Genomic DNA, 288,358 nt, shown 5'->3' with positions numbered 1-288,358 from the left:
TGGCGTCCTGGGCGAACCACCCCACCAGGCGCTGTGATAATATTCAGATGCCGTGCAGCGGGTGAGGGCGGAGGGCGGGTGAAGGTAGGAGGGTAGTGGGGGCTGGGGTGATAGGAGCAACATGAGCAACATGAGCAACCTGGGCAGTTGCTCATGTTGTCCATATCAGAAACCGCCACTGCACTGCATATTATATATGGAGTCATCCTTTTTTTCTCATTTTGAAATTCATGCAGTTTATTTCCACACTAACCAGCTCTCTCACTCTTAGAACTCCACTAGAAATTACAGCTCAGGTGCCAACTTCTACTGGATTGCTAAAGCCTTAACAATGTTTCTCAGGTGTGTGGGAGCCAGGCTGGGTAGATAAGTTGAGTCATGTATTGTTGTGTGATTTATACTGTTTGCCTGCAGTCAACAAACTGGGCAAACAACAACTTGGAAGGTAAACAGTGGCGATGCACAGGGGCATATTTGTCTTGATTAATGAAAGAAAGTCAGATCTCATGCAGATTAGCGCATCGCAGGACGGCTTCCTCTGTGAATATTAATTTCCCTTGAAGAGGTATTCCTGCCCCCTCTCCTCAAACACTGCTCAATATATTGCAGGAGGTCACTAGAGAAGGTCACATACAAAGTTCTCTGGCAGCTAAATTAAAGTGCTTCATTAATGGACTAAAAAGGTTTCTCATCCAATCAGTGTTTAGCTGTTATTTCTTTTTCTTCTTTAGCCTTTTCAGTGTCTTAATGGATGCCCTTATGTTTCAACAAACCTTATTTTTCAATCAAATTGAGTATTTAATGAAAGTGAATTGCCTTCTTTCTTTTAACAATTTGATTGCGGTCAATTTATTATATCTTTTTTTCCAATTTAGATATTTTTGTCTGTTGTATTCTTTTTTGCATCAGTGGTTTCATAATTTTATTCAGCACCATTTTTCTCCCAAATAGGCACAAAAAAGCCAAACATTTCTTATTTTGAATAATTTGATCTCCTTCAAAGTTTTGCTAACTGAGTATTTCAACACTATTTGCATAAAAAAAATACAGCATTTGCAAAACATTGGAAGGACTTTGATGAGGTTCTGTACTGTTAAGGCACCAATGCTTTAAAGTGCTGACACTCAACAATGCTTAAACTGACCTTGACAGACTTTGTGAGAGTAACACACCCTCATAGAGACAGATCTAAAGAGATAGCCACATATAGGACCAATCCACTCCTTTCACCTGTCAGTGTTCGTGAGGGAAAGGAGGAAAAGAGGGAACTTCTGCTTCAGGGTATCTGTGACAGAGTGAGTCTGTCTGGGAAGATCGGTGGGGGAGATTAAGAGCTCAGTCCGTCTCTGTCACTGAGTACCGCTGAACCCTGACACAGCTTAGAGGTATTACTGGGTCACTGAAGTAAATGACATTGCAGAACTAATGGAAGAGGACCCAGAATGCTTGCAGAAGGATGGAAGTATTGATTGTTGGGGAAAATTATGCAATAACACATCAAGATGTTCTCTAGGCTACATAATGTCTTTACCATATATGGTAATTAATTGATCAGTCATTTGATTTTTAGAGGTGTTTAGTAGGTTGTATTATTGTTTTTATGTTTTCTGTGATGTATGTAACATCTCTCTCTTGTAAATTAAACATTAACTCTCAATAGATAAAAAAGAATAATATATACATTTATATGGGTGGATTAAAGCAGCGTAGACAAAAGAGAAAAATAAATATGCACCAAATAAAGTTTCTGTATGTTGTAGTAATACACGCACAGAAAGAGATATCTAATTATTTTTACTCAATGTCTGACAATATATTAAACTATTACAATTACAAATTTCTTATTTTAGGTTGGTTAGGAATACGACGACTATTTCTATTTGCTCACTGTTAAACTGCTTCCTTAAATTCAGAAGTTTGCGCACAGTAATTACTATGTCTTTAAACAACGTGTAAAAGTCCTGATGATGATGTCTTATCTCTTTAAGCTTCAGGTTAATTCACAACATTTTAGCTAAATGGAAGCACACAAGTAGATGTTCTTTAAGGCAACGCCTCCTGTACACTGCTTTTCTGTGTGATAGAATTAGAAAATCAAATTGAATCAACCAAGATATGAGAAAAAGAAATGTGGACTTCCATAAGTCTCGCACATTTATATGCATTTCCAGCCATAACACCATTCAGGAAGGGACGGAGGGAGATTGGTTCTGTGTCCTGGAAATAAGCTCTTTGTCGCAGCAACAGGTAGGGAAGAGAAAAAGCTGTATTACTTTAAGTAAAATTATACATCATAGCCATAATTTCTTTGGTATTTTAAAAGTACTTCAAACCATTTAATTGGCCATAGTGGAACAATTAGTAATTTCTGAAAAAGAAATTTTTCAAAACTTTAGAACACTTTCATGGTAGTAAACTCTTTCAAAACAACTCTAGACAATTACACAATATGTAACTGCAAACTAACACTAAATTTTATCATGTTTGTAATTACAACAAATCCCTACCAATTTTATATCTACTCTAAAAAGAAAGGAAGAGGAGGGAAATAAAACTTTTGAGTTTGTGGAAAAATGTAGCATCTATGATCTTCTGGTGGATGTTGCCTGTTCTAGGCTTCACAATCTAACCTTTTTCTATCTTCCACCTGTGGGAAATATGTTTAGATCCTTAAAGGGAAATGTCCAGATTAAGTGAGACAAGGTTAAAGAAACCTTTTGGAAATCAATATTTAATTCAGGGAATTAAATATTGCAACAACATGCGCACGCACCTGCGTTTTTGCAAATCTGTGTGTTCCTCCTCCATGTGCTGAGCTAGAAGTGTTTCCACACAAAGATGACCCAGCTCTTTCAGTACTAATAACCACTTTGATGGTCAGCTGGTGAAAAGTCAGGTTTGAACATTTACTTTCTGAGCAAAGTTTTTAAATAAACTGTATAGAAACTCAGTGTCCAATAAATCATGCTGAATGTAAAGAATCAGACTTCTGACAGAACCTGCATATGAAAAACATATCATTGATAAATCTTAGTTTATTTTCCGAGCACAGTTTGGGATTCCAATTTTCAGAATACGATTATTATTCCTTAGGTGATAACTGTAATTTGATTAAATAACCCGCTTTAAAGCAAAGTAATATAAGGCACTGCTTGCCAACAGCTAAGAGAAAAGTAGGAGATAAGACAAGCCTGCAGTGTCTTGAGTTACAGGAGATTTATTAATTTTTATATTATAAAACCTTACAAAACCGCAACTCTTAAATGAGGGTTTTGTGAGAAACTGGTGGTCCTGTTGGCTTGGGCAGTGAGTGGGTGTGTGTTTCAGTGAGACTGTGTGCGAGGGAGAACAATGAGTGTGTGCTCGCTCGCTCCTCTTGGGCTCACAGCAGGTGATGATAAGGAACCATGACAAATACACACACTCACAACCATTTACAATCTAAATAGCAGTCATATGCTGTAGATTTCAGCCACCAGCCGAAAGCTTACACTGGCAACCGTCACTGACATAACAGGTGGCCTGGAGCTGACCAGGACAGACTTGTGAATATCAAATTCAAATGTGTCACAAATGAGAGTTAGATTATACACTTCCCTTGGTCCAAGTCCAATGTTGGACTGCAATGTTTTGGGCTTTTTTTTTAGTGCTGTGAGGCTGAAACGACAATTCAGTTTGATTGCAATGTGAAAGGACTCCTGGAATGACTATTTTGCAATTCGAGGATGTCGGCAAAATACTGCATGTAGCTGAGGAGAATCTCTTTATGTAGAAGTTGTATATTTCACAACCAGACTGTGTCTGCAGTGAGCCGGAAGATAACCAAGGTTTTACCCCGAGGGGAAAGCATATTTCTTCTAAAAGAGTTGCCATAAATATTGACTTGATTTACCCTAAAATGTACACCTGTGGCATTCGAAAGGGAATTTAATGAGAGAGACTAACAGCCTAGTGATGTGTCCATGAATCTTCTTTTTTTCCTCACATGAATAAGGGGAAATGGAAATTTATGGTAAACTTTATTCAAGCACAGCCATCGTGGAGTGATATATCCAAACCTGCCATTTGACATTAGCCTTTCCCCATATGTTTTGTGCTATTTCTCATCTAGTTTCCTGCTGTGCATTGCACTCTTAGCTTTCTAGTCAGGAAAAGGAGAGGGTAAAAAGCAATTTTTATAAGGAGAGTAAGTCACCTGTACAATAGATTTGACTGCAGCTGGGCTCTTTCTTTGTTTGCTAAGACTTGTGTGAATGCCACTGTGATCATAAAAATCCTCAAGGTCTTAGGTATAATCAATCTTTTGTGGATATGGGAAACTTTGCCATATAATGTTTTCCTTTAAAAAAATTGTAACAAGACACACTTTTTGGTAGGACAAAGCATATTTCAAAAGTATATATTTAAAAAGTCTGCCTTTAGAACAACATAATAATGCTTTGGGTAACAATCAAGGGTACATTGCCTTTCAGAAGTATTTGTACCTATTGACCCGTTTCCAGAGGGAGGGGACCCTGGCGGTCCGATCCTCGGTTGCAGAAACTGGCTCTTGGGACGTGGAATGTCACCTCTCTGGTGGGGAAGGAGCCGGAGCTAGTGCGTGAGGTCGAGAGGTTCCGGCTAGAAATAGTCGGTCTCACCTCGACGCACGGCTCTGGTTCTGGAACCAGTCTCCTTGAGAGGGGCTGGACATACTTCCACTCTGGAGTTGCCCAAGGTGAGAGGCGTCGGGCAGGAGTGGGCATACTTGTTGCTCCCCATCTCGGCGCCTGTACGTTGGGGTTTACCCCGGTGAACGAGAGGGTAGCATCCCTCCGCCTACGGGTGGGGGGACGGGTTCTGACTGTCGTTTGTGCTTACGGGCCGAACGACAGTTCAGATTACCCACCCTTTTTGGAGTCCTTAGAGGGGGTACTGGAGAGTGCTCCTCCTGGGGACTCCCTTGTTCTGCTGGGGGACTTCAACGCTCACGTGGGCAATGACAGTGAGACCTGGAGGGGCGTGGTTGGGAGGAACGGCCCGCCCGACCTGAACTCGAGCGGTGTTCTGTTGCTGGACTTCTGTGCTCACCATGGATTGTCCATAACGAACACCATGTTCAAGCATAAGGGTGTCCATATGTGCACTTGGCACCAGGACACCCTAGGCCGCAGTTCGATGATCGACTTTGTCATCGTTTCATCGGATCTGCGGCCGTATGTCTTGGACACTCGGGTGAAGAGAGGTGCGGAGCTGTCCACTGACCACTACCTGGTGGTGAGTTGGCTCCGGTGGTGGGGGCGAAAGCCGGTCAGACCTGGCAGGCCCAAACGTGTTGTGAGGGTCTGCTGGGAACGTCTGGCGGAATCCCCTGTGAGACGGAGCTTTAACTCCCATCTCCGGCAAAACTTCGAACACGTCCCGGGGGAGGTGCGGGACATGGAGTCTGAGTGGACCGTGTTCCGTGCCTCCATTGTCGAGGCGGCCGATCGGAGCTGTGGCCGCAAGGTTGTCGGTGCCTGTCGCGGCGGCAACCCTCGAACCCGCTGGTGGACACCTTCGGTGAGGGACGCCGTCAGGCTGAAGAAAGAGTCCTACCGGGCCCTTTTGGCCTGTGGGACTCCGGAAGCAGCTGATGGGTACCGGCGGGCGAAGCGGCATGCGGCTCGGGCGGTTGCTGAGGCAAAAACTCGGGCGTGGGAGGAGTTTGGAGAGGCCATGGAGAAAGACTTCCGTACGGCTTCGAGGCGATTCTGGTCCACCATCCGGCGCCTCAGGGGGGGGAAGCGGTGCAGCACCAACACTGTTTATAGTGGGGATGGTGTGCTGCTGACCTCTACTCGGGACGTTGTGGGCCGGTGGGCAGAGTACTTCGAAGACCTCCTCAATCCCACCAACATGCCTTCCACTGAGGAAGCGGAGCCTGGGGACTCTGGGTTGGGCTCTCCAATCTCTGGGGGCGAGGTCGCCGAGGTGGTTAAAAAGCTCCTCGGTGGCAAGGCCCCGGGGGTGGATGAGATCCGCCCGGAGTTCCTTAAGGCTCTGGATGTTGTAGGGTTGTGTTGGTTGACGCGACTCTGCAATGTCGCATGGACATCGGGGGCAGTTCCCCTGGATTGGCAGACTGGGGTGGTGGTCCCCCTGTTCAAAAAGGGAGACCGGAGGGTGTGCTCCAATTATAGAGGGGTCACACTCTTAAGCCTCCCTGGCAAGGTCTATTCAGGGGTCCTGGAGAGGAGGGTCCGTCGGATAGTCGAACCTCGGATTCAGGAAGAGCAGTGTGGTTTTCGTCCTGGTCGTGGAACACTGGACCAGCTCTACACCCTCGGCAGGGTCCTGGAGGGTGCATGGGAGTTCGCCCAACCAGTCTACATGTGTTTTGTGGACTTGGAGAAGGCGTTCGACCGTGTCCCTCGGGGAGCCCTGTGGGGGGTTCTCCGGGAGTATGGGGTACCGGGCCCTTTGATACGGGCTGTCAGGTCCCTGTATGACCGGTGTCAGAGTCTGGTCCGCATTGCCGGCAGTAAGTCGGGCTCGTTTCCGGTGAGAGTTGGACTCCGCCAGGGCTGCCCTTTGTCACCGATTCTGTTCATCACTTTCATGGACAGAATTTCTAGGCGCAGCCAAGGTGTTGAGGGGATCCGATTTGGTGGCCTTAGGATCTCATCTCTGCTTTTCGCAGATGATGTGGTCCTTTTGGCTTCATCAGATCGTGATCTGCAGCTCTCGCTGGAACGGTTCGCAGCCGAGTGTGAAGCGGCCGGGATGGGGATCAGTGCCTCCAAATCCGAGGCCATGGTCTTGAGCCGGAAAAGGGTAGAGTGCCTTCTCCGGGTCAGGGGGGGTGTCCTGCCCCAAGTGGAGGAGTTTAAGTATCTCGGGATCTTGTTCACGAATGGGGGAAGAAGGGAGCGGGAGATCGACAGGCGGATTGGCGCAGCGTCTGCTGTCAAGCGGGCGCTGTACCGGTCCGTCGTGGTGAAGAGAGAGCTGAGCCAAAAAGCGAAGCTCTCGATTTACCGGTCGATCTACGTTCCCACCCTCATCTATGGTCATGAGCTTTGGGTCATGACCGAAAGAACGAGATCGCGGATACAAGCGGCCGAAATGGGTTTTCTCCGTAGGGTGGCTGGGCTCTCCCTTAGAGATAGGGTGAGAAGCTCAGTCATCCGGGAGGGACTCAGAGTAGAGCCGCTGCTCCTTCACATCGAGAGGAGCCAGTTGAGGTGGCTCGGGCATCTGGCCAGGATGCCTCCTGGACGCCTCCCTGGTGAGGTGTTCCGGGCACATCCCACCGGGAGGAGGCCCCGGGGAAGACCCAGGACACGCTGGAGGGACTATGTCTCTCGGCTGGCCTGGGAACGCCTCGGGATTCCCCCGGAGGAGCTAGAAGAAGTGGCTGGGGAGAGGGAAGTCTGGGCCTCCCTTCTGAAGCTGCTACCCCCGCGACCCGACCTCGGATAAGCGGAAGAAGATGGATGGATGGATGGATGGATGGACCCGTTTCCACATTTTGTCACATTACAACCACAGTTTTATGCATTTGTGTTCTGTCAACCTGAGATAATTTTTGGCAAAGTCAGCTCAGGTTTGTCTGTGGTTTACGTCTAGTTAAATCCACCATCCAAAACTGCATCACTGACCTCCAATCACTTTGCCTATGGGCTTGATCTAGTTTTCTGAACTTTACCTTCACTTTAGCAACGACTAGCACAGAACCATGTGTCATTGTTCTTCCAGGGCAGAAAGATGCATCGGGAATGCTATGTTTACATACCTTCAAAGTGGAGGAGGAGCATGATGTGCTGAAGGAAGTGTGTTTAAGAGAATAGGAACTTCTTAAGGATAGAGAGGTAAATTTCAAGGTTTCAAGTAGCAAAGTCAAATTTCTTTGAAGTTATGCTCGATATATACAACATTTTCTTGTCTGAAGGTAGCATAGTTACTTAATAGTGCTCTAAAATGTGGCCAGTGGCTGGAAAATAATATGCACTTAATGTATGACTTAAGCAAAACAGTAATTAGCAAATACTGTAAAAACTTGGTTTAATATTAAAGAATTCAGCCATTCAAAATAGAAGCAAATTCCTGCTTTTGAATAAATACATATCATTAAACATTAAGTCTTTTGCTGTTGTACAAATATTCATTAAGAGCCTATCTCGAAAAACAAACCAAATTTTCCCCAAAATCTGTCTCTTCTGTGTGTGCTTCAGTAGTGCAAAAAGCAGCTGTCTAAAAAGCAACCAAAAAAGGTGTCAAACACGAAGTTTGTAAAATGCAGTGCTGCGCAACTGTGCACATCCCCCTGTGCTTTTGCCAACTGAATGTTTTTGCTCTCTTCTCTGGAGATTCAGCAGACATTTGGTAGTCATATTTGCCATTAAAACAAAATGGGACCACATGGGACACTGGCTAAACATAAGTACCAGGAAACTGCAGCAGGGATTCAAAGCATATGAGTTCTGATGTTTGGTTAGATAAGTTCTTACATCTTGAGTTAAATAATTTCACATCTTGTCTGAGGTACCATATGGTAGATATATGCACTGGGAGAAAACAAAATAATTTCTTTATTAAAGTCAGTACACTCTGGAGCAGATTTAACATTGAAACCATGTTGGTATAAGATTTAATATGCCCCTATGTGGTGAATGCAGTTATTATTTCTTATTCAAGTTAAAAGCAACAGCTGCAAAGCAGCATGCATTGAATAGCTGAGTTTGATAAAAATTGAAATAAATATACAGAAATTTGTCAGTCATAATCTACTCTCCTGGTGCACTTGGCTCAAATTCATAACTGCACCATGTGTGTTATATACCATACATTACTTGCTTTCTTTATTGCACTTGCAAATGACGTCACCACAAAATCTCACTATAACTGATATATACTCCATTTTTAGTGGTTTGCCCAGACACAATTGTAAGCTTTCATTTCATTATCATTGACTTAAAAGGAAACAGTGGAATAATACTGTCTTTTCATAGCAGATAAGTCTTCTGGTTTTATGTGTTAATTAGAGAGATTATAAGGTGGTTAATCCTGTGGTGCTATTATGTGGATGTGATGAATTTATGGAATAAATCCTTGGCTTCAAGCGTTCTCCAGTACAACCTGATGTTTTTATTAAAACAACAGCATTTTCAGTTTAAACATGCATTTTGAAAACTCTTTTTCCCCCCCAGTTTGGACATGAAAAAGCAACGTCTTTTGAATGAACTAGGCTTCACAATGCCCTCTCATACAGAAACAGCACACTACTATGCATTATTGGTAATACCTTCCTTTAGAATTTTCTTTGAAGCAGTGAAATTTTCTTGTAGCCTTTGAAGTAAATTTTAGGTATGGTGTCGCTTGTAGGTGCACAGCAGATGTAGTCTGACTCACATGTAAAATGGGTCTAGAGACCTATGCTTCAATCTCTATTACATCATGTGTTTATTATTTTTAATCATCACACAAACTTTCCAGAATTGGACTTAGTTTAATGTCACATTGTCAATAAATCTCAAACAATTAAGGTTTCCACATTGGAATTATGGTAAGAATTGTAAACACAATAGGGTTGTACCTCTTAATCATTAAAAAAAAATCTAATACACAGAAATCATCCTGCCCCTTTAGGCATTAGCACTAATAATAATAAACCTATTAAAACCTAATAGGGTTGGGCCCTTTAGGGTTCTTGCTCTAATTACACTCTGGACCAACCAATCTGGTGTAACAAGCCGCCTATTATAGCCTACAGTGTTACATACACAGCGATCAGAGTTTATCTGGACTGTATTTCACCATTTGTATCAGCACAAGCTTAGAGACAGCTAAGCTAAACATTTTCTTCAAATCAAGTCATGTCATATCCGTTACTATGAGAGTGCATAGTGGAGAGGTGCCATTTTAGGATGTAACTGGGGAAATTTTTTTTAAAGGTCAAACTTTTTTGCCTGTTTGTGTTCATCTTGTTGACTCATCACTAATATTAAACCAACTGAGAAGCTCATGAAAGAAATGAAATTTATACTCCACCTTTTGTATGTCTTTCCTTCATTAGCAGCAAAGATCAATATGTGTCTCAGTATTGATTTGTGTGCACCAACTCATTGTTTTCTTATTAGAGTATAAACATTTCCATTTGAATGTGGGGTTTTTTCTGTATTACAAACACAAAAACAATCTACTTCTCTGAACACTCTCTACACAAAGTGGCATGCATTGTAGTGCTGCTTGTGACTGAAAACTAGAAACATGTTTGTGACCTCATGCATGGTCATTTAGATGTCTGTTTTTTACAAGCTATAACAGAGGAAAGCTTTTGAATGTGCTATATAATTGCCATTGTATACAGTGAAAAGTTCTGCAGATGTCACCATGGTAATGTGATTTACAGAAATGCCTGCCAAGGCTCGGATAGTCTGTCAGGCTCTATGGCAATTGCCAAGTGTGTAGCAGAGACATGTGTGGCTGAGGCTAGGATTCACCATGCCAGGTGTCTGAGAAACACTTCTAGGAAGACATTATGATTGTCTCAGCGTGTATATCTGCCCTATCCTGCTGCCATTTCACACTAAATGGCTATTTATCATGGCATGGATAGATTTGACAGCCTCTACCTACATCTTGAATTCGGCAGCATTCACAGGCTCTGCACAGGGTAAATTATGCCCTCAATTCAGGTGGAATCAGCTTTATGAGGGAACAAGTGTTGGGTGGCAGATTGGCCTATAGGCAGCAAGGCTGTGTGACACCTAAAAAGCTGTTGGCCCAATCTATGGCACTAAGAAGTGACTTTATTCTAGAGGTGGGATGACAAGTGGTGGGTGGACCCTGTTCTACATATGCTATCTATACTATATTATCTCACAGAGTCTGTAAAAGTGCTGAGCTGCTTTTAAGCCAGAGAGAAAAATGACTACTTCAGGAGAGTTGGATTAGAGTACCAGCTCCTCTGCAGACATGATGTATAGTTAACTATAAACATTATTAATAAATGACTTCTCTATAACTATATTTAGTTGTTATAAAGATGAATTAAATTTGCATATAGCTATGGGATAGGATCATTTTTTAACTTTTTTTTTCTCCCAAATATCATGCTTGTCTTTTAACAATAATAAAAAAAAAATTAAATACACTTTTATTGTCATGGTTTGTGATGGTGAATGACTGCAGAACTCTTCTTATATGCAGATGCCTACTGTATAAGAAACGTTCATATTTAATAACAGAAAAAATAATAGTTATCTTCAAGGAAACACAGAAAAAAGGAGAGCACATGGAGAGCAACAGACAACTACAAGTGAACAGAAAATACAAATTTAAATATAACTGAAATTAACTGAAAACAGGGGAATGCCATCAACTAAAATACAAAATTAAAATTACACTATGCATTTAGGGTAGTGTAACTTAGATTTAAGACATTAATGTAAATGAATGCATATATTATCATGTTTAATATTTAAATATGACACTATAAATGTTGAAGCATGTAAAACACATAACAATAAAGAAATTTATTAGAGTTTTATGTAAGATATGAAATTCCCTCATTTCAGAATCCCATTGACTTTTTGAAACATGTTGAGATGTTTTCAAACATGTAAGAAAAAATGCTTAAAATTACTTCTGTAAAAAATGGGAAGCACTAATAAGGACTTGTTCCAGATGTCATTTTAAAAGTAGACTTTTCTCAGCTAGGGTACAGATGATCATACATTAACAAGATGAGGCATCTTGACATAATTTATTACTTAAAAGTTTTTCAGCTTCTTATATTTTGCTCTGCACACGTAAGCAGAAAATAAATAGCAATACAGTCACAGCACATCAGCAACAGGCATTGGAGTGAAGATGATAGAAAACTCAATAGTATCAGACTGGCTGACTGATTTAAAAAAATCTTTGTACAAATCAACACTCGCATTTTGTCAAAGTTGAATCTTATTAATAACAGTTTTTACTAATTATGATAAGGACTATGTTGGATAGATCCTTTGGCCAAGTATCTTCATCATAGCACAGTTTTTATTAGACTGAGCTGAATGTTAATATTTTCAATACTTTCACATTTTCTCTCAAAATGCAACTCAACACTATTTCCCTTTGCTCGATTTTGTTTTTGCTACTGGTATCATAATAAGTATTACCTGTCTGAAAGTAAATTAGTTTATGCTTGATACAGAGGGAAGTTTTAGGATGTGAGTGTTAAAAGCATATATCAGAGGAAGGAAACAAATAAAGCTCTTAACTTAATATATTCACATCAGTTCTACAGAGACATAGAAGAACAATCCAGATCTTTTACAGTAAATCTACCTTCTGGAATATTTTATCTCCAGAGAACTAAATGCATGCAGATTACTTCTTTTTTATCTATATGAATCAATTCTAAACTAAAATGTTTCCAGAGTCAGAGTTTTTCAGACCAGCCAATCATGTGGTGTTCAGCTCCTCTACTTTAATTCTTGCTCTTCTCATGTTGACCTCATTACTCTGCATAGACCCACCTGCTTTCCCCTTTTCTTAATATTAACAGAAGCATTTGAGAATGAGAAGTGCATGTGTGCATACATGTTCATGCCAGAGGATGGTATTGGTCATCAAAATGTGTTCGAGTCCCAGAAGCTGTGAGTCAGATGGAAATGAGAAAAGAGGGAGGAAGAGGAATTATACCAGCCACTGGGGAAACGTGGGCAGACCTCAGGAGTCAGAAGTATGCAGGTGTTTGGCTGCTCTCTGTCGAGCAGGTGTGTATATTTGTGTGAGTACTCTAGCATACGAATAACGCTAGCCAGCAAAATACTGAAAAAAAATAGCTCCTTCTCAGATGGGGTAGAATAATTTTGATGAAAGTAAATGATTACATCATTAATGTGGTTTCTCTGAAAAACAACATCTGCAAACCTCCAGCTTCACAACAAAATGTATCTACCACAAAATTGACAGAAGTGGTTGCAGACTTTGTGTGTATTCATTTTTTTTTTTAAGTTTCCACTATCCATCCATTAAGCCATCCATTGAACAGATCACCAGTCCATCAAAGGTCAACACAAAGACGCAAATGGCAAACAACTATGCACGCACACATTTATGTCTAACAAGACTTTAGAGAGACCACTTAACCAAATTGGTCATGTTTTTGAACAGTCAGAGGAAGCCGAATGACCCATGCATGCACAGGGAGAACATGTAAATCCCATGAAAAAGGACAGAAGGCTGGGATTTAAACTGAGGAATTTCTTGCAACAAAGCAACAGTGACGCAGTGCAACCAGCTACGTCACTGTGCAACCCAAGTTCGATGACACATGATGCACAGCCTTTTTTTAACAATGTCCATATTGCATATATGTATATAAGAAAGAAGACTTCACTGATACTTCATGTTTTTCTCTCCTCTAGTCTTATCTCCATCTTTCCTTTTAGCATTTTTGCCACCTTTCTCCCTTTCTTTATTTCCCCCTTCTTTTCTTTTCTCTCTCTGTGTACAAATACGTTTGAAATAAAACCCAAGTAATATAATTGTTTGATTCAGGTAGATACTAAATCACCCAAAATTGTAGCAGCAATTTTTTTTTTGTGAAAGGTAAAAAAAAATATGACCCTGAAAATGTGCCTTTTAAAATAGTTTGAAGCCCTACAGTAATGTGGTTTAATATTCCTCAATGAAAACAGAAGCTGCTCAGTTTCATCTGCATGTTTGGAAGAACAGCAAAGAGCTTCCCAAGAGCAGACACCTTTTGAAAAAATTAATACAAACCTTCAGAGTGCAATGCAACTTCAAAGAGGATGAAAAGTCAATAATACTTGAGGTCAAAATTGAAATCAAAAGCTGTAACAAAGTAAAAGCATTTCAAAATCAGATAAAAAATGTATACATTTAAAATCAGAATCCTTTGATTTTAAAATGAACTCACAATGCTATTCTTATTTGTCATAAAAAAAAAAGTAGTTATCCTATCGGCAGCAGCTGAGCCCATTCATGTATCCTCGGTGTGAGACTGCCCCAGGAGAGAGTGGTGTCACCGGATCACAACATGAGAAAGAGTCAGCGGTTACCATGTAGCCTTCTCCGCGGTAAGCAGCTGTAAACATCTGTGCCATTACGCGTGTGAGCTCCAGAGGATGAAGCCTGGAAAGGATCCGAACAGGCAATTAGACAACCTCAGGCCAGCTGCTCTACATCCCTGCAGCAGAGGGGCCTTCTTCTCTTCGAGCTAATTACATAACAAAGACAGTCTTTAATCAGGTCTTGCTTGTCCCCTTCTCTATCTCTCACGACCCCCACCACCCTCACCAGCGTTCCTCATTCTCTTGCAGGTTGCATTTTTATGTAGTCTGTGAGATGGCTAGGAGATGAAAAAAAAAAAAAAAGTCTGAGAACCATGTTCCGGCATGACTGTCCATATTTGTATCTAGCCTGCTGTCATTTTGTGTTCATTAAGACTTTGACCAGTAGAAAAAAAGAGACAGTGAACACAAAAACAAAACTGAAAATATAAAAAATAATGTAGCTATTTTTTCATCAAAAATATATGATTTTTCTATTAATTATTCAGCACTTCATTCAATTGTTGATGTAAAAAAAACTGACATGTTTTTAGTAGGAGTTTTTGTGGTTTATTCAACCCTGATCTTCAACGAGTATTTTTTTCCTTGCAACATTTTTAAAAAGTATTTCTTTTTTTTCTTTTAGAGGTGGACAAGATTGAAAAAAATCATTGAATAATCTTGACAATAGACATTTTTTGTCCAATCATGTTTGACACAAAATGTAAACTTTTCCAATTAAAATAACTGTTGGTTGAGAACAAAACTGATAAAGAAATAAATAACTACGGATGAAAGCAAATATACATAATTTTGATAACTATAACTGACCTAAAACAAGACAAGTTTGATCTGATTTATCTTCATACAGCAAGAAAATAAAGTATATGTCTTTTTTAATTAGGTATATGTAAACTTCTGGTTTTATTTGTACATAAACTTGCCTGTACCAGTGCTGTTGTAGTTAACCTTAGATATAGTGGCTGTGCTCACAACAGGTTTGGCTTTGAAAAAATACCATTGAGCACTGTGGCGATAACTCTGATGCAGAAGTTGGACATAGCCGCGCAGAAAATTATGTAAGGAATAAAAACAATAATGTTTCTGACCATAAAGCCAAGTAATCCAGTCTTGCAATGTTTACTTTAACATTGTCATTCACTGAATCTGGATAATCTTGTTCACTGCACTGGCAGGACTGTGTGCATCAGGGTGTGCCAGAAATTAAGAAAAGTGTGATTAAGTTACATGTTTTTTCATGTAATTAATTATTCAAATTAATGAGTTAAGTTACCAATGTTAAATCTAATTTAAAAAATTATTTCACAAAGCATTGTTTCAGCTTGACGTTTTTAATGTTTTTGTATTAATTGTCGTTAACAATTCTTAATTTATATTTTGTGTTTAAAAGTCGGACTCTCTGTTTGGGCTCTGGTCCAAAGCTTCTGCATGTTTAAATTTAATAGCATCACTTGAAAAGAAAAAAGTATGAAGGAAGTGCAAGATTTATCATTCATGACTGAAGTGAAGTGAGATTGTCACAGCTTTAAGAGGTGAAAAATTAACATCAGTGTAAACAAAACCTAAAGGTCTAAAACATAATGTCTGGTGTCCAAAGAAGTGATGTCCAGCCAATTTCCTGCTCATAAGAGAGGGGAAATGGTGCAAAATAAGGCTTTAAATTACTAGAGAATTTCAGATTTAAAAAAAAATCATCCTTTATCCTTTATTTATTTTTAAATTAGCTTTTAGTTATAGATTTGAGTATAGTATCATCTTAAAAGAGGTTTTATGCATCTATGATTCTGTAAATAATAGATATACTTTAAAATCTAATTTAAAATCCTATATGCACAAGGGTCCCTATAGATTTTGAGCAGAGCCAGTTAATCAAAAACACTTATTATTGGATTCTGGTTCTTTGAGTATTTCTTGCAACATATTTTGAAAATAGGTCCTGATAGGTTGTCCTCTGAAAATATTAGATTTTACACACTGACTTGTACTGTAGTATTCACTTCAACCATGTATTTAGGTTCAGACGAGACTCAGACAAGTCTTGAAATTGCTAACATTTGTTCCTATACCAAACCTAGCACACATTAGGATGTGGATGAGACAAATTCTCGAGGATCTATTTGAAATCAGCAAAGGTTTAAAGCCTCTCAATGATTTCTGGCCCTTGTTACAGACATTGTTTAGAATCCCAATGTCTACTAAATGGGATCACTAGGCCGTCTGAGCCTTAGATTATTAAACTGATTCCATCTCGAGCCCCTTTTTATTTTGTCACAAGTTGTGTGCCACTGAAGCGCAGCTATTCTGAGTCAGGGATGAAACATCCATCATGGTTAATGTTCTTGGGGAAACTCTGGGTTATCCTAATTATCGCAAACACAGACTAGCACAATTTACTTGTTTAATCAAATTGTGTGCTTTGTTTAATTAGCTGGATATGTGCTCAGAGAGGGAGGTAGAGGAGTGACTTTTGTGTCTGAACGAGAGACAACCACTATCAGAGAGAGATGAGTGAGAGAGGTGGCAGTGCACGTACAAACAACCTTTGCCTGAGGACACAGGGAATTAGAAAGAAAATTACCAGAGCCATTGTACGATTTGCACTCAAAGCACAAAAAATGGAGACATTTCAGGGCAACTCTTGCAAAGATTGGGGCACTCAGTTTGTTCACAAAGTAAACGAAAAAAAAAAAAACATCTGAAGAGAAAATTAGTCGACAGTATGACATGATTAATGCACACACATATGAGGCTTTCTTAGATAAAATAATTTAACATATGAAGCAAACACATGATTAAGTTTAAAAGTATCTTTGCTGCTTTATCACTTCATATCATTAGAAAAAGCCTGGATATTTACCAATTTATGTTTATAAATGCTAAAAAACTCTATCAAATGTTGGTGCCAGAGGTTAATTGCATCTCAGCTTTTGTTTTATAATCCACCATGACTATGCTGTGTTTTGACTTTGTCTTTGTTAGATAAATTAAGCAGAAGAAAAGTAAAGATCCTTCACATTTTTAATGTCCAACCCAATTGTCTCAAAAAGGTTCAAATTTGCATTATTCAACCATCAGTTACTGTATACACAATGATTACGTTGTCCTTTCGGAATACCAATACTTATCTCATTGACCTTTGAAAATGCAGACTTAGGATGTTCAGTTAAAAAGATTAAAAGCAAGGACGCAATGACTTTTGTACAAACTTAATCTATTGCAGCAGCAATTAAATCACAAAAATTGCCAAATGCTTTTTAAACCACCCAGTTTTCCCATTTTCAAGATAAATAAAATATATATATATTTATATCCCTAGTGGAAATATTTTAGTTAAAAAAGAAGTTTGTTTTTAATAGGAAATGAGACAAGCATCTCCAAAAATTAATGAAAATATGTAAAAGAAATATCAATTCTGGGAAAATAAAATCTGCCTTTATTTTTTTTTATATAAAAAAACTTTAAATTATATGTTTTACGGTTTTTTTCCTGGAAACTTTTCACCATTTCCCTTTACTCTGACATAATTAGAAACAAAAAAAACTAAAACATTGATGTGTGTAAGAGCTTCCACTCTGCGCTTTACTTCAGGGGAAGATTATGTTCTTCTCCCAGAGAAAAGAGTGCACACATGATCCACTCTGCATCCTGTGCTGCAGTTTCTCAGTCCACCTCTTTGAGTTCAACTTGCTATAGTGTCAAATGAGACCAATTACATCTCCCCCAGTCAATCGTTCCCAGCAACTGAACCAACATCAAACTCATTGATTTGGAGCAAGGCTTGACGTAAGGTGATCAACCCCTTACAACTGCTCTCAGCAGCATTGATTTTCTTTTGGCAATGCATTTTTAGCAGATAAATAGATATTGTTCAATAAAGGAAAAAACACCTACGCTAACTGAACTTTTTGACCCAACTTTTAAAGATGTTCTGTTGCTGAGAATGGAAACTGAGTCTAGCTGTGATAAGGTGAAATAAGATAGAGGTATTTCAGGGTAGGAGTTTATTTCAAAGTGGTACCGTTAATTCAGTGCATTAATTCAAATGCCAGAAATTTGGCAGCCATTTGGCTGACAGTGTAATTAACCTTAAGCAATGACAATGTGCTGTATAAACTGATACTGTCTACTTACTTGGTTATATTTAAACTATGAATGTATAAATTCGACAGGATACAAATGAGAGTAAAGAATCAGCAGGGGGTATGGGGTTGTTAAAAGTCCAAAATAAGCACAAAAAAGACTATATTTTTGGATTTAGAAAAACTAGTTCAAAAAAAATTATTCTATGAAATACTCTGCATTTGTTATAGTTTTCACCTAGGGTTTGGATTACAACAAAAAAAATCATTAAAAAAATTGGAAACCCCATTCAGTTGTTTTTATTATGAAAGGTTAACATATAATTTTCTAATTTCTCTTTCATTTTTAGGTTATTTTATTTAATTGCACCTAAACAATAAAAATAACATTTTACTCATTAAACAACATGAGTAAAATCTAGTCCTAAAATCTAGGACTGAGACATCCTAGATTTTAGTCTCAGTCTGAGAAACGTTTGCGTTGCTCCTCACTTTTAGATGTGAGATATTTATGGGTGTTTACATGTACAAACACAATATCTCAATGAGATCGAAATCTGGGCATGAACTCTGCCCAGGAAATTACTTTTTTTTTTTTTTTTTTACAGCTGTCCTACTTTAGATATACGTTTATTTTGGCTCATTTTCATGTTGCAGGATCCAGTTCTGCTTCAGCTTAACTTTATTTAATGTGTTTTCTCAAACAGGCTTTTAAACACACCACAATTTATGGTTGATTTTATGATGGCCAGATCTTGAAGCAACAAAACATTCCGAAACCATAAAAAGTTTAGATGCTTCAGTTGGTACGGAGTTGTTTTTGTGGGGTTGCTGTCTTTGGCTTAAGCCAAACATCTTCTTGTGTCAAAATAACTCAGTTTAATTATTTTACTATTTATCTGAAAATGTAAGATGTTTCTTTTTTTCATGACTAAATGTACCAAATTAAATAGTTGAAATCTATTTCCAAAAATTTTAATTTATAAAGAAGTTAATTTCAAAAACTTAACATCGTTTAGGAGGAACAGTGTACAAGGCTTTCTTGAATTGCAGCAAAAAAGCCTAGATTCAGATCCTCGCTGCAGTCTTTCCGTTTAAATATTCACCTGCATGTGTGGCTTTTTTCTGGGTGCTGCAAAATTTTCCCTTCATCCATAAACAGAGTGTCAATTGGTCACTCTAAATTGGCCTTAGCTAAAGGTAAATGACAGCCTTGTCTTCTGACTGGCAACATGTTCCAAAGATAAGTAGAGAGAATGGATAAATGGAAGGCATAAGAATTAAATCAATTTCTAATACTAAATGTTATTAACTGCTCTGCAAGTGTCAGATATTATAACATTATCACTGCTGTGTAAACAATGAGTCATCTCTGACTGTTGTTCTAATGTGTATCTTTATTGTTACAGTTGTATGTACCTGTACATAAACAATAATATACATATTTATCAGGTAATCAATTACCCAAAAGGCAATCTGTGCATATTTTTAGTTAATTTCAATTCACTATTTTTTTTTTCAATTGCTATTAAATTGTTGGTATGCAAGTTGTTTATTTCAGTCTCAATGCAGCTGCTTAGGCTGTGCGTGCATCTGAATCCATGTTGTGCAGACTGCCAGATTGTCTCAAGCTAAAAAAAGAAATCAAAAATCTGCTTTAGCTAAAAAGCCTTACTTCCACAATAGAGAAATAAGACCAAAAACAATCTCTTTAGAGAGAGATTATCCTATTCTATGAGATTAATGAAATGCTTAAGGGGTTACAGAAGAGTTTTTTATTATTATTTTAGTTTGACTTCATGTTTGGACATTTTTCTCTTTAATTCTAACCCTTGTTTTGGTTAGGTTTGAACATCATATCCTCGGTACAGCTTCTTCCCTGCACACAGATTTCACCATAGCAGCATGAGATTAACTTTAGTGATTGGTCAGTGCAGCAAACGTAGAAGCAATTTAACAGATTTAACCTAAGTTTATCACACATCTTTACACTGCAACAAACTTCAGTTATAGTGTTAAGGATCACTAGACAAAGACTAAACCTTTTCTAAACCATTTTGTTTGCTAAAACCATCATTAGTTATGTTCACATACACATGTGGTTTAGAGCAGAGACAATTCCAAAGCCCCAAGTAAAAACTAATGAGCATCAGTCCATTAGATTTGATTTGTTTCGTGTCATTTTAAATTTGGCACCACTGTTTATACTTTACGAGCTTATCTGTGTGGTAGACAGTTACTCCAAGATGGAACAGTCCAGCACAGTTGGAATCAAAGTGTGTCAATTTTCCCCTCTTGTGAATCTTTTATTTGGTACTTCATCTTTTTCAAATGCCGAGCTGTCTCTGATCACCATGGTCAATCTGCAGTTGGTGAAATATTAAATAAACCAGAAAATGTTCAAGTCTTTAAGTTATGTGATACACTGGTGGTCTGGGGAAAGAAATACGGAGGTGCTAAAGAAAGGTGTGAACGTAGCAGCCGGGAACCTAGATTTTAAACAGTATGATGGAGACAATTACAAGAGTAGCTCTGAAATAAAGATTTTATCACACAGTTTGCTCACCCAAGAATTTTACTAACTCTGCTGACATTAATAAAATGATACTGGCCATTCTAGTGCATCTTTACAATTGCGGAATGGATGAGCAGAGCTAATTGCAGAACAAAAAGTGATTTGGCTGTTAAGGCTTACATAAAGCATTTTAGAAAAAACATAAAAGCCAGAGGTGAACAATTAAAAAGACTGATAGAGCTGTAATGTGGTTGAGTAAAAAAAAAAAAAAAGCTACTAGAGTCAAGTGGATTTTGGAAATATTACCGAATAAAATGAATAACATGTTAAATGCATTTTATAATGTAAAATACTGTCATTGTTTTGTTCTTTAAAACAAATTACACTTTGTATTATTGTTTTATACTCCCAAACTAACTTATTAGATATGCAGATATGCATGCAATTCCTCCTAAAGAGACTCATACCTTTTGAACTTTACCAATGATCAATACTTCTGAGAACCATCTTTATTACCTGCAGTTACAGGTGTAAGCATTTTGGGTATATCTCTCTACAAGCTTTGTTCATCTGCAAATACCCAAAGTTCAGTTAGACTGGATGGAAAGAATCTGTGAAAACCAATTTTAATATCTTTGCACAGACTCCCAATTGGGTTTAAGTCTAAACATGCACTGGACTGTTCCAACATGTAAATATGCTTTGATCTAAACTATCCCATTGTAGCTTTGATTGTGTTCAGGTTTATTGCCCTTGCAAAAGGCAAATCTCTACTCCAGTCTTCAGTATTTTGTAGTCTCTAACAGGTGTGTTGTTTTTTTAAATGCTCCTATCAGCATTCATCTCTTTTCCTTACCCTGCTGATAAAGACCTCCCCACAGCATGAAACTGTGTGGTCAAGGTGATGTGCAGAGTTAGTTGTCTGTCACACATTGCATTTTGCACATAAGTCAAAACTTTAAATTGTGACTTCATCTGACCAGATCAACACCTTAGCTGTGGATCTCTGCAGCTTGATTTCTTGACTCTTCCATCTTTCAACTTCACAAACATCTGCTACTTTTTGTTGGTGTGTCAACATAACATCTCATTACAATAAAATTAAATTTGTGGTTTAAGCCCACAATGTGAAAAAGTTTGATGGGGTATGAATGTTATTTTCAAAGAACTATACTAAACATGATATTAATTTATTTAAAAACTCTTCAGTTGTGTTGCAATGTGAGGGAACCTTAATGAGCAGACTACAAAAGAGAAAGTTTTACATATTAAACATGTTCATTAAAATGCCATGTAACATTTCATTGCATCATATGTATGATGACAGTATGCATCATCTCCTCTGCTGGCAGATGATTATACTAAATATGTTTGTTGTTGTAATTCCATACTTTCAACCCTCACTGTTAACAAATGCCACACACTATTGTGCATTAGCTTCTCTCAAAGGTAATATTTAATAATGTACACTGAGAATTGTCAACCTTGTCACTCAAAACAGTCGCTGAGACACTCTGGTACCAGGATGTGTTTTCTTTTCTCTCCTTTGTGTCTGTATGGACTAAGGAAACAAATATCTCACCCTTGTTAGTGCTCAAGGACACTCGATGCAGTGTGACCAGTATTATCAAATTGTTACAAAGACAAACCTTGAGAGCCGCAGGCTACAACTGCCTGGGAAAGTGTTTTGAATTTTTTATGAAGCATACCTGATAAAGAGCAAGTGCCACAGACAGTGTTTTGCAGTTGTTGAGCAAAGATAACTTTACTTGAGGTTCCAGACTGAAAGGAGCATATATAATAGTTTTACTTTAGAATTCATGAATATGTAGATTTTTCTTCCCTAGAAAATAGCTATTTAAATACAGAATGTGAGGGCATTTAATACAAAAGTTGAAAGCCCAATATATAATCCAACTTTACCTTTGGTATTTTTCATTGTGCCGTGATATACGGACATCTCAACTTAAACTATTCCTTGGTATTTTCTTTCATAAGAAAATAAACAACAAAAAGATCTTTAAAAAACATATTTGTATGCCCCAGGCAAAATAAAAAATATGCCTTCCATTGATAAAACCTACATGTATGGTCTAGTTCATATAGAAGTAGATTGAAAAAGTTTGAACTGCAACTGAAACCAGTGTTTCCAGAATCACCACACAAAAAATCCAGGACATGGGTTACAATGGTTCAATTCCTTGTGTTAAGTAACTCATAAACCAGGACTTCTCAACAACAGAGTCACAGACTTATCTAGGCTAAGGAGAAAAGGGACTGCACTATTCCTCAGTGGTCCAAAGTCTATTTTATTTAATTATTTTTTTTCCAGATTAAATTGATTTAACCCTTTTTGGGGGATAAAGGAGTTCCCAAAAGGCATTAGAGCTAACTGGACAAAATTTTCTCATATGTAATCTTTCTCAAATCATAAAGGCTAAACCTAATTACTGTATAATAAATTTAGTTTCATAAATATATGTAGAAACACTGACAATTGTTCTCCTGACATCTTTTGAGTTAGTTTTATTATATTTTTTTTACCCCAATTACTTTTTAGGCAGAGGTTCATTTATGAATTTGGAGACATGAAAGAAAGCCCAATGTGTTTATATAGTGGTGTTTATTTTAGATATGCTTATTGGATATATGGCAAATCATGTATTCATTTTACATATAAGGTCTATGCTGGTCAGGGTTGCGCTAGAGACCCTAAACAGGAAAAAGTAGAAATAAATAAATAATAAACACCAGTTTGTTAGATCTTCAGTTTTATTCTGCTTTATACTCTGTGAGTTCTCACAGAGGAGTTTGTTCATATAACATTTATGGGGTTTTTTCCTGAGCATTTCTGAACACCCCTAAAACGTGGAAAACGCATTTTATTTTTTTAATTTATGGAGAGATAAGACAAGATACTCCAAGTCCCATCGGTAAAAAAAAAAAAAAAAATATATATATATATATATATATATATATACACATATATATATGTATATATAAGTATATATATATATATATTTTTTTTTTACAAAATACAGCAAGGATATGGAACCTCATTTTATCAGATGTTTACATTTCTATTTCCAATAGTAATTAAAACTCTGTAAACACAAAATTCCCGAAAGCTTTAGCTGTATTATAAATAATCTAACAACCGGCAGAACTTTCAGAGTGATATGATATGAAAAAAACTGTTTAATCATTCCAGTTAGAGAAAAAAGGGTTACAAACTGATCCCCCAAAATAAGAGACATTTACATTACCCATAATGCAACTCCACCAAGCACACTTGAGAGATTTGAGGTTTGTTATGCTTGTAGCTATATTCCAGTGTGTAGCCTGGAGCTGCAAGCCTCGAGCAGAGATGAGGAGAGCACTGCAGCGGTCTGCAGTCGTTTTCTCTCCATGTTCCCTCTGGAGCTGCACAGAGTCCCAACTTTTTCAGAAGTTTCATGCAGTCATGCCCCTTTAGACCTGTAACAGACTCTGATGTGTAAAACTGACAAACTATCCCCATAAAACTTGAAGCGCAGTCATGAGCTGAGCTTTCTGTGTTTAGTACCAATTTGAAGAAGAGCAAAGTCCTTAGTTAAATACTTTCTGCAAACAATTTCACACCATAAAACGTTAATTTGTAGGGCATGAGAAGCTAAAGGGCTGGTAAGCAGCATTAGATGATTAGTGGATGAGCATGTATGCATAAGGAACAAATAGTTGGCTTAGTCTGCATGGTTAAACATAAAGAAATTGTACTCTTGTCTCTAAAAACACAGTTCCTTTTTTTAAATTTAAAGACATACACAGTTTTGACCTTAGAAAAAGGCAAAATCAAAATAGCTTATAAACTGTTCACTTAAATGCACACAGTTGATGTAATAATGGTTTAGTCAGAGGGACATTTTGAGAACGGAGTTGGTTTGAGGCAATAAAAGTTCACTTTGGTCCACTTTATTGTTATTAATTATAGGTAAAACATTAACTGCTTGTAACCCATTAAGATGGACTCATTTAAAATTCAGAACTTTCCTTTCAATCCCTTGACTGTTGTTCTACAATTCCTCACAAAAGTTAAAGGGTTAAAAATGTTGGTTTATAAAGAACAACCTTTTGATCTGTCACAATTCTCTGTATGACATAAAACTGATTCTTTAAGCAAAGGTAAACAGTTTGCACTCTTAGCTTCCCCACAAATAATGAATGGTTGTAAAGACACAAGTGGCCAGTTAAATAGGCATCATTATGGTGTAAATGCACAGTGGCTTGTCTGAATGGTATAATGCCCCTTTTAGTAGATAAAGAATTAAATAAATCAGTGACTGAAGAGATAAATGATTTTGGTGGATGGGAACAATTTATCTTCACTGCTTCACTGCACTTATTTACCAAATCTTTGCTTTTACAAAAGGGCTGTAACATGGTCTTAACCAAGAAGGACATGTCAATGTGGCTTCTGCTGCAGCTGTGGTCATCAGTCATCTCAGCTGGATTTAAATACTCATGGGACATCTGAAATGTAAAAGGGCAGAAAGCTTATGGGGCCCAGTACCACATACTTTTTTTTTTACATATAGCAACGGGAATGAACTTGTGTGTAGTGCAATAAAATAATATAAAATAGTCATTACAATAGTAATTTATGCAACAATTAATCAAACTGCGTTTTTTAAAAACTGGCAAAGATTACACTTTATTTAATGTGCCTAAAAAAAGTAGCTAGAAACATTATGTTGTTTCTGTTAAAAAGCCAGTGCTCATATTCCAAGAACCAGAGGTGGGGACTCGAGTCACATGACTTGGACTCGAGTCAGACTCGAGTCGTTAAAATCACGACTTGAGACTTGACTTTGACTTTCATGCCATTGACTTGGGACTTGACTCGACTTGAAGCTGTTTACTTGAAAAGACTTGATATTTTTTACTCAAAAGTCTTAAAATTTAAAACACATTATTTATAAAGTGGCGTCATTAATTAATGTCACTCATTCCGTATCAATATGCGCAGACCGTCACTATGGTTTTCCTCTCTCCTTATGTATGTATGTGTACATAGCTGCAGCACAACCAATCAAATTAACAGGATTTGGACGTTTAAAAAAACGCGGCAAAGCTACAGAGCTCAGGGAACGAAATACGAAGTAACCGCTTGAATATGCTTCCGCGAGTAATTTCTTTTGGCTACGTAGGTTATGAACTTTCGACTAAAAAACGAACTGCAACTTGTAAAACATGCAAGAGGAGAATATCGGATGGAAATGCCACGACGTCCAACTTTGTCCGGCATTTGAAGCTTCACAAAGATCGGTAGGTGGCGCTTTTCTTTTGCTGTAAGCTAGTTGACTTTAGCTAACTTCGTGTTAGCATGTGTACTCCGGGTTAAATTGGTGATGATTTACCATAAATCCGGTCCTTCAAATGCCTCCACAAATAATGTGCACCATGTTAGCTCAGGAAGCCGGTGGATAGTGAGCGGGGCTCCGGAACAGAAAGCAGATTCTGGACCTGGACACAGGGAACAGAGTCTCTCTGTCCCATTATGATGATGAGCCGGGTCTAGTATCATCTAAGGACGGTTGGTGTATTTGAAGACATCTACGTTGGGAAATTATATTGACAATATATTGTTTTGACAGGTCAGAGAAAAGAGGAAAAAACTGCTGTTATGGTTCTTTGTATTGTGCTGTGGAAATGTCAGCATTTTCGTCTTTTTTTATTGAATATCAAGTTTAACAGAACTGGGCAATAAAGTGGTCCAATTTAAAAATGTTTTTTATACTTTGTGTTTAGCTACACATGTTCTATCATTTGAGATAAATACATATTTTAAAACGAACAAATGGTCTATTATTTGAATTTTTTGTATAATTGCAAATTATAAAAATAAAATAAAAACGACTCGAAATGACTTGAAATTAAAGGTTCCTGACTTGAGACTTGACTCGACTTTTGCCTGTCTTTACTTGAGACTTGACTCGGACTTGAGGACAAAGACTTGAGACTTACTTGAGACTTGCAACACAGTGACTTGGTCACACCTCTGCCAAGAACCCATGACCAACAGAGAAGCATGCACACACAGGGGCTGAGCAATTTTATCAAGAAACAACCACAATGACAGATGTAATAATAAATCATATTTACCATTCTAAAAATATGACAGGAAAAATGGAGTAGACACCAGAAATGATTATTGTTTGTACTATTTTAAGGATCCTGTTATGGTTAAGATTATGTTCCTCACTACAAAATAATGCCAGATCAACATCTCAGAATAAATGGCTGCAATTAGTAACCTTCATCACTGAAGTTTTTCCAGCTGACAACAATTAATTGATCAATTAATTGATAGTTACTGTGTCCAAACATTTTTTCCCAGCAAAAATCAGCTGTTTCTAGCAGTTTACCCCCTCCTGCTGGCATTACAACTTTAGCATCAATTCCATATAAATAGATGAGAGCCTGTCTATTGTTTTATTTCAGCTGACCAGGCTTCTTTTTTACAATCATAAATTCTGACCCCCCAGAGACCTGCTCAGAAAAGCAGCTGGCTGGAAACAAAGTCCTAGACATTTTAGCAGACAAATTCCCCTGCACTGTAATAGCACAATTTTAATGCAGACACCAAGTAGGCCTGGAAGAATGATCCACAGCACTTCGCTTCATATTATGCAATTAACAGAAATTGACACACTTTTATATGCGAGTTTCAAAATATTATGAAAACATTTTATGTCAGAAACAAATTACATTTTTTCTTTTCAAAGCCAAAGGGATTTTAGTTTGGTCAAGTTTGACCTTTTCCATGTAATGATTATTATCTTTTACATAATTCTCACACCAAAAGTGGCATTTTTAAACAGGGTTTTAATGAAAGATTGCACCCTTTGGAGCAAGATGTTCATCAATACTGGCATTTTCCCTAAACGCCCTGAAAAATGGGAAACTCTGAAATAGAATAATGATCAAACTTGCAAGAAAAACTAAAAACTGTGGTATTAAATTTTATTTTGAGGTTCATGTTTGAATACGGATTCTGAAGTACACAATGTTCAGAGATACTTGAGTCTGTGATATTTATCTAAACACACCAGACTTGGAGCAAGAACAGAAAAATATTTTATTGTTTTGTTGTGGATCTCATAGCCTACATACACTTACCAGGCATTATATTATGATCAGAGCCAGGTATTGCCTATTGGTTATGATGCCTGTTAGTGGGTGGATTACATTAGGCAGCAAGTGAACCATTGTCCACAGAATTGATATATTAAGAGCAAGAAAATGGGCAAGTTTATGGATTCCAGCAGGAGCAGCACTGTGATGGCTATGTGACTGGGTAAAAACAAAGGAAAGGCAGAGAACTACAGACAGAGTCACAGGCAGTCAAGGCTCACTGATGCATATGGGGAACAGAATAATCTGATCTGTCTCCGAGCAAAAATTGTTCAGGAATGGTTCCAAGAGCATGAGAATGAGTTTGAGGTGTTGACTTGGCCTCTGGAGAGTTCCTCACCTCTTACACCAGTTGAGCATGGAATGCGCTGGACACATAACTACTATGCATTGATGTCCAAAATTACAATTATTTCACTTGAATAATCAAGTGAAATAATGGAGGACATCACTTCTTGGGTCAGGACTATTAGCACAATTGCAGGAGCAAAATCGTGCTGTTTTGGGGCAGTTTGACATAATATCATGCCAAATTGATGCCCTATGCTGTTGTGAGTCTTACATATACTGTATATGTACAGAGCAAGACACAAATATGAGTGAAGATGATAAAAAGCACCAAAAATTAATTTATAAAGAATTTTCGCAACCATAGCAACAAAGCTCTCCAAAAACAATGTGCTTTCAGATCTTAAAATTCCCGTATTTCCCACAGCAAGGCAGTTTGAGTGTCAGGTTAGATTCTGATCATTTTCCAAGGAACACAGTAACAGTTTTCAATCAGATCCATCCTTAGCCTGCAGCCACTGACCCCAACAAACCTAAGTTGCCTTCAGCCCTATCACCAGAATAAAATTACCCTAAAATCACAGACTAATAATATAATGTATTTGGTGTCCATCATTAGAATTTCTTCCATACATTTCAAAACATTTGTGTAGCATTGGGCCATTAACAGATGTAGTACTTATTGTTTTTCTCCGCAGTTTGACTCAGACTGTCAATTTACAACTCCAGCTTGTGGAGGACGTTTTTCTGTGCTAACACAAGCAGCTTATGCCTTGGATTGGTAAAGAAACTGCAAGTATTTGTTTATTACAAAAAAATATTCTTTGTTCCTGTTTTCTCTTCATGGTTGTATGTTGCTCAGCTATCCAAGAAACAAATCAGTTTATCAACCTAATCGCTTCTGTAAGACTGACAAAGAAAATGCCTTTGCTGTTTTTGTCGTCAACAATAACTTGTGACACTTTTTCCCTAATGCTCTCTGGAAACCCTTCCAAAAGATGCTTCTAGAGCTCCAAACCATTTTCCTTTCCTCTTGGAGTCTTCAAATGACACAGTCGCAAAACTTACTTATCATATTTCTAACATACTAATTTAAAATAAAATATGTGTTCAACTAGACGACAGTAAGGTTGCATTTGTACTAAAAAATCCTCCTATGAGTTCACTCTGATACAGACAAAGCAGATTAAAACAAATCCCAGCATTAATCTTAATGAAGGTCTGCAAAAGGATTTGATCCAACACTCTCAGGTCAAAGTAGCACATTAACTGTTGGTTTCTGTGAGAGTGCTCAGATTTTTGTCATCAGATTTTATTAAAGGTGGAAGTTTGTTACAGCTCAGTATTCTTTACGTGCTGTCTAGCCATCCCTTTGACCAGTAAAGAAAATAGAGCAGTTTATTTATTTAATTATTTTGCAATGAACTGCTAAGCAACCAAGTGTCTTGGATATACTTAAAATTTGATTTAAATTATCATGATGGTCTTCTGAGTTTTTGGATGAAAAGACATTTAAACAAGTAAAAATCACAAGTTATAGCACAGTGTTATTCTTTAAACCAAGAATCTATAAGACAATAAAGACATTAAATTATTGTTAATTATTAATAACAGCACAATTAATGTGGAACTATGAGACAAAAATATAAAACTCATCAGCATTCACTGATGAATATGTAGAAGATGGAGAAGGTAACTCTGCTGCTCCTTCAGGAACTTCTAGCAGAAGTTAAGAAACTTGAAGTCATCTTATTTACAGTGTGGTTTTCTCAAAGGAGGTCAGCTTTGCCACTGATTGCACTTTAAAACTGTTTATCGTCGTTGAAAAGTTTTAAACAGAATCCGAGTAATTGAATTTCCCTCTGATTGTTTAAGTTCCAATTTGTGATTAAAAACTGGAGAACCGGAACCCAAAAGCACATTTCCGTGCTGTGTGTTTGGATATTCCTACTGCTCTTTTTTACTGCATAACTAGAAAAGGTTTTGTAAATGCAGCCAAAACCAGCCATAAACTCATAAAGTTTATTACAGGCTGGATTTTAGTATGTGAGCAATTTGCATTATCGTTGGGATGGCCCTTGCTGTGTGGCATTGTGGCTTGTTAACTGTTTTTCAATGAAGGTCTGAGAAATGGGAGGCACTTATGGTCACATGTCCACCTGGACCATACATAAGGAGCACTGGTTCCATTCATGGCAGATGAGAGCCAGAGGCCAGATCAAAAACCAGGTCCAGAGGCGGAGCTGGAGCCAGACGGCATGGGGCGTGGTGTGGGGACCAGTTTGTGGTTTGAGTAGACCAAATGTGGAGGCATCGCTTGACCAGACCTGGGAGCCAATGCTGAGACCTGTGGGGCCAGCCGGTTCATGTCCAAAGAAGATCTAAGCTTGACGAACGACCTAAAAGAGGGGCGCACACACCGGTGCAGTGGTTCCTTAACCATACCCCAAGACATCATTTTAATAATAAATGCCTCTAATGCCTCTGTAAAATAATTCTTTGTGTTATGTCCTCCCAGTTTCTTGTTACGGTCATCTGAGCCGGGCCGTAACAATCGTAATAACAGAAACATATTATTACAACATGTAATAACATGTTGAGGGTCGCAGTATGGAGTCACTGCAACCTTCAGTGGTTGAATTTATATTAGTAATGTTGATATTTAATCACCTGATCTCCCACTGTACTTTCCACTGCATCATTTGACACCATATTTTTTGAAAAAAATGTAAAACTCCTCCAATCAACCTCTTGACAAAAATGTTTTAAAGCATTTGGATTTAAATATTTCTAATGCAATAGATTTGAAACATATAATATAAAATGTATTTAAAGCATTAAAAAAAGGGACAAATGGATTATAAAATTATTTTTCCTCTATCTTTGAACCATTTTTCAGGAGACACCTCTGTTGCAACCTTAACAAGATATTCTTTAATGCATGACTGCATCTTTTCTCTAAATGGAATATAAAGTGGTTCCATTTCCTGAACACCCCATTTACTGATAGTCTAAACAGTCCCGCCTACCAGTACCTGGACTTTATGGGTCAACTGCTGATTAACTACTATCATTATTAATGATTCCTCCATCTGAAATATCATTTCAAGACTCTGACAAAGTGCAAACCAGTTTTCAACATGCTATTAAGGAAACTGTCGAAACAGAAACAGACGACATTCTTGGCTTTTCCGAAGCAAATAGCTTGACAAGTCATGTTTTGAGGTTAAAATAACTGGGTGAAAGAAAAAGAGACTGCAGGAGTCATTACTTTTCAACTGCTGAATTGGAGCAAAGATATTAAGAATTGGTGTCAAACAGGAGATTAGGACAAAAGCTATCAACTACTTGTCATTTCAAACCATTTTTTTAAAATAAAATTCTGTTTTACTTGGTGACTGATGATTAACTTTCACTGTCAGACTATGTATTCACATTGTGTCTTAGCTTGACAAACACCTCCCTGCAACAGATGCTGCTGGCAACAGTTTAAGTCCAGGATCATTTGTTGCGGCAGATTACTGGATCTAACAAACGTGAATTCCTACATGAAGCCATGTGCCACAAGCTTGACAATCATTAACTGCTGCCCACAGCGTTTAGTGCATTCAGAAAAGTCTTGCCACATTTAAACGGTCTGCATTTAGCCACATACGTCTGTCCATATGATGGGAGCCATTTGCTGCAATCGCCTAAGGGCTCTCAGTGGAATGAAGCTCTGGCCAGAACCAACGCATGCAGTCAGAAAAAGCAGAGTCAGATCTGTTAATGATTGGCCTACTTTCCAGGATGGGATTTTGAACTGGCCTTGCTACCCCCATGTTTTATTTTTCAATACAGTGTTCATATGGTAAAACCTCTTAGGCCTTCTACCAAAAGTGTGGATTAAATGTCTCTGTAAAGCACAGTAGGTAATTGTCCCTATCTCACACACCTCAACTACAAATAGTTGTTCTTTAAATGTGTCTAAGTTTCTAAAAACATTGTTATAAATGCAATTAGAAATTTCAATATATGTAGCAAGTCAAAGCAACGCTTCACATATTATTCGAATGCTTACTGGAGTAACAAAGGAACACACACATGAAGAAAGGAAAGCATAAGCAAATCTTCTTTTACAACAGCTCAGACAGAAAACGCAGTTTGAAAGAACTAGATATGCTACCACATAATAACAAAGAACATCCATTTACTGCATGAATTCCTTGTGAATCCTTTGAATTGCATTTGCAAGATGACCTGCAGAAAAAGCTGAACTGAAGCAAGCGCACATGTACAAATTAGTAGAACTATCGAGAAACCACATTTTTTAAAATAAATGTTTTGAAGATCAACTTAGGAATTTTTGTAAATCCTCGACTGATTTAAACATTATTTTCCGTAGATAACTAGATGTGCCTTCTTAGTTTTGGGCTTACGGTTAAGCCCAACACTATTCATACCTCATGGGAGATTTTGAATTTACCTTTGAATTGATCAGCATATTTATTTTAACTGCAAAGGATATATATACTGTATATATATATATATATATATATATATATATATATATATATATATATATATATATATATATATATATATATATATGTATACTGTATATAAATTACACGTCTTCATTTTTGCACTTTAGCTGCTAAATATCTGTGATCTCAATTTTCTGAGATGAGAGTCAAAGATCCATTATTCTGCTAATGTATGATGGACAATGTTTACTATGGCCATGATAAACTATTTCCTCATAAACGATTTTGTCACGGCCTTCTGGTGGCTGTCATGTGGGATTCCGCCTCCAGACTAAAACAACCATAATTCACTGGGTGTATTTACCTCCTTTGAGAAGTGAAGCTTGACAGATGATAAATGGCCATTGCTGACAATCATCAACACACACCACCTTATGTTTGCCTTGAGTATAAGTGGTGCCAGGACATTGAAATAAGACTTTGACATATCACACATGTGAAGAAAGACGTATAGAGAAAGGGAAGGAAAAGGAGAACAAAGAAAAGAAGAAGGAATACATTCTGGGAGTCGCAGCGCTATAAGCAACTGGTTTGTGTCTTTGATATGTATATTGAGTATGTTTGTTTTTGTGTCTGTATGCAAGCTAACTGTGGAGCATTTTCACACTGTGAATAGATTGATGCTGTACATGGAGGCGCAGCAGGGGAGACATACAACTGAAGATGTATTTTTTCTCCTCATTGCTTTTGTGCAACATGGTCTCAAAACATATGATTGCATGACTTAAATGATACCGTAGCAAGGATGATGAATGTTTTTGTCCTTGCAGCATGTGAACCAATTTTTACAAAAGCTAATGATATGTAAAAAAAATTTAAAAAAAATACCTGTGTTGCACAGCCAGTCTGATTTTTATGTTTCTTGTCCATCTAGGCTCTTGTTAATAGTGTAGATCTAACATCTGTTCCAAGCGAGACCACCATGTACATATCACCATGTGTGAAGGGTGATTTGGGTTTGTTATGTAATGAGGAGCTTTTTTAAGCATAACTAAGAGAAGTTCAGAAGTGTCAACATCATAATGGTTTCTCCTCAGTAGCCACTTGCAACTCATCGTCACTTCAACAAGTGCTAATGGTCACAAAACCTATACCACACACACTACTGACGTTAAAAAAAGATTTAATGAATATTGCCAGAGTGAAATGAAGAGTTGTTGATGTAACTTACCCTAATTTGATGTAATTTCCATAAAATATGGAATAAATATGTCACAAGAGTACAAGCTCCAAGTATTTTTTCATAAAACTGATAATTATAAATTCAGAAAAACACTTTTTTATCCATTCATTACCCAACATGCGTATTTATTTTGCAGTTTAACCGGAACCTGCAATTATTTTGTGTGACAATGTTGTTATTCACAGGTAAAATATGTATGCTCACTTGTTTTATAAGGATATATTACATATATTTTTGAACCACATTTATGATTTCATTTATGCAGGGGAAAAAGGTAATCCAATGCAACTTGACTTGTGGGATAAAGTAAATTATCTTGTTGTTAAATCATAGATTAACTGTCATTAAAGTGTAAACGTCCATTTTTTATATCCAGGCCTGATTATTGGCTGAAATGGCTGAATTGGTTTTGTTAGTGATGAATGAAGTAAAGATGAACCAAAATGAGAAGGGCAGCGTGGCATTGCATGGATTTATTTCGGTACTGAGGCTCGACTTGACAGGTTGACTAAGTTACAGACCTACAACATACAAGAATCCCGCACCAGACAAAGACAAGACTCAAACTTAAATACTATGGAAAACAGGTGAGGAGAATAAACGATCAAGAGAGCAAGAGAGCAAGAGACAGGTGAAAAACATTAAATACATTAACTGAAAGGAAACTGAGCTGGAGAACCAATTACCAAGACACATGTAAACAAGAAATAAAACCTCTGGAAGATAATTGAACCTATAGAACATAAAACTCCACGACAACACCCCAAAACACTGACATCGTGACAGGCTTGTTCTATGAAAACTTGATTTTTAAAAATGTCACATTTGCACAGCTCTTTTGAACGGCTCTTTAAAGTGAATGGATCCTTAAGATTCAGTTCCGTTCAAAAAGTCATAAGTCTTAGCACGATTCCTCCCCCTTTGACCCTCACTAACCACCAGAATGCACTCCCTAGATGAAAGAGTACCTGCAATGTGGTGGCAAAATCCACCCCATCAGCTTAAGAGGCCCCAAGGAACACCAATGCATAGCAGGCCCCTCGACACAGGGCCTGCACATGCACCGGCTGGCAGGAGTTAAGTCCCAGGAGTTATCATACCTACAATTTTGTCATACGTGCAATTTTCAAGACCTCATGTCTGTTTTTTATGGATCTGGATAATACCAAATTATGTTGACTTTTAAACTAGATAAGCATACCTCTGAGCACAAATTAATAAGAAGTCTTTGATTCTTACCTCAATGAAATGATCGATATGGAAAATTTTGAATAAAATGTAGAGCAACTCTCTAGAAGGATTTAGATATTTTCTGTTTCCCAGATTTTGCTATCTCACAACAGCTGCTGTTCAATTCAGCGTTGTATGCCTAGAAATCCATGTGTAGACAAAGAAAATCAAGGCAACCTTGCTCAGACATGATTTTCTGCTTCCTCACTAGGTCTGTGTGGAAAATCAAAAAAAATAAATATAAACTGTTATAGAGAAGTTCCCCTCTGCTCTGCAACCTCACAGTGTGTCATGCACATGCTGCTTTGTCATGGTTCGCCGTCTTCAGACTATAATGGGTTCTGTACACATCGGCATCTAGTTTCAAGGTGTTGTACAAATGTTGTGACATGGTATATCTTAAGTCAAGTTATGATCTTTGTGTAATCTTAACAGAAATATAGGTGTCCACACTTGACTAAAGGGCATGTAAAAAAGAAAATTGGAAAAACAATGTTGTTACACAGGGATCTGAATCACCAGAGAATATGTATAAAAACACATTCTCCACAGAGATGCTGGCATGGTTACCCAGAGCAAATATCTCAAAAAATGATTTGTCCAACAATCTTTACACCATCTTGCTCATGACGCTGAGCTTGAGTCCCAAGTTTCTAGCTTTGTCAAAACTGGCAGGATTTAACATTCTAGGTATGGGAATGGGTTGACATTAAAACTAATGAAATACCTTTGTGCTTGCCTTCTTCCACTGTGTGCTGCATATTATCTATTTGTCAAAGAATTAGGAGATTAGTCATGTTAGGCCTCGATTACTTTGTGGGGTTATTTGAGAATTAGAGTCTGTGAAGGGCGTTTTTGCCAGCCAGCAGAGAAAGGATCTTTCATGTTTACATGTACCGTATATCTCACAGATACACTTTGCTTTCTTATAGGGAACACATTTGGGATTCCACTGATGCTCCTGGTCTAAAATCTAGCACTTTTTAGAAAAATTATAATGGAATGACAGGAGACATTACATTTATTTAAGTAGATATTTCAATATTTCTGGGGTTTTTAAGACTAATAGATAAAGATCCATTAAGCTAAAGGTAAACATCACATCTAAGTAGACATTAATGTAAAAATAAGGATATAACTAATTCTAGGAGCTAGTATTTCACATTAAAAGTGAATAAGTGAAAAGTTAGAACCAAAAGAGATTTTGAAATGGCACTCAGACCCAAGGACAGAGAGAACTGTTATAGGCAAAGACTGAATCGTCAAGCAGACATAAAGTAAAACTAAACTAAAACCTAAATGTAACTAAAACCTAGACACTGTATTCCTAGCTAATATGACCTTTTAACACTTTTAATACCAGCTTTATGAATGGGTGCATGGAAGACCAGCAGAACTTGGAAAATATAAATGATATGATAACTATATCAGACTTTGGGGATTCAATAAGAAAATTAGCAAATAGAATGTGAGAAATATCAGAATATAGCAATAAAAAATATATAAGTTTTAAGCATTCCAGATTTGAAAATTACATTTTCGCTCAACCTCTTTCTTCTCAATGATGCTAACATATATATTACAGTAGTGGACTGATTTTACATCCTCTATATAAAATGCATTTGTTCTTAACATGTTACCATGTAATGTACAGTGCTTCACTATAATCATAAATTAAAAGGGATATTTCCTGGATTTAGCTTTCAAACTTTAGCACTGTTAGATTTACCAACAACAAAGTTTCCTACCATAAACATTTTTCAGTTTCTCTCACATGGTCATCCTCCAGTGTTAAGTCACTGAACACATGCTGCTTTCACCAGTTTACCATGCCTGATTTCCCACACTCTGCCATCAGTAATAAACTCATGATGGAAAATTGGACATGCTTCATAGCTTGCATAGAATTCTATGCATTCACTTGTACTTGGAAAGCTAATATTTAGACTGCAAGCAACCGTCCAGATGACAAAGAAGCATAAACAAATTTAACAAGTAAACAATAATTAACACACATCTTTACTTTTTGATGGAAGATGATGGATGTAAAGCAATTGTGATATTAAGAGTAACTATTTTAAATACATCTTGTTTCCATTAACTGTGATGAATTACTGTAAACAATTATTTTTATTTAGCAATTTAATTACCGTATTTTCCGCACTATAAGGCGCACCGCATTATAAGGCGCACCTTCAATGAATGGCCTATTTTAAAACTTTTTTCATATATAAGGCACACCGCATTATAAGGCGCATAGAATAGACACTACAGTAGAGGCTGGGGTTACGTTATGCATCCATTAGATGGAACTGCGATAAAGGGAATGTCGACAAAATAGTCAGATAGGTCAGTCAAACTTTATTAATAGATTACAAACCAGCGTTCTGAAAACTCCGTTCATTCCCAAAATGAACAGCTGTTGCTTCCTCCACTTCCGCACCATTGATTGTTCATGTTAAATTCTCTTGCTGCTGCTCTGTGGGCTCTTTGCACCTCAGCTTAATGATGTACATCGATCCGAAGCCCTGACAAGTAAACTGGAGAAAGGTTTTAAGATGTTCGCCTCGTTATACACAGATACGAAGGTGAGTTTTACTTTCTTTAAACTTTGTGGCTAACATTAGCTTTAGCTAGACATTTTTCTTGTAAAAATGTGCTATCTAAGTATCTAAACATTTTTCATCCATTCTAACGGACAATGTTTTTACCTTGTTTTCAAGTATATTACGTGCGTTTATTGTCGTTAGTGTCAGAGACCAGGTAACGGGGATTTTACGGTTCAGGCTTTTTGCTTCTGAAGCACAACAAGCCCATAGCTTAACATTAGCTCTGGTGTTGGAGTTCTAGTTCAGCTGACGGTTCAGGTTCAAAGTTGTTGCTTTTAGAAAAATATGGCCGTGTACCTTAAGGTCTCCGTGTTACTTCGCTTTATTAGTTTTGCATGTTTCTTGTGAAGCAGGACGGTGTTTACAGCAGTGTGTACAGGCGGATCAGTTGCTCGGCTGTCTGGCTCTGGTCTGCTCTCTGGTTCCCATAAGCTCTCTTTCAGGCTGAATACAGAAGTGATTCCATGGAAATAACACAGGAGGCTCCTTTACCTTCTTCTTTAGGCTGAAGAAGTTGATCCGGAGTGAAGTGAAGGCTGTAAACTTTGCTGTGCTGCGTTAGCTTTAACTGGTAGCAACGAATATTTACAAGCCATCGTCTTCTTAATTCAGGACTGTTTGGAAATCCATGAAAACTTAAAAGCCCATTATATTAGGAAGACAATAATGTTCATAGTATTGTTTTATTTGCGTCTGAAATAAGACTTTGTCTTTTCTAGTTGTCACGGTAACTCAAAGCGAAAAAAGAGAGCCGCATTTGCGCATGCAGTTGACGTCAGCGCGGCAGGTGCAAAGAGCCCATTCCCCTGTTCTACTGTGTGACTGATCGCCTTGAGCTTAAAATCTGAGTCGTAAGCGCGTCTCTTAATAGGAGCCATTTTGGGGTCTTTACACAAAACCCAGCCACCGCTGGCTGCATCGGCGTCTGCTTTCTTCCTCTACAGGAAAATAAAGTCGGCGTCTGCTTTCCCGTTTCTTCTTCTACGGGGAAAATGAAGTCGGCATCTGCTTTCCCGTTTCTTCTTCCACGGGGGAAAATGAAGTCGGCGGCTGCTTACCGTAGTTGCGAGACCTGTTGTGGCTCAATATTGGTCCATATATAAGGCGCACCGGATTATAAGGCGCGCTCTCGGCTTTTGAGAAAATTGAAGGTTTTTAGGTGCGCCTTATAGTGCGGAAAATACGGTATGTAAGCCTCATTACATGTAACATGTTACTCCCCAACCATGGTGGTAATGCTGTAACATTGAAAGCTTACAGCCATTAAATACAATGAATAAAATAATTAAAACATTCAGACATCAAAAGAAAGGGCACCGACCCAAATGGTGGTCTTATTCAAAAAATGAAACTCAGTCTTCCACTTCAGACAATTTGTTTAGATTGAAGCAAACATCTGGTGACACTTTGCAGAAACTTGGCGGCACATCTTAAAGCCAAATAGTTTGAAAAGGCTCTGTGGATTTAGATCACTGTACAGATACAGAATATTTGATTTGTTCAATTTCACCCCTATGAAAATCCAAAGAAAAGACCATTTTCAGAATGTCAGTGTTGTGTATCACAGCTATCGCAAAGCTCACATATCCTGCTTCGGGACTCTAAGCATCCTGTGCACAAGGCGAAACGGATGATTCCCAGAGATATCTGAGGATATTGAAAACACTCAGCAGATGAAACTACTTGTGACCAAGGTGTCACTTTTTTTTTTTCAACAAGTGTGGTCATGACGGCCACAGGAGGCAGGTTCTGACATCTCTCTGCCAAAGTAGCAATGTGTCCTGCTGATCAGCAAAAGCTTTGTCTCTAGATACGGAGAAATTACTCTGTGGCAATTTAGTAACATCCTGCCCTGCTGACAGGGTCAATGTAGGAGCAGGTAAACATATGAATTAAATGCAATCTTGGCACAGCTCCATATCATCGGATTTGTACCTAAATTCCACCACATTATTTCAGATAGTATGCTAATTAAGATTAGAATAGATGAGATACAATGTTAAAAGGAGTAGCTAATGGATTGAAAACATACACTCCACTAAATCAGTTTTGTGTTGTTTACCAAAATGGCATGTGGTCAGACAAGATATGGAAAATGTTCAAGACTTTATTAAGCTATTAGGGAAAAATAATAAAAAAATACAGACAGAAATAGCCACCTGCAGGTATGTCATCCAAACGATAACATTTCCAGATCGATCAGTTCTGGCAGCAGCTCGGCACTGAGAGTGCGTATCTACTGTTCACAAGGCATTTCTTCTCAGACTGATGGATATAGAAGCAGACAGGCAGATGCAGTCATTCTTGGCTCCTCTGTGTCGTTCTCTGTTCCTTAAAAAAGAAAAAGGAAAACTAGGCTTATTGCTCTATAAATGGTAATGGTAATTTTTGAGTTGTTTTTTTTTTTTTTTTTAATCAAAGGTTCGTTATTTTTTATTGGATTTTGTTTTCGGTAATATGCTAAAAAATTATGTTGACTCAGTTGTCAAGGTACGAAATCTTGCCAAAGCCAATTTTTAACAAATTACTTACTCACCCCTAACCGAGGCAGATCATGATTGTTTCCAATGACTTTTTGAGTATGCGACTATTCACCACAGTCACATAAACATGTTTTATTTAAATGACAAGCAAGGAGAGCACGGAAGGAAGCCATATTCCCCTTACTGCCAGCAGGCAGGCGCGCCACTGACAGATCGTGTCTTGCTGACTAAATTGTGCTTTTTTTCCAAAAAAATTGGCAAGCTCTGGTTCACTAGAGGCACACTATGCTGTTGTCAATAACAACGACTGCCTGTGGCTTATTTATTTTCTTATCTGCTTTAATCAGTCTGTGTTGACAGTGACATCTGCGCTCAGCAATATCCAAACGCTACCAGTTACGATCTATGTACATATTTGTATTGTTTCAGGTCATATGGCTGCAGTGTATAATTGAAGGGTTATGTTTGAAAACACAATAAACCATCTATTTTTTTATATTATGACAAATGTTTTTCACAAGGGGAGCCTGTATGCTTTGATCCAGCTTGACCCACAGAGCACAAAATGCAGGACAAGAACCAGATATTGACAAGCTCATTAAACCTTTAAGAAAATGGCGGGAAGGGCAATTACTTTTAAAGGTTAGGGACCACAGCCGCCTGTGAATAGTTGAAATACTTTAGACCCCATCTGAAAAGCTTATAACTGCCTATTTTAATAGTTTAAATACCAAATATACCTCATGTATTAATACAAACAGTGGAAGCCGTCTTAGCGCTACCGCATAGGCTAACATCCACAGCCTTCCTTATGTCTGCTCTTGGGGTTACAGTCAATCAGTGCCAAGGAAAATGAGCGAGGCTCTGGGATTGGTTGCTTTGCAAATGCCAGCCAGCAGCATGTCAGGTGGCATTGTGCCTGGGTATTTCAGTACCAAAGCTGCTTTTTTTTTTGTTTTGTTTTTTTCAAATATCTTGTAAATGCTCTTCAACAAAATCTGTGAGTAGAAAAATTGTCCCCGAACAATCTGGAGTTACCTTTCACAGAAAAATCTGTCAACACTGAATTGCGAAAAGGTGGGGTTCCATTGTATTAAACAAAATCATGTTTACAATGAAAGAACATAACAAACTAAAAAAAGAAAGGTTGGTATGTTTAAACAAATTTTACTTATTTTTCAGAGTTGTTTTTCCCCTTATCATAAATGAGTAATGCATAATTTAAAAAAAAGCTAAACTAAAGAACAGAATATCAAGTCTTGAAGAGAAAAGTATTTGATTTCATGAAACTGTCCAGGGATATTATTTTCAGTAAAACACTGACAGATAAAAAGCTGTTCACTCTAGATGTATAGTTGACGAATGACTGAAAGTTCAACTAAAAAGACTGTGGCCTTTTGCCCTCTAGTCTCTAACTGAACAGATAGCTGGTGGTTCTGGACAGCTCTATGATTGACTGCATCTCCACTGGGGAGCACATTTTTCCACTTTTCTGCCCGGTTCAACTGCCGGGTATGCCGAGAGGCGATCGCCTGTCTGGAGAGCGACGCTGGACTCGTGGGCAAATCTGTGTGTGTGCCAGCGAACACGTGCGAGTTGTTTTGTGTAGTGTACGTATTTCGTCTGTGTCTACCTCGCTCGCTTGCTGAAACATATCCGTCCAAATTTGACAGCATGGGGGCAGACAGCCATGCTGCAGCATTCTGATCATTTAAATGCTCAGAGGCCTGCTTGAATAGGATAGGTGTAAAAAAAAAAAAAAAAAAACAGGGGGAAAAGACACAAAGAGACAAAGATAGAAAGCAGCCTTTCACATGCCCACATATCACATGAGGGACTGCCTGCCACTTTCCTCTGAAAAATAATGCTCACTTGTCAGTCTTCCAAAAGCCAGTCAGATAGCCGCCAGTGCCATGGAGACCTATTGAGGTGTATGCTTTGTTTCATCTGGGGCACGCCTCAGAGGAGACTCAGAACAGTTGTATCTATGAATTGCCTCCAAAATATAGGGTATGAAAGAAGAGGAGCATTTGATATAACCTTTATGCTATTGTGGCTCAATTTACAAAACCAAATATTTTAATTTTTTTTCTTTCACTCTCGAAACTCTTGAAAAAAGCTACAAGGCTGAATGCAAAAGGCATTTATGCCCTGCAGATATGACTGTACTTTGTTCGAAGCACTATTTGAACCAGCATTCAACAGCACAATTATCCCTGAACCGCTTTTTTAAAAAATTAAGATTTATCACTGCCCTAATTACTTAAATTACTGTCTGATGATAAATCGACCGGCACACAGTTATGTACACAAAGGCACTGCACTCCTTCTGAAAAAGCAATTCTCTGTAGTCCATAGAACAAACTATAAAGGTGTCAAATGATTTATCTATGCAGAAATGCAAATAAAGAAAAAAACATACCCAGCAGCTCAGGGCTGAGGTCTGCATATCTGTCCACACAAATATTTTCACGCCGCCTTGTAATACACCTTCTTATTACAATTTCAAAAGCACAACGCTGGCCAGAGGAACATCCTTACTTGTATAATTGTGAGAACTATAACTTTGCCATCTGAAAGACTTGTCTTAACTTAAGCTACCAACTAATGACAAGGCTCTCACAAGTCCAGAACAGCTAACCGTGCCCGCAGCCTACAGGCAACTGTGTTGAAAGCGATTCTGTCCAAAGCATCCCAGGGGCCAGCTTAAATGAGGAGGTTTATATCAGGGTATCTCGCAGAGAGACTGAATGTTCTGCAAATTATTCACAGGGATTATAAATCACAGTGGTGTCAGGGTTTCCACTGATGGGAAAGGATGCTTCCTCTTTCCTTAATACAAATGACATGAAAAACAACAGCTGCAGCAATAAAACATGACATTGTAGGAAAAAAAGGATAAATAAATGCAGAAAAACAAAAAAACTGAGGCTCATCATTAAACATGCCTGCACTACCTCAATGTCATCTCAGTGGCTGTTGTCTATTTTTTATTCAGCGTAACTGCTTTAACTATTGTAGACTTTTGTGTTAATTTTAACAGATATCCTTTGAAAACATTTTCCTGTCTGACAAAAAAGATAAATAGTTTTGAAATCATTGGAAAGTTTAACCCAAAGACCTGAAACTGAACCACTGCTCAAAAACAACTTCCTTGAACCCTGACAAGACTCAGAACAATTTTTGGTTTTAAGCGTTGGCATTTCTGTGAGTTGCTGTCTGAGCATTGACAGGCATGTTTGCAGTTATTGTAAAATGGATTTTGCAAGGTTGGAATGATCTAGTTTGATCTTTTATATGGAATTAGAATGTACCATTCCTTGAATTTCTGAAAAATGAAAAAGTCAAACCTCAAACGAATGCTTACAAGCCCTAGTCTCAGTACAGTGGTTACAAAATGATCTCATTGTAAAATAAATACTATGGCACAGTGAAGACATGCACTTATAATTGGAGAAAATATAGAACATATTTTCCAAAAGCTGGACATGTCTTCAAAACTAATGAATGGGGAACCCAAGAGATTGGGAGCAATACTGAAGAAGCTGTGAGACTTTCCAACAAACCTCATTTTTGTTGCAGATGAAATATAGCAACGGTTGCAACGGCTGTCAGCAAGTTCAGTGAAACACATGAATTAAGTTGTTTGTCATATGGGACCACTGTGAACAGCAGGCTGAGCACAAAACCCTGTGGGGTATCTGTACTTTGGTGGACTACCTGTACATGATGCCACAACTGATTAGCACTGTTTGTTTAGATTTCCAGGTACAGTCAAAGTCAACCAGAGAGAATTTACAGCTGCTGTGGAATTACTTTGTTTATTACAGGCAATCTAACATGTTGAAATCAGAATTTATTGTGAAAAGATAAGCATTTATAAAGACAAACCACAGCAAAAGTACTAACAGTTTAAAGCATAGAAGCTAATTGTTGACTAATTTGGGATTCTGATGCTCCTCTTTGTTTGAAAGACAGGTGTCCCCATTCCACCTTTACAATTTACTATTGTACTACAGTTTTTCATTATGGCAGCAGGTGTGGTAGTTAACTGTGTTAAGACTGGGTAAAGAAAATGCAGAGACTCAGGCTAATGAAGGTAAATCAAAATGACACTCATTTCCAAACCCCATGCCCCATTCAATTTCCTCTGTGAATTGGCCGTGATCTGATCCTCTTTGCATCTGTGACCGGTCTAATCATGCTCATATAACATTCACTCATAGTTATACACGCCTACACAGGAGTGTTACCTATAAACACTGCTTGAACATAACAAAATAACAAAATTCTTGACACATTTGAAATTACACAAAACACCTCAAGCATAAATTCATTTCTAACTAGTTTTTTTTTAAAAATGCAAATTGACTGTCCCATTCGACAGCTTGTCAAAGAGAAAAATTATATTTTAGTAGCAAATAAACTCAAAACCACAAAGCGTTAACAGACAAATACGCAGAATTCATTAACTGCATTAAAGGGAATTTTTATTTTCAGGTAGTTATTTCTTCTACTCACCAATTGTGAGATTAGCCTTGGTGTTAATGTAAGAGGTTGCTGCTCACAGGCTCATCATTTTAACCTTCAACATCTTTAGTAAATGCAAATAAAATGAAATAAAGTGTGACTCCATCATACTTTCTCTAGGTCAGTGTTGTTTGTATTATAAGGAACATTTAAACAATGTTTTTAAGTAAAATAGGCTTTAATCAATTTTACCAATAGGCATGCAGTTGTGTTTGATCACATGGACTAAAAGAGAGTAGGAAATAGTAATATATCCTAACGCCACTAGTGAATGACCCATAAAATATAACTGGAGCTGCTTTAAAAAATATCCAAAGCTTTTATTTAGATGCAATCTTTTTTTTGTTATGCTTTCTCAGCACCAGAAGACTATTGATAAGAATAGCAGAAGTTAAATTTTTTATACATAAACTTTTTTCAGCTCTTTTTAATTTTTGATTACATATATTCTGTAATGACAAAAAAACTCCATATCCTAACCATCTCACTGTGCTGTTTTCTCACAATGCTTTGCTGTCACAGTACATGATGATCTCTTGTGATTCAGTTTCAAAGTAGAAAATGAGAGCCAGAGCATTCAGCTGTCAAGCTCCTGTGCTGTGAAAACAAGATCTCAGTTTGGGTTCAAGAAGCAAACACCCTCTCTAGTTGTAAGATTGGGATTAAAATTTCTTTGCAACATTCTTCTGTCTTTCTTTTTTTTTTATGCGTCAGAGCAACTATTGTTTGCAATCAACTTTGTACTTCTTCGCAGCAATTCGGGCTTTTTTAAAATCTGTTTACCACTATAAATATAGACTATACAGAAAAACGGGATTTTTGAATTGTAGCTGTATCCATCAATCTGCAGTCTGCTGTGTAGAACCAAATAATTGAATGTAAAATAGGAATTAAATACCTACGCAACAACAACTCATTTGCAAGAAACATATGAGGATGTGAAACTAAAGTATCCATACTGCATCTACTTTCAGACATTTTTGGTTGAAATTGCCTTCTGGAAACCAACTATGTGAAAAAGAGCTTGATTTATTTATCCTTTCATTAATCATACAAAACTGCAGAAAAAAAACTACGTGCCAAACGCATCTGAATGCTGCAGTAAGTTGAAAGTGTAACTTTCCTTTTAATCCACTATGAGCAGTTTAAATTTTTCCAGCATGAAGTTGTCTGAGCTCCTAGGCACCTGCTTGCACTGTTACAAGATTAATTTTCTAATCCCTCCTAATACTTTCACTTGCAAACATTTTTAAGACGGGCAAATGGCTTGGCCACCGCATGACTGTTCTAATATTAATTGACTGCCGTCAACTTTCTCTAATTGATGTAATGAATTCTCCGGCTTGACTGTGAGCAGACTCATGATACTATGTGCATGATAATGTGAAGAATAGGGAATTAAGCTTGGAATATATAACCCCAATTAGTGCTTATCTTTGAGCGCTGCAATCCTGCGACGCGGATTTAAAACGATCATCATCAGTCAGTATAAGAGAAATGTGGGAGTGACTTTGTCTCTTTCCTATCAGTCGGTCAGCCGCATATTTAAGAGATAAGGCTCAGTTTCTATCTTAAATAAGTAGTGGTTTTATGCAGGGAAACGTGGTGTTACCTGGAAATGATAAGTCAGCATATTTCTTTTCCCTGAGATGCGGTTTAATAACACTGACTTGCAACTGAAGGTGTTGATTAGATGCAAAGGTGAAAACTCAAGATGCTGGAAAGCTAACAAACCAATATATATTCATGAGGTTAATTACAGGATGTGCTAAAATGATACCTTTTCATTATAAAGTCTACGGTCAACTAACAGCGAGCGCTGTGAGGTGTCGGAATACAAATGTTTTGCCGATTATACAGATATTATAAGTCAATTCTTTCCTCTTAGTTTGGCAGGTTTGTGATCTTGTTGAACTGCTGCGATTTACAATTAAAGCTAATTGAGTTAATTGAGTGTTTTGTCAGAGTTTTTTTCTTATATTGTTTGTTAACTTTACTGCAAATTAGCCTTTATTGGGTGTTAAAAGATTTAAAGGAAGTGTTTGGGACGTCTGGGGACCTAATTGTATGAGACTTTATCTTGTCATACTGCTTGAGCTTGATTATCTTTCTAACTTCAGCAACATTGTATGATAGAAAATACCAGATTGCACCAATATTGCTGAAGCAGAATTGTTTCATAAATGTCCAAGAGGGAGATCTTTCCAGCAATGACTGGGAAGCAAGTTACAGGTGTTAATGGACTTAATAAAATTGAAGTCTGAAAAGAGGGAGCGCAAAATCAGGAAAATCTCACAGCACAATGGAAAATGGCTGTGTTCAAAACTTAGAAATAAAAGACAATAATGCAAATGTGTGCTCTTACAAAGAGTTATGTGTCCATTAATGTTGCAGTGTGATGGACCGTGACCTGTGCATTGTGTAGAACATTTTTTTTGCAAACGTAAAATCCTCTGAGTGCATGTTGATAACAGTGTGACATTAGTTGACACTTATGACAACATCTGTTGCATTTATAACAATTTTGTAAGTGCTGTTGATTTATAGAAAACAAAGGACTCTATGCACATAGTGTAGTGTGAGTGTTTTTTAAGTTTACAGGACAACTATATGTGGCAAACTGATGTTTTCAACTGTGGATGCATTTTTTCAGAAAACCATAGGAAATATTCATAGAGGCACTATGTTGGAGCACATCAAAGACTCATTTCTAAATAGTCCAATCTTGCAACTTTATATTTCTCCAGTGAAACGGAACTCTGTGCAGAGGAAATAGAATAGCATAACATAGCAATGTTTCACTAACATCTGATTTCTTGCAGATGTTAAATTAAGATATTAATCAAATGTGGTCGGGGAAAGGCTGGGATTTTCAGTAAATAAAACCCACTGATTGCTCACTGATTTACCATTGTGTTTCACAGTTGGTGTTGTTATATCACTTTTGGAAAACAAGTGGCTTGCAAACCAGCTCATGGCCAGAATCATGAACAAGAACAGTCTTTCAGAGCTGTATAATCACCTTGCTTATTATTCAGAGTAGTGTACCCACTGTTGATTAATGCTTCGAGGCAAATATGTACAGAGGGCCTGATTAATCTGCAGTGTTATTTTAATCAAGTGGACCTCTGCTTAGTCTGACCATGGTGGTTTGTCTACCGTCACAGGGCTGTCGCACGGCCTTCATATAGTGAACACAGCAGAATCATAAATCCACCAGTGAAGACATTTGCTTCACTGTTTTCTACATCCACCCACTCTCCTCTGCACCATCACCTTTTACCACCCTCTTCACTCATCTGTCTGTGCTCTCCTGCTTCTGGGAGCATTCAGCAAGTAGTTGTGAATCCTCTGAGCATTCTATCGTACTGAGGTGGCGACACCGGGTACCTCTGCATCCCGCCCTGACCCTCTGCTACCGTCGACCAAGTGACCCAGTGTACTGCTGAGGGAAAACAACATTTCCTGTCACCACAGCAATGTCCCCAAGCAGTGAGGCGGCAGCAGGCAGTGTGAATGACACCGGGTGACAAACACTTTGAACTTAGACAACAGGAAATTAATGCAGAGTGCACAGCTCAAGGCAGAACATACTGCATACAGCGCACCTAAATTGACACATCTATCAGATGACACATGTTGATATTGTGATTGTGCCCTCCACTTCCCTTGTTTGTTTTTATGACTCTTTGCCTGTCGTTTTCCACAAACGCTCCTGGCACATAGAGCCACACTTTTGCCTCAGACCAAAAGTCTCACCCTGCAGATTATGAAGCTGCTTCCTGAATAGCGAGGAGCTGAGATTTTTACGCCAAAATAAAATCTAAAGCATGATATCAGCAAAACTGCAAAATAAAATGTGCATGATCCATAAAGCTAAGCTGGGATGGACTAGTGCTTTCTTCTAGCATGAGTCTGGAATTTAAGTGCCTATAATTGTCTATCTACTGAACCAAAAAGCTGTTTAAGTGAATCTCTTTTTCTTGCCAACAATCTCACCATTCAACAATTTTCTGGCTCCTAATTCAATCACTTTATGTCCATCATCAGTCCAACAGTGCCAAACATTTTAAACACCAAAATTATGCCAAATCTATCACATACAAATATATTGATCTGGATATTACAGGAATTTTTAGGTTTTGATTTTTGTGGTATACATTTTTTCATTTTGTCAGTATTTTAAATGGAGAAATATAAGATTTTTAGGCATTGTACTATCCATTTTATTACACTGTGTACTAGTTCAGATCAAATTTTCAGAAAAGGTTACAACCATTAAAGATCAAGACACCCAAAGATCCATACAAACATTACCCCCCCCCCCCCCCCCCCCCCCGCCCCCCCCAAACACACACACACACGTAAATATATGCATATGCAAGTATATATATATATATATATATATATATATATATATATATATACATACACAGTGGCGGGCCGTGCATTTCACACCTAGGCCTTCAGTAGTGCTCCGTCTGAATCAATCCAACCCTCAATAACTATTTTATGGCTATAAAACTTCTACAGCTGCGACTCACATAAAAAAGCATCAAAAATAACCTGATAAAATTGCAATATTATTTAGGAATATAGCAACATTTTACTCACCAAAAATCCTGATTATTTGTACACAAAATCCATCCTCCTTTCTTTCCTCAAGAAGATTTCAATTACTCTGTTGTGCAGATTATCCCTGCGTTTCAGTTCCATGAAGAAGTCCTTTTCTATCGCCATCGAAGCTAATGCTGAAAGTCGAGCCTGAACTGTCGTATTTCTGGCATAAGTTTTAGTTAGTAGACTGAAAGTGGCGGACAAATCCTTTTCCCGGTTGTGACAGGCTTGCTAGCTTCGGAGTTGCTCGACCTTGCTTAACAATGTCCAGCTTTTCTTGAAAAGTCCGTCTTGAAAATGGCTTTGACAGTAAATCTCCAACCAAATCCATTTCTTCTCCTCCTTCACCCATTGTGGGTTGACAAAACAGCTATTAAATCAACACAACAACATCTTTGCTTGTGCAGCTCGCTACAGATGCAGTTTGCTAGCTCTGGCTAGTACACGCTTTGACTATCCAATCAGAGCGTGTGAATACGCTGACGTTACGCCTGCTAGAGGGCCTTGGTGTCGCCAACTCAAAATCTGATTGGTTGAAGCAACAGTTTGATCGATATTTATTTTATGCTACAGGGCCTCCAGGCAGATTTCTTTGACCCTGGCAACAAATAGCGGCTGAAATGTGATTGGTTAAATGCTTAAATATGAAAATACACGTCTGGAAGCAGCGCAACCAGGGGACTAGCAATGAAAGGAAGCGGATAGACCATTTGGATTTATTTAATACGTATTCATGGACGAAATATAATTAACATCAGTCTGTGATTCAGATATTTTTAGGCCAGCAGAGAAGGCCTTGCAGGCCCTGACGGCCCGCCACTGTATATATATATATATATATATATATATATATATATATATATATATATATATATATATATATATATATATATATATATATATATATATATATATATATATATATATATAATGCCTCTCAGGAAGTTGTGCTTTTTTATATTTATCTTTTCATCCTAAGCCCACTTTTTAAAGACCAACAAAGGCTCAGATAGACATTACATTGCTCAATGCTATTACACTAAATCAACATGAAAATGCAAAAAAAGTATTGCTGTGTCATTAATTCTGTTTTCATTTAAAATGTAATCATGAAAACATAGAAAATTCTGTTTTCACTTTTTAGCCACTCTCCAGTGCTGTGTTGGAAGAAAAACAATTTTTTTATTTTTATTTACAGTCACTCAAACACCACTGTGGCATTTTAAAACTAATTGAAACTATTTTACTGTGGCTGTAGAGATAAAACCTACAAACAAAAATATTGTTTTGAAATGTATTTGACACAGAGAAATTTAATTCTTTGTTCCTCTGGATATGGGTTCTTTCATTTGTCTCTCAGATGAACCCATTTGTAATGACTGCAGTACATGCTTAGATGGATACCAAATGTTGCGTTGCTTAAGCTGCACCTAACCAATAAAATTAAATACACACACATACATACACACACAAAATGTCCACCCTTTAGTTCTTCCAATCAAATAGATCTAATTCCACTCATCTGCTTCTCCCAGCTGTAAGCTATAACATCAAAGCAAGCTATAATATGGTTTCAACTTGATATCACCTTCAAGCTAAAGCACCCTGATGTACTCCAGCCAAAACAACCATTCAACATCTGTTGGAATCCCCCTGGCTCTGCTTTAACATATCTGCACAGTGCACATGCAACAGGGAGGTACTTTAAGTCCCCAGAAGACAGACAGCAAGATGAGCATTCAGCATAATGATCACAGCGTATTGTAAGCTTATGCACTGAATAACAAAGTCAGCCATCAGCTTGTCATTAAAGCGATATTTCAGCCAGGACATCTGCAGAGTTGGCCAAGCTTGTGCTGCACATAAAAGGTGAAATTAATCAATCAGGCAAGAACTGCCACCGTATTTCATTACAGTGGCAGAGTTATTGAAATACATTTATATTAAAAGCCTATTTCCAGGGCTTTTGCCAGAATATTTAATAGGCACCATTCAGTGAGCTGAGTATCAATACTGTGATTATCACAAATAAGCTTAAAGCAATTTACCATTTTGTATTAACAGGAAAATGACTCGGAAAGCAAATGGATGCCCGACATTGGACTTTCTGATCATTTAAATCTATTTTTGATTGTTGGATACATGAAACCCCAGCTCAGATATCATTAATTGCTTGTCCTCCCTTTTTCAGTCAACATAGTGCTTTTCTCCCTTCCCATATGCAATGTGATCCTTTGAATCTGAAATGTAATTTGCATGATTGACAAGATGTCTTATTGTCATTTGTAAGACATGAGATGTAAGAAGTTTAAAGAGGAAGCTTTAAAGGTCATGTGAGTAATTTGGTCAGCAAAGAAATGAGCTGTGAATAGATTTCAGGATTTTCCTCCGAGAATAAAAACGACTTCTCACCACTGTATTAATCTTCTGTAGGATATTTCAGAAAGGGGAAAAGGGTTACAATTCTACATGTAAACATAATTTTGTTTAGTATAAACTGTGTCAAGAAAAATAGTTTTACTTCAGCTTTATTAAAAAAAAAATCATATTTTTTCAATATTTTATATATGATGAAATTCCATGTATTTCATTTATTTGGATAATATTATTTTTATTTTATGATGTACATGGTTTGGAAACTATTCAATAAATAAAATCCAGAAAAGTGTTGATCGTGTATGTAGTCAGCTCTTCACTGACTCTTCAAATTCTTGAAAAACTTCTATTAAAGGGAGCAAAAGATTTGAGAATGTAATAGCAATTCCTCTTTCAGCAGAAAAACAACCCAGATCAATGGCTGTATGGTTCAAATATTTCAAATAAAACATGTGTACATGTAAGAACGGTCTAGTGAAAGTCTAGTCCCAAATATAATGAAGAATTTGATGCCCGACATTGGACTTTAACATTTATATTCATGACCACTTGTAATGCGATCTGATTTACTTCAGTCATTTTGCAAGGGATTTTCCATACTTTGTTGGTACTTCATACAAAATGTTATATTGTTGGTTCTCAAGGTTGAAGAGGTGTTAATACTTTTGAAAATGAGTTTTTAATTGGTCTGCTGTAATAAGTGCCATGTTTTCATTTCCTGCGAGCAAAACAATCATCAAAATGAACAGAAATAAAGGTTTGAAAACATTATGTGCATAATTAATTAACATCTTGTGTTTCACTTAATGAGTTTCTGAAAATAATAAATTTTTCTACATTATTCAAAATATTTGAACATGACTGTAATATGTGTTTACATACAGCCAGCCAACAGAGCCTCGTCATTGACCATGGGTGAAATAAACTGTTGATAAAAATCTGAAAGAGTGCCACTGACTCCCAGAAATGTATTCTCATTTTATTAAAAAGAAATCAGATTAGATCTCACACACTTCACTCATGATATATTGAAACTGACCTAGAGTTCAGTAAACATTAATTATTTGCACAATATATATATATATATATATATATATATATATATATATACATATATATATATATATTGTGCAATATATATATATATTGCAAATTTTACATGTTCAAAAGCAAAACCACCTAAAACAGCAGAAAAATCTAACAATAAGAGCCCATTTCATATATATATATATTTAAGAGCCCATTTCATATATATATATATATATATATATATATTTTTTTTTTTTTTCTTTTTCTACTGGGTTAGGTGGTTTTGCTTTTGAACATGTAAAATTTATACTTTGTGATTATTGAATAAAGCAGTCAAGAAGCCCGATGCAGAGAAATGTGTTCATATTCTTGGCACTTTTGAACTAAGTCAGTAGGATTTCACAAAAAAGATCATGCAAATGAAAGGAAATTCTGCATTTTTTTTCTGCATCACCAGGCACTGGAAGTAGAGCAAACGGCACGTTTTAGTGTCCTAACCAGTCATTTGACTAAGACAAACTACCACACAAAGAGGACAATGACAGCACAAAGGCATTGGAAGCGATATGACAAAGATCACACACACAAAAAAATTGTTCTTCAAGATCCACCAGGCTTAGACACAGTTGCCGGGACCCTGTGGGAGCACTTGCCCAGGATTAGCATGACAAGGTTCATCTGAAAAGGCCTGTCTGAATTTTAATGAGAAACTACAATCCAACTGAGACATTTATAATATATTTTATATCTTGTCTTTATAGTCTACTCGCACATTTGCCACCAGCAAGGAAACTCAAAATCAATATTCAGCTCCAATACACACTGATATTCAAGGTTACATCTGTATTCCCTCTATTTATCAATTATGAAGACAGTAGCGAGACCAGAAAATGTATTTCATATTGTGAATATAGATTCCAAAGACAATACCACTTCACAAATATGTACAGTATGTTCATATGAATTTATTCATCATTCGTGGATTATTATTATGTGCAATTAGTAATGGCTTCTCCTTGAGAAAGTAATTTTCATTTGATTTATTTGTGTAGCATGATCATCAAGTTTAACATATTATAGATTATTATTGAGCTTGTTTTAAATTAGAATGTAACTTTGTATATGTTGAGCATACAGAGCATTGCCAAAGTATTCATACAACTTGGACATTATTACAAAGTATCACTTGTTTTGTAAAGTGAACAAAAATAAGACATGGTCTACAAATAAAAATCTGAGAAATGCTGTATGCATTTGTAATCATTTCCCTTTAATCTTTTAGCCTGGCATGAAATGGAATGACATAAACTAACTAGTATAAACAAAACAAGCAAAAAAAGTGCCCGCTATGATAATCTCACTACAAACATAGATTATCTGTGAAAGCCTCAGAGGTTTGTTAGAAAACATTGGTGAACAAACAAGCATATTAAAATCAAGAAAAACAACAGACAGGCCAGAGAAAAAGTTCAGGAAAAGTCTTAAGCATGGATAGGTTATTAAGCAATCTGTCGAGCTTTTAGTCCATCATTCAAAAAATGGCAAGAGTAAGGCATAACTGGAAATCTAACAAACTGACAGATCAGGCCAGAGCAGCATTAATCACTCAAGCAGAAAAGAGGTTCATTGTAACTCTGGGCTGAGAGAATCTGTTGACACACAGATACTCAACAAATCTGGCCTTCACATAAGAGCGGCAAGAAAAACCTAAAGCTCAGAAAAGAAAGCCATAGAAAGTAATCTTTGTAGCTTTCCATATGCGACAGTTTCTCTCATCAGATGGGACTAAATTAAAATAAACTAACGTTGCAAATGCCCCTAAAGACATCATTTACGATTGTGAAACACAATGACGGTAGCATCATGATGTAAGAATGCTTTTCTTAATCAGGAACAGATTAGCTGGTCAGAGTTGATGGGGCGATGGATAAAATCTTAGCAAAGAGTGCAAAGCTTGAGACTGGGTTTACTTTTCAGCAGGACTACAATACTAAGAATACAGTCAGAGCTACAATGAAATAGTCTAAGAAAGTCCACAGTGTGGCCTGTCGGTCATTTGTGGCCATCTAAAGAATCTTGTATGGTTCAAGACAACCATTCAAGAAGGGAACAAATATGCTTTATTTGCACATGTAATGTATCCAGATGGCGACTTTAAATAAATTGTTTAGGGATATATTTTGACTTATTCAAGGTTTTTCAAAAAATATATAGACACCCTTAAATCAGACTACTTTGTTTCATTTATATACCATGCTTAGTTTATTTTTGAGCAGGTAAAAAAAAGTATTTATATATATTTTTGTGCGTTTAATAAAAACTTTCAGCTTTTCAATTTTGAACATCACTGGTTTGGATCAATGTCAGGAGGGTCCAGAAGGCTCAGGCCAACGTCCAAATGAGGATCGGTTGCCAGACTTTAAAACTGATGTCCACAGTCACTCTGCATCAAATCTCACTGAGCCTGAGCAGTTTTGTAAATAAAAATGGGAAAAAAATATGTCAGATGTGTAACACAGATGGAGTCATACTTCCAGAGACGTGCAGCTGTTATCGTAGCAAAAGGTGGTTCTACACAGGATTGACTTGATTGATTTAGAAACATATGCATTCCACTTCTCAGGTTCTGATGGGTATGAATAATTTTGCAAGGCATTCTTGCTGGGTTTGACAGCTTTTAGCTGCTGTGGTCAGTTGTCATCTTTATTATTATTCTTTGAGGAAAATCTTTGAGCATTTCCTTCCATTCTGAGCACCGTCAGGGCTCTGGTTCTTCTGATCGAAGAGAAGAGGCAGAAGAGGAACAGACGGAAACACACTGATCAATGACCCATTGGTTTTTATGTTGTGCTAAACCTCCTCTTCCATTTCATCTCCCTTGCAGCTGGTGCATCAACAAGTGGAAAAGTAGTGTATTACTAAATCGACTTTCTATGCTTCCCGAGTAGAACCTCTCGGTTATTGTTTGAATTACATACACCAGACTGTCCTTCTCACAGTAAGCTCAATAAGCCACTTTCACAACCTCTGGTATCTACTAATAATTCAATTCAATTCAGCTTATTTCTTTAGCACCAATTCATGACAAATGTCGTCTTGAGGCACTTTACGAAAAAACAAACAAACAAAAAACAGTTCAATCATACATATATTGCAAATGATCCAATTTATCAAATAGCTCAGATAAGCTCAGCTAATGATTCAATGTAGTTTAAAAAGTTAATATCTAAGGAAACCCAGCAGATTGCATTGTGTCATTCTATAATGTAAATAGCTGTGTACTGATGTTGTTGGATGTATGGTTCCTGTTCATTTGCACAATATGGCTTTATTGTCTGAAATATTAAAATAAACAACAATAAAATAAAATAAATAAAATAAAACAACAAACACACAATGTTTAACTCTGCTTGCTAGCTATAACTAAAGTTGACAATGACCCCCTGGGTCTCCTTTATTGTGGAACTTTAAAAAAATCTATCCAATTTAATGTTTGGATCAAATACACAAATAGTTACAATAAGCAATGTTTTCTCCTTCACACCTACATTCTTTGCAACACTGGCAAGCTTTTGAATCTAAAAATGGAAATAGTTCACCCACCTGCACCATTTGCTTCTTAGTATCCTTGAGAACCAATTAGTGTAGGTGAGTGGCCATTAAGTTGTTACTTGTTCCTTTCCTTCTTGGCTGATGATGAATAGAGATGTTGATGCAGAGCGAATGCGGCAGGATAATGCCTTGGTTTGCATGAGCCTCTGCATCCAATAGGTACTGCCTTGCGAGTGGGAGACATCTCTATTGGCCTGCAGAAGCGTGTACACAGCGGGAGCTCTTGTAGTTATTGCTCGATGCTTCCCCTCGGTGAGTGCCAATGAGTTTATCAGAAGGCTATTAGATTTACTGATGAGGTGGGATTTTCTAACTGCTGTGAGGGGCCTCAGTGATACATGAAAAGAGAGGATTGTTTCTGAAACATAAGGTTAAATCATGGTATCACATAAAGAGTGGTACAAAGTGATTTATGTAATAACATAGCTATACGTTTCTGACATATAACAATAGGGGATATTCTTGATGAAAGTGTCAAAGACAATTGCCGTTTGTGACCATGACTAAGACAGACATTATTTCTTTTTATATTCCAAATAGTTTTAAATGTTTTACTCTGTATTGACATTCAAAGTGTGTTTTGGCCTTGTATTTTCATAAAAGCACGAACTCTAAAGCTACTCGTTTGCTGCCCTGCTCAGGCAGCTGTGGATGTTTCCATGTGCTCCGTTTTATTTCTGCTGAACAGTCGGTCTTCTTGAAGCATAACATTCTATTACAATGGGACAATAGCTCATATTATTTCTTGGTTGCTTTTGAGACAACAAAGTTTCATGTTTTATGTCTTAAGTCAAGCATAAATTATAATGGAGGTAGATTGTGAATAAAAAAAGGTCTTCTAAGCAACAAAAAGTTAAAAGACCTTTTAGATTTTGTAGTGTAATAATACTGTGTGTGTAATAGCACTACAAAGGGAGAAGAGTAAAAACTCAAATAAACTAGAATTGCTAAAAAAAAAAATCTGTCCAAACAAGAATATATGGCAGAAAATGTCAATTATGACAATGATCCAGCACAGAGCAATCAAAAACCTGTGACGGTAAGCAAAATTAACAGAAAACCCTGGAGCAAGTTTTAGGAAATGAAATAAAAGCAGAAATGAAGAACCTTGAATATGCATTGAGAATGTCAAATGTCAAAAACCATGGAATCTATCGACAGCAACAATTTTTCATGTGGGATAGAAAATCTTCTGCTAAAATGCCAGTAAATATATTTAAATATCTTTGAAGAACTTACAAAATTTATGACATAATAAAAAAATCTGTTATTGCTTTGTGCTCCATAACTCCAGTTACAGGTTTTGATATTGGTAAAATGACTCCATACCAGAGACCTCTAACTGTTTGTGTCAGGAGGAAACTTTTGTGAGAATGATTGGAAAATGAACAAAGCAGGAAGACTGGTTGAGTGCCTTTTTGAGTAAAGCTGTAAGGAACAAAACAAACAACACATTTCTGGGTTTTAAAAGATTCTGGAAGTTATACAATTTAAAAAAAATGTTGCAGAAATTTGCTAATGTTTTATGCATAGAATGTTGGTCAGCAATCAGCTTAATCATTTTAATCAAAAACCATATATTGACAAATAATGAAGAATTTTTAATTCAAAAACTCTTTTTGTTTCTAAATTATGGAATAGCCATTTGAGCTCAACAACAAAGATATGGTTTTTAATATGCCATACCTATTCAGTTTCCAAGTGTTTCAGGAACTTCTGGTCATTGATGCAACTTCTTTGGGACAAAACTTCCTTAGAAATTTGTACTGTGGACACTGACATTGGTGTTGGGGATGTCTGTGCTTGCTGGAACATGTTTTGCATTGAGATGGTATTTTATGCTTCAATAGCTTTGGTGATAGGCCAGCTCTGTTTTGCACAACTTGAACACAATAGTCTTTTCCAGCATCCCATTAGATTGATTTTTGAAGCAGAAATTACCCCCCAGTGGGCCAAGAAAAGCAGCTTTCTCCTGAATCGCCGTTGTTTGTGGATGCCACTTGTGCACTCGCTTTACGGGCGTACCAGAAACACAATACAAAGGTGTTAAAATATATGTAAATATTAAATCTAAATTAACATGTTAAAGTCCTCATCTCGATTAGTGAAACATTTATTCACAAGAAAAATATATATACTTTCAACATGTTAAAAAATATGATGTAAAGATAATCGCCTATCCATTATTTTTCAAGATTACAATCAGTCCACTTTATGCGCCTCATCAGGAATGGAGTTATCAGCAAATTGTACCTTTTGAAAGATATTCCTTTCAATTTTTGCCTTAACACCAAACTGTTCCTTCTGAACGTAAATGGAAACTGTTCACTGTCAAAAAAGGGTTTATTTCACCTCTTTTTGCATGAGCCACCAGCTCTCATCCTTTTTTCATTTGAAATCCTGCATCTAGTAATTTCATAATTATGGGAGGGGATTATAATGAAGGCAGCCGGAGCTGCAGGTTAATTGGATTTTTCACCTCGACGGGACCGGATCTAAGTCGCCCATGGGCCGCAAATCTGCACATTTGAAGTCAGGGACAGGACAAAAAAGGCTGGAGGAAGAAAAGAGTAAGCATTTAAAGGGCCTCCCTTCAACTTCAAGAGTTTGGGAAGTTACTTTTGCGCTGCCAGTAAACTGTTTGTGGCTTCTGAGGTTTTTTATTTTCCTTGTACACAATTGCTTTCATCCACTTTGATGGCATCTATAATTGGCACTGTTTTCTATTTACAGGAGTAACTGCTGCAGAGGCTATTGATAACCCAGAGAAATCCAAGGCCTGGAATAGGAGTTTCCTAAAGTGCACTTTTAACATTACATTATATATCTATCTATCTATCTATATATATATATATATATATATATATATATATATATATATATATATATATATATATATGGGTGTGTGCGTGTGTGTGTGTGTACAATAGTTGAGGCTGGCCAGGGTTAATTTTTGATATTTATCAAATGAACAAAAGTATCCTGTGTTTTTATTTTTTGTGTATTAGCAGTTATAGAGAATTATTGAAAAAAATTAAATTACAATTGTTTTTATGCAACTGCACTACAGTATACCAAAATGAAACAGAATCCTTGCATTCAAATAGCCTCTTTTCTATTTGCCGCCATTTAGTCAAAAATAGATTCTTCTCCTTTGCATCGGCAATACGGTTCGTCAGCAACAGGAACCAGATTATTGGTCCCTCAGCTGCTTACCCTAATTTTTAAAAGCCCCTCCCAGAGAAAAAACCCTACAGCAAGTCTTGCACAGCAGGAAGGCCACACGCAAAGCCAGAGAGTTGCCGAGACCACACTGTCTGCCGCAGACAAGACAAGACTGAAGACAATCTCAGCTCATGTTTCTCTGCTGTTAATAATGAAAAATAAACCTGCTTACCCTCCAGTTCATTCATTTCTAAGGTCACAGTGTAAGGATAAGCAAATAGAAGAGTAAACACAGGCGGAGAAATGTTATTTTATTTTTAAAAGATAAATAAAAAGTTTTCTCCTTAAATGTATTTATTTATTTTGTTTAGACCTAGTTCTGCCCTGAAGAGCTCCTTTCTGCTTGAAGTGAAATTATCAAGCCGGTCTAATGAGGGTCTGAGATTATTTTATGCAAATAATCATTCAGGTCAGAATAGCTGACAAAAAGGCATTTTAAGGTTTTCATAATTTCTTTTCTAAAGTTATACCACACAGTTGTAGCTTTCTTGTGAACATTAATTTATTAAAAGTTTTAATTTGCAGTTTCTATTTATGTATTGATTTCTAATTTACTACTTGATCACAGTAAATTTCATTTCCATTCTTACTTATTCCTAAGAAAATGGTTTTCAATCTATATATATGTATATATATATATATATATATATATATATATATATATAATTCAGTAGTATGATTTTGACAGATAGTACATGAATAAAAAAAAATATTTTTTATAGGTGCTGAATAAAGAAAGCTTATTATGACCACTGCCAATACTACTGCTTCTTTGGAAATGTAGAAAATATTTATTTTTTCTATTACATTTATTTGTAAGATTACCTATCTTAAACCATTGTTAGATTGAAATCTATTTTGTCTTTAAAACTGTAAAAAATACTCAAGTTAATATTAAAAGCACTTTTTACATTTTGTTCTGAAACATAAATAAATTAAATATTATTGATTAATTTGTCTAAGTTTAAAAGAATACTTAATTTAACAAATGTAATAATTCAAGTGCTGTTAAAAAGATAAAACAGAGATAGGTAGAATAGAAGGTAGAACAGATACTGATATGATTTTTCTCCCTCATTATTATGCATGCGATTATGCTTTTCAACAGTCAACAATTACCCTAACACTTGATTCCAATCTGACATTCAAGGGGTTTGTACAAGAGATCACGGGAAAAAAAAAAATAAAATAAAATAAAAACGCAATCCCTCTATGACAATTTGAAGCCTCAGATAATTGCACAAAATGTCACATAATTGTTGAAACAAGTCAAAACAACACGCAGCCCACACAGCATTATGCGCACTGACATCAAGTCCATTTCTGCAAAGTTCTGAGTCATTTCCTTCAGTGCCAAATGGTAAACAGTGCAATTTCCAGCCCCTCCTGCTGTGAGCTGTCACTCCGCCTCAACTGGTGTTATATCGAAATTCTTTGTAAATTAGCATCACCTGGGGCATAAAACACATAGGAGCTGACTGTGGGCTTCAGCTGGAGCAGACATTAATTAGAGCAAATATGTGTCATATGCAGAAATATTATGTTTTATATAGTTTTAAGACTCAAGCCATGTGGAAAGCTGACCCCTTGTTAGGCCTGTGGACTCCTCTCCACTCTCCCACGCAGCAGTTAAACGAACTTGAGTATTTCTGCAGTGACAGACTCTTTAATTGTGCTTCTCTCATACAATGATATACTAAGCGAACAATGCTTTAAACCAGTGTCATTTTTGAACCTTTATTAGTGTTACAACCACACAGAGAAACATTTACAATGCAATTTTTCCTACCTGAGTTTCTCATGTTTGAATCACATGGACAGATTTGGCTTCTCTAACACATATGGCGAGATCACTCTACTCTGCAGCAATTGAAGATAGCAGGAAAAACAAAAGAGAAAAGAAAATCCTCCAGAAAACAAAATTGTATCAGTTTGCCTTTCAAGGTGCTCGGGACTTACTAAGAACCTGAGTCAAAAGTGTTTTATGTCAATAGCAATATGATCAAATCTGCTTTCTAGAGATATAACAAAAACACAAGCCATTAGAAAAAGCAACTTGTCTGTTGACAAAAAATCTCACATTTATTGTATTTGTTAAACAAGTGTTGAACTTTACATCAGTCTTAAGTGATAAGCCCCTTATGTTTACATAAAAAACATGAGCTACAGTACAGCATGTATACCAGTGCGGGAAACTATTCACAAATTTCCCAATTTATTTATTTATTCATTTTTTGAAAGATTTTAATAAATAAAATACTTAAACTTGAGCGGAAGAACTACATTTAAGATAAAAACTTTATTTTCAAAAGTCGGTTTCATCTCAGAAGCGCTTTCCCATCCCTCTGCTGTGACTGTTAAAGAGATCCATTTCAATCAAAAATATTAACAAAAAAATGTGCAATGAATAAATCACCTTGACTGGGTTGTTGCAGTCCCCTTCTACTAAAGCAAAGCTACTTTGGCAAAATCGGATAAAGATATTCTAAGGGACAATATTAATTCAAATGAAAATAAAGGAACTAAACAAAATATTGGTCATAAATTGAAAAAAAAAGATAATGCATTGTTTGACTGTTTTCTTTTAATAGGCCTTTATGCTCAAACATACAACCTTGAACAAAGTGTTGGTACCATAAACAGATGGTATAACATATGTGCAACTTTTACACAATAGTCTCTCAAATGTTAAAATTTTGCAAATAAAAGTTTTCTTTATAATTATGCTTTTTTTTCCTCCCAACCCTATGAATTCTTATTTTACACTAGCAATACAACAAAATATATATTTGAGCAGTTTTTCCTTGACAACAGTTCAAGGAACAGTTGAGAAAATATAAGGCCAGGGGCTTGATTGCTAGTGGTCATACAATCCAAACTTGATGGTGATGGGAAGCAGCCAGGACCTGATATTCCTTTTCTAACAGTCTGATCAGGAAATATTTTATTTTTTACAAACATGTCCATGTCCTGGTCCAGGGGTGTAAAAACAAAAACAAACAAAAATGAGCTTAGATTTGGGGAAGTGTATGTACAACCATTGAGAGGGAAATTGCTGTTTGGATGTCACCTGTAATTTTTTTTTTTTCCTTTTTTGTTCTTTTTGTAATTTTTTTCAATTTATTTTATGTTTTCACACCTTCAGTTTTCTCAATAACTCAACAGCAGCAGCACATTTAAATACATTGTTGGCTTGTCTCTTAGAATTGAAATCTGACTCTTCGTTTTATGTACAGTCTCTTGAAAACATTGCGCTGCCGTTTCTGTGCCACAGGTCTCTGAGTCTGCAGGGAAGGAGATGGAAACACGGATGGCTGAGGGAACGTCTGCAGATGCCAAGCGTGTGTGTGTCGTGGAACTGCTGGGTTCGCTTAAAAAAATAAAATAAACAAAAAAAGAAAAGAATGGTCCTGCCTTCAATGTGTAATGCCCTGAAAGAAGTCAGGGTTTGTGTCAGGGCAGCAGGGCTAAGGGGATGATTTAAATACATTTAAAGGCTTGTCACTAACTGCATTTGTCCTTCTTGTACATCACCTTCAGGGATGCAGTCTTCTTTAGTAACTGGAATAATGTAGCCATCACTGCTCCCTCTGCCTATCTGGTAATAGGCTTGGAGCTGGTGGCCTGCCCCTAAGTTGGGCATGCTTTTGTAGTAAACGTCCTCATTCTCGCTCCCTTTGATGGGGGAGACATCCTCCACGACATCGGGGCTGCTCTCAGGGCATGGAGAGTCTGTAATATTGGGCATACTCGTGTACAAAGAGTCTCTGTTTGGGGACTGCGCACTGTCGTCAGGGTTGGTGGGTGTCAGTGGGCTGACAAAGGTATCGACTCCTCCGTCGGTCCTCACCTTCTTCTGGGGTGCGTACAGAAGCGAGTGAGTCCGCTGGGGGATGAGTGGCGCTTCCAGCTCCTGCTGATGGTGCAGCTCCAGGCCCACCGCGTTGCCCATGTGGACCAAAGATGAAGTGTCAGCCACAATGGCGTCGTCCTCGCTGCTGCTGCCACCTACCACCGTCACCTTGGGGGGAGCCCGCTCCGTGTGATGGTGATGGTGGTACTGCGGCGGCGGAAGCTGCTGGCGGTGGGGCGGGTGACGTAAACTGGAGTGCTGCTGCTGTTGGTGGCTTTTGTTACAGGCACGCAGGTTGTTGTGCACAAGCTCAGAGATGATCATTTTCTCAAAGGCAGCATCATCCAGGCTGAGTCCGCAGTCCACTACCTGCACACTGTCGCCAAAGTCCCCATTACGGAGTGAGTAGCTATTGTTAAAGTTACCATTTAGCGGTAGAGTATCCATTGCACTTGTATCCCTCACCGCACTGTTCAGTGAGTGCCCTGGAAACAAAAGGAAATATCAAGGGGAACTACATTAGTCATCACTAACAATCATAAAAGGAGAAATAAAAATTTAATGCTGTTTAGGATGCAGTTTTTTGTAAAAACAAAGTTAATTTAAGCCATGCTTTAAATCTGTTAGTTGGGTACAATCCTTAACATACAATACATAAACATGCAGTTTATTTGCAATGAGAAATTTTTGTATTTTCTCATGTATACATTTCAACTTTCCCTTTGAAAAATCACTGTAAAAAAGCAGGGCATTGTGCATTAAAGTCTGTCACATATGTGACAAAGCAATGAAAAAAGATCCCAAACAACATTAAGAAACAGATCCAAACACTAACACAAGACACCGGCAACAGGTTGATGTATAGGTATGAAGCGACAAATTGGCAGGCTGACACATACGGGATCTCTAGCAACTAATAGAATTTATGTGGTAAAGTAAATAAGAGGAAGGAAATGTAGGGGAAATATGACAAAGACAGAAAAGGGAAAGTAGTTATGTATATACATGGGACAGCCATCTGTATTCTCACTACAAGGGGAGCCCACAAGCAGCACTCCACCATCACCACACACAGCAGGTGAAAAGACTCACTTTAGACAACTCACATCATGTCTGTCTGCTCAGGCTATCTGGTCTAAGAGCAGCTGATGTACAAAAAAAAGTAAAAAAAAAATGATTTATTGTAACATGGAGAATTGCTCAAAAGAACAACAAAATGTAAGATAAAAGTCTTAACTGCAACAGAGCAAGAGCAAGGGTTCAGCAAATAAAACAGGCTTTAAACTGCTTTTATGTTTGTGGATCAAATGGCAACAAATATGGTGCCTTGAAAAAGCATTCACATCCTTTTATTTTTGTTTTTATAACATTACTGCCACTAATTAATGTATATTTTATCCAGATTAAATGTAATAGACCAACATAATAAAGTGCATAGTTGTGAAGTAGACAGAAAAGAATAATGAAAGTCTGACAATGGGGCATTAACCCATTTTAAATTGGTACAAATTGAAAAAGCATGGCAAAACTCCCAGGACGTTGTAGCTCACAAAAAAACGTTTTTGAGGCCACTATGTATAAAGCATGGTGGTGGCACATGATGCTTTTCTTCTGCTGGGATTTGATGGAAAAACAGATCGAGCTAAATACAGAGAAATCATGAAGAAAATCATGATTTTAGAAACTGCATACGACTTTTGACTGGATTAAAGCTTCACCTTCCAGGAGGACAATAACCCTAAATATACAATCAATGCTACAATGGAATGGTTTAGAGCAACACATGATGGCCCTGTTAAACTTCACACCGTCATGCAACTGTAAATCCACGACAAAACATGTTCATGGATTTTCTCCATTATATGTGATTTCACTTTACATAACTCAGAATGAATAATGGCCACAAATCTCAGTCTTTTAAACTGGTACAGACATACTGCTGAAGGACTTACAGTTACTACTGGCTCAATAGTTGTAACACTAAAGCAATGACTTAAATATACAAGCAACACTTTTCTAATTTTGCATCATTTCCCTTCCACTTCACAATTATGAACAACTTCAGCTTTTTCCTACTGAATTCATGTTAAAAACACTGATGTTGAAAAGGGCTAAGAACACTATTGCAAGGCATAATGCTTTGAAGAAAAGTCCCATATTCTGTGACTTTATTGTGGTACACTTGCTGCCTGTTAGTTGGCAGGTTGTGTACCCAGAGCTGGTAAAAAGGTCAGAGATTGCCCACAGCCCGGCACTTGGCATCCGTCATTGTAACAGTTCCCATTGAGACCCAGGTCATTGGGAGAACAGCTCAGGACAACACAGCCACTGCAGAGGTCAGATGTGGTTGTGTTAGGAATGTCTCAAAGCATAGAGGTCATGGAAAGCAACCCTACGAAATGTAAATATTATTTATGTCATGATTGAGAGAGGAGATAAGGAGAAAAAATGTTCTCTGCAATGGCTGGTTTCCTTCTTGTAGAATAATAAGATTTAGAGAACCAAGGGAACTTATGTTTTGAAATGGTTACTATAAAGAAAAAGAGTAAGGAAGAAGACAGTGTGTGTGGAGCAGTTTTAGATGAGCAGTCTTTGGGGAATCTTTTCAAAGTTAGGAAAAAGATGAATAAGTCCTGAATGAAAAAAACAGGAAATGGAACAGCTGCTGCTGTGACATCTATGTGTTAATGCCTGCTAGGAGGCAATTTAGTGTCCAGACAGGTGTTGTCTGAAAGACTGTGACAGGAATAATACTGGACACTGAGACTGCTGAGTGCCACACCAGGACAACTAAGACAGACAGTAGGGGGTGAGGGGGGAAAAGGAAATATCTTTATAAATGGTTTTCTTCTTTAAAAAATAAAAACAACAATAAACATATTTTTGGTCAATGAAAAACAAATCAAACAAAGAAAAGCAGAGTAGTGGGCAAATTCAGGACAAATCTATCAGGAGTTGAAAGATTCCTTAAAGTGATCAAATTTAGCTATTTTGATTTAGATTGTTTTTGTGAACCACTTGCTCTCCACTTGAGTGTGTGTTAATGGCCTAAAGTAAACCAGTGATTGTGCCGAGGGTTTGGGGTTGTTTTAAATAAGCATGCTGAAAAAAATTTACATTTGATAGGCAAAGTTAAGTTTTACTCCCATACTTGTCTCTCTGAAGGTCACTAAAGGGAAGCACAGGGGAAAAGCACAAAACATAACAAAAGATGCCACTTCAGTTTGAAAAAGGAACAGCACATACAAAAACATCACAGCCTTATCACTGTTATATATGTTCTGATGCCATATACAACAGAAATATAGTGATCATTACTATTTGCACAGGCATACTCTAGCTCCTAATATTGTATTTAGACACTGATAACACAATGCATACAAAAAAGACATAATTTATTGGCAGCCATGGTAAAGATATGATGGTGCATTTAAATGCAGCCGTCTTTAAATCTGGGTTGTATGATCTCAAACTTTAAAAAGGAGAAAAATCTCATTAAAAATATATATCGCTTTACGCAAAATTTGCCATGTTAAATCTACTGGCACCCCTACCAACTATTATGAAATAAAAGTGAAGCATTTTTTAAAATGCATACATCACACTGGTCATCATCATACCGAGTGCTGAGAGGAGCTCTTCATTAGCAATCAATATGAGTCCCGGAGATATTTCATTTTTCAAAATAGGAAAGATAAAATAACACACCAATCAAGAAATATTTTGATCTTAATTAAAATTGTATGAAGTGATGTAAAAACCATCATCTCTTAGTTCTTCAAAATGGGAAAGACAAGAGAGCACACCATGTAGGTAAGCAGATGTGTGTTATCTTAAATTAGTCAAGGAATGGGTACCGAAAAACCGTTGAAAGACCTTGTTTGTTTTGTTTTTTTTACCTATGAACTGGAAAAATAAACCCCCAATCTGTCAAATGTCTGGGAATAGTTAATACAGAAAAAAAAAAAAACTAGATTTGTCACAAGAAAGCCTGGACGAGAACCCAAGTTCGTTTTGTCACATATCAAGTATTTTTTCATTCATATGAAATTGTGGTGCTGCCATAAATAATTCATTTTAAGGGTTTTTACACATCTTTACCAGGGCTGACAATAAATATGGAGAGCACTGTAAATTCTTGGAGTTTACCATGTTTAAGAAGTAGCACAGCATGAAACAAATTGCCTCATATGTTCATGGAAATAAATCTTAATGACCGTGCAGTTTATACTACAGCTTCAGGTCTACACCACTGTTTACATTATCTCGAGGCAGAATGCGCAGTATCTCTTTCCCATCTTAATCATTATGTCCCGTTAAGAGAAATATGAGAACACACCGGCTGGATATAGGTGAACCACAAAGATCTATGTCATGCATGACACAATGTGAGTGTATTACTTCTATTTGGGTTTTTTTTTTTGTTTTTTTGCACACACACACATTTGATGAGCACATTATCAAGTCTTACGGAGACAGTGATTTAAACGGAAAGACGATACTGCTGAACATCCTGTGTTTCATTTCGCCTTCTGAACACTTGACTGAAGACATCAGTGAGGAAGGGGGAGAGAAAAAGAACAAAATATATATATAAAAAAAGGCAGAATGCAGGTGAAAGAATTAAATAAGCACACCTGGTGAGTTAAACACTGGAGCTGTGGGGGTGTTACACACGACTGTCTCAGCCAGTAAGGTGTTATAAGGGTTGTTAGTGCCTTGTGGTCGCAGGAGAGGGTTTGTTAGTAGGTAATTCCCAGTCATTCCTGGAGTGGCAAGACAGAGGAGGAGCAGGTAAGTTTGGCAGTTGTCTGAAAGTGTCATGGAGAACAGAAAAAAAGGCAAAGAATCTGACTTTGTCTTTAAGGGTGAGCCTAAATCTGAAAGTAGGGATTTTAATTAAAAGTTTCCACTCAAGGCAACAAGGAAAGGAAAAATTCCTGCACACATCTTCTGCTGGTGCCTGCCCCCCTCCCCCCATTCATTTGTTAAGTGTGTTACAAATCCTTCCTAACCCATTTATTTACAAACTAATTTTCAACCAACTATGCTCATTATTACATTCTGTCACAAGTGTGTTTCATAACTCACTTTTAGTTATTATGTTGTGCAAGCTTCATTTTTCAGCACCTTAGATTTTCTGTAATTATGCAAAGGTTTTGCTGTTTCACGTCCCTCCAAATATAATTTCTACTTTATGACAGACAGGACGACTGTGCCAGGTTTTTATTTATAAGAAAAAAACAATTAGGGCTAAAAATTTAGCCATTATCTTCCAAAGCCTAATCTCTCTCCTGAGCTTGCAGTGTGTTTTAAGGATCTGAGGTATTTCCACTGCCATTTATCACCTATGTTAAATGCCATCTGTCATGTTGAGATGTCTCCAGGGATGTTTTTAATGACATGGAAGTGCTTCTAGGAGATAAAGCCCTCCTTCAGTGCACTAATTCTCTAGGGTTGCTACTACGCCCCGGAGTGATCAATATCCAACCTTTGCATTAACATCTCCAGGAAATGGTAGCGCGGAGGGGCAGAAAAAGAGAGCTGTACCTCCAGATTGTTACTGATGTATCACCAAGTCAAAATGTCCTAGAGAGTGTTCAATGCGAGATTCTGTCTTTTGGGAAGTGACATCAAAAAAGAAAAAGGGGAAGGCAAAGAGCAGCAATGACAGAAGTCAGCGGAGGGAAAGTTAAGCTACCTTAGTGTAAACCTTCTTTTCCCTTGCATGCTTAGAAAGCCATTTGAGAGGCAGCAGAAAGCCTAACATCACACTAAGCACTCTGGGTCAGCCAGAGTTGAACATCATCTTCTCATCATCATATTTGTGCTCAAGCTAAATAATAAATGACAGTTTTTCCTCCCCCGACCCATAAATCTCTTTATAAAGTAAGAGAGGTCACCTTCTGTGCTGGGCAACAAATAGCCTTTTGCTTCATGTTTAGATATTCTGAAAATAAAACTTTTTACAACCATTTTAGTTTTGCCTATGTGTCCCCTGGGCATGATCTTTAACAGCCCACACTTAAATCAAGAAAACACACAAGTCTCAATTTGAGACCGATGAGACCGAGGTACAAAAGATGCTGCAGAATTTGAGGAAGATTTTGTTTTTTCCCAGCTCTGAGCTGACAGAAAAAGAAAACTTCATTTTTAAGGCCTTGCGTTTTTATGAACCATGCTGCACTGTCATTTCAAGACAACGGCACTTACTGCCTGCACCTTGTGTTGTGTTGTGATTGCTGGTACTTCAAGGTGATAATATTAGCTGGCAGATGGAATTTGTGCATAGGTGTGGAAAGTGATGAGGTGTGAACTGACCTTGGTTAAGGGTGGAGGTGCTGTTGATGTCACCTGAGATAAAGGAGGACTCAGATTGCTTTCTTACGGTGTCATTCCACATTCTCCTGATACGACTCTGTCAGGTCAACAAGGGACAGTCATTAGGACTTTAATCCGGCCCATGCAGGTTTCAGAACAACTTTCCTTCACCTTTTAAAATATATATTAAAGTTTGCAACACTCACCTGCCTTCACAGTAAGGTGAGGGCAGCACTGGTGTCATTTTTGTTATCTTTCTCATGGACTGATCAGAATTTTGTCACTAAATTGTAAAGCTTTGACCTGCTGATACTGATTATAGCTTTTTCCAGTTTCTAGTCATAAATTATAAGATCACATAGCAACAGTATTTTCCTCCGTTTATATGAGGAACTGGGATGTTTTCAAAAACAACTATTGATTCAACAAGACGACAAGATGATTAAAGTGTTTATATTTTGAACTGCCTTTAGAGTCTTTTATTTGAAGCTTTGTGTGGTAGCACTGAAAAGAAGATCCTTAAGTCTAAGGAATTACAAAAAGCAACAAAACATTTCTGACATTGTCCAAAACAGATACAGGTTAAAAGCTGAAGAGGAACAAACAATTAAGCCTTTTTCTCTCACACTTTGTTGTAGGTCTGAATGAATTACAGACATTTCTGAGGATATATAAATTAACTGGTTACAGCTTCTTAATATATCAAAGTAAAAATGAAAGTGGTTTACCAAGGGCAAAGCGTGGAATTATAGACCTACAAAATCATTGAAAATACAATAAAAATGACCAACAACATTTAAGAAAAACATTATTGGTAATATATGTAAATATGATCTTCTCAGTCACAATTAAAAGCTAGTGGAAATAAAATACGTTTTCAGCAGGTTTTACTTTGACTGACAATGAGCAGTTCTAGCGATGGAAGCTAGGCTGCTCCACATGTAGAGGTTCACCATCAAAAAGGCTGTTACACCTCATTTTGAGCCCGAATCTGGGAATGTTCAACAGTAGTGCATAGTGGAAAATGAATCTTGAAGCTATAGCTGGAGTGTTATGATGTAAAAGTAAGTTGTTAAACCAGTGAGAGCCTTGAAAACAAGTAGAGAGGTTCCACATTGCATCAAATCCCATCAGATTATATTTAAACAAAAATAAGTTTGCACATAATTTTTTTTTAAAATGAAGCAGACTAAAATCAATTTTTGAGCACTTTGAATCGATTCAGAATTCTCAGGACTAGGGACCGAGATTCTCTCAAGAATTGATTATTTTCTGCAACTCTAAATACAAGCAACATGTCATAAAAGAACAATTAATATAGATTAATTAATCACAGAATTTTCCCTGACTTAATTTGAAATACCTCACTGATACTGAAAAATATGTAGCTTTAAGTCTTCTTAGATCAGTAAAAGAACCTGTCACTGGTCTTAGTGCATCTCAACTTATATCACTTTTTTTTCATCTAAGTCACCTTTTGAACAACTTTAACTCCAGTTCTTCTTGGTTGGAGTTTTGAAGTGACATCATTGTCTTTCTGCAAACACATCGCCTCTGGGGATGTTATCTACTAAAGGCTATTGGCCTATTACAAGAAAGGCACTGTGCAAACCCGCACGTTTTTGCAGCATCAGGTCGTCCTGCAGTAAAAGTGTACCTACAATGTTTTTTTAAAGAGTGCAACACTGTTTCCCATGCACATGACATCCGTGAAAAATAAAGATAAAAGCAAGTGCTAAAGGGACATAACAAAAGAAAGGTTCCCATGCAGCAAAGCAGACCCTGATTGGTAAATGTGGAATAATGTAACATTTCCTGATGCAACTCTGAAGCTCAAATATGCTTTCTTCTAAGAAAGGCCAAGACAGATAGAAACTTTTCACCTCTAGAGGTATTTCAGATATTAGGTTTCAACCTCATCACAAAATAGATTCAGTTTATTCCTTTTCATCAAAAGGAAAATAAAAACAGAAATAATAATTTTCACCAAGTACTCGGTAGCTTTGCAGACAAATAGAGCCCTAAAGTATTTTTGTGGTAAACAGTTCACATTTACCCTGAAAGAATTTGCGTATTAAATTATTAAATAAATCTGGAAGTAGAGAAACACAATTTTATGAAAGATTTTTTTCTGTATTTTTGGTCATCCATCTCTGTCTGAACTCAATCACTTGAAGGCATCCTCACAGAACAGGAATGCCTTCAACATGTTTATCTATAGTGTTGCTATCAATAAGGTAGGGCTGGTTCTGTCTCACAATTTTGTACTATCAATTTATAGAGGTTTGTTTCAGTCTTACAGTTGTTCAAGGGCCTTTTAGTACAATACCAGGAGGGTGTCTTTTAGTGAGTAATGGCTTCTATGTGGCCACTCGACCATAAAGGCTTGATTGTTGGAGAACACCACTAATGCTTGCACCTTTGTAAAGCTCTATCATCTCCAGGAAGAAACTGAACCTCATTTATCATGACCACTATCTTTCTGCTTACCTGTCTGACTGGTCTGCTTTGTCTTAAAGTTCGTATCCTGGATCGGGCCAACAAGGAGGTTTGTTTAACAGATGGTGTTTGATCTCTGAACTTTAAACATCTTAATTGTTCTGTAACTTAACCCAAACTAACTTTCCCCAAATATTTTAACCCTTAATTACATTTAAGAAGAAAAGTTGATTTTAGTAAGCAATAATTTCTTAGTTTGAGTTTTATTTTTATACTGTGTTTCAGTCATATTTTCAATCCATTCAACTTTCTCTATTTCTAATTACTTTTTTCAAACTATTAGTCATAGTATTTGATGTGGAACTGATAAGCAAGATCAAATTACAAATCCACCATTTTTATTCCTCACAGTGATTTTGTAGTCTGAGTTCAAGTATGCCGAAGATACAAGTGGATAAGCTAAAACAAACAGTTTATATATTTTCTTGGAAATGTACCCACATCAGAGGAGAAACTCCTCTTTGTGTGAAGTGGTTCAGCAACTTCTATAATTACCAAGAATGATTTGCTAAAAAACTGTTTGGTTGAGGGGTCAGTTCCTCTTATCTCTGGAATGACGGAAATAGCAAAGCGCCAAGCTGAAAATAATGCTATTATGACAACAAACTTTATTTTAGACAAGAATCTGCTTTGTGGTGACATGATGTCCAGGCTATTGTTTTTTAGAAGAAGCATCATACGTTGTGTTTATCTTAACACTGTATGTTTGAGGACATGATCGTACTCGGTTTTTTGAATAGTATTATTATATAAAAACTTTGACTTTATTTCTCCATTTTATATTCCACAATTGAATAATTCCAATGTGAAGTGGAAGGATTTAAAAGCATGATGTCCATTTTAATTTACAAAAAGTAATGCTAATGTGTTTAATAAGAACAGTCCATTAGATTATTGTCAAGCAAATATGTTGTGTCTCAATATTTAGTCATTTTTTTATTGTGAGAATCAATTCAGTGTCCAAACCTAATCTCTCTTTTGTTTTCGCTGATGAACACTTAATGAAGACTTGTAGCACTTGATCTCAACTGTTTTGCTTATTTAAAGAGAAATATTTCATGTAGCAGGTAATCAACGACAGCACCACTCAGAGATAATACGATCTGCTTATCATCTGCTTATTGCCTGACAGTTAACACAGTCCAATTCTTCACAATATAATACCATTATATTATTAATCCCTCTAAGTACAGAATGTAAACAGAATTAGGGTAGTCAATTGACTTTTTTTTACTATGTAAAATAAATAGCATCTAAAAACATAATAAATTTGATCAAAATGAAGCTTTAGGTTCTGAAATAAACTGAATCCATTTTGTTTACATCGATCTGGATTATAGAATGTACAAAAACCGAACAATTTTGAGAAAAAAATTGTCAACAACTTTCCTAAGCAAATTCTCATATTAGTGTTAAAATCATGCATCATCAGCAGCTCAGCACAGAAATCACTGTATGGCACGTTTGGAGTCTTACTGTGTAAAGCTGCTGGTCTACCTGTGTACCAGAAGAGTAGCGCGCACTCGTCCGTGTCGTGGATGTCTTTGTGGAACCGTGCGAGCTCTCGGTTGGCAGCCCTCTGCAGCAGTATGTGTGGCGGAAGCACTTGCTGTACTCTTTGCGGACCTGCATAAGCAAGAAGCAGGTGTTTACACAGACTGTTGACTTTAAATATGACTTAGCCTGCGATATCAAGGCGAACAGTGTTTGGTCTTTATATCAGCATGAGGTGCTATTTCAGAAATGCTGGAATGCTAAAATTCAGATGCCTTTCAACTTGAAGGACAAATCTCTGAAATTAGAGTATAGTACAACAAACGGGCTCACTTTTTTCTGAAGAAGGCAGTGGAAAATGAAGATAAACATTCCTTGGAAGGTGTTGAATATTGTGAACAGGTATGCCATGACAATGGAGGCCTCACTGATGAAGAAGAGGCCAAAGGACCACGTGAGACCCAGCAGGCACAGCAGGGCAAAAGCTCCCATGACCCAAGACCTAAAAAAAAAAAAGCAAAACAAGAACAAGAAAATTAACACGAGGAATGTTCAGTAAATGAGTAACGACTGGTAATTTTTATTTTCTCATTTTGATCTTGGAGGAAACTCTTGAAAGATGGCTGTAAACCAAGAGACAGGGAAAACACAGGATGGCAAAAACACATATGCAATCCAATCTCATGCCTGACAATTTTATTTCCACTTTTTTCTTCTTCGCAAAATTTCAGCCTAAGCTCATCAGCAGTTTCTCCCGTCAGACAGAGAAGATGGGAGGAGAACCTTGATCTGTTTTTCTGTAAATATATTACGTTAATGCTTTAGAGCATACCAAGCAGGAAATTCAAAGTAGAGCAAAGAACATTTGAAAATAACTTTAAAAGAAGCAAAAGGCTACTGAGACACACTAAATATTAATCTGGCTTGTGTATTTTTTAGAACTGGAGGAAAGAGGCAGATGTGGAGGAGTCGAGGGATTTTTTTCTTGTTTGTGTGTAAAGGTCCAGTGAAGCCTTCAGACAGCAGAAGTTGTCACAGTTCAGTGGTCAAACACACAACAACAACAACCACAACACCAGATTGATGAAAACAGTGAAAGTGACCAGTCACAAGGACGGATGGATGAGAGGCTTTAAAGCTGCAGTTTGGGAGAAGATGAGCTGGCAAAACAAAGTAAAAGAAGGAAAGATAGAGAGACAGAAAAGGAAAGAGGGAATAAGGAAGAGTGGAGAGAATTAACTGTAAGCTGAAGAGGAGAGTTCTGGGCAACATGTTCTTACTTGATAAAGTGTTTATTATCTTCATAGCTAGAGAGCATGATAGCGGGAAGAGAGAAACACAATTAGATCAGAGCACAGAACAGCGCGGGTTAGTTGGCACTTGAGTGTGATATTTTCAACTTTTTGATCCAAGGGAAATCAGGGGAGGCAATCAAATTAGGGTCTAACAAGAGCCAAGATTTGCATGTTTTGATTAAATTACCAAATATTCCATCTTTTAGCAAAGCAATTGGTCAGAACACATCGTCTGCTGTCTGAATTTGCATCCATGCTACTGATGGGTGGGTGGTGGTGTGTGGATAACATTATTTGAGGTGCGCGGTAAAAGCTTACCCAGGCAAATCTGTATTATAGTAGCCGTCACAAACGCGATAATTACTGGTGTGGGTTGCAGAGCGGAGACAGAGGTAGAAGATGAGAGGAGAAAAGAAAGCACAGGGCCTGCGTTAACTTTGTGTTTGCATGCAACATGCAATAGACACTGTGACTCGTAGAGAAAACTCCGACACAAAGAAAACAAAGAAAATGACCACAAGGAAAACAGCAATTAGTAGAAACAACATAAGCAAGTTTAAATGAAATAATTTCAACATTCAGCGAGAAAATCTGCGCCCATTTTTAAGCAAGCAGGCTTCAGAAAACATGGTCTGCTGTGGTTTGCTTGATAAGGGAGTAGTCTATCACAAATAAACTGAGATGTCTAAATCGGCCTTTAATGACTGTTTTCCCTGATTGCAGTTTTACCACTGTGCTGCTACGCTAAAAAAAAATAAGAAAGGAAAAAAAACAACCACTGACTATAGATAGATGGAGAACCCTTACAAACAGTGGTTGCAACTTGAACACTTCCTGTAATAATATGATTGTGTAAACTGTGTTTTTACAGCAACCGACAAGACCTTATAGCCTCAAATAAAAACCATCCACAATTCTGCAGCACAAATGATTCAATATTTTTTTATTGACAAAGGCATTAACAAAAAGAGCTTTTCTGTATCCTTCCCTTCCAGGAGATGCTGGTACATTGAGCTCAGGACCTTTTTTTTTAGCTAAGGATCTGCAAAAAGGTTATAAGCAGCTAATATCTTACCGGCAGTGGATTGCACTCTTGGTGTCTCCGTTTAGTATAAACTCAGATTAGTTGGCCCCAGAGATTGCAGCTAATGCCTAGCTTGCAACTGGCCAATACAAAAACAAACGTTTACTATGTATTATCACCCTTTGTTTCCATTGTGCAATTATTTGCACATGACTAATGATTGTATACCACACATTTTGTTCCTCAGAGAAAAACAAGGACAAAAAAATTTTACATTTTTGCGCTCAGACCAAGTGTCTGACACATAAAAGACGTAACAACCAGAAATATTTAAGTAGATGCTATTTAACAATTTTTTTGACACAATATTTATTGGCAAAGTAAAGTGAGACTTGCAAATTCTTATCCAACTGGCACCAGAGAATGGTGAAGTAAATGAAAGCTATGATGAGCTGTGGATATAAAGGCATGTTCTGTAAGCTTGATGTTGTATCCATAGCCAGACTCCTGCGGCATCAAGATGTACATATTCTGATGCAGATATAAGCCCTTTCAGATCATTGTTCTGCAGTTACCACGCAACACACAAATCTCACTTCACAGATGATTTTGTGATCCACATAACCTAAGTCGACCCAGTGTGATCCAGGACGATGTGTGCTTTCATGCAGGTGGGATTACTGAACCAGTTGACTGTGGCCTACATCGCAACAAAATTGAACAATACAGATTAAATAGGTGTGGGTTAGTCCCCTCATGTTTGGCTGAGCTCTGTGTTGTGGTCCTCATGGAGGCTATTCAAATGCATTTCATTATCTACACCAGGTTCTGTTGATCAGAGTATTTCTCAGATGAGAAAGACTCTAGAGGATCATCTGGTGTCTTTGCACCTGCAGGCTTAGCTGCTGTTGCTGTGGTTGCTTTGTATCATATATCACTATGTCACACTTGTTCTGCAATCCCATGTTACCCTTATAACTCAGATCGTTATGGGGTTGCCAGACGTCTAAAGGGGAATCAGAAGTGTAAAATTGGTGGGTCAGTGTTTTGTGGAAACAAATTATGTGGCTTCTTAGTTAAAAAAAGAAGCTAAAACCATGTTGTTTTATTAGCAGGAACCACATATCTTGTCAGCTTTATGTTTTGTTACAACACTCAATATTGATGCATACAACCTTGTAGAGGAACCTCATTTCAGAAATCCTAAACTTTCTTTAAAGGTTTAGAAAACTTCGAGCTAGAATAAGAAAAACAAAAACAAGACCACATTCTAGCCAACCATATTAACATCATTCATACAAAAAAAAACAACAACACTGTGTTCTTCAGCATACATGACATTTTCACTTACTTTATGTTCTCCAGTCGACTCGAGTCTGGTTTCAGGGTGGTAGAGTGCTTCACCATTTTGTACATTGTGATTACCAGGAAGATGAGATTGAGCTGTCAAAACAGAATAATGGCAGTGTTAATTCATGAAGATTTATGTCTCAAGATAAGGCAGACAGAGGAGAAAAAAACTGTTAATTTGTCCATAAGTATTAAAAGCAAAGAGCCTTCAACTCTCTGCAATGTCCACAGACTAATCCAATAAAAATCTATCACTCCTGCTAGTCTCAGACGGACCGACTGGCGCCAAATTTAGTGTCATTCTATATCAATGAGAGCATGAAAATACATTAAAATCCATCAATGTGGAAAAAAAAAACAAAAGAAAAACAGCAACAGTCACACGGCAGCAGTCTTGCCATGTCAGAAGGGAATGAGAAGTAGCAGGAGAAATAAGAGAGGCTCTTGTTGTACAAAACAACCACATATCATTTTATGCACATAGTGAAATATTATGAGGTATAACCAGCAACAAAAGGCTTGGGGGAACATGGTATATTTTGTCCAATTCTCTTGTGTGTTCAGATGAAAAGAAAGAAAAAGAAAGAGGTAAGGAGAAAGGGAGCTCCCCTGTTTTAACGCATTAAATCTTGTGGGAGGAGGGAGCACGTATCAGGCTCAGACAAGGATACTATGAGCCGCGTTTCTGAGCACATTTATTTGGTACCTTAAAAAAATCAATAGTGTGATTTAGAGACACAAAGGATGGATAGTCCAGCAAGGGGCTCCTCCAAATAATTTACTTCAAAATCATTTATTCTGGGGCAAACAAGTCCTCGACACAGCATGTACAAGCACTCACAGCAGATGTACCAAACTGTGTTCGCACTGCAAGCCAGTCATGTATAAATAATGTCAAGAAATGTCTAAGGAAGAAGAAGAAAAAAAAACAAGAGGTGTGCCTAAGAGCATGTCAATGGTTCAAACAAATACAGCTATTAAAAAGAAAGCAAAACACACAAAATAAATACATTTGTGGCAACAAAAGCTTTTATCCAGGGGAGCCTCGCAAATGGTGTGCTTCAGCATCAACATGTTATTTTTAGAATGCCAGAGAGAAAAATGTGGATGAATTGCCAATGCGAGGGACCTTTGTGAGCTGGACTCGGACCACAGCCATTCGCTCTTGAGCAGAAATTCCTGAGTGTTCTGGTGCACACTGCTATCAAAAGGCTGCCTGTGATCAATACATCACCCCCTCCACATGCAATCAACTCACAGAGCCGCACACAATAAAAGCCAGACTCTCAAAGAAAAGGATGGCAAGAAAGGGATGAAAAAGAAAAGAGAACGAGAGAAAGAGGTAGGGGGAAAATCAAGATCTGACTTTTATATCATAGACGGAACTGAAGCTATGTTTTTGTTTCGCAGCTCTCAGCCATTATTTCTGCCAGCCGTCTGCATGAGTAAGACAGCGGGGGTGGGGAGGAACAGGTGGGGGAGGACTTTTGAAAAACCCTTTCACACATGGAGTGGTGACATGGATCCAATGAGACAGAGGAGAGGGACACAGTACTTTAAAGTAACCCAGCAGCATGGCACATGTTCCCACCCCCACCGACATGCATTCGCAGCCTTTCCCGGGGGGATCCCTCTTGCTAGAGCGAAGCCGCCTTGCCTCCATCCTTCACTCCCTTTCTGAATCATCACTGCAAGCCATGCAGAAGCACCTCGCCTCACTGGGAGTGGAGGAGAGAGCTTTTTTTTTTCCTGAAGTGGACTGTGTGTGTACACCCTGAACTCCAAATGAACTGCAGGGGATAAAATATTAAAGGTGCAGATGGAGCTGTCCAGATGACAAGAACTGCTCGCGACGTGTCATGATCCAAAAGGCCTTGCGTTGAAGTTATCTCAAGCATGCAAATGGCTCCCCCCAGCACTCATTACTTCCATGTTCCCCCTTTCATGGAGCTAATACCTTCTGTGCCACGAGAGGGGCGACCAGTGCTTAAAAACACTGATCTAACTGCCTGCTTCATGCTTTTGTTTTCAGACATTTCAGAGCTGTTTCAAGGGAAACTAAAAAAACAAAACTAGAGATCCAGGAAGAACAGTCCAGTCCAAGAGCCAAGAGTCTGATCTTTTTCTGATCTGTGAATGAACCGTTCATATGTGCTACCAGATCATACTGAAAAAAAAAATACACTTCAAAGTGAATGCTGTTACTGAGTGAAGCCAAAGGAAGAGCAGAAATGTAAGCAGTTAGTCAACAATACAACCATATTTTCTATGACTCGAATGCTCATATTTACAAGTTTCAAGAAAGGGCAAGTCTTTCAAAAACGATGCTGAATTGGGAACAACAGTTGCTAGTTATTAAACATACTAGACTTATAGTAAAAGTAAAGTTCTGAATTCTTTTGATAATGCACATTATGGGTGCATTCACAACAGTGGTTATCCGCTTTAATCAAACTCTAGTTTGTTTGCCTAGACAGTCTGATTTGTTTCGGAAGGTAAACACTGGGCTGCCTAAAACCTGGATCTCGGTTTGGTTGAAGTGAATTCTGCCGTGGCTCGAATGCATACATAAACTGACAGATTATGTCTTATCCATCAGTTGTCCCCTGAACATTGTTGTCCGATGCCAGCGGACCCGATACCGCTCCACAAGTAGGAAGTGGAGAATAGCGCAGGGCATTCTGGCTAAATATAACCAAAACAAATGCAGGACTCTAGCAACAGTGGGAGAAATGGCTTGTGTTCTTTTGCCAAAGATGAAAGAGAAATCCTACAACTGCTAAAACGTGACGCCACTCTGTTTTTATTATGGGTTAGAAAGGTTTTTGGACAGTTTGACACTGCAGTGTGAAAGCAAACCACACCTGCTGAAAATCTAACAAATGCTGCAATTTTAGGCACCAATCGAACTGAGTCTACTGGTCTATCAGGTGCCAAAACACCCTAAAACTGGACAGATGTTTCAGTAATACTCGCACATCAATATCACTAAGTGCAAAAATAAGAGGCCAAAGACAGCATGAAATGACAAGTTTAATTTTTATCTTTGCTTTAAAATATTAGCAAAACCCTTTTTTTTTTTACATAGAATAATCTCTTACAAACCTCTCATCACATCAATTCTGCTTTGAATTAAAAAAAAAAAAATAAATAAATAAATAATTGCCACTCACAGCAAAAAGGCTTGACAAAAAATATTCTGAACGCTGTTCTTATATCTTCTTGCTTTACAGTTTTTAAAGAGAATTTGGAATCAGATTGCATTGGCAGGTCAAAGCTTTATGAAAAAAAAAAGACAGTAAATCAGCTGAAAATTTCTGGTTCGTGAATCTCAAGGAAAAACATAAATCGTCCTCATTACTTGCTTAAACATGGTGTTGGCTGCATTTTGTCTCCTCACATAAGCAGAAAGTGCACTGTTTTCTCCTTTGCTCTTCCCTCTCTCTCATTGACAAGGACAAAGCCAATTTGTAGAGAAACCAGGGTCACGGATGATGCAGACAAACCTTGCTCCTGCTCGCTCCCCTGAGATGCCCCTTTCCACAGTGCTTTGTCTTTTTCAAACAATTGTTGCATAGAGCAGCACGCTAAGCCCAAGCCAGTGCAACACAACCTCATCCCTGTCACACGAAGACTTTGCAGCAATACATTAGCTCCTCACAGGGTCATGATTCCATCTCTCCGGTCATCACCACTGGGATCCTGATCATCATTTCCACCGCAGACATATTTTTCATGCAAATTATTATGAGAGAAACAGCCAATTTGAAAACAATGAGGGCCCAATTTAAGGAGAGGAAACATATTCCTGTGTGGCTGACGGAGCATTTGCTGAGGCAGGAAGAATTGTGTGTTTGCTTTAATACAATGTTAGCTTTTCTTCAATTATAAGCTCACACGTTCAAAGCGGATGCAGAGAGAAAGAAAAATATAGATGTGAAAAGAAAAAAAAAGGCATTTCAGCATTTGCTGAAAGAGATTTTAATCCAGCGCAGCTCTTCATTGGGTCTTCAGCGCACCACCTCATCTCACATTGAGAACCAATTTTACAGCAACTGTAAACTGCAGTCTAGTTAGTGGAATCGTCTTTTATTCATTCCGACACTGGACACAAAGAGCTGTACTGTAGCTTTGCTTTTAAGGCTCCGAGCAGAGATCCAACAGTGCGCAGACACTCATTGGAATTTGACACAGCTGCCCCCATCTCTCTAGTATATTTTCAGTGTCAGCTCTATGTTCAGCACAGGTCACTGCGTCTGTAGATACTGTACCAACCATCGGGATATATGATGGAGACGGCCCTGAACAAATACCACCCTGCCCGAACACGAGGCGAGCTTGCAGAAATTCCTTCTCCCTCGGTTCGCACAAGGACAAAGCAATGCTTCGAGCAGCGAGGGTGAGAGTGTACAGCATATGTGAGGGATAGCTATTTTCTTTTTTCACTTGTGCAAGAAAGTCAGACTCCCGGAGGTCTCATTCTTCTGAGCCCCTCTGATGGAGCAGGAGATAATAATGTCATGACCAGTAAATAATTGCATGCCTTTTGTGGGACATATGTCAATAGGAAATGCTATATGTCCTTCACCCTTGACGGTCCTTGACCAAACAGAGAGGTGCTTTTGCTTTTCTTTTTTTTTTCCTCCCCTCACTTACAGTACCATCCGGTATTTACAAAAAGCAAACAAACCAATAAAGGACTTTTGGCCCTTCCTGTGCAGAGGAGAAGAAGAAAACCAGAAACAGAAGAAATTTCACATTATATATATATATATATATATATATATCATCTGATTAATCATACTCTGGCTCTCTGATTAATCATGATTATTCGTTATGCCTGAAAATGTAAGTTTAAATTATAAATATGCACGCAGTTGTGCAAGCTCCTCCTGCTGCTCTCCAACCAACTAAAATGCAAGCAATTATCTGATTTTTTTAGTACTCAACAGCAACTAATGGAAACTTACTCCTTTACATGTGCATACAAGTAGTTGCAAACTTGTTCAGGGGGCAACTGACAGATAAGACATTATTTATTTTCTAGTTCTTTGGTGCCCCACCCCTATGAGATGCTGCCCTGGGCAACTGCCCGTATAGCCCATATCAAAAACTATCACTGCATGTTTTCTAAACATGATTTTTTGTCTCAAATCAAACATATCTGAAGATTCTCTGTTGGATTTTATTTCAAGGGTATTATAGGAAAGAGTTCTGCACATATTTGTAAGAAACATTTTTCTGATATTTTTTATTCATGTATTGTGACAAATATATTAAAACAGTCATGGGAATATATATCCTTTCATAAACCACTGTAAAGGATAAATTGAAAGCTCCTAGATGATGCAGCTCTAAAATGTGTGCACATTTTGATTGAAGTACTTCATGAAGTCCTGATTCCTGTCAGGGACTAAGAGCCACAAAGGGTTTTGGATCCTTCAAAAATGCGTCTTTGTTGAAGAATTAACCTGTCATCTCTGAGGAAACAAGGTGAAGAAAAACAAATCCTGCTGACTTTTCATCTCACTTTGACCTGCCCACTTCCTTTATCTCCTCCTTGCATCTCTTTCATCTCACTTGCTCTCACTCGCTTTAGCACTCTGAAAGTGTACGTAAAATAAAACAGCTTACCATGATGATAAAGGTGACTGGTCCTATAAAGCTCCATATGAAATGATTGTCTACACTCAGCCAACACCTGTGAGAAAGAAACAAGCATTTTAACATACAGCACATATGTTGTTTTTTTTTTTTGCATAAAATATAATGCTAAGAATATTTATCATGTAGACTTTTTATTAGGAACTTTAAAGAGCTCTTTGTGCATTGAACATGATTACATTTACACAAAACAGAGAAAAGACCCCAAGTAGTCTTTAGCAGCAACGAGTCTTAGCTGTGATATGGTCATTAATCTACGTAAAATGCTTCTGCACAATGCTCTTCTCTTTAAGAGAGCATTTACAAACAAGAGGTCACAGGAGGGTCTTTGAGCAGAGAGGCATTAATGTAGCTGCACCCTCTGGTGAAACCACAGTGTTGGGTCTGTCAGCCACTTTCAAATGACATGAAAAATTGAACAGCTGCCCATCCCTGGCAAAAAAGAAGCTTGAATGTTTCGGTGTAGTCTCCAGGGGCAACGCATAAGGTGCTGGCAAGAGATGATGAGTTGATTTCTTTTCAAAATCTGCCTCACACAGACACAGGAGGTAGACTCTATGCAGCGTAGCATCCAGTATGTCAGCTTTGCTTTTCACAGAATGTGTGTCAGACAGCTGCACTTACGCTTTGTGGGTCCCGTAGCTGCCGTAGTCGATGGCTGCTGAGACGCCGACCACGATTGCCGGGAAGAGGTACCCCGACACATAGTAGTACTTTTTTCGAGAGTATTCGCTCTCAAAGACCTCAACGAGCATGAGGTATAGCTGTACTCCCTCCAGACACATCCAGGAGAAGGAAGCCAGGAAGAAGAAATGGAGGATTCCAGCAATGATGGCACATCCAATCTGAGAGCATAATTACAGATTCAGAAAATAAATTAATATCAGACACAGACAATACAGCAGTCTTTTCTCTCTTAAGGATTTCTTGTTGTTCTTGTATATCACACTTAGATGTTTTAAACAACGATAACCACAGTTCTTAAATGATAATGTCTTTTATTACAGATTTATTTTTTTGCTTGTGTGAAAAAGTAATAGCCAAACAATATTAGAATTAGTAATAACACTTTGTGCCCCCTAAGGCACAAACAATTGTCGTCAACTGTATTTCCGGCAATGTGTTTTTTACATCTCTCTGGAGGGATTTTGGCCCACTCATGTTGGCAAAATTTGCTGTAATTTCTGTTTAAAGTCGTTTCACAGCGTATTAGTAAGATTTACAATTGAGCTTCGACAATGCGACAGCACACCCTTTATTATTGATTTATTTTTATTTTTTTACAGTTATAAGAATTTGCAAGTGTGCTTCAGATCACTGTCTTGCAGTATAGCCCAGTTTTGCTTTAGGCCACACATTGATGCTAGGTTATTCTCCTTTAATATTTTTAAATAAGTAGGCAGAGAAATTTATAGTTCTATCAATTGCAAGTGTCCCAGGATTTAAATAGACCTTTAAGCAATGCAGTCACAGAACATCTCACTACCACCACCATATTTGTTCTGTAATATGTGCTACTATGTTGTGCTCTGACCTTCTGAAATATTAAACTGTTGCCTCACAGGTCCACAAAATATCTTAGCAAAAGGTTTTTTTTTTTTTTTTTTTTTTACCAAATATGAGAACATTTTGTGTGAGTTTTGGGCTGCAGTTGTTTTCACTTTGGAGCTCTTTTATTGATGTCGTTTTTGCCCATTCTCCTTGATCATGAACCTTAACCGAAAAAAGGGATATCTCAATGCTGTAGTTGTTGCTCTGGTTTCTTTTGTGAATTTTTGAATGAGTTCTCAATGAATTTTTGGAGGAATTTTGGAGGACCCACCAATTCTAACAAGCACTATCATGGCTTCTCCACATGTGGTTCACTGGACTCCAATGGGTTTAGAAATTACTTTTCAAACTGATGGACTGTCAGTGACTTTACTTTTCATCTGTATTTAAATTTCTTTAATTCGAAAATGTGTTGCTTTTTGAGAGCATCTATCTTGCTTCCTAATTTGAGACAAATTCTACTTTCTTTCTTTATTCACAAGCTTGGCAGTATTTAGGCCTTGGAACAGCTAATTTTTATTTAATCTTTAGTTTACCAGCATGAAAAAAACCCATTGAGATTAAAAACCTCTTTTTCAAGGGAGTCCTGGCCAATGAAAATGAAGCACAAAATGTGGCTAATCTCAGATAATTAAGTAATATTTTCCTCCAAGAGACAGGTTGGTTTGAATAGCATTTTACCCTTAAGCTAAATTATCATTTGAAAACTGTTCTTGGTTTACTCAGGCGTTTTTTTTTGTCTTATATTGCTTTTGAAATTCTGAAACAATTAGATATGATGAAACAAACAAATGAAAGAAATCTCTCAGGAGATATATACTTTTCATGCCTGTAAGTAAAACCTTCATAACAGTAGCTTGTAGAACCATCAGAAGCTCTTTATTCAGAACTGTATATCAAAAAGGACTATATTTTAGCACCCAAAGAAAACATGACATTTACCATTTCTGCTACTCTCACTCAGCAAAACGTAAATCAGTGAGACTGATGAAAAACCCTAATGAATATTCATTCACCACATGCACAGCTCCACTTTTCCATCAGCACAGCAGAAATTAAAATGTCATGCATATTGTGAGGTTAGACTTAGAAGATTTTCACGTACTGCTCAGCACTGAAAGCTTTTGATTCCCTGCTGTATGCTGAAAATGTTTTTGTATTTGTGGAGATTGAAGGAAAAGTGTGATGAAAAAAGAAACGTATTATGGTCTAGGCATGGCAGGCGCAGGGGGCTTTAAGTGAAAGAGGGCAAAAAAGACCTGTCATGTCAGAGACAAGTGGATTAGGTTTGATATATAAAACGCTAAAAATCCTGTTGGAATAAATGTCCTTTGTCTTGAGGAATGAGAGGAGATTAAATGAGAAGTAATAAGTCAAAACCAAATCAATAGGGTCATTCCTGCTTACCCTGGGTTCTGTCATATCGATACCAATTAGGAATATTAACTCTGCAATGAAGAGATTAATGCACAGATTCTTGTGGATGGTATTTCGATCGCTCTGCAGGCCCCGGAAAAAGCAGAAGGTGAAGATGCAGATAGTCAGGCAGACAAGGGACACCACTATGCCGACCCGAGTGATGACAGTAAGCAGCAGCTCGTGGTGATCTCGAACGCTGCCCTGGAAATAAAACAAAACATTTTATATTTTCAGATGTTTTTAATAAGTACTGTTTATGTTAGTTGAAAAAGAAAAACTAAGGCCCCTTTTTGTCCAGAACTGGTGAAAGCAGTCTATGCTGTGTTAAGTTACGAAGAATTTTGCAAAAAGTCCTGAACTGCCTTCTAGATTCAATAGTAGATTAGTTACAAAAAAAAAAAAGACAGCTATTTTACCCAGAACATAAGAGTGATTCAACATTAAGTGGATGTAAGTGCCAGTGAGACTATTGGAAAACACATATAAATGCTCCCATCCCTCTACAAAGCAAACTTCCAATAAGGTCCCCAGGATATTACAGAGTGGGCAATGAATTTAGATAAAAATCTTCATAAAAAAAAAAAAAATATATATATATATAGATCTTCTTCTCTTGCTTTAATTTACGCTTCCTTCATTCTATTTTAATTTGTTTTGCCTTTTCAAAGTAAATAATGCATAAACACATTTAAAATTCAATTTTTCCTTTTCCAGGAATCTAATGTAATGTCTTCTCACAGCTTAAAAGCCTCTTTGGACTGAAATTACTATGATCTTATGAGATCTGCAACAAAGACAGTTATCTACAAATATTTCTTAAAAACTTCAGGTAATCAAATGAAAACTAAATAAGTTAGATAGAGCCATGGTTCTCAAATTGTGGTGGAATTACTGTAAGTGGAAATTGGATTCCCATAAGCAGTACTCAGAAAGAAAAGATGAAGCATAACCTGGTAAAACCAGACCCTTGTTCTATTCTTTGCTTCGTACACAGAGTCTGGTCCCTCGACCATTGGGAAACGATTGCTTGCTGGAGGTGTGGACTGTGCTGAAGTATTAAATTTTACCCAATCGCTAACATTTGGCTGTGTCACATGTAATGCACCAGCTCAGAGTTTACTGAAAATTGTGTGCACTGGAAACAACCCTTTGGGAAGTAAGGCCACAACATCTTTACCAGCAATAAAATGTTGTAAAGATTCCTCCGACTTTAATTGCTCAAAATTGGAAGCGTGGCCAACAAAGACTGAATGGCTTCGTTCAACCCTATATAGCCAGACTACAATTCTAAAACGGCTCAGAAAATCCATGTCATCATTCACTCTTCCTCTTTCTGTTGGCCGACTTGTTGGGTTGAAATTTAACTGGAGAAATCAAACGCAAAGGGAGAAATCCCAGACGGAGAACTGAAGGGAGAATCGAGTTGAATTACTACAAAAACATTTTTAGAAATCTTGTAAAATGACCCGCGGTGGTCATGATCCTGACCACCGGGAAGAAGAAATTACTGTATCATTTCTTGTCATCAGAAAGCATGACAAGAATTGTGATTTATTGTGATGAATGAGAAACTCTAATTGATATTTGCAAACTGCAAAAACTGACTGTATTGTTAAGATACTGGCTTTTATTGTTTAGCCTTTTCTTTTTTTCAATGAGAGCCTTAAATGGACAGAAGGTGCGGCAGGGGGGAGGAGTATTATGTAAAATCGATGGAAAGTCCCTGAAAGAGTCTCTGGGACTATACCTTCTTAAAGAGATATAGTTACAATGTAATTACTTGACTATGTGCTACGATATGGCACTATTTGCCTAGAAAATACATAATGTCACTTCTTTAATAAACATAAATAGATTTCTATGACAGAAAGTAATTGTGTTTTGTCTAGAAGTACAATTGCACCCCACAATATAACTGGTGCAGTGAAGTAGCCCATTTGATAATTATTGTTTTTTAAGAACAGTTTTTATGTTTGTGAGATGTATTGTCACAGGAAGACAATACAGCTGTCTGGCTATCACAGATGTACTGCCCAAAACACAGATAATGTTAAAATGCTTTTAATTGTTATTTTTATATTTATTGCAATTAAGACCACAAAATATTAAGGATAAACTGTAAGTCCATCCGGTTTACCATTCCCACAAATGAAACCTAATGGAGAATTATCGGAGAAGCCCTAGTGAAACTACTTTTGGCAACTTAACAATAACTCACTAGATTTAAGGAATTTTCATATCCCTCAAACAATTCTTTTCTAAACACATTTTAGGTGGTTTTTTTTTAACCCAGTTATTATAACTCTCAAAGCACTTTTATTCTCCCCTACAGCGTCCAGTCCAATTACATGCAGAGGGACATTTATGCAAATTATGGCATTAGATCATTTAGTGGATTCAAGCAACTTTTAGGACAGCCAATAGTCACAATTTGTACCGAAACCTAAGCATCAGTGGTGACAGAGAACCAACCAGTGTAGCTCATGGCTATTACAGCTGCACAAAAGAGGTTTCTATTGAACAAAGATCAGGCAAAAGAAATATGACAAAGAATTCTTTTTTAATGTGTCTGTGAAATGGAAATAAGCTGTTAGAAGTCGAGGCTGTCATTGTCTTTGCTTTGTGCGACAATATTAACTTCTGTTTTTATTTAGAGTGTTTCAAGAGTTTCTCTTGAAGTCAAGAATCTGATTGCTTATCATCAATTTACTGGAGCAAAGCCTTGTTTTGCTTTGTCCTCAAAAAACAAGAGGTCACATCAAAAATGCTGATTTAGTTCACGTTTTGCTGTTGAACTAACATTTTCGATGAGCGCATAAACTCCTATCTTTTGGGATGGGAGTTTATGTTGTATGTAATGATCTTCAGGGTACTTTAAACTCAGAAATGTTCTCACCCTGTCAGCTTCTACACAGGAAAAGCCAGCAAGCCTCGTGCAATGAATAAACATCTTTGTCTACAAGGAGCTAAGGAAATAGCACTGTTTTTATGAATAGTTAAAAAGAGCCCTTAATACTGTATTTTCAGTATTAAAAATACAGTATTAAGTACTTGTGGTACATAAATCACCTAGATTTAATAGAGGTGGTACATAACATACAATACTTGGAAACCACTAAGTTAGACAAATAAATAAATCATACTGAAATTTCTCGATGTGCCATAAGAATGGCAAAGTTGGTGAGATGGCTGCAAGCGCAGGTGGTGTGCGTTTTATTGGAGTCCAGAAGTTTGCAGCCTTGGGTGGACCAGTAGCCCATCATACTCCTCTCAGAGTAATTCCAGAAGGAGCAATTGGAGTTGAAGTAGTGCTCCATCTGCAGATAACAAGAGATATGGTTAAGTGTCCAAATAATTGACTTCCTCAAATTGAAGCACATGTAGAACACGGAGGCCATTTACCCCCTGCTCATACAAAGCATTTTTCTCCACTGATATGGATGAGAATTTTTTTTTCTCTTCACAGCTCTTATGAAGCAATTCATATGTTGTGTCTCATTTGGCACATGCTTGCCAAATCTACCCAAGCATGGTTGAGTATATGAGGCCTTAATAACAGCGAGGCATAATTGTTTGACGGCATGTCTTTAGAATTGCACAATTTCTCTGATAAAGAATAGAGTCACGCATGGCCCTCTGGGAACTCTAGTGACAACTTTAAAAGACAAAAGATAATTGGTGCTCCAGTAATTTCATCCTAGATTGTAGGGCTAATCTAGGAGTTAATTTCCCCCTCTATAAAAGAAAATGGGTATCATTTATATCCCAATGTTGATTAAAGAATTAGTTTTCATTAAGAATTCACTTAGGTTCTAAAGACTCCTTTAATTTGATGTTCAGTGACTTAAATAAACTGCCGACTGACCTAGTCAGACATTTACAATTCAAATTGCAGATCTCTGTCTGCTGGCTGTCCCCCTCTGGTGTTTTTTTCATTTGACCCTTCATTCATTTCTACAAAGAGACTCACGTCAATGTGCTGCAAGGTGAAAATGACGGGGTCATTAATAAACACCCGGCTGGACTCTTTGTTGATTGAAGCAGCGATGATGTCAGAATTGACAGCCACCGTCACGTTGCGACCGTAGGCCTCGTTTGCCATCTTGATGGTGGCATTTTCTGTGCCGAGGAACTGGCTCAGGTTTTTGTACAGCACAAAAACTAGCTTGGCAACTCCTGCAGAGTGAAATAACAAAAAAGAGAAAAGAAAATTCAATGAATGATTTATACATAAAAAAAAAGCAGCGATTAAAATATGGAGATGCAACAATTCCAAATAATAAATTTAAACACTTAGGTTAATACTACTGAAAATAAATGTAAAGTTTTAAACAAAACAATCAAATCACTAGAATAAAAACGATACAGCTTCTTACAAATGTATTAACATCACTTTGAACGTTTCCAAATCTTTTAAAGTTACGATAACAAAGTAGGACATATTGATATTTTTCTGTGACAGATCAACTCAAAGTAGTGTAAATGTGTGAAGTAAAAAGAAATCGACATATTGATTTAAATGTTCACCTATTTATCTTTGCAAAAAGGGCAAGCTCAGTTAGATTTGCTGAATAGTATCCAATTTTTAAGTCCTGCTGCAGACTATCAATTGAATTTAAGTCAGGACTTCGCTATGCTCTGGCTATATGCTTTAAGGTAGTTGCTGGTACGCAAGTGAGCATTTACTATAGTCTCTACACCTCTTACACCTTCTAACAACTTTTCCTCCATTTAATAAAGTTCAGCTATCTTTCCAGCAACCGCCCTGAAGAAAAGCCTCCTCTTAACATGATGCTGCCAGTACTATGGTTTTCTGCAAGTAGGCAAAAACTCAAGAGTTTTGGTTATTTCACCAGACAGTATGTTTTCTGTGTCCATTACTGCAAACAGGAAATCTTATAGCTTTCTTTCCACATTTTACTTCAGTTTCTATGGCTGCTTTGGTGGTAGGTTTAGTGTCGTTATTCTGGTGGAAGATGAAACTCTACCAAATAGTCAAGTCTTTTGGAGCTTCTGACAAGTTTCTTTCAGCGATTGTCCTGTTTAGGGTGATTTGGTTTGTTAGCTTTCAGTGACACATGTACTGTATGTAAGGGGAAAAAATCCGGCCCTGTAGGAGATGACCAGAGCATCTTCTTCCACATACTGTAAACTGCATGGATTGTGAGAAATTGTCTGTTGGACTTCTTATAGCTTTCTTTCAATAGACAATGTTGTTTTTGCTACTTGTCCATAGCTATCCAGTTGGAAAATTCCTGAGCTGTGGATCTCCGCTCCTCCAGATTTACAATGGGCCTTTAGCCTACTTCTCTGGTTAACACTCACCTTGTCTGGCTTTTCATTTTATGTGGTCAGCACTGTCTTTGGAGGTTTACTGCTATGCCATCATCTTTCAGATTCGTAGAGTGTTTATTTAAGCTGTTTGATATTGAAATAAAAAATTTTACATACCATTTTCTTATCAGAGTAAAGGGCAGTGAAAACAAATGCATGGCACATGTCTAAATCAGTCTTTATTTTTCTTTAACAACCAGGCAACATTCTTCTTTTCACTTTGAAGAATTTTGACTTGGTTTAGTCTGTTGTTGTACCGTGACAACATGTACAAAAATGTCAACAGGTATGAATAATTTTGCCATTTGTGGTGGAAATCAGAGAACTCTGATTTTTCTTTTTTTTAAATTGCGCAACATTTTTCTTCACGTTCTCATGGAAACATGAAATGCTGCGTATTAACGGAACAGATTCAATTTCCTTCAAATCATTCTCTTTGTAAGGCTTACCATTTCGACTATTGAGCTTGACGGTGTTGGCAGACAGCTGGATCGAGATCCCACTCTTGCTGGACTGTGGAAATTTAAAGTCCTGGACTTGGCCGTCTGTACTGAGCACATACACATCCAAGACTGCCGGACACAGAGATTGGAGAGGGATTGGTTACAAGAGAAGAGAAAAATTAAGAAATAGCAGGAAAAAGGATATCAGTCATTCAATACTCTTTGACTCGGACTCAAAAAAGAGCAAAGAACATTAATACCAGGGCTTTTTTTTTTTTTACAGACATTCTTACACAAACTGCTAAAGTATGCAGAGCAAAGGACATATGAATTTGTCATGTGAACGCTAAATCTTGGCGAGAGTGAGCAATGAAATAAAAATGTCAATCATAAAAGGAATAGTTTTGTCCCCCCAAGCCACAAGCCTCCAGCTCGTATGAATAAAACAGCTCTGAGGAAGAGAAACCTTCCCCTTGATAGTGTAACAATTGAAGAAAATGAGGGAAGGAAGAGGAGCCTGTGTATAAACAATGTAATTTTTCTGACTCCGCAGCAGGCTAATGCTCACATTAATGTATAGAGTTACAAGGTCTAGACATACACATTTATAAAGTAAGTGTGCGCAATCAGAGAATCCAGTCTATTTAATTGTCTGATATTCATCACTTTGTCAGTAAGCGACTCGTTAAACTTAATATGCACTTTTTTTCCTGTTCCCCCAGGGCTTCAAGGCTTATTATGAAAACAAAGTTCTTTTTTTACGAGGCTGCTTTGTTTCCCTATGTCAGGAGTGACTCTTGTAATGAACAGAACACAATCAAATTAACTGAGATTGCACTGATCGCAAATGCATCTCTTTTTTACTTACTTATATTATCTGCAGGAACCTTGACAATTGCAGGCTCCATGAGGTTGTCGGCGAGGACAAAGGCACCCTCTTCCAGAGTGTCCAGTAACATGGTGGCGGCATGAGTTTGCTCTGTGCTGTTCATGTCGTGCCATGACTTTAGGGCCTCTGGTCGCAAAAGGTTGTCCACTGTGTCTACCATGGCCTGCGTCAAACCGGGTAAAACAGATTACAAAGATAAAGGTTTCAAACCAAAAAAATAAAACAACTTACTTTGTGAGGGAAATATCAACATGCAAACACTGAAATGAATGAGAGTGATGAGAAATCATATTTTAAGGAATTAAAATAAAACATATTCAGACCTCCTGAGCCTTTTCGTGTGTTTTTTTTTTGTTGCACAAACTTGGATGTATTTTGTCACAATTTGTGAGCAACAGAGTGTCAGAAAAGTTGTCCAGATCCTTTAGGATCCTAATGACACTCTAAATCCTGAATTCACTTGGAAGTCACTATTCTCTACGCAAAACCGTCATTGACCCAAGGCCAGCTGACCAGCCAAGCCCAAATATGAACTCTTGCTACACTGATGAGCATAGGGTGCATATTTACTCCATACTGCACATAGTCACCGAATCACATTGCACTTTTTATTACCATAAACATTTATTACCATGTGACTTTTATGAATTCTGTTATCTGAGCTATCATTATTGAGTCCATTTTGTACTGCATGTTTCTTGAAATTTCCTCTTATAGATAAACAAAGTTATATGAATTGAATTGCATTCATTGATAGTTTATGTGATATACCAACACAAATAGTGTATAATTCTGAAGTGAAAGGGAATAAGTAATTGTTTTCAACATATTTTATAAACATTTTTTTTTTAGTTTGGCATATATTTGTATTCATACTATCTCACATATCCACAGCTCAGAAGTAAAAAGAGAGATGTATTAATGCTGAAACATTGTGGCGCCAGCTTTATGTTGTGGGGATGCTGTTCCCAGAATTTTAATATTCTTGTGTTAAAATGGCCTAGTCAAACTCCATAACTAAATTCAGTTGAGAGAGTCTGTTGACTAGAATATCTATCTTCCCAATGTTTTCAGTCTAATTTGAAAATGTAAATGTTGAAAATTAATAATAAATAAAAAATCTATTTTTCAACACCCATGTCAGTAGAGATACACCCCAAAAAAGGATGGAGAGTAGAAGTGTGGCTGGACATAGTACTGGTCGAGGAGGGAATGATTGCAAATGCATAACTTTTTTTAATACATTTGTAACTTTTTCACTTCATAACTATCAATAACTCGCAATAAAAGAAACTGACACTTGTGGTTGTAACATGATAAAATGTAAAAGCTTTCATAAATGAATAGTTGAATACAAATATTTCTGCATGGACAAGTTCTAAAAATAGACATTTAGCAAATTAAAAGACAATTTCTTTGAAGTTGCATTTGCCCTTAGGGACAAACTGCTAAAAGAGATGCACAGGCACATGACTGATGGCAGGGATTCAGTTTCTGTTTCAAGGACGTTGCATCAAGTCAGACACTTTGCATCGCAGTATATTGAGCCAATCAGGCCTGTCTGATAACAGGATATTAAGAGATTGTGTGATGAAAGTAAAAGAGGCTGCTCTCAATTAAAATTCTATAATTGCAAAGCTCAGTATACAACCAGTACAACCAGTCATTAAGAAACTCTCCAAAAGGACGTAAAAAGGTCAAGGATATTTTAGTGATATGCAGTTGTGAGTCTGTATCCAGTGCCAAATCACTGAAAAGCTCAGAGGAGACTGAGAACAAATTTAGACTGGGTCATCCAGACAATCCAGGGTAAATTCAGGAAATAATCAAATCAATGCATCTAATCGTGCAATCAATGCCAGTGACATCTGGTGGAAGGAGGGCAGGGTAGTTATTGTGATGTTGTGTCAGGTATGGCAGATGTCAGATACTGCTGCCTCAACATTCCCTGTTCCAGATCTTCTCCTGGTTCATTAGTTCAATAAATGTTGAAATTTGCATCGTTAAGGCTTTTCTAACAGTGTCACCATCAATGAATTCAAATTTAGATGTTGTGACATGAATGTTGATGTTAAATGGGTGAATTGTGGTATTTGCTACGTTCAGTTTTGTGTCCCCCCACCTTCTTCACTCAAGTGTACATTTCTGTTGCCTGCCTAATTAGCTTGATCTATTTTAATGCTCTCCCAAAGGAAAGATTTGGATGGGCGGGTCGTTGAGGACAGGTTGTTCCCAATGCATGGGGGATATGTGAGGACAAAATACTTGAATGTTTAGATGTTGATAAAAAAAAGGTTAATATAATATTTGACTTGTAACCTCTAATAAACAAATGGAGCTGCAGATAAATCTGTGTCCTTGTAAAATAATGGTCACCATTTATACTTTGCATGCAGTGAAAGGGTCAGGTGTTGGCACTTGAAAGAAAACATAACAATAACGAATCACATCAAAACAAGGGAACATTTTACAAGAGCTCTCAGAAAACGCTAACAAAAAAAAAGGCGGTGAAACCTTCATCAAATGAAAAATGAAAGGGATGAAAGTACAAAGTATCTCTTTGAGTTGTGGTGTTATGCATCTGGGCGTGCACCCCTCAGCAAACACAATAAACATACAGGAGGAAGTGAAGAACGAATGACAAAAACCATCATAGCCGTCAATGCAGAGAGGTGAGAGCAACACAGCGATACATTCAAAATATAAATAAAAAAAATTCATAAGAAGCTGCCCCAGCAACTGGAGATGTCTTCCCCTTGTCTCGGAGCACACTTTGAGTACAACTGCGGCTGCGTGTCAAGCAGTGACTCAGAAAAGCAGGAGGAGGACAAGGAGGGGGAAGATGGGGGTACATGAAAGTGCAGTAGGTGCATGCTGCTGGACTTGGGCTGGGACACATACAGCAAGTATGGGGACAGAGGGAACAGCAGCAAGCAGAGTGGGCAGAAGCATTGCTTCAGTACCTTCATGTATGCCCTGCATGTCCTTTCTCGTTTTTGAAGCTTTGTTTTTATTAAAAAAAAAAAAAAAGAAAAGAACAGATGAGAGGTAATTTACACTAAATCATTTGTTTGGATAAAAGATGGGTAGAAAACAAAGACATGTCTGATATATGGATGTATAAACTTTTTTAATAAATGAGTGGTGCAGCCACTCCCCATTGCCTTGTGCCACTGACCTGCTTATGAAGAGGTCTAAGAATAAAAGTGCTGCGGCTAATGTTCATTACATGCTGCATTTCCTTCCCCGCTAAGTTAGCACATCACAACGAATTTATGCCACCACATTTTGGCCATTAAAGTAAAACCAATGTTATGAAACATAGATCTGCTAAAACACTATAACCACTTTCTTTTTTCATCAGTCGGCTGACCTTCTCTCCCATTTTTTTCAAATTCTGGAAGTCTTACAGATTTGCTTATCTTGACTAATTTGAACATTGACTTGCCTTAATCTTGACAGCTAACATGCATTTTGTCTATTCTCTTGAGAATAGATAAGAAGGTTGACTTGAATTCTGATGCATAAGGAATTGACCTTTTGTTGTCATAGTTACCTTATTGAAGCTTCTTCCGGCAGAATCCTTCTCACTGGGCCTGTACTCCTGCAGCTGAGCATCGAGGATGTCCACCAGCTGCTCCATCAGACGCACAGAGGAGCTGACATCACCAGCGAATATCGGGCCTTTGGTGTGCTTGGCTAACTCATTGGCCAAGTTAGCTGCATTTTCACCACTGCGGATCTGCAGTGGAAGAGAGTGAATAATAAGTGCAAAGATAGTAGAAGCCAAGGCTGTTTTCAGCCCGGTTTGTAATATAAATCACCACTTGAATGAGCCCCCTACACCACTTTTACTATACAGTCACTTAAACTGCCTTGCAAATATATTCATATCCACTAAATTCTTTTGGAACAGATCAACACTAAGCAGCTCATAAATATGAAAAGTGGCATTTATTTCTAGCCTTTCCTCTGATCATCCAAAAAAAAAAATCAACTGCAGCAGGCTGCAATCAGAAGTCACATGAATAGTAGATAAAGTTTAACTAGCTCTAGCTCTGTGAAGGCCTATGAGATTTGTCACAGAATATTAGTTAACAAACTTCATCATATACAGCAGGAGAGACAGGTCAAAAATGTATATATGGAGAAAATTTAAAGGTGGGTAGGGCTGTACAATATTTGGCCAAGTTTTAAACACCTTAAAAAATAAAAAGATAACAGCAAACTTAATCTACTCAGACTAAGACCGCAATCTAAATGGTTGGAATATGCTTTCTTTAGAAATGCTTAATGCAATTAGCAAAGTTTAATAAAGTAACTAATAGCAAATTGGGGTTTACTGAAGTCCGACATTGCGTAAAAATTGCTGATATATGTTACTATTTACTATAAAATTTAAAAAAAGAAAAAAGCATGGTCAGGAAAAGGCAAATGTTTTTTGTACCTAAAATTTACTGTTTTAAGATTTAAATTTATCAGAAAGCAAAGCCTTAATCTGCATCAATAGCCTTAGCTGGCAGGCCAAAATAGTATCATTTTCAAATGTAGTCAGGCAAAAAATAAGTCCAGGGGGCATTATGGAAGAGGGGCAGGAAGAAAGTTATTAAAATTATCGCTTAAACTTTACTATAAAGAATTTATAAGAGACAGTAAACGTCTGGACGAAGGTGCTTTGGTCAGCCGAGATCAAAATCAAGCCTTCTAGTCTGCATGCATGGTACCGCTGCACATCACCTCATGAATGCACTATCTTCAATGCTAAACATGGTTCTTACAGTGTTGCGCTACAAGACTTAAGACCATGTTCACTAACAACACAAAACCCTTAACATACAACCACATTTACAATGCAGTTTGTTAAAGTCTATTCAAATTAGAATGACTCAAAGTTCAGACCAAAATCCAATCGCAAATCTGTAAGATAACGTCAAGATTCATGTTCACTGACACTAATTCGCAAAAAAGTTGGTTGTACAAAGCATTTACTTTGTACAAGTAAATTTAGGAGTCTAAATAAAACTGTTTCATACTGATCAGATTTGAGTAGAAAACAAAAAATGTAAATTATACATTTTTCTTCCATTTTAAAATTATTGACATGGTTGTCTATACATTAACATTTGTGGTTGTAATGTGCCAAAATGTGAAAAAGCCAATATGGGTATGAATACTTCTGCAAGTACATCACTTTTTTTTAAAGCTTATTTTACAATTTTACCTAACCTGGGTTAATGTTTCACACCCCTGTCAAATTTTAAAGCTGACACAAAGAGTTTAAGTAATAGTGGCCTTTATTTGTTGTAATCATCATAATGGTGACACAATCAATCCAGATGCACATCTACATTATTGTACTATCCTGTTTTCAGCACATTCCACTTATAAAAAGAACAGTGAGGGACGCTTAAACAAACCTTCTGGGCCAGCTGGTTGACCCAGTGGGAGGTACAGTTGCTAAGATCAGGGCCCTTTGGGTGCCAGTCCCCAGTGGAAAGAAGACATAAATAAGATGCTGTGCCTGGCAGGAAAAACAAGGAAAGATTCGTCAGGTTGATTCAACTCAAATGACAGATTGTTTTCCAAAAATGTATCCACAGGACCACAAAGGAGAAAAGCACAGATCAGAGGATGATCCGATAAGCCAGAAGTCATTCAAATGTTTTGTTTTCTGAAAATATTTGCTGTATCTTCTGCATGTTTTTATGTCAAAGTAGCGACTGTTTCTTGTCTTCTAATCAGTCCTGTATCTGGTAAAGTCTAAGCATGATTTCAGACACAACAAAAGAAGGAATACAGGCCTCCATGTAAGCTCAGAGGAATACATGTGAGCCTGCTTTCTCTCCGGCACAGTCATTACACAATACTTAATCAAATTTAGACCTAGAATTCAAAAGCTAAAAGCCTTACTCTGTACCAAATTGTTGTCACTTAGCTCAGTAGTAGCTGTCTTTGAAAATAAAAATACACTGGTATGCAGGGGTGTCAGCCAGATCTGATAAACTCAGGGATGTTCTCTTGAGATGCTTACGGTTTATCGTACACAGCGCGCCCATATCCCTGTGGTGAGACAAAGCACTGTTTACCGCGTGTTCCCTTGGGACAAGGTCGCTCCACCAGCATGCCCCTCTGGGTCTGAGGCCACATTATGTCTCTTTTCTCAGTGGCCTTGCAGAACCGCTCAGGTAAGGGGAAGGACTCCAGAGGCGGAGGAGAAGTCGTCTGTGGGATTACAGGCGGCGGCTTGGGCGCTCGCCTACTGCCCTCCTTAAGCACCGTTGTGGTAGTGTTGGCCGCACCCCAGTGTGCTGTGGTTGTTGTAGTGACGGTCGTAGTTCTCTGAGGCTGTGTGGCTGTAGTGACTTCCGACAGAGGCGGTGCTGTGCAGACAGACGGGGGAGAGAAGAGAATTATGATTTGGTTGAGCACTGACATTTGTTGTGTGCAGCTCAGCGGAGAAACCATGAGATTTATGAACTGTGCTTTCAAGGGAGACACATTTGTACATTTAGAGAAAATACAAAGGAACAGTGCATGAAAATAACAACCAACAGGTGAAGCTACTTGTTGGTCAGTTCAGCTTGTTTTTTTTGGGATATTTCACATGTATAATGTACACATTTTTAAAAGCATAACTGGAAAGTTTAAAGGTTTGGTTCACTGTTCTTTCTAGGGCTACATAATAGATTGCTAATATTTTATCAGCAGATTATCAGTGTGTGCAATATTCATTTGGCAAAGCACTGCTTGGCGTCCTTTAACTGTTGACTAATATATTCCAAGTCTTATGAACCTGCATTTTAAAAGCTAATGTGATATTTGCCCAGTTGGACAGAGTATTACTGCAGCAGATGTTCACACTAGACACAAACGACATTGCTCAAAATGCTAAAGCCACAGAGTGATGGAGGCATGGATGAGAAAGAAAGAAAACAGGCATATATCTCAGCTCATTTTGCTATCATCATTATTATCGCCATAATATTGTCGCAAAATTGTTTTTCATGTAGTCCTAACTATACCTCTTTGATACCAATACAGCTGGTACAGGAAATTACAAATTCACACCCCTTGAAATTATTTTCATTTTTAACAAGCATAAATGTGTTTTATAGGAAATTTATATTGCAAAACACACATTAATTAATAATAATGATAGCTTTACATATCTAGAGACTGAAATTGCTGCCCAATCATATATCAGAATAGTCTATGCTCGGTCAGATTGGATAAAAAGTATCTGTGAAAAACAAATGTTGTAAGTTGTTCCATTATAGATCTGCTTGTATGTTCAGCAGCTCCCCTGTCCCTGCTGAAGGAAACATTCCCACAGCATAGTGATACCACCACCATAAGTTCCAGTTAAGATGAACTGGCATCTTTATATAGGTATGCAGTTAAACATTTTTATATTTTCTTTAATCCAGTGGTTCCCAAAGATTTTCTTCTGGTCCCCCTATAGATTACAATAAAATCCCCCTCAAAAAGGAAATTAAAAATCAACTGGGCACACACATCATTCAACCAGACATAAACCTATACGCATATTTTGTTTTCAAAATCCACTGAAGTTTATTTTACACTTCAGGTTGCAACAAAACACACTACAAACTATCTTTACACTGAAACATTTTAGTGTAACTGTTTTTATTTGTTGTTGTTTTTTTCATTCATTCATACCGCCTCGCACCCCTCTCCCCCCTGCAATGGCACTTTGGGAACCACTGCGCTAATCTAACCTCAGCATCTTCTTCCTTGTTATTATGTTCCTGACATAATTTGTTGCATTTTTGCAAACAGAAACGGAAAGTAATTTCCTTTTCAGCAAAGGCCTTTTTTGGGTCAAGCTTCATTAAAAGGCTGACAAGAGAAGCACAATATTCATTTATTAAAAGATTATCCAAACTTGGCTGTGCATACCTGCAGATCCTCCAGAAATGACATGAATCTCTTGATTCCTACTCAGACTAATCCTCTCTCAATGTGATCTGTCAATTCCTGTGGATGAATATCTCTTTTGTTTGAAGTTTTGCCGCACTCTTGATTTTGAATGATGGCTAGCGAATTTTCTGTAATACACCTCCAAGGCCTCGATAAAACAGCTGAAGTCAATTTCAGACTTCTGGGTTTGATACCTCAAATAAAATAAATTCCAACTTTTAGAATTCCTAAATAGTATTAAAGTACAAATGCAGGCCAGACTTTTCAGATTTACAGTACCAGACTTCCTATTTCATTTTCACATCACAACTGTGTAGAACTGTGTTGATTTGCCACATTATGTACAATAAAATAGAGTGAAAATTATGGCTGCAGCATGATAAGCTCAAGTGGTAAGAAAACGTTCACATAGTGCTGTAAACTTTTTTTATCTTAAAATGTAATGTTTTATATATCCAGGATCTCCCCTGTATTACCTCCTGCATTTTTTAAAAAAATACTGCTTATTTGAGTTGGTGAGTCTGATGATGAGAACAGTAATTAGAGTAACATCCTTTTGGCAATCATTCCTGCCTGGAAGAGTTTGTGGCACGGCTAATTAAATTTCACTGGAGCAGTACCAACCTGTATGTATAGCCACAGTGCCAGAACATTCATTTTACAGTTTCTCTCAACCACTGATACTGTGTTACAGTGGCTATGTCGTAACTCATGCAACACCCAGGGCAAAACCAATATGTCTTAGTCTAGAGGAAAAAAAAAGGAAATAGTGCATGTCATAACATCAGCCACTAAGGAAAACTAAGAGGAAGTATTTTATGAGATTCACTGGAGCAGAGTGAGTAAGTCTGTATTTACATTTTATAGAACGCAAATATAAGAACGTTTTATAGATGAAATGTTGATACCTTCCTGATAAAAATCTATTCCACGTCAACAAATGCTAAACAAAACCATATTCCCCTGTCAAAGATATTTGTTGGGTGAATTTAAAAAGGATAAGCTCCATCAATCAAAGGAGGTCTGACTGGAATGTGGTGTGCATACTGAATCTAATCGTGTTTGAGCACTTTGATTTCCCCCATTAGGCTGCCTGTAGAGCATGCAGAGAAAGTGAAGAGGTGCTGTTACACTGCTTGAGTTGAACACAGTCGTTCTCAGTAGTACCACGCAGCAGCGATGAAAATACGGATGAGAGAGAGCCACAGTAAGAGAAAGACAGCTGGGATTCACAGGCATATCTAGGACGAGGGGAAATGAAAGGGGTTTATGTGAAGAAAAATAAAATAAAAACATACAGGTACGCAGAGGCAAAGGTTGATGACAGAAAAATTCAGAAAAAATGTAGCCTTTCTCACTAAGGAATGGACAGTTTCTGTCTTCGGGTGGATTGCAGGAGAGGCAACCAGATCCCAGGCGACAACACTTCCATATCTGTTGCCTCCATTGGATAATGGGTCTCGCTGATAGCAACCCCCAATCTTCTACCAATGCACACACCCCCACCCCTACTACTATCACCATGGGCCCCACGGTGTGGATGAAAGGCTTCAGCACAGTTGAGCTGAAGGGAAGTCGCCTTTGAGGCTCTCGGCTACCTGTGGCGAATTAGGCTCTATTGACCAGAGGAGACGACTCTGTGTGCTCCCTCCTGTTGTGGGCTTGAGAACCACACAAACACAAGCAGGAGAATGTGAAGTTGTACACAGATGCCTTGCGGTTTTGACTGCAAGCGGCAGGCAGATTTGCCTGGCTGACTTTACCTCACCCTCCTTGTCTTTTTGTTCCTCCTCCCCTACCTGCATCTTTTTTTCTCAATACAGAAATGCTCAACCATAAAGCCTGTCACAGTGACTGAGAGATAACCTGTCCTTAGTGTCCTTTTGGCACCAGCATTTTGCTGGCTGGGAAAAATACTTGTTTCTGCGACACACTTAAACCCCTTCTGTGCTCTAACTCTTTGTTTTTATAACTCACAGCAGTAAAAGCAACAGCAATCCACAATAAATCTAACTTTTGTAACATTTTCGCCTAAATTTAAGTACTTTTATGATACCTCGAATGTGTCAGCAGAGCATATACAGTAAGTTAATATTCCTTCTTTTAAAACATCTGGATTGGAGTCGTTTGGCAAACCTCCAGATAATCTTCAAGAATCTAGAGGACCTCTAAAGGTTTCCTGTTTCCAAAGTATGAAAGATAAGATCTCAGACTGCATGGGTCATGGTGTGTTGGGATTTACAACGCCGACAGAAATAAAATGAAAATGAATCGCTGTATGTAGGAATGATTTAAGATAAAGAGCTCACAGCTAGAGCCAATAAATCAGAGAGGCAACTACTGTAACCCAAGTGCATTCCTGCTGCATGTCAGCTAACAACTGTATCTTGTCTATTCCCTCATTCAACAAGGCTGCTTGTTGTGACTGAGGGTGGGGGGATGATGGGTTTTACTGGTCTGTTAACAACTTGAAGAAAATAAATATTTTTAAAGTTTTTTTTTATGTTTTTTTTGTTTGTTTGTTTCTATCTGCAATCAGCATTGGAAATGAAGAAATAATGTTAGGGTAAGTTAATAAGAAGCTAAAAACTCTGGCATTAGAAATCCTGAAAATTAACATTAAAATTGCATAAAGCAGCATGAACGCCATCGGATGAGGTTTGTAAAGGCCTTAAAAATTTATTTAACGCATATAATTTGAAATAAAAATCAAACCTGTATAAGATCTTCCCATTTTAGATAAAAATCCAAAACTGTGTACCACGGTTTTAAAGAAATTTATGTCACATTGTTCCCAACCTTTAAAGTTTTCTTACTGAGATGTTCGAGAACGCAATACAGATTAAGAGTTGCCCCCTTTTCCACTTGCTGCTGAGCACTGCAAATCAGCTGGAAGAGAAGAAGGTTCCGACCCTTTTTCTACACTACAATGATTTACAATAAAAACAAAGTCAGCTGTCTGGAGAAATTTCTGGTAGCAAAAAAGCAGGCAAGTCATGTCCGCAACACCTGAAGGAGAGCCAAAAACCACTCTTAACTTAACACTGTTGTAACACTACAGCTTGTAAGCATGCAACAGCTTGTCTGAGTAATTAATCAGCTAATAGTAGCTTACTATGCAACAGTAATAAATATTCTGCATATACCTGAAAATATGATGATTGGTCAGTATTTGCTTTGAATACTGACCTACTACTAATAATATTTTACTATGTATAGGTAGTAAACTTATTTAGATTTCTTAATGACTAATGGTGGGGAAATAAAGAAGCCAGATAGACAAATTGGGTGTGGGTTCAGTCTGCGTTCCAGATCTACACTTTGGTTTTTAGTCTTTGATTGTGACTAAGATTGAAATGCCAGGAACAACTGGCTGAAATGAGTTTCACCCTGAGTTTCCATTGGAGGGTGACCAGACACAGCATTAGAGTGAGGAGTTCAATAGAAAAAGTAGTCAGTTGAAGGGTACTTGCATCTGATCAGATTTCCTCCAGAATGCCTTCTAAATTTTCCCTCCTTGATCTGTTTTCCCACACAACACAATTTTAAGAATTTATAACTTAAAAACTAACAAAATGTAATATTTAAGTCTATGAATTAAAATGACACTACAGATAAGATTCTTATCATATTTGCATTTCTATTGTAAGTTTTACTTTTTTTTTTAGCCTTACAGGAATAATTGTTTCTGTTTTAAATAAAAACTTGTAAAAAAAACTCCTACTGGTGTATCTCTATTAATAAGTTAAAAAGGCTCTGCATTGCAAAAGCTGTTTATATAGGTTCACACCACAGCTGAAAACAGCTGCTCTATAAAGAACCTCATTAATGAGGAATAATACGAGGCGGACATATTAGATGAAAGAGCTACTATAATCCCGTTGGTGAGGTTTTCATGTCATATTTACGATGCAACATAATCCTCTTTCCTGTGTGAAAAAGAGGCTAATGTGAATGTAGGCTATACTTCCAACTGAGATTTGCACATGAACAATACAAGCCTCTCGGACCACTGCTTTTAACCTGTATGTGGTGTTGTTAGCTTGCATTTCTGCCAAAAGCACAATAACCTTATTACCTTTATGCTACAGCTTAAGATTTAAAATAAAAAAAAATAAAAAAAAAGGCCAATCCACTCAGAGCTGTTCAAGTTGATATGTTTATAAGTAGATCCTATGAAGGATAGCTATTGATCTTTAAGCAATGCTGCAGAGGACATTTTTGTCTGATTCATAACATCTTGTCTTCTACTGGGGCATCAGATGTCTGACACCGCCAGATGCATTCCCTGTACAATATTCCTTTGAAGACAACAAAAGAAGAGTTTCACTGTTTGGACTATATGCAGCAAAAAACAGGACAGGATTCTTGATTATTATATCTCTGCTGAGCTCAGCCCAAGGGAAAGCTTCAATTAACTGTCAAAGAGTGTGAGTGCATAAACTGGTATTCTCCAAAGTACAGCCAATAGTCAGGACAGGCTTATTCATAACCTCTTTGTGTGATTCGATGCCCACACACTGTTTCACTTCTTGGTGGCTTTGTTATTACCGCTGGGGTTCACAGGTCTGGGATTGATGACAGAAAATAAGATTGGAATCAAAAAGAAGAGTGTGGCTCATCCAGTGTTGTCAGAGAATATGCATACATGTACAGTGAGAACTTCAACGCACAGAGACCCCCTCACATACCCACAATCCCCATGCTTACATGGAGACTAGATGAGACTTTACCAGGATTGAGTACTCATGTCAGAGTGACAAATGGAAAACGACAGCATGTGTGTCTGTTATATTATGTCTAATAGCTTTACTGACTCTGAATGGTTGTTCATCAGCATAATGTCTCTGGCACATTACCAGGTGCCGTTATCTTGTGACAGAGGAGGAAATCGGAAAGGAACGCACATGAGGAAAAAGTTAAAAGAAACCTTCCATCTTCTTTTTTACTTTCCCTATTTTCTGTGCTCTTGCAAAATACCCTGGTGTTGATATTAGGTGCAGTTTCATACAAAAAAAATCTATCTCTCTGTTCAAAGAGAGTTAGTCTGTAAATCTTCTGCACTAAGGTAACGCCTGTCCTTTTCAACATATGGATGTGTTCGAAAAACAACAGCAGACCTTGCTAGTAGTTTTTAGTAAGCCAGTGGGTCATCTGACAGTTCAGGATTTTGATCCAACTCCCAAATGTGCTTGGGCAAAAAAATAATATAAATTATGCATTAAGAAACAGTTTCAACTCTTATGATCAACCAGTGTTAATTGTTTTTAAAGTTAGGGAGTGCACCTGTGCTTATGTTGACAGAAACAAACTTCAGTGTGGATGGCTTTATTTTATGTACAAGTGAAGTGTTTAAAATAAAGGAAGAGAAAGCAAAGAGACGTAATACACAGTTTAAAAGGAAATCATATTTCCTATGACGGAATGGTAATTCAGAGAGACACAAACACTTACGGCACATAACAGAAAGGCTGAATAAAGATTTAATCTTTGGAATATCCAATATCTGTTATGGAACATTTTGTATATATTACCGTTTTAAGCCATTTAGAATATTACAGTAAAGAAACTGATCTAAAGCTTCTGGAATATACACATGGAAACTGCAATTTCAGTAATGCTAGCTGGGCTAATCATACTAATCACCATTATATGATAAAACAACTAAAAAGCCTCAATGATTGTTTTTTTTTGTTCAGAATATTGGTATAAACAATATTTTTTGGAATACGCTAGCTCAAACATCTGCTCGCAATATGAATAAGAATTGAGCACTTAAAAATAGTGAGGATAGAACAAGTATTTTGAAAACTGCTTCCATGTTGCATTTCCTAAATGTGAAAATTACTATAAGTAGGTCAAATCTTTACTTTAAAAATGGAGATTAGAAGCGGGTCATAAAATGTGGTTCATTTAAAAAAATAAAGTCTTGATCATCCTTAAAGAACTATAAATAACGTAGCATAAGTTAATGAAACATCTCTGTTTCAAATATTTCCTTTCTGGATGGAGCCAAATGCATCCAAGTTCATATGGAAATAGAGCTGTTACTGACTATGAAACAGTGTAATGAGTTATATAAGGTTGTGATGCATTTGATATCTACCAATAATAAGAAAAATACACACAAAGGAAATTGGATTACACATCTTTCACTCTGAATTGCATGTGTAGCTGTGAAAGGGAACAATGCGTATGATTGCTGGTGTATCAGCAGTAAATATGAAGAGAGCTGAGAAAAAAAATTCACATAATTTCCCAGGAGCTGTGTCCTTGTAAAGTGTGTTCAGTACACATCCATGTCTTAGAAAACAAAACCTAATAGCTAGATTATGTTATTTACTGCTGCCGCGAACATTTCACTCTCTGACAGTGCCAGTGCTTGGATTAATATGGACAGAGGCAAGGCAGTGCACTCCACTTATACCCACGCAACTGCAAACATGTACACATTTATATACAGCACTACAGACAAAATAACACCAAAGTCAAGGAAACAGACTCAGCAGCTGTCAGACTACATTTTTTTTATCTCCGTCTAGTTTTCTGTAACTATACGTGCCTCAAATTTCAAGCATTAACTCAAAGTGTGCCAAGCAGACTAAAAATGTAATGCAGTGCATGATGGAGGTTGGTCACTCAGGCACAGATGTGAAAATAATACCTCAGACTCAGGCACACATCTGAGGGGCTGGAAAATGCATATGCATGTTTGCACACACCAGTATAGCTGTGCAGAACAAAAAAACCCACACAAATCCACATATGCACAGATTAGAGAAACACAGACTCCCAGAGACACAATAATCAGACTGTGTGAAATAAATCTCCTCAAAGGCGTGTGTCAGGCAGTGATGGGGGACCATTGTGATGTCTGAGTAATAATTCTTTTAATACGCCTTGTTTCACAGTCTGACTGTAATCAAACAAGAGACTGGATCCCCTTGGCTATAAGGCTCAGTGTAACCATAATCACTACCTCTCTCTCCCTCGCTCTGCTTTTATGTAAAGCAACGCTTTATGACGTTTTAAATCATAATCCCAGGTTTGCTGGTGCTTGAATGCTTGTATGTTGTCAGTGGATATCATTTAACAGCACTCTGTACAGCAGTTTAACTTCAGCCATTGACGCATTTCAAGGGGAGAGATTACAAGCAGCTTGAGCTTTTGATAAAACATCATGTTTCAGGTGTGTTCAGGGAAGCAGTGTGAAATGGCCTTTCTCATCTGGCGCTACCTATTGTCCATAATGTTTTACGCTGGAGATGAACCAAAGATTATATTTCAGGTCATGGGCTGAGGTTAAGTACTGAAAAGCCTTCAGTTGCATGTAAGCAAGGGCTGGTATGAAGGTCTAACTTTGTGCACAGATAACAGATAACGAAAATAATGTACTGCCATATTGACAAAACGATATAAAACTAAATCTAACTGCTTTTCCAACTAGTTTTAAAAGACTCTCATTAGAATGATGGGTGGCAATACTTAAGTGACCAGACTAAACATTTAATGTCAGTGTTTTTAGCTGCCTCCTCTATACAGATGAAGTAAACTTGGCTTAGTTGACCACTTCCTCTTTCCTTTCATTAAAAGGACTTTAAATCAGAAACAGGGAAAAAAAAGTGGTTTTGAAACTGTAACTGTTTAAAAACGAGATATGAATTGACGCCGGTCACCAGCTGATGCCAGACAGCAAACTGAATGGTTACCACTATGTGGTTTATAGTCTGTGGTAATGTCACAAATCAATTGTAACACATAATCTGACTGAATCAAAATAAGTAAATGGAGGATATAAAGCTAAACAGAAGTCATGATAATTGTACTTTAAGATCTGTAACATCTTGAAAACAAACTTCAGTTTACATGCTCACAGAGTTCCTTTACATTTTTAAAAATCTGGAAAAAGCATGAACCAACCAAAGTACAGCACCTTTGGTAGACAAGGCCATAACAAAGTTGAGTCCTGTGAGCTCCTACACCATTATGCCATTATGACAACAGGTGACAAGTTTTAAAAGCATCTTATTCTCTGCTGTCTGTTTTGTTTTCAGTTTGAGAATTTCCACTGTGTTATTTTTTTGTCTGCTTGTTTTAAAGAGCTTGGTTAATAATAATAATAAAAAAAAACATTTGCTGGTAATTTCTGGTAAAGTTTTGTGTAAAGGTGTTAAATACTGACTATAAATCTGGAAAAAATGAGTTAAGTAAAACTTGTCAGCATCTCAGCAAATTGAGCAGAAATTCCAAAACTTATGGACAACTTTGTTCAGTAGGACAACACTCAGCACAAAAATGTGTTTTGGGACCAAATGTGCTGCTACTCCTCCCTGTTAGCTAATTGGCTGCTGAGGCTCAACTAGCTGCTGGTTACCTGGGTTTCCTCAGCCAATCATTATTCAGAATTGGCCTATAATTAAAGTCCGTCAAGTTGGACCAATTGTACCCTTTGGCAATTTATTCACAAACACACCGTGTCTGTGAGGAGGTCTTAAACTTTTCGCTATGTCAGCCTATTTGTTATTTTGTAAAACTTTCGTAAGTTTGTGTTCTGCCTTAATGTTCTTGAATTGTTGTTTATCTGATTTTCCTTGTAGGAAACAACTGTCATTTTTGGGGTTGTGCAGCACATTTTTTACTGTTTATGAGAATGAGAAGGAGTTCAGATTGATTTTTATTTTTTTCCTCTTGCTAGTCAGGATGTTAATTATATAGGTGCCTTTGTTAAATAAGGTATTATTAGATTAGATCCTTCATTTGATGAATTGTGCATCACACTCCTTACTTTCTCTTTCAGTTTTGTTTGAACTTTAGCAAAAAATAAACAGGGAAAATGCAAAGTTTGTCTTCTTGTTTTGCCTATCTAGATTTATGTTAAGCTATTACTGCACAATATTAAGAAAACATGACTATCAGTGTTATTGCTCAATATTAGAATGGCAGTATAAACAGCAATTAACCCACATTCACTTCAGCACTCTTTTTCCATCACCACAGTGCCCTCAGCACTCTTACACAGTTTTAGCGTCACCAGGATTAATACTAGAAGTGAGCATAAAAGACAGTGCCAAGGCAGAGTCAAGCAGATTGTTACAGCACAAAAATTTTTTGAATGTACGACCCCCCTAAAATATTATAGCCCACCAAATATTTCCATGTTGCACAAATTGATATTGCTTTGATGACCGTGATACATTGTGCAGTCATTTGTTAGACTATTTTCCCCAAGACAAGCTTGACGGTGTAACAATTAGCAAACACAGAAAATCTAGAATTAATGATAATACAAAATGACAATAAAATGTTGTCAAACATTATAATATATAGCAAAATGACTGACTAGGTTTGTTGGCTTGTGCAGTCAATTACGATTAATGGCATTCTGACAGTAGATTAGGTCAAGGAGTAAGAATTTGCACTCAATTTGGAAGCTAAAGAGATTCTCCTTATAAGAATTACTGAGTCAATCTAAAATGCTTCCCTTTAAGGAAAGGGGAAAGCAGAAAAATCATTGTCTTTCCAGTTTTGAAAAAAATAAATCCTTGCAAGACATAAAGCTGCTGAAGCACTTGAAACATTATTTCTGAACGTCAAAAGTATGCAGTGTGATCCCTGATCTTCATGTGCGTGATGAGCATCCTTGTCCTGTTTTTGTATTTATAGTTTCCCAGCAGGCAGAGTCCTGGATTTACTTAAATCCAGTCATTTAGAATGAACCGCTCCCACCAGGCTTTATTTGAGTAGTCTAGCCATGGTCTTACCCTGAATTCAGGAGAAATAGAAATTTGTATGTTTTACTCATGGCCATGTCTTATAGCAGATCATAGAGGCACAAAGATCAAAGCGAGACAGAGAAAAAATAACTGTTCCGACAAATAAATAGAAAGTAAACGAAAACTAAAATCTGATCACAGTGGCGAGACGATGGCAGAGGGAAATAATAGATGGAAGCAGACAGAGAGAAACCATAGCATGAAAAATAAGACAGGAGGACAGGCAAACAAAAACAAAAAGGGTGATTTTCCACATCGATAACCTCTCCTTTCACACCGCTGTGTCCACTTGGGCAGCTGACGGGAGCTTAGGGAGAAGGAGGGATTGTTGCTCAGGCAAACAAACAAATTGGCCGTTTTTAACACGTCCTGGACCCTGGCGTCGTACAACTGGTGACTGTGTCATAGAAACAAGTCATTGCCATTTTCCCTGAACACATAAAATGGCTGTAAAAGCTAGATGTTGAATTTGATTTTACAAAACACATGAAAATGGTTTTCACCCAGTGGTGTGTAGACTAAGGCTATGAAGCCATGTGTTTCAGAATTGCCAATTACTTTTCTTGAAAGAAAAAACGATTGGCAACAGATGGATCTATAAACTATGAGTTAAAAAACAACAACAAATGAATTAAGAAATTAAGTGCTTTCCATTTTGGCCATTGTTGTAATAGTTATTTTTGAAAACTGAGCATAATGACACTAACATACAACTAGAACTACAACAACCATATCTTAACAACAGTTTCTATGTAGATGACTCTTTCTTAACATGCCCTATCGGCTTCTTATTAAAGAGTTGGTTGTTCATTTCACTCTCAACTACTGGAATCTGTGGAAAGTGGTTATCATGAAAGACAGTAACACAACAAAACTTACACCGTCTGAACTAACCACTGGAAAACCAATTAAAGTTACTGTAGAAGACATCCTATTTTTGGGATAAGCACACACGTGAGATTATTGTGATAGGCCTAAATGAAGCACTAAAATTACACTCGCTGAAAGACTGCATGGCTGCCATGACAACAGGCATTGGCGTTCATGTCAATGCGCTCCTAAATAACAACTGTGCAAAGGTATATTGTTATCCATGTCTGCAGCTGCTATTTGTGCTCCACTCTTTGATCCGTGATAACACTGCTAGCTTTTGTGTCCCCTTAAAGTGTCACTGACACAATAAAACCACTTGCAGGAGACTATAAATGCAGTGTTGATGTGTCTGTCTGTTGTAACTGGGTCAAACCTCAGCACTAACTTTTGACGTAATCAGGGTAAGTCAAACCGTAAACAAATAAGGTTGAGTACGAAGAAGCGGAGAACATTGTGAACGATTTCACCAAAGAGTTGAGCAGTTTCAAAGAAATGGAAGTGAGAAAGGATGAAATGGCTGAAGTGTATGGAATGGAGATACAGGCTTTGAAGGGGCAAAAAGTTTGGAACCTGCATAGAATCTGAAAAATCTGTGTACACTTATGTTTATGTTTGTCCCAATTTCAAATGGCTGAAAGTGGCTGCTTTACTTTAAAATTTCCATCTATCTGACTGACTTTCCTTATTGCTGCTCTAAATATTTGCATGCGTAAGTTAACCTCGATGGAAGCACCAAAGAAGACAGGAATAAATCATTGTGCAGCTTATTAGAGACCTGTGTATTCATCAGACTGTATGAGGTAAGCTCTCTTGGGTGACTGCTAATGCATACAAGTCACACACAGTTATACCAGCTGAGCATTTTTGCATTGTAAAGCATTTTCCATACATTGAAAATACAGGGCATCTTTTTGCCCACATGCAGAACTGTAAAGTTAATTGCCAAGTCATGCCAGTGACATTCTTAAAATCTCCTATAGCTCAGGGTTCATTTGAAGTTGCAGCAAAGTTCAAAAGTGTACCCATATGTACTGATGTTTTAACAGTTAGCATTTGTGTGGGTCTTAATTGCAGCATAACTGTATATTGGCGATTTTGCTACAAGAAAAAGAAAAAAAAGGTTTTGCAGCCTCTTCTGTGTCCCAGTAAAAAGCTAGTAAAATTTTTGTATGTGTGTTTGGTTAAAAACTGCTTTAATATTCTTTTATATGTGACATCAGAATAGACTTTCTTTTCAATAGTTTTCCTGGGGATACCTGATTTAAAGTCAGTTGTAATATTCAATGTCAGACTATTTTCTTTTATGAGTTCCGATATGCAAAGAAGAAAACTTGCAGTTAAATGAGCAGATTACGGGGCTGCTGCTTCAAGCCGAGAGTGAGACTTGCTGACCCATTTAATGTCTACTTCAAGTGAAGCCGCGTTTTGGATGTGACCCCATCTATTCCTCCATAATCCTACAAGAGATGATCTTGTCTCTAGGCGGGCAAAATTATCAGAGGTGACAAGAACTCAACTGTCGTATCACACAGTGCTTAAGCATCACTTTGAGGTTTGGCTTTAAATGTCAAGCCAAGTCAAAAGGGTTAGATGTTTGTGCACTTGAGAAATATTGGGGCAGTGTAAGTAGAAGCTGCATGGCAAATTCTGCGTCAGCTGTTTTTCTCCAAAGAATGCCCCAATAAGTTACCCTCTGTGCATGCTGCAAAATTATTTTTTGACGATAAATCTAATTCTTGCATATATAACAGCTCTTCTACATCTTGAAAAAAAGCACACTTATTTGACTTGCTAAGGTTTGAGTGAGTCCTGGGATCATCCCAGCAGTTATAATTTTGAAGTAAGGTACATACTGCATAGACAGTCATGTATGCAATCTACTAAGATGAGTTCAAAAATCATAAATTAATATTTAAAATGTTTTGGATTACATTTTAGATCATGTAGATTTCACTTCAATTTGTTTTCAAAGTTATGCACTCTTTTTACCCCAAATTGCTCAAACACATTGTGCTTTTTGATAGCTTGTTTTAGCGCCAAGTGAGGCAGTCAAACGAGCATCAAGATATTAAAGAGAGGGCGTCCAGTGACAGCAAGAAAAAAAGTGCCATCATTTATGTGTCAACATCAGCCATGTGGGAGGACAAGTTTATTGACAACTTGATGATCATCCTGGACCATTCTGGCTCACTCTCATCGACTTCAGCTCAACATACATTAGTCAGCAGCAGGGCCAGACTCAGGTCTCATTTGTCAAGAAGAGAGAGCAAAGTCCTTGTTGACATTAAAATAAAAATGTGTACCCCAAGGAGCACATATGCTGTATCAGCTAAAGTTTGCAAAGCTTCCAAGCATACTTAACAGCAAGAGAAGATGGGGTTATTACAATGGCTGGCCAGTCTAACTCTGTGTTTAAGTGAGTTTCCCCACTTTGCAGACAAATAACTGAACTGCTTAAAACACATGATTCTGGTGACAGGGATCTGCGTCAGTTCAACAACAAATCAATCAATTGAGCATAAAGCCTGCTTGACATAGCTCAATCCTTATCAGCGAGGCTTTAGAATCTTTCTTAACTTCTCCCGGATTATTTCACAGCCAGTAAACAATAAATTTGTTCCAAAACATGCAATGCAATATGAATCTATTTCGAAATTTTCTTCACACTACAACCACAAACTTTAAGCACCACATGATTATGAAGTGGGTGGAAAAAGATAGATGTTTTCAATTTCATTAAAAAAATATATACAGTATATTTGAAAAGTTTGGCAGGTATACTGTATGTACCCTGACCTCCCCAGGTGAAGATCAATGTTTTCCAGAACCGGCTTTTGCTACAGTTATACCAACAAATCTCTTGGCCATCTGTCTACAAGCTTTAAAGATCTACATGTTTGCATATTTTTATTTGCAAGATAGCTCAAGTACAGTTAGATGTGCTGGAGATTGTCTATGAATGGCAATTTCCAGGTCTTACCATAAACCTCTGTCTAAGTTTGAAGACTTTTGTGAACTTCAGTGGGCTTTCCTTTACTATTTAGCTCAAAGGATGTTTCCATTATTCTTGACCAGATTTCATGTCCCCACTGAGGAAAAGAAACATCATAGCTGCCACAATGAAAATAGTGTTTTCAGAGTGATGTGTAGTGTAGTTTTTTTTGCAGAGCGTCAACAATTTTTTTTTCACTCAACAGTTAATGTGTTCATAAGCAATACAATATGATTCAATGAAGTCTATTTCTGTAATGTGACAAAATATATAAGAATGATATGAACACTTTCCCAAAGCACTGTAAACTGATTATTATATGGTAAAAAGGTTAGTGATGTTCAAGGTTTACTTCCAGAAACCTTGAAGCACACCATAAATTTTCTAGCATAAGTATGTAGAACAGTTGCTTATTCATAATCTAAAATAAGGGTATACATTTTTATCACATTATCCTTATAAAATTATTTAATATTACTTGTAAAATGCAAATAGTGAATTCAGTTCCGTCATATTTGCTGTGGAGGAACATCAAACATTCAAAGGAGGAATAATAACAATTCTAGCTGTGGCAGTGGATTCCTGGCATATTACTTATTACTTCTTTGAAAACTGGACTTTATTCTTTGTCACAGTAAAGCCTGCCTCTTACTGGCTATACTGAAGCTGTTCCACTGACTGAACCCAATTTAGCAGCCTTAGCCTACAACCTATCACTACCAAAGTGGATGAGCAAACATATTAATAAATATCGAGCTCCCTGATAATCTGTGGAAAAGTTGCTTGACCTCTGTGGCTCATCACTGAATGTGTTGGGTATTTCTTGGGCTTAAGATTCTGGGTGAGAAGGGGATTAGGATAATTTATGTTATTATATTCTCAGTGCAAGGGCTATCACAGGTCTGGGCTAGCCACTTCTCTGCTCTTGACAACTAAATTAAAAACATGTGCAGCTGATGTGACCCTGGATGATTGATCATTCTCCCTCGTGTCTAACATCTCTTTCCTAGCCGGAACCTTAAATCCTTACACTCCTGTCTCAGAGGGTGAGATGTGTTTTCCTCTTTTTAATGGCCAACGGAGATTTGGAATTTCAGCATTACTCGGGGAAGGATCTCACCTTGCCCTCGGCCAGACTTTACACCTGCCCTGGTATGCATGTTTCCAGAGTTGCAGACATACTGTAGCTCAGCTTCTACCTGTCTCACTCGCTCTTAAAAATGGACATGCTAGCAGTGGTCCCCCGAGCTGTAGCATCTGGTGCTCTGGGAATGCAGGGATGGTAAACCTCCAAATCCCCTGGATGCTGATCCTCCATGATAAGGTAACTTGCTTCAAGGTGTTGTTTATCACTTCAGACAGCCTCAAGATGCTTTCCTACTTAGAGCTTTCCTGAACATATCTTTGACATATAGGGTTCTAAATTAAAAATCAGTCAGTTATGGCACCTAATAATACATATGGAATACCAAAGGTTCATCAAATGCACTTGTTAGAAATTTAAACTTTTCTGCAATCATGTTTACATATACTGTCTGTAGAAGATGTGTATGTGAGGCTAGTTCTTACCATGTGCTGGGTCAGGCGGGCCAAACTCCAGGTTGTACCTCAGGACGTAAAAGTTATCCCACACATAGAGCTGGTTATCTCTGGGATTATAATCCACAGCTGCAATGTACTGGTACTGATTGGGAAAGTGGATATCAACAAATTCCCCATGATTCTGTTTGGTGTTATAAATGTAATCTATCAGACTTTTGCTGACCTCGCTTTCATTGTCTTCATAGGTGGAGCGCACAACGTACAATACTCCACAAACCATGAAGGCATTGGAGGCTGAGCGCTTATCATACGCAGTTTCCCATGTAGCCTCAAACCGAAGTGTGTACGGGTTCAATTGACTGATAACCATCATGCCATTGTTCTGCTCAGTGGCGTAGATCACCCAAAGCCCGTTCTCGTCTACCGCCAGGTCGATGTCTGTTTTGCCTCCCCACTTGTAGGGGGACGTGTCGTGGTAGTTGGCGTTATTGATAATGGCCTCGCCACTTTTGATGCGAGTCCTCAGGTCAAACTTCACAATATTGCGCGTGCGCTCCTTGTTGAAAAACACGGCCCCGTCGTAGACCACAAATCCAGTCCCGTCCACCCGGTGAGGCAGCTTGTAGGTGATGGTCTGCCGGGCGTTTTGGACGTCATCCAGGGAGGAATATTCGATTAATGTGTCTGTCCTATATGGAGTCCAAGGCATGAAGTAGATTTTGTCGCCAGCTTGAAGAGGGTCTTTGCACCAGGCCCCAGCTTGTTGCTCCACCTCAAACCGAAAGGAAGGGTCACCGACAGCTTTCAGAGTCCCAGGACAAAGAAAAACTAGCAATGGGAGAAGAGTAAAATGAGAAACAGGTACAGGTTAAAAGTTGAAACATGAAACTAGGATTTATAATCACAACATGTTCTCTGGCATCAATTTCTTTTACATAATTTCTAATAAAAGTATGAACAAATCTTTATGGGCATTATGCACAATTACTATAACAATTTTAGTCATGTGCACAAAAAGAAAACAAAATTAAAAAGTTATCAAGCAAATTATTAAATTGTAATGTAAAGTTTGAAACATTAAAGGCTGGCCTCAAATATTTACTGCTGACTAGAACATAGAAAGGGAAGGGGGTCGAGTAGAAACATAATCTAATAAAAAACTGGTCCTGTAAACAACAACACAACTAAAGAAAACTAAACAAAAGAAGTCACTTGGCAATAGATGGTAGAGGTTATGACAGAGCAGGAGTCAGCCGAGTCTGCAAAAGTGTGTGTGAGTTGGCGTGTACTTGGACTGTCCTCGAGTACACCACCCCATTACACCAGAAATGTTTGTCTTTACAAAGTGGTGCAGATATCACAATCATTACATTTTAAGATACTTTAACTAAGGGTTTGTTGAGGTGTTTTGGTTGTTGCTTCGAGGTATAAGAGGCATAAGAATCAACAGACAAAAGAGAAGCAAGTGGTCAAGATGAAAGTAATGTTGGAGGAAGAGTGAGAAGGGGGAGCTTGGAGAAAAAGGGGAGAGTAGAATGCAATAGCTTGAAAAGGGGCCCAAAAAACACTGTTACCATAGCATGCTATGGGAAGGGGTTTGGAAGCCAGGCAATATGAGATTCTGCTGAGTAGCAAAAGCACACAGGGAGAATGAGAAGAGGATGTCCCTAAGGACTGCAGCCAATACACCCCCATTTACATCTTTTGGGCTGCATGTGTGCCATTTCTTTTATGGCCAGCTTCACTACTTCCCTTACAGCTCTTCTCTGGCCATTAACATTACAGCTGGAGAAAGGGGGGAAGGGGCGGGGAATTCTGAAAGGAAACATCTGCAATGTGTTTGTAGAGGCCACCATGAGAAAATAGGTAATTTACAACCAGATGCCACAAAACAAGGAGCTAGGGTTTTGATCATGTCTGTTATTTACCTTTTTGCTCCACTTCTATTTTAAGCGTTGGAAGAGAGAATGAAAGGGGTGCAAGGGGAAAAAAGAGATTAATATGAATTAACTGTCATTGCTATGATTACATATGCAGCAACATGTTATGAGACATGGAAATAGATGGGTACACCTATTAGAAGCAGGAAAGTTGTGAGAAAGATGGCACACAGCTGTCAAAGTCCTGTTGTAAAAAAAGAGGTTAGACTCTCACAAACAAAAATGGTCTGATCACAATTGCTGTGTTTGTGAACAGTTGTCAGATTGGTTTATTGTGGTGGATGGATTTTAACAAAACTAGACTCAATGTATTAGTTTTGTGCTGTCCTTGATGTCAACTTCCATTTTGCTTCTACATATAACATAATATATTTCAGTAAAACTACTCAAGAGAAACAGTGCTGAACACAACAAAAGCTGTCTCTTTTTCAGCACGAAAAAGGGCAAAAGCAAACTTCATTGGTTTGCACCAATGAATACAACAGATTTTCAAGGTAAGTTGTTGGAAGGCCAAACTGAAGTAGAACCGTACTTTGGTTCCTTTAATCCACCCACCACCACAAACCACAAAAAGTAGTTCTTTTTTATTAAGTTGTTTTTCTTGTACAAAGACGGGTGACAAATCAAAGTAAAAAATAAATAAATAACAGACCAACTGACTGAAGCAACATACATAGACAGATGGATTAAGTAGTTAACAGTTAATTATGGTTTAAAACATTTATACAAATGGCAAGCCATATCAGCCGTCTCAATTTGGTAAAGAGATGTGGGAAGGAAAATATCTAAAAGAAATTTAAATTTTGTTGCTAAAGTACCTTGCAGTGTTTTCATCTAATGTTTTTGCATGTTTATGTGAGATGCACAGAAACAGAGCTTAATTTTGAACTAAAATGGAAAAGATGTATGTTTTCAAGATTTATCACAAGTTAAAAGCCTGATCTACATTTAAAATCCCCCCCTTTAGTCTGATACCACTAAATAAAATACATCTCTACTAATTGCCTTCTTAAGTCTAGAGTCTCCCTGTGTGTCATTTAATTTTAGTGCTAATATAGCTGATCTATGAAGGCCTTAGAGGTTTGTTAGAGAACAACAATGAACAAACAGCATCATTAAAACCAACGGACACAGCAGACAAGTCAGGGATAAAATTATGAAGAGGTTAAAGTTAGGCTTAAAACAATATCTCAAGCTTCGAACATACAATGAGATGGCCATATACCTAAATTGACAAGTTGGGTAAGGAGAGAATTAGTCAGAGAAGAACCAAAAAGACAACTTTGGAGAAACTCCATAAGTCCACACAGCTCAGGTGGAAGAATCTGTTGATGGGACAACTATTAGTCACTCTCTCCACAAATTTGGTCCTTGTGGAAGAGTGCCAAGAAGCAGGACATGATTGAAAAAAAGCCATCAAAAGTCCAGTTATCAGTTTGCATCAAACCATGAAGGGGACACAGCAAGAAGTGCTGTGGTCAGGTAAAACAAAAAATAAGATCCATCCAACTTGCAAAGCGCTACATGGAGTGAACATTATCCCCCTTAACATCCCTTCCCCAAGGTAAATGGTCGGCTGCATCATGAGCGAGAAAGCTTTTCTTCAGCAGATACAGGGAAGCTGGCAAAAGATATGAAAATGGATGGACTGTGCAAAGTATTGACTTGGGGGACTAAATCCAAACGCCTGTCTCGCTCATTTTCCTTTCGCTTCAGTTATTCACTACCCTGTTGTATTGTTAAAGTTCAAGGGTTTTGAAAAATTTTACAAAGCCCCATAATGCACAGATTCTGACTCACTGTAAAGTTTTGTAGGTCCATCAGTAAAGATAATTCTCAGGCTGATTATTAGCAAATTATATTAACAAATATTGCTAGGCTGCATAGGGGGCTGTCAAGTGTAGAAGTAATGGAAGTATCATCACACTATGTAGTATGGAGACAGCATCATAAAAAAAAATAAAAAAATGGAATGGAAATACTGCCCATTTTCAATGGCAATCATAGTACATTCAATAGATATTCAACACTGATAAACTGAAAGGGACAAACATTTTTGGCACTAAAACTAATCTCTTAAGTTTTTTGGGGAAAAAAACCCCCAAAACATTTGACACTAAAAACTCTGAACCCTTGTTTGTATAGATATTGTGCACTAGAAACAAAATGTCTAAACTGTAAAGGGTCGTCAATGTGCCACACACTAAAATAATACCATTCAAAGACTCTTACTTGACATAATTACCATGCCTAATTAGTTGTTAATGCTAATTTTGTTACTTTTTTTGAAAATTAAGACTGCAAACTCAATAAGATTAAAGCAAAAATTAGATGAAAGAGCTGTACAAAAATGTAAGCACAATTACAATGTTAATTTAACTATTTTTTCCCCAAATGATTTCTTTCTTAATCCAAGATTTTTTACGAAAATATACCAAGATCGAGAGTGTTTACTTTCTTCATAAAAAGATAAGAGAATCTTTAATGAAAAGAAATACACAAACTATCTAAATCAGATTAATGCTTTTTAGCACCACATCATCTAATGAAATATGGTTTATTCAGATTTGTCCAGTCAATGCCTGAGGTACTTGAGCTGTGCATTAGATGCTTTATGACTTAAGACTTTATCAAGGCACTTGGGCTTTCCTTTCATTTGCCACCTGTCTGGAATGACTTGACAAAAATGTCTTTAATAATAAAACCATCTATAACTACATAAAGAACAGATGAGAAATCACATAAATTATTTGAACAAATCACATAAATACTGCATGCAAAACTAGAACTTCCACCTATGAGAAAGTTCACAATATAAGTAATGTCTGACTTTTTTATTTTTGCACTGATTTCAAAAATGATCAGTGAGGGAAATTAGTGGAAATAGAAAAATAAGAAAAAAAACAGAAACCTTAGTTAGCAGATATGCTACGTGTAAGTAATATATGGCAAAAACTTAGTAATATTTGAATAGAAGAAACTCAAAAACCATAAGTGATGAAAAGTAAATGCTTTATAAAATGACTAAAAACAAAAATATTTTTGGCAATGTTGAACATTAAGTCAAACGAAACATTTCCTGTTTTAGGTCAGCCAGGATTACTAATGGATTGCCCTTTACTAAATACCAGAATAATGAGAGATTGCTAAAGAGTTTTTTTTTTTCAGATTCAGAGGTTTAAATGAATAGGATTGATTTTAATAATTAATAACTAGGGTAAAATATTTTGGGTCTCCTTCCATAGGCTCCTCACCATAGCTTATTGGAATTATAATCCATTCCTGTACTGACTTGCAGGCCGCCTTGATTGTGCACAACGTTTTAGCTTTGTACACATGTAACTAAAAACAGGGCTTTATGATGGCGTGTCCAAAGCACTGACTTTGTTCTTCACAGAGAACTTTGAAAATAATTTGACAGTACAATTAGGGTAATTGTCCATTTGGGAGACCAAGCTTCAAATTTCCGGGTTATGTCTTGAGTCTTTGAGTCAATATTTCCACCAAATCTTTCCACCAGTCCCTCCTGTGGTTTGTTTGTTACAACCTGATGCTACCAGTCCTGTTCTTCAGTTGAGTTGGTGTTATGCAGCGTCCAAGTTTCTCATTTTTTCCCCCTCTAAATGCAATGATGGTTATTATTGCCAAGCAGATTTATTTTCATCAGGCCACAAAGCATACCTTTAAAAATTATGGTATTTTTCCCTGTATGCATTTGAAGATTGTAATTAGGCTTTTTATGTTGTTTTGTATGGTTTTCTTCACTTAGTGACCATCTAGCCTCTGTCAGTACAGCACACCTTTATGTGTGAATAATTATACTGTCTTACCCAGCTTCTGACTCTGTCCAACATTTTCACAGAGTCTTTTGCTTTTTGTTCTGGGGTTGATACAAACATTTAAAAAGAAAAAAAATAGATTTGCATCTCTGGGACAAAAACCCATCTCCTCTTTGAAAGATATAATGGCTGAACATTTCCATGCTATTTATACCTGTGTGTTTTTTGTTTTTGTTTATTTTCTATTGAACAGAGAAAAATTGACATAGCAAATCTCATTGCATCTGTACTTCTCAATATAAAGTTCTACAAATTCTGAAAAAAATCTAATTATTTTGACATTTTTGAAATAAATAGTAATTAGTAATTATAACTACATTAAAACAGGAAAAGCTTAGTCAAATATAATCACCTATAAAAAATTTTGCTTTTTATGAAGTATATGTGGCGAGATATTTTCACCTGTATGTCAGTCACCACAATTCAATGACATCGAATTGTCATGAGGATAACAATCAACTTGTGCTAAAACATTTTCATTTACCGTGGGTGGTGTTGTTGTAAAATATAGTTTTAAACTATGCTAATTATAATAAACTGAGCATATTTTCCCAACTCTGAAGGCAGCGTCCTACCCCAGAAAGATAATCCTCTTTCAAACTAAAAAGTGCTTAGGAACAGATAAAAACAACCCAACAGGGAATGCAAAAATGTTGATCCTACTTCTTTAGATTCTGTGTATCTGTGGAATGCTAAAGAACAAGTCTGATCCACTGACACAGCAACATACAACACACAGAAACGTAAGGAAAGACAGAAATGCAATAAAGACTCAACATTTACTCTGTAACATGAGGAAGGTTATTCAAAAGATATGTGTGAAACATTTCCCAGATTAAACTGAAGCCTAGGTTAGACAACGGATAGCTAAAGAAGGTTCAGTCTAAAATAACTTTTAGACTTGGAATGAGACGAAAGAGCTATAATAAGCAATGTCATTGGTGAGAACAAAATGATTTGGAATAAATGAACAAATAATTTCAGTGTTGATATGTTTCTGCTGTGGGTTACCGGATAAGATAAACCCAGATAATTAGTGGCCTATCTACTTATGGCCAAAAAAGTAAAAATTATTTTTTTCAACAAGGTTTTATTGAAAAAGTTGCTTTTGGAAAACATCTGTTCTTCTGGCAGTACAGCTACTCAGCTGTAGTTTGTTAGTGACTTTAACCACCTCTTTACCTTCCGAAACTGCTGCAATGAATAGTAGCAACATCTACTGTATATTGTAGGCATGGGGAACCTCGTGTTCTTCTTAATATGCATATTGCATAGAGTGGAACTGCTATTGTATTTGCAATATATTGCGCCACTCTTATTACTGGACCCTATAAAATCTAAAAGAATTTTACTACACACCTGAACACCAACAAACATAAAAAACAAGAGTACATTATATTTACATCAACTGACCAAAAATAGTGAGAGGTAGCAAAGCAAGTTAATAGTTTCTGCTCTGTTTGAAATTATAAGGCAGCTAAAGCATAAAATCAAAACTCGGCAAAACTCTCCGCTTACAATAACAGTTTTTGTTTTGATATTTTGTTGGTTTGTAGCCAACAATGTAAATTCCAATAATCGAAATCTAAATAATGATTTCAGAGAAGTATCTGTCTGTTTTCTTTAGGGGTTAGGGGATTGTGCTTGTCTATCAACTGTTGGTTTTTGTTTTGTTTTGTTTATTTGCTTAAAAGGACATAAATCAGTTTTTCACCTTGGAATAATATAATTTCTCCTTATATTAGGAACATCTTTTTCTCAAAACTTATCTGTCAGAAATGCTTGTGTCTGACCTAGGCTTCAGTCACAAAAAGAATGGAACCTTGAGATGCATAACGGTCCGTAAATAAATGCACTCCATTCTGCAGAAGAAATTCAAGTGTGTTGTGCCCAACTAAGGGGTCAAATATAGACAGGCGAGCAAGCAACTTAACAGTTGTCTGAAGCATCCACAGTTACAAAAAAGTAGGAGCAAAATTAAAGACACATAGCTGGACAGAGAAACATGGCCGAGGAAAATCTGGAAAGAAAATAACAACACATGAAGGAAGATCTGATGAGGTTAATAAAATGTAAAAATAGAAAGAACAATCAGTGTGATCAGAAATCGGAGAGCGAGGAGAGTAAGTCAGATACCCAAGAAGTTCCTGCAGATTGCACAGGGGGAAGGGAAGACAGTCAGTTTCATACAGCAACAGAACAAACACAAAACACATCTCAAAGCACATTAACCCAAAGACACTACACTGTTCCCAATGGATATTACACACTATTTCTTTAGTATTCCAAATTGAAATGACTTCACTACTTATGATCACTTTTAAACATCTTTTAGTGTTGCATTTTGTTGTGATTTAACTTTAGCTACTCAAGTGATTAAATTAAATCAGAACATAATTTAAATCATACCAAAAAAATGAAAATTAGGGGAACTGGGAGACTAAACAAAAATATTTAACAGAGACAAACAGTCATGCTGTCAATCACTGTCACATTTAGCTACTTACAGCTTTAGAAGCATTAGTAATCAAACATATTGATAATGATAGATGGTTGTGCTTTCTGGCACATGCTCATGGGTGTATATCAGTAAATTTGACAATGTCAAAGTTAAGTTAGTTTTGTAATTCACTTCAAAAAGTGAAACTCCTGTATCATACCCAGATTATTTCAAAGTTTAGCTTGGTTAACTGATGATAATGGCATGTTGCTACAATGCAAAATAACAGTTTTGTAATATTACATAAGACCAACAAAAAGGCCAGCAGGCCATGACTAACACCCTCTCTAAGGTGGGTAAACCACAAAAGGTACCTGCCAAAGAAGCTGGCTGTTTAGAGAGAGCTTTATTCAAGTCTATCATTGGCAAGTTGAGAGGAAGGAAAACTGTTATAAAACAAGGTGCAGAGGTCTTTCAGACAATTGTGCAGCAAGACCCATTCATGAATTTGGGGGAGAATCAAAAGGCGTGGACTGCAGCTGTAGTCAGAGCATCAAGAGGCAATAAATGAGGCACTTTATTGAGAAATCAGGGTCAGAAAGTCTGTAGGATAACCATTGAAGGGACATAATCCAAATTACTTCAGAGTCTGCTACATTTCCAACGTAAAAAGTTATTTGTGGAGACAAATATGCTGTAGTGTTGGTATACAGTTTAATGAAGTCCAAAGTCAGCACAGCTATCTACTGGTAACATTTTAGGGAGCTTTTAGCAAAAAGAGCACATGCTTCCCCTTGCTGACAACTTTATAGAGATGTCTAAATCTTTTTCAGTAGAATATTTTACCTGTCATCACTGCTAAAGGCACCAACGCCTGGTTTAATGGCCACTGCATCAATGGGCTTGACTAACCAGCAAACTGGCTCAACTTAAATGCCATAGAGCAGGGGTGCCCAAAGTCGGTCCTCGAGGCCCTAGTGGTAGTAACAACCTCCTCAGCAAGTCAATGTTCTCCTTCGGCCTTCTATTGAGCCATCATTTGATGCAGGTGTGCTAAACCAGGGAGAGAACTAAAACATGCAGGATGCCGGCCCTCGAGGACTAACTTTGGGCACCCCTGCCATAGAGAAATCACAGAATATTGTCAAGTAGAAGATGAGAGACATCAGATGCAACAATTCAGACAAGCTGGTGGTTGCTCTTAAAGACATTCTGGATCTCCTTAATACCTCAGCAATACCATAAGCTGATTACCACCAATCCTACCCACACTGATGTGGTAATTCATGCAAAGATGCCCAAACCAAATATTGAGAGCATATTGTACAGCACATGGACATACTTTTCAGTTGGATGGCATTTCAACTTTAAAAATCCTTCATTCTTGGTCTTATGTAAAATTCAAACTGTTTGAAAGATAGAATTTTGTTTTTCATCAACACTTAGTCACCCTTGAAAATCGTCCCTCTGTGTGTAACACTATAATAAATATATATTTTGTTAACAATGTTCTTAATTATGACATGTACCTATAGAAGAGGCAAAAACACATTGCAGAGAGAATTAATCATAAAAATCATCACAAATTTTGTGTTGCCTTCTTCAAGCAATTACTGAACCCAATTGAGCAGGTGACACTGTGCCAAGTGAAAGCAAATATTTACATCCTCTGTTGGGAGTATGAAAATAACATTGCTAATGGTCCGTTTGTGGCAAGGACCAAATTCTTACACTAAAAGGACAAAAATAGTGGAAATGTAGTCAACTTGCAAAGTTCATTTGCAAATGAGTAAAAGTACAAATTTACTTGTGTGATTATATAAAGGCTTAAATAATAGGATGTTCAAATAAAATGTGCTATGTTGGTGGGGAAGCAGATTTTGATGTGTAGTAGTTACTGGTCAAAATGAGGACACTGTCTTTGCTCCCCATGTAGATCAGCTTAATGAGGATTTAATACCCTCTCTTGCAAAACATCTTGTGTCCTGGCAAATCCAGGGGAGCCTAAGCCCTTGGACCACTGAAATGTTTTTAATCACAAATCTTGGTATTTGGCATTTGATCTTTTTCATCTGAAAACTAGAAAACTGTAGCGGGGGCTTTGCCAGCCTGTCTGAAAGCTGCTGTAAGAGTTTGCTATGGTGAGGAAAAGTTAATCTTCCCCTGTGATTGCTTCTATCTGCATTAGTCTGACTACAAACTGATGTGTCGAATATTGATTATATTTCACAGAAAGAGACAGAGGATTGGTAAGTGGAAAGCAACAAAACAAGGAAGTCTACCAAACAAATCAAAAGCTATCATGGTTTATAGTGGGGCTTGAATGGGAAAGGCTGGACTGGACTCGGGTTTGTCTGCACTAGACTGGGAGAACACTAAAAACTTACCAGGGCAGTTGTGATAGGATACATTCTGTGCTCTTGATCCTATTCTGGTTGGACATGGACCTTGAGAAGCAAAAAGATATGGCTACAGACGTGCATAATTGGAATTTCTGAGAATGACGTGAATACCTGTATGTGTTTTACTAATCCACCTTATTCCTGCAAGGGGTACAGGTCATGTTGACCATTCATCATTTTCATACATATGAGGTTTAGGCAATTTTGTTTCTTTTAAAGATGTGAAATGGTGTCATCTACTGTTGGACGTTTCCTACTGAGCAATCCTCAATAGTTTCTTACACACTTTAACAACCAAGTATTTCAAAGTAAGAAATGTTGGTGGTCTATTTATGTCTGCTGTAAGGGCATATAGTTAACCTTTTAAGGTCGACGCCCGCCCTGTGGCGGGCATGACGTCATGTTTCTGTGTGTGTTTTTTGCTCCAATGTGATAATAAATTTTGTCAAAATGAAACAAACACTGTAAAATCACAAAGTTTAGGATGTTCTGAAAATAATGATACCAAACAAGGTAAGGTAAATAGTTTTTATGGTGAAAATATAAGGGTAAATTCAAAATTAGACCAAAACGGCCATTTAGACCCAAGACTCCAAAGGATTAAATGATTCCAATAAGTAAAATCTATACAGGATTGAGCGTCTTTTCCATTCTATGGGTCAATTAGCCTAAATAGATCACAGTGAAAACAAGCTTACAGATTATTATTAATGATTAAATTAAACAACATGATATTTAAGCATTTTTATGTTTAAATTGACATAATTCCTGAAAGAAATGTACAAGTAAATGACACAATTTATTGTGGTTTTAAATGAACATAATTGTTAGCTCACAGTTACAAAATGGAGGTGGGAAGGGACAAAAAAGCAGCAAGTAGGTACAAAATTGGGGTAGGAAATGGTGAAGAGGCAAATTGACCTGGAACATCCTGGCAGTGTTATTGTAGGATTGATTCCGGATGCAACTTCTAGAAAAACAGAGGAAGTTACAGTAAAGCGCCCTGGTTGTGGAAGCTGACAGTATGTTGTGAGCTGTGAGGTTGAGGAAACTGGTTGCAGTTTCACTAATTATCTTTGTTTATAGGTTTCCATTTTTACACACTTGCTGTTGTCCCTGTGAAGATACAGTACTTGTTGCTGTTTGCCTTTAACTACACAAAACTTAACTTCTGCACCAATAATATGGTGTTGAACATGCAACAAAAGTGAAATGGAGTTGTTTCTGTAATCGGGTGTCTGGTTTTTACCAGCTCCCAATAAACAAGGAATCAGGAAGAATGGTGCTGAAGAATCTACAGTATATTTATAGCAACCATCCAAATTTCTTGATATCTGCTCATTTAAATAAAAAGTCCACAAAAGGAAATTGTCATAATTGTGGTTGGTTGCAACCTACAACAAGACAAGAAACTTCAGTTCCTTAAAAGGATTAACAGTACAACTGACAAGATTTTTACATATAAGAAACAACATGTAATGCTATTTTATGGTTTCATAATATGGGTTAACTCACCAGTATAACCTGTAGTTCCCATCCCCATTCTCAGCCTAAAATGATCACTGCTAAGTAGTGAAATATGGAATTAATGTGCTCTCAGCAGATTTAAGCACATGGAAACTATCAGATCAATGTAGAATTCAATTATATCTGCAGCTGTTTGGTTACAATATTGGTCAGCTCTTGCGAGAAAGGAACAAACAGCACTGTAAAATTCTGACAATGACACAAAAAACCAAGCCTGGTGGCATGTGGCTTTAAGGTACTGGTTGAGCTCTACTTCTGCTTAGAGAATCACACAGTTTTGCCTAACCCCCTTCAACAAAAATGATCAGCTTTATTATTGTGCAAGCAGTGATGTGTATCAGGGTTTTAAATTGTTAGCTTTTTGTTTATTAGTAATAATGTACACAAAGCAGCTAAGTATGTTAAAACATGTAATCAAACTATTTCTTCTGGCCATCCTCCAAATATTTGATAGATGAAGGGACTAGTATGGATATAGTATACTATTTGATATTTAAAAAGTTGATGTTCCCACATGTTTTTGTTTTTTTATTACACGCTGGTACTAATGCCAAGCAAAGCGTCATGAGTTATAGGAATAAGGTGGATTAAACAGAACATGAAAGAATTAAATGACCTAGAGTGAAAGTTTAATCAACACACTACAGCAATCTTGACTATTTCCTCAGAGTAAGACAAGAGAATAGAAAAAAAACACAATCATAACAGCGGGTGTACATGAGTGCACCTTGAGGCTAATCCTTTTATTAAGGTCGGGGCTAAAACAGCAAGAGATGAGATCAATACTTCACCTAATGATAAAGGCAAGAGAAAAAACCCCAAAAAACAAAACAGAAAAACACAAGCACCTTCATGTTGAATGTTTGTGCTACTAGATCCGTTTCTGTTCAATAGTTTTAACTTAAATGGCCATTATTGTGTATTCCACCTTTAATTACATGTCCTCAGAACCACAGAGAGGTTAACCTTTAAGTTGTAATGAGTTTTAGCATCTACTTATGTTTAAGAGTGCAATCTCATCCAGGATTAGGTGGAACAAGTCAGGAAGAAATAGAGATAATAATCAATGTAGGAAAGATGTAATGAAGAGGAAAGCACAGTCCAAAAAACATGCATTATTTATAATCAATGTTCTTTAATCTGCGTTAAAATTGAAACACAGGTAAAGACATAAAGGTAGAAAATACTATAAGAACTCCAAAAGGCTATCTTCCCATCTCTCTTGACTCTAATTATGTCAGTTCTACCTGATGGCGATTCATCTAAATCTTTGTCATTAATCAGTTTGCAAAGGTTAAAAGGGGGAATTTCTGCACAAATTGCAAATGAACATGGCAGCCTAAAGGACAAAGGGGAATTTTAATACAAAGTGCGAGCTAAAGATTGTTTGGGAGCTGAATGGCAATGAATATTTTAGCATCAGAGCAGCAGACAAAATGCTAACACTATCTCTTTAGATGAATTGTTGCCTTGTTGACTTATGAGAGGATCTTTCTCTGCTGTTACATAATGAAACATCTGTTAACATATTTCAGCACCTGTTGTGTGACTGTATATTAAGCCATCAAGTCAAGTTGAGCTGTGCTTTCGCCTGATAGACTGCTCTACACAACAAGGGAAGCGTCCGCTTGCTATCACAGAGAGGCAGCATGACTTCCTCTGCCCTCCCTCTAGTCTGCTACCTCATAACTGGGCTTGTGGAAACACTGTGAGCACATCAATAATGAGGGGGAGTGCAGAGGAGGACCAAAGGGTTTTACAGGTCATATTTCATGGAAAGTTCACTGCATGACACAGATTGAAGAAGAAACAGAGGAAGAGGGGTGCTGAAAGGTACCGTAGACAAAGAGAGGCAGAGCAGAAATGGGACGTGTATGGAACAACACAAAGAGAAGGCAGAGGGCAGAAAGGAAGAGAAGCCGAGAGGAGGGGGTTTTCAAATCGTGACAGAAGGGTCATACTTACTGTAGGGCACACACTCGTACTGGACCTCCAGATACTTGTAGGTCCCTGGACAGGGGTCAGGGAAGACATCTGAACCTGTGATCACAATGCACTGGGTCCGATTGTTGCATCTGGAAACATAAAAAAATAGTGCATTGAGACAATGTGTGTTGTGAATTAGCACAACATATGAAAAAAAGAAATTAATTGATAGAGATGTCAGGTGACTCTAAGATAATTGTAGCAGTTTATCAGTCTTGTAAGTGGCTTAAGGATGTCTCAAAAATATTTGAAATCCAGAAGTCAAAGACATTCAAAGCAACGTTCAACATGTAAAGGGATCAGAGCAAGTTCCTCCTAAGAGCCGCCTATAAGATGCTAAAAGTGGTCTGCAGAAACCTTAAGATGTCATACTAGGATGTACAGCAGGCTCTTGCTACTGTTGATATTGCAGTGGATGTCGTAATAAGCAGAAACAAGTTTAACTTCTGTGAGACTATGTATATATATATCTATATATATATATAAAGCTTTGTACCTCATCTTAATATAAGTCAAAGTTGTTCCACAGAAATGGTTAATATTAAATACACATAGATAGAATAAAAAATAAAAAAAAAACTTCTGCAAACTGGACAACTGCAAGAAGACTTCAAGCAATCTAAGAACTCATTTTCACATTTGTATTTGTGGAATTCACCTAATTGTTCTCAGATTGATCCTGCTCAACGTAAAAGAGATAAATCTAATCAAGCATATGTATGATGTTATCTACCAAACAAGCCATTCAATATATTTGATAATGCGTTGCTTATCCTCTCTTTGTGAACAAAAACAAGACACAATCTGTCAATAACTGCTACGAGTTACAAAATATTATATTAGGGCTCATATTGCTTCTTCATGAGAGAAAAAGAGCTGATTTAATATAAGCACACTGTTTTTCCATTTCACCGGCAATAATTTCAGTTATTACACAAAACGTTTGGAGAGCAGAAACTAAAAATTGGCTCTGAGGCAAACCAGAGAGTTGCAGGTGAACCACCTCTTTTGTTGCAATGAAAACATGAAGACATCAATACACAGAGAAAGTTATCTTTGTTGTCAAGGGACATAAAATTCAATTGAAAATCTGAGGGGCCAGATCAATAGCTGATTAACGGCAGGACAGGAGAAATATTTCTCTCTTTATTTATTTTATTTTTTTTTATTTGAAAAATATAATCTTGATCTTTTTTTTCTCCTTGGGTTTTGTTATAATTTTAGCCCAGTAACCCATCAATGCCACAAGTTCAAATGTGATAATATTAATAATACTATAAAATATCATTGTGAAGCTAGGTGGAACAAATAGTTACAGTTAATATAACTCACTAATTTCACAGCGTAAATGCCACTTGGGTTGAACACCTTAAAAGCTGTCTGAGCAGTAGTGAAATAAACAACAATACTGCATCCAGAACATAACACATAGTCTTCTTTAATCAAATTACATATGCACAGAATTACAATAACCATAGGTAACTTGATGAATGAACACTGAAGAAATTAATCTCCCAGTGCATGTCAGCTATTTAAATGGTCTTACACATTTCATTTGACTAAATTTTAGAAAAACTTTTTTTCCCCCTTGCATTTCTTCACAACGGACAATGTTTCAAAAAGCCCAGCTCTCTCTATGCTTGTACAGACTCCCATTTATATTCAAATCTGTGTATGCATATGTGTTCACAAAGAATCTCATGGGAATTGTTTTCTTCATTAATGACCTCCTTGTGTAATAACTGATAAAAATATATGCATTTTGTTGTTCTCATGTAAATGAATTCCTGTTTAGGAATTAAAACATGCACCTCATGCTGAGATCATAATAGACTGCATGGTGTGTGTGTGTGTGTGTGTTTTTTTTGTGTGTGGGGGTGGGGGGTTGGGTGTGTGTGTTTGTAACAAATATTTTATGGATCTGAACCACTTTCCTCATATTAAATGGTCACTTTGATGATTCTGTCTGCTTTGCTCATGCATAAGCATATCATGCAGAAGCAATATAAATCATAGTGCTTTTTCCAGCGGATTCCACTGAGACAAGGAAATGAATGCCTAGTTTATGTCAGGCATATAAAACAGAATAATATAGAAAAATAAAATTAGTGACACTAATGAGACACAGACCTACCATCATTACTCCGGCAAATGTACTGAACGAAACACGAAAAAGGCTCAGAAAAGCTCATATTTCTTTAGAAACAATGTTGTCATATGTGTTGATAGATCTGCTTGATATATTGCCCTAATTTTAGAGCAGAGGAATAGGGGCACCCTGATCTATGGGATTGTGTGAGTCTGATTACCGTCTCATCTGTGAAACCTCAGGGATCTCCTGAGACCAATTGAAAAAGCCCTAATGACTTCTTCTATGCATAGTCCTACCACTCATTTTGGAAGAAAGCATGTAATTGAAATTCCACCAATAAAAACTTCCGCATTTGGCTGTGCAGGGCACAGGTCTCACAGTGCACACTAATTAAATACATTTAAAATATGATATCTCTGACTATCTTTTGATAGTCTGAGGCTATACAGTAATTAATCATCTTCCTAATGAATATTAAGTCAAAGGAGTTTTTTTCTTTACTTTTCTCTAGAGTGATGCATTCTTCTTCTATACGCCGTTTTTGAATAGGAAACATATTTCTAAGAAAAGCTATTTGCAGTTCAGCTTTATAATATGTGATATACAGTGATAATCAGACAAAATACTGAGAATGCCCATTCAAAGCAAACAGTTTTTTAATATGACTTGTTCTTCAAAGCAATGAAAAGAATGGCATGATTGAGCTTGTGCCTTCTCCTCTTGCCTCTTTTTCGACCTCCAGGCCGTTAATCACGCAGAAGCATTCCAAATGTAATCCCATCACATCTCTGACCTTTTGGGAGAGGCAGACATCAGTACAATTAGAATGTTGTCAGGAACGCAGCTTGGATTTGATGCAAATCTCTCTTAAAAATGAGCACTCCCAGCTGATAGTGGAAAATGGGTGGACTAGGATGCCAAACACAGTAGAAAGGATGGCACTCCTGACACCAAGTATCCACATACAATTTAACTTTTTCTCTGCCACCATAAACCATATCAGAGGAATAATTGGACATGATGATAATGTGCGAGTTGTATAAAAAATTACATCAAATGACAAACCTGTGATACTGTTGTGTTCCAGTCCTGTTTTAGTCAAACTATTGTATTCCATATTTAAACTGATCCATTAGAAAATCTGTTTTGTTCCAAACCATGACATACACTATATTAAAGCATGTTCAGTGTATTTTACTTAGTTCTGATGAACCTATAAGATAAAAGAGACCATACCAGGACTGTACCATCAAGCAAGACTAATGGGTTAGCCACAAATGTTCAGCTAAAACAGTTTCTGGTTTCACCAAGGGGCCTCTGCACTAAGCCTGGCAATATGAGTAACAATGGTCTCATACACAAAACTGCTTCACGGCTGTTTTCCACTCAAGTTGAAACTGATTTATTTTTCTTTACAGATATTATCAACGTTTACATAAACATTCATATTGCATATCGGTATTGGCCAAATTTTTCAAATCTGTGCATGACTACTTTGAAATATCAACATGATGGAGATATCATCAGTCTTTTGCCTGCCTAGTCCAAATGGATATCTTGACTTAACAAAACTATTTGATTTTTTTTTAGATATATGTAGAAAAATGAGCTCAAGAAAGAAGGAGAAAAATTAGAATTTGTCTGTATTAACGTTTCAACTGTAGCCTCATTTTAAAGCAATGTCACACTATCCTGACTTCTGATTTGGTATATTTGTCTGTGACAGGTTTTAAAAATTCATACCGTGCAAATCCACACAAAGCAAGCAATAGTTCTTTTTCTAGACGGACTACAATGTAACACATACATTTTTCCTAGATCAATCTGAATTAGAGGTATGTTTCGACTAAAGACAATGACAAATCATAATGCAATCAGGGGTAATCAAAACAGTGTTTCCTTCGTCTAGCTGTCTGTGCCTAGCTTTGGATGAAATTTTCAATTTTCTCCCTTTCCAAACTCTGTTAGCCTAAAGTGGCCATTTTTAATTTACAATACAATAAAGAAAAAAGGAGTTGCTGCAGCGAAAACAATCGCTGCGTAACTGGAGAGAAGCAAGATGAGTGAAGGGGGCACATTACCTAAAGAGGAACAATCTACTTCCTGGTGCTCCCAGTTTGAATTTCAATCAAATTAGCGTCTCTTAAACTCAAAGTGACCCGTCTAGCCCCATTTCATCTGAAATGCTGATGAGGTTCATGGCACAATTATCAAGGCAGACATCTCTCTCAAGAGGCATGCCTGTTGATCGTAGACAGGCCATTGAAAAATTAAATCATTTCCAGGGCCACAGAATGGCAGCAAGAGAAACAATGTGATATGAGCAGAACAAAAAGCACACACACATTCAACACACACATGGTATAACTATAATCATCCCCTGTATCAGTATATTTAGACCAGTTCTAGGAGGTGGCCCAATACTCTTTCAGGAAGTGAGCGATTAGAAATTAAGCATTAGCATCCTGCTTTCGACTTGAGATCTAACTCAATATGCTTCCAAGACATCCTTCAAACTTGTAATTGCTGTCATATGCTTGTGTTAATGTTACTTTTCTTGAAGTAGCCCATGTAGCTCAATGGGGGAAATTCCAGGCTCTTGAAGGGTCAGGAACAAAGCTGTCTGACTCATATCCATCTAACTCTCCTATTGATTTTTAAGCAGAAGAGGTATATCGCCATGCTACTGAAGTCAATGGAAATATTATTAGACAGTGTGCTGGTTGAAAAGTGACCTTTTGCTAAACAGAATGTAAAGCTGGACCAACCACGAATAAAGAAATGCCATACAGAAATAGCAATGACTGTGTCCTGCAGGGGACATCAGACCTTACAACTCAAAACAATGGAATGATCAAAGGTTTGCTCATTCTTGGGTTTGGATAGCTTTACAACTTCTAAAGGTGTAGAGTCACAGCTACCATTCTTTTAGGTCATTTTACTCATAGCAAAAGGTCCGAAGCGTGGTATGTAATTTTTATGATTATTTTTTTTATTCAAGGGATGATGTAATATTCAAGAACTAATTAGTGAGTATAATGCTGCATGTTATTTATAATCAGTAGAGAGAAATGAATGAGTTTCAAGTCACACTGAAAGCTGCGGTAATGAACTCTTTATTTCCATTTTATTCAGTTTTCACATCATTACGTTGTGCTCATAGTGCTGTGCAAGGTCCAAGTAATTCTTGGTACATGGTTTGAAAGCAAATAAGAGACATGAATACACCTACCAGCTTGTATTGTTAATATTAGTTAACCTAGTGACAGAACACTAAATTAATTTCCAGTTCCAATTAGAAAGTCAGTGAGGTGTCAAGGTGTAAACATTAAGTCAGAGGAAGAACAGAGATATAAGAAGCTATTTTACATGAAAAGAGTAGTTTAGGAAAGGTTTTGCATATGAGAATTAATTGAGCTGCAGAAGAGCGAGAGAGAGCACAACTACAATAAGTAACAGAACAGCCACTGTCTGTAGTGAAACATACCGTACTTGGAAATGTTAGCAGCAGTTTGGAAAGCTTTAAGGTTGTGGTTCTAATCTACTTTCTTACAGTAATAAGCACAAAAGACTGCTGTTTAGTTAGCTGTCTAGTTAGCTGGCTATGTTGACTTCTTAAAAAAAGATTAAGTCATTTTAAAATTAATACATAAATGTGTAATTTAAAAAAAAAAACTAAAATCATGTTTTTCAGTGACATCTCTATTGTAATGCATGAACCTCTGGTTTTAATGTAAATGATTACTGACCACTCACAGCATAAGAAAAGAAACATATATTAAATATTGGTCAAGGTCAAAGCTTCACTAAAACTGAGCTGAGAACTCACACAGAGGCCATTTTACTACTCTAACTTAGTCAAATATAGTACTGGTGATTTAATATACTCTCTTGTTTAGCACATTGTTACCGATTGAAAGGAGATTGAGAGCCTTTTTATTCATGCTGAACTTTCGCACATCCCTCTGAAACAGCCTAACTGAATCTGGACCTTGATGAAATCTTAATCTTCTGTGCTTTAAATAAACACCAACAGTGTATCTACAGAGAGAGAGTACAAGGCAGAGTGCTGTCAGGCGGCAAGAATGGACCTCCGCAGAGAGCCTTGCAAGCAGTACTGTCATTGATATAAATAGTGTAAGTAGCATTCTTTAGTCTCCAGATCCCACTTCACTTTTATTGATGCAAACTTGGAGGATGCAGCTGATTTAAAACTAAAACATTGTAGCTGTTTTAGCATGTCAAATCGGATGTAGCTGCTCAAAACAGGGTGTGGAAAATTTGTGGCATTATAGCTGTTCCTTTATTTTAAAAACCATAACATTTTAAGATGCACTCTTGTCCATTTCAAGAGTAAAAATGTTTATTGGTAAACACATTTTCCTGAAAATTACTCCTGGTTATTAACTCAGTTTAACTCAAGAGTTATACAGCAATCTCACTTATAAATTCAATCTACTCTTCCAGAGAGCAATCTGCATTGATCATTTCTGTCAATGATATGCCCCTTCTAAAAACCCATGATCCACAGGCACAGCAGGAACCAACCCTGTTATATTACAGCAATCAATGACCTTGTTATCGAATACTTACAATGAAGCTCATTAGTCAAAGTGAAATCAATGTATGTAGGCCACTTTTCATATTGTATATCTTCGTATGTTTCTTACTGTAAGAAAAATTTATGAAGGCGTATCACTGTCATCTTTTTTAAACTTCTGTTGAGTTAAGTACATGTGGTCAATTTTGGATTAATCACGACCGCACGAGATAATTTGGTTATTATCAATGAAATGCATTTTAAAAATATATACATATAAATATAATATTATAATCTAATAGATGTTTCCATTGTGTTTGCACTAATTAGCTTCAGCACAGAAGAGAAAATGAAATTATTACAGAAACTCAATCCTGCAAAAAAAGAATAATCACAGCACTGAATATTATCATCAATGAATTAATTATTTCAAACTTCACTGCCATGCAGTTTCACATCTGGAGGGGCGGCGTCCATATGAAAAATTCCCGTACAGATTATCACCCACTTGAGTCAACTAATTGCTTGCAGCTGAATGTTCTAATTGAGCCACAACAATCCTAAGGCTATTTTCATAAAATCATTGTGCTCATGAATATAATATGCCAGCCAGATATGAAAACAAGTCAGAGTTCCAACAGAATCCATCAAACTGTAGCAAAGCCATAACTCAACTCTTTAAACTTCAGGGCCATGTCAATTTCAGATATTTAAAAGTCAACTTAATTTTCTTCACAAGCACTGATTTTTTTTCTCCCACCCACCTAAATTAGGAAACTGTATAAATTACACAGCTTTTGGATTACCCCACTCTCACACGAGGCATCACATAGCCTCGGCTTCTGATATTAATAATTAATGACTGCTCACAGCAGGACAGACCAAAAATCTATTAAATGCTCTTCATAATAATTCTTAAAGTGAAATCAGGATATGCAAAACCATATTGATAATATTGTCGAAGTAAAACACAAATGGTTTGAATATTTATTATTTGAGAATAAATATATTTAGATAGTAAATTATTAGTTTGGCCTTATTGCCTTACCGCAGTAAATCATTATTTCTTATTAGCCTCAGTCTTGGACATTTTGTCCCAAGCTGTTTAATTTTAAGACAACATATTACAGTCGGCAGATCAGTTTGCCTATATATTTTTATGCAAATGTGCTACATACATAAACATTTGAACTCAAAAATAAAACAGATGACACAAAATTACATTTCTTCTAACTCTAAGGTCCTTAATGTTAGACTTGTGCAAAGAGTTGTCTTGATTCTTCACACATGCCAGACAGAAGCTGCACAGAGAATTATTAGTGCGTGTGGGCTCGTTTGTGTGTGTGTGCTTGCACATAAAAGCTATTTTCAGCTGGAACGCAACAATATCACTAGTTAGTGTTGTTCTGCATGAACTGAAGTGCCAACCACTTCTGACATACATGCACTTTTTACTTTAATTTCCCTAATTTTCTTTCTCAGAGATTTCCCAGAGGTGGACCAACTGAACTTTAAACACCTAGTAGAGAAGAAGCCCAGTAAAGTGCATAAGGCTCTCCTTCAGAGGTGCTGTGTAAAAATGAACTTTTACCAATCACTTTTCTTTGCAACATTTTGAGTATTTTGTTTTTATCTGTACTGCTTTCAGTCTAATCAGAGGTAAAATCTTGCTCTCACAAGACACACATCCTATAACACAGCTGTTATAGGATGTGTGAGCCACATCATATAACAGAGTTTTCTCCTTGAAAGATCCTACTTCCTTAGACTACAAATGTTCAGAAGTGACACCCAAAGGCTAAGCATGCATTTAAAACAACATCTGATATCTTCACTCAGTCTCAGATTTTGCATATAAGCAATGAACCACAGTCTGTCACAGACACAGGAGTGCTGCTTTATTAGGAAACTGTTTAGGAGTCGGTGGTCATTATTCCACAAACTCTTTTTGAACAAGCAAGGCTGAGGGCAGCGTAACACAAAGGGTCAAAAACAGGGAGCGGGGACACTGCAGCCTTTCAAGACAGACAATGTGAGTCAGCTATCTGACTTCATCAAATAGGACTTGACAATAACCCCCCTGAATACAAGGGCTCTACTCTTTTATTTCATTTTTTTTTTATTTCCCAAGGCGGCTTGCCAGAGTTGCTGACTGTCTCATACCAGCCAATATCTCTCTCTGTGGCAGTCATATGTCATTCCATCCTGTGCACTTTGGCTCCACTGGCATCCCTGTGTGACAACTGGTCTCATGTATTATGTCTCATGTGGCACAAAATATTCCTGGTGGAACCTTATCGTGTATAAATTCACATTTGGAAGTCTATGTGCTACCATTGGTTGTCTTCCAGATTAATCTATGCTTCTCTGCATATTTGAACATCTGTCAGAAGTCATGCTGATCTATATGTTTGTATATAGTTAGGGCGTATTTTTTTATTTAGAGCAGAAATCTAGGGATGCTGGTTTTCTCAATATGGCTTCTTGTGTCGAAAATCTGACTAGTGGGTGTGTGCCGCATGATTTCCCATTTTCTGTCTTTGCCCCATTTACTGGGTCTCAGCTGTGTAATTAAATAAAGCCAATGCGAGAAAAGAAAAACTGGTTACAGTGGGGTGTTTCATGATGCATTATGTTAAATTTTTAAATTAAAAACAAGCTGAACAATGATTTCTAAATTTTACAACAGATGTTCATTTAGACTTAGGCCTGGAAATTGACTGGATCATTTCAGTACAAAAGTTGTTAAAATGATCATGCTAAAAAGATGATCTTAACTGCTTTTCTGATTAATGATCTATTTGCCATGATAAATTGAACAGTTCCCTGAAAATTGCTAGAGTTGAAGGGGCATAAGCACTTTTTCCAATTTACTGTGTCATAAGGAATTATCACAAACCAAGCATGAAAACTAAACAACATTTTTTGAATAGAATATTATTTGACAAGTAATATGACTATAAAGCAATTCTTTATTAGACCTGCTTTCAAAATGTATTGACTTATGATTTTTTTTATTCTAAGAACAGACTTTTTTTAATAATGTGTGAAATTATTTATATTTGGCAGTAAAAGTTTCACTATTAATTATCACTATGCATAAAGTAGTGTTGGTCTGGTGCAAATTATCAAAGAACACTGTGTGAGTCTTCGTGTGTGCTTTACCACTTTAAATTCAAGTGAAATAACTCGTATGCAGACACATAATAAATCGATTCTGCTAAGAGCAAGCAGCTCAACCTTATTAACAAGGTAAAACAAAGCAAACACAGATAGCCTAATGTAAGCACACTAAATCTAGATTGCACATTTGCAGGTTAATTTACACCTAGGCAGAAATTGCAGTAGACAGAAAATTACCTCCTCCAAGCCACATCAGATCTGCACCCTGTCAGTACTGCCACTTTAATTTATCTCTTTGTTGTAAAGAGTAAAAAAAACGCAAATTTGCTATGTTTATAGTTTGAACAGCTGTCTAATCTGAGACTGAGATTATTTCTACTCGGTTCGAGTCTGTTTGTTGCTTATTTTCCTTTTTTAATGTACTCCTTTGACACCGTTTGTCCTCTCTCCTTCACCTTTCAGAGCTGTAATGAAGTTTCTAATTCACTTTTGTTCAGGTTCAGGCGCCTCATTATCTGTGCTAACGGTAATGTGATGTGGGGTATTGATGCTGACAACTGCTGCCTTTTTTTTCATCCCACACTTTTATTCAGTTCGGCTTTTTTCAGTGGACTAAATCAGCTCCTCAGAGGCAATAGTATTATCCTTGGTGGAAAACTTTATTTTAAAGCTAGTGAGATTTTTTTGAAACAAAAGAAAAATGTGTTTCAACAAATTGAAATAGCTGGGGATGGTTCAGACCTAATAGTGTGCCAGGCCAATAATTTTCTGACGGACCTGAAACTTTTACAGACACTTCATTTAGGATCGACTGTTTTGACACTGCACACACACGTGTGCGGCTTTACCTTTGTGACATGATCTTGTAGGCATCTGGAAGATAGCAGTTGATGTTCTCCATCTGGAAGGGGTCGGCGTCGCAAATCTTGTCGTCTGTTCTGCCATAGTTGGCGCTTTCAATCATTATGACATCGCTGCCTGGACACCGAAGATCAATGGGGTAACCCTCACAAGACAGCTCTCTCCGCACTAAGCCAAACGGCAGGGCAGCTCTGCTAAACCCTGAGGGAGAGGAGAGAAAGAAAGAGACTTCTCAGTGCAAATCGAAAAGAGATGTGTAGCTGCAGTGCCACAGAGGAAGACATGATCACAAGACATCAGAGCAGGATATGCACAAAGGGAGCATCTGCATGCATACATTTCTTGAGCCGAGATAAAGAAAACTCTTATCACTAATAGCCTGACATACAGTCCCTTGCAAAAGTATTCATATACCTTTTAACTTTTTCTCATCGTACTATGTTATTGGGATTTTATGTGACAAAGCAATACAAAGCAATGTCTAATTCTGAAGAGTAAGGACAATCAGTAGCCATTTTCATGACATGCTACAGAATCACAATTGCATTTATGTCTGGACTTGATTCAAATTACAATATATTGCATTCATATAGTCATCGCATTGTCAATGTGTGCTAAAGTAATATTGCAAGAGTGTTTACAAAGCACCAATTGCTTGATATTTTATTAAAGTATTATTAGTCCAGGCATTGAATGTTGATGCAACATTCAGCTTGTTGGATCTAATGTAACTGAAGGAAATACCCATACACTGAAAGTGTGCAAAGTGCTCAGAATGCTCAAGTAGCATATTGCTTGAAGCCAAGAGAAGAAAGACACGAGTGAGGAGAACACAGAATAACCACAAGTAATGTCCTAATTTATTTATTTATCAAATATCACAAATGGATCATTTTCTTATATCGTACAGCCCTAATCTAAACATTTATATGGTATATCTGGTTGTGTGTTGATGGCAGGTGAACCTCCAACCAAGAAAATTCTGCAAGAAAAATGCTAGAGGTTGCGCACAACCTTTCAGGTTTGCTGTGTATTTACCTCCACCCACCTTCCCATCACCTCTGATCATGTTCATTGCATCTCCAAAGGGAAAGTGTCCCCACAGCATGATACTGCCACCACCATCATGTTTCATTGTTAAAATGGTATGTTCAAGTTGATGTTGCATTTTTTAATGTAGGTTAAATAGCTAAAAGCTAAAAAAGATGGCTTGTGCCAAACTGAAGAAATATGTAATCAATGGCATTCTCCTTGTTACTCTTCTATAAAAAGGGTCAGATTTTCTGCTTCAGGAGCCATTTAGTTGCATCAAAATCTATTTAGGGGCATCAGAGTGGAGAAGATTAAAACAATACCATCTTAACCTTTTCAGATTTTTCTTTTTTTTTTAAAGAGAACCTTTGTTGCTTTTTTTTTTCTTTTAATCCACAATTATCCACTACTTTTTGTTGATCTGCCAGATAAAATGCAATGCAAAAAAGCTTGTGGTTATAATGTAGCAAAGTGCAAAAGACTTCAAAGGGTGTGAATACTTTGCTACTGTACATCAGCATGTCAAGCAAACATTTCATATCTCAACTGCACCAAGGATTTAATGGTGTTACTATGTCATCCCTGTGCACTAACCGGCCCTGAAACAAAAATCAATAATTGTCATTAAAGTCTAGTTTGTCGACCTAATGTCTGGAGCCCTGGGCCACCTTGCAACTATTGATATAAGTACAGTGATACTGATAAAAAAAATAAAAAGACAAAGCGAACAACACCATTAAAAAAAAGAAAAGTAATACAAAAGCTGGTGTAAATTTAAAAAAAATCCATATTTGTTTGTGAGGAGCCTTATTTGTCAGACCTGCTGTTGCTTTGTTTGTCATTTTAATGTAAAAACACATTGTGATGGTGAAGTCCATCACCACAGAGGCTATTTTTTTCTTTCAGTGCTCATTTCTTTCTGTACAGAATAAAAAGGAACAACCATGACAACATAAGTGTAATTTAATCCTCTTCACAGTGCTGACAATCAAAAGTAGCTCAATTGGGAAGTAGAAAAAATGAAAAAATGGAAAAAAAAACTAAACGTTGTGAATGTGTGGGTATTTGTTTCCATGAGGGCAAGTGTTGGGGGTAGGAATACTGAAAGAATAAATCAATGTTGGTGTTCTGCAAATACGAGTTATGCCAAAAGCCATTTTTGAACTAAAAGTGATCCACGCAGGTAAACTTTATGAATCCGTATGCGTTTCTGATAACAGCCACTTTCTACTGCTGTGACATGTCAGACATTAAAGAATAAGGGCAGAGAGCCTAATAAGACTGCCAGGTGCTCCTGTGTTGACTTCTTTGACTAATAAGCTGTTCCCCGGCATCCACTGGTGACTCTGTCACCTCTTTGAGGCCTTATATAACAGGGTACCTACCTACAACTTGGTTGATGGCTGTTGTTTCCAAAGACTCTGTCTCCCTAATGAGGCTTAGTTCGCAGTCACAGAAGAAAATAAAGAACACCCTCACGACTTCTCATGTTCTAATTTGTTTGCCTTGCAGACAAGTTGGAGTGATCCATTTGTGCAGTTTAAAAACATAAAGGACTTTTCTTTCTTTTGATAAGTCACTGGCAGGAGTTTGCTTGCAGTCACTGTCTAAATTGGTCAAGAAAGAAGACTGAGTTCATTTTACCCTATTGAATGGCTCATCAATTAGCAACCAATACAATTATCTTTGTCTGATTAAATGCTAAGCAACAGTGGCAGGGGATTAACATTCTGCATTGTGCTTCTTGGAAGAAAACGCTGCTGTGATATTTTTACAAAGGAAGATAAATGTCAGTCTGTATTGCTGGTTGCTCTGTTTGTGCACAAATCAGGTAAAAGCTCAACTCCAGAGGTATTCAGTGAAAAGCTCAGCACAAACAAAGAACATATCTGTATGAAGCAAGCCACTGCTCTGGTCAGTCTAACCTCAATTGTCTCCATGATCACTAAGTACGGATCGTTTTTCTTCTCCTGGCACTTTTTGACAGCACATTCTTTCATTTGACCAACAGGCAAAAAGTAAAGGCTTTCAAATATGATGGGTTTTAGCTGCATTTCATATTTTCAGCCCTTTTGTCTGAGGAGAGAAAAAAAATGCCTTGGTTGATAAACAATTTATCAGAAGCTAGCGTGGAAAAAAGTGGAAAAACAATGAAAACACAGGGTGTTAGGAACAGAACTTGACAGTCAATCTTGAGCTCATGTCAGTGTGCTGTAGCAATGCATTGTCAGAACAATACAATACCTCGTGTAGCAACTATAGAGCAATGCAAAACATCATTCAGTATTATACTACAGCTTTAAAATATCCAAACGGAGACATGAAAGTGGTAGAGATTCAGAAAATGAAAGCCTATATATATTGTTTTCTACATGTACTTGTTTAATGTAAAAAAAACAACAGCCTTCTAAATGAGTAAATCTTCTAAGCTAAGTGTAGTATGTACAAATGAATACCTACAAAGGGACAATTATTCATCTTAAACCCATCGGACAGTGTTTTCAAGAAATATGTAGAGAATTTATTTGTTTATCATAGCATGATCATTTGAAAGAAAAAGCAATACCGACATAATTAAACAGGCATCAATACAACTTTCGAACAAATAAATCAACAGCAATAGCGATAATTCACTTGACAGAAAATGTTACCACTGCATAATTTAAAACAGCACAGAGCACCGACCATTGGGAAAGGTTCAGGAGAGGGGCTTCTGCACCAGGTCTCCAGTTTTTAGCTTGCCCATTACATTTGTAATCTATTAAAAGCATGAAAATATTATTTGCTGATGAAACATACATCACATGTGATACTCAAACAAAAAAGATACAATAGCACAGTAAATTTAGAAATCAAAAAAAGTGTCTGAAAACAATTTTAGGCCATTATGTTACCTTTGAAACCACATGTAAATTATGTCACCACAAAAACGTACAAAAGAGGAAAACAAGAATTGTTGACAAAGCAAACTATTCTGCTTCAATAAACATTTTTCTGAAAATAAAACCCACAGGGTTTTCAGGATCAGTAGATTTTATGTTGCTCATAAGGTAAAAATGTCATGTGACGCTATCTCCAAAGGTTGTAGAAAAAAGTTTAATTTTAGGAAATTGCATTTTTACCAGTCATAATTAGAAACTATAATTAGTTATAGTAGCGTTTTTAATTTTTTTTTTTTTACAAAAAAAGCTATTTCTTTTTTTTGTAATATATGATGTACTTTACAGAGACGAGTAATTAAAGGGTGGGTAAAAAGTGTGCATAACCCTGCACCTCTTTGGTCAAGGCTTGAAGATTTATTTTTTTTCTTTTTCAGTTTTTTTGGTAAAAGATGCACAAATTTACACATTTAAAAATGTATATTTACTTTGAAATAAATTGTTTTGGCAAGGTTTGCTCAGCTGGAGTTGCTCAAAACGAGCCTGCCTTATTTGAAAGATTTTAAGAACTTCAAATGGATCATCAGAGGGGGAGTTAAATATTGCTGGGCGGGACAGATTAACTTGTGCAGGCCTACTTTGCGGCTGAAAGTGATCTGTTTTCTGGCCATATGCAAGACCTCTGAGTTTGATCTGCAAATCCACAGCCAGCCCACCTTATGTTTTGTGTCACATGAACTCTGTTAAAGTACTTAAATCACTCAGCAGAGCCTCCACAATTTTAGAGCTAATGCAGTCTCGCTTCCTAAAGAGGAAAACAGAGCCTGTAGAAATGAGAAGACAAATGCATGCTCAAGAAAACGGCATTACTCCAGCTGGCACAAACCGCCTTTTAACCATGCTGCTGGCACACTTTCTATAGCAAGGCATTTTCATGTTTAAATTTTATGTGTTTTAAACACAATTGCCGTTTCCAAAACACACTTTATTAGCCTCCTGGTTCCATGGATCATGGACCCAAAGCAGGGTTGTAAACAACTTATGAAAGCCTCTCTCCATTGATTAGAGACCCCAGGCTGAACTACTTTTTCACCCCGCTGTCAGATGGTATTTTTAGTGTATGGGATGTGAGTGACACAGACTCATCAATATGTGGACACCCGATAGTCTGTCTGTGGAAAAATGTGAGTGCAATAAACGTATTGTTACTGTAACACCCAAAGTCACATCAGCAGTTATGTAGAGTTAACCCACGACCTACACAGCGTTTCATAGTCTTCACAAATGTCGCTTTACTGGCTGAAATCAGACTCAAACCTGAAAGACAAATCATTTCAAAAGGCTAACATAAGAAAAGCAAAAACAAATAACTTCATCCTGATCTTCTCACATATTCTTCTGATCATGTTGTTTCATATAAATGTGCCTTTGTGGCTAGTTTAAATAAATTATCTTTGTTTTCATGCCGATATGAAGAGGAAATCAAAACGCCATCGATCATGCATTGCAGTTACAACACAATAATACGATCACACTTAATCTAACAAACAAATCCAATGCTTACTGTTACACTTAACTGAAGAATTTCATTATTCAAATGAGGCAGAAAAGTAATCATTATTTTGCCCATGGGGTCATTAGCATAATTATTCAGGGAACACGCAACATAAAACTATTTACCTTCCATATGGAAGCAGTAATATGATTGTTGAAATATCAGCTGTACCAGAGACTTGTTTTTTTTTTTTCTTTTAAATGATCAGCTTGATCATTCAAAATCTTAACAAGTGACTGCAGTGAGAGCACTTGTTGCTGTCCAATGGCAAAAGGTAATGGGCTCAAGTATAAACAATTGTTGTGTCAATTTTATGCATTTTTGGGCAAAACATAAAAAAATCACTTCTAATATAAAGAATTAAATGCCAAAATATGCAAAGCTAGACTTGTAGATGAGAATAAGAATACAGTTTCCATTCAAAGCAATCAAGTGACAAGCAAAAGTTAAGAAACACTAGAACAATATGAAATTATTTTGTGAGTTATTGTATTTAATTATACGAGGTATGAAACGACTTTTTCAGTTCCTTTTTGAGAACAAAATGTGCCACAATAAATAAATTCTCAAATACATCTATGTACATCATCTACATATACAAGACGATTTAAGGTACACAAGAGATATTTCAGATAGTTTAATGTGAAATAATATTTTGCGAGAAAGAAGAACATTACACCTGAAAAGAAAGCTTAAGCTTTGTTTGGAGCACTTGGCCTCCAACGTCATCTGAAACATACAGTATTTCCCCTTTATTTATATTGCATGAAATAATACTAAATTATAATATTCAGAAAATCTAATACATTAAGTTCAGTACATCCCAATTTAGCATCGAATAATGAACAATTTACCCCACAAAGACTTCACTTTTTGGCTAGTGCTTAATAAATATATAAAAAAGAAAATTCTTGCAACATATTAACAAGTAACTTTGATGAGGCACAGGACCCCTATTCTGGTGAAGTAAACAACTATTACAATGGTGGCAACACACTATTTAAAGCTTCCAAAGCTGATATTTACTACTCCAAGTAACCTTTGCAATGACATTAGGTGAACAATTTGGAGAACTGTGAGAAAACCCCCATATGTACTGTAGCCTGAACCAATTATGCAGTGTCTCTTTGGTGCTATAATAATTTAATTCTTTTTTTTTTTTCCACCAACGAGTCAAATCAATTGGAAAGTGACCATCTGGTAGGATATGAGTGTCACTGAAGCAGAGGTAATGAGCAAATTGTCTTCCTATTTCACAGAAATGAGAAGTCATTAAGATCATCTTGTTCTACTATGAAGCCAGACAAGCCATAATCAAACCCAAAGGGATACACATGTAAATACTAATGATATAAGGAACATCTACATGTAATAGAAACAGTTTTTGAAAAAAATGTATATATATATATGAATCCGACAGGCAAAAGAGTTTTTGTATGATACAAAACATTAAATTATTACATTCAAGTTCAGCACGAATCATACAAGATATTAAACAGTCCTGCATTTTACCAGGGGTATCTCCCCTCCAGTAAATGGTTTTCATATTAAAATGACTCTTTGTAACTTGAGTTACAAATACTTCCACAGTTAGTCCAGGAGCAAAGCAGAGGCTGATCAAAAGGCCCATTCAGTCACTAACGCTGCCATCATTGTGCCCAGAACACAAAAGGGGTCCCCACATTATTTTGATGTGAAACCAGATAATTTCTGTTGAGAGCCAATGAGAAGAGTGACAGGGACGCTCCCAATGCTTGTCGTCTACCGTTAACCGGGCCCTTTGATTTTCCTAGCTGCTCTGACGAGAGCTAACCAGCTGCTTGTAAATGAGCTAGCATCTCTTCTCGGCCTGCCATTATTCTGCTCTCCTGAGCTGACAAGCTAGCTCACTGGAGGGACACTGGGTGAAAGAAAAGTGTGGCCTAAAGTATTAGCTTGAAACCACAGGGGACGCAGCTTGAGTCATCCTGGTTTACTCCACCAACTGCATACCACAAAATCTATGGAACAAGTAAAATGGGTCTGAAAAGAAAAAAAAACTATTATTTTAAGGCCCTTCCCACAGTGCTGATTCTATAATCCAGAGATATCCTTTCCAACAACATGGATTCTTAAGAAGTCAGATCTACGTAGGGGAGGAGATGAAACAAAATATTGCATATACTCAGCAAACAGCAGGATATGAGGTGGACTGCTCACTCTGTGAGGCCATTGTAAAAGATGAATTACACCACTGAACTGGCACACATTAACTTTTATTTTTGATTTAACAGCGTGTTCCTGTTTTTCCTAATAAGTCTCTTTTAGGCTGACATAATGTGGAATCGGTAAAATTATTATCAAACAAATGTGTTGTAATGTTAACTATAAAGCCTGTAAAGTGGATCATTACAAACCTGTGATAAACATCTCAGGAAACAACAATATGTGTGACTCCAAATAAAATTGTTCCAATTTCCATGTGAATGTCTGTATAGCACTCTCAATCTACTAGTGGTTCCTAAAAGATACTTAAGAATGTCATTATCTAATTTAGATAATTTGCCATTGGCATGTAATAATTAGCCTATGGATGCTGTAGGAAAGAGACAACCTATATCCAAGTGTAAATGAAGTTGTAATTGAAGAAGTTCCACACTTGTTATCCTGTAAGATAATGAAGTCGATTAATAATGACAGCTCCTCATGCTAACTGAGAATATCGCTTCTGGCTAACAGTTAGGAGTTAAAGTTAGCATCTGCTGAGGGGCTATTTCCCAGTTGTTTAAGAATCTGGACTGCATTTGAGAACCTTTGGTTTAAAATACAAAGTATGTAGACAGCAAAACCCAAACTGGAGGATTCTACACTACACATACATTTATATATAAAAAAAAATCATTAACATTTATGACACTTTTATTCAATTTACAACACATTATAATTGCATTTTGCTTTTTTTCTTACATTTCTTTTACTTTAGAAAGAAGAATAAAACCACATTATGCAAACTTGACAACACTGGAATTAAATATTTTACACCGATATAGACTCTTTAAAACACCTTTATAATCTCTAAAAAAAATTATTTGTGAAAAAGAAAATAATGGGGAGTCTTAGTTTTCCCAACATTTCGTCGAATGTTCTCTTGTCATAAATCTGATACTGTGATATCCTATCACTTTATCAGTGATAGTGATACAGCGATATCACTATCACTGTGGTCATTTCTTGAGAAATGATGGGTGGTCAGAAATGACCCCCCAGTTGGGAATAACATAGATTTTTCTATTCTTATTTCATCAATCAATTTCCAAAGTATTGGATCCAGTTCCAAGTATCGAAAGGAAATTAATTTGCCCAAAGTTACTGTGGCTCTGCTGACCAACTCAAAGCCAATCTAATTTAAATATATCTTTAGCTATTCTCATATCATGTTATAGTATCATGAAATATATTAAATGCTAGTTAGTCTTTGAACATAATGAGAGATGAGACACACGAATAAGAGGAAAAGGAAGTAGGAAAAAAGGATGAAGAAAAAAAGAGCCAGAGCATAAGAAAAAAAAGAGAAACATTTCAACCTCATTTGTATTCTCCACCATCAAGTTCACTCCAGTTCATTTACATCTCCGTTACTTCCATAGCAACAGCAGGGGGGCTATCAGGAGCATCTTTGATATAGGTACATGACTCTGAAAAAGATCTCATCATTTCTCTCTGAATAGATGTCAAGAAAAAAGATGTTTTCCTCACATTGTTTAGCAGCTTTAAACAGAAATTTACACCAGAGATGTTGTTTTCCTTATGTAGTTTATTTCTCCTTGCCCAAAACTAGTGCTTATAGAGATAATCCTGGCCACAATAGCAATGAACAGAAATATGATCTTGTAGCACTTAATCTAATTGTGTTCAAATAAAATAGGACATGTAGAAATACTAGAAACCGAAAAGGTTCACGTAACTGCATATTAGCAGCCCCCTGCATATTAGCTACTGCCTTGCCACCCTGTCCATTAGAATTTGAACAAACGCAAAGCATCAAGTTTTGCTGCCAGACAAAAGAAAAATCTACTGCACCTGCAGGAAAACACAGCCTCATCAAATTCCATGTACACTTGTATGTAAATCAACCTTTAGGCCTAATTAAGCTACACAAGGCTCATCAAGGTCATAAATCCCCTTTTTTTTCATAATGCATTATTGACTACACATCATCTGCACATGTTAGCTGGCTGCACTCACACAAGCACAGAGTGACATCTCACTGTCTAATATCGGATAGCCCCCAGGCCAGGCAGTGTGTGCAGAGGGAGCGAGAAAGAGAGAGAGAGGGGAAAAAAAGAGAGAGGGATTTTTAGGTCACAAAAAAGAAAGGACATATCCTGGTAATGAAAGGGCTGCAGTGACCATAAAGTAGTAAATTTTCTCTCATAGTTCCTAAAACACGGTCAACTGTAAATTTCAATATTAAATTACAAGACATTTTGAGATTATCCAGACAAGGTCAAGGCCTCTTTACTCATTTTATTACCACAGTGTTAAGGTTGATTTGACGAAATTAAAACAAAACAAACTGAATGATGTAAACAGTCTAGATTCAAAAATAAAATAAGACATTGGATAGGAGAAAGTTTGCCCTCTATTTCAATTAAAGTGAGTCGACATTAATAGAATTATGTGGATTAATCCTCTGAGTCACTCCGAATGGGAATTGATGTAGGTCAGTCAATATTTCAGATGACAACTCATACAAGTTAAATGTGAATGCCTTTTGGAGCTTCATAGGCTGAATTTGATTAGTATGTGATGACCCTTGTCTAAAGCATTTTCTCTGTTTCTTTTAAAAATAATAAAAGCAGTGACTTGAGATACATTCAGAAGCCCAAAAGTCCTGCTCTGCTTCAGTGACATGTTTGATGCACTACATTTTAATAAAAAGGCACCCAATGTGTCACCAATGGGAATACATAAAAACACGAGGGTCTGTCTGGTTGCTTTGCATTCTCTCAGTGCACTTTTTCAAGCTGCCCACGGCAGTGGTTCCTCTTCCCCAAGACTCTGCTCTCATGTGTATGCATTTGTGCCACATTATTCAGCCGGTGCTTCAACTGACCCCCACCTGGCATTTAAATTCCCTGACCAACAGGGTAGTCATGCCCTGATGACATGACTGCTGCTCTGACTGAATTCTTTATGCTGTCTCCATTCTGACTCAACCACAAGGACTCACTGCTGTCCAGACTTGGCGGATTGTTAGTTGACACCATTTTTGCTTGGACACTTAAAATGGGACAAATAGTGTTGCATAACACTTGACAAAGGACAAAAGCATCACACTCATTTATTCTTGTTTAATAGACTATTTTGCATAAAAATTTACATCCTAATATGTCCATTAACAGATCATTTTGGAAGCAACTAAATATAAAAGTTATTACTGTATCATATATATATTTTTTAATGATTTGCAATTAAATATAATCTCGACAATCTTTCAGCTCATTACTGATTAGTCAAAAATGAAAAATAAATAAAATAACCTTCCATTAAAAAAAGCTTCCAGATTTGGAAGAACTTACTCTGAATAGAGGGCAGTACATGTGAAGTTCCTATTTAAGGACATATCTGAAGATTGTCAGGATGCAAAACTGGTGGCTGAATATTTTAAATAAATGTAAGAATTTCGAGGAGGAGAGCTGACTGTCTGACGGAAATTAAGAAACAAGAACATCAGTCCATGTATGGCTCTGTCAGCATGTATAAGATGGTTACCAACATCATGACACAAAAAGCTGTAAAAAGCAACAGCTTCAAAATATCTTAAATATTCTGCTATACCCTTGCTACAACTTCAAGGAGTGGTGAAGTTAAAAGGACAACACTTATACATTTTTTTTAACAAAAACAATTAACCAAACATGTTACTGTATTAATATGATACAATGTTTGGGATCTACTTTCTATTTTTGTGGTCTAGAAAAATGTTTCTAGACCACAGCAGTGAGGATCTTTCTCTTGTCGAAAACAACTGCTTTAGCCAAGTCTAACGAATGGGCAGCCCAGGTCTACTTATGAATAAAAGTGTCTTCATGTTTGTGGTCCTTTTTGCCATTAAATAAAAATAATGGCATGGTTATAAAGATGCTAGCTGTTAAGCTGTTAGCTGCAGATAGCCGAATTAAGCAGCAGCTCATGTTACACATGATAAAGTGACAAAAGGCATTAAATTTAGTGTAAAATACAGCAATACTTGAGGACCACTACTACACTTAGTATGTATTTTAATTACTTAAATCCAATAAATAGCATAATTGTAGCATTGCTGAATTTATGTTTTCAATCAAATTAATTGTGTTATGCTTTACATATTTTTTTAAATACTGCTATTCCACTGTTTTTACTAAAGACTATTCTGCCATTATGAATTAATATAAGCCTATGTCTAACATCCTACTGGCATATTTCTGCCTGCAAAGTGAAGGAAGCAAATTCAAAATAGATTATTTAATTGGGTATTTATTGTTAACATGTAAGTGCATCACTTATCCAAGAGTAAGGAAAAGCCTGAGGCCTGACGTGCAAAAGCACTCAGGGGTCACTATAACTCACAAGGTCAAAGGCTGAATCACATGAGGTCAACTTATAGTGCCAGAGCACTAATAGCGTGAACTGGTATATGTTCAGTCTGACATCAAGTAAACCAACATGTCAGGATTTCAGCATGCTGATTTAGAAAGACCACCAAAAATTAGCACAAAAAAAAAACAACTTATTGCTAAACAAGTGGATATTCTTGGCTGATTTACTAAGTGCGAGTTTAAATTAAGAGTTTAGCCTTAACGGAAATCCTACACAAACAAGAAAAAAAATAATACTAAATGCATTAGTTAAACCCTGTGAGTTAACAAGCCACATAAATGTGACTTTAGAGTTCTTTGAAAAAGGCCCTGCTTCTAAATCCTTTTTATTTATGGGCGTAGTTTCACCACCCCTCGTTTACAAGACCCTTCTCTGGATTTATAGCTGTACTAAATCAGGAATGAAAGCAAGAGGACAAAAAGGATTCCACTAAGGGCAAGAAAGGATATCTTACGACCGACCCATGAGAGCAGACTGTAAAATCTGTGAAATCACGAGCCTTAGAGTATATCATCTTCTCTTAACACATTCTGTCGTTACATGTCCCGCAGCAGGTATTTCTTGCATTCCATCCAAACCGAACAAACGCTGTCCCATGAGGATGTTTTTCAGCAGTGTCCTCACAATGGAAATGTAATTATCTACCCCTTAAACACAAATTGCTGTTGTTTGCGTGAGACGTTTCAGCTGCTATGGAATCTGCCTGGTTTAATAAAAGAAGTTCAAGACCACTTCAATGACTCCATCCTTCTCTTTGCTCTTTTGTTAAACCCAAAAGTGGAATGGGACCAGGCTGCTCACATTGATAAATGGATGTAATTTCTCTTGCAGAGGAAATCAGAATTGTAATGTCCACAGTGAAATTCTATTAAAAACAGATTATATAATGCTCTAAAATATTCCAATCTGTATGACTCACGAGAAAGAGAGAGAAAATTGGCACGCTGCAATCTTACGCGACCTGAACTCTGCAGATTAATAACTGTAACATTCCACATCATAACAGCAAAAAACAAACCTGCATTTGCCCTTTGACCTGCTTCATTTGTCAGGCACAAGTTGTACATGGTGGTTCCTGTTTGAGAGACCTTATACAGTGGATAATCAAAAACATTCTCTCCATCCGCCCCTTCCAGACAGCACTTCATCAGAAGTCCTTGCTTTCCGTTTGTCTGGAGTCCTTGATGTCAACTATCTAAGCGCCACCAATGGCAAAACATTTCAAAACTAAAGAGGCATCGCTATTTTATCTTGTTGCTATCGCGTAAATAGCTTTGAGTCTCTCACAACATATAAGCAATTATTTGTCACATAAATCAGAACATTTAACAGTAAATCTTGCAACGAGCTAAGATTTATGACGAATGAAACAAATATAAAACCTAGAAGCAAACAAAAAAATGTACATGGAGGAGTGTCCCTGATTAACAGGGCAAGAACAAAGTGAGATAAGCTGTGGCTGTAAAGCATAAGGCAGATAGGGACATGTAAGTATATGACTAATCTAGGATGGGACCTATTTGAAACCTTCTTATCCAGTAAGAGTCTTGAGAATTACAGAAGAAGACAGTTTTAATGCTAAGTTCAAATCTGAGAGACTGAGTAACATGTCAGGAAACAGAGGCCTTTTGTTTAGTGTAAGGAGACTATGACCTCAAAGAAATAGCTGCTTTCTTTCAAAGGAAAAGTGTTTGTTCATATTTACAAAGTGGGAATATCCCAAGAAATAGACTGGTTAACAAAATTGTTAAACTTACAGCTTGACCGACCCCGACTGATGACAGGCTTCTCATGAAATCTGATCTGATCCACTTCGGTTGACACTCAATACCTAAGCGGTGACAGTTTGCGCCAACAACAACAACACTCTTCAGTGTGCAAGTAGCAAGATAACTCAACGGTCAGCCGACTTCAGCCCATACCTGGAATGCTCTTTAAATATATAAATGTTTAAACTCTGTTAAGGAACATAGTGGATTTTGAATTGTTGGAAGCCTATTAGAAAATTTCAAGCAAGGCTAAGAATACACAGAGACTTTATTTTATAGTTAGAATGCTACCTAATCTGAGGTGCTAGAAAAGGTGTTGTAAAATATCTAAAATGTCAACTCCAAATTATTTTGTCTTGATTATAAATCTCTAAAGTCCTGTTTTACACTAACTGCTTTCTTACAGTCAAGGTGGGAAATTATCTATTCTTCCAATTATACATTGGCTGGTTAAAGCTACCAATGCATGCTGATTATCTAAAAAGACTGTGGTGCACTGAACATGTTATTTTTGTTAAGTTAATGTTTTTGAAGTACAGTTTACAAGCTAAGATGCAAGAGCATCATGTCTGTAAGCAACAGACTGCAACAACAAAAAGCCTACATTTTGCTTAATGCTGTTAATTACAGCTCTTAAAAGAGCAACTGGAACCAGCTACAACCAGTATTGGCAGGTCAGAGCTTTTTAGAAGAGATACCTATTTTACATACTTTTTTTGTAAAAGGCAAGCAAGCTTAGGGAAGAAATAGTTTCAGGGAAGACCATTTAGTACTTTTGCTATACAAAAATATGAAGGGGAAAGATTAAAGCATAGCAGTGAGGCTCCTGTCTGAACAGCTGCATCAAAATCATGGCTGACGTGTTCATAAGACTTATGGATTAGGACTGTAAACATCAAACTAAATATGTTTTCCAAGGTTAACTCTGCATTAATATCCAACAAACACTGACACTGCAACATGAATCAACAGACACCTGACGAAAGCTACTAGAAAGTTCTTTAAAATGCTTAGCAAAGGCAGCAGGTTAACAACTGTAAGCATCAAGCATTTGAGGTCAGTGGAACATACATTGACTGCCTCAGGAGCCAGGTGAAGGCAGCGTCTGTGTTAGACGGGAGGAGGGGGGGTTAGCAATATGTCAGAGTTCTGCCATGCTCTTGCATGACAAACACCGACCTGGAGCCAGCTGTGACAAAGCCCTAATCCTGAAAATCCCTTCTTCCTTTGCTGAAAATCCTAATGAGGATTTGAAGTACTCGGCAGGGAGGAGACCCAGGGGCTGTGGTTACACCTTGCCACTGCTCGCTCTCCCAGTCATTGTCTCCTTATCTCCGTATTGGCCAAGCCTGGCTGGCGATGAAAGAGACATGACAGTGTGGTCGGCCTACGTACACAGACCCCACGGCTGCCTGGCTCCGCAGGGAGGCCGGATCCCGCAGTCTACCTCAAACAACCAAGATGACATCAACAAAGTGGTAGAAAAACAAAACAAGCTCACACTCCTTAAAGCGCACAGACCAAAACAAATACGTATCACTTTACTCTGAGCATTCTGGGTACTGCATTGAATGTTCAGTAAGTAAAACAGATTTTAAAAGTCATGCTTAAAAAGTATATAAAGTTTCCACAGCATTTTAAAGTTAATATTAAGTACGGTAACTATGGATAAGCGCACACAATCAGCACTTTAATTTTTTAAGACAATTCAGTACATATATACACAGGGTGTTTAGAAATAAGATATCACGTCACATTTATCTTCTGTTTTGGGAATTTTAAGTATCAGATCTGATCAGATCAGATGTTAAATGATTAATTTGTTTTCCTCACACTAACAGTTTGTCCTTATTACAAAACCAGAACAGGGACAAGACAGAAAAGAGGTTATTAAATAAAAAAGTAAGAAAGGAAGGAAAAAAGATAGAAAGTGAGACAGTATAAGTATTTTTAGTCGTTAAACATCTAAATGGAACATCACTGGGAGGTGCTGGATCCTGTTCTTGCAGGTTCTGGCTCATTTTAAGCCCTGGGCTTTACAGTCCAGTAATTAGATTTCAGAACACCTTGATTGTCTATTTCACTTCATTGACTTTGAGATGAAGGTTTTAAGTCTTCTCTTCTTCTCCTTCCTGCGATACAAAAAGAGTGCTTTTAAAGGTGCCCTTCCCTGTTCCCTTTGAGAAACCTCAAGTACTTTAAACATTTCAAGCTTCGAGGGGAAACAATGGCGAGGTTTCAGAGTGTGTGGAAAGACAGAAAATCCCTGTGCTAGGCTTGTCCTTGCAGGTTTCGCCTCTAAAAACTTTTTTTTGTTAAAGGGGAATGAAAAGCTAAATTCTAAAGAAATATTTGTTTATGGTTTGATGAAACCGCAGGTGACCCATTTAGTGAACCTTGTCTGTTCTGAACATGGCACGACCTGCTTCAGAAAACAAACTCCTTAAAAGCATTTAACCAACATAGTAAGGGTAATCATCGGTTCAGATTCTCTGATGATTTCAAAATACTTCTATTGAACACACACACACACAAAATATTTTATGCAAAAACAAAATAATAAAAATAAAGCGAACAAAGTATTTCCAGCACTCTATGTTGCAGGTTGCAAACATAAATCGACTCCACACCTCTTGACACACAATCTTCACCGTGCCATCTCATTTTGCCTCTCCATAATTCCAACAATCTTTGGGGAAGGTTTTGAAAAGAGTCTGTGACTGAGCTAGGTGTGAATTGCAATTCTGTCACTGATACATGCAAATCCCTGCAATCCCACCAGATGTGACTACATTATTTCGGAAAACATGTAAGCCAATTTAATCATGCCTTGCAAGGGTAAATCATCACTGCTTGTTTGTGAACAAAAAAAAGTTTATATATTCATATATAAAAGGACCACCAGCAGCATAAAGGGAAAATAACTTGAAGAAGATTACTTGGAATTCTACATGGCAAACGTACACTCATGCAAAACAAAAACAAAGTCAGAGACTTCCAGGTCTACAATGTTTGAACTTCTTTAAAACGGTCATCAAGGTATTTAAAAAAAAAATAAGTGTTCACATTTTACCATAATGGCTTTGCAAAATGTGTTATGTATGACAATATCAGTCCCAACAAAAACACTACTATGTAAAAAGAATATCTATGCGCTTAGACGTGCGCTTAGAATATAGACTCAGTTGAGTGAAACTTAAGACAATAAACTGGCAGAACTATGATCCCCGATTTAGTCATGAATATCATACAAAGTGATTATGCTTAAAGCCTCTTCTCATTGTAGCTGTCACTTTCTATGAAATAAGAGGATTTTTCTTGGCTCAGAATTAGTCTGTGCACAAAGATTAAGAACAACAGAAAGCCTTGTCACTCTGCTCTGAGTCCATGTTATGCTGTTGGAGTCAGGACATTACATTCTCCAATTTATCTTAATAAAAATTCAACTTCAATTTTCAATATATTTGAACTTTTTTTTTTGCTTTCTAAGAAAATGTAAACAAAAAAGAAGGGAAAAACACTAATTAGAGCCTTTCATATAGAGAAATCAAAATCTGCACATTTTAGACTAATATGAGATATAAATTTTGTTTAATGTTACACTATATTTAGTTTAGATTTTTTACTTAGTTTATGGTTTATTTTTGATTTACCTTGCAATTCTTTTAATTTTGTAGTCTCTGTTATGTGTTTGGTCAGTTTGTACATTTACTGTTTTGGTAATCTCATAACAGACTTTTTCACTAAATATACATCACATTCACTTAACAAAACATTATTTTAGTACATTTCTTTAATCTGCACATAGTCTGCTGCTAGTAAGCGTGATTATGTGAATCTAATTTTAAATATTTACCAGTAGTGGGTGGTACAAAGCACTTCGGCTTGATAAGGAGTCAAATCAGTTTTAGATCTTCAAATTTTACTCAACCAAGTGGGGATCAGAACAACATTCAACAGAAACAAGCTGCTATATAAAAAATATTAAAATCAATCTACATTACTTATCAAAATACCTATATCCCAAGAAAAATAAACTAAGACATAATACATGACTTCATATTTATTTAGTTATGGGTTCAAATGGAAGTAAGTTGGGATGAAATGGCAATGTGGTTATGAAATTAGTCATTGGTTGGCTTTTTTTCATATTCATACTATTATCATTTATTTGCCATTATAGAGCAAGGTCCTACTTTTGCTCTATTTATTTATTTATTTATTTATTTATTTATTTATTTATTTATTATTCAAGCACTGTGAAACTTCACTATTTTAATAATGTATTTTTGTTTCATCTTTCTATCAAGCTTCAGAACCAAACAGAGAAAAGGCAGAGATCTTAATAGGTAAAGCATTTGTCGTTGATCGAGATAACTTTCCCTTCATGTCTCTAACCTTTAGCTGACTTATAGACAACAGGAACTATAAAATCTAAGAAATAAACATTCTTCAATAAAACCCCAGATGATAGTTGATCTCAATCATAAATGATGATTACAATATTGCTGGTTCACAAGGCTCTTGTGGGCTTAAGCAGGATAACAGTCATAATAAAGCAATGGTGGTGAAAATTACACCATCTAAACAACTTGTATTATAACAAATTACACATAATTGTTGTGGCAGGACCATGACTTTAAACTTTATTGTGCTATATTATTAATTTTTGATGCCATAAGCCATGGGGTAATTTAACAATCGACAGCGCTCTGCTCTGTAAATACAGTGCAATTAAAATAATAACACAAATCAATCTAAAAACTAATGCCAGTAACTCTGAGGGTTACTGAAGCAAACAAGCAATTCTTCAGAATAGAAATGTGAGCATAGCGAAAAGGAAAACAGGAGACAAAAGCTTAGAAAACCTTGTGAGTCAGCTGAGTAAATAAAACAGACATACTCGTGGACACGTGTCCAACCAGGGAAGTCAAATGTGAAGAATGTATAGAGGAGGAGGTCAAACTTCCTGCCCTCCATAGCTGCATTCTCAGTCTGGTACGTGTGTTTATACAGCATATAAATACACACGTTTCAGGTGCAGAAAAAAAGGGGGAAACAAACCAACTTCAAACTATTTATAGCATTCCACTAACCCATTTAATTCAATTATAAAAATGCATTAAAAAGATATTAGGGGTAGAGGCAGTTTAATGAAGCATGTTTACTAGGGGATATTGTTTGTAATGAACTGTTTCTGGGCTGATCTGTGAGACTGAAATAGGAAAAGGGAAAAGATGTAAAGGGGGTAGGATAATATTAGAGGCAAAGAGAAAAGGATGAATGAAAAATGTCAAAATAATAAATAACCAATTTTTTTCAACCTGCCACTCCAACATTAAGATGCTGGCAATTCATCAGTGTATTATATTGCTTACTCTGTTCATTTTCAAGCAGAGGGTTAAACAACCTGCCAACAATTCACTTCTATATCACTTCGACACTAATTACACATAGATTTAATTGTCTGTCATTATTTAAATGTGTGTTATAAACCAAAAGCAGTAGAACATACTCATGACATAGATGCAAAATCACACAGTTTTAATGTTTTTATACAAACACAAATCTAAAAAGGGTGCCTTGCGTATGTATTCACCCTCTGATTTAATAGATGCCCTTGTTTCTGGGATTATAGCTGCACATGTTTTGGGTGTGTCACTACCTGCTCTGAAGCTTCTTTGAAAATATTTCAAGCACAATCAGATTGGACAGAGAGTATGCAAAGAAAATGTATTCTTGGCAAAACTGGTCAATTCGATTTAGTTTTTCACGATTTTAACAAATGAATCATTCTAATATAGATTGTTCTGCTTGTAGATGAACCTCTTCTTCAGTCAGAGTGGACATATCATGCTTTTAAAGCCGTCCTTTTCACATGTAAATCATTCCCTTATGGTCTATGTAAAGTAGAACTGCAATGATTTGGTCTGAATTCCTCGTTATTGTGGCGCCACAAACCCCTCGATTACCCTGTTCTGAGACGTGTCTTCGTGCCCCGCCCCCCTCCCGGTCGTAGAGCGTTTCACTCCACCCCGTTCTGCCATTTGTCTACTTTCATAGCAGTGACACAATTATCTACTGGCAGAGAAATATGTCATCCCAAAGTTTATCAAAGATGTCAACAACAGAAGACTTGTCCATTCAGTCTTGCATGTTTGAGCCAGAGTCTGACCCAGAGCAGGAGAATGAAGACCATCAATCTGCAGAACCATGCACTCAAATTAATGCATTACAATGGTATTATTACTGTATTTACACCCTCTCCATCCATAACAGCTACCTACCATATGGAGTACAGTTTAACTATAGCGTCCATGCATGTGAGATACCTATTAAAATATTAATATTGCCGCAATGTAAATGAAGTAAACAAAGTCTCAATATAATTAAGAAGATAGCTAATGAGAGTGTCAAGAACATCAACAAATGCATTTGGATCATGTGTTCCCCAAGACAAAAATTACGACTGAAAGCCAAATATTCAAAACATGCAGTACAGCTTTATCCTCATAGAGGCAGCTAAAAACTAACACACAGTGTTAACAGAAACAAAAGACTCGAAGGATCTCAAACAGACCAGGACGTCAATATGAACACACAAAATTCATGGTCTAAAATAAGCTTTGCTGTCATTTTAGCATCATTAGGGGCTTACCACTTTGCTGTGTCCCTTGTTTCCCTAGAGAGAAGGACCTGACTCCTCAATCAGAAAAAGTATTTTGGAAAATCCCTCTTGATACTAGCTGAGGTTGCTGGAGGACTCCTCCTTAAGTGCTTTGCTCAAACAAGCGGGACTTTCCCCACTATTGTGGGTACACTTCCAAGTGAAATAAAATTTAACCAGATGCTTTGAAGAAGCTTTGAGGAAGGGGACAACGTAAGGAATCTTGTGGACTAATGTGGGCTAGAACCGAACATTTTCAGTTGTCTACTTGCAACTTTGGCGTAACTGAACTTGGACATAAATCGCAGCAAAAAAAAAAAGTCGAATTCACAAAACTGATTAGTTGGAAGTCATGACTTAGCAGTTCCGTAGCAAATACAGTGACTTAATAGACCAGAAAATGTTATAGGCAAAAAAGAAAAATGAATAGACTGAAAAATATAATTCAAAAAGAACAAAGATATCTACACAGCATCGAGAGAAAATAAATGCACTCCTAGACACTCAAAGTACATAAAAATTTATTTAAGAGCTAAAAGAGTGGATTTTTATGATATGTTCCTTTTAAATCTTTTGTAGCCTTACACTTTTTTAGGATTGTCCTGCAAATGGCACGATTCTTTTCCCATAAACTATTACCATCTTCTCAGTCTTCTTATAAAAAACATCTCCACTGCATAATATTAGGGCTGCACCATATTAGGAAAACATGCAATATGTGATAGTATGAGTGAATAATGTGCTAACGATATGGCTTGCGATAAATAAACAGTTAAAATTTTCATGTCTTTCTGCTTTGGATCATAGCAAATGCAGACTGTGCCTGTTCAACAATTGGAGAAAAAAATATTAAATTAAAAACAATAAAGTTCAATGTTTCCATCTTGACAAGTTTGCACTGAAAAAGTTGCTTCTTGCCAGAGTCTGCTGTTCAATAATTAAAAAAAGCTTACTTGTATTTTTTTAATGACTTGACCACCCCTGCTTTGCTTTCTAAAGCTGTTTATACTGCATTAAACAAGTTACGTTGTATATTACAGTCATATAAGTCCATATTTTATGGTATTTGAATAACTACCTTGTCCCAAAAGTTATTTGCAAAATGTACATTGCCTAGAGTAAAGTTGCAGTAACAATTTATTATATATTGTGAAGCCCTAAATAATACTACCAACACCATCTTTTATAGTGGGAATCGTGTGATTACTGTGTTTGTTTTTAGTCACATAAAGCTTTTTGCAAGTTTGCCAGAAAGTGTCACTTTAGTCTTCCATTTACAAACGATGGAGGCCACTGAGCTCACTGAAATCTTCAAAGCAGCAGAACCGTTTTTCAAAGCAGGGGAATTGTATCCTTCCCCAGAATTGTGCCTTAAGACAATCCTGTGTTGGAGGTCTAAAGATAATGCCTTTGACTTCATGCTTGGTGCATGTGCTCTGACATGCACTGTCAATTGTTGGATCTTATATAGACAGATGTGTGCCTTTCCAAATCAAGTCCAAATCAGCTGAATTTACCACAGGTGATTTTTAGATTCATGGTAGTTTTGTGAAAACTCATGGAAATGTGATTTCTTGGTTTTCTATTTTTAATTATCTATATAACACTGCATACTTTGATATTCGATCAAGTTTATGGTTGAGAAATATTCTCACATTTAATGGAAACCATCTGACTGAGCAAAGCTGCTTTTGAGGCATTTTTATGGCTGAAGTTTTACAAATGTGATTGATGCCTGTAGAGATCAGAGAATTATGTTTCCATTTTTTAAAAGGAAAGATCAAATGACATCCAGATGGTATGCGCATAATATGCTATTACCATTTACGCCAATATGATTCGCTATACCGTCAATAAGGCGTGTTGTTAAAATCCCACCTTGCACCCTTCAGTTTTTGATTACTGAACTTAAATGACGGCTTAGCCAGAGCTTTGACAGCTGTCATCTTTACACAGAATTTTATTAGCCCCACTTACATTACACACAAAAATACGCCAGCTTCGGTGTACTGTAAATTCAATCATAAAACATTTAGTGTGTTACTTTTCAACCTTGTGGTTAAACATTGGACACGTAAAACTTGTGGTTACAACAAAGCCAGGACTGATTTAATCAAAACTTAATGAAGTGTGATTACAAGACATTTGAGCTTGATGTTTTTTGAGGTGTGAAATCTGCGGCGTGTATTTCCATGACGGCGAGCATTAAAAAGCGAGGAATGTACAAACAGATCCAGCTCTGATGCCACTGGGAACAACTGACGCTTTCAAGCAGAAAATCTCAGACAAATCACAATTTAACAACTAATGAAACCACTCAAGATTATCCCCTCTATCCGTCTGTGCCCGCTGTCCTGAAAACTGTATTACTCACAAAAGCAGTGCCTGATTTGGCTTGGTTCAGAATTACTGCATGCTATATTTCCACATGTGGCAGCTCAATAAAAAAATAATAATAATCTGGAGCTGCATCAACTTGAAATATAACTTATTCAAAACAAAATGACATGATAAATCAGTATAATTTTAAAAAACCAGCAAACTCTGATATACTTACCCTCTGTGGAGTGTACTTGGTTTAAAGTGATGAGAAACCAGCAAAAGGTGTGTAGTGTCCGCAGGCTGCATGCCATGGTGCTGAGTATTGATGATTTGTGGCAGGTTAGTGTTGTGGGTAACAGCTTCTGATCAGAAAAGCCCAAGCCAACTGGTCTCAGAGATGCTCATTATCGATCTTCTTCCCTGCAACAAAGACCAAAAAGACATCATTTAGTTCAGTTATGAAATTTTGCCCCTGAGGAATACACTCGCGTTCTGAAGCCCCTTGATGTTTCATTCCAATGAAGAGATGTGACAAACCTTAAGCTGTGAAAAGCTACAAACCCACGCACACCACTAAAATAAGCCCAGAAGGTCAATAATCCTCAAGAGAGAAATCCCTTAATGGCAGCTAAATACTAAACATTTCACTAGTAGGATGGGGGAGCAGGGTGAGAGCAGGCATTGTTGTGTTGAAACAGATATGCCCCACCCTGTCCATTCCCTCATGACCAATAACTAAATAATACTAACCTCATCAAACATGTGTATATGTGTATTTTTTTACGTGATCCAGAAAATATCCATTCATTTATTGTCTATACCTGCTTATGGTGCTGTGAATGGGTTGATCCCATCTCCAGCTGACATTGGGCGAGAGGCAGAGTACACCCTGGACAAGTCCATCAAAGGACAACATAGAAACACACGGGACAAGCAACCATGCACACGCCTTCAAACCTAAGGACAATTTAGAGAGGCAAAATAACTTATAAGTCTTGTTTTTTGACGGTAAGAGTAAGCTGAAGTACCTACAGAGAACCTATACATGCACAGGACAGAACATGCAAATTCAATGCTAAAAGATTCTATGTCAGGATTTCAACCCAGGGCCTTCTTTCTGAAAGGCAACAGTGCTACCAACAGTGCCACAGAAAACATCATGATTCCTATATTATGTTTATGTATATTACAGTCCCACAATACAAAAAAAAATAGACTGGTTCCTGGCAAAGTTAACCAAGATTTTTAAAAGATTTCAAAGACAAACAAGAAAAACATGATTAAATTGTTCCTAAGATCTGCAGCCATTTTACTGAAAAAAAAACAACAACATCTTGTTGTATTTGATAATGCCAATAATTACAATGCTGGGTCTTTTGTTGCCAGGCTCAAGTGTAACACAGCCTCACCCCTCCTCCACCTCCGATGTTTGAAAATATTTAAAATTGTCACAAAAATCCCTGACAGTTAAAGTTTGAAAAGCAACAGAGTACCATCTTTTTATTACAACTAGTGCTACTAAGCCACTCGTGGCAGATCTCCTAAGCACTTGACTGCAAAGTACCTGAAAAGATAGCCGAATAATTTATACACTAAAATTAACTTCCTATTTTGATAAAAAGTAAAATAAAGTCAAAACTGGGCAAAAAAGTATAGCATTCTCCACAATGAGGACATTTACTTTGAAGCTTCCACTAAATCTAGTAGAAATTTGGAAAACAATACATACATTGCATGAGTTTTATTAATCAATGCCAATAATTTTTTTTGTCGTAGACATATATTTGTTTTTTGATACTGAACCAAAACAATAAGATGATAGCACACATTCTTGTCACAGATTTTTGCAAAGATAACATGACACTATATTTTCGACACGGTTATTATGTTAGTCTAATTTTTAGTGCAGAAAGGAATGTAATTTTGGAAATGATTATCCAATGGCAGCTGAGGTTTATCATTTTAAAATATATGATTTATTACCCAAAGTAAACACAACTGAAACTGCACTTTGGCATTAAAAAATATTACCTAAAACCTAAGTTGGATTAATTCATGTGAATTCTTTATGTGAATCTAATTCTAGCAGCGGGATGTCACTTCCAAAAGAGGTTAAAAAGTAAGAGCACTCCCATCTACCCTTAAGTTTTGTGCCTGTTTCTTCCCCCATGCCCAAGACAAATAAACAAACACTGCCAAACAAATGGTCACTTCTCTGTCTCGAGACTGACCACAAACCACTTTATCTCTCCAATCTATACCCTCATCACCCCCTCCCTTCTCTCTGACATTTCTCCAAACCAGAACTCCTCCCCTTCCCACCTCATCCATACCTGTCTCGGTGGTATAAGCCTGAAAGTTTGTTTTGCTCACATTCTGCTACAAAAGCAGATGACCTCCTCCCCACCATGGATCCAGTGGTGGAGCCTTGTGCGGTGAAACCCAATGCTTACCTGCACGCCCAGGCATGTGTTTCACACTACTAACGGCTCCCTTTTGTCTGTGTGTTTACACCGCTGGGTTAAGCTCCATCCTCTTGCTCCCATGAACCATTAGCACATTCACCATGGGATGTGGCATCACTCGGGCAACAAGGCACACAGGACCCCATTAGAAACAGTTTTCTCTTTTTTTTCCACATTGAAAAACATCATTTCATTTTTTTTTTTTGTATCTACAGCTTGCGATTGTTTAAGATTCGAGGGAGCGAATTTCATACAGCTCACACTGTCAGCAAATGAAAAAAAAAACTCAACAGAGAAGACAGGGAGGATTTGTGTTGTTATGTACAGTCAGAACTGCACAAATCAGCTTCAGCTGTCACCTCCATGCTGGAGGATAACCAGCGCCTGAAGGCTCTTTGATCTGTTTTGTCTGAGTTCTCAGGCATCGTAATAATTCATCAGCGAGAAAACATGCAGAGCGCACGCATTTGCCGCCAAAGTTATAATTAAACCTGCCATAATCAGTTCATCTGGTATGACATTGCTCCTCACCTGAGACCTCTAATTTTGGAGTCATTAAGAGAGGTTAACAGGAGCAGAACACACACGGCCACAGCGTATTTAGTTTCAGAGGAATAATGTGCAGTTGTGAGGTTTGACAAATGAAAGCTGATCACAGAGACCAAACATATTGGATTGCCACAAAACTCTGCCACTTGCTTTTTATTAGGGCATGTGGCACCAATTAAATATATCTGGGAAGCGGCTACTGCCCACACTCACGGTCCATACATTATAATGAGACCTTAAGCTGATTGTCTCCACAGTAGGGCTTTTTAGTATATAGGATTAGGAATTCTCATCCGGGCACAAAGTCTTAGTGCCTGTTGTTTTGTTCTTAGATTAGAATATATGTACTTAATGATGATAATCCAATTTAATTCTTATTCTTCCTTGCATAAAGTGATATATTTTGAAAATCCTCTTTAACTAAAATATTTACTTGGTTCATATAATATGTGCTCAGTTTTCTTATGTATTTAATAAACACATTTTAAGAAGCTTAATTTGAAATAAGACGATTTATTGCAGAGATGATTATTTTACGAATCAGATACTTTTTTTTTTTTCCAAAGATCACATAAGCCAATACTCTAATTTAAAAGTACAGGTACTATCAGAAGTACAGTCTGCTTGCTAGAAACCTTGAAGCACCTACCACAACCTATTGCCATTATTTGAGCAACTGCTGTATAGCATTAATCTGGCAATGATGAATTATTTAAGCGATTGCACACAGTTCAGGCTAAAACCAGCACAACCGTGTATTGAAGGTGTCTCTTAAAAAAGACGTCACAAAATATAGTCATTCTATCCAAATTAGCTGAAAAATTTTATAAAATTTGCTTAATGTAAAAATATGTAATTACGCACGAGCTACTTAACTGCTCAGCTGTGACTAAAACATTTAAGAAAATTGATTCACTTAGATGCTTATAAGATCTCAGTAAATTTATTTAAGCCTTGTCCACATAAATAAGTATTTTTCGTAAAACTAAAATATTTTGCTTTGTTTTCACATGATGTCTAAATGTGAGTGGATTTACCACAGTCACTGATTAATTTGTGGTTCAAAACAGAGTAATTTAAATCATTATTTTGTGGAAATTTAATGCCAGTATTAATTGAAAAAAAAAGAAGCTTTTGTCACACATCTTTGACAATTTGTCAAAAACTAATACAGAAACAACGAAATGTTCTTTGTATCAAGCCATAATAATCAGTAAATTGCTAGGATTTTGCAGCAGTAAGCAGAATAGTTGCTTTTTGGTTTTAAATACAAGCAGTTAGATCATGTGTTTTCATTCAAGGTTATCAGTTTGATCTCATAATGGCCAAAACTTAGTCTGTGTCTTTGGATGGTTGTTTGCGTCAGTGGCTTAAGGTGTTCATATTTATATATAAACAATCATTTTAAGGCTCAGTCTGAGATAGGAGTGCTGAAACAGTATGATTACTCTTTCTCCTGCCTTGTCATCACTGCACAGCAACAAAAGCAAGCACAACCAACAGGAGTCATGTGTCGGAATGTGAAGACAAAAGACGAGATGCCTTTGACAGTTCTGTCTTCAAGCCTGCAGAGACCTCCTGCTACGAAAAATACGCAGAATGTAGATTCCTTGTACAGGGGGATTGGGGTGTTGTGTAAATTGACGATAACAGTCCTATACTTTAATATATTTTGCGTCATGCTGTGAGTGTTTAACATGCTGAGACACCAAAGGCGCAGGGTGTGGGGAGACTGCCTGACTGCCGTTCTCCTCATTAAATGAGTTGAGGTCTCCCCTCTCAGCTGGGGGTTCCTTTTTTGTCTCTCTGCCTCATAACAAAAAACTGCTGGCAATCCCACCTCAGCTTGCTTTCTGTATGCCCATCGGCTTAGGTGAAACTGCACAACAAGTTTAGTCTTTAGTAACAATGCACCACTGTATTTGGAGTTTCTGAACAGACGGAAGCGGACCGACGACAACAACACTGCTTGTTATTCATTGCACACATGACCAGTGGCCAATGTTCTGTGATTTTTAAGCACAGATTACTAAAATGGCGGCAGACAACACAGAGCTCGGGCTAAATATGAAGCTGGCCCAGACAGATGTTTAAGTACCCTGAGAAATTGGGAAGCCACAGGGGCGTGGGCCCACAGGCTTTAAACATATGTGCGCTCCATATACTCACAATACAACAGAATGGTTTATAGTCAACAACTGAGTGTCAAATATGTAAAACTAGGAAGCAGTTGGTCCTTTTAAGAGAAAGAAAATAAAAGGCTTAGTAACTGGGAGGAAGGGAGCTATTAGTGGGGAGGGAAGGAAGGTTGATTCAGGACAGTTTGAAATTTAAATGCAGTGGGGGGTCTGAAAACAAGAGGCAGATGTGAAAAGAATGTTAGGCTTCCAAGACAAAGCTCCCAGTTGTCCATCTCTAGTTGTTAGAGGGTCACACGAGAATAGAAGAAGAGTTGGACCATTCTCTAAAACAGGGTCCGAGAGAATGAAGGGGGACCTAGAATAAAGAGATTGAGTGGAGGAGGGGGAGCTTAAGATACAATAAAAGGCTGACAGCTTGCAAGTCTTGCTTGACCCTCCAATTAGCCCTCAACCTTAAAAAAAAAACTCAGAAAAAAGTTGGGATGTTAATTGTCACAGATCATCACTGAAATGCAAGGGGAGGAAATTGTGGCAGCAGAGATTGACTGAAATGTAAATCCTGAGGAACAGAGCAACACACACCACAGGTTGAAATAGAAGAAGTGTACTTGGTTTATACTTGGTTTTCCTAACAGCATTCCTCATAAATGAATTCATATACCCTACAAGGCTCCTGATATCCCAGATTCTATTGCCCGATTTAAAGACGAAAAAAAAAATAAAAAGACCAGGGGATAAAAGACTCAGTCAAAAATACACTGTCTCAGCTGTAGAGGAAATATATTCCTCCAAAAGCAATTCGGATCCTTGCTTTGACTCTGCTGAAGATGTACAATTTGCAAGGGCAAATCAGAAAATTCACACTCCGGCACGGAGAGATCAGGCTTGGCGATCAGATGAGTCGGGGAGCCCCGCCGAGTCAGATATCGGGCAGGGAGGAATCAGAGGCCGACCCCTCCACGGAGGGAATGATTGAGAGCGGCCTAGAGTCGAAGGAGCTGAGTGACACCCAACCAAACGCTGTGTGACTACCGGGTGCCCCAAACGTAGTCCCTGAACCCTGACAGGAGCTAAGCCTGTGAAAGACCAGGTCAAACATGCATGCTGCGTGACAGGACAGCTCAGCAGGGGAGCAACGTGGGGCTGAAGTTGGAGGCTGACAGAGGACAATGCCAAAAAGATCTGATGTGTTTGAAAACAAAAGGAACTCATAAAGGTGTCTTGGAATATAAAAAATACAAAGACCTTATTATACAAGTATGCCAGCTGAGATTTTTTATGTCTCTTTCAGATGCACTGGGTCAGTCAGCCACCTATGACTTTAAGGTATTATCAAATCCATTTCATCATCTGAGAGGACATAAAAACAATTGTTTCTAGTTCTGCGGATGGTAATGTGATGAATCATTGCCTACCTCAAATGCAGGCCACGCTTCCACTAAATACACAGTGGCAAACAACAGACAGAGCGTGTGACAGAAGCGTGGTGCATGTCATGCTCATTGCTCTTAGTGTTTCCTCTATTCATCATTTTTATGAGCCACTCAATTAATCGATTAGAGCTCTTCCCCCTGGTCCGGACATACTGCAACTAAACAAAGCCAAACCCGGGAAAGACATCAATATCTTTAGAGGTAAAAATAAAAAATTTGAAAGAACTGACCACTGGAATCAAAATTTATGGAATGAACAGTATTTATGAAAAACAGTGACATTTAAGCTTTTCTCTTTTTTAACAAACCTAGAGAAAAAACAAACTGCAGATTTTTTTTTAAAATTGAAGAGAGTTTTAAATCTAAGAAGAAAATGCAGAAATCACAAATGTATTCCCATTTATGCATCAAGAATAAAATACAGTATATGGAATTGCTATCATTACAATATCAATGTGTGCAATGTCACAATCACAGACCTGCATGGAACAATCACAACCACACAGACATAGTATATATATATATATATATATATATATATATATATATACTGTATATATATATATATATATATATAATCATTCTAGCAATGGAAGAGAAATCCTATCAGCATTTTAAGATATCCACACCTGTCTGTCCACATGGATTATAGCAAGGTGATTTTTCACTATAGAAAAGTTTTAATACATCTTCCATCAGTTTTTTTGTTCTAATTTTGATGTTTTACCAGGAAGTGAAGTGGATTATCTCGAATGAAGTTTCAAAATGTCATTTCCACTCACTGATAGCACAAAACTATTCCTTTCAGGTCTGCTGAGATAAGAGTGACTCAGCCAAGACTGTTAACGGTGTCTTTGCCAAATGTTCCTCCGCTTAGGAATTAATAGGCTGACATTAATACAGCAAGATAAATGGGCAGGTCAGGAACGGAGAGCCCTGCCATTATATGGGCATCTCATGGTGATAGTGCCTGCCAATCAAGTCCAATAAGTCCTTGACACACCATGATTCACCTTGAAACACCCACAGCGAATGCAGTACATAGTATATACTCCTTTGTCCACAAGCCAAATCCAATTAGTTTGTGCACATAAATACTTAGCATGGTTGGTGCCCAAGGAACACTTCAGGACACCACAAAAGACATTTTTTTTGCATGCGTGTGATCCAGTTTGCTAAAGTAATATTAGTCAAAATGGATCAATGTATAGTAACAATAAATCCAGAAATGTTTTCAAACTCATCTTCTATATTTCAGCTTGACTTCATTTATGCTGATTTTTGCAAAAACAAGCAAAAATTAATGCCTTGCTAACCAAAGTTAAAGAAGAAATGCACCATTTTGGGTCACAATGTCTAAAAACATTAATGACCTTTGTTAGGGTGCTGAGCATGTTGTATTTTTCATCTTGTTTAAATAAATAATAAAAAAAAAAAAACAAATACATCATACAGTTCCTAAAAAACAATAACATCATTTCAATAATATGCCAGAGTAAGTGAAAGGGTGGCTGTAAATTTTGTTGGTACACAATAATGAAGTTGTGCTCCATCACTTGTTGCTGAACACTGAAAATAAACTAGCTGGCATAAGTGCTATTAGACTTTCTCATGCATACACTGAAGGCAAACATGGCTATTTGGGAATATTTACAGATGAAAAAACAGAGAGATTCAAGTTGTAAAACTAATGGAGCACCACCCATTAGCTTGCTTTAAAACTACCAGTTGCAAGCTATGAGCTGATTGGTATATGTTAAACAAAAGCAATTACATCATACCATTTACACATGGTATAAAACTGTTTGCCAATACAGTGATACTGTCAAACTTTTGGGGTTGTGATCTTTCATAGTTGTTTACTGATATAAGTGGGGAGCACAGTCACAGTCAATGGATACAGGAATTTTAACATCTTTCAAAAACAGTGTAGAATTAAATAAATAAAGTGGACTTTGAGACAGTTTATCGGTATTTGCCCAACAAAATAAGAAAATGTCCTGGCGTGTCTACAAACTGGGGGTACAAATGAACTTAAAATTGATCTGGATTATTCAGTTTCTGTTATCTGTGTTTTTCTAGACGTTTTTGCAGACCTTTTGGAATCAAAAATGATCTTGGTCTCTTTTCAGTCTATTGCAGTAATACTCATCATTTACCCCAAGATGTACCAGTAAGCAATGTATGTGACCTTCTTCCCTCCTCTTTAAAATGAATAGAAAAACTGGCTCCATCTTCTCTATTAAGGATCTCTTCATCAATAATGCACTGTGATCATGAGGCGTTATTAAACAGGATGATTAATTTTTCAGGTAGTGGGCAGCAACACAAAACATAACGAAGGTAACTGAGAAGATGACTTGTGAGAAGCAAATGTACATTTGCAAGGAGGCAGGCGGGACAATAAGTCATTTGTCTACTGTATTCTATGTTTTGTTCATCTTAGCATTGAGAAACAAAAGAGAGATTGCACTATTATCTTTGAAAGAAATGAAAGCTGCATCTCCTTTGTTGGCTCATTCAGCTACATGTCTGTTTTGTGAATAGTACTTTTACCAGTCAAATAATTTCTCCTCATTTTCACCTCACACTATTTCTAGATTTCCTTGAAAAGCGAAATCTTTACACAAGGCTCAAGATTAAGTCTTGTTAATTCCTCCGAAATCTAAGGCATCGCACACAATGTCGCCAACCTTGTCTCATTTTCTAATTGAGGCTTTTAACCTTTCTGTAGCTCAGAGCAAGGACAAACACAGGCAAAATAAGGTGGGGACGCTGCATAATCTCAGTTGTCACTAAAATAGAAAGAGGGCCTCACCCTTGCAGCACAAGCAATACGACATAAAAACAATTACAGTGGTGGAGTGGATGCAGTGCAGCCTACTTGCATATTTCTATCCCAGTGCTGCCATATCTATTTTCAATCTAGAAAGATGGAACGAATGCCTTTGTCAAAAAAGAGAGGGAAAGCGGCGTATGTCATGCTAAAACAAGGTATAGCACTGTGTCTTGTCAGGAAGCTCAGACAAAAGAAGGTGGGTGTAGTCTTTCCTGAATGCAATCACTTGTCAGCCCTAAATCTTCACTCAGTACTGCTCTGACAGGTATAATGGTGATTGTTAAATCCGAAGAAGGGATATTCGCCCGCTCTTCCCAAATGCATAGAAAAACTCTAAAATGCATTTTCCCCCTCTTGAAACAAAATCCTTTTTCTTGAAGTATATCTTTTTTTCTTTTTTTTTTTAACAACAATAAAAACAGGATGAAACAGCGCACAAAAAGAAAACGCAGCTAATGTGGCATGCACAAACAGCACCAGGACAGGAGCGGGTACAATTTAAGTTGCTTTGAATTTTCCGGCTGCTTTATTAGATTTCCTTCATGCGGTCCCGGTGTCACTACTCCTTTGGCCTCTCCCACCTTCAGCCGTGAAAGAGAGAGGACAGTTTTGGAGCTGAGCCTTCTCCAATTTGCTCATTTGCATAACATCAGCATCCCGAGTGGGATTGTGATGCAAACAAGCACAGATTGGTTTGTTCCATCTCCCAGTTTCAATGGGTGTAGTCGGTTGTCAGTCCTGTATGTTCAAAGGACCCATCCTATTTGGGAACTAAGGAAGGTTTTTTTACATGTGGCAAAATAAAGTTTTATTAAAAATGTCAATTATAGATACCAAGAGGGAAACTTGTGTCTTTAGCCATACTGAATGTGTGAGAGTTATATTTGGCAAAAATCACCCACCACACCTCAAAAATGTGTTAAAGCCATAAAAAATTTCTTTAAAGGCAAGAAAAGGGAATTTTTAAAATTTCCAGAAAATATCCAACTCACCATAATTTAGACTTGACATGATTTAGGGAAAAAAAATGTAAATTGGTCTGTGTCTAATGTTATCATCCTCTGCCACTCACAGCAGGACACTTGATACAGCAATCACTGCTTCTGCACCTTGTGTACGTTGAAAATGTGTTTGCTCTTTTGTGATAACAATAAAAGGGGAGAGAAGGGGAAACAAACAGGGGCCTTTCTTCGTGTATACTTTCTTATGAAAATCTGGACCAAAGTCTGGGAATCTGGAAATACAAGGGGAGTGAGCGAGCAGATACAAGAGACTGTTGAGCAGCCCCAGTGATAAAACATTCACAGGGAAATTATCTCCCTGTCATAAGACCCACCCTGTTTTGAATACCAAAGGGATTCATACTCCCAAACAAATTCTAAGAGGCTGACCAATTTTGTGCCCTGGCAAACGATAGCGGGCTGCCACTCAGGTCGCACCTTTGAACTGCCACGACGGGAGCTAGCAGGAAGCAGATTCTAATCTGTGTGTCTCTGTGCAGGTAATCCACTGAAGTATAATTGGCACAATTTAAGTTGCACACAATAATAACAGGGGGGTAAGACTCGCTATGAATATGGAGTGAGTGTAATAAAAGAAAGGTCTGAGTGAAAGAGTGTAGTGCTTGTACAAGGGCCTGTGCTGGGGAGGTTTCCTAATAAGACTGACCATTCAGAGCAGAGTTGCAAACCAGAATTTCATTAAACTTAATAGCAGATTACAGGCATAAGCCAGTTCCTTGTAATACAGTATATCACGGTTTTCTAAAAAGTTACGGTTTCAAAGACATTTTAATAAGAAGCCAGAGAAAGTGTCGGGAGTGATCAGAGCACAGAGTAATGCAGTGCTGCTCCTCCCCCACCTGTTACTCGCACTGCTTGTCAACTATCTGACAGACAGCTACTGTACCTTTTCTTCATTTGCAACAAAAATACAAATTCCTGTTTGGAGATATTTTCAGAAATTAATTACTCTTATTAAAGTATTGCTGTTTTGAAACTACAGTGCACATGCTGGGATCGGCATGACTGACAAGCAGATGACAGCAGAGTGTACAGCCCAACAGGATAATGTATCAACTAAAAACTATAGATTAAACTTCATTACTAATGTCACAAACAATGAGCATTGGTAATTTGGGAGAAGTAGGAATATTTTTTGTATTTGTTTTAATTTGATGCATTCTTTTTTTTAACAAAGGGAAATATATTGTATTTACAGTTATTATGTTGTAAGATTCTAACACTGACACACGTCTAGTTTAAAAACGTAAAATTAGTGCTTCGTAGAACGTGTTGTATGACGTATTGTAGAAATATTTGCAATACTTTCTATGAGGTTCCAGAAAAAGTGTTAGAGGGATGAGTGTTTTCTGGCTGAAAGGAGCATAGAATAATGATGCGTTGCCCCTCCCCCATCAGATGTTGCCCTCTACCAGTCAGGTGGCTTAAAGAAGGCTATTATGCTTTTTCCTTACTTTTGAGAAAGACAGCTTTAAAATATATGTCAGGTCATGAAAAACAGAGCTGTGCCATGGAAACTAAACTTTTAAAGCTACAGCTACCAGGCTAAAATTTTATTTTTGTTGTTTCTGGACCACAAAAAAAAATATACGATTGTACTTATTATCCACTTGATTAATAATCTTAATTTCAGGAACTTAAAAAAAAATCAAAATACATAAATGTGACAGGTTACATTTTTAAAACTGTAATAATGGATCTGTTAAATTGCTTTTGGTGCGGTAACAATAATTGTGTTTTTTTTTTTATAAAAGCAGGTAAATTATGTTACCTGTACATATTGTTCTAGTAATACAATAACACAATAAAACGGTGGCATTTTTACTTAAAATTATTGTAAGAAAGTAAAAATGTCAATTCTATTCCTATAGACTACATTAGAAATTAAGCTTAGTTGTTTTGCTAATGTGATAAACAAAAGCTATCTCTGTATTAAAAGATATATTTACACAGCAAGAGGGTTCTTAAGCCACAAGAACCCAAGACTTTATTTTCCTTCATCTCAAGTGAGAAATGAAATTTTCCAAAGCCATCTACGTCAAACAAGGAAATCATTTTTACATTGTCACTGAAAAAGAAGCAAAAACAGCAGCTGGTTAAGGTTGACATGAGTGAGCAGGTGCAACCTAACATTTCTCTCCACGGACAATCTGAATGTGTTTTTCAGCCCAGCACAAGTAAAAAATAAAAAAAAATAATTTAAGGAGTGAAGGATTTAAACAGTAAAAGATGAAAAATAAATATGTTTAAACAGCATGCATCTTAGATTGTTGCTCCATGCAGAGCCAAAAAATATGAAATAAATGTGACTACGAATCACCAGTTAAAAACAGCAACATGACTTCAAAGGAACATTTTCATCTCTAGTTTATAAATATTCATTCATAGCCTTTTGAATATTCTGCGTGTAATTCTTGTAATGCTTACAGATCAAAATATCTACAGTAACAATTAGCACTTCGGTTAAGAGCCATTACATACACGCACAACTGTAGCTATCTTGATTACTTTTTTTTTTCATTTATAAATATATGAACATTCAACGCAACAAGAAAATGTCCCCACTGTAGTTGAGCCACGCCGTGAAGCCCTCCCCCCTCTTCCTATACTGGTTTCATTATGCGGAGAACCTCAACCACCCTTTCAGGTGACAAAATAAAAGATCCCTTCTTCAGCTCTTGCTGTAAAGAGTAAACCAGCACAAGCAGTGAGAAAACCACTGCCAGGTTTCCTCACTGGTAGTTTGTGCTGCGATGTCTGGTAGCTACATTTCAGCACCACTGCTTTCAAAGCAAGTGCTAATCTTGGCCAGATCTTTTAACAGTGTGATAGCTAACTGGACAAAACGAACGCATTCAGAGTAATGCTCCGAGTTAAAACGAGGGAAACCTTTCCACCCCTCAGTTCTTGGCCTCTCTGAGCCTGCCCACACCTCACCGCCTACCCCGGGGCCCGCCTGATGGTAATAGCTGCGAGAGCCGCATCCTGTCAGCTCACTCCAGACTCACTGGTAATCAGCTCAGACTCATGAATGACAGAAACTCCACTGGCTCTACTTTTTGCAATGACGAAATGAAAAAAAAAGAAAGAAAATGCACGTTTCTGCACTACCACCTTTCTCCTCCAAACTGTTCTCCTTTTGACTGTCCTCTTTACACAGCTTTTCTTTTTTCCACATTTCCATCAACTACGACAGAACAGCACTTATCACATTGGTTCAGTTGCTGAAGCAAAAGCTAAAAATGAATTGTGGGTTGCTGGGCTTTCATAAGGTAGTGTAGTTTGTTCAGCTTTGACATAGATTTACGTCTGTCATCATTAAACTTGCTGTGATAAAATGGCACTGTAGTTCACACACATCACCGCCTTTTTGCTCTAACTGATGTTTAATTTACAAGTAAAACATATGTTTAAAGAAAATTCTAGTAAATTATTATTTGTATTTATTTATTGCAGCATACATTTAACAGTCTAGAAAAAAACACTACCCTAACTTATTTTTGCATCTAATTAAAAAAAAGTGGAATAAATGTAAGATTTTTTAAGGTAACTTTAACATATAAAAACACACAGAAATATACTTCTTTGCTGTTTAGATTGAGTAATTTAATTTAAAAGATTGCAAATGTGGTTCTCACTCAGGCAGCAGAAAAAATAATCGATGATTGACAAAAAATAAAATAAGCATTTGACATGTGCCCAACTTAAAATGTTAGCAACCTTTTAACTATTTGCTTGTCCACATTTCGCTCACAGAAAACAACATGTCAATGCAAAGCAAAAGCTGCAGTTCCCACACTCATCTCAATTACTAACATCAGTCTGCTCAAGACTCACAAGCCGAATTAGACAAACAGGTCGGTCTAATGGATAAAGCAGCGAGAGTATGTGTGATTTATAGCAGAATTCACACCAGCAGAGCTGCCTCACACCTCATTTAGAAACAGGCATGATGAATTATTAGGGCAGTCTGTGGATGTATTTTTCTTGTACTGTTGTCAAAGAGATCAGATCAGGAGGGAGACGCGATGAGGTGTCGATATTAAGCATTCTGAATTTCAAAATGCCTGAATAATTTCACATCTTCATTCAAACACACACACACACACGCACACACGCACCCCAGTGGAGCAACTTGACTACAGTATTTAAGATACTCATTACCTCTTCCTTACAACAGTGGAGGAGGAGTTGGAACCAAAAGGCAGCTGTGAACGCCCGGCCTGGCACAGCTGTACAAGCAAAGCTGTAAAAAGAAGTCACCGGCCACTGTCGCTCAATCTGTGTTAATCCCACACTATCTGCATGCACGTCAGCCCCAGTCCTCATGTCCCTGCATTTCTTTTCACACTCCTAAGTTCAATTTGGCAGGAAAGTGGACATGTTGCATCACTTCTCCTGGCTGAAAATCCTTTCGGCATATTTCTCTTCCAATAATCTTTTTTTTTTTTCCTGAGACAGCATGATGGCTGTGTTATCACGCACAATCAGCTCAACAGTCTTTTTCAACAGCATATTTTGTCCTTCTTATTTAAAATTTTCGAGTGTTTAGTGTTTTTGCAAAAACAATATTTGCTTATGTGTCTTTATATCGTATATCTACTTTAAGCATCACATGAAACCACATTGGTTAACAAAATAATAACTTCATTATTCACAATCAGGAGTGTGCGAAAAATCTGTGGTCTGAATAGGTGGGCAAATATGTTGCTAGATTTCACCAAGCCAAGCACTTCTAAACTCTGCTATGCTTTACAGACAGAATCTTACATCCAAGCTCCAACAGAACCAAATCTGAGCCCTCAGGGCAGAATTTTTATCCTAACATCTCCTCTCAGGTCTGACACTTTGTCCTCTGTCTTCAAAACACTCTCTCTAGAAGTTTCTCTCCAGCTGACCCAAGCACAGACCATCGCCTCTGGCTTGTCACGGCAGGCCGAGTGATGCGGCACTGTGGGCAGCAGAGAGGGAGGCTCTGTACTGAGACAGCAGCAGGTGCAGCTGTGACAGTTGCCGTGTTGTTGCTAGCCCCACACTGTAGTCAAGATGAGGTTCACAGATGTAGCCACTCAGTGCCGTGGTTTATTGGCTGGCTGAGACAATGCATCTCTGTCAGGAACAACTCCTCCTAAGGCCATTTCGCTCTAAGAGTGCTCCGCGAGAAACAGGGTGCAGAAAAAGCTCATTCTGACACACAAGGTCAATTCTGCTTCACGGCGGCGCAATCAAAGCTCCACACGTCTTGCCAGAAAACACAGCTTCCTACCTTAAGAAATCACACTGCAATATGGAGTCCAGGACATATTCATATTTTCATGTATATTATTTTTTTTCTATCCTTAAATTTTTATAAAAAGAATAAGCATGCAAATATGTAAAAAATTATCCTACATGTAATTATTTATAATTACATAATTAGTGCAAATTTTGTGCTAATTATCGAAATAAGTATTGTCACTGCGTAAAAGCATGTTTTAGATTAATCATTAGCATATTCTCTGCAAGCCTAGTTTAAAAGTCAACAAAGTACCACCCAGGGCTCCACTTTACCTCATGCGATTCCTGCAAGACATGAATTTAAATCTGAGGCTGGTAAAGTTACGGCAGTAGTTTTCCATTTGCTTTTTCATCTTTTCTCTTCAACTTCTTTTTTTTTTTTTCACGTGAGAAAGCATACCAGATCGCCTATCTTTGATTCAGGCTTTCGAGAAAGCCCAAAAATTCCAGTACAACTCCATGTTTTGTTGACTCTCCGCGTACAGTGGAGATCTGAGATAATAATGACAATTGTTTTCCAGTAAAGCACCCAGTCTCTGCTTGTTCAATTACGGGAAGGAGCCTCAATGAGGGCGGTAAAATCATTTGCAGAGACATTATCTACACAGAGAGAGGCTGAGACAGAGAGCGAGTATGGAGAAGAGGGGCGGGGGTGGGGACCAGAGCAGACGCAGGGGCCAAACTTTAGTTTGGAAAGGAAATAGAAACATTTTTTGCGGACCACACATGGAGGGTGCTGCAGAAGATGAAAGCAGCAGGATTCATAATTCACTGCAGGAAATTAATAGACTAATGCAGCTCTGTGTGTTTCACCACCAAAACCCACATAATAGGATAAATTTGTTTTCATTACAGGTGAAAGGCTGATATCTCTGCGAATTATTAAAACATACACAGAATTTATGAGCGCCACAAAGTCATGCCTCCTCACATACGGCCGGTCGCCCCATGAGCGGAACCGAGTCATGAGCCCTCATCTATCAGCGTGTGGAATCATTAAAGATAATTTGATTGTTTTTTCAACCCTGGCTGTGTTTGATGTCTCTGGCATGGTGGCAATTGAGAAGACAATTATTTTGTTGATTAGCTTGGTTTTTTTAGCAACTTACCATCCCTGTGATATTCCTCTGAAACTCCCAGACCAGACGCGCAACTCCATCTGACTTGGCAGCCATTCCACAAGAACAAAGCCGCCACACTCCCATACTAAATACTGTACAATAAAATATCATTTATCAAAGTCTCAGACCTCGAAAGCCACCAAACACAGAAAGTCTTGAGAGAGAGGAGAAGGAGCCATGTTTATGCATAGAAAAACATCAAGCAGTACACTTAAATCTGGGAGGATTTCAACTAGCCAGTGCACTGTTTGGGAGAGTGTTTGCTTACACTTTTCTACAGCTTAGCTTTATTGTTTTCTCTATTTGATAACCCAAATAAATTTTGCTTTTCCAATCTTAAACCCAAGACGTCAACTTAGACGGACAACCTTTTTTAAGTTTTATGAATTGACTATCTCTTGACTTTTATCCTCTGCAAAAACACACTTTTGTCGTTTCTGCTAAAACGTAAGAGTCATCTAATGGATTTCAACTACAGCCAAGAATAGCCACGTTAAAAATTAATCACTGCCAATTAAAACAGAGGTACAATGATAATCAAATGTTTAGCACAGCTTACCAGGTACTTTGGAGCGCTCAAACTGAATATGCTAATATCCACGTCAGAACATGAAATCCTTACCAAAAAATGATAAAGAGATCAAAACTTTTCCTAGTTCCAATCGGTCACAATTGTCAAGGACAAGAGTAGGGTGGAATGGGAGAAATATATTGCTCTGGCATGTTTACCAGCGCCATCCCAAAATAACAGATCTGTCGTGTCGGGAAAAGGGGGGCTTTTAAGTGTGGATGCGCCTCGCTCTCCCATAATCCAGCCGAGACATTACTCCTTCCCCTGGCAGCCGTCCGCAGATCCCCCCCTGTCTCCCAGCCAGGCCTCGCTCTCTGCTGCTATGGCAGAGCTGCAATAACTGCTGTTTGCTCAGAGCCTTGCCTCCCAGGTTCTCCTCTGTCACACAGAAATTGAATATTTTCCCAAATAGTCTTGCAGCTGTGCACAGATAAGGACAAGTCCTGTTCACATGGCACAAAGAATGAGACGAGGATGCCGTGTGTGTGTGTGTGTGTGTGTGTGTGTGTGTGTGTGTGTGTGTGTGTGTGTGTTTTAGGAAAGAGCAATCGTATCAGTTATTGTTATCAGAAAAGAAAAAAATAATATTGTGATTAAAACTGGAATTTATTGTTACATTATTAACTTCTTATTGAATCTATCCGCAAACCCCCAAAACTATTTAGAGTAAAGTTGTTACTCCCTGTTGAATATATCAAGGGATCAATATATATCCATACACTTGAAAACGTGATCGAAGGCAATTACTTTGTCATATTTAGCTGCACAAATTGAACTTCTTAAAGTGACTTGTTTGTAATAAATATGTTGCTATATCTGTTATGGATAAGTGGGTGAACTTCATATTTGAAGCAGTATTTGTGGGAATCCGAATATATGCAGTAACAAATGTATAGGTAAAAATAGGCAGTGATTATAAAAAAATACCCTATATTTTTTAAGAATTACTAAAATAAAAAGAAGAAAATATTGTAAAAAATATTTCAGGCCAATATGGCCTGTATTTATTCTGTGTGTTTGTTATTTTAATTTTGTCTATGAATTATGTGGGAAAAAAACTAATTTTGAAAATGATAATCTTTTGTCAATTAAATGCAATTAAATATTTATTTCACTTTTTAAAAATATTTCAAATATTTCAAAACTACATTTTGCAGCAACATTATAAATTAAAAATATTAGAAATAAAAATAATTCCACTAAACATAAAATACACAGTGCTAATACCGCTCTCCACAACCGCTGCACATATAAAACCAGGCCAAAATGTTATGAGAATTTAAGAGTTTTAACAGTCGATTTATTTTATTCCATGTGCTTTTGAGAGAGGCAAAAAATGAGTGAAGCATTGAGAAAGGCATGCCAGATAAACTCAGGGAGGCTGCCACTTAACCAGCGTTCAGGAACTCGACATGCGAGCCATCCACTAAGAGCCGTGTTGTTTCTTGTCACTAGAGTTTGAATTGAGCCTCACTTTCAGCCCCTGTGTCCTAGCAGAATAATGTTCTGCTGGGAAATTATTTAGGCAAGCAGAAAGTTTCACCTGCCATTTCAGGGGGCACTGAGCCACCCCCCCTTCCCCGTCTCTCCTTTGCTGCACCAGAGGCCTTTAGCAAGTGGAAACAAATGTTTCACAAAATGGTAGGGAGGGGAACACGGTGGCGCACGGCATTTTTACTGATTGCCAATCGTAAAATAAAAGCAGTCATGAAAAGGGGCGAAGTTCTGGCCCACCAAAGGCCTGCATGTTACGTCAAATTTGCTATAGCTTTCCTTTTACAGCCTTGTTTATTCCCTTTAATAGTGAGCAGTTATCCGCACAGTATGGCTCCACGTAGGTGGTTTAGCAACAGAAAAGATTGCATCTGAAAACACAAACCCACAATTTACACGCCAAATAAGCAATGGGATGTAAATCTAAACACTCTTAACTCCCTGCAATCCTCTCTCTTTTTTTTTTTTGTTTTGTTTTTTCTGCTGACGCTTTCGCAGCATCCATCATTTCCTTGATACTCCACGGAGCGACTAACACATCATTTGGGCAGATTGCAACTCCAAACTGGTTTCGTTCACACTGTCTGCTAACAAAGGCTTGTGATGCTCGTGAAGGACAAAAAAGGATGAGCTAGAATTTAGTGGTATTCAATGTGGATGAAAGCAGAGCAGCACTACGCTGTGAATTTGCAAGGATAAAAAAAAAATCTATTCAATCACATCTCAACCTTTAAATCGGTCATACTCGTTCATCAATTGCTGCTCGGAGAAGGACAGCAAGCTCTAATGTATGCTTCATAGAGGCTCATTAAAAGAAATATGGCATATCTTGTTTGTTTTTGCTCATGTTATATTTGACCAGTAATAAATTGGTCCGAAAAGACAAGATTGGACTTGAATGACTTGGAGAAGATAGGATTGCAGCATTCCGATCAGTTTCAAGCAAGTCAGCTATCGATGGATAGTAACCCAGCTGCTGATCCGAGGGTAGAAATATCCAAGCAGAGACTAAGAGTGAACATCTCTTCAAGTCACAAAATCTTGAAGCATTCACCCGTTCGCTATCGCATTCAGTGTCACATTGGGTGACAACACAGGCTTTAAAGTTGGAAACGGAGCAGTATACATCACTGTCTTTCTCCGACCTATATAGACATGTTCCTGTGCCGTATCGATTCACTAGCAGAAGTGAACGCAGCAGCTCGCCGAGGCTATCTGGTGCTCTGGCAGATCAAGAGCAGCTGCAGTTCCATGAAACCGGACTCACTCTCACTGCTGAGACGAGTATGCTATGGACTGAAGGAAAAAAAAAAAGAAAAGGTACTCTCATGTGGTAAAGCATTCATAATGGCATGCCCAAATTGAAGATATCAAGCAACAAGACACAAGAGAAGACAGTTCCCCTCACCCCCGCCATCTTTTTCAAACACAACTAGATTACATTATTTCCATTGGGTGAAAGAGCGGTTGGTAAGATGCTGATATATGAAGCCAAAAATGAAGTTTTACGCGTCTTCATTAAATTTTTTTTTCCAAATGCATGATTCAGGAGGGCTTTTTTTTTTTTGTCTGTCGGCAAAAACTATTTACTATTTATGAGAGTGCAACATCTTATGATTAGACTTGAAAGCTACATATCACATTGATCTGCTTGAAATGTGGGGGGAGAAAGCAAGTTTTCCACTTTCTCTCGCTCACACACTCTCTTGCTGAAGCTTCTTAGGGTCAACCAAAACCAGTGGCAGAAAATAAGACTCCTTTCATTCTGAAAAGGCTCTTACTACTTTGATATGGTAATACGCTCCTGCCTTACTGCTGGAATTTGCGTTTCGCCTTCATTTAAATTTTCCTTTTTTTTTTTTTTGCAAAGCACAAACACATAAAAACTAAGTCCACCTATTAAAAACTTGAATGAGCAGTGAAGCTTCTGTACCCCGATTAAAAAAAAGAACATATATCTTCCAAACCAACACAAACAAACATCCCTTTTGTATGTCACTGAACAATCACATTGTTATGTATTATGTGTGTGGGGGGGAAGATAAAGCCACTTCATCCTCAAAACACCTGCTTTATTCTTTTTTTTTTTTGCCTTCTGAGGACTTAGAAATTGTTAAGCAGCAAAGCCTATTTAGTTAGTCGTGTTTAAAAAGGGAAAAAGACAGAGGAAAGTTCCACTTTACGGTAGCATCATATTCAGCTAATGAGCACTTAATAAAATGTTGCTCATTTCCGACAGACATTCAAGGAGTTCACAACCAGGCAGGATTTCTCTTTTCAGATCAGTTCTTCAGGCAGAAAAGGGGGAGGGTGCTATATGAAGACCGGAGCTAAATTCACCCCCAATTCACAGATCGATCACTACAGATTGCTGCTCTGCTCCAGGCTACCATGCATCACCACCACCGGCTGGCCGCTGTGTGCTCCTGTCCTCAGCCGAAGGAGAAGGCGCTCACTGCCCGCATGTGTGCTCCCGGCTCCCTGCTCTCAACACATGGTTGACAAGACGCGTTCGGAATCGGTAGGCCTAAATAATACATGTGCAGTACATGGATCTAATTGTACTGCCACTCTGGGTACGAAACCGCCTAAAACGTCCCCCATTCTCTCTCTCATTTATGTTTTCACTTCTATTCGTCCGCCTTTTCAGTTTTCCCCAATTCACAATTTCCACGTCACTTTGCACGCTTTTTTTGCCCACAGACGAATCCCAGACTATAGAAATCGTTGTCCAAAACTAATTACTACATAAGTTACGGGGTCTCGCATAATTCTTTTCTTTGATATCATTTCGAACAAACAGCCTAACCCCAATTATAATGGATTAGTCCTTGGACGCTCTCAAGACTCAAGCCAACATCGTGTCACAGCTCACACGGTTTCTCAGCACTCATTCAAAAACAACAAGACCACCAGTGGATTTTAAAAGGAATATTACCACCAAAGTCCACTGAAACTTTGGAGGCAATAAATGCCAGTTAAAATGCGTTTTTAGCGATCTGGTTCACCTAAAATGCGCCCCAACCCACTTTTCGTTCAGCCAAACAAAATCAATCCACATCTGGTTACGTTTTGATTAACTTCGTTTCAATTATCCACGGCACCCGTCGAACGATTTAAATCACAACTAGTGATTTTTCCTCCCCTTCTGAGGCCCAATAATTTATGAAACTTTATCTCTGAATGTGTGCTAGTTATTCTTATACCTTATAAATAAATATATTAATGTTATCAATGTCCAAACAGCATAACGATAATAAAAGTAGATGCGAAATACAAAACAATAAAGTCAAATTTTACAAGATTAAAAACAAACAAACAAAGTAATACTGGTGAATTTCTTACCTTTTTTGAAAAGCAGTGTAGCCGCCAAAAATGGCAAAGCAAAAAGTCAGTTCGGGAAGAAATGAAATGTGATTTGTGGTTAAAAACGTCAGATTGTGAAAAGACAGTCTGGTGGGGACTCCTCTGCATCGAAGAGAGTTGGTCTGCAGGTCTGAGGCATGCTTCCCCCTCTTAATCTGGGACAGAGCGGCTGGTTATCAGGCGAAGAGTCACCCTCTCAGCCCGCACACATCCCCCTGCGCCGGACACGCACTTCCATGGCATGCAAGGTGTTGCTCTGCGCTCAGTCCTAACTCAACACCTCACAGCACCTTTTTAAGCGGCTCATCAAGTCACGGCGCTCCGCTGCGCACTCACTCCCGACGCAACAGAAACAAACGAGAAGAGTAGAGAAGCGAGGGGTAAAAAATTAAAAAGCAAAAGGAGAAAAGAAAAAAAAAAACACTGGGTGACAAGAGTGACAACACGGAGTGAGGGCTTTTTCAGTGTCTGATGACAGGGAGAGGTAAAGCAAAGCGTACTTATAGCCACCGATGCTGTTCTCTTGGCTCCCCTGAATCAGACTGTGGAGACTGGGCAAGTTTCAGCGGCTCGCCTCTGGAAGAGATCCCGCTCACAGTGTTGAGACACTTGGTGGAAGCAGCGCGGAGCGGGCTTCCAGCACACAGCGCCAGTGCAGTGGAAAGCAGTCGTCTGCTGGAGCCGTCTGAGCCGGAGGGATTCCTGAAAACCCGACATGGATTCTTAATCCACAACGACTCGGAGTCCAGTGCTTGTCCTATCAACTGATACTGCCTGTATCAGTTGGCGTGTGTGTGTGTGTGTGTGTGTATGCATTGTTTGTTAATAACAATATATATAAATGTATATATATATATATATATATATTTATACAAATATATAAATGTATATATGTTTAGATATGTAGTGGACGTTCATTTTTAAATAAAAACGAGCCTTCATTTGCACTTTATTTGCAAAAAACAGAAGACAACTATGCATATCTCTTTAGAGTTTACTTTATGCATCATAACTGGGAATTTCACTTGTGCATACAACCTATACATGCCCAAATGAAAGGAGTCTGCCAATACACAAGGTTCTAGTTGTCTCAGGACTCAGATCTCGGAATGACCTCACTTCCAAGCAGACTGTGTTCCAGTTGCAAGTTGGGAAACCTGTAGAATTTACTGACAATTGTAATGCTAACTATTATTATCAATAGTAGACTTCCCTCTATTGTACACAAGAGGGGACTTGTTCACAATTAGGTATTTTACAGTAGGATGTGTGCTACAAGTTTAATGATGCAAACCGTTAGAAATTCATATAGTTTAAAACTGAAATACATCTGCAAAGGCCAGATTTGATTGAACTTAGGGGAAGAACTTAGATTTGTAAAATGTCAACTAGTGCATCAATCCATTCTAGTAAAATTAAATATTCTATTTAATTATATATATATATATATATATATATATATATATATATATATATATATATATATATATATATATATATATATATATATATGTTCTTGGGGGCCCTCTGCTGGTCTCGTTGCCATAAGAAGTGACTTAGTTTGCTTATGTCTTGGTCTGGCTCTGCCTTAAAGAAACCAGCTTTAAAACATATTAATTTCCACCATAAAGATTGGAATGATGCTATCAATACATCTATCCACCTTCTTTTTGGCTCCACATCTGCTCAGAGATGCAACACTGTCCTCCTTTTATGTATGAGAGGCCTACGTTCTGTTCGGCAGCACAGCTTATTTATCCAATGACAGAGAACTCATTCTACTGTAATACTACCAAGCTTCAAAAGAAGCACAGAAGCACAGACCAGCAAGATCTCTTTTTTTTTTAACTCCTCCCTCCCTCATACTCCCATCTTTCAACCCCCCACGCCCACCACCAGGGTAACACACTGGCCTGATCTGAAGTGGTCAAGCTGCTGTTGGTATGTGGAGACAAGCAGATTTTTAAATCTTGATGTCTTCTGAGTTGGAAATATTTTTTCCCCTCCATTCACTGTAATTTTTAACATTACATGATTTATGGAGCTGTTCGACAGATGAGAGAATTTTGTTCGAAGGCTGTGACTTTGACCTGCGTTCTCTTTACTGTGAGTAGTGTGTTATGTTAGTGATTTTCTATTTAGTGTATGCATAATGCATAATCCATCACGATCCATTCAGAACGGTATTTCTAAGGGGCAGTCATTTAAATAAACCTAAACTTCACTGTGTAATTTGAATTTTTTTATATAAATAACCGATATTTCTGCAAGTTACCTGCTATATTTATTTTCATAACAGATGTTCTGTCTTACATCAGGACACGTAAAGACTTTCAAAACATATAGGTCACAAGTGCGACATGCTTATCTCTGCATTTTGTGAAAATTCAGAGTATGTTATGATCTGGTTTTAGGAACTCTCCCCAGAAACATCAGGCAGGATGTGGCTCCACACCTGGCTTCAATAAAAACTGTCTTTCAACCACTACGGGGAAAACAGGAGGTTGAGTCATGCTTGCCAGGTGAAGGTGAACACAGGAGAGGGCCAGACTCATGTTTTCATAAGCATAATTTTACATAATAATACATCCACTTGTTTTTTGTTGATATACATTTTTTTTTTTTTGCAAGACACATAAAAAGAGAAAACAGATGTAATAAAAGGTCACCCTATGACAGACATCTATATCTGGAGAAATGTTTATTTATGAGCTGAGACTCAAAACACATGTGGTTTCCCTTTGAATTCAGCAGCTTTAACTGCCATTTAGCACAAGCTTATCTGAATATTTCCACAGATTGTCAACAGAGGGCATTATTATAGCCATTTTTCTGAATGCATTCAGCACCCTGCAAAGGTATTTACATCCATTGAACTTTTTCACAATTTGCTATGGTAAAAAAAATTTTTTATTTTATTAGAATTTTTGGTGATTGTCACACATTAGTACATAGCTGTTAAAGGGAAGCAAACCATCCCTTTTTACATTTTGCCACACTTCACAAAAATGTAAAAAGTGTGACATGAGTATGAATTCACCCTCTGTTTCTATTTTTCCCCCTAAATAAAAAAAGAATCTGCCTCCAAACTCCGTGTATTTTTTTTTCTTCAATGTCAGTATAAATACTGCTGTTTTGTAAAGGCTTCAGAGGTTAGATAAAGGACATTTTTCAATCAAGAAGTCCATGACAAATCCGTATGAGCTGCAGAGATACACAGCTCTGGTGGAATCTGTTAAAAGAACATCTGCTAATTGCACACTCTACAAATCTGGCATTGATTGCACGATTATTGAATTATTGAAAGAAAGCTATAACAAGTCCCCGCCTTCAGTTTGCCACAACCTTAACAAACTGTCACCATAGTGAATTAAGGTGGTGGCAACCTTATACTGAGGGCGGGGGGCATCTTTTTTGAACTGGAAACTGTGCGGCTGCAAATTGGACAAGAAGATGGACAAGATTGGTAGCAAAACTGTTAAAAGCTGCCAAAGACAAAAGAACTGGAGAGGAGGTTCACCTCCCAGCAGGACCACAACAAGCAGGTTGTTACATGGCAAAATTTTAGACAGTGACAAAGTTCAGAGAATATGTCATAAAATATTTTTTAAATGACCATTTTAAATTAGTTTGTGTGTCTTAGTGTGTTTTCGTGAAGCCCAAAAGTTTCCCACAATGTTCATGTGCAATAACAATGATAGATTGTGATATAATCATGTTGCAGTGATTTGGCAACAATATATTGGTGTAAATAGGGACAATGCCAGTTTTCACTTCAAAGCATTCTGGGAAAACACATTCATAATGATTAAAGCCTTAAAACTGGAGCAACTCATGTCTGTGAAGGTTTTGCTATATTTTGCAATAGAAATCAAATGTGAAAGCTCTGGGTTATTTTTTTTTTATTTTTATGTATGTAAGCAGGTGCTTCAGAAAATATTCCAATCAGCTGAGCAACATTGCTCATTTTTTCCTACAAGATGCTTGCTTCTTCAATTTCAAAACATTCCTCTAACAATGCATTTTGGTTTTCTCCCCCCAAAATATTTATACTTGATTGACATCTCAGGCACACATGACCAGTCACAAGACTGCGGCTGACCCAGACAAATCTGTGTCCATTCATTATGACGGACACAGATTGGGCCAGGTTACGCTTCGAAGCACAAATTGAAAAGCAATGTCTGGCCTCAATCACTAATGTGTTTCTGCAAGTCTGTACTGTCTGTATCAACTTATTTTATTTAACCAATATTGCAAAGAAATTATATTATCACTCCAAACTTCATTCCTTTACAATGGTAAAAAAGAAATGGAAGTCATGCAGCCGAGCCTCATTATAATGGATTCAAACTGGGAACACTTTAAAGAAACAACCTATACTACTTAAAAAAATAGTGCATTAAGTTAACATTGTGAAACTGATTCTCTTTTAAAGCAAAAATAAATCTATATATAAAGGTTTTTAATGCAATATTTGATCAATTCAGTTGTTTTATTAACCATGTACATAAATGTTAATGTTGCAGAAATAACTTTTGAACTACAGGAAGCCAAAGCTTGCCACTCTTCTTATTTACTTCCTGTCACATCTCCTTTACTCACCAAAAAAAGGAAAAGTTCAAAGTCAAACTCAACTATGTGAACTACAGACCAGTGATGTGTCCTGCCCTGCTTCGTTTACATGAATCTGTTCCGAATCAAGCTCAGCTCTTCCTGACTCCCTCGCTATTTTTCCCATTTATTTTGTCAGACCAGCTTTGGAGGTCTCCTTGGATATCAAACTATTGGAGTAGACTTGTAATCAAAGAGGGTCTCCCCACACAGTGGAGTCTCAGTTAATATTTACATAGCCATGGGCAACCGTGTCAGCTCAGAGTTTTGCCCTCGCTTTTTGCAGCACTTCATGAAGCCTCCCAGTTTCTGCACTGGTCGAACCAGGCACACGCAACACATTTTAAGAGGTTTTTCTAAGTATGCTTCTTATCTTTCAAATGTTCCAAAGTAAGTTCTCAGTTATGAGTTTGCTAGAGTTGCTTTTTAAAACGTTTTTCCAGTGGTATAATATGCATGTGCCTTAAAATATTCTTTCCTGAACAAGAGAAGCTTCATTAAATAGACTTTGATTATGAGAATTTCCCCTGTCATTTACAAATGATTTCATTCAAACTATGCAGCTGCTTTGGACCTCCAAACCAGCAGGGCACCTTCAAGGACTCTAAGATGCCATACAACCCAGTAATAGATATTTTTGTAACAGTGATACATCCATAACATGCAAAACAAGTTAAAATAGTTAGATTTTGTTCTCATTGACTACCAAAATCTCAGATGAAGCAGAATTTCTTTATAAAAGTGTAATTTTTAAACATGCATTTTTTTTAATAGGAATCATGTCAAATACATGTAATAAATTATCAGTTGCACATTATTTTCACTTTGGTGCCTGGTTTTGGCTGAAAGCCTTCCAAACTTAATTTTGTTTAAAGCCCAATTTAGTCGACCGCTGTTTTTGTCGCAGGAACTAAAAAAAGGTGTAGCTTCTTCATTTTGCTCTAAGAGTAAATCAAAAAAACTGTTGGGTCACAACAGGAAAAAAGGTCTTTTTCTATGCTTTATTTTGCAGCCTGACAGCAGGTTAACTGTTGCATTTGAGGCTCACAGTTTGTGCTAAACACAGCATTGACAAGGTATTTACACCACAATTCACCTGACCACCAAATCAATATCTCATAAATGAGCATGACTGTTTTATACTTTTAAAAATCAATAAAGCCTTTCTTTTTATTTTCGAAAACTTAAGTGATCAGCATCTAGCTAAATGACAGTCAACATGTTTGTGCTGAGAGCCGGTAGAAAAAAAAAGAAAGAAAAGAGAAAGATCTAATCATTGTTCTCAGATTACAGGTATTTAGTCACTCCGTCTGTTCCAAAAATTCTGCTGTAGTCAGTCCCCCTTAATGAGCCAAGGACTTATAATTGACCAAGCAGACAGGAAGCAATTAAAAAGAAGTCAAACACATGAGGGGCTCCGAGATCAAATTTAAAAAAAAAAAAAAAAGAAAAAAAATCCAGTGTGGGCGCATTGGGATCTGGCTTACACAACTGTCAAATCAGTTGACTTTTAAACAACCACACTATATAAACAAATCATTTTAAAGCAAACCGTGTCATGTTGTAAACATTAAAGAATTTTAGCACCCCTTTAACTCCTCACTGTAATCAAATCTTTCAGAAATATACTTTCATGCACAAAATAGCCCTTTTGCTCTTTCTGGGGTTTGGTGTATGAGACACACGTTGATTCAAATAAGCACAGGGGAGCAACAGATATAGGTGAACAATCTCTATTCAAATGTTTTATATGGAAACTTAGCCGAGTGGAAACAGATGTGCGTCACTTGTGACCTATAAAAAATGATATATGGTCACCAGTAATATGGTTCAGCAGAGGCCAGCACTTCCAATTTGCTTCACCCTGGCGTATGGGTACTCTGTGTTGTGTAAACGTGGACATATTTTTCAAACAAAAGACGTAGCATTTTGCTCAGTGTGCATGCTCAGTAAACTTTGAAATGACTCGACTGAAAGAAAAAACACATTTATTCATGACTGCTGCACATCTTAAGCCAAGGGATTTCTATCCAGCATAACTGAGGTTATCATAATTAGAGGTTATTAAATTTACTTATTTTAACCAGTGAAGACATCTAAAATCTTTTTTTCATTTTTAAATCATTCATATAACTTTGATATATATATATATATATATATATATATATATATATATATATATATATATATATATATATATATATATATATATATATATATATATATATATATATATATATATATATATATATATAGTACTGGGATCATCCTGAGTTCTGCTCCCTTTGTATCCATGGCAATGCAAATGGAAATAGCACACAGAAAAGTCTGATATTTCAATTTAGAATGACTGATTTCCACATGCTGGCACGGATGAGTTACCATAGCTGTTGCTGTATCCATTTTTCTCTGAGCCTCAGTGAAATTCAACCAATTAAATTTCCACAAATCATTGCAACACCTTAAAAAATGACAAAAAGTCAAACTATCTGGAAAGAAAAAAAAGGAACACTAAAGAACTATGCACATTAGCCCCTACTGTTACAAAGCACTTTGCATGTAGTATAAGATTTCAAAGCACTTAGAAAATGTTGCATTGCATGTCTGAACTTGGAAGTCATAGGGTTCTCAACATATATCTTCTCTGAAAGATATATTTTATACAACATACCCAATGATTATTTACTAGCTCTTTAAGATAGATAGTTCCCACATGATCTCACACTTTCTACATTAGGGTGCTCTGTCGCCATCTTGTTATTAAAAAAAAAAAGCTTTCCACTTTACTGATCACATGCAAAAGAGCCACAATGTTTGCTTGTTGTACAATTCAAGAGTGTACAAACAAAGGTGATATAACAGTAAAGAGAAACTTTCATCACATCCTCTAGAGGTGAGCAAACTTTGCTACTCAGCATCAATGAGTGACTGGCCAATATCCAGAGGAAGCAAACATAAGTAATCTAATATGGCATGGAATTACTCTCATCACTTTATTAAGGGCAAGAATATTTTGAATTTTTTCTAAAAATAAACAAAACTGTGACGGTGTTAATAAGTCAGTGGTCTATTGAACAGATTGTTGATGTTATGTTGCTAAGCACTGAACTGGTTTTCTTGAAGAGGAGACAAAAACGTTAAAAAATAAAATAATTTAAGCATTTTTAATGCTTCTCCTATGTAACACCGTTTACTGGTTGCCTACCGAGATGGTGCAATTTTTGGGTTACTTTGAAGGTCTTGTGGGAACTATCAATAAGGTAAAGATCAGAGGGCTGTTTGACAAAACCAGGATAGCAGATTAAACTTGGATTTTCCAGATATCCTGGTTTATTAAGCCTCAATCTGGTTTTACAATGAGGTAACACACAAGTTACCATGGTGATTTTTTCTGGGAAGACCAGGCTAACAGTTTGACTTAGTTAAAGATGTTGTTTGTTTGGTGTGAAATATGGCATATGCAATTCATCTTGCTCAGCATCAGTGAATCTACGCAAAAACCTGAATTACATAAGCCTGGCTTGACATAATTACACCTCCTGAGTCTGGTTTGGTGTTTGTCAACAGGATAGAGCCAGGATCAACTGATGGCATTATGGCAAGCCTGTCTTTATCTCTTATCCTGAATTTCATAGTCCTACTTTTGTGAACCAGTCCTCAGATGATGATGCCATAAGTGAAGTCAGTGGCTCCTAGCTCTGGTCTTCATATCCGATGTCCTACATATTTTAGGTGTGTCTCTGTTTCTGCACACTTGATTCAAATGATTGCATCACCTCCTCTGCTTGCCAACTAGTGCTGCTGAAACCTGCTAACCACCCAGTTATTTAAGTCAAGTGTGTGGTAGCAAGAAATCACTTAAAACATGGAAGACAGAGGGGATTGAGGACCAATGTTGGGAACCACTGAGTTAAGTTGTTAGTATTTATAAGGTTATTTATCTTTTGAAAAGAGTGCTAGTCACGTATCCATCCTGATAATTAGGATTTGCACAATTATTTTACCCTTGTATTTTTGTATAACCAGCCACACAAGGACCATGCGCTTCGAAATTGTACTCTTTTGTACAATGGATGACAAAAAGTTCATTTTTTTCTTCACACACACAAACAAAATTATCTGCATAATTTCATTTTTCAGTTTTGTATTTTAAATGGCAATGAGCAAATAAACACAAATCTGTTCTCCATTAAAAAAAAATAAAATAAATCACCCATGCAAAATTTGCCCCACAGCAGCCTTGGTCTCATGATGAAAGTCTCACACAAAGCAGAACCAGGAATCCATTTTTTCTATTATCTGCACTGGACAATTCTAATTTTTTTCATTTCATTATGGAGTAAAAATGATTAGTTTTTAGTTATATTAAAATTAGTTTAATCCTAAGACTTACAAGCAAATTTTGTATTTGGTGACCTAACAGGCTTTCCAGGACTTCGGCTTGCCACGACAGAGAGGTTGGATCAGGAGCAGAAGTATTTTTTATGTTTTATTTTTATCGGTTCACGGTGATTGTAGTCACTCAGCGACACCGTGATGCTACTAGGAACAAGCGAAGGATTACATAGCCTTGGATTATGTTTTTAATAGTTACCACAAGGGACGCAACGCCCCTTGTGGCAGCGATTACTGCTGAACACCAGTCTGGAGTGAAACTGCCATGTTTACAAAAGAAACCAGCTTGAACAGACCAATCAGGTGAGTTCATTGGAAGACAGTGCGTGATAAGGGGCATGTTGGTAGGGCACCAGGGAGAAAGAAAGATAATGTAATCAAAGACATGAATAGTATTCGCCTCATTGAGGAGGTCGGCTTGATGCTGGGATATGTCACACATCCGCCATATTGAATGTGGCTATCTGCTAATAAGTTAATACAAGTAAATGGATTGAACTTCACAAAGTATTTCAAGTTAATGCCTGTCATTGACACATTCTCTCATACACATTAATATATTTAGGAATCAAAAAAAGAACTAAAGGCAATGTTTATAACACTTTGATGTGATTATTAAAATCTTTTGGGTGCTTTCTAAATAAAGTCCCCACTGTTTACAACTGATATAATTTTTTAATAATAATAATTTTTTATATTGGCATTGATGAAGACACAAAGACCTTTACAGTAGTGTTTTCATGAACATTTTTATACAACTCCATAATTCTATATGCATTCACCATTTCAAGATATGAACAAAATAACTAACCATACTTTTAATTTTGAAGTTATTTTAATGTAATGACAATAAACGTTGATAAATCAGTCATTGTCAAACATCAGCTACATATTGTTCTTACTTTTCAGGAAAAAAATATGTATTACAGTCTGATATGTCAACTCTGCTGTGGACAGCATAGAAAAAATAACAGACTAAATTATTTTTGTTTTATTGCATAAACTGTCTTAATACCCTATTACTTCAGATTGAGATATTTAACTAAAAACTACACAAAAAGCGAAAAAAAGTGTACATTACAATACAAAGTTATTTATATTATACTGCCAACCCAGAACACAGGCAGGGGTGTCAAGCTGGAAGTAGTCCAGTGAATTATGGACCTCAGATCACTCTACTGTCAAATTCAAGATGGCGGCGACGTAACGTAGAACTCAGCGTTCAATGAGGCGTCTACATAAAATGTCTATGAATGTAACAAGTTCTGTGCAACGGGCAGGTTGTCACAAAGTGAGTAATTGGAGCCACACTAGGGTCACACTGCTTTCTTGTTTGACACAATGGGGAAGTTAAAAAAAATCAGTCAAGATATCAGAAAGAGAATTGTGGAATTGCAAAAGTCTGGTTTAAGAAATTTATATATATTTAATTAGTAGCTATCTGGACGAACTGACTTTAAAGTGTTTTACCTGAATCCAGTTGTGCCTGCAGGATATTATCGGAGGGTACGCACAAAACTATCATTGCACCTAATCTCCACGGATCAAACCGCACAAACCTAACCCATAAATGATACAGGAACACGAAGCACATGGCACATAAACAGCATTTCTGATCCACACGATGCCCGATGCATCCCGCACAATGCGACACACAAACACACTTATGCCTGCATAGACTACTTTTTATTTTTTACAAATTACACAAAATATTAAAGACAGAAAAGCAAAGCCTACCAATGTGATCCACGGGAAGAGGTGGACAGAGATTCCCAGGTTCAGGTGGTGTGTCTGAGACGTCCAGGGGAGAAGGAGGTGAAGCGATAATGTTGCTTAATTTCTAACATTTCTGATAAACGTTTTGACTAGATTTACCTACTAAACTCTCCCAGTATAGCGTGATGCTGGGAAAGAGCGTGGCACGTGTCACGGTCGGTCAATGGGGAAGCAATGGGATTTCCCGACAGCGCTTCATTTCCCGAAAAAAAATGAAAAACTTGTAAAAGCATAAGCAGACCACGCACAGGATAAAAAGTTCACTCGACCCCTTTTAAAACTACATGAGGGTTAAATGTCCCCAGCTATGTGGGTACATTTCCAAGAAAAATATAGTTTAACTAGGCACTGACGGTGAGGTGGCGATGTAAGGAATCATGGGTTAGTACGAGTTAGAACCAAACATTTTGACTTTCATACCTGCAACTTCAGCTTAACTGAACTTGGCCTACAAAATCGCAACGAGGAAAAATGTGGTGGGTTCACAAAACTGATTAGCCGGAAGTCTATGATTTGGTTTAGCAGTTCCACAGACATAATAGATAAGAAAACGTAGACTGAAAATGAAGAGACTGAAAAATATGAGCCAAAAAGAATATGAAAATATCTATGCAGCACAGGGAATTAAATAATAAACATATATTTTTGCAACTATAGGTGCTCAAAGTGCACAAAAAATGGATTGAAGGGTTGAAAAAGTGGATTTTGCATGATATGTCCCCTTTAAAGTTTTTTCTCAGGGAAAAACAGGATCACTTCTTTGAGTCCATTCACTATTATTGTTTTGAAAAGAAATGCTATTTCAATGCTACACAATGCCTCCTGTTGCATTATGCCATCTTCATTTGTGATTTATGAAAGGCCAGACTCATCTTTCTGTGTTCCTGAAAGAAATGTTTTTGACAAAGTTGCATAAGTAAACTTTTGACTTTAAAAAGAGCTACAAAATTAAAACATTGACATTGAGCAATAACTTTCTTAATTGTAACAGAATTAAACCACAAAAAGTTTGTCTGATTTAGATGTTAGACAGTAACCAAGAAATTGTTTTGCTTTGTTAGACAGTGCATGTAAATATCTAATTTCAGGTGGATCTATAAAACATAAAAATTAAGCATCAAAAATCTCAGTTTGACCGATTATTCATATTTGCCTTTCTCTTTATGTAAAGTAATAAATCAAAAATTTTATCCTTTAAAATGCTCTAATTTCATTACTTTTATCAAATGCCGAAAGCACTCAAGGTGGCTCAGACACAGAGAAAAAGCTTGCCAGTGTGAGAAACAGGACAAAGTTTAACCTGGCCTGACAATATGAAAAATCAACATTATTAGTGAAGTGAACAGAGGATAATCTGTTGGTGCTGCTAATACCCTTCCTGTGTGAGCGAAAAACCACTTGCAATTGTTCTCGCTAATGAAGATGAATCCTACATTCCAAAGACAGAAGGAAATATGTGACCTTACGGTCCCTTCAGAGGTCAATAATCTTTTATAGTAATTGACTGAAATTTTAATTGAAGCAAAATCTTACTTAGGCATTCATCACTGTGGACAGACATTCCTGCCTTCAATTTTGCATTCCGATTAATTCTTCTAATTTAAAAGTAACTGCTTTGTGCTCGTATAATGGAACACAATTATAAGTTTTAAACACATATAGCTTATTTCCATAAAACATTACAGGGGCTGCTCAGCAAAGCATAAAAATTGTCAAATTTATTCTGACTCTTGTCTTTATATGCTAATAGCATTAATACTAGTCAACAACAATTGACATATTTATTTTTTAATCTAGCAAAATGTGGACATTTGACCGTTTTTTAAAATGTGTTTTCAGTCCATGTGTCAAGAAGCAGAAGCTGTGTGCAAAGTCTGCAAGATAACCTGTTAAAGCAGATCTCTTGATACACATTCCTTGATAAGTCTGTAGTAACATCCATCATAATGATCTGCCAGGACAGTCTGGTAGGCAATGAGTCTGAAATAAAACCCTTCCAAACCAATAAAACAGTCTGCTTGATTAGTGGCATTTTCTCCCACTGAAGAGCAGATGAATCCAATGGGTGAAAAAAGACAGGCGAACGAAGGGCAACTCTAATTTCTGAGGACAATGAACTAAATTGTTCTGTCCCAGTTTCTCAAGAGACTCTTCATAATCATGGTTAATTATTCTTGCATGGTAAAGAGGGAAAAGGAACAGTAGTGCTTGTTCAAAACTTGCCTTGAGTTTGCAAAATAAAAAGATATTTGGAAGATTTACAAGAACTTAACACGTTTACAGAGCTGTTAAATTGGCATATTTGTCTTGACAGTAAATACACAAACGGTCTAATTAATGGGTGTGGAATGTGCCAATGTGTTGTAGCAAAAGTGGGTCGTATGATTCTTTTCAAATAAAAGTATATAATTCAAGACAAATGCCCAGAACTGAAGGTAAGACCTAATTTCTTAGAAAAACCAACTCCCAAGCCCATTTACAGTATGCAGTGTTTATTGTATGCTTCCAGAAGTGACTGATAAGTGCACTTTATTTATAAGCTCTTCCTGCCTTATGTTTTGTATGCAAAATATCAGCCTATAGAGTGGTCACACAAGGTAAGTGGGAACACTCTGCAGAGAAGCACTGTCAATTAGTAAGTAAGCACAGCAGCTGAGAACCTGAAGTGCATCTCTGAATGTGTGAAAAGATGCGAAAGCTCAACTAAAATAAAACAAGATTGACTCTTTTTATTACAAGTGTCTGGGTACTTGATAAAAGTAAAGAAAACCAAGAAAAGCTCAGTATCCTGGTGTTTGTAGTCTCACAAATCCTCCTTAATTCCTTTTCACTTCATCATAACCTGCATTAATTCTTTTTTCAATGGCAAAAACTTTTAAAGTCAAGTTTATTTGTATAGCACATTTCAACAACAAGGCTGTTAAAGTGCTTTACCCCACAAAACATAATACAGTAACCAGTTATGAAACCAATAATCAGTTTTAAATTTAGTCAAATACCATCATAAAAATTATCACTCAAAAATGGATAAAATATATTGATCAATTTTTCAGTTATTACTTAAAGGCAACTTTAAGCAGGTGGGTTTTCAGCCTAGGTTTAGAGGAACTGAATGTTTTGGCTGTTCTGCAGTTTTTTTGGAAGCTTGTTCCAGATTAGTGGCACATAAAAACTGAATACTGTTTCTCCATGTTTGCTTTTGATTCTGGGAATGCAGAGTAGACTTGAAGCAGAAGACCTGAGTGGTTTGAAAGGTTGATATGACAACAGGTCTGTAATGTATTTTGGTGCTAAGTCATTCAGCACCTGTTTTGTTAGATTTAAAAACTAACAAAACAGGGTGGAGCCACAGAGAGTAACAACTGAACAGCAAAAGAAAATAAAAAACAGAAGAGAGATGGCTGTCATTCTATGGAAATCACCTGCTCTCATTCACTACAGACTTGATGCATTTGAGCATAACCCATCACTAATAGAAGTAATCCTCATTGTCCCACAATGGGGAAATTAGTACCAAAGATCAAAGTGGAATGAAATTGATGCAGAAGATGCTTTGATATTTCAGTGTGATTTGGCACCTTCCCACACTGCCAAAATACCAATACACCATTTGGTTACCACGTCCTGGTACTTTGCTTGATCACTGTGCTTGTTAAAATTTTTTCCTGACTTAAACCCCAAAGAAAATTTTTGGTGTATTGTCAAGGGGAGGATAGAAGATACCAGACCTAACTATGTGGACAAGATTACACACACCGCTCCTGGTCAGAAACAACCTATCATAGCCAGGAGGAGTGTCTTGGCAGTGTCTATCACACCATAAGCTTTTTCTCAGTGGTTATGGTGGAAAAACTACCTGCTGTTTCAGGACAACTGTTTATCCGCTGTCATTGGTAGCCATGCTATCTAGCCTGCATATTTACAACAGGTTCTGTTGTGGGGAAGGAGCTGTAGTGTAGCAGGGAGCAAGGGTGAGAGTGTGAGCAGTAAGTGCATAAGAGTGATTGACAGCGCTAAGCCTTGGCTCTGATTGGTGGTATCTGACTCAGCGGTATATTCCTGCAAATAGAAGTAGAACCACAGGGAGTAGGCAGAGGAGGTTGATTTTTTTTCACAGATTATCTGTTTCATGTTATTCTGACATAGTGATAGTTTTTATAAATTATGTAAAAAATAATTCTATAAAAGTTACCTACTGCAGCTTTAAGGAAACCTGTAGTTTCTTAGCATCCAAGCATGCAGAAAACAAACGGAGTCCCAATAAAGTATTGAGTGCATATTCACATAGATTTACTCTTATTATGCATATACCATATTTATTATATGCAAATCATTTTTATTATTGAATGGCTAATTTTCTGAGATACAAAATTTTGGATTTTCATTAGCTGTATGCCAAGAGTAATCACTATTAACAGAAAAAAAAATAATAAAATGCAAGACATGTATGTACTGTACTGTACTGAATCTAGATGACATGATTTTTAATTTTGGGGTTGAATAATAAATGAGATGAAATATATAGTTTTATAACAGAAGTGGAATACCTAGAAGTCTGCATTACAAATGCTATACAGGTTCCACAGGCTAAGAAAATGGAAATATGAAGTTGTGCAATGGATCTAATCCATAGTGCAGATGATGGGATGGGCTTGCCACGTTTAACCTAACTCTGGGATGTTTGATTAACTGTGTTAATCATTTCCCATCTGCGCTGGGGCCCTGTCTCCGCCTTGTGATTAAATTCCAACTATTCTTGCATTGTTCATTATGTGTACTTGTCAAATAATTGACTGCTCGCAGGCAAGGAAAAAAAAAGAAAGTATGCTTTTTAATCTTGATGAAGAAGTGCTTTAATATCATGTCATTCACTTTGCATGGCATGTCCGGGAGATGAGAGGAAGACAAGGGGAGAACTACCTCCCCTGCTGAACCACAGGGGGACAAAGGTTATCATCAATTTGGCTGGTCTGGTTTTTAACAAGCTTTTTGTTCCTGTGGTTCATGTCCAGGGTCAAATTCTGTGACTTTTGCTGTGACTAACTTAGAGTGTACATGGCAGGCACATGACTGAGATCAGTTTGCAAAGTAAGATCCAGTAAGAATGGATTAGGAAGAGCTATTAATAATTGCAATGTGATTGATATGTAATTATGGACACATTTTTAAAGCTTCCTGGACACCATAAAGTCTGGTTTGTCCCAGGAACAACGAAAACAGTTTTGACATTGCTCTTTTTATGTAAGCAATGTAATCAGGAATATGTTCTACACAGTAAAGTGGGTGGATTTATGCCATTTCAGGAGTCTGCTTTTTATATTCACGGCTTACCCTCCTTTTTAATTACTTAACAACACAAGTGAATCAAATCATAAAGCTGTCATCCTTCACTAAGAGTCTAGACCTGCCGCGATAATGATACCTGACTCAAATGACAGCTTCATGCTGTGTAATTCCTGGGGTTAAGGGTGTGTTTCTCCAGGCTCTTCAGCATCATCTCTGCTCCTGACTTTTAATAAAGTCTTGTTTGTGTGCTTCTTAAGAAAGAAGCACAAACCACTTTGTATGCATATGTGGTGGGCTGACAGGCACTCTTTTCCTTCCTCAAGGATAAACTGGTACCAAAACACTCCTCGTGATTAGCCTTGTAACATAAGTATAACTCTGACATAGTGAAGGATTTATGGTCATGTAAGGCTGTTTTAAAATCCTATAGAGCAGGATCACTAAATTTAAATTTTAAATTTATTTTCTACAAACTTTTGCCCTGACATTTTAGTTAAATGGCTTTGGCAAAGAGAGAAAACTATTTTACTTGTACTGTTCCACAAGAACTGTATATTTGTGGTCTTTTATTATTAAGGCACCCCACTGTCTCTGCTGTATATTGTCAAAGCTGCAAAAAAACTGGATTTAATTGAGCAACTGCTGGTTTGTTGAATTTCATAGCAACATCTTTGCATCTCTAGCCAGATTACATGGTTGTACTACATCAGATCTTGCTGCTTTTCAGCTTTGCAGAAGCTGCAGTCTCAGAGATCACAAAGAATTCAGTTTCACTTAGATACTAGTGCATTTTGGAGTAATGATATGTTGTTGACAGAAAAAAAGCAGAGAATTTCTTCCTTGTTACTTGTCAACATCGAAGGTCATCAGATGTTCCATTTCAGGCACTATTAGCTCTCAACCCTAGTTTTTACCGAGGAGGACCTTTTTGGAAACATTCTCGTTAGGACATAGAAACAAACCAGCAAAGAATAAAAATGGCCTTGCCTTGAAAAGATGAGTAATTATGTCTGTGAGCTCACATGTGTGGAAGGTTTTCCCCAAATTAAGAGAGTGAACCTGTAGGTTAGGGGTTTGTCATGGTAAACATAAGCTGCTGGAATTGGTTTCAGGAGCTTTCCCATCGGCCTTCAGAAGTGGCAAAGGCTCAGCCACTGCTGCATTCTTGTGTGTCTTACCATTAAGACCCAGTGAATACCTTGGCGACAATGGTCATGTGGTCAATAAGGGGGAGGCAGTGGAAGCAGCTCAGACTTGGTGCAAAGGGTGAGCACAGGAATGGACTTATTAAGTCACAGCTGTTGTGTTCAGAACAATAAGGCTGAGACTCTTCTCAAACCTTCCCAACACCCAAACACTAAAACCTCAGCCGAGGATCTGCTGGGGAGTGGGGGAGGACTACAGTGGGTGGAGGCCTGCTGGAAAAGTGCTGTTCTTAACTTTGTCTCAGAAAAGTCACAAAATATTTATTTTTGTTGTCACAAATAACAAATCCTAAAGTCACCTGCAAAATAGGTAACAGCAGTTGAAATATTTAGATGACAGCATGGTTTAAATGTTTTTTTTTGCAAAAATAAAAAAAATCTCTGTCAGTCTTGGATGTAGTGTCTTAAACCCATACTCATCCTTTGCAAAATATTTCAAACTTGTGTCAATTGGATGAAGAGTGTCTGTGATCCAACAATATTCTCTGTGACAAGATTAAATGTGACAATAATCTTGTCACAGATTTTTTGACCAAATCTGGATCTGGACATTTAAGTTTGTTGTCCTGATGGAACACGATCATCACTCCAGTCTCAAATCTTTTGGAACCTCTTAAAAGTTGTTTTTCCAAAGTCATCTTTAAATTAGCTCTATCCATCTTTCCATCAACTCTATGCAGTTGCTTTGTCTAGCTGGAGAAAGGTATCCCAAAAGCTAAATGTTGCCACCACTATTTTTTACAGTGAACACTGAGGAGAGTGCCTTCTCATGTTTACTATGTTCCCAACATGGCCTGTGGCAAACTGCAGAAGTAAATTTATTTACTTAATTAAAAAAAAAAAAAATCTTTTTACAGCTTTTTACACAACAGCTACTTTCATACAGACATTGACTTACACAAGTTGACTTTAATTTCTAATTCAGATGACTTTTTGAATCAATTTTAATTTTTTTTTTTCTGAATTTACTTTAGAGATAAGAAAAGTAAGGGCTGAGTTTCGATCCAAGCCACGCTGTTATACTTTTGTGATAACAATTTTGGAATCATACTGTGTAATCATACACAGTATGATTACACAGTAATCATACTGTGTATGATTACCTTCCCATTTCACAATTATACACTACTTTGCTTTAGTTTATCTTAAAAAATTATAATAATGAAGTTTGAAGTTGGTATGTGAAAAAGTTTAAGCATTATTAGTACTTGTACAAGGGACTGTTTTTGCTTAAAAGATGTAATCAAGAAAATGTTATGTGCAACGAGTATTGTGATAACTTTCGTAATAGGAATAAAGTTATTAAATTTATTGTGCCACACTTCATGCTAATGCAATAACATACTGTAAATTCAGAAGAGCCCAGACAGTGAACCCTGCCATTGTTTGGTGGGTGTCTCTAAATGATTACATCTTCCTGTGTCTCACAAAAAGGTCCCCTGCTGCTGCACCCTTGGTGCTGCAATGCCAATACCATTGCAGTCGATTGGATTAGCGGGACTTCTAACTGTGCGATGGAGTCCAAGCTCACCACCAGCCCCATTTCTCATGTAAATGTCACAACAGGTCTTGGTGCCTCACATAATAGTCTGGATAGAACCATATTTAAAACTTCTTTTGTCTGCAAAATTACAAACTGTGAAATCTCTTTTTGAGGGAATTTTTCAGTTTCTTGTCCATTTTTGTACAACTCTTAGGTTGCCAAGGAAATAACCAGAAGAGCGAGTGCCCCAACTCACGGCAATCTGTAGTGATCTGTAACCGTTTTTCTCTGAGTAGCGAACTCTAGATTTGCTCTTTGTTTCCTTTTTCCTTCCCGTCCTGGGGTTGGCAGTGTTTGCTTTGCGACTGACAGTTGATGTTTTAGGTTTCCGGAAGCCGGCCCACCGGCAGTCATGAAACTTTAACCTGTATCAACAAAGTTTCTCCTCCATCACATTTACACTACTGGCAACGATGACAGCTGAAAAACATCCTGGAACTCTGAAGCATAAACTTGTGTTTCACTCTCAACACTGTGCGCATTGAAAAGATGAGACGGGGATAATAAAGGGGCTATGTGAATCCAGAAAATTAGCACAGAAAAAGCTAGAGGTGCTCAAGTGCAGGTTTATAGTGAAGAATTCACACCCTGTCACTTCATCGGCTGCTAGTAACAAAACCTAGTCTACAGATGTTCAGAGGAAGAGAAATCCACTTACATGTTTATTTGCATTTACCATAGGAGTCTGCGCTAACATTCAGGCATGTGTTGTGTGAGATTCTTACTGAACATCTTCACATGAGCCCCCTCTTCATTACTCTGGCCCTCCTCTCTTAACAAGGTCCACCTGGATTGCATCAGCAGAAGTCTCCAGGGCCATTTTCTCTGTGAAAAATGTAATTAAATTCAGCAGTTTCAGATGGAACTATCACAACAAAGCCTGGGCCCTGCGTGCCTGACTACTTTGCCGAAAAAATAAACCAATGTTTGTGTTTGTCTTTTTGAATTAGCTGGAACTTACTTTAAAATTAAGTTGGATCTCTGAGGGGTTTTTCTTTTTTTATCATTGCAAATCCTCTCTTAACACATGCCTTCATGCTTCGTCACATACCGGCTCTGAAGCCTTTCTAAATCCTCATACACTTGTAGTTTGTTTAAAGTAAGGGGGGAATATGATAAGACATCTCCTGAGAGGTGAGATTCAGCTGCCATTTCAGTAAAGTGCAACGGTGTGTATTGGTTAAGCTGATATCGGACCTCCTTAAATTTGCCTCTTGGTGTCAGATAAGCAGACCCTCCCCACACCCCCACCGACCCACTACCTTTCCACAACTCTCTAAACAGCCCCCCTTCTCCCCTCCCCCACAGCTGTTTCCCTCCCCTGGGAGACTGTGAAGTCCAAATGTTCAGGCACTGAAATGAGCTGCTAATCCCTGTATGGGCTCCCAAGCATACAAAAATCCTCCAAGCCATCAGTCCATACACCACTATGTAAGCGTGTGCCATTAGTCAGTATTGATGTATGTTTAGGCATGTGTCAGTCTGCCTGAGCGCCAGCTGTAAAAGGCTTTGTATTTGCAGAGAAGGAAGTGAAAATGATTGTTGTTTCTGTTCTCCATGACCTTTGTAATAGTCAGATATTCCCTTGCAGGAATGCAACTGCAGGCGCAGGTAGCCAATACCACTTCTTTTCAACAAGTGCTTCCACTTCCCCTTGGTCACTTTCATTGGAAAGAACTTATTACTGGTGCTTATAAAAGGGAAATGAATGAGAATCTGAAGGGTTGGATGCAGGGTCATGGCCCCGGGGCATGTTGGGAGTGAGGATGCATAAACTCATCATCGTGCTCTGATGAAGGACCGCTCACCTCGGACACCGTCTTTGTCCTTCACCTATTTCATATGATTTCAGACTCATCACACAGGCAAACATAGAAAGTATAAGCCAGGGGCATTTTTATGTACAACTGATGTTCACAAAAAGCCATAAATGACACATTTGAAGGAAAAAAATTGCACGCATAAGAAGCAGTTGAGTCTATAGTAGGCCTAGAGAAAGAAATAATTTTACCTAAGGCACACACACGCACATACATATAATTAATATATATATATATATATATATATATATGTATATAATATATACATATATATATATATATATATATATATATATATATATATATATATATATATATATATATATATATATATATATATATATATGACCACTCTTACATTTTTGACTATGTGATCCAACTCTGAATGTTTTGTCTCATCTTTTTTTATAATCTGCCCAATTTCATTCCACAAGACCTTTTCAACTTGTAGTAATAACAATAAATAAATGGATAAGCTATCATGTACCCCATAGACTTATATCCACACTATTAACTTATTTTTGTTTAAACCATGTTCTAAGCTGTGAATGTTTCCTGCTTTATAAATTTGAATAATTAAATTTTACAACATCGAATCTGATCGCTTTCCAAAGAATTCAATTTGCTTTAGGTCAGGGTTCAGCCATGACGGGCTTTAACAAGTTTTGTAATTGTCTTTCTACATTACCAAAGACCCTCACCTCTGTCCTGGTTTCCTATCATTGAATTTTAAATTTTACTTTGAAAGGTTTTATTTTATCTGCTGATTTGTGATCAGTTTCAGCACTTTCAGCTTTACCAAAGGCAGCCAACCAGCTACATTGTTTAATATCTCGTCATTTATTATTATATGACCTGTGGACAGTTTTCTCATTTTTCTCCCTCTGTTTCTTCTGTTCATCTACGTATCGGTGGAGCACATCATCAGTGACAGCTTCTGTAAATATTTTTTGTTTTTGCCAGTTTTTTAAAAATTATCTAGTCCTGGGGCCTCTTCATGTTCTACTTCCCTCACAGTAAAAATATTTTATGTGAAATTTTAACACTGGTTTGTAACAGACCAGTCTAAGTTTCTTGAGACGTAATGAATGTAGTTCATTCCTTTTTCACAACCCGCAACAACCACACAATTCCCTTATTTGTTTTTCCTTCATACCACTTCATTGAAGATTACAAGAATAACTAATAAATCCTTTTGATAAAGATACTTCAAAATATCCTTAAAAGAACTTTGATTATTATAATAAATATTTTTCCACAATGAAACAGAACAAAATGAGAATATCAAATACCTCGTAGGACTATAGTATATATATACTGTAGTAAATAGTATTGCAAACCTCTTTCTGCATACATACTCTTTCTGTGTTCAATCTTAATATTTTCAAGTTTAAGCAAATTAGAAGAAAACTTTGAATTAAAAAGAGGATGAACTAGAAGATGCTAAATCATTGTAACTGTAAAATGTATAATTCCCTGAGGGTTTCCATATTGTGACCATTAGCAACAAAGCTGACATTTTTGTTACTGGCACCAAAAAGGACAAACTGTCAGAATACCTGCAAAGATTTTTTGTATTTTGAATTCCTCAGATACCAGACTGTCTAAAGGCATAACAAAAGCAATTTTTCACAGCTACCAAACCATGCCACATTGTCCACTTATCCTTCAGCAATCCTCAAAACGAAAGCATTCTCTATGAATTTTCATCTTGTGCCTGGCCTGCAAGAGCACTTGCATGTCTTTAGTCTATGCGAGCAGCAAAACTGTTAATATTTAGCAGTGGCTGCTTTCTGTGTGAGAAATTCTATCCTTAAAAAATAATTTTTTTATTTTATTTTTTACAAAAGATGTACATATATGGAGGAAAAAAAAAATTCAGGATCATTATTTAGGCCAGTACTCCTAAATGTAAGGAAACCTCTTCGTTGATTGATGCACGTCTGGCAGGTCTGGGTAAGACAATTGTGTATGTAATCAGCAATTATCCTAATGACAGTGCTGACATACATTGGGGGTGCAGGATTTGACACTATGTGTCAGGGGGAGCCTGTGTGAGGAGAAAGGGGTCTGTTGAGAGTCCTGTCGGTGTTTCTGAGTGATGGCTTGTCAACAAAGCGCTCCTGTTTCAGACACAGTCAAGACTAGTGCAGCTCCAGCAGGGCTTTCCACCTCTGAATGATGTGTCTCAGGTCAACCCTGTGAAGATTTCTGGCACTTTTCTGTTTACTACACTTCATTTATTAATTTCACTGTCTTTATTTTCTCTATTCTCACTGGACTTTTTCACTTTGCTAATTTCTCCACTTAAACTTGTGGATTTAATTCATCTGTTTAAATCATGCCTAAATCATCTTTTAAACAAACATGCCCAAGGCTTTCTTTTAGTTTGGTAGTCATACTCCAAAATAAACTTTTGTGTATCAATCTCAGGAAGTAGACCAGTTATATTGTTGTTTTATCTGCTTGTTGTAGAGAATTCATAACCATTTTCTTTGGTTATCCAAAAGACACATTTCCCATTTAAATATTTTTTAAATGTAACTACACTAACAAATTAAATTTTAAATTAAAAACAAAATAGCACAGATTTCAAATATACCACCTTCAAAGTAATGTCTAGACGTGAGTTGGTGTGAGATAAAAGTTGAAAAAGGTTTGATTTGTTGAAACAGGCAATTTCAAACAGAGAAATATTTAAATTAAGGATACTTATTTTCCACAGCAGTGAAAAAGGTTTCTCAAGTTGGAGTAGTTGTACACTGGTTACTGCAGTGTACATGTTTTCAAAAAGTCAGAGTAGTAGCTGATTAAATACTTTTAGCCTCTGCCAACGTCTGGTCATAAACCAATATAAAACACCTGTGGTTTAAGTTATTAAATCCAAAACCACTCTTCAGACTGGCCTTTACATGTTTATCCAACATGATTATTTCATCTGTTTTCTGTCTGAACCAAATGAATGACTGATGTCAGTACTTCCCTTCCAATCATTGACATGTATTTTAGCTTGAACTGTCTTTATGTTCCAGAGTGTGAGTTTGAAGTGGTGTAAAGCAGTAAAACTTTCATTGGTAAAACTTGCATGAGTGTGTAGTGAAAGATGTATTTTTATCTTGAATATATCTATATTCTAATAAGAAAAACTGAGGTTCTGGAAAAGAACTCAAAAACTGTCAGAGATTTTCATTTACAAATATTGTGTCAAGCTGCCTTCCCTGCAGTGGCGCAAAAAGTGGGTATGCACTGTATGCAATGCATAGGGGCGCTGCACTAGAGGGGGCGCAAAAACGATGTGGGGAATTTTTTTTCTAGTCAGCATTTTATGTACTTAACAGCTGTTTGTGTATGAAATGATCAATAACAGAGGAACAGCACTGCAGAGGCGCCCCTCCCCTCCTGCCAGCCACTCTCCCCTCCCATACAGGTAGCTTGGGCACAGGTGAGAACGTTCTGAGGCGCGTTTTTTTTTTCTTTTAAATTTGAATTGTAGTAGTGCACTCGACAACAGGGAGCTAAAGATGGGGCTGCAGAAAAAAACTCCGGGGTACAAAACAGAAAATGGAATAGGGGGAGGGATAAAGATGTCGGAGAGACAAAGAAAAGCTTTTCAAAGTGGTTGAAAGACAGCAGGTAAGTAATGTCAGTGTATCAACAAGAGAGTTGTAAGTATTCAGGTTAGCTAGAGGAACACTACAGACCTGTCAGAACCTAAAGAACCAGATATCAGTCTCTTCATCCCTCAATCATTTCCTGAGACCGAAAAATAATATAAATGGCAATTTAAAAGAGCAAATCATACAAATAGATTAATAGTCAATAAATACTGTGACGGGGTTCTATTATGATTTAGTCAAACATAATGACTGGTCCAGGTCAGAGATCGTTTTAGAGGAATTTATTAAGCTCGCACAAAGATGGCAGGTGCAGACCACACATGAAGGATATCCAGAGCAGGTTAGAAGTCAAACAATCATCAGTACCTTCACTGCAACAGTCCATCACCTCCAGCGTGACTTCTTCAGGAGTCTAACCACAGACTGTCTTCCTGTTCTTCTTCTTCTTGTTTAAATTTATTGGCGGTTGGCAAAAAACGTTGGGTGAGCATTACCGCCACCAACTGGTAAGGAGTGTGGACCACATGACAAAACAAACAAACAAAAAAAAAAAAGACTGTCTTCCTGTGGAGTAGAGCCCCGCTTTTAAAGCCATAGACTCTGCCCACAGACAATCCAAACAAGCAAAAATACTAAGCAATTACTTCTAACTCAAATCAACTCTTAAAGTATACATAATAATAATCATCATCATCATCATAATAATAAGAGAACATAAATACATAAAATAAACTTGTAAACAAAATACAATACTCAATTTAATGGACCTTACCAGAGGGGCCGCTTTTCATTGGCTGATGCCCATTCTACGTGGTGACGTGCGTGGCCGTCTCACAAACACACTTAGCTTCCCGTTAGCCAAGTACAGCATAATGGCAGAACTGATACAACTTCTACACCTTGAAGCCTGTCTGCTACACAGTCTTACATTAGCTAAACAGATCAATATGCAATGTGTCTGTATCTGACATACACTAAAGATTTTATTTTAGCAGAAAAGGCTTTTGACTAAACTGTTACTCGTGTTAGCCACGTTAGCACCAAGTACAGCTAGTCAATCAACCATCTGTGTTCAGGGAAGCGCTGATTAATAATCGAGAAATAAATATCACGCCTGGAAACTTGATATCGTAACGGACTGAATGTTATGTCTTTAACGTAATCTTTGCTCGTCTTGCGGGGCGCAGGCGGTTGCCACGGTAAAAGGTGTGCTTAAACTACAAAGAGAGAGAGAGAGTAAAAAGGTACAAGTGGTTTTGAGTTGATCACCTGTTCGGGTTATTTTACTTTTGTTTACCTTTGCTGTGGCGCATTACAGCCGCTGTAGTTTCTAAACGTTGGACTAATTACCTCGTTCCTTTGTGAGTAAATGTCATTCACAACAAACATCAAATAGAACAAATATATTTCAGACACAACAAATGACTTCTACCGTGGTAATTATGTGAAATTAAATTAATTATATCCCAACTTCAGAAGATTTGCCTTTACCTTTACAGAGCTCTTTGGTTCCTCCTATCAGTCTGTAGCTTCTCATATTTCAGTCATCAAACCAAATGTCAGATCTACCATAACTGACTGACACCTGCTGGCCTCAGGTTTGCAACCAGCTTGTGACTGAGAAACCAGTAACCTCCTCCCAGATGATGACATGAACTTGTTAGTTCCTCTGTCCATTGTAGTAGCTGATATATTGTGAAAATCCGGAAGAAATGATGCACTAATCGAGTCATGTTTACATAGAAACAACGCGCCGCGAGGCTTTGCTTGTGAGACTTGCGGTCACGTGGGTCGATTGTGGGCGGAGCTTGGTAAGGTCCATTACTTCTAACTCAAATCAACTCTTAAAGTAAACATAATAATACTAATAATAATAATAATAATAATAATAATAATAATAATAATAATAATAATAAGAGAAAAAAATAAAATAAACTTGTAAACAAAATACAATACTCAATTTAATAGACAACACCCAGTGTGCTCTGATGACATCACCGCCTCATGTGACTCCCTGTGACACGCCACAATCCGGAAACACCCTACTTGAAATCAGAACCGGGAAAAAGTTTAATGCTGAAAACAAGTTAGAATGAATGTTTAACTAAAGCAGGACGTGCACCCACGATGAACCGCATCAGGTTAAACTGCAACAAAAAGTAAGTTAGTGACTGTGTACGTGATTGTGCTGACACGGATTCTATAATTAAGTCTTAGCTGGTGACGGCTCCTCCGTCACAAACACATATGTGAAGAAAACATTAAAAAATATTTATTATGATTGTGTAGGAAAAATTTTGATATCTTTTATAAATACGGTGTTTTGTGGTCAATATTATTTCACCATTTTATTAATGCGAGTGGCCAGTTTGGATAAGGCTTCCTATCAAGCTATAAGAATGATAGAAAACATGCTAACAAAATGCCTCAGACTTCAGTCTGTGTCTAGGGGGTTCTAGACAGGCTAACAGAAGTGGCTCTTTGGCTTAAATATATTAAATGATGAAATATTGCCCAGTATTTTGTTTCATTGTTTTTTAATTGCCCTGTAGGCAGCAATTTATTCACATATATGCACATTTATTATTATTGATACTTTAATTAAAGATGAGTTGTACAAGTTTATGTCATTGGGGCGAGGGTGGAGGCGCCGATGACAGGTTCGCATACACCTGGCATGCACCTCAGGAGCGCAAGTATGCAGTTGCTCTCCTGCTTCCATGACTTTGGTGAGTTATTGATTACTAGGCTTGCCACAGAACCTGGGTAGGTTCAGGTGTTTTTGATCTCCATGATACTACACTTAAGACATTTTCTCCTTCTCATCACTGAACAAAATACCACAGAAATGTTCACCTTATGAACTCTGATTTAGTTTTAACACATTGCTATCACTTCTTTTGTCATGATTTGTTTCCTTCAAATGTGTCATTTATGATTGTGTTAATGTCTGACTTCAGAGTTTCTAATGTAATGTTACTACTCTGTAGACTGTGTGCTATGTTTTCAGTTGCTTTTGATCGCTTTCTTTCACATTTGTTTTTATTAATTACTCTACTTTGGACATGGAAATGTAATTTCCTTGTTGAGCTGCAAGTCTGAGCACAATTGAAAAGATATGCTGCAAACATAATAAATAAACACAATTTAGGCACTTTAAGTTAAATTAGGAAAAGAGAGGTTAACAGGTTCTAGATTGGATTGTTTTGATTTATACTTAATCACATACAGAGCTGAACAAGCCGCAATATAACTGAAGAAACCAGTTCAAAACACAATAAGCAGAAATGATAAGTGACTGACTTAACATTTAAGAACAGCAATAGAAAGGAAGAAAATATTCAAATTTGGGAAAAACTTTTTTTTAATAAACTAGATAAAACAGAAAATGAGTCACTTTAGTATTGACATGTACTGTATACACCTTGGGGCGCATGTGTTGGTAAAGTCATATTAAGCAAATCAAGTTTCCTCAGCAGGTGATTAATTATGAATAAATCTACTTGAGCACAGTTTATCTTTCTGTTTGACAACAAGTATTGCTACCAATCTCCTAGTTGTATTTGAGCATATATTTGTGGTTATAATATTTTGTAAGTATGACATCAGTTTTTGGTTTAAAATTCCCATTTACAGTCGAGATCAAAATTATTAACCCTCTGTAAAAGTTTCTTTTTAGTATTACCAAAATTTCTCAACTTCTGTTGAACAGATAAATGATTTTTTATGTTCCAAACATCCTAATTTTTATTTTGAAGGCTTCCATTAATTTCTTTGCACTCGGAAAGCAAATTCTTTCACAAAAACCAAAAAAAACTACCACCGTCAAAATTATTAGCCACCTTAAAGATGCAGTATGTAAAATGTATTCTGAATATTTGTTTTACACACTTGTTGAAACTTTCCCTATGTCATGGCAGGATGGTATGAGACACCTCATCTGTGAAAAAAATCAAGCTCTTTTGCCCTTTCCCAGTGCTCCCAGTACTAACTAGAAACAACCAATCAGAGCCAGGAGGTAGTTTACATATCCACTGGTGATGGTGGATAAACAGTTTTTTTGTAACTATAAGTTTTTTCTCCACCATTACCACATTTAGCAGCAAGTACATGAGGATGACTGACTGCATTAAGACCTTCCTCTTGGCTTTCATTGTTTTTTTTGGTCGAGAGTGGTTCCTTTCTTCAGATGGCAAAAATATCTCTGGAAGGAGGTGGAAGAAATCAATATCTTCATGGATTATCTGTTTCATACCATACTGTCATGACATGATAATCACTTTAACAAATACGTAAAAAACTCATTTTTTAAAAAAACGTTACATACTTCAGCTTTAAAAACTGCCTATTTTTACTTAGCCAAAACACAAACCACAGTTGTGAAATCATGTGCTTTCACTTTGTAAAGATCAGTCAAAGTAAAGCTAAGGGTTGTGCTACGCTTTACACGCACAGAAAAAAAATCCTCATTAAGGGTTTGAGCTGTCACTTGAGAAAGCATCATGCCGAAAACAAAAGAAAGCAGTTTAAACTCGAGAAAAAGAGATGGTGAGGTGTACAAAGTTATCACAGCATTTTCGGGTGTCAAGAAGTGGAGTGAGAAGTATCAAGAAATTTAAAGAAAGCCACACAGTACAGAACAGGTCTGGGAGAAGTAGGAAGTGGAAATTTTCAAAACTCTTGAAAGAAAGCAATGCAGATGTGTCCAAAGATCCTAGAACAACTACCAAAGCGCTTGTTAATGACCTTGAAATTAGTAGTGTCAGATAAGAGAGCGTCTACTTATCTGTCTGTCTGTCTGCAAGATTATGCTATTGCATACTGGGGTGCTTACATTGCGTTTAGGGTTGTCACAGGAAAAACAAAGAGGAATACAAACTCTTTCTTGTTTTAGGTGTCTAGTAATAGTAGTATTTTTTACCTTACTGTGTTTCTATCCAAACATGTTCTGAAGATCTATTGTTTTGAAAAATTAACCAAATCCTTCATTAAACAATATATAATTAATTAATGGAAATAGTAACTCGAAGTAAAAAAAAACAACATCCTCTTAATTAGGTCAATGGCAATTTTCTTATACTCACATTATATGTACGGTATTACATGAAAATATGCATTTTTAAATCATAGGCCTTAATGTCTATGCATATATACATAAATACAAACCACGAGAACCCTGATGGCCATTATATGCACTTGACAGCTTAAATATAACTATTATCAAACAGGCACACAAGTAGTAGTTGTTCCAATTAGTACAAGTAAGTGAAAGGACCTAATAAACAGTGATGAATAATTCAAATGGTACATGAGAGTCACATGGATTTGTTCACTAAAGAGTTGTGATTAGAACAGTCTGTTGATTATAAATGACCACCGGGTGAATCATTTGTGTCATGGCCTGAGGGCTGTTGTGGGTTGGAGCTCAGAAAGAGCTCATAAAAATTTTTTCAGCATCACATGGATTTCAAATTAAACTCAAATGGAGAGGCTGAAGTTTGTTTACAAACTCACATGAAAGGTGTTTGAATATCAAACAAAGAAATCTCTGACTCTGTGTTCCCAGGTAGCTGCAATGTGTTTTGTTAAATATACAAGCAGTAATTTGGGTTGTGTGTACTCATGAGCTCATCCCTCTGTGCACATCTTCATGCCATCTCTGGGAAAGTAAGACAACGTTTGAGTTTGTTTACTGTGCTTTTTGCTTGTCACATATTATTATTGAATTTTACCTGCTGAGTTGGGCTCAAATGCAGTGTGCTTTGTTGTAGCCAAAAGATGCAATCGTGAAGCAAGCAAGCATGCATTTCTAACAAACTAGATTACTGTGTGGACCTTAGAAATCTATGACGTCCATTTTCCAGTGTTTTACAAAAACAAATCCAAATCCAGGATGACTACAAAGCCAGTCTCTTTGAGGCAGTCCCTGACTATATAAAAAAAAAAACAGGCTGACTTTATAAAAACATAAAACATTTTTATTAATAATATTTATGTTTGTCTGTTATGGCTTTATATTTTATTTCTTCCTGTACGTCATGTATGTTTCAAACTTTTCTAGATGTATTGATAAAGGTTTAGGAGTATGAATGCTTTTGACAGGTCCTAAAGGTCTTTGTTGTTCTGTGTATAAAGCGCAGAAGTAAAAAAAAAAAAACCTTGCTTGATGAGGCAAATTACTGGACATGTTCTAAGGTTGCAACAGTGTCCTCACCTAGATAAAACATGGGTTTCCCACCTTTGTGAAAAGAGTAAAAGAAGGAAACACCTTGACTAGCAGAAAGTTCTCAGCAAGAAAAAGAAGCTATCTAAAAAGATGCAAACCACCAGAGAGATTTGAAGAAAACACTATTAGAAATAGTTACTACAAAACCTCCCAGCAAGAAAGATCCTAGCCACTACATCTCCTCCCAGATAAAGCTTCAGAAGCTTATCAGCCAACGGGCCATTTCAATTAAAAGGGTTTTTCCAAGACAAGTGGTTAAATACCTCAGAGGGAACCTGTCGCCACGGGAGAGGTGGCAGGCTGCCTCCACAATAACGAGGAAGACGACAGAGGAGGAAGAACGGAGTGCTTCATGAATGGCTGGGCTTGGCCCCGGTAGTAGCACGTGACGAGTGTTATTGCATTAGCTCCTCACCAATCACATAATGAACTCTCTGTCAGACAAGACAAAAGTCCAGCCACACCCCTGCAGCATGGCAAAAAGCTAGAAGAATGTGATCAGAGGGATTAACAATGAGGAAGCCCTGAAGGGAGGCAGAGAGAGGCCTTTTGCCAGAGAGAGATAGGAAGATTCAGAAGCTTAGTGTTGTCAAATGTTTTATTCAGCCATGACTGTGAGTGCTGCCAAACAGATTAGCCTGTTTACCAAAGGTTCTCATTTAAGAGATAAATCTTTAAATGTTGGATTTGTCTGGGCGGGGTAGATGAAGAGGGGCAGCTTCAGTGTTGCACAGAGAAGATGGCAGGGTGGGCTCACCTAATAACAAAGAAAGTGAGAGTTAGAAATACAAATTCTCATTTAGTTATGAGTTGTCTCAATTGATGACAAATGTAAGCAGACAATGCTCAATATGCCTCAGTATAACTCGCTCCCAAGGTGAGGAGAGGATCGAGCTATCTTTAAACCCAGCAGGTTAACCTAGCACTATGGTGCAATGGGGTGCAGGGGGTTTAAATATTCGACTGAGTTCTTTGTTGTAGCTCAGTGGAATTCTTGCCTTCTCTTCCCTCCCCACTCTTTTTGTTCTTCTCTACTACAGCAGGGGTGATGAGGCTGCCCTGGGTGTGTTCAGTTACAGAAGTCCAGGCTCGCAGGATAATCATCTTCAAGACCCATCAACAGGGCAGTTGTAATTTTTTAACAACAGGAGAGGAAAAAGAAGCACAAAAATAGTTAACGTGTAGGAAAAGGAAAGATTTTATTGTAGAAAAATAATGTTCCTCCTGCCATTGCCACAATTATACCTGTCTTCAACATGGCATACTTTTCAATCATATTTGCCTGAGTTTATTGGCTGTGAAAACCGTCATTCTAAATAGGCTTGGAAGACTATGCCAAGCCAAGCATTCCACAACATTTCCAATTAATGATTCTACTCTTGGCAGCAAGATAGTAAATGACTACCAAGAGGGTTGTTTTATTTCCCAGTATGAAGGATGCAGAGCTTTTCTCACTCAAGACCTGAAAACCACCAGCTCCTATATGACCCACTTTCTTGCTAATGAGAGGTCATCTCACCCAAGGTGTAAATACTGGGGACGATGGGGGACTTTGTCAACTACTGCCGTATCATTCTTTAGTATTTTATTTCACCTTAAGGGACAGGCCAAGAATTTTTAGCAAACTACTGTAGGGCAGCTTTTAATGGAACCAATGGGACAAAGAATGACTTTTTTTGCCCCTCAACACACACTAACACAAAGTAGGTGGACCAGTTATGAAACAGTCAACAAGCCCATGATAATGACCTGAAGGACAATGATTGACAGATTGATTGTAATGCTGGGTAGTCCCCCTGACTATTAGATCTCAGTTTATTCAAGACTCAGCTGTTACTCCTGCACTGACACATGAGAGTGTGAGCACAATCTGTCTATGTTCAATGAGAAACTTCACTCCATGGAAAATCCTATTCACCACCTGGCTAGTTTTCTCAAATCAATAACAACTCGGGGTATGACAGGTGCAGAGTGAGGGATTCTCCAAAATGGCAGCTATTTGTCAAGTGAAAGCATATAAATACCTTACTCAGACTTTTAACAAACGTAGATTATTGTCTAATAGATGAAGAAATGTTTCTTTGTAGTAAAACTAGTTTGGAAACTAATTCTCAGCATGCTAACATCTGAAGTAGTCTAGGTTCACACAGAATAAAATGTGAGAATTAATGCATTCAAGTCTGTGACCCAGTTTGACATGCTAGAACAGGACAGTGGGGGTGCTGGGTAAAATGCATATGAACTGAAACGTTTCTCAGTAATGGGGTAATATGAATCAGTGTGGGAGGGTTTTAACTTTAATTATTCAATCAACTGTTGAGCTACATCCTGCCTCCTGCCGGGTCGGTTTCATTATGTCTCTACTTTGACAATGGTAAACAGTGAAGTCAAAGACACCAAAGGAAATACTGAACCTTGACAAAGTATACATGCCTCTTGGAACTTTAGCATATTATGTTACATGACAACCACAAACCTTAGGGTATTTTATTTGGCCTTTATCTGACAACAATATGAAGTGGTGCCTCATTTTGAGCTGGACTGAAAAGGATACATAATTTTTAAGAGCTTCCTGAAATAAACAAACAGAAAAGTGTAGTATGCATTTGTGTTCTGCCCCCCTAAATTGTTTACATTGGACCAAAAATATTTATTAAATAGATCCTACATAATTCTAAATAAAACTCCATATAAAAAACATATTTTTGAGAAGGTCTCACAGGTCAATAGGAGAGTATTCCTGAATAATCATTTAAATGAAGGTCAAGGAAAACTCATGTCACTGTGGAGAAGTTTAAAGCAGAGAAAGTTTATATCACTGAACTCCAATTTTTGGACATCTCATGGAATACTGTTCAGTTCATCATAGGACAATCAAAAAAGCACAATGCTATTCTACTAAAGCATGTTTATTCCAGTCAAACTGAAAGAAGAGCATCAATCAGAAAAGGAACTATAAAGGCTTTGTGGTAAGAGGAGCTGCAGAGATCCATATTACTATTAGTTGTGCACAGCACAAATCATGTAGGAGTGCCGTGAAGAAAGTCATGTTGTACATTTAGCAAATGTGAATCTAAGTATAGTCAGAAGAGACCAAAACTGAGTTTTTTTGGCCCACATGTAAAAATTTGTTTGGCAGAAAACTAATACAAATACACCCTGAACACGCCATCTTGATTATACAACATGGTAGTGGACGAATCATGCTAAGGGGAAGCTTTTCTTTAGCAAGTACAAAGGAACTGGTCAGAAGTTATGAGAAGATGGACAACACTAAAAACAGGGCATGTTGGACGAAAGGCAGAGGCTGCAGAACAATTGAGACAGTGCTGAAGGCTCACCTTTCAGCACAATAATGGCCCTGAAGTGCAAATCCACTTCTAATTGAGAATCTTCAGCAGGACATTTAAATTGATGTGCACATATCTATGAAGTTATTGTGCATGTGAATGAACTTGGACTTTTTATGGAGACCAATGGGCAAAAGGTTCCGTAGCTATACATGTACTTGTACAGACACAACCCAACAGAGTTGTCATTGTAATTGCAGCAAAAGTGCAACATTTTAGAGATTTTTTTTAATTCTCTGCTCAAACACATTTATGTGCTACGTTTTGGTTGTCTTTTACACAAAATCCCAATACATTATCCTGTCAATATGTAAAAAGTCAGTCATAAGAAACATTGTCAAGGCTATGTATGCTACTTCACAACATTTAGCAGATCAAGTTGGTCCCCATCTGAGATCCATCCAAGACAAAGTGTGAACACCCTTCCTCTGAATCATGAAGCAACATACTGAAGTACACAAATGAAAAGTGTTTCATTCTTCCCAGACCATAAGTTAATAAAAAATCCACTCTGTTGGCACCAGACTGTCTGACACAAACTCAAATTGATTCATAATTGAGTTTGTATAGATTTTTATCCAGCTATGCTGGTTACATTAAGGCTTGACTAGTCTCATTTTGCACTGGAGTGTAGAGAGCAAATGCAACCCATGCTCTGGGCTCACTGTGCTTTGTACATTGCAGCAGCGTGGTCAAATAATAACAGGCTTTGAAGAACAAATTTGCTTCTTTCAACTCATCAATGTGCAGCCATTGAAGGATGTACTTAGGGTCACCTTTTTTCCATTGACACAAGTGTCTCCTCTGACTATTAGGAATCACATTTGGCATCTGAATGTTAAATGGGACTCAAAATAACATCTGCTTTTCATTGACAAAAAATGAGCTTCTCTTAAATGCACTCTTTTGGATTATGGTTTGCAATTGTATTTTAAAAATGCTTAATATGGAAACCAGTAATTTCTTAAAATAGGCACTCACATTGTATTTTAGTAAACAGGAGTTAAATGGAAGGGGGAAAAGCCCAGCAATTTTTGCTGTCTACTTTGCACACATTTGGCACCCTGGCAACAGCAGGGCAGTGTATGCAGAACTGAATCAAATTAAATAAGAGTTGCCATGTTCTACAGTTCAACACAAGCACACTACATTAGTCTGGCTTGTCATGTGAGTGCATTTAAACATAGCTGAGTATCTGTCACAACACTAAACTGTTTGACTTTACAAGAAATGTGACACATGGCAAAATTTAGTACATAACTAAAGGTAGACAAATGGCAGCTATCTTGACTTAGCAGAGAAGCTTGTGAGCTGGTCTTTCACTGATACACCATAAAAAGCCATCAGATACACTGAGATCCCTGCACTCATCCTATTTTGCCACATTCACTTTTGTTGATGTCCCTCTTGAAGTGTGTGCTTTGTGATTAAAAAGCAGGCAGATCATTCATCAGACGATGCTGTCTATTCAGTCCTCAGTGGGGCCTGTCATATAGGTCTCTATCCAGCTCTGAGCCACATTCAGTCTTCAGCCAGACTGCCATCTTCCCATTGTGATAAAAAAGGGACTAAGTTTAGGATTTATGGCCGATCTGCAAGAAGCCTGAACATCTCCTTAGGGAAGCCATAAAGAACTGAGGAAAACAGAATGTGAGCTGTAACACATACATTTGTCTTTTATGGCTCCATGTTCTGATAATGATGTTTGATTTTCCATTATGTTCAAATGAAAGGTGAGAGAAACTGGAGACTGTGAATATGATGTTCTAACCCACTGCTGAAAATGCCAAAGTTTCTAATGCAAAGTTTGTTGTTTTTCCCTTTGGGATAAGATGGTTTAAAAGTCCCCAAAGGCCCCAAGGTGCTCATTAAGTTCACCTAGCGAGCAATAACATTATTTACTGAAAGATAAAAAGATGCACTGGATCTTATCTGTATATGCTTTTGCAGGTTTTCTTGCAAGTCAGGGCACCAAGGTGGCTTAGGAACTTCTCAATTTTAAAAGGCAATTTGGCTACCATCATTTACCCGCTCTTTGTGTAATATGCCTTTGAAGGATCATGAGCATATTTAAATAAGGGTGCATGTGGAGTGCATTGGCAGTGCTTCATTAAAAGACTGAAATATTCACATTTCATTTGGTAGAATCCCCAGAGCTGTATTTATTGGTTGTCCCTAGCAATACCATGGAACATTAATAAAGCACACCGATATTATTCAGCTTGTGAGGTAATTAGGCAGCCCGACCCCGACTAGATGGTATATGGCATATAAATTCTATTAATAAGCTATATGTTTGTTTAAGATCTCGGGGCCTTGGATATAAAGCTGTCATGAGAGCAATGGAATAGTAGCACACCTTGGTGCTGTAGTGACAAGAAATAATGGATTTTGTTCTCAGTAAAAGACTGGAAGACACATAAGCATACAATTTGTTGTTTATTTGTGCAACTCTAATAACCTTGATAAATAAATACACAAGTCGCGTTAATGGAACATTGTCTGTATTTGAATAGTATTTCTTTAAATCAACGAAAAAATCTGATTGCAGATTGCAATTCAACCCCTGACTATGCCAATGAAGAGTTTAATTCAAGCAAAAAAAAAAAAATACATTTATAGCAAAGTTTTGCTTTGAAGCTGAAGTTTATACATTGTTGAAAGAATATGTTGGGTTTTTTTTACACATTTGTTAAAATTGTCACCATGTTGTGACAGTATGTTATGAGACAATCTGTGAAGATATTGATCTCCTTCTGATGGCTCCTTACTGAGCTATTATTGCAGAGTGAAGAAATGGACCACTCCTGACCAAAAAAAACCAATGAGAGCCAGAAGGAGGGTCTTAACACTGTCAACATATCTGCTAAATATGCTCATGGAAGCAATTTAATGTTACAGAAAAATTGTTAATCCTGCATTATTGGTGGCTATGCTAACTAGCCTGAGCATTCACAACAGGATCTGCTGACGGGAAATAGCTGTAGTAGTACTAGAGAGCAAGGGGGAGAAAAAAAGAGGATGAGCAGCGGCACAGATTGTGATTAAGAAGCGTTAAGACACGCCTCCAGGCCTCTCATTGGTTGTTTCTAAGTTAGCACAAGGAGCACTGGGAAAAGGCAGAGAATAATAGTGTAAAAGTCCAGAGAGAAAAGAATGTAGGTTTTACAGTTTCCCACAAAAAAATAATGGGGGGACTTTTACAGTTTTTTTTCAGTTAAGAGACTATTATAGAAAGAAATCTGATCAAATCCCTCCAAGGAGGTGAATGGTGTGATCCAAATCCTAATCAAAGCTTAAAAGTGAAGTTATACAGGCATAATTTCAGTATTATTAAACCTTAATGATAAGTACTCTGCCTAAATATGAAAGAGAAATGGGAGGTGAAACTGGATATAGAAATTAAGCAGAACGATCCATCACACATCCACCAAGTCACAGAGATGGAGAGAAATCTCGTTGATAAACGTCATAGCACTGGAAGATGAAAAGTAAGCAGCTGAACCAACGTCATAAATGTTGAAGAGAGGGTTGATTATTTGATTTAGTAATATGTATTTTAGAGATGGAGGAAAAATAAATGTGAGAAATTATTATTTTCTGACAAGTTTAGATTAAAATTAATTTGGCTTCATTTTTATTTCATATCTGTGAAGCAATAGAAAGCCCTACATTATAAAATCTGTATGATTTCCAAAGGAGCATATGCTTGAACTTGAGCATAGCAGGAAGAGCACATATTGAGCTAGAGTACCATTAACAAGATGTGAAAAGGCAACTGAAGAAAAAGCAATAGAAATGTGTAGGATTTTTAGATTGTTGGTTTGGTGTCTTATCCTTATATTTGAAGTGTAAACAATTATTAGGCACACAAATATTTGAAATTAACATAATTGGACAGAATACATCTGCTGTTTAACACTACTCTAAAAGCTACAGCATAAAAGTTTGTAAATGAGATGTTGATTTCAATGTTGGAAAATATGATGGGAAAGATCGCCAATCATGCATAGCTTAATAAGTGCTTACAATTTGATTACTAAGGCAGTTAAATGTTGCTCAAAGTGCACACTTCAAGACATATGCAGTGTTTAGACTCAAAGAACCTGACCTTGAAATGGCAATTGTAGCATTTGACATGGCAGTAAGACATAGTATTGCTGTGACAGTGTCACTAAAGATCATTGACATCTAGGTTTTTAAAGGCTTTATTTCATTTAAAAATGAATGAATAACAACTGGCTCAGGCTGAGAGAGAGATTCATTTCAGAATATTTAAATGTTAATTCTGGGCATGAATGAATTCAGTTTGAACCCATGAAGTGAAATTAGTGCTAGTTTTGTTTGGCTTGAGCTTGCACAATGTTAATGATCATGAATCCAGCAGCTGGATGTAATGCGCAGCCCCCCACTGCCTCAATCTGAAAATGACAACTGGTCTTGCCAATACTCACTTTATTGGAAGTGCATTTTAACAGTAAAGTCAACAATTACATTTCAAGTATAACTTCAAAATTGATTCCTTAAGAAAATATGCGTTTTTATAAGATCTTAAATGAAAATCATCTTTCTTGACATAACAGAAAATAGATACTTATTATTTAAAGAAAAGAAAAAGAAAATCACTTACTTGTTTTGCACAGAAGTCCAGCTTTTGTTGTTAAGGTGTTGTGGAAGCTCCTATATTAGTCACATATCTCTGATTTGTACCAGTGGAACTTTCTCTTTAAGAGTGCATGAGCTGTGCTGTGACTCAAAGTGCTTCTTCAAATTTGACGTAGTGTTTTTGAAGCTAAATAAAACCTTGTCACCAGTACAGAATGTACAGCAAGCCTTAATATTGTCATCTTTCACTGACACAAACCCAAAATAGTGATGGTATTACCAGCTAGAAACGTGCACCTCTCTCTTTCCTGCATTGTTGGCTTACATTGTGTTGCTAGCTGCTTTGTATTTATTTTGATGGATGGCAGTGTGGACATGTGCTGCACTGTGAAATTTACTGTGTAAACTGCTTGCGTCACTGCTACACTGCCACAGAATAGACTCTGCAGTAGTTTCGCAATTAGACAATAAGAGCACTTGCTCTACAAAGCCGTGCGCTGTACCTCCATACTGCCATCTGGTAAAATGTAGTACTGCACTGTGGCACAGATAGGTTACTTTAATTTGATTACCGATTGAGAAATAATAACACATTAGATTACTTGTTCCTAAAAAAATGGCCATACTAGGATATTATATTACTGGAGTATCATGCTTCTAGAGTATCGCATTTCTAAGCAACACCTTACAGTAATCACTGAATGTAAAGCATCTGAAGCAAACAATAAACAAGCCAGTAAGTTAAAACATTTTATTGAGAACACAAATTTCAAAATTAAATCAAGATGAAATATCTGCCAGCACAGAATGAAGGAGAGAAGGACATAGATGTCAAAGGCTTTCAAAATTTACCCAAACACATGAAACAGAGTTATGCTAATATTACTTTCACTGCTATACTCAATTTCCATAGTGCAGGTAAATTTGTGGCATCAATGCCACAAGGCACATTAATTTAAATAAAACAAATTTCTTTTTTGAAATACAGTTACTGTGGTATGCTATAACTTATGAGTGAATATGGGTACAAACTCAATTGACTACTATAATAGAATACACCACTTTAATAGTACTGTAAAGTATATAGGCATGTATATAATAGATGGCAGCAAAACAATTAATTAGGCTAATTCTGTGCTTAATCACTGAAGTCTGGTGTCTGAAAGCAACAGTTAGTGTTTGAGATACTGTGTGTTGTTCAATGTGTCTCTTCTGGGTCTCTCCTTGGCAACTGAACTGGAAAAATCTGATGAATTCTCACTGAAAGAAAGAAAGGAAGAAAGAAAATAAGAAGGAAAGAGAGAGAAAAAGAAGGAAATAAAGTTAAAAGAAAGAGGGAAAAAGAGAGACAAAGTAAGAAAGAGAAGAAGAAAGGGAAAGCAAAAGAGAAAGAAAGAGAACATACTTTAAACATTTTGTGCTTGCTTTTGTAGAAAACAACAGAACATTGCTTGCACTTTGCTGGCAGCTAAGACTTTACAAATTTTGAAGATAGCAAAGGCAATGTGTCTACAGCTTGGTATTTATCTTTGTGGCTTAGCTTAGCAGAAACGGCAAACCACGGGGGCAAAGCAGATCAAATTCTTACTTCTTCTCCTGATGGTTACCCACTCTGACTTAAAAGTATTGGGTCAAATTCATAACGAAAGCTAAAAGGGGAACTTTAGAAATAAAAAAGGATTACCCGCATTTTACAAAAGCATAAAAAATGTTTATGAAAAAATAACTTTTTCACTATATTCAATGAACAAAAAGTGTATTTCTCTTACTCCTGGAGGGCGGTAAACTAATCATACAGATGAGTAAGCTCTCAATCTTGTGATTTTCTCTCCTCCAATGCCATCAATGCAAATACTCTCTAATGTATGATTTAGCTTCCCCATATGTCATGATATCACAATGAGATTAAACAATACCCATAAATAAATTCACCATCATGCCTCCAGGTGATTGTTAGTACTTATTGGGAGTATTGTTATTTTTTTTTATCAAGGAATGGTTATAACAAATTATCTTTTTGAAGAAAAGACTCAGCTTTGTTTTTCTTTGCTTGGCCTTGTATCTTTCCTGGGTGTCATCACTGGCATAACTTTTGTTCTTATTGCTCTGTTCTTTGCCATAGTCCTGATTCAGTCTTCCTGTTTTTAGCTGCATTTCTCTTCTCTGTCATTGATACAGCCATTGTTGCAGTTAACGTTTGTGCTCTTTTTGATTTTCTCTTCTACAGAAAGTACTCCCAGCTTATTACTTTTGTCTGTAGTTCTTTCCTTCTCCTGGGTAAAGTCTTTGGCAGAGCTATTGGTGTCATTAACACTGACTACTTTCTTTGATTTCCTTTCCCTTTGAAAGCATTCCTTGCACATTGCTTATGTGTTTATCTGCATTTATTCTTTGGACAGAGTCAGATAGAGCTATTGCTGTTGTTTACTTCATGTAGTCTCTTTGGCTTCCATTCTTGTAGAAATTACTGTATTTTGACTCAGTGCTCATCTGTTTAGCTATGCTTCTTCCATGGAGGAAGCCAATGATGTATCAACTGCTACCATGTACTCTCTTTGTTTTTCTGTCCTGTAGAAAGTACTCGGTGCATATGTGTTTCATGGATTGTTTTTCCTACATGGAGTTCTTCACTGAACTATTGCTGCCACCAACAGTGTGCTCTGAGTCTTCTTTTCTGCAGAAAGCACTCTTAGATCAGATTTTACATGCTGTAGCTGTATCGTTACCTGAGAAAACCTTTGAAAAAGTTATTGCTACTATTAACTATTTTTTATTTCTAATTGAAAGAAGTCCTGACTCAATGTGTCTATATTTTTCTCTGTTCCCCATTCCAATCCCCGAGCCTGTAATTTAGATTCTCCCTTATTGAGCTTTGTTCTGCTGGAGGTTTCTTCTTGTTAAAAGGAGTAGCTTGCCTCCACCGTGAACACTTGCGTGTTCAATATGAGAGATTGCTTGAGTCAACAAATCATTGCAAATGACTGGGCTTCCTTTAACAGATAACTTTTTACCAACCGATTAGTTGAATTTGACTATAGTCTGTGTTCATTTTAATTGAATTGGGGTGCATGAATGTAGATCAGAAATGGTTCCTTTGACTGTAATAAAAGTAATTAGATTAACAGAATTTTGAGTAAACTGGGTACAAATTTAACCTGTGAAATGCCTTGAAATAACATTTGTCATGAATCGGTCTGATACAAGTGAACTAGATTCAACAGTGGTCAAGAATAGATATTGTCTGTTTTATCATTAACAGCACAAGTTCTGCATTTACTGCTGCACAAAAACCAGACCATTTTGCTTTAGTGTTAAGGAAAACATTGATTTTCCTGCAGGAACAACTGGGAAGCTGTAAAGCAGTTTTTACTTGTTTGATTTCTTATGAGCTACCCACATTTCTGTCATTTTCAGATTTCTGCCAGGTGACCTAGAAATCATAGATGGAGGAAGGGGAGAGCCTCACAAATCAAAGAGCTGGTCAATGCCTAGCCCTCCAGCACCAAATCTCTCCCACTGCTCGAGCCATAATTACCTCAGTGACAGAAAAGTGTGAAAAAGGCAGAACACAGGATGAAGGTGGAACTGCAACAGAGCATCAGAGAAATGACAGGAAGGTGGCTAAGTGGGGCCAGAAAAAAGATGTTGGGTTTGGAAAAGGTTGAAAAGGTTGCTTAATCTAATGGCTTGGTGTGGCTTTTCTTAGTTTACCAAATTTGATCTTGTTGTGACACTTGGCTGCCATACGCCACATTAGCTGTGGTTGACTGTGCTGGCACATTTATCTTTGTGGCAGCTTTCTAAACTTCATTGTTTCCTGAACCAGAAATCTTCTAGTCCTTTGTGTAAACCGATCCAGACCAATCACAGTAGCAAACAGCTCTTTCACTCACACAAGCGCATACACACAACTACTTCCCAAATGGTTAAGCAAACAGAATGGGCATTTTCTGAATGCTTCAACTGAGCCTTCAAATTGAACTGCTACCAGTCCAGTAAAAAAAAAAAAAAAAACTGAAAAGGAATATTGATTAGTTGTCAAAACAAAAAAGATGGGTTCAAGACATTAGTTTCTTTAAACTGCACCCATGGAGGGTAGAAACACTATGTTGAAATACAACATGCTCAAATCACAGCCAGCCACAAAGCTTCCAGTGGTGTATTACATTAAAAAAGTGACAAAAATATTGTATGCTTTTTTCTTTTATTTTCCTCTGCTACATTGACCTCAATCATATGTAAAACAATACAAGCATTATCTATTAACATGACCTGGAAAAAGACCTGGATAAATTAAGACACATGGTCTGATCTGCTGATACTCCAGGACGTTACGTGATATGCAAGTAATTATTGTTTTAATTTTGAGTAGATGGTCATCTATGCTTTTGACAACAATTAATGACTTAGTTTTAGGTTGGCTGGTGTTTTTCTTTGCCTTTTGACAGAAAAAATTAAGATTTACCTAATTACCTCCAAAAATACTGATGTGAAATAGGTTCAGAAATCTTTGATGTGGAAAACTTGACTCTACAGTTGACCTCCTTCTAAAGCATTCAGATTCAGCATTTTATTAAGTAAAATAATGTTTTATAAAGTTTCCAAAACGGAAAATAGAAACTGAATGCTATCATCAGTGAACAGACATAGAAAACATCTATTAACTTTTGACTATCTTTGTTTCTTAACTGTTCCACATTGTCATGAAGCCTCATTTAATAGCAATTAATGTGATAGGTAGGGGTTATACCCCCAATGGTGTACAAAACCTGTGCAGCTGTTATTCATACAATAATTTAATTCTTCAAGAGTTAACTGTAAAAAGATTCACAATTTGCAGTAAAAGGGTATACAATACATATTAATTTACATAAGTTGATTTAAGCGTAAAAACAATGTAAATACGGTGAAAAAAAAAAAGATTTTTCAAAAAGTTAATGTTCATGTTGTGTGCATCTTTTTTTTCCAGATAATTATGATCTGTACATCAGTAATCAGCTGGTAAGCCTAATTTTTTCACAGATCAATTGGTAATGGACTTCATTCTTCATCACGGGGCTTTTGTGCTTTCTTGGTGCGTTCCATGTGTATTCAGATGTGGGAAATTCTGACTTTCTAGTTAGAAAAATGTATTGCAAGTTGAACTTCCCACTTGGAAAGTGGAAGCAACTCCAACCCACCCCAGTCACATTTTGTAAGGCAGACTTTGCCTTTCACTATGGCCACTCTTTGCATCAACAATAGTAAACTGTGGTGGAAACATGTTTATTTTACAAGACACGCTTGTAAGAGAACATCTAAAGTTAATATTACATGTAGTACCCACAAGTATAAACTGAACAAATTAAAAGTAATGTATACTTATGGAATGTAAGGCTGGTGTTACATGCTCACACTTTGCTTCCGCCTCCTGATTGTTTATTTTTGTTTTTATTGTTGGCACCTTTGAGGTTCACTGGTGGGGGCGGGGCACAGCCAGCCCAGGTGTCTTAGCTGGGCTGGTGGCGCACCTGAGCGGGATGAGTGATGGTGGCGTGTAAGAAGCTGCCGCAGCGGAGTTTTGGGCGAAGAAAAATTAATTAAAAATACGGTGCGGGAAGGCTCTGGACGGAAAAAAGAGTACCTTCACCTCGGGACGGATCCACCCAGAGGGGAGCGTCGGAAGATTTGGCCGGGATGAAGTTTGTTTGGATTTGGTTTGGGAAAACCGGCTGGACGCTAAAGCATTTTAGCAACGGGGAGTTACACGCCTGCCAAGGTCAACCACCGACGAAATCACCAGAGGTGCTGTTTTTAGGAAAAGAGAATAAACTATATATCTATTTAAAGACAAAGAAAACAAAATAATTAAACGGAGTGGCTGATGAATGAGGGATTGCTTCTCAATGGATGCCAGCTGGTCAAGGAATATGATCTACTGATCGGACATCTAAGGTAAGCCCCCGCCACACTGTGTGTTCCGTCAGGTGCCCAGTTTTGTTTTCTTTACGTTGTTCCTTTTTGTGTAAATCATTATTGGCCCTTCTCTCCCGTAATCGGTATAAAAAAATAAGAACGAGCCAAGGTGAGGGTAGCGGGACGTAACACTGGGCAATAAAGCAATGATGATATCTATTGTGATAGACATGTGATTGATATTATTGGAAAATATGCCCAATAGAAAGTTGTTAATTTGACTGAACTGTGATCTGGAAGAGGAAACACTTTAACTACTCAACGTCTCATGATTCAAGGTTTGTGGCACTTTAGTAAGCTAACCTCAACCTGTTGAGTGACATGCACAGTAGCAGTTTTATGTTGCCCCACAACACACTCGAGTACATTTAAATTCTCAGAGGTCCAGACTTAAGGTGGCATCAATGCAGACTCAAAGTGGTCGTCCACTCAAAAGTCATTTACTACTTGGCTGCATACCCATATTTGGTGACATACTGACTTGCTCAGGAAAAAGTTTGCCTGGGCACAATGTTCACATCGAATTGTTCTGTATACAAAGCCGTGCTCAGAGTTGTTGGGAGTGTTGTTGAGTGAATGTCATTGAGTCAGCCCAGTCACAAGGACACATAGCACAACTTCCACCATCTGTACAGCACTGACAGTTATGCAGTGGCTGCTCTGATGGATAAGAAATGGGGCTACGTGTTCAACTACCTCCAAACTTGCTAGTATCCATTCAGATTGTGGGAAATGTAGGAATTTGTCTCTAAAAATGTGGGCAATCAGTACACTCGTCTATGAGATCTTTGTAGTGAGTAGACATGATGAAATCCTGACTTCGCTAACTATGTTAACTGGATTGCTGAGTTTGGTGTGACGTCAAACCAAACTCAGAGATTTGACTTCCACTCCACGACCCTACAAGAATAAGTAGGAAGTGACAATGGGAGGATGGCTATATTGCCTTTGCATTTCTTCATATGAATTGATTGTATTGAGTGCATAATATTTCTGGATGTAAACTGGAACAATTTTGTTTCCTTGTTAGACGTGTTGCGGAATTGAGATGAACTGAATTGAATTGAACCCTGATCCACAGTTATAGCCCACTCAGATGGACTGGCTACTTGACCAAATACCACTGTAGACAGACATACACCTCTCATTTTCTAGTTCTTGTTTATTGTGTGATCAGGGTTCCAGAAGAATCAGAATACGCACACAACATTTTGAAGTAGTTCATTTGTATGCTGCTGGATGAATTATCTAAGCATATTTTCTTTGTAGTTTTCATTCTATCAAACAACAGAAGAAGAACTGAAAAAAGCATGAAGTCTTTCTTGTGTTGGTCTTATTTCTGGTTTATGCATCCTCTCCTCGCTGTCTCGCACATAAAGAGCTGATGTCTAGTGGGCAGCGGTGTAGATATTCTCAACTTTATCTGTGAATGCATGTGGAATAAACACATCTGAGAAAGGGGAAAAAAAAGACGATCTCTTCCTCTTTAAAAGATTACATACAAATGGTATATAGAGATATTATATTTTGAATAGTGCTGTCAGTCGATGCATTTTTTTTTATCAGATTAATCACACTCTAGCTCTGTGCTTAATCACTGTACTTACATTTGTAAGCTCTGTGAATATGCATGTTTTCAAAAAAATGCTTCAGAAAATGTTTTATTGTCTCAAATCAAATGTGAGGGGATGGTGAGCTACTGACATGATTGGCTGCCCCCTGGTCTGTGATTGGTGGGGGTAGCTGTTCTTTGGCCTTCCTCTGCCACTTCTCCCTGTTGCTCTGGCCCCTGACCTGGGGCTGGCCTACTGTCCTGGGAGACGAGGTGGCTGGTGGGTTGTTTTTGGCCTGGTGCGGTGGATCAGGTACCTGGCTGACAAGTGTTGTATCCTGGACGGGGTTTGGCTGGGTGGTTGGCCAGGCTCTGTGGTTTCCTCCTCCATTCACTGCTGTATCCAGGGGTTGTTGGTGCAGCTAGTTTGGACATCTGGACAGGACATGGTTATAAAAAAAAAATCCCCAAAAAACTGTAATTTCAGATTTTATGCAATTTAGTTTGTTATTTTGAATATTCATTTGAGAGTTTACATTTCTGTTTGGTTCATAGTTTGTAGATTCATTTTGAACTTTTGTTTGCTTGTCTTAGTTAATGAAAAATTAGACGTGCTTTTCATTTTAGTGATTCAGTTCTTCTAAATCTTAAAGTGCTGATTTTAGAAAAATTAGGATCCTGAGAAATATAAAGAAAGCTTCTGATTAATTTATTAACAAATATTAGGTTTTCATAATGGGATAGAAAAGGATTTACCTTTCAGATTGAGGTTATTTCATATTGTTCTTCATTGAGGTTGCTTCACCTCGATGAAGAACATACATCTGTTTCTGGCCGTTAAACTGACACGTGCACCACTGGTTGTTGTCTGCAAGCATTTTGTAATAGGAATCCCTTTGGTAAGATGACATGGTGTGGCAATAAAACTAATTACATAGCAAAAGATCTCTCTTAGTATTTTATTTCATAAATGGAAAATACAATGTACATAGCAAGATTCTCTTGTCCCAGTCATCAGTATATCTGAATGAAGCTCTGACTATCATTAACCATAGAATCTGAACGATAAAACACCACCGCTTTAACCAACTGAAGACCTTCGTATTACTGGTTTACAGATGATTATAGCTTCTACGGCTCTTAGATGAATAGATCGTGTCAAAGAGGAACAATAAATGGAATGATGTGCTCTTGAGTATAAGAAGTTTATCATTGCTGGATTTGTTTATCGTCTTCACCTCATCCTTTCTCCAGGCAGCAGAGTCACGTCTGGCAGCCTAATGGCTTACTATCAGCAGCAGTGAAGTGGCAGAGGACCCACTTAAACACAGGCTGAGCTAAGAAGCGGATCTCCTGTGTGAAGAATGTCTGGCTGTCTTTCCATGTCATGTAGTGGTGCTGATGGGTTGATAAAGGGCTCACCAATGTGACATCCCCCCAGCCCCCTTCCTGTCAGATTCACGATCAGTCAGAACTTTTTTTTTTAAAGGAAACTTTAGGATAATTGTGACAAACTGCCAAGCCCCTATGCATGGGGTTAGAGTTCAGTAGGGCAGGGCCTACTTTGTGGCTACAAAAAACAAATAAACAAACAAAAAAGATCCACTGAGGACTTAAGAACCATTTAAAATAATTTAAATTAACAGCCTGGTTACTCCCTTGAGACTTATTTATTTATCATTATCCTTAGTAAGATAAACATGGCACAGAAAGTATGATGACTTTGGATAACAAGAGGTGATGAAGCAAGCGGTGTTGCTCAGAGATTTGTTCATTGAGCTAAATGCTGTTGAGATGTTTTCAGTTTGTGACAGTTACTGTTGACTGATTAACTGACAGCTGCTCTCCTTTATGAAAATATCCAGTCTAAATTGATGGCAAAAGGAATAACGTTTATCACAAAACAATGCCCAAATGTAGTGAACTGGTGCAGATAAATACATCTGTTTCTTTGCAGAATAGTTAGGAGTAATGACAGACTTCAGTGAATTGAACAGCAGAGCAGCATAAGACACTGAATACACAAAAACCTTCTGACCAAAAGCATGTCGTTAACAGATGATTTCCCAAGCGATGGTTTGTTTTGGGGCCTAATGTATCTGAGCAATGTCAACATCTAGGTTCACATGTCAGTGCTGTTGTATATTTGAACCTTTATACCCCTTTGATTGATGATACCGACGAATGACATGCTAGACTTTAATTTGTGTCGTCTTTTTTTTTTTACATGTCAAAACAACCCGATACACAGACCATTCCACGTGTTTGAGATTAGTCTAACTGTAGTTAAAATTTAAACAAATAAAAAAGATCTATTTTTTTCTCCCTCAAGGGTGGATTTCACTTTCATTATAATGTTTCAGACAATCTTTGATGTCCTCATGCAGATTCAGCTTTCCCACACTCATTTGCTAATTTCCACAGTTTATAAGTTGATTTGCAGCAAAATACTGCCACAGTGGAATTGCACTAATGACCTGGTCTGCCGCTTAACACAGAGGAGGTGAAAGCAATTTTACACTGTGCCCACAGAGACTGTGAATCTAATTTGAAACGTCCTTTGTCTTTTGTTTTTTTTTATTGTTTGGTCCATTTATAAAAGGCACATGGGGATTAGTGGATATCTAAGCAAAGGGAAAGCAGAATTAAGTCAAGTGTGGGTTTTATTCAGATTCATTATTTTTGTCCTTTCCAATTATTACAAATATTTATGGAAAAAAAAGTTAGTGATGGAGGTTAAATGAATGATTATTTATATAAAATGTAGCTTGTGAAGGTCAGTTTTACAGACATCTATGGAATTACATAATTGAGACAATTAATGTTTTTTTTATTAAAAGAAATACAAGTATTTTTTTTGTATTTCTTTGTAATACAAAGTATTTCTTTGTATTAAAAGAAATGCAAGTATTTTTTAAAAATAAAACACATTTGTATACATATATGTATGTATATGCATATACATTTGTATATACATATGTAAAATATACAATCTGCCATTTGACAAAGTTAGAGTAAATCAAATCATGGTCCTTCAAGTTCAAAAATGGTAAATGTTTTTTGTCCACAGCATGTACAAAATAAGATGAAGTTCATTATTAAAAAAATCAAAACTTTTCTTATAGTTTGATTTCTTTAAACTTTTCTGCAGGGAAAAAGGGGTGGGGCTGAAATACAGTGACATGTATTTGGTAAATGAAAAACCCCAAACGGGTGCTACTTTTTGCAACAGTGCTTTGCAAAAGTATTCATGCCACTTAATTTATTTTGCATTCTGTAGTGTTACAACCATAAGCATCAATATACTTTATTACATTTTCATATAATTGTCCAAAATAAACTAGTGCATAATTGTAAAGTTGGGCAATGATAAATGTTTTCAATGGAATCATCAGTGTCTTGCCACAAGCCATGTAGGGAACCCACTGGTATATCTTGAATTATGTGATCACAAGAATTAAAGATATACCAAAATATAACAATGGCTTTCTTCTTGATAGTTTTCCTATGTTGGACAAATTTGTAGAATGCACAACTAATTGTTTTCTTCAACTGTTTCATTTCTGTTTTCTGAAATTTCACTCATCTGCAGCTGCTTCAAAGATTCCATGGCCCTCTTGGTCCAATCTTTGCTAAATGTTCTCCTAGCCCAGCTTGTCAGTTTAGGTGAATGACCATGTCTCAGTAGATTTGCAGTGGTAGCACATGCTTTTTATTTTGGATGATGGATTGAACAATGTCTCCTGACATGTCCAAAGCTTGGCATTCTGTTATATAACCTAATCCAGTTTGAACTTCTCCATATTTTTGGGGTTCCTATGATTTTTGTTTGCTATTGCTCTCTAACAAACCTCTGAGGCCTTCACAGAACAGCTAATACTGAGATTAAATTATATGTATAGTTCCTTCCATCAGGAAAACGGTAAAAATACAAATAACACACTTATAGGACTTTATTTCTGAAGAATTTAGGAAGGTAATGTGTCTTATACCTTCCACCTCTTAATAATGCACTGTGTTTTGCATTCAGTAACTCAGTTAAACTGATTACACATGGCAGTAAAACACAGCGTTTACATAGTAACAGTTTTTTGAACCAGACTGAAACTTTCCAGAAATGCAATGCGAGTCATGTCCAACAATAACTTTTACTGCCTTAAATTCTTGGATAATTCTACACTGTGTCATGATATAAAGCCATTTTTCTTTTTATGATAACTAAAATTTGCGTTTGTAAAGTAACAAAGCATCAAGTAGTCTTTTTGAAGTACTGTACTATAAAAAGGAAGTATGGGTTACTTGCATATTTGCCACGTTAGAAGCTCTCGACTTGTTAAATTTTGAAATCCTATTGTTTTACCAAATAACCCTTTTTTTGTACATCTTTTGTTTTCGGTATGCTTTTTAAGACAGCAATACTAATTCTCCTTATTTCTTTCAACTGGCTCTACTACTAATTTAGATAAAACTTCAAGATTAACCATAAGAGTGGAGTAGTGGCTTTTGCTGAATGCACAACTCTTTCCCCCCCAATGAACATAAAAATTTAAGGATAATTTGGAAAGGGTTTGTACATGATTTTATAAAACATTTATGTCGTACCAATACAGCAGAAGATTAAGTGTTGGAAAAAGTAACATGGTGCAGTGTGATTTTTAAAAAATGGTTGCTTATGGAGCATGTTTTCTGAAATCCCAGCCAGTGCAAATGCATGCACTGCTTTGCTCCTATGTAAACATCAGAAGCAAAACAGATGGGTCTGAATCCAAAGGTCATGTTTGTCATATCACAATTGGACTTATGATGCAGACATATGCAGCGGCTCTTTAGAGCTTATGAGTCATGTTGTCTGGGGTGAGAGCTAAATGTTAGCCTTGCTTGTAATCCGTGGCGTTCAAACCCCTTCGGGAGACACTACATACACTTGGCTGTATAAATACATGAGCACTAACTTCAGCCCCACAGCTCGTTAACACACTGAGCTGCTGCAGTGGTTTGGTTTATGATGAAGGAGGCATAATTTATAGTCAGCATTTTTTTGAATTTTATATTTTAAAGGCAGCTTCCTGGATAGTTGGTATGAAAATGGTAGGTTGATGTTTTGATTTTTTTAGTATTTTCAAATTCTACATCAGAAGAGAAAGGGTTCAACTATATAAAATATGGAGGATTTTAATCAAGTGTGTTTGTAATGTGTTGCATTTACTTTTCCAATACTGGATTCTATTCAATAAATTAAATATAAGGGAATAAATTATATTCCCTTTGTACAATTCTACGTTAGTACACATTAAACACCAGCATGTTTCTGCACTAACCTCTTGCTAAGCATCTGCAGTTCAGGATTTAATCATAATCTATGAATATCCTCAATCCCTTTCACAAGATCACTCCATAATCTGAAAGAGAGGGACAGAAACTCCAAGATAAACTCTGTGGTAATCTCACCGTATTGTGTTGTATTAGATTACAGCACCAAACATTCAGCAAAGCAGACAATTCTACTGTAATATGTAGTTTAAGATTATATAAAGCCTCTCTTTATATTAATAACTACAGCACGCTTTACAAAGAAAGGGCATTCAAATATATTTTAAAATTCATTGCAATATACAGTTTTTCATTTAATCAATGGAGTTTTAACATATTACCATGCAAGACATATTTTGGTAGGTCTCAACCCATCCCCTGTGTCAAACAGAGGTTAAGTGAAATGTGGCAGAGTATTAATGTATCCCAGAATTTTGTCTCCAGCTGAATAGGTACAAAAAGTGTCACTATGCTTTATGGTGCTGCTGCTATAAAAGCCCCACATTAGTCTGGATTTCAGAGCAGCAGAGGCGGATCAGTGACACTGTCACTTTTCATGGATCACGAGTTTGGCCCTGAGTTTTTATACATTTCCTCCAGGTGCCCCAGTTTTCCCTGTAGTCTAAAAACATGCAGCATAAGGTTGAGTTGAAGCAATAAATTGTCTGCACATGTGAATCTGTTTTTCCTGGTTGGCCCTGATAAAGACTGACAGGTGTTTCCGTCTTTTTTATTCAATATGTGCTGCAGTAGGTTTGAACTTTATCCCAGCTCCAAAGTAGTAATAAATAGGGGGTATTTTAAATTTGATTTTGTTTTCTCATGTAAGTGTGAAAGACATTCACAATGATAATTTAGCTCCTAGTCTAAAATCTTTGCAGGGTTTGTTATGAACAAAGCCAATACACAGTTCCTTGCAGTAGTATTGCTATGCGTTGAATTTTATAACATTTATCCACATTACAACTGCAAACATAAATGCATTTTATTGTGATTTCATGTGACATACTATGACAATAGTGCATCATTTGAAAATGGAAGGAAAGTAAGAAACTTTTTTTTTTTAACAATTAAAACTAAATTCCAACAGAAACGGAAGTCTTTTGGAGCATATTTGCCCCTTTTTTTGTTTTTTTGCTAAATTGTTCAGGTTTTGTCAGTTTAGGTAGAGGTCATATATTTTGCCTGGATTATCATCAGACTTAAGTTTCTAAGAAATAACTTTGACAGAGCCACTTGATCTAAATCATTCTGTTATAGATCTGGCTGTGTGTTTATAATTATAATATTGCTTGAAGGTGAATCTCAGTCCCAGTCTCAACTGTAACAGGTTTTCTTCCAGGATTGTACGGTATTTAGTTATATCCCTTTGCCCATTAACTGACTAGATTCCCTGACCCTGCTGAATAAAAACATTCCCTTTGTTGTAATGCTGCCACCACCATGCCTCATGTCCCAGATGGTGTCTTCAGAGTGTGATGTGCAAACTTAATATTCCACCACTCAAAACATATGCAGGCTGAAGATCTCAGTTTAGATCTCATGTACTCAGAACACCTTCCCCCATGTTTGTTTCCCCTACATGGCTTATAGCAAACTAAAAACATGACTTCTGAACAGAGCTTCTGAAAAGAAACACTTTTCAGAATTTTCTTTGCAGAAAATCTTAAAAACTATGATTTATTCTCCTTCTGTTTCACACTTACTGACTTTTATGTGTCGGTGTTTTGCATAAAACCCTGCTTAAAAAGAGTAAAGTTTGTAGTTTATCACAATTTGAAAAAAATGTATGAATATGCAAGGCACTGTATGCAGAAAGTATATTTGGTTAAAAACAACCCAAAAATATGTTTTGTAATTAAGAAAATAAAGTCCTGAGGTAAATAATAAAAGCTATTAGGTTTCGATCGTTTGTACAGATGTACCAAAGTTATTTTAATGCTCTCTGGCTAATAATACTAAAATGCTTAGCCATAAACTGAGGGATTGAATACCAATACTGTACAACTTAGACTTGATCATTATTAGCAGAAAGTTGAAAACAAACTGCCTACAAATTTCCAACACCACTCTCAAAATAATTATTATTTCAACCTAATTTTTAGCACCCTGATCTCTTCATTTTTATTGTAATGAATAGTTTGTTTACTTTTCAAGTATGTTTCAAACTATTTGATTTTTCCTAATTTATGCTGATTAACTGCTTTCTTGGTAATTACACTGAAGTAATTACAACATAAATCAAATTCCTTGCACAAAAGTTTAATTTCAGCACTGATTCAGTGACAAAGATGACACTTTAAAAACCAGATGAGTAATGTTCAGATTCAACAAATCCATCTTAATCTGAAATATTATTTAAACTGAGCTGAATTTATCGTGACATAGAAACTAAAATGAGGGATTAGTCTCCTTTGAATTATGTTTAGGAGATCAGATGGGCATTTTTGGAATAACAGGATCTCACTGGGGGGTCTAAGTGCACGAGAATCCATTCATCTGTTGGTCTATCTAAAACTATCAACTATCAAAAAGGGAATCTGTGAACAGGGCTCATCTACATTCCCCTGACATGTTTCCAGAACCCTGCAGAATTGAACAGTACATAAGGAGCCATAAATGATTTTCTTAGCACTGCTGGTCCTGACTGTGTTCAAGGACATGACCAGAGAGTAAGAGATAAAGGCAAACACATTTTACATCCCCCAGAGTCAGGATAACATGAATGACATTCTACAAGTTGTTAGCCTGGGTAGCACAAAATAAGGGAACATATAATGTTTCTTTATTTCTTTATTGCACATGCATATACAATAGTTCAATCCTATTTTTACATCAGTATGCACCTCTGTTGAAACGTTACAGAACTCCCTTTTGTAATTTCTCTATCAATTATTAAAACAGGTCATAGATCTATTACTTCCCGAGATATTGACAATACCTGCCCTTCACAAGCACCACCCTCCCCGTTTTCAACCTAATTCAACAAATCTAAATTGGAAAACTGCTAAATAAACTTTTTCATGTAATCAAGTACATATTTTATTCATGTAATGATATACAATAACAGTCAAATCCTCCCTTTGTCAGCAGTCTCTGCGTCTGAGGGTACAAACAGAACATCGTGTACGTGAATAGTCAAACAGCATTTGCCAATAAATACAAGGAAGGTTCTCTAAATGTAGGACATCCAGAAATGCACATTTCTCCTTATTTATGATGCATATGTTCTATCTTAATTACAGAGGACATTCTTGGCCTACTTCTGAGTGGTTTTTGGCGGCACCAAGCACACACTGATGATGAATTCCCCACCATCCTTGACAAACAACTCGACCAACTTTGATGGCAGTCACTCCAAGACAGCTAAGCTTCTCCAAAAAAAGCAAAAAACTGTCAAGTTTGACTTGTATGAGGAATGAGCAGGAGCCGAAATTGTGCTGCAACAAAAATATTTCACATCCACTCTAACGCATTTGAAAAAACAGCCACACTCTTCGCCAGTGGGGGGATTATGACTGTCCATTTGTCTTAGCTGGACCACCACTGTTATAAAGATATTCCTTCTCTCTATGCATGACGTTGGTGACTGCCACAAGTCATTTGTCTCTAGTAACTGGTTTACAGGAAGCCAGGACCCCAGTTCCAGTTGTCAGCTCTAGTGGATAATACATTATTGCTATCACTTGCACTTGTTTAATTGCATCCATGTATGGGGTCTGGTATGATATCCTTCAACGCATATCCATCAAGGGCAACTTTAACCAAGGTCTGTATTACTGTGTCACATAATCCGGTGTTTGACAGAATATGTGAAAGAATATTTCAGCAATAACTTGGGAAACAGTGTGGTATCTTGACAGCTAATCCATTAATACGGTTTATCACACCCACAGAATATAAAAAGAATTCTTTGGGTTTTTCCTGAGCTGCGAATGAATAATGAGCAGCACATATAGATATGTCCTGAAAAGCCTTTGAAGAGCAGTCTCTTTTCTTCAGAAGGCTGATTTTGATTTTAACTGTGGTATTTACGTCGCACATCATTTAATTGCCTCACATGGGTTTTTGCAATAAATTACATACAGTTACCTTTGTAGAGCATGTAATATCTAATATTTCTAACCCAAAGGATGATGGAAAAAACAAAACAAAACAAGAAACAGATTTTTTTTATTAACGTAGATACTGTGAAAAGTGATGTAAAACTATTTGCCCCCTTGCAGATTTATTTTGCTTTTGATTTTTGTCACAGTTAAATGTCAGATTATCAAACAAATTTTCACATCAGACAGAGATAAATAAACTACATGGAAATAACATTTTTCAAAAGACAAATTTATTAAGTAAAAAGTTTATCAAAACCAATCTGATGCAAAAAAGTTAAAACCTTCTCTGTATTGCTAAATCATGAATTAATATTGATTGACCACATCTTTTAAAGTTTAACTTCATTAGATATATCCAGGTTAAATTACTGTCAGACCAGTTTAATTAACAAATTCACCTGTCAGGTAGCATGAAGAAGGCTAAAAGATCCTTTAAAAGAACACATCTCTAAAGAAATAATAAATAAAAAAACGTGTGTTAAAATGGTAAATGGCTTGTACTTGGATAGCGCCTTATCAAGTCCAGAAAACTCCAAAGCACTTTACACTACATTCAGTCATTCACACACACATTCACACGTTGATGGTGGCAAGCTACTGAATAGTAGCCACAGCAACCCTGGGGCAGTTTGACAGAAATCTGACAAACATGGCCTAAAGTTAAATGTGATTCAGATGCTGTGGTATTACCTCAAATGGGGCGACTTAAAATTATTCAGTAAGGAAAAGTGGGTCAAAGTTCCTTCATGTGGAAGCAAGACTTATTGGCAGTAGTTACAAATGATTGATAACCGTTTCCACCAAGGGTGTAAAGGCCAATTATCAACTTTAAAGTTATCTTTTTTTTGTTTTTTAAACAAAGAGCCATTTTAGTTTTGATGCAGTTTTTCCTCCAATGAATGAACTAATCATTTGAAAACTGCATTTTGTATTTACCCACGTTATCGTTTTCTGTGATGAAATTATTTGGCATTCAGTTAAGGACAGGCCATCTGGTTTAACAGGCGATACCTGGTGGATTGACGCACAGTTTTGGGCCTGGGGTTGCCATAATTTACCTCAGAAAATATATTACAAATCATTTTTATTGACTGCAACAGCCCATTAATTGACTTTCTTGAAGGACAGTAGGCTAATCCAATGCAGTCTCTCAGCTCCCTCAGCCTTTGTCCAAAGTTAAGTATTGCGGTTGCAACTTCTCCACCTCATGTTGTCCATCACTTTTTGCTATAAACCCCATGGTGAACTTTTTGCCCCCGTTTGCATGCAAAACTATTTTGTTGGCATGAGAAACTATTGTGTCAGAATTTCGTGGGTGTGTTTGTTTATGCAGAAAACAACTCAACTACTCAACTTCCAGAAGCTGGTTTTTCAGCCAGAAAGCAGGATGGATAGTTTTGAGGAGGAATTGCCTGAGGCAATGCAGCAAGTCCCACTGAGACCTTCTGTCCTTTTTTTTTTTTTTCTCTTTGGCTTCCGATGGAGAGTACAATGAGCTCATTAATTGAAGGGTGTGTCCAAAAACGAACTTCTCGTAACTACATAAGCCATGCGGCCTGCCAGTGCTGGGTCCATAAGTCCCTCAGGGATGCCTTTCATTGGTTTAGACCTCATAAACATTCTGTGCATTTGGAAACTTACTGTACGTACTGTATGCTATTGTTTTGTGTTGTTGCTAACAACCAGCTGAATGGTCATTTAGCCCTTGGCCTTTAAAGACTGACTGTAATAATGCAATTTTTATCACTGCATCATTTAAAGGACACAGATACTGTCAATGTAAATTTTTAAAAAATGTCTCTCTGTTCTCTTGGTCTACCTAACCTATATTTTCCTACACTTAGGGCATATTTGTAGTAAATTCTCTTTCCCTGATGTGAAGTTTACAAATTATTTTTCTCTTCGCCTGTGAGTTTACTAAATATTTCTTAATATTATACAAGAGTCGGTATCAGATGAATCTAAGTTACCTAACCTTAATTCTGTTTTCTGTCATCCTCAGAGCACCAAGGTCCATGCTGCCTTTGTTTCAGCATATGTAAGTACAAAGTAAGCTATTATCGCTCTGTTTACCTAATCATTATTTAAACTATACCTTAACTGATCTATGTTCTCTTTCTTCCCTTTGGATGTCCTTTCATTCTTTTCTCTCTCTCATGCTCTCTTTCATCTTCTCTCTGTTTTTCATACTTTGATGGGGAACTCTTTATTTTACACAGTTCTATGTTCTTACTATGCAGATAATTGGGTATTTGTATAACCAGTATATTTTTATAAAACACTGAAAAGACATCTTCACCACGGTTTCTTTGACAACAACTTTTACTGTAAATGGGAACTGTGAGAATGTGGGCATCTCTCCCAAGATGAAAGTCTCTTTTACTTGAGAAAAATATAATTTCTTTTTAACATGGTTACTCTCTTCAACAAAATGCACACACATTTATCCTCAGGTATGTTGGGTGCCTTTCCATGTTGTATTAATAATCATGGTGGGCAGCCATTGCCAAAAATGCAAGGGCCAATTTTTGGTCCAAGTTCAGCTGTGTTGGAGATCTTAGACACGTAAGCATCACAAAAAAGCTTAGATTTATTCAAATAAAAAAAATTTTTTAGAGTAGAATTTCTGTCAGAGCAGTGCCAAGATGTTGAAACATCAGGCTACTGTTTCCTTCTGTTTGCTTTGGTAATTTTTGAATTACGAATCATTGCACCCCCACGCCCCCCAAAAAACAAAAAAAAAACCCAAAGAGAAATGCATATGAGATAAGCTTCTTATAGCACTGCATGCATAACACACATTTTTATTATGCATGTAATTTAAAGACAGGTCGATGATAAAACTTAGAATGTGTAGGCATTCCCAAATCCATCTTACATTGCCACATGCCCCAAGACATATCAACTGTGTCCCAGTAAAACTCCAAACTCCCTTCAATAAGAAAGTGGTCACTATTAAATAATAGTGTGCCAAAAGGTCTTTGTTAAACAGTCACAAGATACTCAGTCCATTAGGAATGAAGGCATGAATAAGAATGATAATACAAAAAGGCAAATGTATAAGACCCCCTTTTGATGCCAGCATTTTTAAAAAGTGCTTGATAACAGCTACTTTTATCAAGCACTTTGTAAAAGAATCTTTGTACATGTTTACTTGTGCAGAATGAAAAAGCTGTGTTTGCATTTACATTTCACTTTTCTTGCCAATCAGTAAACGGGTTTACTTGACTTGAAATACACTTGTACCACTTAGAGTCATAACATATCGCCTTTGAATTTCAGATTAGTTTTTTACAAGCGTTGCTGCAGTATGATGCACAGGGTAAAAATCATCTCACAAAGCAAAACCCCTATTTGTCCAACATGGCAGCACTCAGGGCAACAGCTGGTGTATGACAGTTGACTTCCCTTTGCTTTACATAATGTAAAAATAAACAATCAAAGCTAGACTGGCTTTTTTTTTTCACTGATTTGTTACATCTAATATTACGCTGGTTCAAATAAAAAAAATTTCAGTGTTGGGTATATGTTAGAGCAATGCAAAGTGTTGAAACTTTCTGTTTGCTGTGGTCATTTTTAATTAACAAATCATTACATCCACAATAAGATTCTTTAACATTCATAAAAAAAAAACTAAAAGGAAAACTTGCTTCTCTGCTTTCCAGCCTTATGTTGATTGTTTAAATAGAAACAAAATAAACTTTTAGTTTCACCAAGGTAGATATTTATTCAGGTAACAAAAATATAAGAAAGAAAAATATACTACCTTCGTATTTGCTGATGCTCCCTATCCTAATCTCTACTTGAGAGAGAAATAAAGCCACATTTTGAGTTTGCCACCTAACTCGATCGCTCCCTGGATGACTAATGTGTTGCCAGGACAGAAGCTTTGCAATGTGTGCTGAGATCTCCCGAGGCCTTTGTGGCTCTCACATGCTGGACATCCCCATTGAGACAGTAAAGAATAGGTGGTCACTAGGTACGGACACAATGAAACAGAATTCAGGGACGAGAACAATTGATCGAGCTGTCAGTGGTTGACAGAAACTGTAATTAATGATATTTTCTATTTTCACAGAAGAGAATACGCAACTGACAGAAGCATTATTAATGAGCACAGCCGTGTTGAGGGGAATAATGGCAGTTTATTAGCAGCAAGACAGATTTAACAGACTTTTCTCAAACAAAAGCTTTAGACACATTGAAAAATGGAGACAATCTGCCGTTAAGTTCTGATGGGAGAAAACGTTGAATACAACAAAAATGTCTGCATTGTGATCATATCTTTTTTTCCAAGTGAAACCATCTGCTACAAAAGTCGATAATGATACAATTATTTTTTGAGAGTACAATCACTTGTAAAACGTAAAAGTTAAAAACAAAATATCACCACGCTTTCCTTTAGTAGTCATTGCATTTATTTCCAAAACTGTATGTCAGACATACTGTATGTACCAAGTTAAAACCATACACATCAACATTTCTCTCACTGGCTTTCAATAAATCAGACTAAACATTTCTTATTTTGACCTGATGCAATTGTTTTTGTATATGCTAAACACCATACTTGTACACATGACAAAATAAATAATAAATTGGGACAGGACAAGGAAGTGAAGTGAAGAAGGAAGGTAAAGCTTGGGCACAAGTAGGTATTTCAAATGGACAGGGACATTAAGTATACCTCCAAATTAATCACAAAGTAACTTAAGAGCAACACAATCAATGTTTTGGAGAGGCCATCACAAAGCCTCTCAGTTGCATTGTACATCAGCCAAGAAATTAAAACTTTGAAGATCTTTCATATGGAAATTACCATTATCATACTGCCAAATTGTTACACAGTGCAAAAGGATAACAAAGTCTGTGTTTTTTTTTTTCTTAAAGCTCTGTCTCATGGCAAATTTGCAAGCTGAGCTCTAAAGCTGTTCCTAAGCAAGATGGCCAACAACCCTGACTCAGCTACGCTAGTTCTGTCATAAGTAATTGATGAAACTTCCATCATATTGTGGAGATTATAGAAAGATACCTAAAATGTTTGAAGAAATTCTACAGTTTGAAATGGTATGGCGTCAAATACTAAGGAAATGTATATAAAGTTCTGACACTGAGCAAGAATCTCTAAAAAAAAAAATGCTGTGCTCGTAATTCTGGGATTTAGGAAATATAAATATTTTTGGTAATCTCAAGTGACATAAAACAAAGATACGTCTGTATAATTAGAGATTTGGTGTCCTTTTCATTGAGTAACCCTTAGTATCAAATCTATAAGTGTAACACTTCTGTTTGTTAGAGACTTTAGTAATGAAATAAAATACATACTTCTGATTTACATAACATACCAGTATATTGTAAGGTTTATATTTGTATATTTTGTAATGCTTTACATAGCAGTGCACAATCTAAACAAAACTTTTAACGTGTGTTTTGCTTTTGGATTTATAGACATCGTCTTATTAATACACGAACCATTATGACAGTAGGTTGCACTCACCTGTCTAACTTATCATACTGAGAAACTGTGCAATTACCCTGAAATGATCCCATTTCTCCTGGTGATATCTCATGGATTTAGGCAAGGAATAACTATTTTTGAAGTAATGTGCATAATGGCAATATCACCCACAGGGGAAAAAAAGATTTGTGCAGCATATTCTGGCAACAGTTACTTCTCTGCCTCATTCATTCCATCGGACTAAAATATGACTTCGACATGATACTACAGGCTCATGCCACTGAATAGACATATTAGATGATTTCCAGCAATGAAATTATATGATATCTCCACCATCCCCTCTCCCTCAAACCCTATATTCAGCTCTAGTAATTGATTCCCATCCAACAAGTTTGACTGCATTATGTTTGTTTGAAAAGTTAAAAGAATTCGGCTAATTTCTCCCCAACCAGGCAGTACTTAACCAGATTAGAGTGGCCACTTCAAGCTTTGTTGATGCATCCAAGCAAGGCAGGGTAGCCCAGCTGCAAAAGCTGATCAAAAGAGAGAGGGGGAATGTGATATTACCATCAAGTGCTCCAGCGAGTAACTCAGACAAAAACATTGAAAAAAACATCATTCTCAGACAACTTCCTTCGCCCATGTTTGGGAGTGAATATGTCTGTTTGTCAAGCAGCTGTGTGCATCCATACATGGCATTGATTTGCACTTTATCCAGTATTATAAGGCAATTCCTCTTTTCCCTTTTTTCTCTCCCACCCCTTATTGGTAATATGCTAATGACATCCGCTGTGATTAGTGATTTTCTTCTAATCTTTATTCCGTGGTGGCCTGAGCAATCACAAAGGTACAGCGTCAAGATTTGCAACAGCGAGCTTCTTCTGACTGCTATTCCCGTCTTGTCCTGACTTTATTTCTTTCGAATAATGACGAAGAATTTTGATTTAAAAGGCCACTGTTTAGCATGTCGCTGTGTATTTGTAAATCCAGGAAATACACCCTAAGAAGGGAGAGTCATGACCAAACCTGTTTGAGAAGAGCTTGTTTAAGAAGGAAGTTCATGTTTCATTGCTAATGCTTAGAAAGGAAAAGCTTTGCAGTTGAATATGGTAAGTCGGTACTAATTCTTTCTTTTGCCTTTTGAAATTATTCATTGAATTAGCTTTTTATAACACAGAGTATTTATTTTTAAGGTGCCCTTCACAGGGAAGCTTTCATACATTCAAAATAGCCTTATATATTCAGATATGACTGTCATGTTTTATCTCATTTCAACATTTTTGGTTATTAAAGCTGATGTAACAACTGATCTGCTCGGGTTTGACTAACAGGCTTTAGTTTACTGTATACTCATCAGGAAAATCTACAAAAACAACAACAACAAAAAAAGACAACTGTAACCCGCAGGGAGTTTTGGGGGGCCTCCAGATAACTGTGCAGGCCCATGCTGTGTTGCAGTTTTTCAACCCAGAATCTGAAAAAATGGATTATTAGATTATTCCTGTTAACTTTTAACATTAAAGGCCAAAAGCTATTTTACTCAAATTCCACTGGTAGAAAGTCAATTTAAATTCATGCTTAGAACATTTAGTGAGGCATCATTACAAAGTTCAGCCCACCCCTTCCCACCCTCTAAGCCAAGCTAAGCCCTGGAAAGAGGGCTTTTTTTTTTCTTCTAATAACTGAAAAACTTTCATAATTTTTCTGACCAAGTCCACCAGCTATAAAATCTCTCTGAATGGAAAGACAACAGGGTGCAGGTGCTGGGATGAATTTGCATTAAAATGCACCTGGAATCCTCCCCCTATCTCCACCTAATTGGCACCCACCTTATTTTGGCTTTGATGGTGCACACCATCATCTGCATTGTCTGGGGAGGAAATATAGGTGAGTTAGTGGCTAATCGGCCAGAACAATGCAGGCAATTCAAGAGAGGCCATGAAGCAACTCCAAATCACTGTCAATTATAGCTTAAATTCATAAAATACTGCACATTTCAGCAATGTTTTAATTTTGCTCGAGAGGATCTGCATCGCGTTAGGTAGAAGAGCAGACAGTAGGTCCAAAAACATTCTAATTGTGAGCTCTGTCTCAGTGACAACATGGGGAGTGATCTAATGGTGAGTCATCATAAATGTTTTTACCAAAAGTATCTACCTGTGCTCCTGTCCCCTGCATTGTATAAAGAAAATATGTGCCAAAAAACACAAACATAAGGCACTTGACAGGAACCACTGAAGACTGAAAGAAACAAATGGGTCAAGTGTTTATGCTAGTTTATGCAAACCACATAAGAATCACTGGTTTCTAGAGGCTTTCCAAACAGAGGGTGTGGCATTAGTCCCACCTCCTGCAGAAGTGAAAAAGGCCTCCTGCATCTATTTGTGGAATAATTCTATTACACTCATGCAGGTTTGTCCTCTCCTTAGTTGGACTGTAGCTCATCTCAGGGACCAAATGTGCTAATTAAAAAAGAATGAAACGCAGTACTGTACATAAAAACAGACAAAACACAAGTTCAAGGTTTCAAACAAGAGGCTAAAATCATAGAAAAAAAAACATTTATTTTTTGACCAACCTTCCTGACAAAGGTTCACATAAGATACAGTTAAGATAATGTTTGACTTTTAATAATGCATTTGAATAGTTATTTTCTCTAGGGTTGACTGATGATACAGCAAACACTGCTAGTGATTTTTAAAAATAGCAAACACTGTTTTTATTATTCATTGAATTCTTGTGTCCTTCTTAAAAAAAATAGTCTAAATAAAACATGTAAACCCCAAAAGGAGACAAAAATGATGCCAGTGAGCAGTGTATGTAAATTTCAAACCGTCATTTTTTTCCGTAGCCTTGCATGTAATTTTTATATATCTCTTTTATTAACACTTTATTCTAAATGCTATGTATTAAATATCCGTTGCATTGCTCCGTACATTTTCAAAGTTGTTTATAAGAGGAGAGCCTTTGAGAAAAGAATCCATAGCAGAGTATTGACCTATTGAGTAATTAAAGCCCACAAATAATTACTATTACTACTATTACTATTATTACTACTATTACTACTTTATCCTTCTGATTTTGTGTAATATAGAACACATAAGGATGCATAAATAAGTTTTGAGAATAGAGAATACCATTATGAGGCCAAAAAAAATCTTCTCAAGTTTAATTTTCCCAGTCACTTCTGCAACTGGTGGCATGTCATGACTCTTTTGAGGGTTGAAAAATGGTTTTAGTTAAGTGCAGGAAGTATTATGTATAGCTCAAGGCAAAGAGTTCGGTTGAGTTATAGCAGACGATTACCCACAGCTCTGGTCCGGGGACTACATGGGGTATTTGTTTACACCAAAGGAAATGAAACTATTTCCATTTAACTGCCCTGATTATTGGCCTCCTATGCTGGATTCCTCAATACATGTGAAATGCTTCCTACTGTTACAATGGGCATCGCTGGTTTAACCACAGCATATGAAGGAAAAGGGACCTCTGAGTGAAGAAATACAAAAAGGTGTATATTACATGAAGCGCTGAGGAAGAATCCTGTTTTCCATTATGTCTTCATAACTGACTGACTTTTTTGCCGGGGTGCTGGTACAATTAGATGTTCCACTTCTCAGTGTGTGCCATATCATGCTTAGGTTTCAAAGAATCAAGAAACACTATCTCACTCCACTTTTGCTGGACCTGTGCTTAATTTCACTTTCTTCATCTAATAGAGTTTTTCGTTTTTTAACGCCATGTGGTTTGCTGTAATCTGAATCAAAATAATGAACTACAATGTTCAGCAGCAAGAAGGGAACAAGAGTGATGTTTTATCACTAGCATGACTGGATTTTTATTTTTAAATTTAACAAGTTAATCCATGTTGTAGAAGTCATTATTTGTGATTTAGCTGTGCATTTATGAAGTATTATTGCTAAAGGCATATAGGGACGAATAGAAATTGAATTGTAGCTAAAAAGGACTTTCCAGAATCAAGCCTGAAAACATATTTTAACTACATTTATCTGCAGCACTGACAAAAGAGAGCTGACCAAAGCTCCATATCTTGATTTCCAACATCCATATATTACCTCCTCTGCAGAGTCAGCACAAACCCTGCCAAGAGTGAGTACTGCATAGTGCTATGGGAGAGCTGGGAGAGGTGGAGTGGCAGGCTGTAGATCCGATGTAGAACCATGAGGTTGATCCACCATCATCTGATGTGCCATCTCATTCTCATGTATTTATCTTAGCAATAAGTGTGAGCCCTTTACGAATTACACACAGATAAGAAGACATTTTGGCTCTCTTTAATTTTAATACCCTTTTAAAAAACAAATTGTCAAAATGCTTTTACATTTCTAGATATACTAGATTATTATTATTATTGAAAATTTCAGCAACAATATTGAGTGCAATTAACTCATTGTTTCCACCCACTTCTTTTTTTAACTGTCTGATGCCAACGTTATCCATATGCTTTAGCATTTTGGTCTTTGAGATCTAGAGTTTTTGAAGGAACTCATCCATATTTAAGGAAGTATGTAAATACAAATAATAAATAATGAATGGATTTACTACTCAAATAAAGGATAGTGAAACTTGATCCACATTCTGATTCTGCAATGATGATTGTGATTTTTTTATGCTGTGCATTTCATACCTTGTCAAAATATTTATGCCGAATTTGAACTTTTTCACATTTTGTAACATTTCAGCAACAAACTTCAATGTTCACTGCCTGGCCAAAAGAAAAGTCACCACCTGAATTTAACTTAGCAATTAGGCTTGCGTTTCCTATTTGGTAGTTATTGCATGGACAACTGTCTTCTAGCTGGTGAGTTATTTAACATTAGACGATGCAATGAGTAGCTTCTCATTTTGTAGAGACATGTAAAAATCTTGTGGTTGTGAAAAGGATGTTAAGGGCTCTGCATAGTCATGCAGAACTGATGAAGTCTGTTCTCATTGTTGCACTATGTGATGAAAATTATGCCATTTTGTTCTCGGCTTCATGTCCTCCGCTCACAAGTGTTCAACTTGCTGGGTCTTGTGGACATCCAGAAACCAAGTGACCGAGCATCAACATTTCAACTTTGGTTTGACCATGCTGAGCTCTTATACCTGCTTAAGAAAATGAAATCAAATCGAAGAAAAGCAACAGTTGAACACATTTACCCTCTTCTAGAGTGATAGGCGCATCAGAGTAAGAAGAGGGGCATAGGAAGTGATACACCCATCATGCCTTGTGTCTATTGTAACAGCCAGTGGGGACAGCGCTCTGATCTGGGTTTGCTGAATTAGGTCAAGTCCAGGGTCAGCAACATTAATTTAGGTAGTTAGGTCGGCTAACTACCTGAATATACTGAATGACCAGGTTATTTCATCAGTGTATTGTTACCACCCTGATGACATGGAGATGTTCCAAGATGACAAGGTCAAGCTTTTATTGGACTCAAATTGTAAACAAGTGATTTAGGGAGGATTAGACATCACTTTTCACACATAGATCATCTAAGAAAGAGTTTGGACCTGAATCCCATTGATAATCTTTGCAATGTTCTAGAAAAGGCTTTGCTCAGGGTTGGAGTCTCTCATCACCTATATAAGATCTTAATGCAACAATGCATATAAATAAGCCTTGCGACATTGCATGAGCATATCATAGTAAAATACTAATAAAATCCATGTGCAAATGTTCAAGGTGTATAAAAAGTTTTTGCAATGTATTGCATGGATTATTAGTTTCTGAGTTCAAGGTGAGTGTGTGTATCAGTTATTTTTACGAGTCTCCCATAGAGAAGATCCACGATAACTGTAAATGAAAAACACGTCAGTACTTTGCTTCTGTGATTTTGCAGCACAGCGAATGAAACAAATCAATATAAAGGCATTGACTGTTTAGAGAAAATGGGGTCTGTGCTTTGATATGCACACAAAGGAAAGTTATATTCTAAAGAATCATCGCAGCCTATCATTGTGGTCCATGATTGAGTAGTAAGACCCCAAAAAAAGAAAGCAAAATCATCAGTTTGCCTCTACAATGTGAAATTGTTGCCCCTGTAGTGCTCTCCCCACCATTACTTTAGGCACAGATGCCTTATCCAATCAGCAGCTGGTGTGCTGTATATTTCCGTTAATAATTCACATTAGCCTGTAGCCCTACATAATATCAGATGATTGCTTGTCTGTTATGCTATATGATGAGAAGTGTTCAGGGCTGCTAATGTGAGACGTCTCTGTTTACAAATTTGATGGATGGCCTCCCTGATAGAACCTGAGTTACGTTCAGGGGTGTCACAGGAAAAAGATGACAGATGGGCCCAGCTGTTAAAGATATCGACACTTTGACCAGACCATGGAGACATTAATCAGTGTGGCTAACCGGCAGTGAGGGGAACGCTTGACTTCTCTTTTTAAGTCACGAATTGTGACGGGATATATGCTAGATAATGGACCATTCATTGATCAAAACGCTACGAATGCTACATTGGAAGACAAACAAAGATGATGCCTTAAACTGTGAAGAACCAAAGCAACCCACACAACTTGTATCATGATTAACTGTCACAAGAGATTAGAGGGTGGTAATAAAGATAAACGGGGGGTTGCTGCTGCTGTAATGTAATATCAAGTGATGGCAGATATCCAGAAGTCAGTGTCAGGATAAAAGAGAGGACACTAATGGCTCTTTTGGATCTTCTGTGTCAGTTGCATCATGTTTTCATGGTAATAAGACACAACTGGTAGTCGTAATGAGAGTGATTGCCATGTTTCTGTAAAATGAATCTCAATAGAATAGTTATCCCTCCAACAGTTTCACCTTGTACTTGTGTTTGAGTTTGTTTATTATTGGTATGATGAATTCTTATGGCAGTTTTATGGCATCTTTAGAAGTTGTATAATTAGGTTCAGTAATATACAGTGGGCATGTCTGTTCCTAGCAAGCACTGAGCAGGAGATTGCTCCTGCATATAGCACAAAGGTTTCAGCTTTCTCATTCAACAAATAAGCACAATTAAGCTTGTGGCATTGCTGACAAAAAATATATATTCTTTATAGGAGAATGGAAGGTTTATGATGATCTAAACTATGTGTTTTAGAGTTACAATTGAAGTTGGCTATCACAGTTCTGAATATTTGTTCCTTAACCAAACTAAGCTTTTCCTCATTTAGGTCAGATAATAAGAGCAAATATAGTTCTATTTACTAAATATTAGAATAAAGAAAATACAAAAAAACATTTAGATATCTCTTTTTATTGTACTTTTTTACAATTTGAAAGTTTAAATAATTTTCATTAGTATCTTTGACAAATAAATGTTAAACTTTAGGTGCTTTAGGTGAGATCGCTGGGTATATGTCTATAATCTTTTCACAGTAGAAAAGATTGTGAAAAGGTTTGGCTCATTCCTTCTGCTAGAAGAGGTGTAGGCCTGTAAGCTTTTGAGAATGCTTTACTCACACACGTTTTCAGCTATGCCTAATGATTTTCTATGGGACTGATATCAGTGATGGACACTCCAAAACAGATTTTTTAAGCCAATATGTAATTAAATTTTATGTTTTTGACATAGGCCTACTGTCTGTCTGTACATCTGAAAGATGTACTTGTATCCAAAGTTGACCTCCCTGGCTGATATCCTGCATAATATTTCCGCATACAGTTCTCTTCCAATTTTACCATCTATTTTTTACCTGCACATGTCCTTCTGACATCAATACAGTCACAGAAAGTCCTGCTACCACACTTGTCTTTAGAAAGTTGGGATGGTCAAGTTTGCAAATAGTCCCTTATTTCTCTTAATGTATCAATGGCCACAGTTCAACTCCTAGTTTCATCACATGACTGCAGGACATGCCACTCAACATTAAGGCTTTTGTCCCTTTAGTGTATTTCCATGTTCCTCTCTGAATGCCATTTCAGTCCATCTTAGTTCAATGTGGACAATAATTCTATCTAACCAGTTCTGTCAGCATCTTAACAAAGTCCTTCTGCCTCTACTCTGCTTTCGATGGCCACATTCCACATACAAAAAAAAAACACTTTCATGACTTGGAAATAGTACTCATCTCATTCTTGATGGTCATGATGACTAGATGTTCCTATGATATTTATACTTTTGCATTATTTTTGAGAAGATGAGGATGGTACTTTCAGCAATCTAGAAAGAATATCTTGAACTTGTGTAAGTCCACAATTCTTTTCCTAATATCTTGCCCTATTTTATGGTATTTTTCCATGGTGTCACACAAGGAACAGTGTTTCAGGTGTTGCCCTGAATTACATTCACAACTGTTCCAGTTGAAATGTTACTGAATGTTATTAGAAACTTACAAAGCAATGACATCATTGCTTAATGACTTAAATTGGAGTAAAGTCTAAAGGTTCCTCACAGGTGTTCCTGGATTTATCATTCAGCAACACCTGTCTTAATCTCATATTACTGATGTTATCTTGCTGCCTAAAAAACTGTGCGCAAACAGAGGCATGCCACTAAACTTCAGCAAACAGACTTGAAGTGTAGGTTATTAGCATGATGTCTAGAAGTTTGTAAATCACTGTTCTTAATTTGTGGTCTTTTTCATTAGATTTTTTCATTTTCATCTAGCTTAGTTGAGTATCCGAGTTGGCTGAAAATATTGAATCAAGCGAGAGACGGATAACCCAAACATAAAGGGAAAAAAAGAGGGAGAAAGAGATCACAACAGACATAAAGTCAGGCCATTATTTCAGCACTGCAGGGAAGGCAGTTAAACATTGTTCTGTTCAATTTGACTCTACATGACAAAACATACCACCATGTCTGTAAGTTGGCTTATGCATTATTTCATGCTTTTAAATGCATCTTATGTTTGACTTGCCACAGAGCTATGCATTGTCTGCACATATTGATGTGCTGCAGGAGTTCCTGTAGTGTTAATATACAATTACTGGGGTCAGTATTCTTTTTTTTTTTTTTTTTTTAATGTTTTACACCAATTGTCTAAAACTTTAAAAACATGGCAACATCTTCTTATGTGACAGAAAGCTATTTCTTTTCTTAACTGCTCTAAATTATGATGCATGGAAATGTAATGTTTGACTGATCAATCTTCATGCTTCAACAAAGTTCCTTTACACAAAACATGTAGAAATTATGTAAAACTAACATACCTATAGGCATTTGTAATAGACTATAACATAATGTGATGGAAAAAGAAATCTGTGGATTTATAATCCCTATACTCCATCTAAGGTTGGGGAATGGAAATCACATCTGATTGACTTGCTGCTCAGGCTAGTTTTGGATCGAAGTAAATAATCTAAAAACCTTATTCTCTTTTACAAGTTTGTCCCTCTGTCCCATTATTTCTTTTTCTGTTTAACCACTTAAATAAACAACAAAAAAAAAAAACATGTTCTATGAGCTCCAAAAAAATTTAACCCAGGCTGACTTTTGTAAATACATGCATTTTTACACTCATAATGCTAAAATACTCCATCTAAGGTTGGGAAATGGAAATCACATCTGTACAGTAGAATTCTACACACACAAAAGTACAGCATATTCCCAGGCTTACAGAAACATGCAACCCCGAAGCTTCACAGCACTGAAACTGGGCAGATGAAGAGTGGTAGAAGTAAAAATAAACCCTTGTTGACAGCTGCTTTCTACAACACTCTTCATGTTGAAAAGATGTTACAATGATGTTGTATTGGAGACAACTGCCCCCATTGTTCCAGGTGTAATTAAAGAGTCCACAGCTGAAGCTACTGTGCCACATGGCTCAAGGGGGCTTTCCAAACATTTTTTATTGTATTTCCATATACGTTTATAATTACAGTTATAATTCAATGACTTATTTTACTCTAAATATCTAAATAGTTAGATATTTCAGAAAAATCTTAGTCAGTAGTTTTTCATCTTTTTCTTATTTTCTTTCAAGAGTTGGAACATTTTTATCTATAGTAAGTCAGCATTTTCTCATTAAACCACAAATTTTAATTGATCAATTACACCAAGTAGAACAACCTAAATGTTAGAATCTAAAACATTCAGTTCCTCATCATTGTGTTTCTGGCTGCTGCAGACCTAATTTCACAGAAGCATGAAACATTAAAGACAAACTTTAAGAATCACATTAATTTATCTGAGTGACTATTTGATTCATATCTGTGTGCATGTTCTGAAAACGGAGTCCCTCTACAATCTGAAAAATGTCCTCATTCTTTGAGTCAGATAATAACCAGCTCCTCTTCAAAACAGTCTATTCTAATTAAATCCTGGTTCAAGGCGAAGCTACATTCCACAAACAACAATCTGATGGAGTGGATGGATTCACATGAAACAGGGAGCATTTCAGTGCTCTTTGATCACCCAGGTATTCATTGGATGTCAGTCATTTGACAAATCTATGTTTTTTGTCATTATAAGGTATTTGTAGTCATTAGAAACACAAAGTTTTTGGCAGAATGCAGGCCCTGTGTAATTTGTGGTTATTAGGTGCAAAGCTGATTTGAATTTTAATTCTGGTAATTAGGAAAATTATGATTAAATGTTATGGGTGATTTTGAAACAGCATGCTTACGATAATCAACGAAAATACAAATACCTGCAGCAGTTTTATTAGTTTATCTTTCAAATGGACCCCCCAAGCCCGCTGCCAAAACATTACATTACAAAGCCAAAGTAACATGAAGACATTTTTATCTTCATTACCTGCAGCCACGAAAACATGTTGTAAGGAACAAAGTGAAAGTTTAAAAAACAAATTCTCAAAGTTTGAAACGCTGCTGTGACTTTAAAGATATATACATATTTTGTTGCACACATGTTTTGTGAACATTTGTGTGTGTCTAAATATAAATATATATATTTGCCACAGACAAAGATGGAATGCAAAATAAAGGTACCAACAAGGTTCATGAATAGTGGAGAAATTGTTGTCCTGAGACAAATCGCCCACATTAAACTGAATAAATAAAACCAAATATTACACAACTTAAGCTGAAACATTTAGAAAAGCTGTAATGTATTATAAATAATACTGCCAATTATAAAACCTTGTTATTAAATAATTATGAAAAATGACCAACAGTCATTATCATTATAGGCTGATTTTAAATAAGGAAAGGATTTTTCTTGCCCTATTTGGTTTATGTTTGTTAGTTTGTTCTTTTTCAATTTGTAAGCGTCAGCCAGGGAGGTGTGCTTTCAGATTAACCAGAATCTTATAAAAATTGAAAAAGCCTTTGCTTGTAATACATATGGAATTTAAAAAATATTGCCATTCTGAAACGGATATACATTTATTGGATATTTCTTTTCCCCTACGATTGCCACAAATATTGAGGAAGCAATGCTGGTAAGAAGTAATTAAAAACATTGTTATTCACTTTACTTCTTAAGCAAATGGGATGGTAAATATTTCTTTGTAAAAGCTTTATATACTCTACCCTATCTCCTGATTTACTTTCACAAATAAGCTTTTCATAAATGAGCAGACAAAGTTGGTAACAACTTTGCAGCACATTATGTTTGCCTCATAATTATAAATGGTGTTGAAAATAAAGCAAAAGCCAGTTTTAATCTCTTTTGCTTGCCTCTCCCTTCTCTGAAATCATGTCATCCACTTGAAAACAAAGACATGAAATACCTCATAGAAAGTCTGCAAGTCTTTATAAATCAAGGGTGGTGACAGAGTCGCTTGACCAGTGTGAAAGAGAAAAATGGTATATGCATAGCAACTCTGCTGAAAACATTTAATTCAAAGTCATTTCCAAGTAAGAAAAATGCAACTGTGCAGCATGAACATTTGGTGTCCAGAAATCTTTTTTATTTCCTTCCGAATGATAAAATCTTCAAATAATAAACAAAATTAACACCTCTAATCAAATATGCATTGCTGATTTGCAATTAATAAGCCAGCTGTGCCTTTGAGCCATGCTCTTCCAGATGCAAGAAAATATTACAAGGAGGGCAATAATTCAGTGCTCTGTGGTCACCCAATACATCAACGTTTATAAGTCCCCACATCATTTGTACTTAGTTTACAGAAAAAGAAAAGATCCAAACTGACTGCACCACATGGCTGGTACACATTAGGGACTTCCATCACAAAATAACTATATTTGCATGTTAATTTACCTGTAATGAAGCATATTAGTTCTCAAAAGCTGGCCCCCACTTATTCAATGCTGCTATTTTGTTTATGAATGATTGGATGGTATAAATGCTGCCAGCTTATGACTGGATCTCCAGGACTGAAGTTGTAATTAATCTAGTGGATTAAATAAAATACACACACATGCAGGTAGAGGTGTATACAGTAAGTAAAGTTTGCCACCTAGATATCATGTTTCAGCAAATGGACCATGTTTGAGCTACTATTAAGAAACCAAACCACGTAAGTAAAAATATAATCCTTACATATGAGACACTGGAAAAGCATTATAAAAATAACTTTTGGTGTTGTGTATCATGTTGGAACTGATTTTGATATCTAAACAATAAAGACCAAATCCTTTTGGGATATCACCTAATTGTTAAACTACATATAAAAATGATAAATATTAGATTGCTACAGGTACTTCAATGTTAGAGAAAAAGCTCGTGTTCATCCTTCATTTGTACTCTCACTGTGTTATATGATAATTCTTCTGTAACTAATATAGTCACATGTTGAGTACATATGGTCAAGTATTTTTTTAGGTTGATAAATGCAATCAAATGCTTCCATTTAAAATGCACCTATATTCTAATTTAATACAGAGATTAGATCCCACCAACTTTCTAATTGTTTTTCAGTGTTAGAGCATCAAACTCAACCAAAGGAAAATAAGTTTCATATTATGGCAATCACTACAAGCAGGCATTATTTGTCAAAAATATTTTGACAGTAAACAAATGCATCACAGTCAGTCAACATATCATTTCATCATTTATCAACAACAAACATTTCCTCAATTACAGAGTTAATCCAGGCAGAATTTTGTTTTCTCCAAATTGTATTTGTTGATGTAAATTAGTTGGGTAAAATAAGTTTCTTTAGGGAATAAGTCTGAATTTAAGCAATAAGAACTGAGTGCCCACATCTCTGACATGAACATTTTTATAGTTCATTATACTGTAACCACAAACTTTAATGTATGTTTTGCAGTTTATTTGTGCCAGACCAAAATGAAGTGAATAGTTGCAAAGTGAAAGGAAAATCATATGTAGTATTCAAATTCTTCTCCCTAGGATATCTTTAAGTGAAATCCTGAACCGCTGCACGGTGTTCCCAATTATTATGCAAATGATATTTTCTTGGATTTTCCTAAATGCTCAATGCAAATCATGGTCAGTACAATTTTAAAGTCATGAACTATTATAATATAAATCAAATTTTACTGAACAAAGCTCCACATGAGAACCGTATTTTTTTTTCAAAAATAAAGAACTCAACATGCACTATTCCAAATTATTATGCAGAGCAGATTTTCTAAACATTTTATGGATTATTAAGAACTGCAAATGGTCATTCTTTGAATGTGCAGCATTAAGTGGTCACATGTACTAAAATCAAAAGCTATTTCAATCAAAAACATCTTAACAGACCGAGTTACATGTTAATATAGGACAGGGGTCTCAAACTCCAGTCCTCGAGAGCCGCTGTCCTGCAGCTTTTAGATGCGTCTCTGCTGCACCACACCTGAATAGAATAATTAGGTCATTAGCAAGGCTCTGGAGAACTGATCTACACAAGGAGGAGGTAATTAAGCCATTTCATTCCAACGTTTTGTACCTGTGGCACATCTAAAAACTGCAGGACACTGGCCCTCGAGGACTGGAGTTTGAGACCCCTGACATAGGACCCCTTCTTTGATATCACCTGCACAATTCTTGCATCCATTGAACTTGTGAGTTTGTGGATAGTTTCTGCTTGAATTTCTTTGCAAGATGTCAGAATACCTTCCCAGAGCTGCTGTTTTGATATGAACTACATTCCACCCTCAGATCTTCTGCTTGAGGAAACTCCAAAGGTTCTCAATAGGGTTGAGGTCAAAGGAGGATGGTGACCACACCATGAGTTTCTCCCCTTTTATGCCCATAGCAGCCAATGACACAGTGGTATTCCTTGCAGCCTGACATGGTGCATTGTCATGCATGAAGGTGATTTTGCTACTGAAGGTACGGCTCTTCTTTTTGAACCATGAAAGAAAGTGATCAGTCAGAAAGTCCATATACTTTGCTGAGGTCATTTTCACACCTTCAGAGACTCTGAAGGGGCCAACCAATGATTCTCTCCACATGATTTCGGCCCAAAAAATGACTCCACCACCTCCTTGCTGACGTCACAGCTGTGTTGGGACGTGGTAGCCATCCATCACCAATTATTGCATCCATCTGGACCATCCAGGGTTGCACAGCAGTCATCAGTGAACAAGTCTGTTTGAAAATTAATCTTCATGTACGGCTGGGCCCACTGCGACCATTTCTGCTGGTTAGGGGCAGAATAGTAGGTTCATGCACCGCAAGCCTCTGGAGGATCCTCCACCTTGAGGTTCCAGAGGCACCAGCAGCTTCAAATAACTGTTTGCTGCTTTGTAAGGGCATTTTAACAGCTGCTCTCTTAATCCGATGAATTTGTCTAACAGAAACCTTCCTCATTCTGCCTTTATCTGTACAAACCCATTTTTGCTCTGAATCAGCCACAAACCTCTTCACAGTACGATAACGCTTCAGTTTTAGTTAAATATCTAATGTTTTCATACCTTGCCGTACAGCACTAAACTACCTGATGATTTTCGCCAGCAGAGAGATCCTTTCTCTTTCCCATATTGCTTGAAACCTGTGGCCTGCTTAATAATGTGGAACATTCTTCTTAAGTAGATTTCCTCTAATTGAGCTCACCAGACAAACTAATCAACCCAGCTCTCTGAAATTAATTAAAATGATTCAAAGAGCCCTGACACACAATACCATCTATAAATTTAATAGCACAACAAAAAATGTAGTCTTTGACACTTAAATACAATTTGCATAATAATTTAGAACATGGTGTAGTTGCTTTCAAAAGCGACCAAATTATTAAATGCAGTTCGGCTCTGTGTTCCCAGTAAAAATCCAACTGTTCTGTAAAGGCTTCAGAGTTTTTAAAAAGAAAATCTGTAAACAAAACGCATCATGAGATCCAGAAACAAGTGACAATTCAAGGGTAACATTTAGAAAAGTTTAAAGAAGGGTTTGATTATAGAACACGCTCATAGGACTGTGAAAATTGGAAACAAAATTATACATCCAGAACCAACTCCATCCATTTTAGTGACCTAGGTTAGGTGCACTCTATCCGTTTTGGACCTCTATGTTATTTAGCTCAACTGTAATTTAAGGAACATGTTAACGTTAGCAATCATGCTGAGACACCCTGCAAACTCATTTAAACATAGATTAATTCATTTAAGCATTAATTAACCTACCTACATTGGATCAGCTAATTGTGGTGCATCAGTTGGTGGATTCAATTTTGTGAACATCACTAAGTAGATGTCATTAAGTAAACAAACCTCAAAATGAAACAAGGTAGTGACTACATCATTCTATGGGGTTGCAGAAGAAAAAAGAAGAGGCAGAACGTTTCAGATCTGCGAAGCTCAAGGTATTTGAATTGTACTGTAAAATAGGATTGCCATTTAACAATTTTCTTTTTTGGTTTTAGTCCTGAGCCCAACAGATCTGGAGCTCTTAAACAGGCAAACTAGAAACAGTTTCTGCTAAAATGTCAATATATTGGAACAAAATAGATGTCAACTACATTGGGCCAGACATTGTTAGCCGACTGACCTTTTGAAGTCCGTTAGCAGCAGCTGCACCATGATTTTTCATGATTCACATTAGCATCTTTACTCTAAAAACAGTCAAGTATTTAGGCACATTTATGACTGGTGTGTTTCTATACTATGCAGAGTCAGCTTATTTCCCTTAACACATTAAATTGGCTCCCAGTGTCTTGGGGGAGTGATAGGATCATATTTCTGAGCAATTTACTGTCCCCAAATCATTTGAATTTATGCTGAAAGGAAGGAAAAATGGTTACTTCTGGTTGTTACTGAGGATAACCAGTAACAACCAGAACATTAACTGAGGACATTAATTTTCAACAAGAAAACTGGTGCAGGTTTGAAGTCCTATACTTAAACATTCAGATCAAAATTAACGCAAGTTACACCTTTCAAAGGCTTATGGAGAGGAAACATAATAATTATTTCCACTGTGTAATAGTCACCAAAGTTCATGTACAGGACTGTGTTTATTCATACCACTTGTGTGTGTATATATATATATATATATATATATATATATATATATATATATATATATATATATATGCATTAAAACCACAAACTTAAACATATTTCACAACAATTTTATGTCCTAGACCAAAATAAAGTCACATTATTGTGATTGTAAAGACAATGATCATAGATTTGTATTATTTATTTTTTTATATTTTACCAAGTAAACTTTAGAAACTGTGACATGAATTTGTGTCCAGGTCCTTGGAATCAATATATCACATAACCTCCTTTCATCAATTTCAGCTACAGATCATATGCCTTTGGGAAAATGTGTCTATCAGCTTTGCACATTAGGAGACTGGAATTGTTGGCCTTTCTTCTTTTCAACATAGTTTAAGCTCAGTCAGATGGGCAACATTAGTAAAAAGCAATTTAAAAGTCTTTCTACAGGTTCTGAATAAAGACTTTTACTCGGGCATTCTAGCTCATGACTATCCTTTAATTTAAGACGTTCCATACTGGCTCCAGTTGTATGTTTTATGGTCACTGATATGCTGAAATTGAAGTTCTTCTTATTGTGGCATAATTTATAAGTCAAATTTGAATTGCCACTTTTAGTCAGAACTAGAGTATAAGCATCCACTGTCACAACCAAAATCCATTTTCTCTGAGCAGCTTTTATTTTGTGAAATTACATCTGCCTCTGTGTTTTAGTCAATCAGTGTATGTCAGTGGAAGCATGAACTTTATATTATTTGAAAGAACTGTCATGGTAAGTACAGATTAGGCAGTACATGACGCTTTTGCTCAAACAGCATTGGACTGTGACACAAACGCACAGCTGACAGTGAGTCACATTCATTTTAAGAAAGATGAAAGACATGTCTCTGTGGTACTGCAATGGAATTCTTCACTCAACCAAAATCATGTCACAATGTTGTGGAGCGTATTAAATAAATTAACATAATTATTTATTAAAATAATACAATACATTTACAACTTTATTTTATAAATGTGTAAGGTTTCCAGCTTCACTCTACACTTTTTCTGGGTCCAACTTCGCCGAGACATTTTTTTTGGTTTTTTTACCTTTATTGTTCTCTTATAAAGGCCTAATTATGCAAACACGGATTATTTTCCTGATAATTTGAATCTGCATAATTTCCTGAATATATATATTTTGGTCTGATGATGAATAAGGAAACATTTTGTTGCTCATATCTGCTCAAATGTTGCTCATCTTTCTTTCTGTTATCTTGGGCCTAATTTAATAACAAAAAAGTCACTCAGCCAACTGTGGCTCCTACTGTGCATCCAGATGACAGAAATATGTGTAAACACCTGCACTAATTACCTTCCCATGCAGATTATTTATGAAACACATTAAAGCATGGGTAAAACGATTCATTGGTCAGAATTCAGAGCAATTTTTCATGCAACCATCCAAATATTTTCCAGCCAAGATGAGGCAGAGGAGGCTTCTAGTGAAACTGTGAGCTATTATCTCTTCGTGACTGTTCATTTTCGGGACTGTTTGTTGCAAGGAGACTAAACAAGATCTACAAATAGACAAAAAAAAAAAGAGAGTTGCTACACTGTGCTCTAAAATAGGCCACACTGGTTGTTTATGTTTGATTCAATCTGCCTAATGTGTTTGTCTTGTGGATATTTCAGTTTCCCATAAATTTGCCTCGATTAAATGATGGCAAAAGTTGTTCGTGGAATTAAGGTTTTGCACGGAGAACCAATGCAAAGATGTTCCTCCAAAATATTTTCATTTTCATACAGTTCGTGATGGAGTCTATTCACTGCACTGCAGGTGCTGAGTGGAGGACAAAATTAGCACCGCACTCAGCCTTGAGTGTTCAGGAGGGCTAATTGAGCCAAAACTTCTCTGAGATAGACATCTCTGATTACATTACATCAGTAAAATATTCTTGTTTCACACGAGAGCTAATACAGGCACAAGAAAGAATGGGGGAAAACTTCCTCTATGATTAACAGCGGGTAATGATTTTTCATATCTACTAATTATCCGTGTTTAGTTATCTCACACCAGAAGTTACTGGGAGGTTGCCAAATTGATCGAGAAAATTTGGATTCGTTTTTAACCATAATGATAAACGAGCACTATTTGAGAACTGAAATCCATTGCTATCTCATCAGTAGAAAAAAGAGAACAGGTAATAGATTTTTGGCCTCACCATTCAATTAGTGAATCATTTAATATAATAATGAAATGATTTGTTGAGAAAACAGTTTATGGTAACAGTATTAAAATGTCAATAATGCATTATGTCTGATTTGTTTGTCAGTGGAGGAGGAAGGACTACAATATAATACACTTATAAATGAAAGTGAAATAAAGGGAAACATTTAATATAGGTGTATAAATTGTAGTAACCACACACACCTCAGTGTGTTAAAAGCTGGAATATAAGCTTGGCATTTCTTAGAAGGATAAGCAACTCCAAGAGGAAGAAAATTTCATCTACAGCAATAAATAAAGAAGGGGAAAAAATCCCATTGGCTGCCTGATGGGATGTGGCTACATGCTTCCCAAATCCCATCTCTAATTGGCTGATGAATCCTGGTAAACACAAATAGACGATTACCCAAGTTGTCAGAACCAGAACTTATCGTCTCTGTTGACATTTGGTTGTGATAATTGTTTTGGATGTAATTTGGTTCCAGAGAGATCCAAAGTGGGTAACCACTGAGACTATTCAAAGCAAGTGCTAGTAGAAACCTCCAGCCTGAGGGTGACCTTCCAGCTGAAACAATAGCTGTATGTTGAGACTTTCTTCCATCAGTAAGGATTATAGACAGACCCTCCTGAGATCCATTGTTAATTTCTAAGAGAGAGGTGTCACAGCTTCATGATTTCTGATCACAATAAGGCATTTTACATTCAGTTCTATTGCGACAGTTCTGTGGTGGCCAACCTGATATCAGTTGTTTTTGAATTCTGTGTATTAATATCGAAGTAGGTTTTAAAAATTCTAATTTAAAACCCAACTTCTTTGAATTTCTGAAACATAAGATTCAAAGATAAGCATTTAATAAGTTTAGATAATAGTTTGAATTTTTATTTATTTAAAATATTTATAGATATTTACAATATTTAAACCTTTTCCCTGTGGAAACAGTAACAAAGAAGAATAAAAAATGAAAAGTAAATAACATACATCAGTAGATTTATTTTATTTGCAGAGTGATGAAGACATATTTAAGAGATATCTTTAATTTGATAGATTATTCATAGCACACCCAGTTGTAAAGTGCAGTTGAATTGCACAAGGAAAGCTGATTACAGCATGCTGGCAAATTAAATGAATGGTTAGAGAAAACTAAATCTAAACAATGACCTGATGACCCTCAGAATCTGGTCACAATTTCCACGAAATAAATAAATGCCATCTGTTTACAAAATTATGCTCGTCTATCCAGCCCAGTTCTGTTACTGCTCCACCCTAAAATACTGTAACCACACAGCATGAGCAAGTGAACAGCTGAGTACATGGAACAAAAAACAGCAGCAGGATTATTTATCTGTCAAAAAGAGAATGTGTTTTAACTGAATATAGATACTAACCTTTTCAAAATAAAATTTAAACAAAAATATTTACACATTTCTTTAAAAATTAAAATGAGGACTAGACAAAAGTATATTTTTAGTGGATTTCAAATTTCTTTAGTGTTCATTATATGCAAAGCATGCATTGCTGTATGCACAAAAAAAATAATAAAAAATAAAAACACTTTTTGTATGTGCTCAGCCTTGGCTTTGGCAGCCAGTCAATACCAACAGTCTTTGATCGGGGCTTGGGTCTGGAAACCAAGTTGGGAAATCCCCAGAATTGCTCCAAACCCATCCAAAATTGGATGCAAGCTCCAATTATTCGCTATCTGAACATTGCAGGATCTGTAAGTCACATTTCCTGCAAGGAGCAGCAGCAGTTACTGTACTGCGAGTCATAAAAATGTGCTCTCTTTGACTCTGCATTTATTAGCTGGGTGTAGCTGTGCTCCAGCAGGTGACAGCTAGTCAGATGTGACTGAGTGCAATATTATCCCTCAGACACACTCTTCCCAATTGCAGACAGCTACATCATGAGAGGATGATGTGTTTGAATTATTGATACATTCTCAAGGTTGAGTGCGGGATGCTTTTTTTTTCATCCAATAAAAAGAGGTTTTAGGAGAAAAGAAGATCGTTCAAGTATGAAACCCAACAATTAGCAAGCTGTAAGAACTCTGCAGTTATAAGATGATGAGTCCCCCCTCCCAATCTAAGCACAGGAAGATGCAGCTTGATGACCACATGACTCTAAGATTTTTTTTTAAATAGAGACTTGTGACAGATGCTTCTATCTTTCCTTTCTGATTAGAGCATTTGATCCATGAACACAGCAGATCATGAACAGACGAATGAGTTATAATTAACTATGAAAAGTAAATGCATCATACAGACATCATGCTAATAGCTTGAGCTGTTTTTGAAATCAGTGTTCCTTGTGTGTATTTTTTTGTGTTTTATCATCTCCCAGAAGGGGGGAAAAAATTCCCTTTATAACATAATTTTCTCTTATAATATGTGTATAAATGTCAGAGCCTTAAAAGTTTGAGGTTTTGTTTTTCTTTTACAAATGTAGCCTTCAAAATTTGGAAGTTTAATTTTATCACAAAACATCAGCTTCTATTTTTATGTTTGATAAAGCTCATCTGTCAGATAATTTTTCCACTTTTTTTCCAATCTATGTAAATACACTTTTCCAATTTGCCCTCTATATATTTAGCGTGTGTAACCTAATCATCACTCTGCTCACCTGCTCTGTAGACTAGCCCGAAGGCAAACAGAAAAAAAGCTATTTGACAAATTATTTGAAAATTTGTGAACTTATCCTTGAAAGTGACTTCCTCATGTTGAACTCACGACAACTCAAAGTTGCCAGCATAATGTGTCTGGTGTTGTCAGCCATATTAACAAAGTGAACACACCATTAAACAATGTCATTAACCACCGACTCATGCTAATGTCTTCGTTTAACTATCAATGACGCTTAGCTTACTGGTCTGAAAGGGAAATCTGTTTTCTGGATTATTAGGCCAAAATAGAAATTCAGTGAGCACTCTGAAAGTTGTTGTGGTGTTTCGAGAGGGTGGGACACTGCAGTTAAATTGAATTGAAATAATTCAAATGGCGAGGATGGACAGCACAGAACAACTTCTGAATGTTTTATTGATGTATTTGTGAAGGGTTATAGAACAAAGTCAATGAATCAGTAATGGCATCTGTATTTTGTCTTGTGGCTTTTAGAAAAGCTATTTAAATGCTAATAAAATGGAAAAATGCTGTAAAAATGGGCAAGTAAGCCGTATTCATGATTTACTGATTGGTAGCTAACTGTAACTCTAACTTTACTCACTAATTTACCAGCAATGGTTGTTGTCTAAATATGCAACATGGTTCATCACCCAGGGAGTCATTCCAGCAGGGGTGGCATAAATACTTTAAGTCCATTTTTTTTACGAAAAGAAAAAATGGGCATTTCCTGTCAATGGGGAGTGGGAACCCCCAGTTTGCACAGCATGAGCACTGTGAGAAAACACAGGCAAGCTCAAGTCAAGACAAGCTCGAGCGCCAGGACCCCCTCACTATCATTGAAATCTGTTTCATGGGAAAATTATGTTCAACTAAGGAGGCAATGGTGAAAGAACTGTGGATCAAACCAAAGCCTAGCCTAGTTTTAGATTGGGCTTACTAGAAATGGCATCAACTGTGATAAGAAAAAATGTAGAACTTAAAGAGCTCTCTCTATTTATCACCTGACCAAGCCAGTGACAAACACCACAAGTTGTAGAAGTAGAAAAAATTGTTGTATTTTTAAAACATTTCCAGCTGCTTTTTTGACACATCGACAATTTAAAAAATGTTGGCTACATACTATTGCATATTTACCTTTGTTTGCTTTTCTAAACTTTTAATTTTTCATAATTGTCTGCCGTTTTTAGCGTGACTCCTAAAATATTATCTGCATTGTGTATGTTTGAATTGAGTTGACTTATTTTTAAATATACTATTTTTTGATTTAGAGTTAATTTTCACCCAAAGGTTATTTACAAACTATTTGTTTATTATGGTGACTTCAAAACTGAGGTTAAAAAACTGTGACTTTTTTCGCAATTACACTATGGCTTTGTAAACCTTTTCCCCTCACAGGTACTTGACGGTTAACATACTGTTTTATTCTGTTTTATCAGCTTTTTAAAGAAATCATACATTTTCACTACAACTCTAGTAAAATATTAATATTACACAGGTTAAAATGGGACTTTAAATCCATCAACTAATTTAAGAAATATTGCTGTCTGCTCCTGTGACTTCACATTCAATGGCTATATAAATCAGTCCCGGCCCCCTAGGCCCAAACAGATGGCTTTAATAACTCGCTTAAAGCGGTCCAAAACTCCACAGATAACGCTACAGTAAACTAAACATCCATCTTTGGCTCTATTCGTTCCATTCCCCATGCAAACAGAGTCATTATACACATGGCTTCAGGGAGAGATTCCCTGTCACCCAGTCTAACCCTCTCCTCTCAAGGATTTGGATCCTTGTCATCTGTATTTCTAAAACTAGTCAAGTGACACTAATATTAAGTGAGCGTAACGGGTTCCAGCCACCTTGAACAATCTGACATTTAACCAGACTTTTCTCTGTCATCCAATCAAAGTGACATTCAATAAGTAAACATTTTACAGGAAACCATTGTGTATCAGGCCCCAACAGTGGTAGAATGCTGTTTTACAGAATAAAAATGACAAAAATTGGCAATCTGTTGCCAAAAGACCAGGCACTTTGAACACTAATATGCTCAAGGTAAGCTATGGAAAATTAGGTACTGTCATTGCATGGGACACAGAGAAGTTTTGATTTAATCACAGTCAGATTTATGCCAAAGGATTATAGTTTTACCTGACACTTACACTTTAATTGATTTCCAAGGTGGGTTTTTTGTTTTGCGCTTGTATTTATTTGGATTTCCATTAGAGAATGCATAAAGTTAGCTTAAAATCAAAGACGAAATATGTTTTGCATTATCAGTAACCTAGAGAAAACTTTATTTTATAGCAGATTTATTATTTCAAGAATTTCAACACTAAAACTGTTTTTAGGTTTGGTTCACGCATGAATATTACACAAGCAGCTTAAAAAAATAAGGAAAGGAGTCCTTATTTTTATGTTGATCTGCATTCGAAAATGAACAGTTTTTGCACTTCAATCAGCAGTATACTGTACCCAGAGTTTCTTTTATTCCAATATGAATAAATAAAATCATTAAAACACCAAGTGTAAAGCTTGGCATAGAGGGCTTATCAAGATTTTTTTCAGTTAAGACACGTTAAAATGCAAACTACATTCTGCACACATTAGATTGATTGTATTTGTCTTTTCAATGTAACATACTTCATTCACAATGTTTGCACATCATATGCATACAACTCTATATCCAGAAGCTTGTCCATACATTGTTAATTGCAAACATAATCTTTTCCTAATAATTTGAAAGGCTTAATTCACACTAAAACACCGTCATATGGGTGCTGCTATTGGTGTTTCACTGCATAGAGTAGTTACTATCATGTGGTGAATGACAAAATATTTTTATTTTTTTGCATTTGACCGATGGTTTAAAAAAATGATTGAATTTTACCATTTTTTGTAGCCCAAAAACTTAATTCCATAATCTCTATGAAGCACGCAGAAACAAAACTGTTGGCCCAAATCAAATAATAGATGCATGTGGTTAAACTTGGGCTGACCTGAGAAGGTTTGGAAGTACTGATATAGGAACTAGTGTGCTGAAAAGCTCCAAATGAAAAATAGGAAAAGCAAATTGTGGCTTAACAGAGCAGCAAAGGCATCGCCAAAGCACTTTCAGCAAATCTTGAATGGTAAACCTTACAAAACAACTGCAGACTCATAGACATGCACGTGTTGTTCCTTCACCACATAGTGATATAAAAAGCAATTTTTTCTGGCAGTCACACTTTATGTTAAAAAAAAGTGTTATTTTTCATGGGTGGGTTTGTTCAAATGTGATAAAGAGAGCTGCATATGAGGAATAATGCCAATTTCCATATTAAGTAAACAGAAAAACAGTTGAGAAATAATATGAGAACCAGAAGAGCAGATAAGGCAACAATAATGCGCTAATATGCCAAGAAATGACAGAAATGACCATCCAGTCCTCCTCTTTCCCAATAAATAAATTATATCACATGGTTTCACTTCATGCACTCCCTTTGTGGAATCACGCTGATAGAGACTTTCACTTAAATGGTAAAAAGTAGTGAGCAGTCGTCAACCCAACCATCCTCGCGCACTGCAGGTGCTTTTTATTGTGTACTTCTCATCTGTTTGTGAATACCAGCCATTTTATTATGGCCCAGAGTGTAATGAAATTTAACTCAGTCCTGCAGTTTGGAGATTAATTCAGCTTTTAGACAGCGTTATATTTTATTTATATGTAATTGTATTGGGAAAAATCTAGAACGGCTTCTTTTATATGTAATGCAGTTGTGTATACAACCTGCAACTATAATTTATTTATTTTTTTTTTTTTTGTACGATTTGCCAATTTGTTTTTCAGGCCAAAAGTTACAGCTATTATGGTGTTATTTAAGTGAGGAATTTGACACACACACAAAAAAATCTAATTGTTTCATTAGATGTTTTTCTCACCTATTTATATACATCTACTACACACACCAATTGGACACAGCTTCTTGGAACCCTGAAAAGTGGGCAGAGAGAGACTGGTGGGCAGATGGGCACTGGATAACGTCTTTTATTTCCACCATTGAGCAGTTCCACACCTTGGATAATAGGAGCCAATTCAGTTCAGCCCATAAAGAGGTTTATCAGTTCCTGTCAGCATGCCCTGCAGGGGTGAGGCGACAAATAACAAGGTAGTGAAAAAGAAAAGTGGTGGTAGTCCAGCTCCCTAACCTGTTTCCTCTTTGCCAATGGCCATCTGCATGTTCAAAAAACTTTCATTTTTGCGCATGAATCGAGACACACATTTAGAGTCGAAAGTCATGTTTGAGAAGCATTAGAGGCAGATATTGAGGTCACATGATGCAGCTTGGATGCATCTCAGAAACGTCACAAAATGTCAAGCACTGCAAAGGCTGCCAAGTAAAAGATTATTCCTTTAAAAAAAAAAGTCCTAACTTACAGGATTATTTGAAAAATGTTCAGTAGTAACTTATAAAACATGATTCTTGTGTATATAAATAGCACAGCTTCTCCTAAATGTTTAGCGAGAAAAAGACAAGTACAGTAAAGTCAACTTTTAATATTTATGTTGGTGAATTTAAATACAATGAGTTTCTTTTGCCATTGTGTTCAGGTAAATAGGATTTTCCAGCACTTGAAAATAATGTATTTCTGGGAGAACTCACTTATTAAGCGAGAGAGTCAAATTATAGCCCTCAGCCTGATTTGACAGGCTTGTCAGTTTCAAACTATATTTGTATCTCCTTCCTGGTAATATATAAAAAATGACTGAGAAGTCACTGTAGGTCTCATAAAAAAAAATCAAATTAGAGCTAAACCAGATTTTAAAAATCCTCACCCATTAAAAGTAAAAGAATAATGATGATTAGTAATAGAAGAAAAACATTCTCAGTCACTATTTACTAAGTGAATAGTAAGCAATGAGATTAAGAACCAAGAACAAGCAAGAAAAAAGTAAGAATAATAAAATTTAATTTAAAAAACTAATATTTTCATTTTATTATTTTACACTTTTAGATTTGTTTCAGGTTCTTTTTTCATTTTGAAAAAGTTTTGGAGGCACAGTCGTGAGAGCTCCTTCCCTGCGTTTGCCTTATGCTTGCTGGAATAAATTGGTACCATATGGCACAATGACAGGATCACTCAATCTTCTGTGTACCTGAACACCACATTAATCATTTTTTGGGGGATATTCTTTCCCTTTCATCACACAGGAATTTTCCAAATAGCCCCAGCCTTTATTTCTCTCACACATGTAGTGAATTTACATACACAGACTACACACTGGCCTTGTTAGATGCCAGACCGTTTGACCGAGTTCAAGCTGGAGCAAAACAAAATGTTAAGGTTAGGTGTCAGGTGAGACTTTCTTCCTGCTCAACATATTGACTTACTTTCCTTGTAATGCAGTTAAACTACAGACCTTGTTTAAATTAACTTTCTTGGATGAGTGATGACATAAAGATATTTAAATACATTTAATGTTTTGACCGGGTAAAAACACCTAAATGCAAAAATCATTAATTCAAAGGAAAAAATATCATATAATTTGAAGTACAAAAACATACAGAGAAATTATTGCATTATAATATGCAACCTTAAATATCTAATAAATATCTTTCCACCTACCTTTATATGCTGTCTATGATGAAATCCAATGAGCATATGGAAAGAAATTTAAGCTCCTTCCACTAATTCAGGCTAACAGTTTTTTGCACGGAGAAGGGTGAACAGAGTAAAAATGGGTGAAGTGGCCCAGAGGTGGAAAAGAGGAGGAAAAGAGACAAAATGGAGAGAAGGAAAGAGTGAGAAACGGGGGCAAAGAAGAAACTGTGGTCTTTATAGCAATGTCCGCTTGATGAATCAGACATGTCTTATTTGTTGGCCTCACTGCCAGGGAATTTGCATTGATTATTTTCCCCTCAACAGATACATTTAAATCAATGTGGCACAGCGCAGCCGGAAAGTGTGAGAAAATGTGCAAGGCGCTCAGTAAAAGCCCACACAGCTGTAACCTTGCTCGGACAGGAGGAGCCACAGCTCCCCCTTCATGCCAAATGCATTAGATCAGGACTAAAAGCAGCTCTAAAGAGCAGGAGGACAGCACCTCCATTTCTGATCTTCGGGTGAGAAAAAAAATCTCCTCTCATACACATAGCAAGATTTCTGTGGTCTAATATGTCTTCATTAACTGCAACGCTTCACATATTTGCCAACTTGTGTTTTTTCACAAGTTTCACAGAAGGTGTTAGATTCCTTTTTACTCAGGTTTCTTTTAACTTTTTCATACTTATTTCACCTTTTCCCTCTTTTTTTCTAATTTCTTCATCCATGTTGAGATTTAATACTTATAGTGTTAATGTTGATTAATTGAAATAAATCTGTTCCTATTATTATTTAAATAATAATAAATTAACGACAACAGAAATCTGAATAATCAAGTTTGAGATTTTGTAGATTTTAAAAATGGCTAAAATTATCTGTCCAAAATGTAATTTAAAAAAAATGATCTACTTACTTGATAACAATTTCAACAAAAAGTATTTTTCTTCTTTTACACATTTGATCTAAATGGTCTTCTTTAGATAATACTTTGCTTTATTTTATAAATACTTATACTTAAATACTTTACTTTTTCTGCATTTGGGATAGAAATTCTAATTTAATTTTCTATTCATTACCAATTTTTCTGCAAAAACAATAGATTTGCATCATTATTTTATCAAGTACCCCAAACTTTGCTCTCGAAATGTAAATGATTTACTAAATTTTGTCAGTGAAAAGGGTCTTAAGTTGTTAAACATTTGTAAAACGATCCATAAACATTTAGGTAGACCCAATGTGGAGCTGGATTGCTCCAATAGTGTCATTGGAAGGTTTTGCTTTTAAAGTGTCTTTCCTGGCAGTAGAGTCGAGGTCTCCTCTATCAAAGTCCTGTGCTGCCCCCTTGCAAGCACAGAGAAAGATGGAACAAGGAGTCTTAACATTTTGAAAACACTGCAACCTGACACAAAGGGTGACATTCTTAAACACTTAAGGAGAACTAAAAAAAAATGATGGCAACTTTTTTCTAAAAATGTTGACACACTTTTTTCTTTTAGATTTGATTGACTATCAAGCTGGAGGCACTAAATAGTGAGTTTCATATTCTAATTGGGAGGACCATTTTTAAACATAATCCAATGCGTACACACACAGGCAAGGCACGGCACTCCCAACCCTTCTCTCTATTTCTGTCTCCCCTATTCCTCCCGTCTCATTGATAATTTCTCCAGGAGCTTCAGCCTCTCACTGTAAGATCAAAGTGACTGTCACACACTGCCAGTGGAGAACATTTCGTGAGCATCTCCACCCGATATATTATTCCTATGGATGATGAAAGAGTGTATACGGAGGGTGGAGATGACGCTGTTATGAGGCAAATGCAGAACAGGAAACATGTGCCTCATCACACTGGGTTTGTTGGCGTAACAAGAAGTAGGGGTTAGGGCAAAAAACCAGCAAGCCAATCAGTGACTTGCATTTTTTTGTAATTGTAAAGGAGAATTGCATTCATTTTCTTGTAGAAAGTAAAAATAAAAAAAGTTGGCAAACTGACGATAAACTGGAATAATAAAAATAAAATAGAATAGCCCCACATAGTAGAAAGTGTTTTAAAAAATCAAACAAATACCTTGCACACTACCTTCCGTTTTTTTGGCTGTTGCATTTTCTCTGTAGGATTTAAAGTAAAGAGAAGACTCCCAATATCTCCTGACTGTCTTTCTTTTCTCTAAAAGGCACATCTTAAGTCAAACTAAAGCATACACTCGTCTCTCCCCTAGGGTGCAGTGGCAGTGGTGCAGAAAAAGTGAACTGCCAAGGACCCCACTGTTTAGCAAACACTCCTACTGAGGGGAGGAATTAATTATTCAGAGCCAAGGACCAAGGCAGCCCCATTTGATTGCACCACAAAAGAAAGGTCAGAGCTTTTCATATGAGGAACCTCCTGGTTTTGCATCCTGTCAGCTGAGGGAATGGGTATAGTATATAAGCCTGAATGACACTATGCTTAACAGCTCAATTAAAAGGACAAGCTTATTTGGATGAGGATGTTTTCAGCAGACACGTGACAAACAGCAGCAACATGTCAGTCCCGCCGTGGAAAGACATGAATTGCCCGCCGGATATGACCAGTACTCCGAAATATAATTGGTGGTTGTAGGAGCAGTTCAGAAAACTCTGCAAGAGCTGATTATTATAAGACTTTTAAGATGAGAAAAATAAATTCACAATAGCGCGAGTTAAAATGATTAAATTCCTGCAACACCTGGAAGCAGTGTGAGCAAGTAATTTCTTACTTTCTGAGTTAGCATGTGATCCATTACATTACAATGTTTGAATAGTTAATAGGCAATAATGAACCTCAAATCAAATTAATAACATATTTAATCTGCTGGAAAATGATTTTCGAAAGACTGAAAGATCACTTGTCAAACTCTGCACAGACTTGACCAATTATTGGACTCTGAGAAAGTTTTGTGACCCTCTTTATTCCCTGTATCGTCTGCATAATCCAGACAAATTTCACGGAGAAAGGCCAAAGCTTTCTCTCCAGCCGAAGTGAAATGATAGTCATCGAGTCACTCCGAGCTCACAATGCCTCCTTCACGGAGCAGATCACGAGCATACAGCAGCCATGCAACCAGAACCCAACTACAGAACCCTTTGGGGGGGTTTCTGACGTAAATCTGCCATTACAGTTGAATACTACTGAGGCCTCCCAGCATTGTGGTCCGTCAGTATAAGTTATAATCTCTAAAAACTGGTGTGGTGAGCCCCAGCAGGGGATTAGGATAGGAGCCAGGACAGCAAATACTACAACCGTGCAACAGGGGGTGTCTCTCCCCTATTGGTGTGCCTCTATCCCAAACATCAAGCCCTGCATTTCTATTGGCTCTGTTCTGTGCACCTTCAGCCAATCATCGATTCGTTAGCTCATCATTCCATGGAAACCAGGCTTGCCTGGGGATGACATCAACTCCATTGAGCTCCCATCTTCTTCCAGTAAGTCAAACCACAGTACTGAATGTAATTTCAAAAGGTCAAAAAGTAAAACAACCAAAGTGAAAACAAACAGAGAAGCTAATATATTTTCAAGGAAGATTTACATATACATTCATACATGCAGGTCAACTCCTTCATGAATTGCGAGGCCAAATCATTAATAGTGCTTAAGTATAATTGCCAGTAATCAAACAGAAGGTTGTGTTTGCAAACTGAGGTGTCTAAATCTTAACTGTATAAATTAGCCTGCTGATTTATGCTCTTGGAATATTATGGCTAGGCAGAAAGATACAGATTGAAAAGGGGATAGGTCTTTCCTAAGATGATTTCTTGCAGATGTTTCAGCCATTATATCTCGCTCTCTAAGGTCATTAATTTCCCAGGTAATAAACCCCTGTGTTGTTAGCGCCCCCTCCTCCCTCCAACCCCTCAAATCCCATGCAGTACAAAGCAGCTGGGTGTACAGTAGTGCGTGTGTAGCTGCCAAATGGAGATGACAGTTTGCTCCATTGTTCATCAGTGAAACCACGGAGCCATGCTGAGTCTATAGCACATGGATGAAAAATTAAACTCAACACCAAAAAATTAACATGCTGTAATACAGTCTGTTATTTGCCCCTAAAGAGATAACCATCATCACTTCAGGTCTGATAAGAGTCTGTCCAGACAGGGTTTCAGCAGACTTATTGTAAATTAGAGCCAGACGGCTTTTTTTTTGGCAGCACAATACATGTAAGGATAATAATTTACAAAAAAGTCCTGACTGAAACACAATGTTGCCCAATTTAAATAATGAAATCACTGTTTAGATCTAGAAGTCATTCTTCAAATGACTTGAAAAACAAATAAACCCCATATTGCTGCATTTACAAACAAAAGAACCCCTATAAGAGATAACACAACAGTAAGAGATAATACTCAATCACTAAATAGTGAAAACTCTTTCCTACATTAACAAACAAGTACTTAATACTTGTCAGTGTGTAGATAGTGGAAATGATCAGGAGTTAAAGCTCCAACAGTAACCAGATTTGCCTCTACATTTCCTACCCTAAAAAAACAAAAACAAAATCTCCTAAAAATATATGAAAAAAGGCCGAAAGGCCTGATTTTCAAAACCTTTATTTAGACAAAAATTTGCACAGAAATAACAAAAAAAAACTTAATGTTAAATGTTTTTTTCTGGGCTGAAGAAGCACTGGCTATCTTAAGGTAACCATTAAAAACACAAATGACATGGAACAAATACACAAACTTTCAAACTTTTTGATACTGTGGTGTTTTAGCTTTGGAAAATATTTCCAAAAATTTTTAAACCACATTAGTTCAGTCTGATAGTTCCATTGGCTCTTCATATTTGAACAAAAAAAAAATCTTTATTCCAGTTGCATCTATCTCTTTAAATAACAATAAACACTAACAATATTTAACGTTGTATTTATTTGTTTATTTTACATAAAGCACAGATACAGTATTTTGTTTATGGTTGTTGTTTGACACCTTGCATTATTAGTAGTTTACTTGTTTTTTTTTTTTTAGATCAAAGTTGTTATTTCCTTATATAGAGAGATACTTTAGCCTCATGTGTTTTTGTTTCTTCATCTGTTTTACTTTGTTTTGGAAATTTCTGAATAAATTTAGCTGCAAAATGAATCCCGAAGGTCCAACTAGAGGTATCATGGGCTATGCCATTAGGTTCTTGGAGGGATTCCTCTCATGACAAATATGACCCTATTTGGCAGTAAACTAAATTTTTATAACTATATGTAATTACACTCCAGCATACAAAAAGACATTCAATATGTTTTCTCATTTCAATCTTTAATGCTGATGCATAGACAATCATTAAAGCATCGCAAAACAATTGTTGAACAGCTTTACTAAAAAAAACCTTTGAATTGCCAGAAACCAAAATAAAAGAAATAGGTGAATTTCACTTTTCAATGAACACATAAAAAGTGCAGTAAAAACTATTTTCACTTCCTAATCTTTTGATCAGAGTGCGGGGTAAAAGGAAGGCGTGGAGCATACATGTTCTAATGTTTAATTTTTTTACTTACTTGAACGCAGGAAAAATACACCAAAACGAAGCAGGTGAGAAGACATGCTCTAGTTACCTTATCTAACTCCTGCATGAATTATGTACATTCTTGAGTTAGAAGCAGCTGTGCACTGCACACAGGAGTTCATTTGTATGAGAAGGTAAAACATTAAGATACCAAGCTGAACTGATGCAGTTGAATGTCTCTACAGACAGATTTAATGCTGTAAGGAAGCAAAAGAGAGAATGTATTCAAAATGGCTCAGGTATTATCTACTCCACAGAGTGAGTGTCTCCCTTATCAGCTTTGAAGTCAGAAAAAATGTAAAGGCTCTCCCTTCTGAAAGCTCCAGCATTTCATCACATTTCACACCAGAATATTCCGTACTGATAGCCACTTGCTGTTTTGTTAGCAATTCAAAGGCTATCTACCAAAGAAAAAAGGGTGACGTAGAAAAACCAAAAAAAAAAACAATCTAGCCTTGATTGTCAAACACTTCCAGGCTGAACCAGTCTCATGATCTTCTATGAAGCAAAACAGCAACACAATCTTTCCACTCACAACACAAGCGAAGATCTCCAGAGCAATAAACTGATTCTGAGAGCTCTCATCAATCTTTAATCCTTCCTCAGGCTCCGTGGGGCCGCAGCGAGTAAAAACCTCCCTGCAAAACCAGAAAGCGGCCAGATTCCAGCACATTCAAGGTTCAAGAAAAGGCCTAGAAATCACGTTGATGGGGCCAAATCAACTGAGGAGACCTTTTTGCTCCCTCTATCAGAGACACATGCTGGTTTCAATCTCACATTTCTGGCGCCACTCTTCTTAGTTATATGGCAAATCAAAGAAAAAAAATGCACTGGACTGTTTATGAAGGACACTCTCTTTATTTATTTTGCAGTTCAAATAACTATATGTTTGTATATATATATGCTTTCAGGGTATTTCCATGTTTTATACAAGGTTGATGCACAAAATACGTAATACAGACAGGATGACCTTTAACATGATACATAATTGCATATTTCTGTCGCCAACGATTTTAATGTAAGAAAATTTAATTTTGCAATCAAAGCAATCTGAAGTTCTGGATGTTGTTTTGGGGTAGGCACTCCTTTCCAGTACCAAAAAGTCAAGGGATCCTAAGCTGATAGGATAGAGAAAAGTCTAAATAAATTTCGGTGTCGTTGTACCAAACCCACAAACATAGCAGCTGCATGTAGCCTGTGAGTTGTTGCCAAATGAATGTGACAGCTCGCTCCACTGTAGATCACTGAAACCATGGAGCCTTGCTGAGTCTTAGAGCACAATGATGAAAAATTAATTCAGACGCCAAAAAAAAAGAAGAAAAAAAGAAGCGTCTCAGGAAGAGTGTGTTGTCTTTCCCCAGAGGATGTTCTCTGCTTAAATGTGTCTATTTTGAGTGGTAGCGGGCAGCTTGTAATGTGACCTAAGTAACTGCTGCTGACTGAGAGTTTGAGCTTTGGTCCCACCATATGTTCTCTCACAGGCACAACACTCTGCCCAGTACATTCATGTAAATGATTACATGGGAAACAAAGAGTTCCAAGGAGGCCTGAGAGTAAGAGCGTGTTGAAGGGTCTGGTGATGTATGTTGGTTTCAGAGGAAAAGTCAAAGAGAAGGGTCCTGTTTACACTTGGTATGGTGAAAAAAAAGAAAAATGTTGGTTGGATGTCGTTTTGAAAGTAAGGCTGCTCCGTGTGTGGGCTCTGGCACCGCCATCCACAATTCCTACGTCAAGGACACAACCTGAGAGGATATGGCAGGCGCCATTCTCACCATCTGCATCATCGCACTCAGTCCACAAAAAATATCTGTTTACTTTCAACATTAAACAAAACTCCCGAACAAGTTGGAGTGACGCCAGACAGCCTCCTCTGGTCGTTCTTGCTAAGTCCGTATCAAAAATCTGACTTGCCTCCGAATAGTTTGGATTCATGTTCCGGCTTGTTTTTATCAAGATATAACAAGCGAGGTAGGGGGGAGGCAGCAGTGGGAGGGAGTCTACGCTAGTTCACCCGGTGCAGACGCAAAGCAGGTGGCCAGGTTGATGACAATGAACAGACAGCAATGGTGGCCTAATTTCTTCATGTCAAACAACACCATATGGCTCTTTTTTCCCTACTCTACCTATTTAGAAGCTGCATCAACATAAGTATGTGAGTAAGATAGTCCTTACAATTAATTAGAAAGGAGGAAGTAGGATGCACTTTATTCTATATACTATGAAACATGCTCTACTATGGGGAAAAATATATCCCTAGGTATTTATGTTATGTATGAAATGCTCTTGAAATCAGCTGATGACTTACTTTTTTCCCCACAAACAGCATTAAATCAAATCCTATAGTTTTTGTGAAACACTTTGGAGAAGGGGGAAATATTGAAATACTCTCTTGGACCTGGGCTAACTAAAAGAATGGCAAATATGACTCACTTTCCAGGGCTGGTTATTATTGCATCATGAGTGGTCAAAAATAAAAACCAAAAAATATATATCTCAATTGTACTGCAAATTAGTTATTTATTGCTCGTCTGCATTTTCAGACAATAGCAAATGATGTTCATCTATGCGCTACGACAGTGCTGCAAGAATACATACGTGTGCCCTTTTGGCATATGTGAAGGCTGTTTTTTGCATATAAAACAGGCAATGCATTGTTTGTGTGTGTTAATAGCAACTTTAATTGAAACAGATTTTTAAAATACTAAACAGACTAGTAAAACCTGGTCTGAAGGCAAGGCATAAAATAGTTTCTTTCACACAAAACCCACCATTGTTGCTTACCCACATTTTACTACTTAAAACTGAAGCTTAAAAAAAGATAATCTTTGAAAAAGCACTAATTTAGTCATTTTAGCATTGCCTGTTCACCACAAAATATAAATGAAATTTACAATTTACAAATCTCAACACAGCTTTGCGAGCAGACCAACACCACAAGAAATTGACCCAAGGCAATGCTGCTTAAATTTATTCATAACCATGCGACTCCATGACAGTGATGGTTGACATGAAGCCTTTTAAAATTTTGATGGTGGCAGGTAGCAGAACTATCTACAGCGTGGAAATGAGCCAACATCTGAAGTAAGAGCAAACAGAATATGGTGCCATATGGCTCCATTGTGGCATGATGCTTTGCAAAGATCGTATGACTTGCTGGCTTTACAAATCGGAGTGGAACCAGTGCGTTTTCAAATATGTTATTCACAATTTATTAAAATCAAATATTTTGTCAAAGTATTTTTCTTTATTACAAAAAATGCATAACCTTAGGTTAAATCCAACGAGGTTGTCAGGGATTTACACAGACCAACCAGAGAGACACACTGAATGATTTCTTAATTTATTACAAATATGTCAAAAAATGTTTCAAAAAATGATGAATTGGGCCCAAAATAGAGGTCAACATAACAGACTTCAACTCGGGTAGTAACACAAAGAACTCAAGCACAAAATGACCTCACAAACAAACTTAAATAGTGGCTGATCACAGCACTTCTGGCACACAGGGCAGAAATTACTAAAAAACTAACATAGAAAAACTTAATTAACAAACAATTACTGGTCAAAAAAAATTCTAAGTATTTACGTTTTTTTTTTTTTTTAATTAAATAAATACTACTGGGATAGAACTATTGCCAAAAACAGAAGAAAAACTAAAGGAATAAAAAAAAAACATTCCCATTTTTCCCCTGGCAAACAAATGTAATGACCCGCTGAGGAGTTTATGCCAGCTATATAAAGAGAACAAAGCAGCACTCCAGCAGCAGCTCCAAAGGAAACAAGAAGAAATTAATCTGTTGCATTTCAACGAAAATAGTAAACTGACAATTAAAGTTAACTAAATGTCTGCACTGCAAATAGATAATGAAAAAGTCAGGCTAATAAAAATAATTTTAATTAAAAATGAAAATCTAAGCTGTCCAGTAATTGATATGTGAACTAATTTTAAGAACGAGCAGCTAAATAATTACCATCCAACATCTCTGGTGTGTGACAGCAGGAACAGCTGTCACAGAGGTACATAATTAAGGTATATCTAATGCTTTAATAAATACTTTACATAGGATGATTACATTTTAATCCAATTAATCTATTATGTATTTTTGTTAAACCACCTATGATTAACCTCGGGTGTCATCATAACACAGAACTAGGTCTGCAGGAAACCATAAAGTTTTTGAGGGACAGCTCAGGGTTACCACTTACTGTGAGTTCCCCTTTTGAGGTGACAAGTAACGAGCAAATAGGTCTGCACCACATAATATTATACAGATAACAAAAGGGTAAGGTTTAGAACATGCTTTAAAGGGACAAGTGTGCCGAATTCATCAGTTCTTTGGAATGCCTGGTTTCTAATGGCATACTCAAAGGGTCAGCGCTAAGTGACAAAACAATATCAGTGGGGAAACATTTGCATCAAGGTGTACAAATATGCAAGTTGTCAGGCATAGAAAGCCTGCCCTTTCAATGTGACAGCAATCCCTTTAGGTGTGAGGAGAGCGCAGTTCAGTGGTGCAGGGAATGGCAAGAGATTTGGTTGTGGGGGACTGGTGAGACTGCGGAAGTTGCACGCAGTGAGGTGTGTGTCAGGGCACCCGAGACAAAGCCATGATTACACACAATGAGTAGAGCAGAGTGCGGCTGACACTAATGCAGTCCAAAGGGAGACACGAGACAGAGCACTTGTGACAACTGTGAGAGGGTGTCACTCTTTTGACAGACAACATTATGGGTACCAAATAGAGCAAACGTGGGTTTTTTCACTCTAATGTTTCAGGAAAACCTTAAATCGGTGGAAATGAATGCAAATGTATGTTAAATGACTGTCCACAAATGCTTAAGATGGCTATTAACTTCAGTCTTTTTCTAATGTGGTTGCAGCAGAAGTAACTGAGTTTGAACTATTTTATTTTTCACTGATAGTGTACAGCTCAGATAAAAGAGCATTTTAAAAGAGCACCAAGAACCCAAATTTGACTTTATGCTTAAGAAGAAATGTTGACTGAAAAAAGTTAAAACACAGTATGAAAATTAGACGAAAACTACTTTACTGACAAAAAACATTTTATTGCAGAAATTTACCCAACTGCAACAACAGAAAGGCTGAAAACCTGACACTTTTTTTTAACTCATTTTCAGCTTGATGCAACATCACAAAATCTGGGTCACATGCAGCTTCTTACAAATCTTCTTTTTCCAAAACTCTGAGGCACAGAAAAAGCAAAGCGCACCAATTTTAAAAATCAAAATGTTTTTTACTGGGTTGAAAAAGCTACTTTTTTGTTTTTGTTTCACATTGCACTACATTTTTGGAAAAGGGTGACATATTCAGAGTGCCTTTTTTTAACAACAAAGTTGTGCTTCTGGAATATGAGTCAAGTGATTTAGCTGTCACATGTTTTACACAATACATACTGTGAATTATTTGCTTTTTTAAGAAAATAATTCAATAAACAAAAATATGAACCATTTTCTATTGACATACGTGGTTCAGATCTAAGTTTCAGGATCTGGTGCAAGTATGAAAAATGTTCAAAGAGATTCCTTTTGTCAAACACAATTTGATTAAGCTTGAGCTATTTTGCAAAAGTAATGAGCGACAAAAGAAGGGTATTAGATGTTCAAACATTACAGAGACTTAGTCCAAAAGATTTGAGAACCATGAATAATTTTCCATCCCCTTCATATCTGTGCATTATTTGGTGTTTTCAGTCTAGTAAAATGTAATTGAAGTTTGAAGCTTAGGTTAAAAAATATCAAGTTCAAAAGTCATATTTTTATTTTTGCAAAGGTCAGTACAAAAAACCCCTTAAATTCAAATAGTGTACACTTACAAAAGGTCTGAGTTATGAATCTCTCATGAAAACATCTTGCTGCCAAGTGAGATGCTAGCTAGGAGTAGCATTCTAAAAGGAGATAATGGACAATTCCTCACCATCATTCCTATGAAAATAGACTAGTTTAACAGTCCTTCAGGGCAGTTATAATACATCAAGTTTTTTTTCAACTTGCATAAGCTAGGAAATTGTTAAACATCAAATATTCCTATTTAGTTAAAATATATTTAGTTAAAAACAGTACAAATCAATTATATTTAGCTGTTCATTTTATCTAAACAAAATGAATGAAGCATCAACTTTAAAAAAAAAAAAACCATTTTCCCCTACTGCATAATTTACACAACAGGGAAGTGCAACAAAAGCTTCATTGTAATAAGATTTAACTAGGAACCAATAACAATGTTTTATCATCTGTCAAGTTTTTTCTAGGTCAACCTCTGTCTGTGTTTGACAGATGGGGATCGAGATGTTGTAGCTCTAGATTGTGTTCCCTTAATGGAATGTTCTTTTACATATGCTGTTTACTGTTTCTTATCTGAGGTCAAAACAGAATGATCTGAGTATGCACAGCTGAGCTTGTTTGCAGGACCTTTTAAATTTTACAGACTGCGTTTTCCCCCCAAAGAGTTTATGGTTGGAGTAGCAGTTTATAAAATAATCATTACAAGGTTCAAAACCTCAGACTTAAAATTCCAGAGATAAATCACACTCCGTAATTTCAAACAGAGCGTCATCATGTAGTATCTTGCCTCCCAGATGAGATACCATTGTTCAAGTTACTGAATGCTTTCTGCATTCCTTCAAGAAAGTTGAATCTATTTACAAATGCTGCCATACAGAAAGCCCAAAGGTAACCATGTCACAATGAGAAGCGGGATTACTGCTGCAAATGACGGATAATTCATATCAAAACATAATAATATTATTTATTTTAAACACGCACCAAGCTTTGAGCAAGGACTAACCCTCCCTGAACACCAGTCAGGGTGTCACTGTAAGCTCTGCTCTCTTATGATTTCTGACTGGGAGACACTTTTGGGAAAATCAACAAAGATGTACTCTTCATCATCTTGGCAGGTAGGTCTCTTTACAAATTACCTTTTCCCCTCCATCCATCACACAGGGGAGTTCACCTGCATCTGTTGCATGATGCTTTGCTGCTCACTGCTCCCACATCCCAGTTGTCTGCTGCTTATCTCAAAACACTGCAAAAATGGCATAAAAGGCTTTGCATCTATAAGCAATGTGCACCCAAAGCTGGTTTTCTGATCTTTTCTGTATCCATAAGGGTTTTGAGATTAGTTCTGCAAACAACTGACCTACTATTCTATTAAGACTAGTTTTGATAGCTACTCAAAGCAGCTGTTGAAGTTGCCACAGGTTACCATCCTTTGGTTTCATTTACACTTGAAAGCAGCCCCGCGTCAGCCTTCTGTTGGGTTACTCTGCACCTCATTCACGTACAGCATCTGATGATTAAGCCAATGTGAAACACTAATAAGCAGCAAGCAACACCCGGTGGACTTGCCTAATTGGGTCAATCAAAGATGATCTACGGAGACTCAGCGGGGAGAGCAAGAGCTTTCAGTCTGATGGAGGTTTTGCAACTCTCTGCATAGACCACTGCAAATGAATACGCAGAGGCTTGTGGACATTATGATGTGGGCCTCTGATTAAAGGAAAGAGCCTCCTGATAGCTTGGCAGTGACACTGCATATATTGAGGAGTTTCTTTGGATCTGACATCTCTTTACATTATTCTCCTTTTTCCAATTTGCTCATTGAAAGGGAACAGTCTAGTTAGCATGGAACATGCTGTGCAAACCCTTAACTCCACTGTGACCGAGTCCCAAAAGACTTGATTTCAGAGCTTCTTGTCCTGCATTTTGCATTCTGATTGACCGAGTGTAGAGGCCAGCAGCTGTCAGGTGGGAAGCATGCATTTAACAAATCATTGTTTCCCTCATTATGTTTAACAACAGCCTCTTTTATTTAGCATAACTCCATAAATTTAAATCAAATTTCACTAGGCAATGCCTGGTTTCAGTTAATGATAGTGCAAACGAATTAAACAGCCATTTTGTCATCAAGAACACTGAGCCTTATCAAATGTGCAGTCCCTCACAAATGTATTTATGCATCTTGAACTTTTTCAAATTTTTTTCACATTACAAAGTTCAATGTATTTTATAGAGATTATGTGACAAAAAACACTGTGTTTCTTTTAGAATACAGATAGTTTTCCTTAATGTCTTCCTTCTTTTCAACCATCAGCTATACACACTTGCCATTGGAGGGTTACAGAGAGGATGCCCATCTCCACTGATCATTAGGCGAAAGGCTGAAGTACAACATGTATTTACAGGTCATCAGTCTTTCATAGAGCAACACCATTATATATACAGAGACATTAAAGACATACGGAACAAACATCATTCACACACACACACCCCCCCACACTCATAAAGCCATTTAGAGTAACCACAGTCTAAAAGTTCATGTGTTTGGGCTGTTGGAGTAAGCTGCTACACCCACAACAAATCCAATGAACCCACAGGGAAGACATTCAAATTCCATGCTAAAAGAGCCTATTCCCAGATTTGAACTGGGGATCCACTTGCTGCAAAGCCAAAGTGATAATGACAGCGCTGCTACTTTGCAGCAACTGTTACGCAGAATTTCCTCTCTTTGAAAATTATCCCTATTTTCTTTAACCACATAGCTTTCAAAATTTTAAAACATAATTAGCAGATTCTATACAATGAAAATAGACAAACATAGGAATGAATCAAATTAATTCAAATGGGCCAGAAAAAAATAAACAGCGAAGAAAGAAAAAAAAAATCCACTGGGAAAACAGCAAACTGACTATCGTGTGCTTAAGAATAGCATAAATGATTGTATTGAAAAAGCAGAAAACTGTAAACATAAAAGATAAAATAAGATTAAATAAAAGATCAATTGTAGGAGCACATTACAATTTTCATTTTAGTTGCAAAATGATGTCAGAAAATCTAGATTGCTACAGGTAAAAAATAATTAAATATAATTTAATCAATTTGCAATTGTCAGCTGACTTAAAGATACAATTCCAAAGTCACTTTATTGCATTTTAAAATTTACTTAGTGAGGAAGAGTGAAAATTGGTTAAGAATATATTACACCAATGTAGTTTGGGAAAAAAAAAAACTATCAAAATTGTTTTTTTTAATTAATCTTAGAATAGTTATTATGTCTTGAAGGATTTATGTTCATTTGCACTCTTTTGGCCCATATGGAAGGTAGACAATCTGCTTTAGGATTCAGTGAATGTCTACTTTCTTCTTGTTAATGTTCTTGGGTTGAATGTTTGGGGTTATTGTAATTCTCAGGGGTACAAACTCATTAAGAGGAACAAAAGTGGTAAAAATGCACACCTTGCATCTGCAAATTATTGTTTGCATATTTTCTGAACATAAATCATATTCAGTCAAGTTAGTTTTGCACCATAAACCTGTTTTACCCACAGCCTGTAATGGGGTGACTTCCATACAATGGGAGGCCCACACATCTGTTTTAAAACCACTGCCATTAAGCTTTACTGCAAAACGTTTATATATATATATATTACCTGGTAGATTTAAGACCAGTTTTGTACTTTTAGATTCAAAATAATCTACACAGTGTACAAATTTGGACTAAAAGTTTTATAAGAGCATCCCAAAGCTGGTGGAAAACCCTTTTGTGGTAAAATACATGATTAAGTAAAACAAAAGCAAGTTGTTTCTTTGCTAGACTTTTTTTGTTTTATCTTAGATACTGCACAAACATGGTTGTGGCTGTTTAAGAATCACAATTACGTCACAGCATAGTTATAAATATTATTTTTCATTT

At 37.0% G+C, this 288,358-nt stretch overlaps 1 protein-coding gene and 1 long non-coding RNA gene across 40 annotated transcripts; both read right to left on the bottom strand.

Annotated features, from left to right (window-relative positions):
- Positions 1–61,252: 61,252 nt before the first annotated feature.
- adgrl2 (adhesion G protein-coupled receptor L2) lies at positions 61,253–186,355 on the bottom strand. Of its 39 annotated transcripts, none has more exons than XM_023339593.1 (28): positions 185,639–186,353; positions 163,617–163,801; positions 140,524–140,737; positions 129,900–130,009; positions 126,393–126,452; positions 117,715–117,729; positions 115,814–116,614; positions 98,752–99,045; positions 98,083–98,186; positions 96,222–96,407; positions 95,629–95,667; positions 92,645–92,828; positions 91,783–91,905; positions 89,970–90,175; positions 89,143–89,316; positions 85,988–86,200; positions 83,654–83,874; positions 83,000–83,066; positions 77,367–77,458; positions 75,310–75,354; positions 74,977–75,003; positions 74,030–74,198; positions 73,679–73,828; positions 69,704–69,800; positions 68,020–68,148; positions 66,534–66,551; positions 64,475–64,527; positions 63,780–63,867 (listed from the first exon to the last, which is right to left on the bottom strand). In XM_023339593.1, exons 2-27 carry the CDS (start codon positions 163,690–163,692, stop codon positions 64,490–64,492), a joined length of 3,852 nt encoding a protein of 1,283 aa, XP_023195361.1. In that variant the 5' UTR covers positions 163,693–163,801; positions 185,639–186,353; the 3' UTR covers positions 63,780–63,867; positions 64,475–64,489. The 39 variants fall into 39 exon arrangements, with proteins under 39 accessions (XP_023195341.1, XP_023195344.1, XP_023195343.1 ...); XM_023339596.1 differs by having other exon boundaries at positions 66,534–66,541; XM_023339592.1 differs by having other exon boundaries at positions 63,781–63,867; positions 64,489–64,527.
- Positions 186,356–224,865: 38,510 nt separating this feature from the next.
- On the bottom strand, positions 224,866–273,355 carry LOC111609771. Its single transcript, XR_002753316.1, has 3 exons — positions 273,162–273,355; positions 231,921–232,038; positions 224,866–225,356 (listed from the first exon to the last, which is right to left on the bottom strand). It is a non-coding gene; the product is annotated as an uncharacterized LOC111609771 (long non-coding RNA).
- Positions 273,356–288,358: the final 15,003 nt, after the last annotated feature.

Source organism: Xiphophorus maculatus, chromosome 9, assembly GCF_002775205.1.
Source record: "Xiphophorus maculatus strain JP 163 A chromosome 9, X_maculatus-5.0-male, whole genome shotgun sequence".
In the NCBI taxonomy this organism is placed as follows: domain Eukaryota; kingdom Metazoa; phylum Chordata; class Actinopteri; order Cyprinodontiformes; family Poeciliidae; genus Xiphophorus; species Xiphophorus maculatus.
Note: the sequence above shows the minus strand (reverse complement) of the source record. Positions and strands in the feature narration are given on the sequence as shown.

What these genes read in the sequence shown, in the direction of transcription:
- adgrl2 (XM_023339573.1), bottom strand. Translation starts at nt 163,692, where the DNA reads ATGGCATGCAGCCTGCGGACACTACACACCTTTTGCTGGTTTCTCATC. An exon ending in GTACGAGTGTGTGCCCTACA is followed by an intron (nt 126,453 to 129,899) that starts GTAAGTATGACC and finishes TTGCTTCTCAAG; the next exon opens with GTCCATGTCCAACCAGAATA. An exon ending in AGCTACGGGACCCACAAAGC is followed by an intron (nt 83,067 to 83,653) that starts GTAAGTGCAGCT and finishes TCTTTCTCACAG; the next exon opens with GTGTTGGCTGAGTGTAGACA.